General features: G+C 38.4%; 6 protein-coding genes across 13 annotated transcripts in view; 4 read left to right on the forward strand and 2 right to left on the reverse strand.

Moving 5' to 3' along the window:
* The first annotated feature begins 7,295 nt into the window (after nucleotides 1-7,295).
* ACP3 (acid phosphatase 3) lies at nucleotides 7,296-50,114 on the forward strand. 2 transcript variants are annotated; one of them, XM_070433404.1, is made up of 11 exons: nucleotides 7,296-7,472; nucleotides 16,589-16,684; nucleotides 20,151-20,237; nucleotides 20,978-21,130; nucleotides 25,919-26,017; nucleotides 27,663-27,755; nucleotides 29,332-29,464; nucleotides 33,689-33,771; nucleotides 36,281-36,384; nucleotides 38,283-38,452; nucleotides 47,133-50,114. In XM_070433404.1, the coding sequence occupies exons 1-11, from the start codon at nucleotides 7,359-7,361 to the stop codon at nucleotides 47,249-47,251; spliced, it is 1,251 nt and encodes a 416-aa protein (XP_070289505.1). In that variant the 5' UTR covers nucleotides 7,296-7,358; the 3' UTR covers nucleotides 47,252-50,114. The 2 variants fall into 2 exon arrangements, with proteins under 2 accessions (XP_070289505.1, XP_070289506.1); XM_070433405.1 differs by lacking the exon at nucleotides 7,296-7,472 and adding an exon at nucleotides 13,060-13,133.
* Nucleotides 50,115-68,159: 18,045 nt separating this feature from the next.
* DNAJC13 (DnaJ heat shock protein family (Hsp40) member C13) lies at nucleotides 68,160-184,497 on the forward strand. Of its 5 annotated transcripts, XR_011473690.1 has the most exons (58): nucleotides 68,164-68,385; nucleotides 83,530-83,610; nucleotides 93,109-93,184; nucleotides 94,023-94,172; nucleotides 94,565-94,606; nucleotides 100,380-100,580; nucleotides 103,585-103,791; nucleotides 103,884-103,979; nucleotides 104,361-104,452; nucleotides 107,608-107,774; nucleotides 107,883-107,962; nucleotides 108,046-108,215; nucleotides 109,525-109,624; nucleotides 111,720-111,827; nucleotides 112,786-112,941; nucleotides 113,743-113,799; nucleotides 115,848-115,969; nucleotides 118,087-118,162; nucleotides 118,420-118,515; nucleotides 119,605-119,748; nucleotides 123,559-123,573; nucleotides 124,148-124,230; nucleotides 126,047-126,200; nucleotides 130,335-130,438; nucleotides 131,286-131,445; nucleotides 132,644-132,706; nucleotides 135,080-135,181; nucleotides 136,688-136,792; nucleotides 137,565-137,767; nucleotides 138,834-138,918; nucleotides 141,273-141,427; nucleotides 142,149-142,194; nucleotides 144,211-144,365; nucleotides 145,700-145,901; nucleotides 147,147-147,262; nucleotides 148,395-148,473; nucleotides 149,119-149,254; nucleotides 151,711-151,895; nucleotides 152,314-152,388; nucleotides 155,349-155,468; nucleotides 156,618-156,797; nucleotides 157,491-157,658; nucleotides 159,693-159,806; nucleotides 161,010-161,126; nucleotides 162,417-162,594; nucleotides 163,869-163,960; nucleotides 165,571-165,670; nucleotides 167,145-167,219; nucleotides 167,425-167,537; nucleotides 170,765-170,934; nucleotides 171,308-171,350; nucleotides 171,706-171,879; nucleotides 173,846-174,025; nucleotides 174,306-174,446; nucleotides 175,859-176,002; nucleotides 178,652-178,751; nucleotides 182,658-182,766; nucleotides 183,668-183,752. XR_011473690.1 is itself a non-coding variant. In XM_070433406.1 (57 exons), exons 2-57 carry the CDS (start codon nucleotides 83,543-83,545, stop codon nucleotides 183,772-183,774), a joined length of 6,747 nt encoding a protein of 2,248 aa, XP_070289507.1. In that variant the 5' UTR covers nucleotides 68,165-68,385; nucleotides 83,530-83,542; the 3' UTR covers nucleotides 183,775-184,497. The 5 variants fall into 5 exon arrangements, 4 of the variants coding, with proteins under 4 accessions (XP_070289510.1, XP_070289507.1, XP_070289509.1 ...); XM_070433406.1 differs by lacking the exon at nucleotides 182,658-182,766 and having other exon boundaries at nucleotides 68,165-68,385; nucleotides 183,668-184,497; XM_070433408.1 differs by lacking the exons at nucleotides 93,109-93,184; nucleotides 182,658-182,766 and having other exon boundaries at nucleotides 68,165-68,385; nucleotides 183,668-184,497.
* Nucleotides 184,498-198,396: 13,899 nt separating this feature from the next.
* ACAD11 (acyl-CoA dehydrogenase family member 11) lies at nucleotides 198,397-270,582 on the reverse strand. 2 transcript variants are annotated; one of them, XM_070433412.1, is made up of 20 exons: nucleotides 270,393-270,582; nucleotides 257,961-258,060; nucleotides 255,122-255,247; nucleotides 254,431-254,592; nucleotides 252,251-252,418; nucleotides 247,105-247,246; nucleotides 246,395-246,516; nucleotides 243,167-243,273; nucleotides 241,780-241,906; nucleotides 236,696-236,773; nucleotides 235,852-235,990; nucleotides 231,001-231,108; nucleotides 229,009-229,107; nucleotides 211,221-211,287; nucleotides 210,560-210,645; nucleotides 208,199-208,270; nucleotides 207,186-207,340; nucleotides 202,545-202,661; nucleotides 201,146-201,255; nucleotides 198,397-200,019 (listed from the first exon to the last, which is right to left on the reverse strand). In XM_070433412.1, exons 1-20 carry the CDS (start codon nucleotides 270,539-270,541, stop codon nucleotides 199,905-199,907), a joined length of 2,349 nt encoding a protein of 782 aa, XP_070289513.1. In that variant the 5' UTR covers nucleotides 270,542-270,582; the 3' UTR covers nucleotides 198,397-199,904. The 2 variants fall into 2 exon arrangements, with proteins under 2 accessions (XP_070289513.1, XP_070289514.1); XM_070433413.1 differs by lacking the exon at nucleotides 254,431-254,592.
* On the forward strand, nucleotides 224,743-227,794 carry ACKR4 (atypical chemokine receptor 4). Its single transcript, XM_070433417.1, has 2 exons — nucleotides 224,743-224,960; nucleotides 226,432-227,794. The coding sequence occupies exon 2, from the start codon at nucleotides 226,441-226,443 to the stop codon at nucleotides 227,491-227,493; it is 1,053 nt and encodes a 350-aa protein (XP_070289518.1). The 5' UTR covers nucleotides 224,743-224,960; nucleotides 226,432-226,440; the 3' UTR covers nucleotides 227,494-227,794.
* Nucleotides 270,583-270,700: 118 nt separating the features above from the next.
* UBA5 (ubiquitin like modifier activating enzyme 5) overlaps nucleotides 270,701-288,358 on the forward strand; it is a 19,291-nt gene continuing 1,633 nt past the window's right edge. The window contains exons 1-13 of one of the 2 annotated variants that reach the window (XM_070433414.1): nucleotides 270,701-271,476; nucleotides 272,262-272,465; nucleotides 275,258-275,303; nucleotides 275,407-275,496; nucleotides 278,718-278,827; nucleotides 279,662-279,748; nucleotides 280,404-280,488; nucleotides 281,332-281,436; nucleotides 281,607-281,734; nucleotides 283,895-284,030; nucleotides 284,301-284,376; nucleotides 284,520-284,626; nucleotides 285,108-288,358. The exon at nucleotides 285,108-288,358 is cut by the window's right edge and continues 1,633 nt beyond it. In XM_070433414.1, the coding sequence (XP_070289515.1) occupies nucleotides 271,316-271,476; nucleotides 272,262-272,465; nucleotides 275,258-275,303; nucleotides 275,407-275,496; nucleotides 278,718-278,827; nucleotides 279,662-279,748; nucleotides 280,404-280,488; nucleotides 281,332-281,436; nucleotides 281,607-281,734; nucleotides 283,895-284,030; nucleotides 284,301-284,376; nucleotides 284,520-284,626; nucleotides 285,108-285,191 (1,419 nt within the window). In that variant the 5' untranslated portion in view covers nucleotides 270,701-271,315 and the 3' untranslated portion in view covers nucleotides 285,192-288,358. The remainder of the gene's footprint in view (nucleotides 271,477-272,261; nucleotides 272,466-275,257; nucleotides 275,304-275,406; nucleotides 275,497-278,717; nucleotides 278,828-279,661; nucleotides 279,749-280,403; nucleotides 280,489-281,331; nucleotides 281,437-281,606; nucleotides 281,735-283,894; nucleotides 284,031-284,300; nucleotides 284,377-284,519; nucleotides 284,627-285,107) is intronic. The other variant, XM_070433416.1, reaches the window with a different exon arrangement.
* Nucleotides 288,346-288,358, reverse strand: part of NPHP3 (nephrocystin 3) — a 35,681-nt gene continuing 35,668 nt past the window's right edge. Inside the window, exon 27 of the mRNA XM_070433410.1 lies at nucleotides 288,346-288,358. This exon is cut by the window's right edge and continues 1,469 nt beyond it. The gene's annotated coding sequence lies outside the window, so the exon portion shown is untranslated.

Consider the following 288,358-nt stretch of genomic DNA (forward strand, 5'->3'; position numbering starts at 1 on the left):
CAGCTGATCATTGTTTCTCTCTCATCAATGTTTCTAACTCTCTATCCCTCTCCCTTCCTCTCTGTAAAAAAAAATAAAATAAAAAAATCAATAAAATATATTTTTTTAAAAGGGAATTAATTAGCAGAGATCTTTTTTTAAAAAAAAAAGTTCCCAGGATGAAAGCCAAAGAGGGCATTCAAACAGTATTTACAGAGCCAGGGTAACACTGACACCCAAATCTGAAAACGATAACAGAAAAATACAGTCCAATATTTTATGAATACTATTTAAAAAGCAAAAGTAAAATGATAGAAATGGAACACAGTTGCACATGGAAAGAAAAATGCAAAAGGAATGATTGCAGCAATTTAAAGTTCCACATACTAATAGATCAAAGGAGTTAAAATAATTTTTCCACAGATGTTAAAAATCTGTAGAATTTTCAATATCTATTCAATATATTTTTCTTAATTTTTAGAGATTCTTAATAAAGCAGGATTTTTTTTTTAATTCTATAACTGGAGATGGTGAAGAAATGTGTGTTTGTATATGTGTGTGTGTTAAGTAAAACATCCAGCTTCCTGCCTAACAGTAAAACATTAGAAGTAGTTCCTTTAAAGTCATAAATGGGCTATAAGTGCCCCTATATCACAACTATGATTTAAATTTATGTTTTAAGTACTAACAATTAAAATCAGAAAAGAGAAATAAGAAGAAAAAAACCCACACAACTGGAAATGTACTCTTAACAAACTTGTGCTGAATGAAAGATAAATGAGCAAACAATGAAAGTAAAGGAATGTTAAACTGTTCTAGCCAATACCTCAAGTGGGCCCTTGGCACTGCCTGGTCATTGCACTATACGTCCATGGCGAATACTACCCAAGGCATGAATTTTCCAACCCCTTGCTCCTGAAGCCTTTAAGACATTCTCCGCCTTCCTTGCTTTCACTCATCATATAAACTCAATACTTAACACTCACAAACACAGAGCGGGGAAAACCCACATCTTCTTCCTCAACTTCTCCATCTATTTCCCCATTTTCAGCTCCTTTTCATGAAAAATTGTTCCAAAGAGTCCTTGGTGGCTGCTAGTTCTGTGTCCTCATTTCTCATTCCTTTCTCAGTCAGTTCTGAGTGTACTTCCATCTTCCCCACTCCACGGGCACTGCTCCTATTAGAGTCAATGCCACCTCACCTTGCACAATCCACCGGCCACTGCTTCTGTCCTCATCCTTCTTGTGCAAATACTCAGGGCTTTTGAAACGGTTGACTTCTTCCTCCATGAAATACTCTCCACCAGCTCCCATGACACTACTCTTCTGTTCCCTTTCAAGTCCTCATCAACACCCTTCCAGGTCCCTCCTTCACCCCAATTCAGAACAACTCCACAGTGCTCTGTTCTTGGTCCTTTTCTGTTTACTTTTAAAAAAACAACATTACTGAGGTACATATACTTACATATCATAACATTCATTTTAAGTGTACAATTCAATGATGTTTGGTAAATACACAGAGTTGTCCCAGCAAGATCCCTCTTGCTCATTTATAGCTCATTCTGGTTTCCACACCCAGCCTAGGTAACTTCTGATCAACTTTCTCTATGTATAGATTGGCTTTTCCTTTTCTCTTTTGGTACATTCTCTGTATGTGTTGTCATAGAAGCCTGAGGCGTTATATACTATCTCTATGTCCAGGATAACCACATTTATGTCAATAGTCTCAGTCTTTCTTCCAGACTCCAGATTCACCTATCCACTAGCCATTCAACATCTCTACTTAGATTGAAATGTTGCTTGTTTACTCCCCTTGGTATAGAGACTAAGAGCATGGTCTGCAGCAAGACATCCAGGATTTGAATCTTGGCTTGTCATTTATTAGCCGTGTGACCTTACCTTAAGCAAGTAACTTACTCTTTCTGTGCTTTCATTTCCTCATCTATAAAACAAAGTTTAATTAGAATACCTATTACATGGTATTATAGCTATATTATAGGTATTGCAGAATTCCTCTATACCTAAATAGTGACAGCCATTTTGAAACCATACATAGGGCTAATCTAAATGAGAGAGATGGTGAAAGAAGTAACCAGGATCTTGGTGATGTCCTTGAGCCCCTAAATTAACCAAACCTGGAATATTCTACCACTGTCATATGAAAACACAGAATGTTCTTCTGCACCTCATGGCCAAAAGCATTCTGATATGTGACCTTGGTTGTCGAGTAACACTCCCTCCACGTTCTGCATGGAGTAGGGTTCGGTATCTGAAAGTGGAGCCGCACAACAAATGAGAGAAAACAGCACAACCATTCATCCAATTCTCAAGCCCAGCGCCTGGGAGTGCTCCTTGATTCCCACTCCCCCTCACATCTCCTATCCAAGACTGATCAGCTCTTCCCTCCATCCTCCTTTTTCCACCTCCCCTTGGTCCACCTTGACCCAAGCTATTTGTGCCAATGCTATAACCCCCTGGCTGTTCTCCTCGCTCCCTCATTTGCTTCTCTGAAATTCTCTCTGGACAAGTAGCCATCGTGGTTTTTAACACATACCCCTCCCTTGATTAAAATTCCTCATTTGTCTCCCCATTGCATTTAGAATAAATCCAGGCTCCTCACCAAGCAAACAAGACCCTGTGTGATTTGACAGCTTTTCACCCCTCTGACTACATCTCCTCCCACCATATTCACAAATCTCCAGCAGAAAAGCAAGAAAACTACCTGCTGATTATGAGTTAAGTCAACCCACCAACCTCCACAGGGAGAGCTCAGCTCCATGGGCTGGGTTTTACACACAACAGGAACATATTGTCCAGTGATGCAGGGCAGGGCCTCTGGGATCATACACCCTTGGTTCAAATCTTAGCTGTGTGACCATGGGAAAGTTGCTTAACCTCTTTGTGCCTCAATTCTTTTCATCTATAAAATAGGAATCATATGTTTTTACAAAAATGTTGTAGAGTAGTTGCCAGATTTAGCAAATGAAAATACAAGATGCCCAAATATTGCATGGAACATACTTAGACTAAGAAATTATTTGTGCCCTGGTTGGGTGGTTCAGTTGGTTGAAGTGCTATGCACCAAAAGGTTGCAGGTTTGATCCCTGGTCAGGGCACAAATCGGAGGCAACTGAACAATGTTGTGAGCTCTTTCTCTCTCTCACTCACACACACACACACATCAATTAAAATAATTAATTAATGAATTAATGTAAAACAATGTCATTATTAAATATCAAAATTTTAAATAAAGACAGGATCAGTATTACTGTTTTTTCCTTTCACTTCATGCTCCATTAAGGCTTGGCAGGACACTGATCCTGATCTTATCTGAATCTCCTGAACTGGAATTTCTGGGAGTGAGGCCCAGGAATCTGTATTTCATTAAGCTTCCCAAGTGACTCTTACATGTGTTATAGTTAGAGAAATACTAGAAAGATGATCTCAGTTATAGCTTACTTTGATACTTTCCAATGACATAGTGATTGGTGATATGAGGGGATGTTTATCTAAATATTAAACAATAGTCATTTTACGCAAGGGCAGATAGAAGTACACACACACACACACACACACACACAGTGATTGGTTTAGGGCAGTGGTCAGCAAACCACGGCTCTTTGGCCCCTTGAGTGTGGCTCTTCCACAAAATACCACATGCGGGTGCGCACATACAGTGCGATTGAAACTTTGTGGCCCATGCGCAGAAGTCGGTTTTCTGCCTGGGCGAGTCTATTTTGAAGAAGTGGCGTTAGAAGAAGTGGGGGATGTCTGTCGGTTGGGTGACAGGAGACGCGGCGCAGGCGGGCTGCGGGATATGCAGCACGGAGGAGGTACATTGTTTTGAGGTACTTTTGCTGAGGTCGACCCCTTCCAACTCTCCCATCCACACTAGTCTATCTGAAACAAGTATACAAGATGAGTGTGGATGGGAGAGTTGGAAGGGGTCGACCTCAGCAAACGTACCTCAATCAAATTGAGGACGTTTTTAGCAAAGGCCAGCTTAGGAGTACCCTAATTAAATTAATAACAATGTACCTACCTATATAGTTTAAGTTTAAAAAATTTGGCTCTCTTCAAAGGAAATTTCAATCGTTGTACTGTTGATATTTGGCTCTGTTGACTAATGAGTTTGCCGACCACTGGTTTAGGGGAAAAGAACTTTTACTCTAAACTTGTCTTATATTAAATTTGCCTCAAAGCAGCTAACATAGCAACAAGGTTCTGAAGCGATAATTTGCCTTTATATTGACTGTTAATCAATCAATATTATTGAGTGCCCATATGGCACTGAAAGCCAAATAATACAATTGTGAAGATGTAGCAAGTCAGAGAGTTCAATCATAGGCTTTCTACCTGGTGAACAGCCAATATACCTGTTAATGGGTTTCAACTCCTACCCAGTCTCTTGCTATCAGAGGCATACTTAGTACTTTTATAGCCTTCCATCTACCAAAAATCATGAATTTTTTCCTCATAAATATTTGTTCATTGTCGTGATTCTGTGTTACACCACCCAGGTCTCCCTTTATGAGCTGAAGGAGTAATTCACCCCAGCTCTTGGGAACTTGTCTGATATCACTCAGCTGTCAACTCCTTTGAGAAGTGTCCTGGCAGAAGGGAGCCACCTCACACAGGGTCAAACTCCCTGCCAGGAGCAGCCTGCACCCAGTGACTGGCTAATGTCGGAGTAAAACGTCCTGTCCCTTCACCCCAATTCAGAACAACTCCACAGGCCGTCCCAGCTGTAGAACTCTAGCAGGATCAGCAGGATTTCCTTCTTCTCAACCCTGCTCATTTCTCTTCCCCTTACCTTTGCTGATCCTGAGAAGACTCCCTAATAAATTTCGCACATGCAAATCTCCATCTGGGTGTTTGCTTTCCGAAGAACACAGCCTGTTCCACTTATGGGACTTCCTAACACATAGTAATTAGAGGTTGAACATATGACGAAAGAAATATCACAAGGAAACTAAGGTGATTCAGCCAGTAAGTTCTGCTAATCCTTGACAATAAAATGATTGACAACCTTCATTGGGATGTCAAGGAAGACATCTCAGTATTTTTTCAAGTCTCACTTCCCATGCTATCATATCCATATGTTTACTAGTATTCCAGATGACTCTTTAAGTCTTTACAAAGGCCTTGTGCGTTCAAGGTTCAAAAGACCAAAGGAGATTCTAAAACAGGTTTTATCTGAGTTGAGGTTCTTCAAACCCTACTTCATGGTGTGCAGATCTGCATTTATAACCTTCTCCTTCCCTTATAATTTGTTAATCAAAGTAGGAGTTTGGATGGGGACTGAGACAGAATTATAAACTACCCACTTATTCCAACTTGAATTAAGTTTGAATTGAGATGTGTTCAATTCAAGCAGCTTTTTGTTGTTCTTCTTTCTATAAGAAGTTATTGCTGTTGTTGTTCTTACTTGAAGGGCTAAAAGGAGCCCAGAGGAGGTGAAAGAGGTAGTAGGGTTTGGGTTAGAAGGAGGGCTTATCTGACTTAGAACAATCTAACACAGGTAGGTTACAGAACCAGTGTGATTATCAGGAGGCACTAAAACTGTAGTCAGAATACTATCAGGCATCAATCTAAGGGTGAGACAGAGAAGAAGACCAGAGAACAAGGAGCCGGGCTGATCTTTGAGAAAATAAGACATTGAGCAGAATCAGGTGTCCGGCACTATGTAAGGCCCGTGGTTCAGAACTAAGCCTGTGAACAGTAAGCAGATACTGGCGCTTCCTTTCCAAGGTTGCTTGGCCCACACAGTAGGGATCAGTGTGGCAACTTCAGCTTTGCCCTGGACCACCTTTTTTCCCTGCGCCCATCTCCTCAAAATCTCACCCATTAGAAATGACAGTGGAGACTGGCAGGTGGAGAATGTGATGGCAAAGAGAGACTCACAAGTCCCCTTAAATGTCTAACCCTAACCACACATGCTTTCACGTTTCACATACATTTCCTCGCACAGAAGAACAGCTCTCCCACACACTGCATTCTGGGGCATCCTTAATCACATCACAACAGCACCCTACCGTCACAGGTAAGCACCGTGTGCTGGGGAACAGGTTGTGGGAAAAGCATTGCTCTCCTCTGTTAGTGGGGTGAAAGCATCAGGGACAAGAGCTCTGCTTGAAAATCCCACTTTAGCCTATGATTGGAGCTGACAGGATCAGAGAAATGGAAGCTAAGTTTCCTTAGTCCAGATTATCCTCTTCCATAGCTTCCCCGATGAGATCATGGCTGGAGAGGCCAGGGTATGACTCACCCAGAAGGTCAGGCTCATGGCCAAAGTTGGTGATGGACAGTAAAGAGTCGTGAGTTAGTTTGTTGTTGTTGTTGGGCTGTGTCATGTTAGGAAAAAAACTTTTAACCCTAATTTTGAAATATCACAGGTGAGCCCCATATATCTTACCGTGTAAGTATAAAATTGCTCTTGCTCTTCTGCAATTTAAGAATACCTCTACAGGCTACATGAGAGTTCTAGAAAAGGGAGTCATGTGTAGCCTGGGTAAGAGACCCAAAATATGCCAGTACCTGTGTTACCGGTGAGACCAGGAGACCTCGGTTCTTGTCTTTTTGAAAGAAAGATTCCAATCAAGAGACCAAGTGTAGAAAAGCAAGCAAGAATGTATTGACCACAGCAAAAATATACTGAGGACAGTGAAACAAGGAAGGGCATAGAAGAAGCAACAGGAGAGCCCAGGCTGGGCTGCTTTGGCTCACTGGGAAGTCAGAGAAAAGGGGGCCTTGGCGACAGGTTCAGGGGGTTAGCCTGGGATGAGCTACCGCTGCCCGTTTCTCCTCATGCCTGGTGGACAGGGCAGCAAGCTTTCACCTTAACTTCTTGCTACCGCTTTCCCTCTTCTACTTGTCCTGGAATTTTCCTAGCTTCTTACTATCCTATTACATCACCAGTTTCTTCCATAGTTCACCCCTTAGAACTCTGGACTCCCAAAAGATGAGTCGTGACTGGCCCAAGGCTTCCAAAGCTGGGGTAAATCCCTTTCCCAAGTGACAGCCACAACGCAAACGCTGGATCACACCCCATCGAAAGGAAAGATAAAGCTAAACTCAAAAACAAAACAAAACAAAAAAATGACTGCGAATTTGCTCTGCCACCTTGAGCCACAGCATTCCCTTCCCTGAGTCTCCTTCCAACTGAAATCCAGAAGATTGCGATCTCTAACACCTGCCCCCAAAATTAATCTGACCGTGCCAAACCCCGCCCCAAGCTACCTGGAGGTTTTACAAGTTAGGAGTCTGGCTCCTCCCAGCTCCTCCTTCTCTTTTAATTCTTGATTAAATAGCTTCCCCTTTAATGGCTTTTGCAGGGGAAGTTGCACCTCCTAGGTCCTGCCAGCAGCAGCTCTCCCCAGCATGACAGCTGCCCGGTGCCTGGTGGCCAGGGCAGCCAGCCTTAGCTTCTTGCTCCTGCTTTCCTTCTGGCCGGACCCAGGTGTGGAAGCTAAGGAGCTGAAGTTTGTGACACTGGTGAGTACTCTTTTCTCACTGCTTTTCTCTCAAAACTGTGACCAGCAGGGTCTGAATATCGAGTGTCAGGTTTCTGGTTACCCTTCTGTTACCTTGGGAGACCAAACTGGGAGAGTGAATAATCAGGTTTCGCAAGTTCCTGGGAGTGAAGTTTTAACGTGTGCTGATGCAAAGGTGTTTGGTTTGGGTATTTTTGCCTTTGCCCATGTTCCTCCTTTATCCACTTTCTTCACAACTGCCTCGAATGCAGACTCCTTTTGACAGCCAATCCAGTCAGGAGAAGAAGCCACAGCTGGCGCTGTTTAGTACCAGGGGCTGAACTAGCTTCGTTCCATTTCATGATGATTTGTTTGCAAACCCCCAAAAAACCCAGTCATTTCTGAGTGAAGAAACCCTTCTGTTTATCAGTAAATTTACAAACAGTGTTTGAAACGGAAAAATGAAACTAAATTCAAGCGTACTAGGATGACTTCCTGATACATCGATTTGGCTGACCACTGAAATCATGTTTTTCCCCACCCATATGTGTGACAAGTTATGAGAAAAGGTGGCGGGGGGAGGCGGGTAGAGGCTGCCTAATGCATGATGTTAGGGAAAGAAAATATACTGTTGGCACTGTTTCAAAAATAGAAAGAGTTTGCAAAGTAAAGGGGATTTACCACTTTACATAGGAGTTCTGGAATTAATCCTTCTGTTGGTTTCTGTTTGTGTCTGATTTTCTCTGTATCTCTGTTTCTCTTTGATCTGTTTCTGCCTCTGACCCTTTCCTTGTCTTTCACAGGTTCTCTCCCTCTCTTTCTCTCTCACATTTTTCCTTTGCTCGTGAAAGTATGCTGATAAATACGTAGATTTTTCTCTCTGTAAGAATGTTCATGATTTATTTTTAGAATGTTCTTAAAAATTAAACATGAAGTTCCTATTTTGTCAGCTTAAGTGTAGTCAAAACTCCTTTTCCTCCTACAAAAAAAAAAATTTCATAACCATGAGTTTATGCAAGTCATGATTCTTAGTCTAGTAAATCTTTACTAGGTCATGAGTCAACAATGAGAGAGAGAGAGAGGAGAACCAGAGAAATATACCATCAATTTATTTACAGACGATTCACCATCTGTCTGGCTTCTGTGCTGAAAAAAGCTGTGTAATATTGTGCACTACCATGGGAAGTTAGACTTTCAGTTACAGAGGGAAATCCATGCGAGTTAGACTTTTAGTTCTGTGCATGGGTTCCTTTGCCAACATGTGCATTGAGCAAGGGTGGGAACTGCAGAAATTGCCCTGCGATGCTGTAAACCTGTGATAAGCCAGTTCAGTAGTGATCCTCTCTGAGATATTACAGTCAACCCTCAGTGAACTGCCTGTGTTTGGGTCTCCTCTGTGTTTTACGACAGCCCCGGCCAACTTCCCCTGACTACCAAACTCTCCTCCACTCTTAGTTAACATAAGCTTAGGGAGTCCCAGTTAAGTCTTCCCTAAGAAAAACCTTACAGAGGTAGTTCACTGGCAGCCAAAAACAATGAACAGTTCTCACACAAAGCCAATGTTAACAATTTCTCCCACCACAGCTTTCTTCCATGAATGGTAGATGAAAGGCAACTCAATACACCTGTCTTGGCCCTTACAAAACAACTTCTGTCCAAGGACTTCAGCCAGAAGATATTACCTTCATCTTTCTATGGATTCTAGCAAATGTTTGACTATAAATGATTCCATTATATACCCAGGAAAATCCGTAGAAAATTACCAGGAGAACCGGAACGAAAGAAAGGTGCCTCTGATTAAAGAGATAATATTAATGACAATAACCCATAGTTAATTGAGTGCTTACTAGGTGCCAGGCACTGTTCTGAGAGTTCAAAATGGATTATTTCACATAATCCTCCCAACCACCCTATAAAGTAGTGTTGCCAGGAGAGCGCAGGATGTCCCGTGAAATTTTAATGTCAGATAAACAGCAAATAATTTTTTAGTGTTAGTAGGTTCCATGCGATATTTGGGCATCTGGCAACCACCCTAATAAGGTTTTTTATGATCCCTATTTTATAGATGAAAAAAGTTGAGACACAAAGAGGTTAAGCAACTTGCCCATGGTCACACAGCTAAGATTTGGACCCAGGCTGTATGATCCCAGAGGCCATGCCCTGTGTCACTGGACAATATGTTCCTGTTATGTGCATAAAACCCAGCACCTGGAGCTGAGATCAGCCTGTGAAGGTTTGGAGTGTTGTCTTAACTTATAATCCACAGGTGGTTTTCTCCCTTTTCTTCTGTGATCCAAAATAAATAAATCTCCCCCAACTCAGAAAAGCTGTTCTTGGCAGGAAGAACAGGAGACTGGCGGCCTTGGTCCTTGTTCTGTCTCATAAGCAGGGTCACCACATGATCCTCTAAAACAGGTTCACCAAAGTGTGCCCCATAGAAAACTAGTTGGACTAGCTGTTTATAGACATTGCTTGGTGAAGTGGGTTTCAATAGTAAAATCAGCTTTGGGAATTGAACATGCTTTAAATTGTGTTTAAAGGTCTCTTAAATGCAGACTCCCATTATACTGTAGCTTTCAAAGAAAGGATTTTGTAAATTGTATTTCCTAAATTTTGACTACAGAATCTACCTCCTTTTTTCCAGAGAGTATGCTGTAGGAAACCCTTAGAGAATTGCTATTTTTAAATTGAGAATAAGTATGTTGAATCCTAATGTACCAGCTTCAGTAATTATCACTCATGGGCAATCTTTTTTCATCTGTATGCTCACACACTCCTACTGTAATCCTGTACATCATTATTCCATCCATAAATAGGGAGATGCCTTTTGAAAGCATTCTCTCTCCCCAAACAAGGGGAAAACCACAAGTTCAGGTGATCTCGGACAGAGATAAAAACTCCTCATTCCACCAAGGTTTCACAAAGAAAGAGATGATGAGTCACCTCAGCCTGCACATCAAAGGGTTGAGGGTTCGATACCCTGCCCCAGTCAGGTGGAGTGTGGGAGCCAGCCAATCAATGTGTCTCTCTCACATCCATGTCTCTGTCTGTCTCTCCTTCTGCCTGCTCTCTCCTTCTCCCCCCTCCCTACCACTCTCTCTAAAAATCAATGGAAAAATATCCTTGGGTGAGGATTAACAACAAAAATGAGAGTCACAGTATAAGCTCTTATTCTTTATCATTAACCTTGCAAAATTCTTACTCTGGCCATAGAATATCCTGGAAGAAAATAGCCTCTAAATCTTAAGCACAGTATCTCTACACTGGGATGAGTAACTTCCACACTGTGGTTGGGCAAATTCAAATGAGGCTGGCCATCATGCTTTTCTAGGGACCTCAGACCTTCAGGGTTCTTCCTCACTCCTCCAGGAAAGGAAACATTGGCAAGTTACTCCTCAGGTGGGCAGCCCAATACTGTTCTAAATTCTCTAGTGCTATGTGCCAAAATCAAAGTGGAAAGAAAGCCATACCTAGGAGAACGTTAAACTTTCATTGATTCAAGTTCCAGAATCACTTACCAGATATGAAACCACAGACAGGCCACCGAATCCAGCTGAGTCTCAAGTTTTCCCCAAACTTAAAGTTGGGGAGAATGACCATAACTATACTTCCTACTTCACAGAGTTGTCTTTAGGTTCAAATGTCATGACATCCATATGAAAGAGTAACCACGTTACAAATGTGAAGTCATTAGCTGAAACAGAAGCTTCCCAACCTTTTGGGTAAAATCTAGCTGATCTTTAGTTATTCTTGTTTAAAATTGTGGTAAGGTGCACAGAACATAAAATTATTCCCATCTTAACCATTTTAAGTGTGTAGTTCGGTGGCATTAGGTGTACTCATGTTGCGGAGCTACTATTAAAACCATCCAACTCCAGAACTCTTTTCATCTTTCTTTTTTAAACACAAAAGCAATTAATTATCACAAATATTCTTCCAGTGAAGGCACTTGTCTAAGATAATGTATTTTTAGACAATTACAAATAAATAATACCTCTCTTGATACACAGTTGTCTTGCTATAAAATTTGGAGGGACATATTGATAATATATCTATTTGCTCTGAATTATAAAGCTTGGATAAATGTTATATCTTTTTCATTGAATATATTCCTTCTTACCTCAGTTTTTTGTTTGTTTCTATGGAATTAATTCTTTTATTTTTTCAAAAAATCTTTATTGTTGAAAGGATTACATATGTCCCAACTCTTTTCATCTTGAAAACAGAAACTCCATACCCTTTATATAGCAACTCCCCATTCTCCCCTCCCCGCAGCCCCTGGCAACCACCATCCTACTTTCTGACTATGAATCTGACTACTCTATATATTTCATATAAGTGAAATCATACAGTATTTGTCCTTTTGTGAATTACTTACCTTACTTAGCATGATGTCCTCAAGGTTCTAGATAATCCTTTATTATTTTTGAGCTTATAAACTTAATAAAATACAAATTGTACTTTCTAGTTTATAAAATTAATAAGGAAACTTCCTAGTTAAGCACATGTGTAGCTGAAAGGGATCCAAGAAAAGGGAATGTAAGGTACTAGATCATTATCTACACTATAACCTTAGACTACCTAGAACCTTAGACTAACTATGTCACCTCTTTGTACTCAAGTCTTACCCACTATGAATTATAATTCATTTTCTCTTGGAGGTGGCACATCTGCAGTATGGTCTGAGGAAGGAAAAAGCAGGAGGGGAAGACAGAGAGAGAATGCTACCACAGTTCAGGAAAAGCACAGTAAAGACCTGAGTTGGAAAATAAAGGATGAACTTCTTTAAAAAAAAAAAAAAATTGTGAAGGCAGGATCCCTATGGGTTGAATAATAAGGAAAAAAAGAGAAACCAAAATGACTTTGAGTTTTCAGTTTTTGGTTGCTGGGAAGATGATGATGTCATGGAGGTGGGATATATACAAGGCATTAAACATTTGAAAGTCTTAAAAATTAATATGAACTATAAACACCGAAGAAACTTACAATACTGTGTACTACACAGCACACTCTAGCACCGTGTTTAAATGTGCAGACCACCTGAGTTTGATTGCAGCTCGACCCCTTACTAGCTGTGTGGCTTTTGATGAGTAACTTAACCTTTCTGTGCCTCCGTTTCATCATCAGTAAAATGGGGATAATAGAACTTCATGGAGTTGTTGTGAGACTTCATTGAGTTAATACTTAGAAGTACTTATAAGCCTATCTGGTAAATGCCCCAAACATTGTAACTATTATTAACATACATACACTTACATAATACATACAATTATCCCATGTGTCCTTTTTGTAACATTCATAACCAGTTAATTAAAATGCCAGGATTTGTTTTTCTTTTCTATTCTTGCTGTTCTAAAAAGGATAAAGTATTTGCATGTCTTTTTTTCTTTTAAGTTTGTTCATTTTTCTTCCCAGCTTTGGGTCCCTGGCCCAATAAAAACTAGAAAAAATAAAAATTTAAAATGTGACTCAAGAGTTAAACAGAATCTATTCACTCCAACCACGGTTTGACTTACTGATCCATTGACTTACTTGTCCTTTCCTTCATAACTTTTCTCTAGAATAAGACTGGCGACTGCCCTTTTATTTGCGTTCATCTTAATTGATCATGTTTGAACAATACCTCAGAACACAGGCAGGAACTTCTCAAGGCCTATAAATGTTATCTTCTGCTTCTATCAAAGTAAGAATCGCAGCTACCATATTGTGAGCGTCCACTAGGATGCTAGGCTCTTACATTTGTATTTTGAATCCCCCAAATGTCCCAGCAAGGCGTGTAATATTATCTTGGTATTAAAGAGGAACTGGAACTTCTTTGGGACATACTGGGTGCTGGGGACTCCAGCTGTAATTGTCCGGAGCCACGTGTACAAATTGGTTGGCATCTAAAAGAGGGACCAGGGAAAACTCTCTACTGGCAAACAAAACCAGGGCTCCGGCCTCTACTCACAAACAACCCTCCAGGGTCTCTCCTGGGCCCAGTGGCCCCCGAGGCCTGCATGTCCTTCAAAGGCATCTCGCTGGGCAGAGCGCGGGGCATCTTGCTGTGTGGGAGCATATGTGTGCTGTGTGCCAGCACTGTGTTGGGGATATAGCGGTGCCCATGACAGCAAGGATTCTACTGCCAAGGAATTTAGGGGGAGAAGAGATGCCAGATACACATACACACAAAACACAAGAAAATAGGGACCAAAAATAGAGCCGGGGGATGAGAGAGATGGAGCAGGAATTACTTTGTAACCTGTGGTCAAGGGAGGCCTCTCAGCAAAGGGTGCCTTTCCCAGGACAGATGTGAATTAGCGCGCACGCGTGTGTGTGTGTGTGTGTGTGTGTGTGTGTGTCCCAGGGGAAGAAGTAGAAACAGGCCATTTGAGGCAGATAGGACATCAACACTCTGAGGCTGGAACAAGTTTATTATATCAGATGGATGGGCCAGCAGGAGGGCTTGGTGACTAACCATGTTTAGCAAAAATGTAAGGTGAGAACATTATGGGGGGCAAGGCCAGATCAGGTATGATCTTGTGAGCCAGAGTAAGGAAATTATAATATTATGCAAAGAGCAATGGGAAATGATATAATGTCTGAAATTATATGATGTCTGAGAGTAGGCAGGGGCTCACTATAACAATCTCTACTTTTGTATATCTTTACGATTTTCTGCCAAATAAACTTAAACAGAATGAGAGGATTCTAAGCAACCAAGTAACACAGTCTGATTGACTTTTTTTTTTTTAAGCACTTGAGGTCTGCCTGGCTGCGGTGGCTCAGTGGTTGAGCGTGGACCTATGAACCAGGAGTCATGGTTTGATTCCCAGTCAGGGCACATGCCTTTTTGGTTGTCACAAGTGGGGAATGCTTCTGTCATCTAGTGGGCAAAGGCTAAGGATGCTGCTAAACATCCTATAAGGCATAGGACAGCTCCTCACAAGGAATTACCCAACCCAAATGTCAACAGTACTGAAGCTGAGAAACCGGGGAAATGAAACAATGTGGAGTTTATAATCTATTGAAACCATATAACAACTCTAGTTACTCAGATCTGGGAAAATGTTTTGCATGTACTATTTTGGGAAGTAAAAGTCTGAAGTGTGTTTCCATTGTGAAAAGAGAAGCACTAATGTTTAGCCTCAATAATCTCTGATCATAACCAAGTCACTCTTGGTGACAAATAACTGTAGGTGCTCATCGGAGAATATGTGGCCCTTCTTCCTGCCATGAGGGCACCATTTATTACAGTAATTTCTTACCTGACCCAGACGGTTTCTTAAGACCCACTGCACCATTAGCCCTTATTTGCTATAGCCTGTTCTAATGAGATTTTAGTTTAGGGAAGCGATTTTCTACCTTTCTCATCTCATGGCACACATAAACTAATTACTAAAATTCTGCGGCACATGCCGATCTGATTTTTAAAAAATAGGTATACTTTTGATTCATTCACACCAAACAGCTATTGTTGTGTTGGCTGTTGTCATTTTTTTTTTTTTCTTTACAATCTAAGGGAAAAGAGGTCAGTGTCCCTGACTAAATAGCCAGGTATTGCATGTTTTAAAATTTCTTGAGCACACCTGTTGAAAATTGCTGGTTTAGGGACCAAAAGATCAGTTTTCTTCAGACACCAGAGACACAACCAAAGTCTTAGAATCCTCCCTCACTGCCTCAAAGATGGCTAAAGCTTTGATACTCTCTCTTATTCAGTGTCTACTGAGCTCTTTTACAGAATTTCAAAAGAATAGCCTCCTGGCTTTCTTTTCAGTGGAGCACCTTAGCCAGGTAGTATAAGTGAAAAGTGCAATTAAATGTGTGTGCTGGCATCAATGTAGACCTCATCTTGTTATTGTTGTTGTTGTTGTTCTTCTTCTTCTTCTTTTTCTTCCTCTACTTCTCCTCCTCCTCCTCCTCCTCCCCCTCCTTCTTCTTCTTCTCCTGGTTAATCCTCACCCAAGGATATTTTTCCATTGATTTTTAGAGAGTGTGGAGGGGGAGAGATAGAGAGAAACATCAATGTGAGAGAGACACATCAATTGGTTGCCTCCCGCATGAGCCCTAACCAGGGTCAGGAATCAAGCCTGCAACTGAGGTATGTGCCCTTGACTGGAGTTGAACCCAGGACCTTTCAGCTCGAGGGCCGACGCTCTATCCACTGAGCCAAACAGGATGGAGCCATCTTGTACTTCTTGAGTGTCTTTCTTTCCCTATCTTTTGTTTATAAAATAACTTTGTGTTTGGCTTGGTATACTGCTCAGAAAACATATTATAATCAAGGTTTCAAAAGTTCAGGCTGTACCCCAAAGAGTGAAATGGGCACTCAAAACAGCATGACGTACCAACCAGTGAGGCTCAGTAGTTGAGCATCAACCCATGAACCAGAAGGTCACAGTTCGATTTCTGGTCAGGGCACATGTCTGAGTTATGGGGTGTGCAGGAGGCAACGGATCAATGATTCTCATCATTGATGTTTCTATCCCTCTCTCCTTCTACCTTCCTCTCTCTGAAATCAATTAAAAAAAATAGCATGACATGTGTACACATCCAAAATATGTCCTTAAAGTATAGAGAATTTGCTCTTCTCATCTCCCCGCCGCAATTCCTTTACTTCCAATCTCCTAAAAACTTCCTAAGAACCATTGATGCAAAATAGTTGCAATTTCTATGAAGCATTTTATTATAGGCAAAAAATGTTGACACCATTGTTACTGTAACCACAATTAAGGGAAGACTACTTCTCATCAGAGTGCATCTGCAATAAAGTGATCTTACTGAGCTTTGTGTTCCTTCTCTACCTGTCCGATGTACAAACCAGTCTCCATCTGCAGATGGTCTGCCTCCTAATGGCTAATCATTTGTTACTTGCTTTACCTAAAACACAGGAAAAGTGTTAGTGATTTTAGAACAGTGGTTCTTAACCTACGATTTACCTGGGAAGGTTTTTAAAACCCTGATGCCCTGGCTGTATCCCAAATTCATAAAACAAAATCACTAGGGGTGGCTCCATCCTCAGAATATTTTTAACTCCCCAAGTGATGGTATGAGCAGCCAAGATTGAGAACCAGTGGTTTAGAAAAACATCTATTATGATGAGTAGAGGCCAAATACCAAAATGAAATTTTTAATATTACTGTCCTAATCTATTTTCAGGTTTTTAGGCATGGAGACCGGAGTCCCATTGAAACCTTTCCTAATGACCCCATTAAAGAAAACTCCTGGCCACAAGGATTTGGACAACTCACTCAGGTTGGTTGGATTTTTAGCTAAAGTTGGTGATAAGTCTCAAGGGAAACTAAACATTGTGGGGTTTGTAATCCATTGAAACCATAAAACCACTTTAGTTACTCAGATCTGGAAAAATATTTTGCACAATTACCTGGGATCTAAAACGTCTGAAATGTGTTTCGATTGTGGAACAAGAGGAACTAATGGTTAGCCTTGTTAATTTCTGGTCATGTCCAAGTCAGCCTTAGTGACTAATAACTGTACAAAAGTGTATAGAATTTCCTGTTTCGACTTTAAAAATATTTTTTATTGGTTTCAGAGAGGAAGGGAGAGGGAGAGAATCATTGATCAGCTGCCTCCTGCATGCCCCCTATAACCCATAACCCCGGCATGTGCCCTTGACTGAAATAGAACCCGGGACCCTTCAGTCTTCAGGCTGACACTCTATCCACTGAGCCAAATCAGCTAGAACTTGATCTTTTTTAATTGTGTGTTTTATTAAAGCATAAGAGATGTGCATAAACAACAGAAAAATGCAGGAGGTTAGTGATGCTGAAATGAGCGAAAAGATACTTATAAGCCAGCCCTTGAGATTCTCAGGCTCTACCTGAGAAAGTAGAAAATAATCTTGTAATCAATAAGCTGAATTCACAGGGTTGGGAAAACATTCCTCTGGAAGTGCTGATACCAAATTTGATTTCTTTTTAAAAAATATATATTTTATTGATTTTTTTACAGAGAGGAAGGGAGAGGGAGTTAGAAACATTGATGAGAGAGAAACATTGATCAGCCGCCTCCTGCACACCCTCCACTGGGGATGTGTCCGCAACCAAGGTATATGCACTTGCTGGAATCGAACCTGGGACCCTTCAGTCCACAGGCCGATGCTCTATCCACTGAGCCAAACCGGCTAGGGCCCAAATTTGATTTCTTATCAGCTAGATATGTTGGGTTTAAGCCTTCCTTTTAAGGGGTCACTTACACACAGGAAGTCCTACTTCCTACAGAGCGCCGAAGGAGAAGGTGAACTGGGAAACAAAGGCAAACATGGTCTCTGCTCCATGCTCCAGTGCCCCCCACCCTGCACTTGTAAGAGTGGATGGCTCTTCTGTTTGGAGCCATAAGGCCAGGTGCATTGCTTCTGTCCTGATCAATGCACTGTTTAAATATATTAAAAAGATGTTCAAGAATGTTTAGAGTTGGATATCTGCAACACTAATGGGTCTTAATTAGTGTTTTGGCCAAACATTGGAATTATTGGAAGAGCTTTAAAAAGTTTTTTGTTGTTGTTTTTGTTGTTAATCCTTACCCAAAGATAGGTATTCTTTCCATTGAGTTTTAGAGAAAGTGGAAGGGATGCTGGGAAGGAGGGAGGGAAAGAGGGAGGGAAGGAGAGAGAGAGAGAGGGAGAGAGAGATGTGAGACAGACTCACCAACTGGTTGCCTCCCACATGAGCTCCAACAGGGCCTGGGATCTTACCTGCAACCCAGGTACATACTCTTGACCTAGAATCAAACCCATGACCCTTCAGTGAGCAGGCCAATGTTCCATTCACAGAACCACACCAGCCAGGGCACAGCTTTCAAAAATATTGATGTCTGCCTGAGAGATTCTTGAATTGGTGCCAAGTGTGGCCTGGATATAGGATTTTTAGAAGCGCCTTGGTTGATCAGTTGATTCAAATGTGCAGCCAGAGCTGAAAATTACTGCCCTAATTCAACTACACTGTTTAATAGAGGAGGAAACCCAGAGAGGTTGTTTGAGGCCAGCATCTTCTGGCTCCCAAGTCAGACCTCTTCCCACCACAGCCTACCCAGCTTGTAGCTTCTCGAATAAGAGGTGTTACAATAATTCAGGGCTGCTTCTCAATAACTGTGGTTCTATTTAGACTCCGGTTCCCTTGCTGTGGTATCTGTATTTTTCATCTGAGACTTTCTTGACTAACCATCAGATTCTCCTATAGGGGCGTTTCTCAAGCTTTCAAGTGCAAATGAATCATGTAGAGATCCTGTCAAAATGCAGATTCTAATTCAGCAGGTCTGACATGGGACCTGGGATTCTGCATTTCTAACAAACTTCTTGGTGATGCCAATGGTCTTGGTACATAGACCCTCATGAAGCAGCAAAAGTTCTAGAGTTCAAATCTTGTCCTTGACCGGGTACTTACAATCTACATAAGGACAAGTGATGGCCTTATAGATCAGTGGTTCTCAAAGTGTGGTCCCTGGCACCTGGGAACTTGATGGAACTAAATTCTTTGGCCCCACCCACTGAACCAGAAACTCTGGGGTGGAAGCCTGGGAATCTTTGTTTGAATGAGTTCTTCATATGATTCTGTGCAAGATAACGTGTGAAAACCACCGCTCTATAGAAGATGATTGTTTCATCAGAAGTCAGTTTTAAGTTAGAACAATGATTGGACCCAAAATACCAGCTTATTCAGCTACCCAGATCATCCAGTAAACTCACAAACCTCAAATTACACATTGCTCCTATTACCTTCTTCCCCATTCTAGAGGGGTGGTGATGATAGTGGTGGCCAGGAGTGACAAGCAAATGAGCGTGTGGGGCCAAGCAGAATCCACGGTGACCACATCCTCTTTGACTCCTGAAGCTCTGGTGAAGCTCTGGGTTAACGACAGACCTGAACGCAGTGCTTCTCAAAGCATGGTGCTCTACTACATGGATCTGAATCACTCGAGGCAGTTGTTAAAAGGCAGATTCCAGGACTACACCCAGGATTTAATGAGCAGGAATCTTGGGGGGAAATGCTGAGGAATCTGCATTTCAACAAGCACCCCTAGATACATTTTGCTTCTGATGCACAGATAGGCTTAGGGATCATTGAGCTAAAGTAATGCTTCTCAGTGATTACTGGCCGTCACAGTCTTAGTGAGCTTGTTAAAAACCGATTCCTGAGCTCATCCTCAAACTAGGTGGGGCCCAGGAATTTGGTTTCTAACATACTCCGAAATGCTAATACTGATGATCCACAGACCATACTTTGAGTAACAGGCTCCAGTTTTTCATGTACCACGCATAAATAAACTGTACAAATAATAAAACATTGCACCCAGAGGTTGAATGTGATCTTCAGATTCATCAAATTCAACCTCTTAATGGTTGAATTTCTTCCACCAACCCCCTACCTAAGTGGTCAACCAGCCCTTTGAATGTTCTGCCAACAAAGATGACCATTGAATGCTCTACCACACCAGGGATGAATCATTTATGTAGATCAGATTCATCACCAATTATTAACTGTACAAGGCTCTATGTTAAGTGGTAATGAAGGTAAAGAGTTTTCTCAGGGAGTCATGACTAAAAAATACAGCTTATTTTTTCTTGTTTTCATTTAAAAATGTGTTGTTGTAGAACTATTAAAGTACACTATTATTCACCCATTTAATGAGGAGAGATGAGGTGCATAGATAAGAGTCACAGAACTTAATTTCAGTAATTTGTGCTTTTATTTTTTTCCCCTAGTTGGGCATGGAGCAGCATTATGAACTTGGAGAGTATATAAGGAAAAGATACGGAAAATTCTTGAATGAGTCCTATAAACATCAACAGGCAAGTTGGGGAGCTAGAAGTGGGAACCTTGTCCCTCTGAAAGAATTTAACATAATGTTGCATTTCTCAAAGTGCTTTGCCTATTTCCCAACAGATAATCTTGCTTAGAAATGTATTCCTCTTTCTACAAATATTTTATTCCTAAAACATTATGAATATGAGTGAGCTAAAATGTTAAGGACAACTCTGGTAAATACTTTAGCTTGGCAAGTAAAGACACGTAGCCTCCACTTAATTGGTCTCTTTTGTCAATTCAACTACAGTGGGGCCTTGACTTACGAGTTTAATTCGTTCCGTGATGGAGCTCGTAACTCAAATTACTCGTATGTCAAATCATTAAAGTGAACGAGTGAGACACGTGATGCTGGGCTGATGTTGTGGCGTTCACTGTGACGTTCGCTGCGCCAACTAGCGGTGGGGTATCTGAAACTGGCTCATAACCCGAATTTTAGCTCACAACTCAAAGCAAAAAATCGGCCGAGAGATGGCTCGTATCTCGAAAAACTTGTTAGTCAGGACACTCCTAAGTCAAAGCCCCACTGTATTGGCATAGCAGGTTGCTTTATAGCATGGCATGCTCATAATACTGTCTCTTCCATAACAGATCTTATGATCATGATGCTATCACAATGTTTGCTAATATTTTGGTGTGGATATCCTGTCCTTTCTCAGGTACTAGCTGCACAGGAAAAACCCACAGTTCCTCTCAGTTGGATTCTGCTTTCATTTTCCCACTCTAGGTTTATGTTCGCAGCACAGACATTGACCGGACGTTGATGAGTGCCATGACAAACCTTGCAGCCCTGTTTCCCCCAAAGGGTATTAGCCTCTGGAATCCCAACCTGCCCTGGCAGCCCATCCCAGTGCACACAGTCCCTCTTGTGGAAGATCGGGTCAGTATTCTGGGAAAACCAGCAGATTCTATTGGGCCTGGAAGGCGGGAGGCAGGTTGCTCAATACTTGTGGGTTTGAGAGCCTGGACTCTTGGGCTGTGCAGCCTTAATTCTTTCCTAAATAAAAGTGCAAAGGACAATGTAGGACATAGAAAGCCCAAGGCAAGAGGGAGTAGGAACAGAATGTCTCTTTGGATCTTTATCATCTATTTTGTTTTGCCACTCTTTCAACTTTTGGCAATTTGTCCCTATCTATCTACACACACATACACACACACACACACACACACACACACACACGGCTCCCAGTGTTTAATTCTTTGGTGCCCCACACAGGTTCTCCTCCATCACAGAATATCCTAAGACCTCTTTACCCCTTGAAAAACCCCCATTTCTAGGTAGGAAAAAAAGAATTGAATTGAATATATGATTGGTACGCAACACTTTTTATGTGTCATTATATTTACTTTTGAATGGACAATATTATTGTTCTCCTTTGATAGCCAGGGAAATAAGTGCTTAGAGAGTTAAACAAAATGGACCCAAAGCCACACTACTGGTAAGCATCACTGCTGGAACCAGGCAATTCCAGAACAATTTTCTTCTCTGGAAACTAGTGCTTCTCAAATTTAGCTACATATTAGAATCACCTGACAATTTCGTAAAACTCCTAATGCCCAGGGGACTCTCCATAACAAACTAGCATCTCTGAGGTTGGAACCCAGGCATCAGTATTTTTTAAGCCTCATCTGAGGATATGTTTTAATTGATATTAGAGAGAGAGGAAGGGAGAGAGTGAGAGAGAAACATCAATGTGATAGAGAAGCATTGACCAATTGCCTCCCATATGGTCCCCACCAGGGATCAAACCCACAACCTTTCTGGTGTATGGGATGACACTCCAAACAACTGAGCCACACCAGCAGGGCCAGACAGCAGTGTTTTTAAAATAATCTCTCTAGATGACTCCAGAGACAGCCAAGTCTGAGAACTAGTGCTGTAAGGCAAGCTGCTTTGAGAGAAACTCAAGTTTATTTACACTGGGTAGGACTGATCAATAATTCTTTAACCTTTTCAGAGGAATTGCTATTTTTTAATAGTAATAAATCTAACTCATCTCCCAGGTGTAGAGTCTAAGACTAAATGAAGGAAATAGTTTAGGACAGTGGTCGGCAAACTCATTAGTCAACAGAGCCAAATATCAACAGTACAACGATTGAAATTTCTTTTGAGAGCCAAATTTTTTAAACTTAAACTATATAGGTAGGTACATTGTTATTAACTTAATTAGGGTACTCCTAAGGCCTAGGAAGAGCCACACTCAAGGGGCCAAAGAGCCGCATGTGGATCGAGAGCCGCAGTTTGCCGACCACGGGTTTAGGACAAGGAATCCTTCTAATCCCTCTGCAGTCACAGTAAAAGCATGACCATCTCATCTCTCTATGAGCTCAGCATGACCACTGGACCCTGACTGTAGCCCAGACAACTCTGGGGTAGGTTGCTATCCTCTTGGCCCTGCCAGTGCTCCTGGAAATGTGATTCAATTGCTACATCTGGTGACAAGAATTTTTCCCAACCCTGTCAACCTCACTCTAGGTAAATCTATTCCAGACAATTTTTCTAGTGTTTCCTGAAAAGTCAGGATTATTTATTTATGCCTCTTTCCATCACATAATCAGGAGTGAGGTATTATGACTATCAGTATTCTTAGGAGTTTGTGAATATATTCTTCCAAAAAGAAAAAAAAGTCACTTTCAACACAGCCTTTGCTGCTTAAAGAGTGGACAGCAACACTAAATTTAGCCAAGGTAGACCAAGGTAGCTGTTAAATCCTTAATCCGGAAAGGTAGTAATTAAATTAAATGGTAAAGAGAATACAGGTCCTTTTAGAAGAGGAAGAGAAAAACGGGGAGAGTGAGGGAGAGGAAGAGAGAAACAAGTAAGATTACCTACCTATGGCTTCCAGCTCCCTGCTCTCTCAGATAAAAACAGTCCTCTAATATCAACTAAGAAATCTAATGAAATCAAGCAATACAAAGTTATCCCCAGAGCTGTGCTAAGTGCCGTAGAGAAATATGATGCCAGGTTTCTTCGTTAATTTATGGATCCATTTGATGAAAAAGATTCACGTGTGAAATGTGTAGCATACAATGCAAGATGGTGAGCAGTGATTTCAAATACAAGCGGTACACGCTGAAGGAAGTCAGAGAATGAGATGTACGTGGAGCTACCAAAGGGCAGTCAGTCAGTCATTCAGGTCTTCGTGGAGAGAGTGAGAACTTGAACCAGACCTTGGAGGAGGGGTAGGAAAGAGAGGAAGGCAGCCGGAAGGCAGTGAGTCAATAAACAGAGTGCTTGCCCTTCTGTGTTCCGAGTTCATATTTAGAAAGAGTGAAGCTGTCTTGGGTACAGATCAGAGAATCCAAACTTAATAGCCAGAAGGAATCGTGGGGCTGAATGGCAGTGTCTTATAAAAGGGAGGCTAGATTTAAAGTTGGGAAAAACCTAGGTCTGAGAGCCAATTACTTCAGACACTTGACCCTGAGTAACCTCCCAGCACCTCAGTTTCCTTTTCTGTATTTTGAGAACAACAGTCGCCCCCTAACTCCTTCATAGGGATTTGAGAAAAATAAGTTAGTTAAGAAATGGAAAAGACTTTGTAAACTGCAAAATGTTTGGCAGATGTTTAGGTATTATCCTATATGATAAAAGCATAGTATGCAAATAGTCCCCTTGATTGGGAGTTCGACCAGGGGGTGGAGCCGGTCGGGGGAAGGGAGGGAGGCCCTGGCTGGCAGCTGGCAGATGCTAGGGACCCTACCAGTGCACGAATTGCGTGCACTGGGTCTCTAGTTCTATATATTTTCAGCCTGATTCTTTCAATATGTGGGATGAGGAAACAAGTCTAGAAAGGTGAAATAATTCATTAAAGCCTATACCTTTAAATGAACAGTCTTGTGCTTTTTCCCTCAATAATGTCATTTCTAACTATGGAAAAATTTGAAAGCCATGCAATGAAATTTGACATAAAACAGTAGATATAAAAGTATACTTTTTTCAGAATGTCAACTATAACTGAAAAATTAAAGTTTAAAAAAAATTTAAAGTATACCTTCTTCAATACCATACATGGATGATGAGTAGTGCTTTGAGGCATTTGTCTGACAGTGACTTAGAAGGAAAAGATACTTGAGCCTCTGACATGGTTGCAATTCAGAAATAAGGAAATGAGGGCTTGAAATTAGATGGCAAAGATGTTAGGGGAGGAAAGACAGGTAAGACAAGTGATACACAGACTCAGAAATGACAGGAAGCAACTTATATAAAAAAGTGTTTTCTCAGTGGCTATTAATATGCCAGGCCCAGTTCCAGGCATTGATGACACATGCGTGAACAGGATAGTCAAGATCTGGTTGTCCTCGAGTCTATATTTTATAGGAAATAGATAAGAAATAAAGAAATAAAATAATTTCAGATGGTGATGAGCTCCTTGAGGGAAATAAAACAAGTCAATGTGGTGGCTGGGCAGGATGGTTAGAAAATCCGGGGTGGGAGTCAGTGGGGGAGTGTCTCAAGCAGGAAACAGTCTGCAGAGTCCTCAAGCCTGTGTGTCCAAGGGACGTTGCAGGCCAGTGTTACTGGAGAGGAGTGAGTGAGGAGGGCAGTGGGACGCAGGGCCGAGCAGTCACTAGGGGCCAACTGTGAGTTTAGGTTTTGTTCCAAGTAAGATGGAAAGCCAATGAGGATTATAAAGCACAGGACGGCATGATCTGACTGATGCTGTAAAAGGATTCGTGTTTACACAAATCAAACAAAAAGGATTTGTGGGGCTGCTTGTGGAGACGGCATGGGAAGGTAGGAAGGGTGGACACCGACCTATCCAACAGGAAGCTCTCAGTGGTTGAAACACAGGTTTGGGTGGCTCGGACGGGAAAGGGACAAGGAAGATCAGGAAAAGGGGTCTATTCTGGAAATACGTTGAAATCAGCAAGCAAAAGGGATGAGCTCATGAAGCAGGATGATCATCTTGCCTTAGGCAACAGTAGAGAGATGGCAAAGAGGAAACGGTTCAAAATGAAGAAGTTGAGCTCAGCTTTGTACATGTTACATTTGGGGAAGAAGAGAACCATCCAAGTAGTGATATCTACCAAGGGCTAGAAATTCAGGACTAGCCACAAGGGGAAAACGAGAGCAACAAAATAAACTCGGGAGTCACCAACCTGTAGAGTATGGTTAAAGCTACAACCGCTTGTTGGGTTTAAACTTATTTTTGCATGGTCACTTTGTCCTCATAATAGGTCTTTAAATATATTTTTCTATTGATTTAATATGTGCCCTTATTTTAACAACAGTCTGCAAATTTGCAAGAATTAAGTCAATGAGTGGTTTACTTGATCTCTCAAGATTCTTTCCAGAACCTGTAATTCATTTCTCTGTACTCATGTGCACCTAGAAAATAAAAGGGGTCGGGAGGGAAGCAAGAGATTGGTTATTATTTCACATGGAAAAACCAGGATGTGTGAATATTTACCAATAGCACAGTTCTCTGTAGGCAAGTTCATGAAAGGAAAAGAAAAATGATTTCCAGTTCTGGGTGCATATTCTACTTTTAAGACCAGCAGGTCCCATACCTCTTCCCCCTCAATTTTAGGATTTCCATTCAGCTCAAAACACATTTGAATCTCTTATGAATGTCTCTTTGCACCTAATGTTTAAAATATGGCTGCAGCTTCCTTAGCAAAGTTCTTCTGACTAACAAAGGTTTTATGATTTTTCTTTTGTCCTCAGTTGCTATTCCTGCCTTTCAAGAACTGCCCTCGTTTTCAAGAACTAGAGAGGGAGACTTTGAAATCAGAGGAATTCCAGAAGAGGCTGCAGCCTTACAAGGTTACAAATAGTGTCTTTTCATGTGTGCATGAGTATGAGGGCCAAGTCCAAGGGCGGAGCTGCAGCTTCTTGAAAGTGTGGGTGGAACGGGCCTGCAGTGACTGGTCTAGGCCAGTGGTCGGCAAACTGTGGCTCGCGAGCTACATGCGGCTCTTTGACTCCTTAAGTGTGGCTCTTCCTAAGCCTTAGGAGTACCCCAATTAAGTTAATAACAATGTACCTACCTATATAGTTTAAGTTTAAAAAATTTGGCTCTCAAAAGAAATTTCAATCGTTGTACTGTTGATATTTGGCTCTGTTGACTAGTGAGTTTGCCGACCACTGGTAGGCAATCGGTGAGGCCGTTTAATGAAGGTCAGTCATTACTTCCTCTTCCCCATGGCTGTGCTGGGACCACTGGCAGAAAGAAGCCAGTCCCTTTGGAATCTTATACCCATGTCCCTGAGCGGAACCAGGTGCAAGTGTGTGGCTGGATCAGCATAAATGCAAGTCTAAGATGATGTGCATTATTTTGAGGCTGAGGGGGCTGGGCCTACTATATACAAAGGATAGGTTTGTGTGTGTGTGTGTGTTTTTAATGTTTCCACTTTGTGAAATGCCCCTTTTCAAGACTATGCAAAAGGTAAATTATCTTCCAAAATGCTTCCCAGAAATTGCTACCAGTTTCATCAGGCAGATAGCTGAGTGGTGGGTCTCATTAACGTGGCAATCTAAGAATAATATAGCGCATAGAGAATGTTTGCATCTCATCCAAATTTCACACTTATAGCCAGACACCAGGTCCTGGTTCTGCTGTGTTGTCCTGGGGTCCTTTGACCTGGGGCATGCTTTCCCTTCTCACCTTGGCCACTGATTTATATGTGAGTTATACGTAACCTACTTCCAAAAAGAATTTGAGGCAGTACACTTCAGTCTGCTTCCAGGACAAACAAGGAGCCTGTGGCGGTAAGCCAGCCTTTGCTCAAACTTTGAATGCAGTAATGAGAAATGATCAATTAGTATTTGTAAAAAAAAAAAAAATTAGATATGTTTTAATTGATTTTTTTTAATATATTTTATTGATTTTTTACAGAGAGGAAGGGAGAGAGATAGAGAGTTAGAAACATCGATGAGAGAGAAACATCAATCAGCTGCCTCCTGCACATCTCCTATTGGGGATGTGCCCGCAACCCAGGTACATGACCTTGACCGGAATTGAACCTGGGACCTTTCAGTCCGCAGGCCGACGCTCTATCCACTGAGCCAAACCGGTTTCGGCTTAATTGATTTTTTAGAGAGAGAAAGGGAGAGGGATAAAGAGATAGAAACATTGATCAGCTGGTTCCTGCACACCCCCACTGGGGATCAAGCCCATAACCAGGGCATGTGCCCTAACTGGTAATTGAACCTCTTGGTTCATGGGTCGATGCTCAACCACTGAGCCACTCTGGCTGGGTTGGCATTATATCTAGTAATACTGGCACACATTTTTGTAAAGAATAACAGTTCCCAGCAGGGGTAATCTAGTCAGTAGAGGCCAAGGATACTACTAAACATCCTATAATATGTGGGGCAGCCCACCACAACAGGAAGTTATCCAGCCCAAAATATCCACAATGACATGAAACCTGGCATAGAAATGTCTTCCCCTCTCCATGTGTTTCAGGATTTTATGGAAACGTTGCCAAAATTGTCAGGATACCGTGGCAAGGACCTTTTCGGAATTTGGAGTAAAGTCTACGACCCTTTATTTTGTGAGGTAAAAGAAAAAATATATTAAAAATGAACTTGAAATCTGATTTTGATTTATGCCTACTTTGAAATAGATGAATACATTTTCTTTTGCTTTTTTTTTTTTTTTTTTTTTGCAGGTGTATTACTTATACTCTCTCTGATATTGAAACATAATTCAGGCCTTCTTTATATTAATTTGAACATCCTGACTTCTTCTCACCATTATTTATGTTTTCACCCTTTAGAAAATTGCAAACAAAATGGCTTTTCTTCTGTGCCTTGTCGCTTATTTTTCAGTCACTCAGAAATGTTGGGCTCCTGTCATGGATTTTAATGAAAAACACAATGTTATTGTACAGTAAGATAAAAAAAAAAAAAAGAATCTGATTTCTGGATATAAAACAAGCAAACCAACTTTAAGCCACTATTGAAAATGGTTTATCAGGAAAGGACCTCTTCCTTGCCATGTAATGCATACAAAATAACCTTTGAAGCTAAATTAACTACTGAGTTTTTCAAGGACACGTGGCGCTTCTCACTCACGTGCTCCACCTGCTGGCCAAAAGGAATACTCTACAATCCTGGTTTCCCAACCAGTTCACGGAATCCTGGGGGGAAAGTCTGACAAAACTCACGTCCACTCCTCATTCTGCGGTCCTCATGAGTGTCTGTGGGGCAGCAATCACTTTCATAGTTCCATCGCAATAACAGGTGACACCGTTTGCCCCCCTCCCAAGCACACGCTACGTTCCCAATATTCTTACTTTTTCATCAGCACCTGTTTCACGGAAGCTATCTCAGTCTATTTATTAACACTCTTCAATGGAGACAAGAGCCCACATTTTGGTTCCGGTCTTAATTTTTTTTCTTTCTTCCTTACTACAGTTTGATCTGAGTTATTCGATCATGTGGTCATGGTGTGTGGTTCTTTTTCACCTCTTTCTCTCTTGTTTCCTCACTTCTCACTTTTCTTTGGTCTCTCTCTCTCTCTCTCTCTCCTGCCTTTGAAATTTAGGCAAGCTTAATTAACTCTCATGGCAGATAATAAATATTGGCACAGCATCTCTGCCTGCCCTGCTGTATATTCACTCATCAATTTACCAAATGCTTTCTGTGCGCAAGGTGCAGGCTTTCCTCAAGAGGCAGTGAACTGGAAGCTGATGGGAGTAAGAGTATATTATCGAAGGCTCTAGTAATATCTTACTTTCCCATCCATCCTTTTAGGCCGCTCATTCCGCTTTTAAGGAAACATCATCTAACCCTGTTGGCTTGGTCTTCCCCCCAGGTTAATAAAAATATTTCTAAACCTCTCATAAGAGAATAAGGTATATTCTTGCCCTACCATACCCTTACTCTGAAAAATACGAATTATCCGTTGACCCAGAGTTAAGCCCAAAGCTATGGACTTGGTAGGAGGGGGCAGATTAGTTTCTGTGACTTTTTCTTCTGAAAATCAATGCCACTATTTATCACAGAGTAAAGTTTTCCTAGAAGGAAACACAGGACATGAAAGGCTGGACCCAGTAGTTCTATGGGGTGAAAGAACAAAGAAGGCACTCAGAAATAAAAATACACCTCTCTTCCCTTTTTCTTTGCTGCAGAGTGTTCACAATTTCACATTACCCTCCTGGGCCACAGGAGACACCATGACTAAGTTGAAAGAATTGTCAGAATTGTCCCTCCTGTCCCTGTATGGAATTCACAAGCAGAAAGAGAAATCTAGACTGCAGGGGGGTAAGTACATTTTAAAAAATGAGAGGAGCACATTGAATTTGTGGTTGCATGATACAGGTCTAAGTCCTGGTTCCACCACTAATCAGCCATGTGACTTTGGAAAAATCACTTGATCACTCTTGTACCTACCAGTTTTCCCTGATGCAAAACCAGGATAATAATGATATCCACTTCATAGGTCATAAAGATTAAAATGAATGAAAATATTCAAAAGGCTTAGGACAAATATGCTGAGGATAAATGTTATGCGTTATTATAATTCTTAGTATTACCCACTCTGGGCCTTAGTTTTCCCATCTGGAAAATGAAGGCTTTGGGCTAAAGCTAAATGATACTTTTCATCCTCTTCAGATCAAAGAATCAAGGATTTTGTATCTGAGCCCCGTGAAAATCAATGTGTCCAGTGGCCTAGAGGATGAATTTTTCAAGTGGGGGGTATGACAAAAGTGGCCTGTTTTCCCGAAACCCTTGGCGGTAGCTATTTCGAAAGTTAATCAAACATATTTTGCAGACTGATTACAGCCTTTAGAATAATACCTATTGCAATTGGCAAGCTTATGACTCAGCTTAAATTTTTCCATTGGTGTTACCAAGTGTTTATTTCTCAGTGATGCTTCTCCTCAGCTATGGCCCTTCGTAGCATGAGACATCTTATCATAATGAAGGTAACCCAGACAAGAGGATGCCAAGCCCTTATAATCAGGACAGGTGGGTGGAAGAAAGAAGCCAGGACCAGGCAGGATGGAGGTAGACACTGAGGCCTCTGAGGGCATCAGGTAGGAGGTCCAAGACACCAAAGGGTGTGTCAGGTTCAGGTGTTGTTAATATAGACATTAAAACTAAGGATGGAGAGCAAGAGAAGGTCCATGATGTCAGGCTGACATAACAATGAAGCAATCCTACGCCATAGGAGATGGTTCAAGTCACATACTCTACACAGTTTGAGGAAAACAGTACAATCACAGCAGGACTCCATCCATAGCCAGACTCTATTTTTATGGGGTCAGGACAAGTTCAGCAGAACCCCAGAAGAATACAGAGAAGCAAAGCATCCTGGTGGTTGGACCACACTGGGAGGAAGCTCGCTTGGGACTGCATAGCTAGAGAAAGAATGCAAATCACCAGCCAGAAGAGGAGTCAATTGTAGCTACCAAAAAAGAGTGATGGAAGCTATAACCAGAAGAGCAGCTAATGAGGCATGTACTCCATATGAGGTGTACAAAGTAGATTGTGGCAAATGCTCAGGACAGTGGTCATTAGTGATGTGAGGAAGTTTCAGGCCTACTGTCACAGAAGTCTTGATTGCATGGCACAGAGGCAGACATGGTAGAAATATACAAGCTCTTACTCCAGGCTAAGGGTATGGGCAGCAAGATCCAGCCTTTTGGGAAGGGAGAGCATCCAGAGATGAGTCTTTGATAGGATCTGGTATATTGGAGGAAATTAGCAGGTAGAATACAGACGGTGTGTAAAGGACAGAGCCCAGGAAACAGCTTCATCCTATGCACTAAATAATGATATGATGCAGAGGGTGAAAGTTGGACCTCATTGGCTATATAAGCACCAGGCCTCACACTTGTACCCCCAGGTACCAGCATTATGACTTAATACCAAGTCCCATTAGATGGTGGAGGCAGGACTCTTGATTTCTTTCTTCCAACCTAGTCATGGGCTCAGGAGTTCAGCCCCTTGCCACTGAAAATGCAGTCCAAGGACCAGCCACATCACCTATCATGGGGCTAGCAATGCAAAACCTCAGGCCCTACCTCAAACCAGCTGAATCAGAATCTGCATTTTCTGGAGGAAGTCCGGTGCTGTTGATAAGCCAGGAAACTGTTTCCTGAGTGATACCTGCCAAAACACTAGCTCAGCCTATTGTTCCGATCTGGCTAGGCAAGGGAGACTTGTCAGCTGCGTGCTTGTTGAATGATGAAGTGACTGGACGCCACCCTGCAGAGAAAACATGTGTTGTCTGGGTGACAGAGTCACATGGGAACATCAGGACGTTGAGCAGCAGATTCGGATCTCTGCCAAAACTTTTTGTCCTATCAGTTGGTTTCCGGGGGTGACACTGTTGGGTAATATACGCCCTCAACTCACCTGCTAGACACACACACACACACACACCAAGAAAACCCTTACAGTTCGCTTAGAAATATATGGCTGGTCATACTCATACTGATGGGAATCTCTGTGTGCTCTAGATCAGGGGTTGGCAAACCACACCCTGTAGTCCAAATCCAGCCCACTGACTATTTTTTGGTAAATAAAATGTTATTGAAACCCAGCCACACTCATTCTCCGGTCATGCCTATGGCTGCCTTTGTGCTTCCACCCAAGAGTGAACAGCTGCGACAGACCCTATGGCCCACAAGGCCTAAAACATCTACTATCTGGCCCTTTTCAGAAAAAGTGTGCCAATCCGTGCTGTGGCCCAAGAGTGAGGGAAGTGGCGTTTATGTCTTACAACCAATGGCATTTTGTCTAGTTTATGCAGATTCAATAAATGATGCAATGGGGAACTCAGCAGCTAGCTTATATTGCAACATGGTCTAATGACTAAGAGCAAGAGTTGTGAAGTAGGACATACTGGGTTCAGAGAAGCTCAGCCTGTCTGCTCAGAGTTGTGTAATCTTGGACAGGTCTCTGAACCTCCCTGAGTCTCAGTTTCCCCTCCTATAAGACATCATTACTAGATACCAGAACCTGGGGATATTTGTGATAGCTCCCCTAGTTTCTCCGAAGACCAGGTGTACAATCACTCCCGGCCAAGAGCTAATAGCATTCCATTATCAGCGCTGAAGCCTGCTGCAAAGGCACCTGCTAACAAGGGACAAGTTGATGGAAGATGGCTGTCATGACTCACAGAAACTTGGCTTCAGGGTTTAGTATTGATGTGGCATGAAGATCAAACTAAAGTTCTTAAGGGCTCCCTGAAGGCAACCTTCCCTGGGACAGAAAGATGTAGGCCTGTTGGAGATGTAGTATCCAGCTGCTTCCATTTTGTTTTTGTTTTTTATTTTTTAAATATGTTTTTATTGATTTCAGAGAGAGGAAGGGAGAGAGGGAGAGAAATAGAGACATCAGTGGTAAAGGAATCATTGATTGGCTGCCTCTTGCACGCCCCCCACTAGGGATCAAGCCCACAATGTGGGCATGTGCCCTGTCCAGAATCAACCCTGGGTCAATGTTCAGCCACACTGGCCTGGCCAGCTTCTTCCATTTTTAATCAAAAAAGTCCCAGCATCTACAGAAAGCAGGTCACCTTCCCCCACCCCATAATTATCCTTTATTGTGCTTTATTGGTATACAGACCAATAAAGTATCTTCTGACTATTTTATGAGCTTTCTGAGGACAGGAAATGTGTGATTCACCTAGCAAAGCATCTGGCCCATTAAAGCTGCTCAGTATGTGTCTATTAACATCAATGTCCTGCTCATTCCAAAAAAAAAAAAGCAAAAACTGCTCATTCTTAAGACAAGCGAGCACATGTGTAATGGAGTAGAGAGACCACCAACAGAGACACAAGGGGTCTTCAGGTGATGATGGCGGAATCCCTGAGGCATCATGCTCCCCAAACAGCACCTGGCACCACAAGGGTCCCTCAGCCTTCAGCGTCTGAAAACAGGATGGAGACCGAGTTGTGCATCGCCTTTCACCACCGCGGGAGCCACAACTACTAGGTATGAAGGGCAGAATCTCTCAGCTATGAAGACACATGAAGCTAAAGATGCTGCATGCCCCCCTAATAGTGACACCCAAGGAACCTACAGAAATGATCCGCAGGAATCAGTCCATGAACTGGACAGACGACCAGAGAGCTGCTTTCTCCTATGGTCTCCAACAGGCCTGACTGCCAGAGAGTGGAAGCAAGAGAGGCGAAGACAGAGAAGTACACACCATGTGATCACTTCAGGCCTGCCCTGGAGGGGAGCATTGGCTAACAACTGTCTGGGAAAAAGCCGTCTGAAATACCTTCCACATTGCTCAGCCTCCTAACTTACACAGTCAATTGCACAAGTCAGAATTCAGTGAAATAATACATGTAAATCACACAGCTAGCCCACGGCAGATGCTCAACCGAAATGAGTTCTTTTCCTCTCTTCTTAAGTCTTGAGAATCACGGCAGAGAGAATCACTAAGTATGAATTAACTGAAAGCTTACTAACTAAAATAGAAGCCCATGTTTGGTCCAGCTCCACAGTTGCTCTATCTTCTTTTAGGTGTCCTGGTCGGTGAAATCCTCAATCATATAAAGACAGCAACTCAACCATGGAACCACAGAAAACTTATCATGTATTCTGCAGTAAGTATTTTTGTCTCCACTCAACCTCCACTTGTTCAGGTGTGTGATCTTTTGAAGGCGGGGCCCTCATTTAAAAAAAAAATGTTTTTTATTGCTTTTTAGAGAGAGAGGAAAGGAGAGGGAGAGAGAAACATCCATGTGAGAGTGAAACATCCAGCTGCCTCCTGCACGCCCCCTAAGTGGGGATCAAACCCACAATCCAGGCATGTGCCCTGACCAGGAAGCAAAGGGACAACCATTCAGTACACAGGACCATGCCCCACCCAACTGAAAAGTCAGTTGCACAGGTTTCCCTTAGTTTCTAATCTGGTGTCCAGGTCTAACTTGTGTGATTCTGGGACGTCACATATCTATAACACCAGCCAGGGCAGGGCCTTCTCTTGATCATCATTTCCTTATTACCCAGTAGGTGGTAAACACCTGTTCAAAGCTTTTAAAATTAAATACATAATTCTGGCATTTGAGGAATTTGCAATCTAACACTGACCAGATGAGTATATACAGAAACACCATACAGAACAGTATAGAAATGCCATCAAGCCAGTGCTTTGGTGCCTCGAAGACAAGCACTTACTTTTCCAAACCAGGGCATCAACAGGAGAGGAGAAGCAGAGTGCAGGACTTGGTGATGGACTGGAATGTGGGTGGAAGGCAATGATGTGGAAGGAAAAGGCAATGTTTCAAACCTCGATAAATGGGAGGAAGATGGAACCATTAACAGAAGTAGTCTTAGGCCAGATGAATGTACCAATTAGACAACTGGGTTTGAAATTCCAGGGGGTGGGGCATCCAAGTTGAAAACTCCAGATGGTAAATGGACAGGTAGAAAAGGGAAAGGGAAAGAGTTGAAACTTGAAGTGAGAGCTGCATTTGGGTACAGAAAGAAAAGAGAGAGATCTGGGAGAAGACTTCCTCCTTGGAGCAGGAGAGACAGGGGAAGAGACACAGGTGGAGGGGAGTTTGCAGGGACTATGCCCTGAAATGCCCATCCATGGAGTCTGGGACGAGCAGGGAAACTGGACATAGTATGCTGACTCAGTCTTCCACCCACCGTCTCCATGACAGAGGATCTTGCAGACATGGTGTGGCTAGAGAAAGCCACGCTTTCATTCTGCACAAAGATGGAAAGAGGTGATTGAAGATACAGGGAACTCTGCTTATCATCAGGGGTTCTAGATGGCATAGACCAGAGACAGTGCTCTGTAGTGCTCCCTGGAGAGAGGCAGGCCTGGAAAGTCAGTTGCACAAGTTTCCCTAGCTTTTAATCTGGTTTCCAGTCCTAACTTGTGTGATTTCTGGGACATCACATATCTATAATCCATTTCTTTCTCTAGTAAGCCAGTTCTAACCCCTTTCTGAATATGTCTACACTGCAATATAGCTTAGGCAAACAAATGTTATGCCCACTTGGCAGATATGGAAGTTGAAGATTTCATAGAATTAGATAGCTAGTCAGTGAGAAAACCAGTCCCCTATGCCTCTCAGCCATTCTGGGATAAACACTGAACAATTTTTTTATCTTTTTAAAAATATATATTTTATTGATTTTAGAGAGGAAGGGAGAGGGAGAGAGAGACAGAAACATCAATGATGAGAGAGAATCACTGATTAGCTGCCTCCTGCACGGCCCCTACTGGGGATCGAGCCCGTAACCCGGGCATGTGCCCTTGGCCAGAATTGAACCTGAGACCCTTTAGTCTGCAGGCCGACACTCTATCCATTGAGCCAAACCAGCTAGGGCAGAACAATTATTTTTTTAAATATATCTTTTTATTGTTCTCTGAGATGGAGGGAGAGAAAAAGAAAGATATAAAAATCAATGATGAGAGAGAATCATTGATCAGCTGCCTCTGACACACCCCACACTGGGAATCAAGCCCAGAACCCAGGCATGTGCCCTCACTAGGAATCTAACCATGACCTCCTGGTTCATAGGTTGACGCTCAACCATTAAGCCACGCTGGCTGGGCTGAACAATTATTTTTAAGCTATACACTCTACTTCCTTATATTTTGTTCTCCTTAAACATTTATGACCTCATATATTCCTCTCCAATTTTAAAACCCCAGATCATTCTATACACAAAAATAAGCTAGCATTAATATGTTCCAAAGTATTTTAAAATTTTAATGAAAATGACACAAGCTAAAAGAGAGATGCCTCTGGGAAAAGGCATGGGGGAAAAATCAGAATACTTGGCTTAAATGTACTTCCTTTCTTTGGGGGATTATGTGACAGTAAGTGAGCTACTTAATTTTTCTTGGGTCTGTTTCTTCATCTTTTAAATGGACGTAGTGATGTGTATGCAAATCTGACTGCCTAGCACACAGCAGATGCTCAACCAAAATTAGTTCTTCTCCTCTCTACTTCTAAAGCCACTAGGGGTATGGGGAATTTAATCGAGTCACAAACCATCATGGTGCTTTACAAATGCTGAATATATACCTATTGAATGTAAATCTGAAACCGAGGTAAAGATTAAAAAGTGATTTATTTCCAATCTCTGCAGCATGACACTACTGTAAGTGGCCTACAGATGGCGCTAGATGTTTTCAATGGAATCCTTCCTCCCTATGCTTCCTGCCACTTAATGGAATTGTACCTTGAGAAGGGGTAAGTGTCTAAAGAGGTGCTTTTCAAAATTAATATCGTTGGACCTGAAGTTTTTTTTATTATTATTGCTGTTGTTAGATTAACTGTATTCTTAAGATATTTAATTTTCAGTTAGGTACATAAACTTAAAAATCATATACTACATTAAATAATTCACTAAATTAAAAATATTGTGTGCCATTCACATTTTATCAAACAATTATATCCAAACTTATGTATGCATCTTAACTTGTCTTCACCACTAGAGCCAATTTTTAATCCCCTAAAACTGTTTACCAGCTATATTAACTAATAAGAGTAATATTGGCTGCTGTAGAAATGAACCTTGAATTCTCAGAGGCTTACTTAATTCAATGGAGATTTATTTCTCAATCATTCATCTGACAGTTCAATGTAGATGTTCTTAGTCAGTAGGAGCCACAGGGTGATTCAGGGACCCAGGGTTCCATCTTTTGGACCTACAGTTTTTAAGAGTGCTGGGCTCATCTGCAGGCAGCTTGCAGAAAGGATCAAGAGGGTGGAGAAAGCAACCTGCTTATGAACCACCTCAGCCAGAAGGGGAACCTATCACTTCTACTTACATTCTACTGGCTAAAATTAGTCACTTGGTCCCACTGAGGTGCAAGGGGGTCTGGGAAATGTAGTCACTCCTCAGCTTTAACTCCGTTCTATGGAAAGAGAATCACAAATGTTGAAGGACTTTGGGTCATCTTTGCCATATCATCTTTTTTTTTTAACTATTTTTTAAAAATATGTTTTTATTGATTTTAGAGAAAGGAAGAGAGAGGGAGGGAGAGAGAGAAAAGTATTGATTGGCTGCCTCCTGTATGTATTCTGATGGGGACTGGACCCAATAACTGGGCATGTGCCCTAACTAGGAATTGAACCAGCGACCTTTCGGTGCATGGGACAAAGCTCAAGCAACTGAGTCAAACCGAACAGGACTGCCATATCATCTTCAGATAAAAATGCTGTCACTGGAAAAGTTGTCCCCCAATAAAAGTACTCATTCCCATAATATTAGGGATGTTTTTAAAAACTTATAAGTGATTACATATTTGTTTATATGGCTTTTAAAGTAATGTTTAAAGGCTTGTTTATAACAACATCCAAATGTGCAATTGTGAGGTTATTATACCCTGCTCCCAAAGAAAAAAGAAATCACTAAATCCTATTTGAATTTCTCTCTGGCCTTTTTGGCAAATGACTTTCACAAGCACTTCATATGAGCTCTACTGAGATTGGGTTAGGACAATGCACCTTCCCCAAAAAGTACACTGTTTTTTGAAAACAAATATGGAGAGAACCCTCTTTAATATGAGAGAATGTAAGGATTTGAATATAAATCCTCACTTCGTCTTTCTGAGGTATAATTTTGATAGTCTTTGCTGTGTTCAAACACATATGTATTATTCAGTTCCATGTTTATGACCTGGTTAAGGAGAGGGGAGATGGATTCATTCAGAGGAAAGACTGAAAAATACTGAGGGATGAAAAGAGAGAAAAGGAAGGAGCAAATGAGAAGCATAAAAGATAAAAATAGGAGAAAAGAACCCCAACATCCCACCTCAATTCTTACTCAAAGGCTCATCAAATCACCCCCAACTCCTCCAACCATGGCCTTTCAGCTTCTTCTCTGATCAAGTATTCTGTTCTCCACCTCCTATGCCCCTGGTCATCTAACAAACCAACCCCCTCCCCCCATTCCCACCCTCTTGATCTGGCCCACCTCCACTATCTTCCCATTCTTACCCCTAAATTAGTTAAAATCTACTTATTCCCATACATTTTTCTACTAGTCCCTCAGCTGGTGGGTTACAGGCTAAGTAGACAGAAATTCAATGGCAGTTCAACAATACAAAACTAACAGAGCTCTCTCCTCTACCTTCCTCCACCAGGGAGTACTTCGTGGAGATGTACTATCGGAATGAGACTCACCATGAGCCATATCCCCTCACGCTGCCAGGCTGCACCCCCAGCTGCCCACTGACGAAGTTTGCTGAGCTGGTTGCCCCTGTGATCCCCGAAGACTGGTCCACGGAGTGTAGAATCACGAGCAAACATCAAGGTACTAAGGACATTGGGGATTAGGGTGCACGCAGAGCCCTGCAGAAAGGGCAGAACGCCCTTCCTTAGGGTGGACGGTGCTTTGAGAATATAACATGACCATTACCCCCCAGATTTAAAAGAAACAGGTTTTTGGTGATAATCATATGTTTCAGGGACCCCAATTTCAGGCAACTCCTACCTCTCTACCTGCCCTTGCTCCCACTTGCCATAAACCTTGACTTGATTTATCTCAGTGTTAATATAAAAGGGCATCAATGCCTACATATAACCAGAGATAAGACTTCGATCAAAATTCCTGGAGCTCCCATGAGCTACATGATTGACCACATAGGACCTTTTGTTGTTTAAAGATTTCAAGATTTTATTTAAGCAGAATTAAATGAGGCTGTTCTTTAAGTGTCTGAAGTGGAAAAGGTTTCAAACAAATCTTGGTGACAGCAAAGACGGGAAGACTTTAATCCTAGGCTAATGGGCAAAGAACCAACTTACCCATTACTTCCAGCCTTCTCACAAGAAGCAAAGAAATGAGCTACAGTAGAGAGATCTGGAGAAGTAATCTACACCAGGAAACTGATCCTATCTTTCAATGTTTCTGTAAAAACGTATTGGGTGGCAGAGCTGAAAAATAAATACTCTTTGTATCTTTTGGCACGGGAAAATTCATGTTACTTTTGATGAAACCAAAAGCAATCTTGCCACCAAACTTTGCTGTACATAATGCATATGTATATGTGTATATATATATCATAGCAAATAAGTAATTTGATGAGAACAAGATACTCAGGCCCAGCACATCGATATGAGAGCCCTGCAGAGTGGAGTTGCTCTCGAAGCTCCATGGTAAGACATGATGCATGTGGAGTTGATATAAGAGAGGAAGTATGATGACGCAGTTTCAAACTGGAACAAAATTAGAAATGTCAGAATGTCCTGAATGCCTCCAAGATCTAAGCTTATTGGAATATTGAAAGCGTGGCTGTGATACCTGTTCTGATGACAAAAGTGACGTGTAAGGCTTTGGTCCTGGTTTCTGCAAAAAACCCAAGCACCCACAGGTCCTGCTGAAACTACTCACTTATGTAAGAAGAAATCATGTTCAAATGATGACTCTTTGGAGTTCTGTAGATTTGCCACGCGGTAGATGCAATACATCTAGAGATGCTAAAGATGAAATGGTTTCTAGAGATGGTTTCTACTGGGCGCCAGAGTCTAGAGCTAGGCCGTTCCCCCTCCCAGTTGGCCATGGGATGACTGACACAAGATACTGATTCACATACTTATTTGCATGATTTCTTTCTCAAGTAAATATGTGGCTTTGGGGATATCATCTAATTATTCTTTCTCCTCCATGCATGTAACTTTCCTCCAGAAATGAGCCAAGTGTAAAATAGTGAATAAAGTCGTTGTTAGGAAGTTCAATAACCATTACATTTTTATAATGGATGATGAAAAGTGTGTGTGTTTAATTATAATAAAATTCCCGAAGGACAGATTTTAGGGACTTTTTTTGTTTTGTGGCTTTATTTTAATGCAACAGGAGGAAAAATATATAAAGTAAATTTATTTGACTGGCTTACATTAACATTATTCATTGAAAATGTATTTAGTTTGGACTTGACTACTTCAGATAAAGGCGAAGCTGATGGATGGCTCTGCATTCATCTATTTAGGATAAAACTTGCTAAGAAAACATCCTTGGGCAATTTATGATGTAGTAGGAATTAAAGAGATACTTATTACACAGAATAACTAGGGTTTATGTCTTATAACTACAAGGGTTGCTATGGGAACAAGAGCTACCTGGATTTCGAGGGAGGTAGGTAGTATGGAATGTCAGGGAGCCTTCTTGCAGGAAGCCTGACCCATCTGAAATCAGTGTGGATGGGGGTTCCTAATAATGTGGTACAAGGTACTTGAAAGGCATATATCAAATGTCCTAGTGGCTGGAAGCTGGAATGGATAGGGGAGTTACTCCCCAGAAGATTCCTAAGGGGCCAGTTCTAAAGAAATAAAATATCATCTCCACAATACCCAGGATTCTATTTTGTTCTCTGCTATATCTGCCCTGGGCACCTAGAAGTGCCTATGCCTGGCATGGGTTGGCTCAATGAACATTTGCTCAGTGAGTGTATGCATTAGTTACCTCTCCTCCCTGAACCCACTCTTAGAATCCATCTTGACTGGCAGCAATACCAAGTAACCTGGGAGTGTTTTTTGACCCCACCCTCTCCTTCATCCTCCACAGCTAATCTGTCAACTCTTATCAAATCTACCTGTAGTATGTTTATAAATATTTTCCTCAAAACGCCACTATCAACAACTCAAGATCCACATAGGATGAAATATAATTAAGCAGCAAAATATGTTAAGAAGAAGAAAACTCAGGGACTGGTGTGTTCAAGCAGATCAAGAGAGGAGCGTGTGCATTGCTCCCCAACTATGATTCAACGACTTCATTTTGGTGGTTTAAAGTTGGTCATGGTGTCACAGCTGGAGCATTTTCACCACAGAAATCAGCATATGCCACAGATAGTGTTTTATTGGGTTTTTTATTTTTGTTTTATGACTTCCAGTTACCAGCACACAACTGGTTTTAGCTCATAGAAAGCTTGTTAAGAGTCTATGACATGAGGTGGTCTCCAACAAAGTGAATTTAATATTTGAACTTCTTTAAGTAAAAAAGGATTGCATTTGTTCTATAGGGCCTCAAACAGTGATGGTAGGGGCAGCAGGAAAACATTTCAGAAAGACAGATTGTGTCTGTGTTAGGAAATTTCTGGGACTGGGAGTGTCCGTTGGGCTGGTGGTCACTTGCTTTGACGAGACACTGGAGAGCAAGGTGAAGTACCAAAGAGTGTAGGGGTTGAATGGCTCCTTAATAGGGCATCCAAATTTAGCAAATAAAAGTACAAGATGCCAAGATAAATATAATTAATAGTTTTGGTAACTGAATTTTTATAATATATATATTTAAAAGGCCAAATTAAGGACATTTAGGCTGTTCTGAGAAGCCCAATGCAGGAAGCAGGACAATATCACTAAATAAGGACACGTTCTAGATATACAGAATGCCTGGCAACCCTACTCCTGTGGGCATTTCTACCCATGAAATCCTACTCATACCTGCAGGCAGTGTTTTCAGCTAGTAGACCCAATTAATTTAATTCTCACATCAATTAAATTAACCAGAGCCTTTGCTGGAAAATTCATGATAAGTCTAAGTTCCATACTGTGTTACTTAAAAAAAATTCTTTTTTAGAAAATGCTTTGTTAATTCCCAAATTTTACTAACACAATCAGATCTTCAGTAGCACTCTCCGAACCCTTACCTCAATCTCCACTCCAGTTATTTCATAGGAAGGAGATTCACTGGTAGGCAGTTCCAGTGTTCCCTAATAATACTTGAGAAGTTGAAACTCTATAGCACATATACACATGCCCAAGAGTCAACCATGAGCCTTGAAGGCAGGATCCATACTTTTTTCCTCCTTGAATCTCCAGGAAGTCTACAATGCCTAGAATCTGGTACCTTCAACCAATATTTGCTAATTGAATAAATGTTCAGCCGTCCATACCTTGCCTGGCTTCCTCATGGCCGGACCCAGATGTCAGAAGCCTGCACTCAGTTGTTTAATAAATAGAGGAAAGCTATGAATGAGCCTCAAATGTGACTGCCCAATAAAGATGCAGTCAGGGACTATATATACATATGCATAGATCAACATGTCTGTGTTATTTGACCTCTTATTTCAGCATAGTCACCTTGTTATTCTCTTATTCCCCCATTGCTGTTTAGAGACCTGTTCAATGATACCCATCCCAGCACTTTTCCTACCTCAGAAATTAGGCCATCTGATTGTAATATTTTTTTCCCATCCTTGTTGCCATTATCATCAGTTTTCCCAAGACATGTCTCATCATTCATAAGAAGACATTGGAAACTTGCTTTGGTATATACCAACTCACACCTCATTTCCACTTCTGCCCTCAATCTAAGTAATTTGGACAGTCCTAACAATGCCCACCTCATATTCTGCCCACCATACCAATATCCAACCCTACATCAGATCAAACACACAGTTTCTCCATTCTGATCTGCTGAGTGAAGCTTAAGGCTGTTGTCACCATTTCAAACTATGAGTGTTGAAATTTCTATTCCAACCGCAGCTGGACCTTTCAACCCTGTTTGGTAAAGGTATTCACCCTTATGGGACTCTTTTCCTGTTTTCTACAGAAGGGCATTGTGTTGTGTGTGTTTTTCTGAAATTTCTAATTCTATCTTGGCTTTTTTAATTCTCATGATATGTCTAAGAAGACCAAGATAATCCATTGAAAGCCCTTTTAACTTCTGTCACTATCTCAAAATATCTCAGTAGCTTGAACCTGCCTTCACTGCTGTCCCTCTGAAAACATGTTCCTCCTTGAGTAACCTAATTCCTTTCCCTGTTCATATGGTCCCCAACACTTCAGTTTCCTTGGACCTCAATGAGTCTCTTAGCTTCATTTTGTTCCATAGAAGGCTCCATCCCTTCTACGATGAAAACAACCAAATCTTCTCATCAGAGAATGCCCTCCAGTGCCTGTTCCATCTCATTCTCTTCAATCTTAATTTTCTCAAACGAGTAATTTGCACTCTCTAACTCTATTTCCTCGTCTCCCTCTCCTGAACTATTCTGTAAAATGATCAACCTTCATGTTTTTAATCCTCACCCAAGGACATGTTTATTGATTTTTTGAGAGAAACATCAACTGGTTGCCTCCCATACACACCCCAATCCTTCATGTTTTTTGAAACTTCCTTTTTGAAAGCCATCAGTGCCTAATTCAGCAGCCTCTTTTCCTCCCCCTGACAACTTCACATATCCCCATTATGCATAGAAAAATACGGAACCTCAGAAAATCACATGCCACAAGTGGTAGGGTCCGAATTCAAGCCTAACACTTTCCAACACCGTATTTCTATTATATCAAAGTTCCTTTCCATCCCACACTGTCTTGTGCACCATTTCCTTAGGGCAAATTCCAAAAAATGGGATTAGTGGGTCAAAGTATATGAATATTTAATAAGTGACAGATATTTATTGAATCCCTATTTATGTACTCAGTATGTCCCTGTGTAGCAGGCATTAAGTTTGCTGAGGAAACAGCAGCAATACAAGACAATTGTCTCCTGTGGCTTGTAGATCTGGGCAGGGAGGTGGGGAAGTAGGCAAGAGGAGAAGGAGACAGAATTAAACAAGCCCTAACTGGGCCGGGAAGTTTTGGGGTTTTTTAAAACACAAATTGGGCCATGTCACTTCCATATGTAATAATTGTTAATAATTTCCATTTGCACCACGGCAAAGCAGACCTTCCAAAACCTGGATCCCAACCTACATATCTGGTCTCACCTCACCATAACCTATACTCCAGTTACATGCAACTGCTTATTATTTTCCCAAACATACTCTTGAGCTATTCATTCTATCTCCTGGCAAAATCTTATTTACCACACAGGCCCGTTCAGATCTTATCATTTTCTCAGAAGACTTTCCAAACTCTTTCTCTTCCAAATAGAATACCTTGTGTCAATTGCAAGACAGGCATATACTTTACAACTCTATTTTACTATGTATCACACTAACTCATAATTACCTATCTGATTATTCCACTGGTATTGAATCTCCTCAAGAGGAGGGATCATAGAACCCCAGAACCTAACCCACAGCTGGTCTGGCATATGGTGTGTGCTCTCTGCATGCCTAGGGAGGCATGAAGGAAGGAAAGAGGAAACACCTATTTCATTGAACCACAATGACAACATAGCCAAAAAAATCACTGAAAATGATTTCTGCCCTGGCTCAAGTGGTTGAGTGTCGACCTATGAACCAGGAGGTCACAGTTCAATTCCCAGTCAGGGCACATGCCCGGGTTGTGGGCTCAATCCCCAGTGGGGGGGTGAGGAATCCAATCAAAGATTCTCATCATTGATGTTTATATCTCTGTCTCTCTCCCTTTCCATTCCTCCCTGAAATCAATAAAAATATACTTAAAAAAATAATTTCCAAATACAGACAGTCATGGACATTATTTTAAGAATCGTTAGTCTCTGCCTTCCTCATTTCTATTTAGTCCTTTCCTTCCTTCCTCAATTCCATTTAGTTCCCTCCAACTTGACATTAACTCCATCCTCAATACTAATGGCACCCAACTCCCAGGTTCTAATTTTATTAATATTCACCTTCTAATGTTGCTAAAAGAATTCTTGACATCATGAGAAAAGCACTGGACTAATAGGAACCCAGGAGTTCTAGATCATCGATTCATTCCACAAATATTTATTGAGCACTTGCTATGGGGCAGGTACTGTTGTAAGTGCATTAGATACATTCATGAACAAAAGAGACAAAACTGTCTGCCTTCATGAAGCATACATTCTATTAGAGAGGGAAGAAGGGTGGACAATAAGTAATAAACATGGTAAGAAAGTGAAGATCATTAACACCAGACTGGAAATGGATCTGGGGAGAGGACATATAGATTGCACCTTTGAATGAAACTCCTCCATGCGAAGATGAGATTTGAGAAAGAAGGTGATGCAGCTGCCTGATGCAGAGATATGTGAAAAGAGCATCCAGACAATGATAACAATATAGCGAAGGCTGTAAGGGGGAGTGTGCCTGGCATGTTTGAGGATGGACAAGAAGGCCTGTGTGGCCAAAAGAGTGGAAGGAGAGGGGCAGGAGAGGAAATTCAAGAGGTTAAAAAGCCAGGTGATGAAGAGTCTCATCAACTGTTTTAATCAGGGCTTGGGCTTTCATTCCGGTGAGAGGAGCATTCACTGTAGACTTTAAGTAGAGGAGTACGCTGATTTGACTTGAAGTCATTTGGCTGCTGGGTTAAAAACAGACTGATTGTAGGGAAGAAAGGATAGAAGTGAAGGAGCAAGACAGGAGGGCATTGTAGTAATCCCCCCCCCCCCAAATGATGGTGGCTCAAAGCAGGGTAGTGGCAGAGAAGGGGAGAAATCATTGGGTTCCAGATAGTTTTTTATAGAAAGAACAGGGTTTCCTGACTGGTTGGGTATAGGGTGTGAGAGAAAGAGTCAAGGAAGAATCCAAGAGTTTTGGAGTGTGACACTAGGAGAAGGAGGTTTCCATCAACTGAAGTGGGGAGGCTGCAGGAGGAACAGACTTGGCAGGATGTTGGGGGTCGGGGTGAGCAGAGGTTGGGAGTGCAGTTTTGGAGTGCCTACTAGATGTCCAAGGGCATATGTCGAGGACACTGTTGGATATATGAGTCTTGAGTTTGGGAAGATTTAAATTTGGAAGTCATTAGTAAATAGATGGCTTTTAAAATTATACGACTGATAAGATCCTATGTATTCCAACCCAAATTCAAATATCTGCTTTAACTTAGCCAAATTATCTAAGCTCTCCACTTCTCATTTTTATCATCTCTACAATGATAAAGTTAGGCTAAATAAGTGATTTTCAACTGGGTTCCGTGGAACACTCACTAACTAGGGTTCTGTAGACAGAGCTTCCAGGATCAGAGATGTTTGCTCTCCCATTGCCTTTGCCAACACGCAATCCATATTTTTACAATGAAAGTCAGACATACATTTAGATATTTATGACATGCACACTATAGTTAACTAGGATGTATGTGTGGGTGGGGTTAGGATAACTTTCCAGGTGAAATAATGAAGAGCATCTCATTTAAAATGACCCCATATATCTGTATCATGCATGGTCAGCTGTCAAAGGGATATGTGTAAATAAAGGTACAGATTAACAGTAGTACACAGTTGCCCAGCTGGCATGGCTCAGTGGTTGAGCGTAGACCTATGAACCAGGAAGTCACGGTTCGATTCCCAGTCAGGGCATATGCCTGGGTTGCGGGCTCGATCCCCAGTGTGGGGCATGCAGGAGGCAGCCGATCAATGATTCTCTCTCATCATTGATGTTTCTATCTCTCTCTCTCTCCCTTCCTCTCTGAAATCTTTTTTTAAAAATGCTTGCCATAGTCAATCTGTGCTCAAGGTTTCCTCTCTAAAAGATATTTACCAAAAATCAAATGTTGAAAGATGATATTCCATTTCTTTTAAATCCAACTAATGATTGAATTTGAGTATTCAGAAATTCCTTTGACCCCGAGACCATGGACAATTAATAATTTTAATTGTAGAAAAATACATAAAGCTAGTCCTGGAAGAGGACTTTAGAAATACTTCAGTCAATTGCCCTCCCTTTACAGTGGAGGAGTTGAGGCACAAACGTCAAAAATCATATTGGAACTGGGACTTAGGTCATCTCCTGAGTCCTAGTGTATTGCTCTTTTTACCACACTATGCTGATTTCAAGGCTGCTTCAGAAATGCAACTGACATTTACAATTAAGGCAGAGCCCTGGCTAGTGTGGCTCAGTTGGTTGGGTGTCATCCTGTGCATCCATGGGTTGCAAGTTCGATTCCCAGTCAGGGCACATGACGGATTTGGGGGCTCAGTCCCCAGTAGGGGTATGTAGTAAGCAACGGATCGATGTTTGTATCTCTCTCCCCCTCTCCCTTCCTCTCTGTCTGAAATCAATAAAAACATGATTTTTTTTAAAGGCAGACATCAACACTGATTGATTAGTAATCTTCATAGTTTTCTAATCCATTAATTTTACATTCATGTTCTTCCTATTTTCCCACAGTCCTAAGGCTCGTCCTTGCCATTGCCTTTTGCCTGGTGTGTGGTATCCTAGTGGTGCTTCTATTTACCCTCGTCCGCTGTGGGCCCTGCTGGCAGAGAGGCTCCTATCGGGACATCTGAACAGACAGCTGAAGAAGGGCGGACGTGCCCACCTTCTGTGAAGCAGCATCTCTCAATGACACAGGATTGAAAGGACAGTTTCACCATGTGGGCGCAACCCTGCCCACACTCTTCCTATTGAGTCTGCCTAGAGCAGGAACTCACAGTGAGTGACCCAGGGACAGCTGCTGGACTGACTGATGAATGAACGCCCAGGTTGCTTGGTTCGGTCTCATCGCAGTGCAGGCTTCTCATTCAGCTAGGAAGAAGTTCTCTGCAAGAGACAGTTGTATTCTCTGGCACAGATGTCCAGACAGAAACAAGAAGTCAAACTCCAATCAACCTGTAGCCTGCAAAGATCGAAAGGTCACAAGGTGTGGCAAAGACATAGATTAAAGAGGCCTGGATAATCGAAACGGGGCGGGGGGAGGGGGATTAGATTAGCAGTAGAATTAAATAGGATGATTCTTAAAAAAATAAGACCCAATCAGGAGGTTTAATAAATTTGGTTGTGTGGTGTTTTTTTTCCAGCCACTAAGTAGGTTTAATACAAATGCACACACACACACTCTGGAAAAGCAACTCCTACCCAGAGTTTGATAGCCAACACATACATACACATTTCTATATTGAAAATGCCTATATTTGATTATCAGAAACTGTAATATCAACTACTTTAGTTGTAGCTCAGATCATTTTCCCCATAATTTTTATAATGGGGAATAACTAGAAAATCTACGTATCCCTGGTTCTTTTTTTTTTTTTACCTCAACTATCAGAGCTCGATATTTTTAAAGATATGATTTATTTAATTCATTTTAAAATTAAGAGATTTTACTTTGATAAGGGCTATTCATAGCCATGGTGAAATGATAATGTATTTTAATTGCTGTAAATAGATCTGAATTTCTCAAGTGGTGAGGTAGATAGAAAAGTAGACTGAAGGATGATGGCCGATGATGACCCTCAGCTCCGTGCTAGCTTTAGGCCAAGTTGGAACAAATGTTTTAAAATCTAAAACCTTGGCTTCAAAATCTAGAAATGAAGAGTCCTGACTCTTCACAGAAGTCACATCTAGTTCTCATGGTCTATGAACAATGTGTTTTTTCATTTTGTACTCTGGATTGGTCATTGTCCAAGCGAACACTTCCACGAATGGTACCATTGTAGTAAGCCTGAAATTTATTCTTAACAATTATATTCTGCATTGAGCTTCACCCATCCAGTTGGTGGAAAATTTGATTTCCTTCATTGGTAGCGTTCTTCACCTCCTTGGGTTCAACTAAAAGTCCCAGAGTGTACCTAGTGGAAAAAGTACACTGGTCTCCAATCAGCTCACTTTCCATTCCCACGTGGTGCTCTAAAGGTAGGGCATCGGTGCCATGACTCCCAAGGCTGTGAACACAGTTGGAGCTCATCAGCCTGGCATTGTCCAGTCCCCTACTGGGGTGTTACCTGAAGGCAGTGCTGGGATCTCCCACCAGCATAGAACCCGCTGCCCCCAGAACCCTACCCCATCTTTTAGTCTTAGTCTCAGAAACCTTCCTCTTCCCTTGGATTCCACAGCTTCCACTGTTAAACTCCAAGCACTTACCTCTCATCCTCAATTTCTGCTTAATTCTCACTGAGCTATGGCTATTACAAACAAAAGCCTGAGAAGTTGTCTTCTCTTGCCAGACACCTGCTGCTTTCTGTAGGAACACAGGAGGCACATAGGCAAGAAATACAAGATTTGACTACGTTCTCAGCTTGGGGAAAGGCAAAACATCTATAGCAGCAAGAAGAAAGAGCACATTTCTGTCTCCACAAAGTAGCCAGCCATATCAGTAGGGAAGTCACAATATCCTATGGTAATAAGTGACGAGACTTTAAAATAGAAGTATGAACAGAACCGCAAGTCATGGATTTTCTCACTCATTCAACCAACATCTATGGAAGACCTACTGTTTGCTAATCTCTGGCCTAGATGCTAAATTGTCCATCCCTAATTGTTTATTAAGGTGTTTGGCCCCAACAACTATTTTATAGAGGGTTGACAGAATGTGAAAGTAAAAGCTTTCACACCTTTTCTTCATAATTTACTTACCATAAGCGGCTAAAAGGACCTCTAGTTACTATTGTTCTGAGAGATTTTTAACATCCCCCTGTTCTCTTCCTCTACCATCTCTTGACCACTGTAAAGAAAGTTCTCACTCCCAACTTAGCTGGTACTTTTACCTTCCACAGAACTATGCTGTTGATCAATGCTGTCATTGTTTTTTCATACTTCATGGCAGAACTCCCATATGACAAATGAAAATTCAAAGTGACAAATGATCTATAGTGATAAAGCAAAGAGCACAAATGTACTGTAACATTCCTCAGGAAATAAGTTAATCATCCAATTTCCATAGGAAATTATCTCTACTGATAAAAGGGACTTTTTCAGATGGGTCCAGTTGACACGATGATAAATATTGTGTGAAAAACAATTGCTAGGGTTGAGATAAGCTCTGCTCTGAAATGTATTCCCCACATTTGAACCACTGGAGAGGCCTTTGAGCAGAATTAGAATATTGCAATAATTACTATATCAATGTAGGGACACTCCCTGCCATAAAAATTATCAGCAATGTATATGTAGGAAAGTTCTAAGGAAGAGTTGAGGTAGAATATTCCTAGCTAGAATGGTATTGCATAAAGAAAGTATTAAGAGAACATGATTCAAAAAGAATAATTGGAAGAGTACAGCATTAGAGACAAACATTTTACTGGAAGTCATTCAAACAAGAAAACTTTTTAATATTAAAGCTGGCATTTTTTCCTCCTGATCACATTCCTTATTCTCTCAATGTTCTGTTTTCTGTCTTGTTCTGATATTGTTGGCATTGATTCTCTCTTCATAGCCGGGGGGGGGGGGGGGGGGGCGGGGCGGGGATTTCTAGGTAAGTGAAAGCCCAAGTGTTAGTTTTCTTTTTTAAAACTTCCTTTTTAGAAACTCTATTTGAACAATAAGGGCTACATATATACACTAAAGGAGTAATAGAAATATAATGCAAGCCACAAATACATATGGGATTTCAAATTTTCAAAAGGTAAAAATAATGAAATTAATTCTAATAATAAAATTTATTTAACCAGTGCATCTAAACTATCACTTCAACATATAATCATTATTTTAAAAGTTTATTAATGAGACATTTTACAGTTTTTTTTTCATACTAAGTATTTGAAATCTGATGAGTGTTGCACCCTCACAGCACATCTCAATTTGGACTAGGCACATATCAAGTCTCAATAGCCACATGTGGCCAGTGGCTGCCATATTGGACAGTACCACTTTAGACCATTAGATGGCAATCCTTTGAAGCAGAGAGAATGTATTTATTATAATTTGTAAAATCCACTTTCAGGTGATTGTGAAAAAATAAAAGTCAAATTTTTATGTCTATCTCTTAATATTTTTGCATGTTTGCTGAATCAATAAAATATTTTTCTGAAATGTTTTTTTTTGTAAACTTGCCTTGCCTACTATACTTTTGAGAAAATACACTTTTTCTAAAACTACCCTAAACTAAATGGACAAGTTCCTTTTCTTATCAAATATTTTAAGAAAAAAAATGACTTCATGCTTAGAAAATAAGTACTGCCAGATTTGGGGGGAAGGGTGTCTTTTAAAGTAATTTTAATACAATTACAAGTGATTGTATTCAAAACAAAAATAAGTGCAGATAATAGAGAAGAATATAAAATACGAAGTAAAAGATCTTCCTATCCACTTCCAATCATTGGAGGCAGTGCTGTTAACAACATCTGCTCTTTGTTCCCCTGTGAGTAGCATGAATTTTATGAACTACACTTATGCCTTTATTTTCTGAAATTTTACATCTTTCACTGCTCATATAACCCATACTGCCCTCTTTCTTGTATTCTTTTTTTAATTTTATTGATGTAATTTTAAAAGGATACATGAGCACAAAATATGTCTATATTTTGTCCTCTTACCTGTCAATTGGCTAGATATAAAACTTTTCAGATTGAAAATCACTTCCCTCTAGAATTTGAATGCAATATTCTGTTGACATCTAGCATACAGGACTACTGATGACAAATCCGGTATCAGTCTGATTCTCATTCCAATGTAAGTAATCTGCTGTTGTCTGTTTTATTTTATTTTATGTATGAGTGTATATACATATGTCCATGCGTATGTATTGCTGAATCTTTTAAGATATTCTTTTTAGTCTTGAGGTTCTGGAATTTTGCTAGAACATATTTAGGCATAGGTATTTGTTTGTTTGGTCTAATCCTGTATGGCTTACATGTGTTTTTGAATCAAGAAAATTGTGTTCTGGAACTTGAATTTCCTGACTCTATCCTTTATGCCTCCATTTTTTTCTCATATTTTATCTTATTTTTCTGCCTCCTAAGAAGTACCTTTTTCTAGAATACCATCTTGGTCTTTAGCAAATCTATTTTAATGTTTTCCCCAGGAATTCTTTCCTACCTATTGCTTCTTTTTCATAGCAGCCCCTTCATATCTTATGAATGCAATCTATTCTTGAATATCTTTAGGACACTATTAAGAATTTTTTCAAGTTCTCCTGTACTCCCTAAATTTTCTCTGTTTTCTCTGGGCTCAGTTGTTTGAATTTATTAACCTTGAACCTTTTCTTTCATGCCCTCATTTTTTCTCAAATTCATATGAATTATAATCCACAAATGAAGAACCTTGTGGGTTAATTGGAATGGCCAGTGTTTATTTCCCTTTTAGCTCTGTATATCTGTTTCCCCAAGAAACACCTTCTTGAATAACTGCTTTAAAATTCTCTTATGCTCATTATAATATCTTGGTCATCTCAGGACTGGTCTTAATTGTCTCTTCTCCTAAGTATGGGCTATGTTTTTCTGTTTCTTTGTATATAGAATAATTTTGGATTGTCTTAGACATTGTGAATGAGATATTTTAAGACTGGATTTTATTGTGTTCCTCTAGAAATTTCGGTGTGTGTGTGTTTGTTTTTTTAAGCAGTCAGTTAAGTTGGCTGAACTCAAACTGCAAACTGTCTCCCCTGCAGAGGGCAGCAGCTCAAATCTCAGTTCAGTTCTTTTAACCTAAATTAGGCTGCTTGAAGCCTTCCCTGTGTATGGTTAGTTCAAGTTGTGGGGGTCAGCCACAGAGTTTGTATATAGTTTTCCTCTCTGGATTTCAATTTTAGGGGATTTTCTTCTCACTTTTAGAGGCTGTAGATGCCTTCAAACTCTGTCCTCTAGTACTTCAAACTAGTAAAACTATGGATTCCCACCGCCCCGCCTCCCCCCGCCCCCCCCCCCCCCCCCACACACACACATGTTAGCTACTTTATCCCCACTCTCTGCTGTGTCATGGCACAAACTTGAACATGCCTGAAGGCTAAGAGCCAGAAAAAATAAAAATCACCCTTTTATCCAAATTGTTGATTCCCCTCTAGTATCTGCCTGCTTTTGATCACTTCCAAGTATCTTCAATTAGATGTATTTTGCCCAGAGTTTATAGTTGTCATCCGTGGAAGTAAGTCTCACAGGAGGCACATAACGATTATTGGAAGTAGATGCTCTCACTTGAATGGGAAGGGCTGATTTGAGGTTCTGCGTAAGGGTGGGTTATATAGCATCAGGTGCCCAGTGGTGTTTGTGGGCAGGAAGTGGTATGTCAGCTAGGGACACATCAAAAACTGAAGGGACTTTACTCTTTGCTGGAGTGAGTGTTTCTGTATATGTATCTTCCGAGTGGAGTGACCTTAACTTTTATAAAATTTCCCTTCATGTCTGTGATGTAATTCCTGCATTACCTCAACACCTGCTCTGTTTCTCCAGGGTACAGCAGCCACACCAGGCCTGCCTCTCCTTTTCCTTCTTCTTTTCCAAATACTTTTGAGGTTGAGGAAAGACTCAACCACTAGTTTGCAGATATAGACTGACACCTACTGTCCATAAATGGTCTTTGCATGCTTACTTTCATAGTTGAAAAATATGACTCAAAATACAAATTATATTTTGGTGTTTCCAATGAATGAAAGAAATAGCAAATCTGGGTTCTTTTACCCACAATCCAATGATCTGCCTCCTTCGTTCTAAACCTCCTATCTAGCTAAAATGCACTATCACTATTTCCTTAATATTGGGCCAGAACTTGAGCTTTCATTGTATCAGTCAAACACTGGTGTTGTTTATTACCTATATACAGTTTGAGGTTCAATTAAGGCCTCCAGCTGTTGCCTGGGGGAGAACACAACTTTTCCTCATCCAAATTTAAATTCTGTGGTCACAAATGCAGAAGAGAAGATAGAAAAAAGGTAGACCAAGACTTTGCAATTTCATTTCTCTTTTCCTGGAAACTGTTGCCCCCCACATCTTCCCCAGGTTCCAACGTTCAGATCTCAACTTAAATGTCACTTCCAAGAGAGCCTTTCTGCCCTCCCTACACCCTACCCTGTTTTATTTCTTCACAGCACTTATCTGTAACTGAAACGATTTGACTCATTTATTTTTCAAGGTGTCTATTGTCCTTCTCCCCCACACCACCCCTCGCCTCCTGCCAGAGGTAAGGGCCATTTCCTTGTTCACTGCTACATTCTCAATACTTAGAACAGGGCCTGATACATAATATTAGTTAAAAAAAATCTAATAGATACAATTATTTTGTGACATCAGTCACCTGCCTGCCTAGAGATTCTGTTTGGTTTGGTCTTAGAAAAGTCTGCATCATGAATGCTCACCTCAAGCATCCCTGAACTACAGGAACCTTCTGAGTTGGCAGCACTGAGCTGGGAAGAATTTTATGAGCTCCCCATCCTGGGAGTCCTCAAGGGTATTTTGTTGTTGTTGTAATTGCTGAAGAAAAGTCCTATATAATAAAAGGCTAATATGCAAATTGTCCCCTCAAAAGGGAGTTCAACCAGCGGGCGGGATTGGCTGGCCGGGGGGTGGGGCCGTGGGCAGTTGGCCAGCCAACAGCCCACGGCCCCAACCCCTGGTAAGCCCCGCCCCCGATCGGCCCCCAACCCCACCCCAATTAGGGGTGGGGCTGACCAGCCAACTGTCCCCCCATGCTGCCCCTCTCCACAGCCGCTCCATCTGAGCCTGGGGGCGGGCCAGCCAGTCCCCACCCATGCACGAATTCGTGCACCAGGCCTCTAGCATTTATATAAATATGTTGGATTAATGGCAAATTTGATATTCTGAGATATAATAGGAATATTAATATGACTGTCAGAAACTTGGAATCTGATCCCCAGATTCAGAGGAACTCTGGAAGTAATTATTCCCAGAATTTCAGTTACAGGAAAGATGGAGTATGCACACTCCACACCTTCTCTCCTAATGAATATAATCATGACCCCTGGACAGAATGCATGGGGAAACAGAATACTTTTTAGTCTGAAAAGTAAATAACAATAGGTAGATTGGGAAAGAACATCAGAATTTTGAATACCACCAAACTCAAATGTCTATAGGAGAGTATATATCCCATATCAAGCAAGTATCACATCATTCATCTGTACATTCATCAAATTTGTTGAAAATATAATAGGCTTAAGACATTATGCTGAACACTTCAAGGTACTAACTCATTGTCCTAAGAGCCATATTTAAGAATTAATTATATTAATCAGGAGAATAGATAATGGTACCTGGATCAGAGGGATAGGTAGAAACGGGGAAAAACACACCCTACAATCCAAATCTTGAGGTAGCTTTTGATCCATAAAGGCAAAGTTTCCACCCATTCACCAAGATTCCCAAGCAAAGTAGTTGGTGGAAATAAAATGGGAAGAGCAAAAACAATTGAATAAAGGATATAATATCTTTTATTGGGTTGTATACCCTTCTTTTAAATAAGCACAATTAACAAAACCAAAGTAGAATATACACTAATCCACTATCGTTGCCTGGAAAGTAATATTCTAATTGGGAAAGAAGTTAAGACAAGGTTAGACATTCTAACTGTTGGGGGGGCGGGGGAGGAGAGAGTATTACATGTATTTTCTATTCTATTTTTGGTTAAACCTAATCTTTTCTTTAATGTAGCAGTGTTTTTTATCTTTTCTACCCATCCCATGCTGATCCAGGGACCGTCATCTGGTTTTCTGACTAATATCATGCACTTTTAAATGTGTCTTTCAAGATTATGAGTTAGTTCCTCAAAATGTGCAGAACATAAAATCATGCCTTAAACTTAGATTTTCAATAATATTTGATGAATGAATGCATAAATGAATATGATATTTATTTGATGTGATACATGCTTCCTTCCCTATTGGGATTTGTAGATTCCAAGCACATTAAGTAATATATTGCTACAATCCTGGAAGAAGAGTAGAAAACATTTCCAGAGTACTTATTACATGCCATACACTGTTCTAAGTACTTCATGAATATTAACTGGCTTATAATTTCAATCAAACATGAAAGACATTATTACTAGCCATGCTTTTCAGATGAGGAAGTGGAAGCATAGAGAGGTTTGATCACTTGCCAGACCCAAAAGACTGAATATTAAATGATTCCATTTATATGGAATGCTAGAAAGAACAAATCCATAGAGACAGAAAGCAAATCAGAAGTTGCCCCGAGACTGGAGTAGGAACAGTGTTATCAGAGCAGTGCTTAGAAAAAAGTAAGTACTCAATAAGGATCAGCTGCTGATATTATGTAGGATTGTTTGCCGGAAAGGTATACAACTGAACCTAAGCAATGCCCATCATGAACTTACTGTCCTCCACTGAACTTGATACTTCTCAACCCATATCATGCTCTTTTTCAATGCAACTGAATATAATCTTTTTTCTTACGTGACTTTAAATTTGTTTCCAACAGTGGTTATTTATATTAAATTTCTCAGGATTCTTTTATGCTGTTGGAAATTCTTTGATCTTTAAAATGTTTTGAAGTACTTTCTTGCTTTTGGAGAGAGTTAAAAGGAAAAAAAAAAAAACCCCACCATCTTCATTTCTGGAGATAAAAACTATAAAATAAAAGGAATGCGAAATGATCAAGTGAGGTAGCCGAGTCCAACTCCAAGTAGCCTGAAGATCTGGGATAAAACATGACTAGAGGCTATTGCCATTAAAAGGATAAGAAATTTAGGTCACAAGATTGAAACTAAAGGAATCAACACCAGAATTGGGGGTAGCTATTCACAGGAAATCTTCCCAGACATTACTCATGTGTTTATGTACTTTATTTTTGTTACATGAGGCATATAGAATAGAGAATAATAAATTACACACATTAGACATCTTGTATATACATATTACAAAATACAACTGTAGAAATACTCTAAACAATAAGGAAGGCTACAATTCACTGCAGAATAAGAAATAAACGACTATAGCAAATAGAATTTTAAAAAGCCAAGAGATATTCTTGCACATTATTTGAAATGATCTGTAGCCAAGGATGTTCATTCCAGCCTTGTTTGTAAAAGTAAAAGATTGGAAAGAACCTAAATGTCAACATAAATGTCTTCTAATAGGAGAAAAGTCTAAGTACATTTCATCTATACAATGAAATAATTTTCAGCCTTCATAAGAATGAGGCAAATTATACAGACCAATTTCAAAGATATATTGTTAATAAGAAATGTAAGATATTGAACTAGGAAATTATAGTTTACTACCACTTATGTAGAAATCAACTATATATACAAACATGTATATATACGTATATAGTTGTATATGGATATATGCATGTGTGTATATATGTGTGTATGCACACATATACACAAATATATCCATTATTCATATATATTATGTATGCATATAAGGTATTCTGAATAATGGAACAGTTGATGCTTTCTAAGTCTCATTCTTGTAACATCAAAGAGTAGCTGGGATTAAAAAAAACACAAAGAAAATTTTAAGTGCTTTCAGTTTTCAGTGTTATTTTTTAGGGGTCTGAATTTAGCCTTACTGGTACTTCAATGAAACAAATTATAACTCCAATATTAGTGCTAATATTTGCAGCAGCATTTGCTGAGCTATTGCTATGTCCCAGGTACTTTTTCATGCACTTTGGAAGTGCACAGAAATCCTCCCAATAACTCTATAAAATACATATTACTTTTGTTCATTTTAAGATGAGGTAGCTGAGGCACAGAGAGACTAAGTCACTTGCCTAACTCTCTCCCTCTCTTAAGTGAAGTGGGGATGGTGACTGTGTTCTTCAGTCATCAAGGACAACAGACAGCCAGTACCATTTTTATCATCAAAATTCTTGTCTTAAATCAGCAGGACCCCTGCCAGGATAAATTTCTTGGTCACACTGAATACAGCATTTGATATGCCTGCCTCACCCTACCTCAGACAGCTTTACTGAGAATTGGGAGGTGAACATTTGTGAAATGTGTTAACATCTCAAGGGAAAATGAAATGCATTCTATGATTCTAAAATACATAAGGCAGACAAGGTCTTACAATCTCAATACAGGTGATATTACCATTTACGTGTCTGGTATTTGTAAAACAAGGAAAATCCATTTTCTATTTGGATCTCATGCATTTTTAGGAAAGCTAGTTCCCTTTCTAAATTAAGTCTAGAGAAACCTCCAATTGAAGGAAAATTGCAGAAGAAATTCTTGAGAGGTCCTGGGCACAAAAGAGAAAATAAAGAGTGACTAAAGAAACAGAAAAAGATGCAAACAATTATAGCTCCTACTGACAACCAACAATCTCTCTCTCCCTCTCTCCCTCTCTCTCTCTCTATTCTATCTCTATCTCTCCAAGCCAAACTGTTTCATAGCCCCTCTACTTTCTTTTTTTATTATTATTAATCCTCACTCAAGGATATTTTTTTTCCATTGATTTTTAGAGTGGAAGAGAGAGGGAGAGAGAGAAAAGACATTGATGTGAGAGAGACACATCATATGTTGCCTCCCACATGCACCCAGACTGGTGCTGGGGATCGAGCCTGCAACTGAGGTAGGTGCCTTAACTGGAATCGAACCCTGGAACCTTCAGTTCTCAGGCCAATGCTCCAACCACTGAGCCAAACTGGCTAAGGCTCATAGCCCTCTACTTTTAATAAGGACAGGGCTGGCTCAGAACAGGCATAATTCTGAAAATTATAAAATATCATAATGCTGATATGTCTTTTTATGGGAGATTATCAAAACATTTTACCCAAAGAAAAGAAATTAGCAACCTCCTTATTCTCTAGAGCAAACGTCTTGCCTAGAGTATTAGAGGTTTTGCTCTTTGTTTTTGGACTCAGACTCCCTCTCCTGTAAAACCTGGGCTTGTGAAATATGCAGCATGGTTATTTTAGCAAACCATAAGCAAGAAAATGGTAGACTATGTTGTGAGAGGGCATTGGGACTTGCTCTTTGAAGGCCTTTCTCAGCACAGTCAGCTCTGAACTGTGAGCCAGAGCACTGCTTACGGCAGCAGGAAGGTCCCAAGGCATAAACATCTTTCCTCTCTAAATAGTGTGGCTCATGAAGAGAGTTGTAGTGAGCAGAACAGAGTCAGAAGTGAAGAGCTGGGATAAAGACATTTATTGTATCTATTGATTTTTATGAATTCTGCTGTTAAGCCTTTACTCAGAGAGATGGGCCATGTTTTTGGTCTGGCTAACTTAAAACTTCATGATGCCTGAAAAGGGAGAAAACACCTCCCGTTTTTTTTTTGGGGGGGGGGGGGCGGTGGTTTTGGCAATAGAAATAGAAATGTCAGCAAAAGGTATTGGTTTGTTTTCTTTGTTCTTTTTATCAGCAAAGCCAGTGTGTGGCTATTGTTTGCCGGCCTAACAAAAATGAAATCAAGGCTTTCACCGAACAGCCTTCTATTCTTCTGCCAAGTGCTGAATCAACAGTCCAGCTTCTGCAACAGCTTGTTTTAATGATCCGAGATAGCTTCTGTTGGAGTCTTGCACAGAGTCACAGAGGAAAGGGGAGTAGCTGAAATCAGAAAGGTACAGAAACTGACTTGGCACTTTGAAGACTATTTGGGCTGGTGTCAAATCAGTTCCTCAGGGAGGCACGACGGGAATTATTTATTCGCTTCCTACTTCATGTTTTGCAGTTATTTCATTTGTTATCATATAAATTGATGCTTTCTAAAATCCCCATCCTTCCCATTCAGCAGAATGCATTTGGCCATTCTCAATACATCCTTTTACTACCTTCATAACCTCTTTGGAAATTTTGACTTGTTGGTTCTTAAGATTGTGGTGACTCTGCCTAACAAGTATAGTCAGGGTTTCAAATTAGATAAGCAGCCCCCAATCCAGAGGCTTGTTGGGCTCTGGGGGTGGTACATGGTTCACTCTGGCCCCTTAAATGGCAGGACTGAAGTTCAGCTCTCACAGTCCAAGCTGCTAGAAGCTTGAGTGAGCCCCCGGGACTATGAGTTAACAGTGGTGATTCATCATAACCGTTAAGGCATTCTGAGCTGGAGGGAATCAAACTTCCTTTGGGACATTCAAGTCACCACCCATCCTGTCTAGTTTGTGGCACTGGATCTGCCATCTTCCAGGAAACCTGCAGTGGGAGAGATATTCGAGATCACAGTCACAAAGGGACAGCAGCAAGGAATGGCCAGTTGCCTTTTTCAACAAAAACCACTCTAACAGTCTGACATTGGAAAATCAAAATGCCACTCAAGGCAACATAGACTCTGACCAAGAACATTAATTAGAGTGCTTTTGTGATAAATGTTGGGTGAGTAATGAATGGACTATGTATGAGGCCTCTTTAACCCTGTTGATGGGTGAATGCCTTTTGGTCATCTTTTATATAAAAGACTCCTTGAGTAAAGTTGAGGAAGTGATAAAAAATGAAACAAAAAGCTGGAGAGAGAGAGAGAGAGAGAGAGATCAATTAAACATGTCTGAGATAAAGCCAGTTATTTTATTTGGGTCATCTCCACTGTTAACTGCCCATGTGTAGTATATCTGTCTGCTCTCACTTAAAATATTAGAAGATTTTTCCCAATGTTGAGCTGGCTTTCCTCCATTTTCCAAGATATCTTTTACCAAATGAAGGAACAGGTGAAGTTAAGGAGTGAAACCAAGGAAAGAGTCACCAGCTTCCAGGATCTGATTTCTTAAACTTCTGATACCATATAGACTTGGACTCTGGGAAGAAGTCAACTGATAATGTAATAAATTAAACACTAAGAGACAGACACTTTACTTTTACGAAAAGAAAAATTTGTCCTGGCCAGTGTGGCTCAGTTGGTTGGAGTGTGCTGTTCCGCGTACCACAAGGCTGAGGGTTCCATTCCGGTCAGGGCACAGCCTAGGTTCAGGCTTGATCAGGTTTGATCCCTGGTCGGGTCGAGTAAGGGAGGCAACCAATCGATATACGACCTTTCTACTCTCCACCCTACGCAGTTTAATTTCAGTTGATTTCGTATTATTTTGCAGTTTCACTTCCCACTTGTGATTTATTTGATTTCATAGAAACAGGCTATTTACTTTCCATTTCTGTTACTCATGATTTAGGCCACAAGTGGGCTGGAAATGAGGGAGACTGCAGATCAGGCTAAGTCATCTTTCTGATATTTAAAATTACAGACACATGGTATTTTTGGAGGAGTTACTTTATCTCTAGGTCAAATTTTAATAAAAAGATAATCAGTATTATAAAGTTGATGTTGATAAGAAAAAAACACAGGTTGTAGGTCTTCCATGTTATTTCATGAAAATGCACTGAAAACAAAGTGAGTTAAATTATTTGTTTTTCTTTCATTTAAAAATCTCAATATAGGATGTGGAGAAAAAGGAACACTTGTGCACTGCTGGTGGGAATGCAGACTGGTGCAGCCACTATGGAAGGCAGTATGGAGGTTCCTCAAAAAATTGGAAATGGAACTCCCATTTGACCCTGTGATCCCACTTCTAGGAATATATCCCAAGAAACCAGAAACACCAATCAGAAAGGATATATGTACCCAGATGTTCATAGCAGCACAATTCACCATAGCTAAGATCTGGAAACAGCCTAAGTGCCCATCAGTAGATGAATGGATTAGAAAACTGTGGTACATCTACACGATGGAATACTATGCTGCTGTTAAAAAGAAGGAACTCCTACCATTTGCAACAGCATGGATGGAACTGGAGAGCATTATGCTAAGTGAAACAAGCCAGTCAATGAAGGAAAAATACCACATGATCTCACTCTTTCATGGATAATTAAGACCATTACAAACCTTTGAACAATAATAAATACAGTGGCAGAGCTGTCTCAAACTGATTGTCGGACTGCAGTGGGAAGGCCAGGGAGGGTTGGGGGACAGGAGGGAGGGGAGTAAGAGATCAACCGAAGGACTTGTATGCATGCATATAAGCATAACTAATGGACATAAGACACTGGGGGGTAAGGGAGGGCAGGGGCTTGTCAAGGGCGGGGGGGAAAAAGGACACTTATGTAATACCCTTTGTAATACTTTAAGCGAAAAATAAAAAAAAAATAAAAAAAAATAAAATAAAAATAAAAAAATAAAAAAATAAATAAAAATCTCAATATAAATTTTTAGTAGAAGTATAACCAGAAGTGACTCCTGAATGATCAAGGAAAGATGAAATCATGGCTAGTAGAGCTTGTGGGTTAAGTGAAATATAAGTGGTTTAGACCAGGGACTTTGAAATCCAAGAGACCTGGTTTGAATGGTTATGTGGCTTTCTAGTGATAAGACACTGGAAAAGAGGAATACTTTCTCGAAAGCCTTGGTTTCCTCACCTCTAAAATGGGATAATAACAGTGTGTTCCTTTAAGGTTTATAATGAAAATTAAATGAGACAATACATTAAAGTCCATACACAAAGTAATAGCACATAAAATAATTTCTCAATAAATGATAGATTTAAGACAGGATGATATATGACATATTTCTTTGAAAACTAGTCTGAAATTAACCAGAATTTTGTATTAACTAGAATTTCTTTTCATTGGCCATTTGAGGTAGTTTAGAAAAACTTAATACTTTTTTTTGGAAAGTGCTAAATAATGATTTCCTGCATGTTGCTTGTTTCAGAACTAAGGCACCATGGAGCCACAGTCTATTTTAATTTCTTATTATATTATTCATCAGGGACATTTTACAAAACCTGGGCTTATTCATGTTTGTATTTTTTAAATATATCTTATTGATTTCAGAGAGGAAGGGAGATGGAGAGGGAGAGGAGAAACATCAATGATGAGAGAATCATTGATCAGCTGCCTCCTACACGCCCCCTACTGGGGACTGAGCCCGCAACCCTGGGCATGTGCCCTTGACCGAAATTGAACCCGGGACCCTTCAGTCCGCAGGCCGATGCTCTATCCATTGAGCAAAACCGGCTAGGGCTGGGCTTATTCATCTTTTAAAATGAATTTGTTTGCTGACAGAGATTTTAATTCAGGAATAAAAACTACTTCATTTTAATATTTGTAGATAATCTTAAACTGTCTGTTTAACATATATAGAAAAAAATGACACCTTTTGCCTAGCTGGTATGGCTCAGTGGTTGAGCATCAACCTATGAAGCAGGAGGTCACAATTCAATTCCAGGTCAGGACACATGCAGGGTTGCTGGCTCCATCCCCAGTAAGGGATGTGCAAGAGGCAGCCAATCAATGATTCTCTCTCATCACTGATGTTTCTATCTCTCTCTCTCTCTCTCTCTTACTCTCTGCAATCAATAAAAATATATTTTAAAAAATGACACCCTTTGGGGATGAACTATATTACAAGTTTTCATGAGTATTCAGATATGGTTGTTAAGAATGAACACTGAACTTCCTGCCTCTTGGTAATAACAGATAGTCTAAAACTCTGTTTACTTTGTTATGGTTGTTAGTCCAAGGAAACTCAAGCACAAGGATTATATAAACCTGCTGGAGACCCTGAGATTAACTATAGCAAAAAAAGCAAGTTATTGAGTGCTTAGTAGGCAGGTGCTCCAAGAGGTTATATTATTTAATTCTCACTACTGTCTCTCAAGGGAAGTAAAAATAGTTTACAGATGAGGAAACTATGGTGCAAAGAGGTTAAGGGACTTGACTATGATCCTTTTACCACCTTACATTTCCTTCAAGGGCTGATGATTAAAAAATGTCTGAATGTAATAATTTCATAGCAGATTGGAAATCTTATTCACTTAAAAATCCTTTTTGGGGAAAAATATGTAACATTCTAAATTTTCCTCAACTCTGGTAATACTGGAAGTGTTTGGATTAACTAGTAACAACATTTGAATTGGAAAATCCTTAACAATTTATCTATTGCTAAAAGAGAATTACAGGGGTTAATTTTAATGAGAAAAAGGACACAGAAAGGCCTTTTCCTTAATCAGTTAATATCTCAGTAATGGTTTTAAATTGTTAAACCACCGAACAGGTATTTCTTTTTCTCTCTTGACCCAGTTCTGAAAATATATCAGAACTTGATAATCTCCTATAATTAAATGAAAGCATGTTTTTGTTAGTTTTGACTTAAAGTATTATAAGTCCAAAATCCTTTATATATGAACAGCATTATACTTTAACAAAGACATTTTCATTAATAATAATAAAATTTATTAATAATAAATTTAGTTTCTGGGATAGGATTAAGTGCGCAGAGGAAACCAGAATATTATTTATTTATTTTTAAACATGGAAACTATATATGGGTAGATACTTATGTATATATGTCAAGTAATCCTCATAACATTTTTTGCCAGATGTTGCTGATAATTTTAAGTCTATACAATATATGAGTTGGGAACTAGAGGAACACAAAAATACTAAATATATGTGTTGAGATAAACCTGGAGAAAAACAAAAAACAACCATGTAAGAAATTAAAATGAGGTCCAGGAGAGATTCTGTGGGATCTTCAAGCTTGCCAACTCAATGGAAAGGTGTTTTCTGACACTGTGTATCTGCAATAAGACTTTCTGTAGCAAACTGTCTACCAGAAACATCCTGGGAGCCACATATAAAATTCCACATTTTCTAGAAGCTACATTTTAAAGTATATTTTTACTGATTTCAGAGAGGAAGGGAGAGGGAGAGAGATAGAAATATCAGTGATGAAAGAGAATCATTGACTGGCTGCCACCTGCATGGCTCCCCCCCTCCCCACTCCCCGCAACTGGCGATTGAGAGAGCCCTGACTGGGAATAGAACCATGATCTCCTGTTTCATAGGTCAACGCTCAACCACCGAGCAACACCGGCTGGCCAGGCTAGTAGCTACATTTTTAAAAAGAAATACGTGAAATTGATTTTAACAATGTATTTTATTTATTTATTTTTTTAAAATATATTTTATTGATTTTTTACAGAGAGAAAGGGAGAGAGATAGAGAGTTAGAAACATCGATGAGAGAGAAACATGGATCAGCTGCCTCCTGCACATCTCCTACTGGGGATGTGCCCGCAACCCATGTACACGCCCTTGACCGGAATCGAACCTGGGACCTTTAGTCCGCAGGCCAACGCTCTATCCACCGAGCCAAACCGGTTTCGGCATTAACAATGTATTTTATTTAATCAAACATATATCCAAATATTATTTCAACATGTAGTCAATATAAAAGTTGTTTTTTGTTTTTTTAAAAATATATTTTATTGATTTTTACAGAGAGGAAGGGAGAGGGATAGAGAGTTAGAAACATCGATCAGCTGCCTCTGATGTGCCCAAAACCAAGGTACATGCCCTTGACTGGAATCAAACCTGGGACCTTTCAGTCCGCAGGCCGATACTCTATCCACTGAGCCAAACCGGTTAGGGCAATATAAAAATTGTTAATGCAATGTTTTATATTTTTCCATATTAAATCTAGTGTTACTTTAACTTTATTTCAAGTATTCAATAGCCATATGGGTTAGTGGCTACTGCACTGGAAACAGTTCAAATCTTGCTGAATTGTGTAGAGTTCTTAGGGATTTATTTAGGATCTGGGTATTGATGTAATTAGGCAGACAATTTAACAGCAATATGGAGTTCAATAAGTTTGATTGTCTTGTGGGTTCCTAAAATCCTAAGCCTCTTCTGCCTGTATACTAACTTATGCCATTGATAAAAGCTACTGATACTTAAGAGGCTGTGAAATATTATAAGCATACTAGAGGCCCAGTGCACAAATTCGTGCACGGGTGGGGTCCCTCAGGGTGGCCTGTGGGAACTGAGCCCCAGCTTGTGCCCCCAGGCTCATAGCCCCAGGTCATGCCCCCAGCCTCAAAGACCTGCAGCCCTGCCTGGCACCCTGCCTTGGCCTGGCACCGCCCCCTCACCTGCTCCACCATCCTGCCTATGGGGCGATCGGTCAGGGCTGGGCCCCCTGCCTGGCTCCTTCAGTGCCTGGGAGCCGGCCACTGCTGGTCACCATCTTTGGGGCTATCAGCTGGGTGATCAGGCCCCCGTTGGCCCCCATTTGCACCCGCCTTGGCCTGGTGCTGCCTGCTCACCTGCTCCACCATTCTGCTGCAGTACCGCTCTCGGAGACCCCGGGCAGCGCCTCCACTGCTGCCTGCTGCCAGCGCCACATCTCCAATGCCTGCCATGTTCCGCGCCACCCCCTGGTGGTCAGCGCATGTCATAGCAAGTGGTCGAATTCCTGGTCAAACCACCACCTGAGGGGACAATTTGCATATTAGGCTTTTATTATATAGGATATCACATAATTTGGAAGGACATCTTCTGTGTCGTTCCCCTTTCTTGATTGTAAATTTGATAGTGTGTGCTATGAAAGTGTCAGAAAAGCTAAGGCAAACTTGGATTTTGAATAGAAAGATAAATCCAGAAAGAGAAGTTTGAGAGGGGGTGGTGTGAGGGACATGGGACTGATTTAACAGAAGAGGGAAAGAAGAGACAAGTCCTCCTATCCTTCCTGTCTCTTGTTTAATTTTACTGTTTTAGGAACAACACTACAAACTTGTGCAAATCTAATTAAGGCAACCAGGGGATTTGTGAAAAATCTTGAAACCACATCCTGTAAGCTACAGTTGAAAGCACTAGGAATATGGCTTTTGGGCTTTTGGAGATGAGAAGCTGTGGCTGGGGTAGTGAGAAGGATAGGCAGAGGACAGGAAAAGGGACAGGATAATTAGCTGTATTGGCAAATACTTAAAGGGATGTCACATAGAGGAAAAAAAAACAAACAAAAAAACTATTCATGAAAGAGAGGGCAAACTGAATACAAAGAGTGGTTTCTAAAACTGCAAAATGGGGGGGAAAAATGTCTGGGGAGGCAGGGAATTTTCTACTACAGGAGATGGGCAGGAAGGGGCAATTCATGTGGCCTAAGGCTTCCCCCAACTCCCATCATCAATTTTACTTGTGCCCGATATTGAACAGAGAGGCAGTGTGGAGGTTTAATAGCTCACCGGCCTTGATGTTACAAGTCCTGTGACTAAATCTCTTCTCAACCTCTAGGAGTTGGGCCGTCTTGGGCAAGTCTCTTGGACTCTCTGGGTCTGCTTCATCTATAACATAGAAATAACGCACCTCATACCTACTTCTGGAATTACTGGAACGCTTTGCAACCTGCAAGATAAACACAGGTGTCTGTTTCCAGGGGATAAGCCGAGAAGACCTCTTAATTCAGCCCTCCTGTTTCTTTTTTCTTCTTCCTTCCTACTCTATTTCTGGTTTTGTCTTCCCACACCCAGCTATTCCTGGTACCACTCCTTAGATGCACCTTATCTTCGGGCTGCAGTACAGGAAAGTCTAATGTAAATGCAGTGTTTTACTACCCCAAGGCAGGGCAAGGTCAATAAACTCAAGAAGCAAAGTCTGTAAGAACTACTGTCTACACTTTTCATCCTGCAGTCGCCATCTCTGAAATACGAGCCAACCACTGCAAGGGATTCCAAAGAAATTACAACTTCGGGATTGCTCTGCAGAGTATTAAACCACTATCAGAGACCTTTAACCCCCCTAAACTAATGTATCCGTGCAAGCCGTTCTAGACGATCATAGTTTGAAGTCTGCAGCAGAATCACCTATTTTTGAACTATCCTCTTTAGAGTTCACCTGATAGTGGAGGCTGAACTTCTTTCATTAAACCTTTACCGACAGGTTAACACACGATATCCTCTTATTTCTCTAACCTGACCCTCCCCCCCCCCCCAAATGTTCAGGGAGATGGTATCAAGGGCACAGACTCTGGAGTCAGATTGCTTGTTTTCAAACACCAAGTCCCACTACTGTGGGGAAGGACATCATTTTACCTGCAAAAACGAGGATAGCTCTGCTATGACAGAGTTGAAGATTAAGTAAGCTCTCGACACGTGACCAGCACGCAATAAATGGAGCTATCGGTGTATCTTTCTGGCCCTGCCACCAGTAAAAGGCCGAAGGCATCTCCCAAGCTTTGGTTTTGGCGACTGCCCAGGTCAACCGACATTTAAATTCTTCTCTACAGCTGTCCCGGGAGTCTCAACAGCAAGTGAACCTGCCGGCTCGCAATCCGGCCAGACAGGTTGGTAGTCGGCTGAGGCTTCGGACTGCCTCCGGGAAACTCCGGGGCATTTGAAGTCAAGGTCTCGGCTGGAGAAATGCTTGAAAACAGGGCGTCAAAGAACTAAAGAGCGCAGCACCCTGGGCTGGGGCAGCCACAGCCCTCGGGAACCAGAGCCACATGCGGAGGGGCGTGGCCCTCCTTCCGCGCGTGCGTGCCCAGGGGCGTGTCCTTCCCAGCACGCGCCGAGGGGCGGGGCCCTTCTCGCGCTGCGTGGACTCCGGACACCACATCCGGGCTCGCCCTACTGCGCATGTGTGCCTGCGGGCGGGGCTGCGGGGGGGGGGGGGGGCGGGCCGGCAGAGCCAGAAATTTCGGGGAAAGGGGACGCCTGGGACAAGGAGGGCGGGGAAATGCACGAGAAGGGGCGGGGCAGAAGGCGGAAAAGTTGGAATCAGCTGACCCGGTCCCGTGATAGCGGGGGCGGGGGCGACGCAGGCGCATTAGAGCGCGGTCGCTCCCAGCCTGAGCGAAGATGGCGGCCTCCAGATTGAGCCTCTGAGAGGCAGAGGGAGGAGGCGGAGGGGGCGGGGAGGCAGCGCCGCCGCGGCACCAGGAACCCGCGGCAGCGGAGCCACAGAGCCCCAGCGGGGGAAAGGGGAAGTGGTGACGGGGAGGAGGCCGGAGGTCCTCTTATCCCACTCTGGACGCGGAGCCGGCGGCGGGCGGAGCTCGGGCTGGAGCCTCTCCAGCCTCCCGCAAGGTAAACCCCTCTGGGCACTAGACTCGGGGGCCCTCATTTATTCGGGGACCGGGGGCGCTGAGGGCCGGGGAGGGGGGATGTGCCTCGGCCGCCGCAGCCTCCGCCTGCCAAGGAAAGCGATTACCCTCCCCCCAAGCTGCGGACCCCCGACGCCCCCGGATCCCACTGACATCCGCCCGGGGCGCCCCCTCGGCCAGCCCTACCCCGCCTTCTGTTTTTGCTTTGTTTTCTGGTTGTCTCTCCTGCTGGGCCCCGCACTCCCCTCTGCACATCCTGAACCCCACGCATCCTTATCTCCTCGGGGCTCCGCCCTCGGGATCCCTGGCAGCCTCCTGCCCCGCCGGAGCGCTGCTCCTGACAGATGCGGGCAACTCTTGTTTCCTGGGCTCCGCGGCCCTCCTTGCCCCCACCCGTCCCGCATCTACTCCGTCTTTGTTTAGCTTTGTTTCGTTTTGTTAGGAAATGGGAGGGCGCCCACTTCGTTTCTTCTCCAGTCTCCTCCTTTTCCGAAAATCAAGTTTCCCCCCAGGGCTTCTCCTTTCTGCGGAGTAGCTCATTCACCGTGGCCTTTCCTTCGCTGTTGTGCTGATTTTTGCCTCTGATGCGGCCTTGGGAGCGGGTGAAGGAGCCCAGGGAAGTGGCTGTGAAGCGCAGATGTGATTTCATACACTTAACGGGAGTGCCTTCAGGCTGAAATTGTCTCCTGATTTTTAGGGTGTTCAGCAAACCACTCATGTCTGGAGACCGTTTCCTTTATCAGTTGCTTAGGGGGTGGGGGGAGGGGGGAGAAGAAAAGTTAAAGAATGTACCCCTGATGGGGCAGTGTCTCCTAAAGCCGGGGTTTGCGCCCTCTGTTTTTCCCTTGGACCCTGCGCTGATTCCCCTCACAAAGGAGGGCCCCTGCCTGGTGCTGTTGCCTCTGCTCTGCGAAGGGCTTTCTGGTGAAGGGTTCTTTGGAGCCTCTTGGAGAGTAGTGTCTTCTGGGGGGAAAAAGTAAAGTTTCAGAATAGTTTTTCAGGACCTGCCCCAGTGACTGTCTTTCTTACTGTATTCTCTTTCTCTCTTTCTGGCTCTGATAGATTTCTAGGTTTGAAAGTACTGTCTGCAGAGTTTGAGGAAATTGCTTTCGGTGGTCAGGTTTTGTAGGATATTCCTAGTATCCTGTGAGTCTAGGAGAATATGAAACAGGACTTGCCTTTTTTTTTTTTTTTTTTTAAAAGAACTTTAGAAAACTACTTGTCAAAAGTTTGGCATCCTAAAAAGACTTGATTTCACTATTCTTTGGTTTCTGGAAAGTGCTTTCTTGCTTGATTTAACTTGTTATATAACAGGAAACCTCATTAACACTTTAAATGTACACAATGAAACAATGTTTAAGAGGCTATGTCTCAAACTTGTGTTTTGTTTTTAATATCGCAATGGAACATTTAGACCTATTTAAGAGAATGTTACATTATACTCCTAGTTTGGAAATAGGAAGTAGAACATATTAAGGGAGAGAAAGGGGAGTCAGAAGGTTATTCCAAGAAATGTACAGAACCTTTATACAATAGTATAAAGTTAGACTAAAGTTTATAGTCTAGTTTATGGAAAGTGCCACCATTTGTATTCCCCTAGGAGGCAATGGATATTCCTCTTTTTCTGAAGTGGTAGTAGTAAGTAAATAGTCCAAAAAATTTGGTGGTATTTTTTTTTTACATTGTCGTGAAAAAGTTATGGAATTGTGGAAAGGATGAGTTATTTGTAAGAACTTAATGTTATCCATAAATAAGTAAAAGCTGGTTGCCTATATTGGTGACTATATTGGCTTCATTACATTTGTTAAAATGTTGATAGTGTAGTTAGGTTCTCAGTAGATACTACATTGTGGTATAAATAAAAAGGATCTGTTTTAAGTAATTTGGCTCCATTCTTCAAGCAGTTCTACTTACACAGGTGAATTTGAGGTTCCCATTGCACATAACTTTCACCTGTTTTCCTGATTGAAGTACTTAAAATTAGTAAAATACGGGCATACCTTATTTTACTGCACTTCACAGGTGTTGCTTTTTTTTTTTACAAGTAGACGGCAAGGTTCTCTAGCAAAAAGATTACTACTCACTTTATTTATTTATTTTTTTTTTTAATTTTTTTTTTTTTTTTTTAAATATATTTTATTGATCTTTTACAGAGAGGAAGGGAGAGAGAGATAGAGAGTTAGAAACATCGATGAGAGAGAAACATCGACCAGCTGCCTCCTGCACATTTCCTACTGGGGATGTGCCCGCAACCCAGGTACGTGCCCTTGACCGGAATCGAACTTGGGACCCTTCAGTCCGCAGGCCGACGCTCTATCCACTGAGCCAAACCGGTTTCGGCTACTACTCACTTTAATGCATACTTACTTAATGGCCTTGGTGTGGAACCAAACCTGCACTATCTCCGAGTTATGCCAGTAGAAGCAAGGCTATGCAGATAAACTGTAGCAAAAATTTGGTTGTTACTAACAGTTTTAGGTCTAAATGTTGACTGTAATGTTGAGAAGTAATTAAAGAGGAGTTGTTTTGAAAGATAATCTGTAAGTCAGTGCTTCTCAATTTTATCAAAACCAATAAAAACCTCTTTTTTATTCCAAGTAATTGTAACATCTTTTACTATCCTGAAATACTTTAGAAATAATATAACCACTGCCTTTGGCTCTGGGACAAGAGGAAGCTTTTAAAACAAAAAACTGCACTGACTTCAAATTCATGACTTGTTTTTTGAAATCTGTTAAAGAGCTGAGGCCACAGAACAAATCACTAGCCCAAAATTTAAGGACCGAAAGAGTAGACAGACTTCACATTCACTTTTAGACAAAACTGGACACTGGTAAGAGTTATCTAGAATAGCTGACAGAGTGATGAGGGCAGTGTACCTCCTTCCAATCTCTGTCCACAAATCTCACTAGGTACCCCTGGAAAAGATGGGGAAGGGCCCTGGGAAGTATTTGCTGTGGTGCTGACATAGCGGAGAGGAACAGCGGCAAAGCTTTTAGGAGGGGCAGAAGCTCTGCTTTGATTCTTCCCCTCTGTCTCTTCTATGGAACAAAATCCTTAATCTTTTGAGGGAAGGGCTTCTCTGCGTGCCCTGTTAGTGAGCATTCATTGAGTTGGGGGAAGAAAAAGAAAAGGGGAAAGAATCGTCTCTTGGGGAAGGGACACTGAGCCCCAAACTGCAGCCAGGGGATCACACCTTTGAGATCCAGGTACATAGAGTATGCATAAGACTGAATGTTAATGATAGCACAACAAAGACTGTACGGCCCAATCCCCTGCCACCAAGTTAAGAAGCTTTGAATGACAGGTAACTGCAGAATACAACTAGGAGCAGAACAAGATAAACAAAGAGGCACAGCACAAATAATCCAACAGTGCTTTAGTAAACCAACCTCCACAGGAGCCACTAGCTATTGTGCAGGTATTTGAAGCTTCTGGTACACTGAAGATAATCATAGCAACAGCCAATCAAACCGAGCTCAACTCCTAAACAGATTAACACCCTGCACTAAAGACCTAGCAAAGAAAAGGCGTGCCCATTTCCAGTCACAAAAATTATATGCCTTAGTCTCTGCTGTCCTATGTAACATTTCCAGCTTTCAACAAAAAAATTACAAGGCATGCAAAAGGCAAAAAATTATCCCAAGAGAAAGGATAATTATCAGAATTATACTTTAAATAATATAGATGCTGTTATCTGATAAAGGAATTTAAAATGATTATAATTAATATATTAAAGGTATGAACAGAAAAGTGGAAAACATCCAAGATCAGATGGGTAATTTCAGTTGAAAGATGGAAACTATAAGAAACAATCAAAAGGAAATGCTAAAAGTTTCATTACACAATAGAGATGCAGAAAACCTTCAGGCTCATCATTAGATTTGAACAACCAAGGAAAGACTCAATGAACTTTTAGATGTCAGTAGAAATTACCCAGCCGAAACACACACACACGCACATGCAAACACACACATGTTAAAAAAACAAAATCCAAGAGCTTGAGGATAGTATCAAACATTTTAATATGTACATAATTAGAATCCCAGAGGAGAAGAAATACTGAAATATCTGAGGAAATACAGAATTTTCCAAAATTAATGTCAGGCATCAAACCACCGGATCCAAAAAGCTTAGAGAACATGAAGCAGGATAAATACCTAGCCCCCCAAACACAAGCAAAACACACCTAGATATACTATATTCAAATTGATATAAACAAAGGACAAAGAAAATCTTGAAGGTAGCCAAAGTAAAGAGAAACATTATATACAGAGGAACAAAGATAAAAGTTACAGCAGAGAAACCATGCAAGCAAAGAAACGATTAAATGGTAACTTCAAAGTATTGAAAGGAAGAAAAAAAAAACAGCAAAAATACTACTCAAAAGTGAAGACAAAATATAGACACACTCAAAACCAAGAGAACTCAAAGTATAATATCTTCATTTACATGATAGGTGCATTCCTGGAAAATATATGCATATTAAACTAAAAAACATACTTTGTGGGATAGTTCATTATAAATAGGTGTTGTTTTTTGGGGTTTTTTAAAACCTATGTGAATGACCATTTGGATATTTGAAAGTTAATTGAAGACAGTCCTTCAATCTGAGATTGTCTTGTACATTGAGGGGTATCTAGCCCCATCCACTAAATACTAGTAGTGTTTCTAATAATAGTGTCTCTTATGGGGCCCCAACCATTACTTTGATTCAAAATTTTAATCATTGTTTTTCAGCCGGTTTTTCTGCATCAGCAGTGTTCACATGCTCAGCACATTGCCAATCATAGTTCTTAGTCATGAAAATCATAGCAACTCCTTTGAGAATCATAGATTTAGGAGATATCTTTGTCCCTAGTAACTTAAGCCAACATAGTTGTGATAATTTTTTCTAATTCAAGACAGTTATCTATGCAAAGGTACATTTAAGTGGGGTTCATTCAGTAAAGATAAACATCTAATTTGCTAATAGTTCTTTAAAGATATTTTTAACTTTATTGAACAGGCTACCTGTTTGAGTTTTACTTGCACTTGCATGGACTACTTTTGAAAAGAGTGATCTCTAAAACAGTCTAAAATGAGTGGGATTTTGTAGTTTCAGGACTCTAAGTTCTCCTTAGAAGTAGATCACACTGCCTAAGCAGTGTTCACAATTTGATCTTTTGATGAAAAGATTAAAAACAAAACCCCTGAAACAATCTAAAATAATTATTTTGATGCTCTGATTTTGTATAGTAGAGTTGTGAGAACATAATTGAAGGATTGATAAGGTTATGAGTGTAGGAGACTTTCTAATAAATTCTATACTAATTATATTAAAATTTAAATTCTTATAATAGATTTCAGACTTGTATTCTTTAGTCACTTAGTGTATGGGGTTTCTCTCTTCCTCAAACTTCTAGTCAAGATACAGAATGTATTTTGGATGTATATCAAATCTTAGATTAGGTAGGCTGTCCCCCAACCTTAGAGTTTCTGGGATTAATTTTAAAAGTGGAATTTTACTTCTTTTAGTTAACTGATAGATTTGAAAGTGTTCTATAAACTGTGAAGTACTGTGGCAGAGATAGGAATAATAGGGCTATTTCTGAGCCAAATTAGAAACCTTTACATTGCTACTTTGTAGTGGGTTAAAGGGAAATTGTAGCAATTTAAACTATTTGTCTTTTACTAAATATAAAGAGAACAATGTTTGGATATTAGGATGCTTAAAACTGTAAGTTGTGTTTGTTATATACTTAGGGAATTTTGTCCCCCACTGTGCATTTACTATAGTGATAGAAAAGTTAAAATACGGCCATTGAAAACCTCTTTTACCCAAAAGGATCTGTTTACGATAATAGAGCAAGATTATTAAGTAGCTGTTTGTGAGCTGATAAATTTATTGAACTAATATAATTAGCTCTTGCATAAGTCAAGTTAGCTTTAAAAGTAAATGAAATAGAGGAGAGACCAAGATGGCGGCGTAGGTAAACACCGGAGACCGCTGCCGCAAACAACCATTTCAAAAATACAACTAAAAGACTGAACGGACATCACCCAGAACCACAGGAAGGCTGGCTGAAGAGAGACTCTACAACTAGAAGGAAAGAGAACAGCAAATCGAGGCTCAGAGGCGGCGCAGTGTGGAAAATACAAAGGTACCGAGGTGCGCGCGCAAAGCGGGCTGGTGGCTGAGGGCGCGGTTGTCGTTTTCTGTCGGGAGTGAGTCTCAGACTCTGGGCTCCAGATCCGGGCGAGTATCTAGGGACCCAGACTCAAACGGGAGAAGCGGGATTATCCGGCATCAGTTGGGACCTGAGGGCAGCTTTCTCTCCGAGGTTTGCAGCGGCTGCCGGGGTTCTGAGAAGCAGAGCCTCTGGGAACGGGACTGAGCGTGGCCATAACTGCTCCCTCCGCCCGCCCTGTTGATCCCGCCCCGCCCAAAACCTGCGCACAGCCATTTGCCGATCGCCTCAGGCAAAGGCTGGATTAGCACCTCCCCAGAAGGCAGACGTTTTCCACACAGCTGATTTCCACAGCCAGCCGGCCTGGTGGTCAAACCCCTCTAGTGTTAACTACAACAATTAAGGCTTGGCTAGAACAAGACTGCGCACAGAGACCACAAGGGGGTGCACCAAGAAAGCATAAAAGATGCGGAGACAAAAAAACATGACAGAAATGGAGGATATGGAGCTAAGAATCGCAATTTTGAGGGCTTGCCATAAATTTGTGCAGAGCCTCACGAAAACTAATGAGACCCTCGATGCTACGATAAAGAAATTAGAAAGTAAGCATACACGGACTGAAATAAAGAATATTATACCCAATAGCAGACCAGAGGAGTACAATAATCAAACCAAAGATTCGACAAAAAACACCCAATTGGAAAAGCAAAATGAAAAAAGAATCCGAAAGTGTGAAGATAGTGTAAGGAGCCTCTGGGACAGCTTTAAGCGGTCTAATATCAGAGTCATTGGAGTGCCAGAAGATGAGAGACAGCAAGATATTGAAAACCTATTTCAAGAAATAATGGCAGAAAACTTCCCCCACCTGGTGAAAGAAATGGACTTACAGGTCCAAGAAGCGCAGAGAACCCCAAACAAAAGGAATCCAAAGAGGACCACACCAAGACACATCATCATTAAAATGCCAAGAGCAAAAGACAAAGAGAAAATCTTAAAAGCAGCAAGAGAAAGAGGCTCAATTACCTACAAGGGAATACCCATACGACTGTCAGCTGATTTCTCAACAGAAACTTTGCAGGCCAGAAGGGAATGGCAAGAAATATTCAAAGTGCTGAATACCAAGAACCTACAACCAAGATTACTTTATCCAGCAAAGCTATCATTCAGAATTGAAGGTCAGATAAAGAGCTTCACAGATAAGGAAAAGCTAAAGGAGTTCATCACCGCCAAACCAGTATTATATGAAATGCTGAAAGGTATCCTTTAAGAAGAGGAAGAAGAAGAAAAAGGTAAAGATACAAATTATGAACAACAAACATGCATCTATCAACAAATGAATCTAAGAATCAAGTGAATAAATAACCTGATGTACAGAATGAACTGGTGATTATAATAGAATCAGGGACATAGAAAGGGAATAGACTGACTATTCTTGGGGGAAAAAGGGGTGTGGGAGATGCGGGAAGTGACTGGACAAAAATCATGCACCTATGGATGAACACAGTGGGTGGGGAGTGAGGGTGGAGGGTGGGGTGGGAGCTGGAAGGAGGGGAGTTATGGGGGGAAAAAAGAGGAACAAATGTAATAATCTGAACAATAAAGATTTAATTTAAAAAAAAATAAAAATAAAAGTAAATGAAATAGAAATTAGGTCTAAAAAGTTTCAAGAATATGTACAAACAAAAAATATGTAAATGACCAGTACCATTGATTTCACAGACATGCCTAATTGAACTCATTTCTTAGTTTTTTTCAGGTGAATATTTCAAGGCATTTTTAAGTTCTGGAAAGGAAAGAGTCATAATCATGCATCTTGGAAACAATGTTATTTATTTTTTTTTACAACCAGATTCATGTCTATTTTGTAAGAAATAATAATTACTCCCTCAGATAAAATCAGTATACATATGATTAAAATATGAAGAGACATATCTTCTTCAATATTTGATTTATATTGAGTAGGTAAAGCCAACAAAATTAACTGCTGTGGTATATATGCTTGCCCCTTTCCTCATTAAGATATTATTAACAGTGTTTCTTCAGATTTAGGGATTGCTTTTGAATTTTTCTTGCCCTTTAATTTCATGAACATGTATCCAGTTTCTAATAGAAAAGGAATAGATTTTTTAAAAAGTAATACGGGGATCTTAGATAATCTTGTCCTACTCTATGGTGGTGGAAGGATTTTAAAAAATATTTTGACATGACAGATAATGCAAACGTTTCAGTGTTATAACTTCTGAGTAATTATTTGGAGATATGATTGTCAGCTTAAATTTGATACTACCACTGGCTTTCTCTCTAACAACATTATCTCTGGAGTTAGGGATTCTTCAGCAAGAGAACTAAGTGAAATGTACTAAAACCTTCGTAATCTGTTTTATAGCTGTTTAACATAGGTTATTGTACACATTACACATACTGATTTCTTGTTTATTTAGAAGGAAATGCTTTTGCCTATACTTGAGTTACATATTAAAGCATGAAGCTGAAAATTAAAAACAGGTTAAAGTTTATAGCACTTTTCCCCCATACACAGCACATTCTTTCTAAGACAGTCTAGTTGTAGCTTTTAATCTGGGTAAAAATTAATGTTCTGTTAACCATATTTTTTACCTTTTTTTTTTTTTGAAACTAAACGAACTTGGTGATATAATTCACTTAGATTTTGAAGCCAGTTGCAAATAAAAGTTGGTCTTTAAGAAGCCAGTAATAAGGGGTTCGGGTTCTCTCCTCAGTTATTACTCAAAATTCATCACTCAAAGGATTAGCCTTTGCCTTAGCAATGGTTCTTCTCCCCTCTGCATTTTCAGTAGGCTATTCCTATCATGTGAATATCTACCACATTTTCAGATGTAGTTTTACAATGTAGCAGAAAAAGTATTTCTGTTGTAGAGTTAGGCCAGAAAATAAAGGCAAAGGCAATTTCCCCAACATAAAAGTTTTCACCTATAGCCAAGTTGGAAGAACTTTATAATAGATATCCATATACTCACCTCCAAAATTCTCACATTAACATTTCACTAAACTTGCTTTAATGCATATCCAACTTTCCATCCTTAGTTTTTGATGCATTTCAAGATAAACTCTTCTTTCTAATTCATTACTTGAGAACAAAATTAAATATATAAATTAAATATAAAAAATATAAATCTTTGTTTTACTATAGTTGCAAATATCAAAAAATTTCTATATGTGACACGGCACCAGAGTTAAGTTAGGGTTTTTCAAAATGCTGACACGGCGAGCTCAAAAGGTTCGCCATCACTGTTTTAGAGCATATTGCCTTTATTAATGCCAATTCATTCATTCACTAATGTATTATTTTATGAGCACTGTATACTCATTCATTTTTGGCTAAATGACTGTTTACTTAACTAACATAAGCTACATATATGCACTTAATTTTACTTTTTGTGCAAATTCTTTTGCTTAAGCCCAGCTTTAATCTGCCTGGGTTCCTGTGATGTTAAGTTCCTTCATCTTGTTTTCTGTTCTTAGTGTTAATTTGATGTAGGCTTCTGCTTAGTAGACTCTCAATTCCTGCAATTTTGTGTCAAAACCATATCTTCTACAATATCATTCTCATTTTATCCATAAATGATCTTAAATGGATTCTCAGTTTTACTGCCAGTCATAAATTAGATAATGTGAGAACATTAAATATTGTTTGAAAGCATGAAGCAAAGGAGTTCATTGAAAAAAGTGAATGTAGCCAAAATGCTGTATTGCCCTCAATTTGACTTTTTAACCCTTAGTACAGTTCTCTCAAAAGAATAAACTGAGAAGTTGCAAAAAAATTCTGTTGGTGTTGTAATCATAGGATATAGAATGAAAACAGTGGAAGTTGACTTGCAAAAATTGGAAATACTTGCAATTTGATTTAGTTAAAATTGGCATGTAAACTTGAGTTTTTCTCATCAAAAAGATGGGTAGGTCTTTGAGAATTTGAAGTGGGACACTTGCAGAAGTAAAGGACATGAAATTTAAGTGATTAGTTTGAACAGATAAATTCTTGTTAATTTAAATGGTATCTAAACAACTGGCAGAATGGCAGATGCTGGTGATATGGCTTCTACCAAGGTCTCATCCAACAATTTTTATATTTTTTTGGTTAGACAGTTTATTGCTATTTATAGAATGTGCCTATAAGTGATGATTGCCATGATCTGCTTGATGATTGAGCTGCTTGATGATAAAAATTGTGAAGATGTTCATCAATATTAATTGGAATTATGGTTGCTTAAGAGTTTTTGCCTTAAATTTTAAAATGTTAAGTTGGTTTCATGTAAAGAAACATTTCCAATAATTAAGATTCCAACTGTCAAAGTGGTTATTTAAACTGTAGTAAATAAGATTGACTTGCAAAATAGTAGTCCTTTGTAGGAATAAAGTTGAAATAAAGTGACATTTAAGTATTAGGTTATAATTGACTTAGATAATATTTAAAAATTTCACCTACCATGATATACCTGATCATATATATTTTTTCCTCTCAAATGTCTTGGGAAATATAAATTTTAAAGAACAAAATAACAATAAAGTAATGACACCCTTTGTGTACTCCACCCAGTTTAAGAAGGATAATATATTGGTGTATTTTTGAAAGAGTAGGTAAAAACCATGAGTACTGATTAAATCAACATAAAACACTGTATTTTTAAAGGTAGAAATTCTAGGTGATAAACATTGGCGATATACATTAAGTAGTGTAATGATTGAAATTAATAGATAAAAGAAGACTTAGAATCAAGTAATTTAATAATGATAACTTGCCCCGAGAGAATGAAGTAATTTAATAATGATAACTTGCCCCGAGAATGCCTTAAGATGTACAGGGGTCTATAAGTAATATTTTTATTGATTTCAGAGAGAACGGGAGAGGGAGAGAGAAATAGAAACATCAATAATGAGAGAATCATTGATCAGCTGCCTCCTGCACGCCCCACACTGGGGGATCAAGCCCGCATCCCGGGCATATGCCCTGAACGGGAATCGAACTGTGACCGTCTAGTTCATAGGTCAATAATCAACCACTGAGCCATTCCAGCTGGGCTATAAGTAAGCTTGAAAACGAAAGAGGTAATAGAAATACTCAAAACAACTATTGCATATCTAGGGTAATATATTTAAAGTACAGTAATGATTATTATGGTTGCAGTTAATAGTTTTGAGTGCTTATTCTGAGCCAAGCATCACACTAATTCCTTTATTCAAGTTATCTCATTTAGTCCTCACCACAGCCCTTTGAGACAGGTATTGTCATCTACATTTTAGGAATTGAACCCGAAACCTTTTTGGTGCATGGGACAATGTTCCATTCCTAAACTTGTTTTAATTCTTTTCCTAAAAGATCTGATTGAGTTACATATTCTCTTAAATCATTGATAACTTATAAGGTCATTCTTTAGTTTTTTTTTATTTTATTCTTAAGTTTGCTTTGTTGTGAGATTATTTTGCTTCTTACCCAACCCTTTATGCCCCATCCCCACCCCTGGACTCCTCAGGATATATTAGGCATCTCTGTTCTTTCTGGGTCATACCCTAAGTTCCCTGTGACTGTCATTTAAAAATCTTTATTATTTTCCTCTGATTTTCATTTTCATTTTCAAGTTTCTCAATGATATCAACCAGTCTTTACTCAAACACATTTTCTTGTCAGTCTTCCCAAGATAGGCCCTTGGTAGAGTCAGTCATTCCGATGTCTTAAGTTATGGACTAGGAATCTAAATTCCACTCTTCGAGATCATTCACTCACCTTTTCTGTTCTCCTTTTTCTTCCATTGTTCCAAACTTCAGTTATAGTAAGGGAAAAATATCTGTAGACCGATATATTTCACTTTTTGGGCATGTTCTCAGAAAGCCTGTATTTTATTTCAGCAATATTATCTGCTGCAAATGATTCAGAAGGCAGGGATAATGTTTGCTGGTTTAATAAGTTTTGGTTAGCTGCCTATGTCATTCCAGATAACACGGTTCAGAAAAAAAGAAAACAACACTCCAACTGGCAGGCCTATATTTAGCTATTTCCATACATACTTAGAGGAAGATGTCAGTTAACTGTTAAGAGAAATTTCCTCTCTGGTAACAATAAAGGTTTCTCTAAACTTGCTGTTACTTGTGGTTCTCTTACTGTTCCTCAGAGCATGAATTGATGCTTTTCCAGAAAGTTTGGCAAAACCTTGTTTGGGAGGAGTATCTCTAGAGAGCATCAGAATTTCCCATAAGATTGTTGCATTTCACTCAGTCACTGAGCACCTGTTTTTTGTCAGACATTCTTGTAGGCTCTGGGGATATATATTACGCACACACACATACATGCTTAACACAAAAATACCTCTCTCTGGATATTCTAGTAGGATTAGATGAAAGATAAATATAATAAATTGCACATTAAACTATGAAATGAAAGGTGCCATGGAGGAAAAATGAGAGGAGTCAGACGGAATAGAGAGTGTAGAATGAGGAGGATGGTTACAGTTTAAAACAAGATAGTTAGAATAGGCCTCATTCTAAAGATCACATTTGAACACAGATTTGAGGTGAAGATGTGAGCCATATAGGTATCTAGAGGAAGAGCATTCTACATAGAGTACAGAAGTCCTCATTAATTTGCTAATACAAAGACAAGTAGGAGGAATGAAGAAAGCAACTTCAAAATGTTTTTACCACTCAAGTATATTCCCAAGAGAAATGAAAACATGTACATGAAAATTGAATGTTTAGAGCAGTGTGATTGATAATAGCCAAAAAGTAGAAGCAACACCAATTTTCATCAACTGATGAATGGGTAAAAAAAAAAAAGGTGGTATTATACAACCTGTGGGTCACGAACCCTTTGAGGGTCAAACGACCCTTTCACAGGGGTTGCCTAAGACCATCGGAAAACACATATATAATTACATATTGTTTTTGTGATTAATCACTATGCTTTAATTATGTTCAATTTATAACAATGAAAATACATCCTGCATATCAGATATTTACATTACGATTCATAACAGTAGCAAAATTACAGTTATGAAGTAGCAACAAAAATAATGTTATGGTTGGGAGTCACCACAACATGAGGAACTGTATTTAATGGTCGCAGCATTAAGAAGGTTGAGAACTACTGCGCTAGAAGGAAACTAATTCATTCCAGAATATGGATAAACTTTGAAAACGTTATGCTAAGTGAAAGAAGCCAGTCACAAAGACCGCACATTGCATGATTCCATTTATATGAGATGTCCAAAATAGTAAACCCATAGTGACAGAAAGTAGATTAGTGGATGCCAGGTGCTGGGAGTAAAGGGGGATGGAGAGGGACTGCTAGCAGGGTTTCTTTTTGGGGTGATAAAAAAAATGTTCTAAAAATAGTGGTAGTGGTTGTAGAGCTTAACATACTAATCCCCCCCCCCCCCCCCCCCCCCATTATACACTTTAAAAGGGTGAATTGTATGGTATATGAGTGGTTTCAAAAATAGTTATAAAAATGTTTTTTGAAAGAAAATGGTTTTATTCTAATTATAAAAAGAATACTTGGTTAAAAAAGTTAGATCAGTGTATAAAGATAGAAAAAAAAGGTTAATTGAATCATACAGCCATTCAGTTTACATTATTGGCACTTTGGGATGAATCTTAAAATACTTTTTAGAATGCATTTCTAGTTATTAAGGGTAGGAAAAAATAGCCAAGTCACAAAAGAAGAAACAAATGGCCATATTCATTTTAAACTTTTATTCAGTATGAAGCAAATGATGTAGTATTTTTAAAATTTGTCATCGCTTTTTTATTAGTAGCTGGTTCAAACAATTTATCCTGTAAACTTAGCTAAATTTAAATTTTTTCATGAAATAAATGGATTCTGGATTTTATAGACTTCAGAGTTATAATCAACAGACTAATCAACTTAAGTGTAAAATAGTGCAAATAACATGGTCCTTCTGCATGAAACTGTTTGAAACTTCATACGATGTGTGATTCATCATACAAGTTCGACAGTCCTGAACTGTTTTATATACTGTTTAACCAGAGGAGTTCATCAACCAAACTGCTCTAAAAATTTGAATTTCAACACATACTCTCAATTTCTGTACCTGTTCTGGTATAGTATTCATACAATGGAATATCATGTAGCCATAAAAATCATTTTCACAGAGAATATTTAATTCCATGGCGAAAATGTGTTAAGCAGTACGAATGATAATCTCAATTTTGTGTGTTTTTTTAAAAAGCCACCTATTTTTCCTAAATAGAAGATGGGAGGGTACAATAATTATCTGTGGATGCTAGGAAGAAAGATTATTTATGAACATTTTAGATTTTTACTGCAGACACCTCAACAAAAACCTTTCCCATTGATTTATCAGTTGGCAAACATTTTCAAGTGCCTATCATGTGCCAAGGCATTGTTTGGCAATGCGAGATTTAAACATTCATTTACTTGAACATTTTTTATTAGATCACGACACTTGGAATATTGATAGAGGGCAGTTCTTGTCCTCAGGAAGCCCAGTGCAGTGGAAGAGAGCAGACAGTCACAATATGGTGTGCTAAAGGCTGTAATACAGAGGTGAATAGATCATTCCCTCTCCTTTAAAACCTATGGTCTTGCCCTGACCAGTTTGGCTCCGTGGATAGAGCATCGGCCTAGGGACTCAAGGGTCCCAGGTTCCATTTCGGTCAAGGGCATGTACCTTGGTTGTGGGCACATCCCCAGTGGGGAGTGTGCAGGAGGCAGCTGATCGATGTTTCTCTCTCAGATGTTTCTAACTCTCTATCCCTCTCCCTTCCTCTCTGTAAATAATCAATAAAATATATTTAAAAAAAAATAAAACCTATGGTCTAGTAGAAAAAGTTGTGTCTTAAAATCAGTACCATATGGAAGACTATAAAAGTGTGATATGAGAGATTCAGGAAAAACTCTAAGGATAACTCTGTACTAAATTCTCACCCATATTTTTATCTTCCAGGTTTCAGCACAAAATGAACATAATCAGGGAAAATAAGGATTTGGCATGTTTCTACACAACAAAACATTCGTGGAGGGGAAAGTATGTATTTCTGTTGGTGTTATTTTCCTGTGCTTCTATAAAGTATTATTGTAAACATTACTCTTTGAATATTTTGAGTTGTACCACACAACTCATTAATGCCATTCATCCCTCTCTCAAAAGCATCTGTGCATATTTCATACCAAGATGCTACGTTTGTAATACTTATTGCTCTTTTTTCTTTTGACATTTCTGGTTTTCTATGTCTTTCTTGGCAAGGAGTTTGGTAAGAATTAAAAATAACAGTTAAAAGGAAAATAAGCCAGTTATCCAAACCCTCTTGATTGCTATCACTTAATGTTGAGGTTATGCAGTAGTAACATAGTGTTAACTTCACAACTTAATCACCCAGATAATAGCCTGTATGTGATCAACACATTTTCATGTCCATTTGACTGTAAGAGAAAATATATCAATAGTGCATCTTGTAATCATTTTTAGGTGTGCAATGAAATTTAAAAATGGGATTTGATCTTTTCCATGGGAGGGGGCAGGACATTTTTTAGTAGCTTGCCAGGTCAGGCTAGGGTGTAGATGCTTTGTTTCCTTTTTGTAAAATGGATGGTAATTCCTGCCCCTCAGATTGCTCTAAGGATTAGACAACATGATATGAACTGTATGAAGGTTTTAAAATTCTGCCTTAAACACAGTGAGTATTCAGTGAATAGCACCTGTTGTTGACCATTAGGGAAAAAGTGTAGTCTCTTGTTCTTTTGAATAGTAATAATTAAAATGATGTGCCACATTTTGACAAATAGGTGACTACATTATTCTAGATAAGTCCTCAGACAAAACATGACGTGTACAAAGCCATTAACTTTAGTGTTTGTTCTTAACTTCATTTTTTAGGTAACAGTGTGGTAACTTAGAATGGTGCAACATCTGAATTCCGTAGCATTTCTGGTTTTCATAGGCAAACTGACAATATAATTTTGAAAGATTTTAGTGTTTTATTTTGTTTCCTTTTGGTAGTTCAATTGTATGAACTCCTAAAATAGACAGCATAATTGTTATCCTTGACATTTTTTCCCCAGTTAATTTCATTGAGCAAAGTTAGAAAATTGGCATATTCAGGGTAATATGAGTCTCTTTAGTTCTGTAAGCAGCCTTAGATAGTTTGTATATTTAAATGATCTTTACTTTTCCTCAAGGGATAGATTGCTCTGATTATCATAATGTAACTTCTGTTTTTAATACAATTATAGTATGCTGATTCATTAATGCTAAAGAAAAACTTACTGTAATATTTTTTGCTTTGTGAGCTCGTCAGTAATTGTGATCATCTGGAAAATTTTTTTTTTAATGTTCTTAGAAAGTAGTGACTAAGACTTAAGACAATGTTCTTTTTCTTCTTTTTTTTATAATAATTTGGAGCAGAACTATTTCTGTTCCCTCATCACAATTCCTTGCTTTCATCATTCAAACCTTGAAACCTTTTTTTTTGTATTTATAACAGCTTTATTAAGATATAATTTATACAACATAAAATTCATCCTTTTAAAATGTATAATTTAATGGACCATCTCTACTAACCGTTTTCAGAACATCTTCATAAATGCCAAAAAACAAACAAACATAAAAAAAAAACCTCTAAAAATCTTAGCAATTACTTCCCTTTTCTTCCCAGCATCTGGCAGTTACTAATCTACATTCTGTCTCTGGATTTCCTTATTTAGGACATCTCATGTAAATGGAATCATAAGATATGTGGTATTTTTGTTACTATCTTTTTTCATTTAATATGTTTTCAAGGTTTATCCCTGTTGTAATATTCCCAAATAATATTCTGTCGTATAAATATGCCACATTTTTTATCCATTCATCAGTTAATGGACATTTATATGTTGCCACTTATTTACTTTGAATAGTGCTGCTATAAATGTTAATGTACAAGTTTGTGAGTGATTCTGTATTTCCAGTTCTCTTGGGAATATACCTAGGAGTGGAATTGATGTTACATGGAGTTATATGGTAATGTGACGTTTAACTTTTTGAGGAAGAGCCGAGTGACTACAGCATTTTTCTGTCCTATAATCAATGTATGAAGAATCCAATTTCTCCACATCCTTACCAACACTTGTGATTGTTTATCTTTTTTAATTTTAGCTATCCTAATGGCTATGAAGTAGTATCTTATTGTTTATTTCCCTTATGACTAAGCATCTTTTCATGTGCTTATTGGTCATTTGTGCATCTTTCATGAAATGTCTTTTCAAATCATTTACCCATTTTTTAATTGGATTATTTGACTTTTTAATGTTGAGTTGTAAGAGTTCTCTATATATTCTGAATACAAATCCCTTATCAGATATATGATTTGCAAATATTTTCTCCTGTTCTGTGGGTTGTCTTTTTACTTTCTTGATAGTATTTTTTGAAGCACAGAGTTGATTTGGATGATTTTCAATTTATCTGTTTTTTTCTTTTGCCATTTGCGCTTCTGTTATCATATCTAAGAAACCATTACCTAATCTAAACCATCTACTAATCTAAGGTCTCAAAAATTGACTCCTATGTTTTCTCCTAAGAGTTTTATAGCTTTGATTTTGGGTTAATTTTTCTATATAGTATGAAGTAGGGATCTGGCTTCATTCTTTTATATATGGATATCCAGTTGTTCCAGCACCATTTATTGAAAAGAGTATTCTTTCTCCATTGAATTGTTTTGACATTGTTGTCAAAAACCAATTGACCATAGCTTTGGCTGAGTGGAGCATTGTCCCATACACTGAAAGGTTGCAGGTTTGATTCCCATTCAAAGCACATAACTTGGTTGCGGGTTCGATCCTTGGTTGGGGCGTGTACAGGAGGCAACCAATCGATGTTTCTCTTGTCGATGTTTCTCTTTCTTTCCCTTCCTCTCTCTCTAAATGGGCATGTCCTTAGGTGAGGATTAAAAAAATCATTTGACCATAAATATAAATGTAAAGGTTTATTCCTGAACTCTCAATTCTGTTCCATTGGACTTTATGCCTATCCTTATGCCAGTACCATCCTGTCTTGATTACTGTAGCTTTGTACTAAGTTTGAAACTGGGAAGTTTGAGGATCCAACTTTATTCATTTTCAAGATTATTTTGGCTATTCTGGATTTCTTGCATTTCCATATAAATTTTAGAGTCAGCTGGTCAATTTTACAAAAAAGGCATCTGGGATTTTGATAGGGATCACATTAAATCTGTAGATCAATTAGGGGATTATTGCCACCTTAACAGTATTAAGTCTTCTGATCCATGAACAAGGGATGCCTTTCATTTGTTTAGATCTTTAAAATTTCTTTCAACAGTGTTTTGCTGTTTTCAGAGCTAAAAAGCACTTTTATTTGCATAAAAGAGTGAAGTTTCCTTTTTGGCCTAAGCAAGCTATTTCTGATAGGAAGGAATAGTGCAGATTCACTATGGAAAACTTCAGAGTAATGTTCAAAATACAGGTTTTAAGTTTTTTTCTGGATGGAAATTGCAAGTGAAATTTACCTATGGATCAGTTTTATATTTGCATAGATTAATTGTAGCAATTGGGGCTCTGAATTTAAGAGTAGCATTTTAGTATCTGAACAGGATTTTAACTTCAGTACATTAAACTATGTGGTGATCAGTCCATGAAATTCAGTGGCAGAGCCCACTACCTTCATAGGTAGTCTGCTTCATAGATAGTCTGTATAATGGCTAGATAGAGTAAATTTTAAGAGTTGAGGGAGTGAAACTGATTTTTCGAGTGGAGTTTGACTAATATCAGAGTATCCTGATAATATAGCCAGAGGAATTATCAATTTGTCTGTTGTTTTAAATACGAATGTATGAGTCATAACTACTAGAAACATAATGATACTAACTACAATTAGTTCAGTGACTAGTGGAGTTTTGAGCCACTTTTCCTATTATTCAATCAGCAGAATAATAGCAATTGGAATGTGTAACATTTATCAATTGTAAACAATAAGCGACAAGCACTTTATATGAATTATTTCTTATAATCTTCTCCTTGTGAGTTAGGTATATATATATATTAACAACATCTTCATGGGGGAAAGTGAAGCTTAGAGAGGTTAAACAAATTATCAGAGGATATATAGAAAGTGAGTAGTCCAGACAGCATTCGAACCCAGGCAGTGTGATTCTAGAGCTGGTGGGCTTAACTATTAAGCTGTAACACCTCCTTTAGCAATGCTTACCACTGATGCCTGTGCCATGCCAGCACAGCCAAAGGTTCAGTGAGCCTGAGGCAGGGCAGCAAAAGATTAAAGAAAAGACAGACAAAGAATATAGCTGGGGCCCGGAGAAGGATCCAGCCAGCAAGCTGAGGCTTTATTTTATAGTCAAAGAAAAACAAGGTAGTGGTCAACATAGTTACAATGTTCTTGTGAATTTCACTTGTTTTGGCAGCACTTGCTGCATCTCCCACAGCCCATTAGGTACCCAGGTAGGAGCTAGGGGGCGCCATAAGATCAAGCTTAATTATGCTAAGAGGGCTCTGCCCTCTAAGCTGGGACTTGTTTGTGGCTCTGCCACAGGTCAATCTGAGGCTTAACTCTAGGGCCACTCCCTACAGATGCCCTCTTTGAGAAACCTTGTATTTCAGTTATCCTTAGTTTCATGTGATGGACTAAAATTCTAGTTCAAATAACTGGATTCTCAAACTTTTAATAAAGAAAAAGTCTAGATTCTGTGAGAAACCTAAAGGCTTCTAGAGATTTGGTGGCCAAAACTTGTTTTAAAATGGTTGAAGGAACTAGGGTGTCCCACCTAGCAAAGATAATTCAAATGGAAAGTCTGATTGACAGAAAAATTAGGTATGTTCATATAGGCCTAACCAATGGACACAGACAACAGGGGGCTGAGGGCATGAGTGGGGGGGGGGGGGGGGTAATGTGGGGATAAGGACACATGTAATAACTTAATCAATAAAGAAATAAAAAAAATAGGTATGTTCTGTGTGAAGCTGAAATACAGAACTTGGACAAGAGGGTGAAATTTGTGGGAAAGTGTATATTGTCTTAATTCTAAAGAACAATGGTCAATATCTGCAGTACTGGGAAATGAGTGGAATTACTTTTTGGAAAGGTGAGTTGGTAGTGAACCATTAAAACTAGCCAACTTTGCCCAGAGTACTAGAAAGGTTCAAGCTACATGTTATGAGAACTAGACTAGTAACATGAAAGTTCTTTCAACTCTGATTAGATAAGATCTGTTTTGGTTTATTTGAGGCCCATTGCATTCACTAGCCACTGAAAGAATTGCGGATCCTACTTTTAGAAGTAATATATAAAGGTTTTATGATTTTAAGAAATTTGACAACCATTATTTTATAGGAAACATAAGCTTTTTTCTGTACTTTACAAATAGGAAGTAATGTTGAATTTTCTCTAGTTTGAGAGAATTGAATAATATGAATTTCTTTGCAGAAGAGTATGATATTGTGATGGCTGCCAGTATTTTTGTAGTATCTCTGTTGATGCTATTGTACATGCCTAATTGATACAAGGTAGTTAAGAGTATTCAAGTCTAAAGTTAACTTTCAAACAATGACGGACAAGTGTCTTAGCTCTTATGGCTTTGAAGTTTATTTCAGATGTCTGAATTAGTTAACTAAATAATAAATAAAATGTAAGACTAAAAAGAGACTGATCTCTTGTTTACTGCTATATCATTGAACCAAGAACAGTGTTACGTGCTCATTTAATACTGGGCCAATCCATGGTAATGCTACAGTAACTAAACCAACACATTTGTTTTATTTTTTAAAGTTGCCATATGAAAAAAAAGTCATGTTATAAAAAGTTGTTACAAAGTGGAAAACAATATTCATAAGGACTAGAGAGTTGAAAAATGATGTAACATTTTTATTTGCAGGAGTTAAAGTAACAGAAGTGTGTTTGTTTTAGTGTAAGTTAATGTTTATTCTATTAAAAAATCTGACCTGAAAAAATCTGACCATTCATGTTGATCAATGTCACCTCACAATAAATTAGTTTAAAAAAGAAATCTGAAAATCATTTGTCAAATCCAAAATTGATTATTTCCCCAGACTTTCCTTCAGTGGTCTTTTCTTCATCAACTTTGTTACTATTAGCACAACTATTTTTTTTTAATTGTTCTTACCTTTGTCACCAATTATTATGGGAACAGAAAGCCCCATAGGTAAAGCAATTGCTTCAAAGAGTTTTTAATTTATTTGAGTACAATTGGTTTCATGATTCTGAGTAACATTATATTAAATGGTAATATAAATCATATTATTTAATAAGCTATTACATAAGAATAAATCTGTGAATTATGAAAATTTAAGGAGTGGAAGAAATGCCTACTCTCCTGTAGGCATTTATTGATGTGTGTAACTTTAGTTCCTGAATAAAAAGGAAACCAGTGCAGTAAGTAAAATCAATAATGAATATTAATTTCCTAGTTGGGTGAAAAGTGTTTGCTTTCATGTTTCCTTATGTATGTATATGTATGTATGTTTATATTGTTTTTATATTGTATATGTGTATGGAATCTTCTGCCTCCTGCATGCCCCTTGCTAGGGATTGAGCCCACAATCCAGGCATGTGCCCTGATGAAGAATCGAACCTTGACCTCCTGGGCCTGGGTTCATGGGTTGATGCTCAACCACTGAACCACAGAGGCCAGGCTTTAGCGTTCTTCTTAAGGCTTTATCAGAGCTTTGAGTTTACTAGTCATGACAGATATTTGGGCCTAATGGGCACCTAACTCCAAAATCATTTTGTTGAAGATCTAGAATGTACTCTCACAATATTGTAGCCACTAACCACTCGTGGCTGTTTAAATTTAAGATACTTAAATTTAAAATTCAGTTGCATTAGCCACATTTCAAGTCTCAATAGCTGTATGTGATTCATAGCTACCTTACTGGACTATAGATGTAGAACGTTTCTATCATCTCCAGTTCTTTTGCACAGCATTAATAACCTAGATGACAAAGTTACATAAGACATGTTAGAAGGGGCTTATTTGTGTGGAAATTAATCTACAATTGCAAAGGGTCTTTTCTTATCTGAGCTCCTCTGAGACTGAATGTGACAGTATCAGTTGACACTTGGGACATTTCAGGCATTTAATTTTTATACTTTTGCTCCCAGAGTAAAATAAACATTCTGTACTTTCATTTTAAGATTATAAAAATTGACATGTTTGACGCTCAGGATGATTTTGAAAGTTCGAATTTGTGATTTTACTTTTCTACCTAACATTTTATTGTGCAATATTCTTAGGCAAATACTATTTAACATGATCTTATTTCTTTATTTTTCTTTGTTTCCATTCAGTGGTTAAGCCTCTGAAGTTTTGAGACTTTAGCTGTTTAGGTAAATCCTCATCTACTTCACCAACCCCTCAACCCTTACTCCCCCTCAGAAAGCAGCGAATGAATGTTTTTATGTTAGAAGGAAGTTCTCTCATTTTTTAGTTTCCCACTCAACTTTAGACACGTGAAGTTAGGAGGAAAAATATTTATAATATAGCACTACTTTTTGTAAGAATGTGTGGTGTGGTAAAGATTAATAGAATCTATCATTTTTCTTCCAAAAGGAAATAACTTTATCATTTCTATTATATGATACCCTGATTATATTATATAATATACTGAATAGAAAAATTAAAATGTGGCAAGTTTATCTTTTTCTTAAAAATATATTTTTATTGATCTCAGAGAGGGAGGGAGGGAGAGGGAGGGAGAGAGAGAGAAAGAGAGAGGAACATCAATATGAGAGAGAATCATTGATTGGCTGCCTCCTGCATGCCCCCAGTCGGGCACCGAGGCAATGTGGGTATGTGCCTAGACCGGGAATCGAACCCGGGACCCTGTAGTCCACAGGCTGACGCTCTATCCACTGAGCCAAACCGGCCAGGACTGTTTTGTTGTTGTTAACCCTCACCCGAGGATATTTTTTTCCATTGATTTTTAGAGAGAGTGGTAGGGAGGGGGAGAGACAGAGAGAGAGAAACATCTATGTGAGACACCAATTGGTGTCCTCCCGCAAACACCTTGATTGGCCTGGGATTGAGCTGAGGTACGTGCCCTTGACCAGAATGGAACCTGGAACCCTTCAGAACCAGGGGCGACACTCTAACCACTGAGCAAACTGGCTAGGGCAAATTTCTCTTGATTTTAATGGGAATATTCCTAGTGTGTTACCCTTGAGTCTGATAATAGCTGTTGACTTAAGGTAATGTATGTCTTTTTACTGTATTAGTAGGTAATACAGAAAAACATGATCTCTATAGATATAAAAAAGGCATTTGATTATATTTAACATCCAGTTTTGATCATTTAAAAATCTCTTAATAACATAGATATTCCACTAAATATGATCAACTTTATTAATATATTTTTCTAATATTGAACTCTCTTTTCCTAAAATGAACCTTGGTCATGGTATATTACTATTTTAATGTGCTACTTGATTTTTATTGCTAATATGAATTTAAAAAATAGATTGGTGTGGTTTTTTTCTCTTTTTTTTGTATTGTCTTATCACATTTTAGTGTTACTGAAAGAATTGAGAAGCTGCCCTTAGTCTGTTTTCTGGAACAATTTAAGAAGCATGGGACTTAACCTGTTTCTTTAAGATTTTATCTCCTGGTTCGAGTCTTGGTGCTTTTAGGATATAACTCTTTGAAGTTTTCTTAAATTCTTCTATGTTAGATTGATTTATTCTTAGTTTTTAAATTTATCAGCATAGATTTATATACATCATTGTGTGTGTGTGTGTCTATGATTATAAATTCTTTCATTCTGTATTTTGTTTTTTTTCTTAGACTAGTGTTTTGCCTATTTTATTATATCCAGGGAACGAATTCTTCAGTTTTAAATAAGGGTTTCTAGTTTAGTTTTACTTTTATCATTATGCATTCCTCTCCTAAAGGATTACTGATATCTAAATGGTTTTTCTACTTTAGATGTTTGTTACTTTAAGTGAAGGAAGTGAATTGAGAAGTGAAAATTGCTTGTCTGTGGTGTATGCTTCCAACTTCTATAAAATTGCAACACTTAAAATTAATAGGTAGTTGCTTAAATAGAAATGATTAAGATTCCAGAATATGACTATGACTGACCAGTTGCAGGTCATAGCTTTTCCTTCCTTTATATCATGGTTTTGTTAAAAGGATACTTTGTAAGAATTAGTAGTGTGCAGTGTTTTGTTTTTAATATAGTTTTTCCATTTAAATCTTTCGGCCTCATCAGGTGGTGCTTTGCTAACTTTATGTATACTAATAACACAAGATTACTTGAATAAATTATAATTTTCTACTTAAGGATCTCACAAGTTCACAGTAAAATTAGTGGTGGTTGAGTTTTAATCCCAATAACATTTTAGAATGTTTAAAAATGTGAGAATATAAAACTACATTATATTTAGTCACAAGCAATGGACACATTTCTATTTATTTATTGAAATGTTCCTTTTGTGTTGATGTCATATATATTTTCTTATAGAATGTTTATTTTAACACTAAATTTAAGTACTTGTTTTCCTTTGTAGGTATAAGCGTGTCTTTTCTGTTGGAACCCATGCGATTACTACATATAATCCCAATACTTTAGAAGTAACAAATCAGGTAATCATGTTAGAAGCTGTTAGGTGTTTGAACACCGTTTGAATTTTAAAAGTCAGGGTATGATCCATAACTCCTTGGCCTGAAACGGTTAAAACTTTAGGATAGAAATGCCAAATATGAAAGAGATTTATATGCTTATGTAATGCTCAATGCTCAGGACCAGAAATAAATTAATAAAAGGGAGGCAGGAAGAGAATGTGCTTATTTCCAGGCTCTAAATGGTATAACTTTCTGATATGTAACTATCTATAGATTGTAGCCATCTTGCTTATGTAAAATTGATACATTAGTTCTTTATATTTTTTAAGGCTGTATTGTTAGTATAATACAGGCATACATAAGTCACAAGTGCAGTCACAAGGGTAGTGGTGGTTGGAAAATACTTGTCATGGAACCAGGATTGCTGATTATAAAGTGAAGACTAATCTGAACATGGATAAATAAACATATTTATATATATTCTAGCTAATTTTAATTCTAAATTAGGCATGTTTTACAGATTCCTCTTTTTGTTGTTGTTTTTAACAGACTTGCAGGTAATAAAATTTTATTCAATTTGTTTTACTTTTATGTATTTATTTTAGTTGCTTTGAATTAATGCCATTAATCAATAAAATTTGGATACAGATAGGATTTTTTTATTGTTGTCTCTGATGATTGAAAGCTTTTAAAGATTTTTGTTACAGAATTACTCTAAGATATAAATTCTTCTAGACCTCAGTATTATTTTGTAAAATTTTTCTTATTTGATGATTGTCAAATTAAAGTAGGGAAAATAATTATTGAATTATTTCATTACATTATAGCACCAGTTCAAGTAATTCCTTTCTTTTGTTAGTGGCCTTATGGAGACATTTGCAGCATCAGCCCTGTTGGAAGAGGACAGGGAACAGAGTTCAACCTCACATTTCGTAAAGGCAGTGGAAAAAAGTCCGAAACTTTAAAATTTTCTACAGAGCACAGAACAGAACTTCTTACGGAAGCATTGGTAAGAACAGTTCCATGTTAATAAACTAGATTTCTCCTCTTTATAAAATGAAAGTTATGTTAAAGTAAGATATTAAATGTTCTGAGCTTCTGGTCTCACTGTGCTTAATGTTCTCTTATTGACCTTTAACATAACACTGAACCTTTCACTTTCTTCTATCTGAAAGAGGGGAAAATCCTGTATAATTGATGGTTTTAGCCTTTTAAGTATATATACAGAACAAAGCAGTTATATGTTTAATTATTGTTTCTCGTTTTTCATTAAAGTTCCACACACTTTCTATTAAATATCCTTTTTTTAAATATCAAGATTACCAAGTTGGGATTTTACTTGTTCTGAATTCTTCCCAACCAATCTGTTGTTATCAACTGTGGTTATATTTTCTCTTTCAGAGATTTAGGACTGATTTTTCAGAAGGAAAAATTACAGGAAGGGTAAGTATTTAACATTTATTAATATATATTTTTATTTGTTCAAATGTTGCCCTTTATTGTAAAAATCATCTCATGATCTGTATGTTCTTTTTCTGGCAAAGCTAAAGGGGAAAAAGGAAACACAGATTTAATGTCTCCTGGTAGTACTTGTTAGAAAAATGAATGTGGTCTAACAGGAAACTCAAATATCAGGAATTAGACTGTTTAAGCTGGTAGTTGGGAAAAAATCTTTAGGTGGGGAATTATGGAGCAAACAACACTGTCACCATTCAACTAGCCTTGATTTAGTATTCTAAAGAGCAACAGTGAGCATCACACTGCTGACAATACCTGTTGGAACATGCAGTAGTTCTTTTGGTGTAAGAGTTTCCAGTTTCAGAGTATGAAAATTATAAGGTTTGGGTATATGAAAACTGTCTTACTATATGTTCTTACTCTGGATCTGGCTGCTAATGTAGTTTTCCGTGGTGCACCAACACCTTTGGGGAAGTCATGTTTATTAGTTAGAATCGTCTTACTTTTTCCCAGGCCTTCTCTAGTCATGTTAAGACAGCATTTAGACTAAATCCGCGACTTCTGGGGTAGGGAAATGGATGTTTATGCTCTTTTTACTCCTTTGAAATATTGAATTATTTTTCCATGAGAAGATATACTTTTTTTTTTAGGGTTTTTCTTTTTTTAATAAATCTTTATTGTTCAGATTATTACAGTTGTTCCTTTTTTTCCCCCCATAACTCCCCTCCACCCAGTTCCCACCCCACCCTCTGCCCTTACCCGCCCCCACTGTCTTCATCCATACATGTATGATTTTTGTCCAGTCTTCCCCCCCCCCCAGAATTATCAGTCCACTCCCTTTCTATGCCCCTGATTCTATTATATTCACCAGTTTACTCTGTTAATCAGATTTTTTATTCACTTGATTTTTAGATTCACTTGATAGATATGTAATTGTTGTTCATAATTTTTATCTTTACCTTTTTTCTTCTTCTTTCTCTTCTTAAAGAATACCTTTCAGCATTTCATATAATACTGGTTTAGTGGTGATGAACTCCTTTAGCTTTTTCTTAGCAGTGAAGCTCTTTATCTGACCTTCAATTCTGAATGATAGCTTTCCTGGATAAAGTAATCTTGGTTGTAGGTTCTTGCTATTCATCACTTTGAATATTTCTTGCCACTCCCTTCTGGCCTGCATAGTTTCTGTTGAGAAATCAGCTGACAGTCGTATGGGTACTCCCTTGTAGGTAACTGACTTTTTTTCTCTTGCTGCTTTTAAGATTCTCTTTGTCTTTTGCCCTTGGAATTTTAATTATGTTGTGTCTTGGTGTGGTCCTCTTTGGATTCCTTTTGTTTAGGGTTCTCTGCGCTTCCTGGACTTGTAAGTCTATTTCTTTCACCAGGTAGGGGAAGTTTTCTGCCATTATTTCTTCAAATAGGTTTTCAATATCTTGCTCTCTCTCTTCTTCTGGCACCCCTATAATTTGGATTTTGGTACGCTTGAAGTTGTCCCAGAGGCTCCTTACACTATCTTGATATTTTTAGATTCTTTTTTCTTTTTGCTTTTCCGGTTGGGTATTTTTTGCTTCTTCGTATTTCAAATCTTTGACTTGATTCTTGGGATCCTCTTGTCTGCTGTTGGATCTCTGTATATTATTCTTTATTTCAGTCAGTGTATGCTTAATTTCTAGTTGGTCCTTTTCCATATCCTCGGGGGTCTCACTAAATTTATCGGGGGTTTCTAGAAAATTCTTGAAAAACCTTATAACCGTGGTTTTGAACTCTATATCCAGTAGTTTGCTTTCCTCCATTTCTGTCATTTGTGATCTGTTTCTTTGTCTCCGCATTTTGTCTGCTTCCCTGTGTTGATAGAGTGGCTTTGTGTGCTAGGTGTCCTATAGGGCCCAGTGGCTCAGCCTCCCCAATTAACTGAGGTGGACACTCTTGGTGCACCCCTTTGTGGGCTTTGTGCACAGTCTTGTTGTAGTTAAGCCTTGATTGTTGTTGGTATCACTGGGAGGAATTTACCTCCAGGCTAATTGTCTGTGAGAATCAGCTGTGTCTACAGTGGGAGAACTTGTGTGCTGAAGACACCCTTCTGGGGCAAGACTTGCTTCAGTGGGGCTTTGGTGCTCACTGAGTCTGCCCCCTGAGTGTGTTCCTTATGGATCTGAGGAGTTGTAATCTGGATGGTCCCACTCTGACCACTAGGTACACGGGCTCTTGAATCTCTGAGAAGGTGCTAATTTAGCCTCTGCCTGAGCTATGTAGAGATCTGCAGATTCCTCTTCTTTGTTTGGGTTTGGAGGTGCTCAGATGAGGCCCAGCTGTGAAGCAGTGCAAGCTGCTGTGGGGCCTTGAGCCTTCTTTTGGATGTTCTGGTTCTCTCTGACCCAGCTGCAGTTTGTTAGGTAATTATAGATCTCAAAGGGCCAGCACATTCATATGCAAAAGCCTCTACTAGCAGCTTGGGTGGGGCGGGATCTCAAGGAATCAACAGGGCAGAGCAAACAGCTAGGCTGGTCCTCAGTCCTGCCCTAAGAGGCCCCCGGGTCTCAGTGTCCCGCGGTAATCGCTGCAAGCACCTCTGAGAAAGCTACCCTCAAGTTCCACCTGCTGCCAGACAGTCCAGTTTCTCCCCGTATGAGTTTGGGTCCCCAGAGACTCGCCCAGAACTGGAGTAAGGGCCATTGGGAGCTTGAGACTCCCTCCCGATTCAAAAAGACACCGGTGTCCTTTGGTGCCAGCCCTTTCTGTGCATGCACCTCCGTACCTCTGCACTTTACCTCCGCACATCCTGAGTCTCAGTGTGCTTTTCTCTTTCCTTCTAGTTGTAGAATTTCCACTCAGCCAGCCTTCCTGTGGTTCTGGGTGATGTCTGTTTTGTCTTTAGTTGTAGTTTTGAAGTGGTTGTGCGAGGCAGCAATTTTAGGTGTTTACCTATGCCGCCATCTTGGTTTCTCCACAAGATATACTTTTATAACTGAGGTTAGGAGGGAGCAGAATAATGCCTACACTCATAACACTGTTCAGAACTCCAGCTTCTGGCAAAAGACAGGAACTGAATTCTGATATGCTGGTAGTGCTATTCCCCTATCTTTTTAAAGACCTTACCATCTACTGTTTTAACATCCCAGAAACCTTACTGATCACAGCTCAAGCAATTGGCTGGTTGCCATAGAACCACTAAAATAGTTTAATGGCAATGGCAAGCTGCTTGTTTCTTGTTCCTGATGAGATGCAGATTTCTATAAATTATAATTTGGTATTCTTTAATTATTTTATGTTAGGTGATCTTTCTATAAATCTCATCTGTTTAGCACATTTACAGATTTGATTTAAGCTTCCCTTTATATCAATTAGCTTTAGCAACTTGACACTTTTTAAGATGTTGGGGTGGAAACAATATCTCTAGAAGATTGCCTGAAGGACAGTCCACTTGATTTTACATCTGGAATAAGTGGTACTTTCTCTTCCTCACAAATGCTGTGCTGGCCAAACTACACTCTTGCATAAGATGAATTTGGCCCTCAAACCTTCAAAATTGCCCCTAGATATACCCTAAATCAGGGTTTTTCAAATCTCTCTTTTGACTTCACAGTCCTAGGAGATAATGGTGTTTCTAATATCTCATTATGACAGTTGATTATCTGCTAGGAGGAATGGAGAATATCCTGCAGAGTGGGTTTGGGCATGTAAATAAGCATAGATTGGAAAAGCACCACCTTTTTTCTGCCTTGCCTTCCATCCCACTCCTGGAGAGGTATGGTGGGCGCTCTCCTTACATTCAGAATCAAGGCTCTAAATATATTCTTGGGTTAATGCAGGCCCTTTTGTCTTCGTGCAGAATTCCTTATATGGAGCTACTAGAGGCCCGGTGCACGAGATTCATGCACTGGTTGGGGGGATGTGTGGCCTGTGGGGATCAGCCCGCTGTGGGAGCACCACTCATCCCAGTCAGCCAAGTGGCTGTGGACCTGCCCCCTGAGCAGCTGCTCCCTGGTCTGACACCTTCCGTGGAGCTGGAGCACTCGCCTCTCCAGGGACCCAGTTGGGGCTGGGACCAGGGATAATAGCTCTGAGAGGCGGCAGAGTAGGCCTCAGTCCCGTGGCTGCCACGAACCCGCTTCCCAGACTCTGGGGTCAGCTCTGAGAGCCTGGCGGTGGCGTTGCCTGCAATCATCTGGGGGGAGGTGGCAGGGAGCGAGGAGAAGGAGGAGCCTGGGGCCAGGAGACGATGATCGCAGCTTAGGTTCCTGCCTGTTGGCCGGGGTTCTAAGTGGGAACAATCGCTCATCCCAGTCAGCGGAGGGGCGCTCCCACTGTGGTAGTGCACTGACCACCAGAGGGCAGCTCCTACGTTGAGCATCTGCCCCCTGGTGATCAGTGTGCAGCATAACAACTGGTCAACCGGTCGTTCTGGTCATTCTGCCATACGGTCGCTGGGCTTTTATTATATAGGATAATGTGTATGACATTAACCAGTAAGGCTGAGGTGACTTGATGTGCTATGATCCTATGAACCTCATTATGGGGTTTAGTGATGGGATGTTAGTGAAGGTGTTTATTATGTAATGCCTTACTCTCTTTTTTGAACACTGACAAGATAATGTCTTTCCTATTTCAGTATTAGAAATAGTTGTACTTTTGATCAACCAATTTATTTTTGCCTTGAGTCATGTAACTGACCATATTGACGGATAGGAAACTGGACTTTTTGGGTGGGCAAGGGGATATTCATTTCACATCTAACAATTTGTTATCCTTATATTCTCTTCCTGATTTTGCCTGTATTTTAAATAATTTTTTATGTATCATAAATTTTGATTAGCAGCCTCAACTAAACATTTTTTTTTCTTTTTAATAATTTAAACTGGGTAGTAAGTGGATGTTGACCATTTTGATAATTTCTAATACTAGGTACTTCAACTTATGAAAGAATGTTATAGTCTAAATGGAATTATACTTGCTAATGAGATCAAACTTCTAAAGATAACTTCCCATTGGTGTGATTAGAAAAGCTTAAGGTCAGACTGATGCTCCAGCTTTTTCTGTGCATGTAGAAAGAAAATCTATATTAATAGACTGAACTAGCTCAGGTTGTTTAAATTGAATACAATCCCTTTCCCAAAATGTGACTTAGCTCTTTTCCATATACTAACTTAAATAAAAGAATCCAACAACAAAAGTTGAAATTTTTCCTCAAAAAAATATTTTAGAATAACATTTCTATTTAAAATTTCCTTTGTTTACTTTTTACAGATTTGCATAAGAGTGACTTACTAGTAAAATTGTTTTACAAAATATTATAACCCAAAACTTTGTTAATTTAATAAGGACATATTTTCTTACAGTAGAGTGAACATTCCTTTTTAAAAAAATATATTTTTATGGATTTCAGAGAGGAAGGGAGAAGTAAAGAGTAATAGAAACATCAATGATGAGAGAGAACATCTCCTGCACATCCCTACTAGGAATCGAGCCTGCAACCTGGGCATGTGCCCTTGACCAGAATTGAACCTGGGTCCCTTCAGTCTGTAGGCTGATGGTCTATCCACTGAGCCAAACCGGCTAGGGCTAGAGTGAACATTCTTAATGAAGTAAACACAAACTTCCAAATAGCTAAAATTAATGTTGATAACAATTTGGGTAGTAGCTCTAAATATTTATAGTATTGTTTAGATTTCTGGTGGTTTCAGCTATGACTGGTACTTTAAATGTAACCTTATTTTATGTTTAGTGTATACATGAACCTAAAATAAATACTATTTTTCTCTAGAGATATAACTGTTATAAGCATCATTGGAGTGATACAAGAAAACCTGTCATTTTGGAAGTAACTCCTGGAGGCATTGACCAAATCAATCCTGCAACTAACAGAGTTCTCTGTTCCTATGACTACAGAAATATTGAAGGCTTTGTGGATCTCTCTGACTGTCAAGGAGGGTTCTGTATAATTTATGGAGGATTTAGTAGATTGGTAAGTTGTCTTTTAAAAAGTCATTTAAAAAGGGATATGAGCATTTGAAGGAAAACAGGGTTTTTCCACTTCATTTTGAAATTTCATTTGAGTCCTTTGGGATTAAATATGGTATTAAGAGTTCAGGCTTTGATACCAAAGAGCTTGAATCTCAATTAATTCGCAGCACTCCAAAATGAGAGTAATATATATGACATTGTTTTTTTGTTTGTTTGTTTTGTTAATCCTCACCCGAGGATATTTTTTCATTGATTTTTAGAGAGAGTAAAAGGGAGAGGGAGAGCCAGAGAGAAACATCAATGTGAGAGAGACATATCGATTAGTTGCTTCCTGCATGCACCCTGACCAGGGCCAGGGAACCTGCAACCACAGTATGTGCCCTTGACTGGATCCTTCAGTCTGAGGGCTGACGCTCTATCCACTGAGCCATACCAGCTAGGGCTGTTGTTTTTTTGATGTTGAAGTTGAAGTGAGATAATTTATGTAAGATACTTATTAGCACAGTGTATAGCTTCATATTCAATAAGTGGTAGGTTAGAATTATTATTATTATTAATTAGTATTAACGTCTTACCAGCAAGTGTCTATTCTTTGAAAAGTAATTTAAAATCTCTTGTTTTTATAGTCTTTTTTCCTTTGCACAGCTGTTTGTAATCTGAAATCTGGATAGTCATTAAAACTTCAGATTTGGAATTTTTGCATATTTTTATCTTACAATTATGAATTATATATGAATTGTGGGAGACAGCAGAAGCCATTTAAGATGCTGAGATCCTGTTTATCAGTATTAGAAGCTGAGCTATAGATGATGACCATCTTTTTTTAAAATAAGAAACATCCTGCCTTCCTCATTGAAACCCCACATCTCAAAGATGAGCAGTAGAGAATGTCCACATGAAGAGGCTCATTTGAACTTACTCTCAAGAATCCTTTCTCTTGAGAATTTTAATTTCTGGAGCTACATGGCCTGAGAACAGTACTCCAAGTTTTAATGTTCTTTTTCTTTTTCTCTTGAATTTATCGGGTGACACTGGTTAATAAAATTATACTGATTTCAGGTGCACAATCTACAATACATCATCTATACACTGTATTGTGTTAACCACCCCGAGTCAAGGCTCTGTCTATCACCATTTATCCCTCCAATTCCTTTCTCCATCTCCCCCCTCTTAAGATTTAGTGCTCTGCACCTAAATTATCCTTACCTGGCTAGCAGAGCCCAGGGCAATCCTGGAACTTTTAAATACATAAGAGGCTAGGCAGGGGTGGGCAAACTTTTTGACTTGAGGGCCACAATGGGTTCTTAAACTGGACCGGAGGGCCGAAACAAAAGCATGGATGGAGTGTTTGTGTGAACTAATATAAATTCAAAGTAAACATCATTACATAAAAGGGTACGGTCTTTTTTTTTTTTTTTAGTTTTATTCATTTCAAACGGGCCGGATCTGGCCCGCAGGCCGTAGTTTGCCCACGGCTGGAGAGGGTAGCAAAAGGATAGTAAAAAGAATGAAGGAGAGAGGCAAACAATTTGATTGCCAAATATGTTAGCTCTTCAGAGCTATAGCCTTTTTCCATCCTATATTTCACTCTTTATTCAGGTGATGAGTACTATCCTAGTGTCCCTAGTCCAGGAATGTACTTTTGGACATATTGTTACCTCTGAATCCAGACCCAAAAGACGAAATCAGTTCCCTTCCCCACCTTAAAGCAGCCTAAAGTCTGATTTGGTAGTGCTGTCAAAAGGCTTGTCTCTTCTTAGGGCAGTGGAAGTTTATAATGATTAACCCCTTGGTGGAAAACATACCTAATTATAGACTATGGCCTTGCAGACCTTAACAGGATAACCTTTTCAACCAAGCTTTACAAATGCATACAATAAACATTAAGGATGAGAATTATAATACTCCTCAGTTGGCAACATTTTTTATTGCCTAGTGGGATCAAGCAGTTCTAATTTTAATCATCCACTTTCTTTTTTTATTTAATATATTTTTATTGATTTCAGAGAGGAAGGGAGAGGGATAAAGATAGAAACATCAGTGATGTGGGAGAATCATTGATCGGCTGCCTCCTGCATGTCCCCTACTGGAGATCAAGCCCAAAACCGAGGCATGTGCCTTATCGGGAATCGAACCGTGACCTTCTGGTTCATAGGTTGACACTTAACCACTGAGCCACACTGGCCGGGCTAATTAATCATCCCACTTTTTAAGCATACTCTGCCTTTTAAAAGACTAGCTAAAATGAGTCAGTTCACTACAGTTAAAAGAGTAGGACGGATACATTCAACAAATCTTTATCTGGTACCTTCTATATCCATACTGACTGTGATAAGGTGTTGGGAATAAAATATGTTTTTAAAACATAATCTGATCACATGTTTCTCTGCAATAGAGCTATTGGCATTCGGGGCAGGACCATCCATTTTCTTGAGTGGGACTCTATACCCTTTTCAGGACATTTAGCATTTCTAGTCTCCAGGCACCAAATGCAAGTAGAAATACCTTATTCTTGACCTTTGTAAATACACTCCTAGAGGTTGGTTTGTAATATACATAGGCCAATGACTTGTAAACATTTAAATGTTCTTTAAGGTAATCTTTCAAGAAAGCCCACTATATGAAAACATTAAATCAGAACTACCTTAGTTGAAACTGAAATCCTGCCCATATAGTACCCACCAACCCCACTGGATTTAGCTGGGGTCCCTGGGGACCCTTTTGAAACCCCAGAGTGCTGTTGTCCACATAGTGATGAAAATCACACTCCGAGTAGTTACAATTTCCATGCATTGAGTTATTTGTAAGACTATATGCCAAACTTTGTGGTTTTAATTTTGTAATAATGTTTCATCCACAACACACTGCTTATTTACTTCTGATAAGATGTTCTACCTTTTTTCCCTTTAGAATTGCTACTTCAGTCTCTTTCCTATGAGTTGATTCAATATGATTATATTTTAGTTATTTCAACCCTGACTTTTTAAATTTCAAAATTTGTGCAGCATTTATTTGCATCAGAGCAAAGAGAAGAAATTATCAAGAGTGCAATAGATCATGCTGGCAATTACATAGGTATTTCATTGCGGATCAGAAAAGAACCTTTAGAATTTGAGCAATATTTGAATCTGCGCTTTGGAAAATACAGCACTGATGAAGCCATCACATCTTTAGCAGAGTTTGTAGTCCAAAAAATATCACCTAGACATTTGGTAAGACCTATGTGTTAAAAGCAAAAATTTGTTCATCTGATTTTAGTATTTTTCTTCAATAACTTTTTAATATCTCTCAATTTTGTTTGAAGGAACCTGTAAAAAGACTGCTGGCGCTCACAGAAACATGTTTAGTGGAACGTGACCCAGCAACTTATAATATTGCAACATTGAAGCCTTTAGGAGAAGTAAGTTTCATCAATTTTAGCTTAAATGACATTTCTTCCTATTGATAAATTAGAGTACGTTTCTATTTTAATACTCTTTTCATGCTTAAAGAATGGGAAACAGGAATAATCTGTATTTAATTCTCTACATTATGTATTGATCTTTAGAACAACAAATATTTCAAAATTTATTTTCAAAGTATACAGTGAATTTTAATTAAATTATTTATTTGATAATTGTATGAAAATTTGATATTTAAGCAAGCAGCTCTTAAATTCTGATATTGTAAACAAGCCACATTTTAAAATAGTGATTTTTGTAAAAATGATGTGTGGTTTTTATAACAAAATATCAGAAAATTAAACATCTTCTTTTGAATTTTTTTGTTTTGTTTTCATTAGGTATTTGCGTTGGTTTGTGACTCAGAAAATCCACAACTCTTTACCATTGAATTTATAAAAGGGCAAATACGGAAATATTCTTCAACAGAGAGGTATTTTTTTAAAAATTCATCAAGCGTTTGAGATTCTAGTATGTGCAATGCAAAATGCTTCATCATAGAGGAAAAACAAAGATTTGTATCCAGAACTTCCATGCAATTTAGAAAAAGATAACATTATTTTGTTGTATATTTAAAATGACCATTTAGTTTGCAAATTTCTAAAGAGAATAAAAATGGTGACTTGAGCCCAGCCGGGTGTGGCTCAGCAGTTGAGCGTCGACCCAGGAACCAAGAGATCACTGGTTCGATTCCCGGTCAGGGCATATGCCCGGTTGCGGGCTCGATCCCCAGTGTGGGTGTGCAGAAGGCAGCCGATCAATGATTCTCGCTCATCATTGATGTTTCTATTTCTCTCTCCCTCTCCCTTCCTCTCTGAAATCAATAAAAATATATTTTTTTAAAAAAATGGTGACTTGATTTTAAATGAAATGATGAAAATAAAGTGTATTTTTGAAATTTAAGCTTTTAAAGTATATTTTAAAAAATTGTACCTGCCACTAATGGTTTGAATCACACCAGCAAGTTACTTTAACATGAATACTGTACTTGAAATTAGATTTTTATAAGTTAGTATTGTTAGGCTAGTTACTAATTTTTCATTAGAATAGGCCGACATATCTGTTGACATTAAAACTTGTGAGATGCTATAGCTCATAAACTCCTGTGAGAGAGAGAGATAGAGACACATCGATTGGTAAAGCAAACACATTTATCACGTTGTGCTACTGTGAATGACTGGATCTCCCTTTCTATATGTTAAGCCACTATCATGGGATTGGCAGTGTTTACCTTCTAGGCAGTTCTTTCATGCTGTTGTAAATAGATTCAGATTAAAGCTGTTGTTGAAAGTTAGTTAAAACAGTTCTGGTGTATTTTGCCACTGTTTATAATACAGCCTTATTATTTTCACTTCCTGTAGTATGACCAGTTTCTTTCCTTAAAAAGCTTTTGATCTAAAGTCTACAAAAATGGTATCTTAAGCAAAAGGTTGTATTTTTTCCTGTCCTAAATTCAAGGAAGAGAACTGCCGAGAAAGAAAAAAGTGTGGATGTTCTAATCAGAGGAAGGATCTCAACACTTAGTTTGTCATGTAGCTTTATGTACATTATATTGTTTAATTTTGATAGTAGCCCTAGGAAGAAGGTGCCAGTATTCCCAGTAAAGCTTACCTGCAGCAAGTAAAGCAATTTCTATGTGACTTTGGAGTAGGAAAAGATTTCTTAGCTATAATATTGAAAGCACAATTCATAAAAGAAAAATGTTGATTAGACTTTGTCAGAATTTAAAACTTTGCCCAATAAGAAAAGGAAGAGTCAAGCCACAGACCAGAAGAAAATATTTGGATTTTCTTTTTTATCTTTAATTTCTTTATTGGTTAAGGTATTACAAATGTGTCCTTATCCCCCCATTAACCCCCAACCTCCCCCCCCCCCCCCCCCCCCACTCATGCTCTCATCCCCCAGTTGTCTATGTCCATTGGTTTGGCTTATATGTATGCATACAAGTCCATTGGTTGATCTCTCCCCCTTACCCCCACCCTCCCCTACTTTCCCTCTGGGGATTGACAGTCTGATCGCAGTTTCTGTGTCTCTGGGACTTGCATCCTGAATATATAAAGAACTCTTCTAAGTCAATATTACATAAAGAAAAAAACAGTAATAAATGGGCAAAAGATTCAGATAGATACCTCATCAGAGAAGATATATGGATAAATAAACACATGAAAAGATTGAGTTATTAGGAAAAAATTAAAATCACTACATACTCACTAAAATGGGTAACATCAAGAAGACCAGCAGTGCCAATTGTTGGCAAGGTTGTGGAGAAACTGGAACTGTAAACATTGCTGATGAAATGTAAAAATTAAACCTGCTTTGAAAAATAGTTGGGCAGTTTTATAAAAGATTAAACATATATTTATTATGAGACATTGCAGTTTCATTCCTAAGTATCTACCCAAGAAAAATGAAGCCCTGGCTAGTGTGGCTCAGTTGGTTGGGCATTGTCCCATGCACCTAGAGGTTGCTGGTTCAGTTCCCAGTCAGGGCATATGCCCAGGTTGCAGGCTTAATCCCCAGTAGGGGGCATGCAGGAGACAGCCTTTGGTGTTGCCATTGTTCGAGATTTTGGCCATTCTGATAGGTGTGTAGTGGTATCTCACCTGTTGAATTTTCATTTTTCTGATACGATGTAGAGCTTCTTTTCATGTACTTATTTGTCATCTGTATATTTTTAGTGATGTCTCTGTTAAAACGTTGGATCATTTTTTAATTGGGTTGTTTTTCTTACTGTTGAGTTTTAAGTTTCTTGTACATTTTGGGTAATTGTCGTTTACCATATTTGTCTTTTGTAAACATCTTCTCCCAGCCTGCGGCTTCTCTTTTCATCCCTTAACAAAGTTTCTTGAAAAATCAAAGCCATAGAGATAGAAAGCAGAGAGTAGTTCCCTGGGCTAGGGAGTTTTTTGCAAATGGGCACAAGGAAACTTTTTGGGGTGACAGAAGTGTACCAAAACGGGATGGTGGTGATGATTGAACAACTGTGTAAGTTTACTAAAAATGATCAAAGTGTGCATTTTAATTGGGTGAATTTTGTGGTTTGGAAGTTATATCTCAGTAAAATTGTTAAAAATAATAAGACCCAGAAAAATGGTAAAGCTACAACAGTGCTTAAGTAACTTGTACAAGGTACAGTGGGGCCTTGACTTAGGAGTTTAATTCGTTCTGTGATGGAGCTCGTAACTCAAATTACTCGTATGTCGAATCATAAAGTGAACGAGTGAGACACGTGATGCTGGGCTGATGTGGCATTCACTGTGATGTTTGCTGCGCCAACTAGCGGTGGGGTATCTGAAGCTGGCTCGTAACCCGAATTTTAGCTCGCAACTCAAAGCAAAAAATCGGCCGAGAGATGGCTCGTATCTCAAAAAACTCGTAAGTCGGGACACTCGTAAGTCAAGGCCCCACTGTATATGACAGCAAAGTGAAGAGGCAAGTATTGGAACTCCAAACTCCTAAAGCCCCTGTATTTCTCCTTGTATCCAGTGTCCCCCAAGAACTTACCTTCTGACGGGTCTATGTTCCTTCTGAACCAGAATTCCCCTTCATTACCAATTGTAAAACCTTTTTATTTTTAACCTTGCTTAGAGACTCCTTATTAGCAAGTTTGCTGGATGGAGTAAGAGCCTCTGGTAATAGAGATGTTTGTGTGAAAATGACACCAACCCATAAAGGTCAGCGATGGGGGTTACTCAGCATGCCTGTCGATGAGGAAGTAGAGAGCCTTCATCTCAGATTCCTAGCTACACCTCCAAGTAAGTATTGATTTAAAAGTAATTGCATTTCCATCCTTGTATTTAATAGTCATTTAAGAATCAGGAATGCAAAACTAAGTCTTTTTGAACCTTTTTATCTCCTGACAGATGGCAACTTTGCAGATGCTGTATTCAGGTTCAATGCTAATATTTCATATAGCGGCGTTCTGCATGCAGTAACGCAGGATGTAAGATAAATTGTATCCTAAGTTATTCATTGTCTGTAACTTTTAGTGTGGAAACTTTTTTGAAATAATCTTTCCTCACCTAGGGTCTCTTCTCAGAAAACAAAGAAAAGCTGATCAATAATGCCATAACAGCATTATTGTCCCAAGAAGGAGATGTTGTTGCTTCCAATGCAGAACTGGAGAGTCAGTTCCAGGCTGTGAGAAGGCTCGTGGCTTCCAAAGCTGGTTTTCTAGCCTTTACTCAGCTTCCAAAGTAAGTTGTCTTCTGAAACAAAACTTCTTTTAGAGAATTTTAACCCTTTGCACTCCGAACCATTCTGGACATTGGCTACCAGCTACTCGACGCTACTTTGCGGCGGAAACGTGCATTTACAGACCCTCGTATTATTTAGTATAATTTTGGAACCAAGTAACGTATTATAATGATATTGGACTTATATGAATTGGGTGACATCGAGGAATGTATATTTGCAAAAAAACCAATATTTTATTGTTTATAATTTTGTACAGTATGATAAGTTTTGTAACACTCCCCAATATGCATTGCAGGCTGATTAGTGCATGTTTGACAGTAATAAGTGGTTTGACGCCTGCCACCAGGTGTTTTCCTGTTAGAACACACAATGCAGTCCCGTTTTCTTTGTCCCACATCGGGAATATGTAGTTTATTGTTTAATCCGACACAAAACCTGCTGACATTTCTTGTATATATCTTAGTAATTTTACGATATTTTGATTTAATTTCTTGTGCCATTTCAAGATAAAACTTCAGGGAAACATGCATGTCTCAAAAAGTTGCGTTGAAATAACTCAATTCCCCGTAATCACTAATAAACTGCAATGTCCCCTGAGAGGGGACATCCGAGTGATATGCTAGAATTCCGATGTCCCCTGAGAGGGGACAGCGGAGTGCAAAGGGTTAACAATTCAAAATAACATAATCAACAGTTCACCTCTTTATAGCTGATTAAACCAGATGTGATAGTTTTTATTCATGAGAACTCAAAAGGAAGGTGAGTATTTACTCTTGTTGCAGTGACTTTGGGAAATTACATGCCCTTTTGTTTTAATTAACCTCAAAAACATCTTCCCCCTCAAAGAAAAAAAATTAAGAAAACTGATATATTCCATAGGTGGGACTTAAAATGTCATTGCTGGAGTAATGCAATGGAAACTTAATGACTTATTATTTTAGACTAGAGGCCCAATGCATGGATTCGTGCACCGGTGGGGTTCCTTGGCCTGGCCTGTGGGGATAGGCCGAAACCAGCTCCCTGACTTCCCCCAAAGGGTCCAGGATTGTGAGAGGGCGGTTCTCTGGTGATGCATTTCCCAGAATTGGGCTCGTCACCTGAGAACTGCAGCTGCTAAGTCACCGCAGCTTGGCAGCTACTGCGTTGAGCGTCTGCCCCCTGCTGGTCAGTGTGTGTCATAGCTACCAGTCAGATGGTCAAATGGTTGGCTGGTTGCTTAGGCTTTTATATATATAGATTTAAATAGTAAAATAATAGAATAGTGCTCTGGTATTGCTATTATATGCTTGTGGGGGTTTTTTGTTCAAGGTTTCGGGAACGTCTGGGAGTGAAGGTAGTAAAAGCACTCAAGAGGAGCCACAATGGAGTGATTCATGCAGCTGTTGACATGCTCTGTGCCCTCATGTGTGTAAGTAGTGCTTTTTATAGGAAACTGGATTTTCTTAAGTTCACTGATGGTTTCAGTTTCCACAAACCCCGATTTTAATTTTACAAATGAAATTCATTGTTTCTATATTTCTTAAATTGCTTTTACAGCCATTTATTTATGCAAATAAACATTTGTTTAGCACATCCTGTAAACTAGACATTGTACTAGAAATGCAAAGAAGTTTAAAACAGAGTCCTTTTCACCCTAGCCAGTCTGCTCAAAGGATAGAGCGTCGGCCTGCAGACTGAAGGGTCTTGGTTCGATTCTGGCTAAGGGCTCATGCCCGGGTTGTGGGCTCGATCCCCAGTAGGGAATGTGCAGGAGGCACCTAATCAATGATTCTCTCTCATTATTGATATTTCTATCTCTCTCCCCCTTTCCCTTCCTCTCTGAAATCAATAAATAATTTTTATTTTTAAAGGAGTCTCTTTCTTCCTTGAAATTGCTGACAGTCTAGTAAGGAAGGGATATGTGTACCATATAAAGTAGGTAGGGGCCATGGAATCACTAGAAAGCAGCACTTAAATTTAGTTTTGTGGTGAGGAGAAGGTAAAAGATTCTAGACCAATCTTTCTGGAATGCTTGACACTTGATCAGAACGTTGAAGGACAGGGAGGAATTTTCCAGCTGTGAGAAAGCTTTCCTGTGAGAGGGATTAGCATATACAAAGGCATGTTTGAGAAGCACCAAATAATTTGAATATGGCTGGATCATAAGGTATGTATTGGCAATGCATGGGATTAAGAGTTAGAGCTAAAGATGTATGTGGAAATTCATTAAAAAAAACACCTTTTGTATCAAAGTAGCTGGGTTTGTATCCTTTAGTAAGGAACAACTGAAAGAGTTTTCAACAGGGAAGCAGTAATCTGTCAGATTTGAATTTTAAAAAGCTCTCAGGTGGCATGTGGAGAGTAGATTATAAGTAAACTCAGGCCCTAGCCGGTTTGGCTCAGTGGAGAGAGCGTTGGCCTGTGGACTGAGGGGTCCCAGGTTCGATTCCGGTCAAGGGCATGTGCCTTGGTTGCGGGCACATCCCCAGTAGGGTGTGTGCAGGAGGCAGCTGATCGATGTTTCTCTCTCGTTGATGTTTCTAACTCTCTGTCCCTCTCCCTTCCTCTCTGTAAAGAATCAATAAAATATATATTTTTTTAAAAAAGTAAACTCAGAGGCAGGAAGACCAGGTTACCATATAGGGATGCCAAGGTAGGATAGGGGCTAAAGAAGACAGGTTTGAGAGCTAAAGACCTAACGTGGTGACAGCTTGTATGGGGGAGAAGCAGATCTGTATAACTGGAATTTTTGATTTACCTAATTTTGTATGTAGTATATGGTACTTTATTTCTTAGGCAAGTTTAGTGGTACTGAGTAATAATCACGTGTATGTACCTTGTATTCCCAAAATCGAATTTTATTTACTACTCTAAATAATTTCATTAAGAGAATTAGTGGGGTAACTAGAACATAAAATATAACAGTAGTAAACAAACACATTGGCCATCATTGCAGTTTAGGTTTGGGCTAGGCATTTTACTTGAATTATCTCATTTAAATAATAATAGTTCTCTGAAACAAGTACTACTATTATCCCCAATTTATAGCTGAGGACATTGAGACAGAGTTAAAGTAATATAACCTTGCCCAAGGTAAACTATAGTCAGTAGCAGAATAAGGATTTTATTTCTACTCCTCACTAGCATTCTGGAATCTTTTTCCTCTCATCCCAACAGTCAAAAGAAAATCACCTTGAGACAAAAAAGTATTTTTTGTGACTTTTAGTACTTTCTTTTCAATGCTAAGTTTTATTTTAAATTTAAATTATAAAATTGGGGGAGTGGGAATGGGTGTTACTTGCCTTGTGAGAAGGAGTTCTGGGGCTTCTGAGGGAGTACCTTGTGTAGTACTGTCCACAGTAACTTGATGGGCATATTATAGTCTCATCAGATCCAAGGAAATCATCACTTTTTTCTCCTTGTCTTATCAATTCTTTCTTTAATGAATACTCTTTATTAATGACTTGTGTGTGATCCTAGCAACATGGAAGTGCTAATAAATTACCACTGTTTTTACTCAATAGCCCATGCATGATGATTATGACTTAAGACAAGAACAGCTCAACAAAGCTTCCCTTCTCTCTTCAAAGAAGTTTCTGGAAAACTTACTGGAGAAATTTAATTCCCATGTGGTAAGTTATAATTAAATTTATCTTAATGAGAGATACCATATGTTATTGAAAAGTATTGTAGAATTACAACATGGACAGTTTTTATAAATTTTTATTTTTGTTTGTATTATAGCCCCCAACTTTGGTTAGTATTTGGTCACAGTTCAGCTTGGTCAGTAATAATACAATATTGTTTTAGGGCTTATATCCATTCGTCTGGAAGGGATGGTTGCAAAGCTTTTAGATATTTACAATGATATTCCAAAATTTTTTCTTTTTTTTGGTGTATGTGTTTTTCTTTAAAATATTATAAAATAAGCTGTTCTAAAAAAAAAAATTAAGCTTGATCATTGTTACTCAGTCACTGGTTAGCAGTTTTGGAAATGGGCAATCTGTAACATCTTAGAAGGAACATAAACAAATTGCCCGAGTTTTGTAAGAGTTGTCAGAGATTGTTTTTAAAGTAAGTGTGTGTGTGTGTGTGTGTGTGTGTGTGTTTGTTTGTAATTCAGAGAGGAAGGGAGAGGAGGGAGAGAGGTAGAAACATCAATGATAACAGAGAATCATGGATTGGCCACCTCTTGTACACCCCCTCCGGGGATCAAGCCTCTAGCCTGGGCGTGTGTCCTGACTGGAAATAGAATCGTAACCCCCTGGTTCATAAGTTGACACTCAATCACTGAGCCACACTGGCTGGGCAGAGATTGCTTTTAATACAAATTCACAATAACTTTACTTATACATGTTTGAGGAGTCTTCATTATTCTCTTGGAATTTTACTGAAGTTTATTTCCTTTTGAGATATGGTAAGCAGTGGATTTGCTACATTAGTAAAACAAGTACTACTTCAAACTTTGAACCGCTTGTTGAGAAATTAAATGTTTACTTCTGACATGTAGAATAACAGTAAGAAACATTACTGCTACGTTTTGAATGAAGTTATCTGTCATAGTCAAAGCAATATGTTACTTTGTTTCAGGATCATGGGACTGGTGCCCTAGTTATTAGTTCACTCTTGGACTTCCTTACTTTTGCCCTCTGTGCTCCATATAGTGAGACAACTGAAGGGCAGCAGTTTGATATGCTCTTAGAAATGGTAGCATCTAATGGAAGAACCCTCTTTAAACTCTTTCAGGTGAGAGCTGATACTTTTCTTATCAGATACAACTAATCTTAAGAGAACCCCATTTTGGGGTCAGTTTTTAAAATAATACATGAGTGTTTCTATAGTAATATCGATAAATAAATGTAGCTTACTACATTATCATGTTAGGACATGATTCCACTGATTTCTTGGTATTTTATGTAGAGCTCTGTTGATGGCTTTTGATCACTATTTCCCCATCTTTTGCATATTAGAAGTGGTGAAAAACTCATTTTTTTCTATGGTAGGCCCAAAGTTCTCTTTTCTTTACAGATTCTCAAATAATAACATGACTGTTAGCAGGGCTGTTCATAAACAATTGAAAGTATTTATTACTTCATATGCTACTTTAGTATTTTTATGTATATGTGTATAAGTTTGTGATAATCTTTCTAATAACATATTTATTAATATCAATCTCTATTTTAGTATTATTATTTGACATTTATCATTCAAATAAGTATAATTTGTACTGTTATTCAAATAAGTGTTAACTATTTCCTATGAATGTAAACTTAATGTTTTTAGTATCTGTAAGGGTCTATATTGTAAGAGTACCTTTACTAATTTTATGGCTTATATCTTTATAAAATTATGTATCTCCCTTAAGAGCAAAAACGAAATACAGGGGTGGGCAAAAGTAGGTTTACAGTTGTGACTGTGAAAGTTTATTTTATTTATTAATTATTGTATTATTTATTTGTCTTACAACTGTAAACCTACTTTTTCCCACTCCTGTGTGTTTGAATAAAAATATTTCATTCTGTGATGTTTTTTTCCCCTGTTACAAAGCATCCTTCCATGGCAATTATAAAGGGAGCTGGATTGGTTATGAAGGCAATAATAGAGGTAAGAGAATAGTTTTGAAATTTTAAACTTGAATGTTGAATCACTATTTTAATTGAAGATGACAAAATTACCTTTAAGTCTTATGGAAACATGAATTTTTCTGTATAAGGAAAGTAATTTTAAATCTCTATTCAGAAATTAGTTTAAAACAGTTGTAGGAACAATTCCCAATAATAAACTAAAAGTTTCAAATTCTTCAGTGGGTTTAGAACAAATAAAGCTTTCTTTAAAAAATATATGTATTTCTGTTCTACATTATTTTATTTTTAAAGAATTAAAAATTCAAATTCCTCCTTTTTTTTTTTAAGAGTTGGTGGTGATGGTTTTGAAATCTTTACTGTACTGAGCTTACATAGAAATCTATTTATGGGGTTAGTTTATAGCAAAATCTATTTATGAGTACTGAGCTTACATAGAAATCTATTAATGGGGTTAGTTTATAGCAAAATGGCATCAAATAAGAATGGTAACAAAAGTTAGTTCCTCATGCTAAAGTGCATTTGTAATTAACCTCTAAGAGACATGACATTGTCAGGCACAGGATATTATTTCTCCAATGCAGTCACTTTAACCTTCTATGATCTTTAGAAATTGAGATCATAGCTATGAATGTCTGCTTGCATACTGTTGTTTAAAGTGACATCAATCTAAATCTATTCTTTTGTTGAGCTGTAGTAATTTGGATAAATGTAAGGGTGTTTTGCCCCTTTTATAAAAAAACTCATGGATTATAATATCTCATAAATATAACATGTAGCTAAATAATAAGCACAGAACTAACATACTCAAGTAGCTGTTAAAAAATTATGTAAAGATATTAAACTGGTGGAAAATTGATGTTTATTTGCATTTTTATTGTGAATATTCAACTACTGGCTAATTTTCCCTCTCTAGCTAATTGGTCCTATGCTCTTTTAGCTTCCAACGTAACTAGCCCAGGGCAGTTAGGATCTCTAAATGGAAGTATATTCCTGATCCTACTCCACCACTATATTGACATTCATACAGAAATATTTGTTGAGTGCCAGGTATAATCAAAATGTCTACTTTGGCTTCAGTACAAGCCACACATGTCAGAGTCATAGCCAGTGACAGAGCTGATGTCTGTTTATTTACACTGAAATCTTGGCAAGTATCTTAAAATATTTTTTTCCTGATTGGAAAAGCAGTATATGATCTTTGAAGAAACATTAGGATGTTCAGAAAAAATACAAGGAACAAATAAAAATAAATCACCTGTATTTTTAGCATCCAGAGATAACTACTATTAGCATTTTGGTAAATTTCCTCTAAGACTCTATACTGTTCTAAATGATGTATGTACATACATATATGATGCATATATTTGCATATATGCTACATGGTTATTTTCCAAATGATATATGTATAGAGCCATACTGTATGTATATTTATATACATACCACATATTCAGTTGACTACGTACTTGTACCTTTTTAAGTAACATTGTGAGCATTTTTACTTTTCAACGGATTGCCTTCAATATAAAACTGCTTGTTTAACTTATAATTCTATGATTACCTTTGATTAGTAGTCCTATCTGTCCTGTTGCCAAAGTGAGTCCATATAAGTAAAGCAAAATCAGAATAAAAAGAATTGCACCTATATCACATAATTCTTTAAAAAAAGAAAGAAATGTATTTACAATGAGAATGACTATGTTGTTAATTACAAAAACAAGCCAGGCTTGCAGATGCCTTTCATAGAAAGATGCCTTTCATAGTTACCTCTTCCCTTTGTTGGCTGTTATACACTCAGGGAATGAACCTAATTTTAATATTAAATTAAGTAAAGCATAATTTATAAGATAAATTTGTCTAGAAACATTTAAACCTCATTCCAAAGGCAACTGATATTTTTAAAATTACTTGTACTACTCATCTGTGTTATTTCTAGGTAATTGAAGTTGCATTTTTTATTTTTGTATACTGATTAATTATTTTATCTAGAAATAAAGAATTAGTTTTATAAAATTAGGAAAGCTTTCTTCAGATTGATGCTTTAGGGATCATTTTACCCTTTCTCCAAAGGAAGGTGACAAAGAAATTGCTACAAAAATGCAAGAGCTTGCCCTCAGTGAAGGTGCCTTACCTCGACACTTGCATACTGCGATGTTTACAATAAGCTCAGATCAAAGGATGCTTACAAATAGGTAGGTTAAATTTAATTTGCTGTAAATTAACTTGCTGTTTAGAGAGTGGATTCAGATATATTTCATAAAACAAACTGAGTGTTTGGATTACACAAATGTTTTTCTTTTGATTCACCTTGTTCTCCTTTTCCTTTCCTTATAGAAAAATTGTACCCAAATGATCATTGTTTCTGGCCCTGATAACGTGGGAGGAAATAATGAAATGTATTTGCTTTTCCCCCCACTATCGTATATTATCAGGCTTTACATCCATAATCCAGGACTAGAACATTGGAAAGAAATTAGAACCACATGCCCAGGCTTTTTCTTCTTGTACTTGTATCTGGCTACCCTGAATGCAGGTGATCCTGTATAAAAACCTCACATAATCAATTTTTAAATATCTTTGGTCAGTTAGGTACTCTACTTTAAGAATTAAAAAAACCCTTAATATCTAACCAGCCTAACATAGGGAAATCCTAAATCTCTTGTAAAAATTTTCCCTTTGGCAAATCATCATTTTCATAAGTATTCAAATATAAAGAAACATAAATATTTGTTTACTCCATGCTATATAAATTCCAACCCTTTAAAACTTTATGGATTCCTAACATGTGACACTTCCAGATATAAATATTTTAACCATGTTTTTTTACTTTTTACATAATAAATTGCTGACTTACGTTTACTTTATACTATATATTTCCTTTGTCACCCATGTCCAATTATTGAATGCCGTAGTATGCTGTCTTACCAAGTGTCTGCTTTTATACTATTATGAGAAGCTATCTGCATCCCTCACTTGTATATGTTAGCCATAAAAGTAGTCTTCTGTGTTGCCTGAGAGGACAAAGAGATATAAAAGGAAGGTCTTTCCTTGGTATATTGCCTCTGTTAGCATTGCTAGACACCATCTTTCATTACAATAGACTGTTCGATGTCTTATTTCATTAAACACTCATGTTAGATATTTGCTTGTTGTGTTCCTCTTTATTATAGTTAATCAGTTACATTTATTTCCTGCTGTGATTAATCACTGTATTGAAGAGCTGTCAAATTATAAAAATAGCACTTTTCATTTTGCATTGCTTTTGCAATCTTTTACAAATTGCTATTATAAAATGTTATCTCTTATCCCTAATTAAAGCCTTTTTAGGAATTAATTCATATGATACCTACCAAATACCAGTGAAGGAAATTACAATTATAATTACTTCACTGTATTAGCTTTCAAATAGGCACAGAAATGAATAGTTTCAGTAATGTTCAGTTCTTTGGTGACAGAACAAAATTTTCCTATTAAACTTTTTTCTTCTGGGAAAGTAACATGTATACATACATATGACTGTAGGTGATTATTTGGTTATTTTCCTCACAGATTTTATTCCCATTCTGATAGTAAATGGCGTGTGAATCCTGCCAAAGCAGAAGGGTCAACAGTGAATAAAATATACTCCCTGCTTATGAGGAGCTTCTAGCCTAGGAGACAAAAGTCATCATGAGGATTAAGATAAATGTCTAAGTCATAAAGTCAACGTGGACCTAAATTTTCACTTTGAACCAAAATACGCTTTTTAGTTCAAGAGGGATGAGTAGGATAATCTGCTCTAAGAGCTTTAAGTCTTTGCCCAAACTCCAAAACCAAAAATATTTTCTATCTCTGACCTTGCCAAGAAGGTTATATTTGAACGTAGGTATAGAATTTTGTTCCTGTTCAGAATCCAGAGAAGGCTAAAGTACTAGGATCACTATGTCTGGACTTTTATGCAAACTAATTGTATATCAAGGCTAACATATTTTTTAAATCTATTTCAAGACTTGTACAAACTAATTGTATCAAATCTAATTTTTTTGCTTTTATCTTTAAATGAGGTAAGAACCTACTTCATGTTCAGGTCCATTGAAAATTAGTGTGTTTATCAGGGAAGCATTTTCATTTCGAGAAAATTCCAAAACATTAGCAATATTTGCATTACTATTTCATAGCTCCAAATTAAAATATTACTTTTTAATATTCAACATCAGAATGATTATTTTACTGTAGTCATATTTCTTATGTGATATTTTGTTTTTAAAAATTCCTTTCTGTTCTAGCTGAGATAAAGCAGCAAACCTTTCTCAACGTCTGCTTTTTTCAGACAGCTAAGTAGACATTTAGTGGGCCTCTGGACAGCTGAAAATGTAACTGCAACAAACTTGTTGAAGCGCATTTTGGTAAGTCAGTTGAATAACTGGGAAGATTTATATGTTCTTGCCCAGCAAAATTACATTGATAAGTTATTTATATTTTTCAAGGGGTTTTTTAAAGTCTTCTTTTAGTTTAAAGGATACTTATCATAGGAGTTGCCTTATAATAAATGCTACCCTCAAAAACGAAATCATAGTATTTCTTTGGGTTTTGAAGGGTACATTTTCTTTTGTGCAGTTGTTTTGAAAATAGATTATGTCTTGTTTTTGTTTGTTGTTTTTAGCCTCCGGGCTTGCTGGCATACTTGGACAGCTCAGATTCAGTTCCTGAGAGGGATGCTGATCGGATGCATGTTAGAGATAATGTGAAAATAGCAATGGTAAATATAATCGTCCTAAGTATTTTTTTAGAATGAAAGAGTACTTTCTTCAAAAAAATTTAGAAATAAACAAATTTACTACCTTGAATAGTAGTATTTTTAGTAGTATTTGAAAGAAAATATTAACAGCTTTATTGAGATAAAATTTACATCCCCAAATTCACCTGTTATAAGTGTACAATTTAATAATTTTTATTATATTTACAGAGTTGTGCACCTATCACCATAACTAATCTTTCTTTCTTTTTTTTTAATATATTTTATTAATTTTTTACAGAGAGGAAGGGAGAGAGAGAGAGAGTTAGAAAGATCGATGAGAGAGAAACATCGATCAGCTGCCTCCTGCACATCTCCTACTGGGGATATGCCCACAACCAAGGTACATGCCCCTGACCGGAATCGAACCTGGGACCCTTCAGTTCACAGGCCCTCGCTCTATCCACTGAGCCAAACCGGTTTTGGCACCATAACTAATCTTATGAATAGTAATAATTTTGTATATTTTGTTTCTCTAATTGAGCTGATTGTCATGTTTTTGGAAATTATTTTTTTTAAAAATGTCAAGGGGGGGGAAGGAGACATATGTTATACTCTTTGTAATACTTTAAGCAATAAAACAAAACAAAAATTAAATTAAAAAAATTCAAATGTGTAATGTTATGTTTTGCATATAATTGATAAATGTTGGTGAAAGGGGCCAACACTGCAAAAGTTAATTTAATTCAGATTTTTTTCTTGCAGAGCTATTTTAATTATTAAGGTTAGGGTGTCTGAGAATATTCCTTAACATGTTTTAAGATATTTTGTTACTTACTGTCTTTTGTGTCTGTTTTTTTCTGTACTCACCAAATTTCTCTGCACCCACCCTCCAATTACATGTTGCCATTTCTCTAAAAGGAATCATCTTGAAAACTAAGTAGAAGGTTAAGATTTCTTTAATAAAAAGTATAATTTATTGCAGAAATTGTCTTTTCACTGAGCCCTAACATTCAGTATTTAATCATGTAAAATAGTGTGAATCAGCTTTAGTTACATTTTTATAATAAATTTGCAAACAGGACTGTAATGGATTTCAACATTATTTTACAGGATCAGTATGGAAAATTTAATAAAGTTCCAGAGTGGCAAAGACTAGCTGGAAAAGCTGCTAAAGAAGTTGAAAAGTTTGCCAAAGAAAAAGTGGATCTTGTGTTGATGCATTGGAGAGATAGAATGGGTATTTCTCAAAAAGAGGTAAAAAGAAAATTTGCTTCCAAAGTTCCAGCACTTCTGTATATTCTAGGTTCACTGTAGCTTTGCTGCTCACTGAGATGGTGGTCAGATATTTGTGACTGAGCACTTGAAGAAATGTTGCCTAATTCTGATTCATAGATGTGAATTTTTCTTAATTCATAGTTTTCTGAATCAATGATTAGGGTTTTAGTTAGGTATTTAATATGAAATTTAATATAAAATTTTACTCTTAATTTTCTTCCATAACTTTGGGTTTCAATACTTTTTTCCTTTATATACATCTGTTTCCTTCTTTCTCTGAACTCTGTTTTGTAGCTATAAAAATAAAGTTGCCCTTCCTGTTTATTTTTTTAATGATTTCAGAGAGGTAGGGAGAGGAAGAGAAAGATAGAAACATCAATGGTGAGAGAGAACCATTGATCAATTGCCTACTGCACGACCCACATTAGGGATCAAGCCCACAACCTGGGCATATGCCCTAACTGGGAATCAAACCATGACCTTCTGGTTCATAGGTCAACATTCAACCACTGAGTCATGCCATCTGGGCCTGTTAGGTTTTTAAAAAATAAAAGAAATTACATATAATAAAAGTAGGTATTATTATTATTATTTTATTGATTTTAGAGAGGGAGGAATAGAGAGAAACATTGATGTGAGAGAGACATTGATTGGTTGCCTCTGGTATGCGCCCCGAATAGGGGTCAAACCCACAACCTTGGTATATGTTAACTGACTGGGAATCAAACCTGTGATATTCCGCACAATGCTCCAACTAATTGAGCCATACCAGCCAGTGCTCCTGTTTAGCTATTTAATTGAGAGCTAGCCAGACTAGTGTTTTAGAAATGGGGTGCACATTTTTTGTGTTTGTTTCTTTGTGTGTGTTTTTTTAATCTTCACCTAAGGATATTTTTCCATTGATTTATAGAATGGAAGGGAGGGGGAGAGACACAGAGAGAAACATCGATGTGAGAGAGACATTGTAGGGCGGGATGCACATTTTTAAAGTAAATTTGCTGTGTACTTGAAATTTTCAATATTACATTCTCAAATCAAGGTCAGGTGTTAGTCTAATTTTTAGTCAGTTTTAGTCTAATTTTTCAGTATGTATTATGTGCTGCAGAACCTAATTCAGTAGTGTCCATTCTTCTATTTAGGATAGAATGTGCAGTGGTTAAGAATGATTTAAGGTGTCTTCCTGTAAAAATTGACTTGATCTTATGGTATTTGTTGATCACAGTTAAATTTTTTTCCTTTAACCATCTCTTTATTTATGGTAGCTGTTTCCTTATTCAAGGAAAGTAATAGAAATATCTTTCTAAAACAAGTTTTTTATGAATTTTCAGAACATCTAAACATATACATCAGGTGCAACAGAACAAATATTAGAGTGTTGTGTGTCTATATGAAATTGAGACCAAAGCAAAGTTCTCTAGAACTTGAGCATAATTAGTTAATGCTAATGTGTATGAGTGACATATACAATATAAAGAGTTATTAGACAGGCTTTCAAATGCCTAGGAATTCTGAACTTTGAATTGATTAACCTACATCTTAGCCTGGTTTTGTCTCTTATTAACCCATATAGCAAATTATGAGTTTTCAGAACCTTACTTTCCTCTTTCATAAAATCAGATAACAATACCTCCCTTTTCTATCCTACAGGGTTGATTTGATGTACAAGCAAGATAATAAAAGCACTAGATGGGGGGGGGTAAGAGAGTAGGGTTACAGTTGTTCATATGGAAAATAATATAATAAAAAATACAAGAATAAGCTATTTTGTGTACTCACAACTGTAAATCTGCTTTAGCAGTTATTAAAAATTACAAACTGTGGCTTTAGGTGGTTAAACTCATTTCTAAAATAATGTTTTTTAAGCTATCGGATATAATTATACTGAAAATAAGTTTTTAGCATCAGATTTCATATGTCACATTTATCCAGCCTAAGTTTGAATCCAAAGCTAGCTTGCTTGCTTGCTTTCTCTCTCTCTCTCTCTTTCCTTCCTCCCTTCCTTCCTTTCTTCCTTCCTTCCTTCCTTCAAACTATAAGAGAAAGTTTATTTAGAAAGTCAGGTAGAAGAAGGGAGTGGTAGAAGAAATGGGTTCAGGAGAAGAGTTACAGAGGTAAAAGAAAGAGGCCCTTTAGAGCTTAGGACACAGAAAGGTAAAGGTAATTGGTCCTGAGGGAAGAGGGGACAGGAAAGATTCGGGCCTGCTCCCCAGAGGGAGAGTGCTCTAAAGTTGTTGAAGCTAGAAATGTGGATAACATCTGTTATTAAAAGACAACAATTCAGAGGGAATTTATTTTTAATATCAATAATGTTTAATTGGTTGTTGGTTTCATTTACACGGGGTATTATCTAAAATGTTGAGCAAATAATAACACCAAATAGACAAATGTTGGTCAAGAAATTATTTTGGTAGCATACTAATTATTTCTGCCAGAATACTGTTTTCAGCATTAATATTTTAATAAAATAATAACCTTTGTGACTGTTTTATTCGTATATATTAACACCACATATTGGAATGATCTTATGCCTTAGCTAAAGTCTGAAATTAACCATTGTCAAGATTAACTGGCAAATCTTTGAAATAAACTACATTTCATATATAATCAGGATGTTTATGAAGTAATTTCCATATATAGCTAATGTTTGGTTGGATTAATAACCTTTGGTTTATATAAAAATTACTTTTTATGTATTTATGTGATTTTTTTTTCGTTTTGGGATTTGTTTAGCTATTTGGGGCTTAGACTTAATAAGACTAAGTCTCTGAATCAGTCAGCCCAGGATTTGGAGAGCTATTTATCTTTTTGGTATAGCATTTACATTTTCATTACTCTAGACACCTAGCTTATTGTCCTGAAAATTGAAGAAAGTACTTCTTAGTTAAGATTTTAAGGAAAGATTTATCATTAATTGAATATAAATTTTATTCAAGTTCACCTTACACTACTTTTCAAGATAGTACATAGAATTAAAATTTGTAGAAAACATTTTCTGTTATAGTTAATAGGTTTTATATTTCAAAGAGCATTTACTTTTTAAAATGTACTGCTCATGCCAAAACCGGTTTGGCTCAGTGGATAGAGCGTCGGCCTGCGGACTGAAAGGTCCCGGGTTCGATTCCGGTCAAGGGCATGTACCTGGGTTGCGGGCACATCCCCAGTGGGAGATGTGCAGGAGGCAGCTGGTCGATGTTTTTCTCCCATCGATGTTTCTAACTCTCTATCCCTCTCCCTTCCTCTCTGTAAAAAATCAATAAAATATATTTTAAAAAAATAAATAAATAAATAAAATGTACTGCTCATTTTACCTTTATTCTCTCTATATCATCTAGTCTCTTTTTTTATATAATTTGCCACTTATTTAATGAAGTTATAGATTTTCATGTTTTAATCAATACTACTTCCACTTTTTGTTTCTGTCACATTGAAGATAAAATTTTCATGTCTGAAATACATATAGGTTTTACTTGGAATAGAGATTTTTAACCTGCAGTCTATGTATAGACTTCAAGAAATCTTTAAAATCTTCCACTTCAGTTGTAAACCTTACATACGTTTTTTGTTTTTTTTTCTGGAATGGTGGCCAAAGCTTTTTGTGAAATTTTAAATGGGTTTATAACTGCCTAAAATTTGAGTCTGAGAAGCAGCTGGGCCTTTTTTTCTGTCTTAAAATGAAGGTGGTGTATATTGGTGACATACTTGTAAAATTTGTATATAGCTTAGCAGATATAGGCTCACTCTATTTTCTTTAAAAAATGTTTATTTTTTCCTTTTTACAATTAAATTCAGGACAGAAACAATATGGTGAGTTCTAAGTTCCTGCTACATGTGTGAAATTCATATCTGTCTGGCATGTGGAATTATCTTTGATATTCTTTGTCTAATAAATTAAATTCAAGTCTCACTTCACATGTGTCTGGATATAGATACTTATTTCTTGTCCATTAGTTATTTTAATTTTATCTTACTCTTCTTGACTTTGGTAGCAGTTTCATGACCTGTAATCTTTTTCTTTCATTATTTTCCCATGGCTTCTGTATTAACTGCATGTAAATGTTTAAAACAAATCACTGTTTTTGGCTATTACAAATTTTATTAGTCATCACTATAAATTTTAACGAAGTTTGGTGTTGAAACAATGAATTTAGACTACATGAAAATATTTCAGTAACACTATAGAAGTATATGCTGACAAAGTATTATATTGTAATAAATCTAATGTTCTATGCTCATATTTTATAGATTTTATTTCAGTAGTTTTGTTTCTGCCAAAATTTGATGAAGGAAATATTTCTTATCACTTACAAAGTGATGATCTTTTGATTGAGCCTACTTGGTAGCCCCAGATTGAGCACTATGAAGTTTCTTTCTTTTCCAGAATGTAAACCAAAAGCCAGTAGTTCTTCGAAAGAGAAGACAAAGAATAAAAATAGAAGCAAATTGGGATCTCTTCTATTATAGGTAAACTAAAGGCCTTTTTTTTTTCAACGTAGATTAAGTTTGGCATTTCCATTAGAAAAGAATCATGACAAATCTTTTTTGTTGTTGTTTTTTTTTATTTGTTTGGAACTAGTGCTTTATGCCACAGGTATTTTTATGCTATTGAGGTCAGGAACTATAACCACTAAGATTGGTATGACCTTTCAATGATGCTTCAGTAAAATTAAAGCCTTTTATAGAATGTTGGTAGACTAAAGAGCCTAAGTTATTTTTAAATGTTTAGTAAGGTTTATAGATGGTTACTTTAAAACACTAAAACACTATTATGGTTTAGAAATAACTGCTTAATAACTTGAAGCCTTGTTGAGAATGGAGTCTTAAAAGAGGTGAATGATGGAAACATAAGGAGTCTTAATAGAAAATGAGTATCCATGTTAGCTTACATGATATACTTTTCCAGCTTTTCTAACATGGTAACCCCGTCTTATTCTCATGTCTTATTCTCATCTATTACCCGCCCCCCCCGCCCCCCAGCACACACATACACACACAAAAGGACTCTTTGAAAAAAACATTTTGGGGAGTTTGCAAACCTTTTTTGAGATAACTCATAGTATTCAGTCTGGAAGATGATCTATTGATTATACTTTGGCTAAAAGAAGAAAATATGGGCTTTGAAAACTTCCCAAAGTACTTTTAAAATACTAGAGACCCAGTGCACGAAATTCATGCACTGGGTGTGTGTGTGGGGTCCCCTCAGCCTGGCCTGCACCCTCTTGCACTCTGGGAGGCCTCGGGGGATGTCCAACTGAGGGGCCTGAACTGTCAGTTGGACATCCTTAGTGCTGCCGCGGAGGCGGGAGATGACCCCGCCACCGCAGCTGTGCTTGCCAGCCATGAGCCCAGTTTCTGTGGGAGCACACTGACCACCAAGAGGCAGCTCCTGCGTTGAGCGTCTGCCCCCCCTGGTGGTCAGTGCACGTCATAGTGACCAGTCTTTCTGCCATTCAGTCGATTAGCCTTTTATTATATGGGATAGTATGGCCTTAAGAATATGCCTTGCTGGTCGACCTCGTGGCGCAACGGTAGCGCGTCTGACTCCAAGAATATGCCTTGCTTTTCTTCCTTAGGAATCCCTCAATTGTGTGCCCCCTAGAACTCCCTTAGAACTCTGATGCCAGGCTTGCTAGGAGGATTACAGACTGAATGTGAATGGATATGAAGCCTATTCATCCCCAGTTCGGACTTGTGTCCAAATTTATTACAGTGGTTAAATTATTCCAGAAATAAAAGGAAGATACTTGGAAAATATCAATCAGTGCTTGGCAATTTATCAGTATTCTTTCTTAGGTAGTTTATATGGTTCTAATGTAGAATGTTGCTCATCCCACACACTTCACACCAATAAGCCAGAAATTATCTTCCCCAACTTCAAATTTGATATCTAAATATTTTCTGTCTGGAATTTATATTAGCAATATATATATTAAGATTGAAATATCAGTTTTTTTATTTTGAAATTCACACAGATTTGTTTTATGGTATGAGTTCAGTGTCCACCCCCCCCCCCCCCCCCCCCCAGCATTTTACTATGAAAACTTTCAAACATGTAGAAAGGGTGAAGTAATTTTACAGTGAATAGCTGTGTATCTATCAGAATTCTACCATTAACATTTTAGTATACTTACTTTACAGAATTTTTATTTTCTTTATTTATACTTGCTAAAGTTTAGTAGTTGTACTGTTTTCTTCATTATTATAAGATGTAATAAGGGATATTTATAGATTTTTGTTTCATGCTTATTGTTTCCTTCTGATTATATATATATATGTCTAGGTTTGGTCAGGACCATGCCAAATCAAACCTAATTTGGAATTTCAAAACACGAGAAGAATTGAGAGATAGTCTTGAATCTGAAATGAGAGCATTTAATATTGATAGAGAGCTTGGTAGTACCAGTGTGATTGCCTGGAACCACCATGAATTTGAGGTAAAGTTTAATATTTATAGCATATTAATGTTTTTAATAAGCATGTATTATTTTTGGAGTGTTATAAGTTTATAGTTATATAACATATATCCTTACCTTTCTCTCTTAATTTTATGGAGGAAACTTTGGAAAACTTTAATCTTTGCATGAGACAAAAAATAAATAAAAAATTTTGTTCAGTAAGTCGGCTTTGTACCTGAGAATCGTGTAGCAGTTTTAATAAATTTGATGCTATACATTCTAGATCTGTTCTTCACTTGGTTTCTTTTTTCCCCCTTTAGATTCTTTCTCCATGGAAACATCACCTGTTCTCCTTGTTCTTTATAGCTTGTTTAATTAATTTTTTGGTAATTTGATTCTGAATGTGACCATATTTTGCTATTCTATTAAAATATTGATGTGAGAAATGACAAAACAAGAACAAGAAATCTGGTGGTAGATAATTTTGTGTGCATGTGTATAATGTAAACTCTTATTACAATTGTAAATTAGAGCATGCTCATGACCATGTAATCTTTGATCTTTAACCTAACTGCATTTCAAAAACATGGAATGATTTTATTTTGCTCATTTTCTCCTCCTTGAAAGACTTTCTTTACTTTGGTTTTGGGAATCTATATTCTCTTGGATTTTCTCCTCCTTCACTGGCCACTCCTTATTTGCTCATTTTCCCTATTTTTCCAACTGCTAAATGTTTATTGGCCCCAAAGGATCAGTTCATGGACCTTTTTCATGTATAATCATTGTTTCAGTGATCCCATCCATTCTCGTGGCTTGAAATGTTTTGTTTTGGTTTTTTTAAATATGTTTTTATTGATTTTTAGAGGGAGTAAGAGGGAAAGGGATAGAGAGATAGAAGCATTGATGAGACAGGAACATCAACGATTGGCTGCCTCCTGCATTCCCCAACTGGGGATTGAGCCTGCAACCTGGTCTTGTGCCCAGGCTAGGAATTGAACCAACTTGTTCTTGGGTCGAAGCTCAACCTTAGAGCCAGACCAGCTGGGCTGAAATTTTTTTATTTACTGGTGGCTTTCTTATTTTTATCTCCTGCTGCTACTTTCCTTCCTAGGTTTCATACTTTTATCCTGTAATTGGATATTTAACAAGCTTCTAGAACTTAGCTCTTGTTCTTTCCCTAAATCTACTTCTCTTGCAGTTTTTCTGATCTTGTATAATGTTGCTTCTCATTATTTTTCTGGTCAAACTCTTGAAATAATTTCTTTTATATCCCAAATCCAACTTGTCAGCAAATCCTATTCAATGTACCTTCAAAATTTATCCAGAAACCAACCCTCTTCTCTGGGATTTTAGCAATCTTTACTTCTACCCCTATCTCCCTACAATTCATTATCAACATAGCAGTGGTATGATCTTGTTCAAATGGAAGTAGATCATGTCACTTCTGTGCTCAAAGCCCTCTGGTGCTCCTATGGCTTCCCATCTCACTTAGTAAAAATCTGGGTGTTTAAAATGACTTACAAGACAGGATCTGTGTAACCCCGAACCCCAAGTATTGTTTCTTTGATCTTACCTCCTACTGCTCACCCTTTCACTCTTTCTCCAGTCACAATGGCTTCCCTGAAAACACCAAATTGATGTTCTTGACTCAGGAGTTTTCTACTTGCTGCTCCTCTGCATAGAACATTTTTTTCACTGGATAGCTGACATCATTAGTGGTCCTTCCCTGGCCACTCTACTTAACACACACACGTACGTACACACACACACACACACACACACACACATTCTCTCTATCCCCTTTCCTTGCTTTTTTTCATTCTATAGCACTTATCATCAACTATTCTATATTCTACTTTTTTATCTACTCCTGTAAGGATGGAAATTCTTATGTTTGTTGTTGTATCCCTGATGACTATAACAGTGCATGGCACACACAGTATATGCTTAATAATTAGAAGTTGAATGAATTGAATGCTCAGAATGTGTAGAAAGAAAGTGAAATGGATGTACATTATATATTTGATTAAGTATAGCTTAATATTTTTAGAAGTCAGTTATTTTAGGCTTTGGAAAAATAATTTTGATAATCGGGTCAGCTAATTCCTTTTTACAGTTGCTTGCAAATATATATTTTTTAATTGATCTCAGGGAGAGGAAAGGAGTGGGAGAGAGAGAGAGAAACATTGACGAGAGAGAATCATGGATCAGCTGCCTCTTGCATGCCCCCTACTAGGGATTGAGCCTACAACTCAGGCATGTGCTTGACTGGGAATCGAACCATGACCTCCTGGTTCATGGGTCGATGCTCAACCACTAAGCCACATCAGCTGGGCTACGTTCAAGTCTTTTTTTGAGACTAGTGACCCGCTGCACGGATTTGTGCACATTAAAAGGAAATTAATTAGAAGGTGGCTGGCAGGAAGGGACTGGGTGAGATGGGCCAGACAACCCTGGAGCCAACCTCCTGTGGTCCCTCCCCGACTGGCCGCACCTGGGGAGGCACCGTGGCTCGAAGGGCGTTTGCGGAGTGAGTGGGGGCCCTCCGGCAGGGGGGTCCCTTGGCCTGGCCTGCAGGTATTGGGCTGAAACCAGCTCTCCGACATCCCCCAAGGAGTCCTGGAGTGCAAGAGGGAACTCTTCAAAGTTGCTGTTGTACAGGGTGTGGAATGCAAATGCAAGTGTGCAGTAAACCAGATTCGGGGCCAACAGTGCCCCAGCAACAACATAACCCACGGCCAAAGGTAGAATCGTGCAGCCCTGTGAGGAATCGGGCTCCCTCCTCTCTGGTTTTAGGGTGCACACTCGAGAGCCGCCGCTACCGAGTCACTGCAGCTCGGCAGCTCCTGCGTTGAGCATCTGCCCCCTGGTGGTCAGTGCGCATCATAGCTACCGGTCAGACAGACACTTAGCATATTAGCCTTTTATATATCTACTAGAGGCCCAATGCACAAAATTCGTGCAAGGGGCTTGGCCCTTGCAGTCGCCTCCGCCCTTGCAGCCCCAGCTTCATCCGGAAGGTCATCTGGTCTAATTAGCATGCTACGCTTTTATTATATATCTATACTAATAAAAGGGTAATATGCTAATTAGACTGGGAGACCTTCTGGACAAAGCCATGGTGGCAGGGCCAAGGCAGAGGCAGTTAGGGGCAATTAAGCCAGCAGGGGGGGCAGTTGGGGGAGAGCAGGCTGGTAGGGGGGGCTTTTGGGGGCAAGCAGGCTGGCAGTGGGGAGGGAGATGGGGGCGAGCAGGGCGTGGGCAGTTGTGGGCAATCAGGCTGGCCGGGGCGGGGGAGTTGGGGTGAGCAGGCTGGCAGGGGGGCCATTGGGGGTGAGCAGGCCAACGGGGGGGGGGGCAGTTGGGGGTGAGAAGGCCAGCGGGGGGTGGACTGTTGGGGGCGAGCAGGCCAGCAGGCAGAGTGGTTAGGGGCAATCAGGCAGGCAGGCAGGTGAGCAGTTAGGAGCCTGCAGTCCCAGATTGTGAGAGGGATGTCCAAGATTGGAGAGGGTGCAGGCCGGGCTAAGGGACACCTCCCCACCCCCATGCAGGAATTTTGTGCACCAGGCCACTAGTATATAGATAATAGCCTAACAGTGTATAAGCAGCCTGTGTACAAGGGTTCTGGTACCACCTCAGATTCTGATCATGGGCTCTGTCTTGTATGTCACCTCTTATTTGTAGGGTAGGGTGATTTGACATGCAGACAGTGAATACTGTAAAACATTATATCATAAAGTGATATATAGTTGATGTGTTGGGAGATGAGGGAAGACCTGAAGTGGCTTGTCTGAGTTGGGCAAACTTATGTGTGGTGCAGGACCATTTACACCTTGCTTGGTCATGGCAAGGTAAGAAGGGAATGAAGCAGTTTATACTCTGAAGGTATTTTGATTCTTTCTTCTCTTAAGCCTTCATGGACACCATTGTAGTCCTGTGAATTTTTATCAGCAAGTTTTACATTCATAAAATTGGTGTGTAATTCTGATTTAACATTTAACTGAAATAGTTACATTAATAATAATGAATTACCAGGTAATTCATTATGAAATTACTAATTTAAAGGCTGCCTTATCAAGAAAAGAAAAAAGCTCTGACAGAATCTAAGAAATGATTATGTGGAAATAGCCAAAAATATATTGTAAAGTAATGTAATTTGTTTTTATTAATAAGGTTAAATATGAGTGCTTGGCAGAGGAAATCAAAATAGGAGACTATTATCTGAGATTACTATTGGAAGAAGATGAGAATGAAGAAAGTGGATCAATTAAGAGATCGTAAGCTAGTCTTTATATCTTGTTACAGTAGTCTCCCCTTACCCACAGTTTGACTTTCTGTGGTTTTAGTTACCGCAGTCAACCACAGTCTGAAAATATTAAATGAAAAATTCCAGAAATAAACAATTCATGAGTTTTAAATTGTGCACAATTTGAGTAGCATGGTAAAATCTTGTGCTGTCCCACACCATCCCATAAATCATCCCTTTGTCCTTTATACCCACACTAGAGGCTTGATGCACAAAATTTGTGCAAGGTAGGCCTTCCTTTCCCCGGCTGCCGGCTTCGCAGCCCCGGCCCCGCACCTGCCTTGGCCTGGCATCTGCTGCCACACACCCCCAGTTCCCTGGTTCCATGGAGCCTCCCCCCCCCCATCGATTTCCCTGAGGGTTGGTGGCCTGGACCTCCCTCTGCGGGGTGATCATGGGTCGATGGCGGGCCTGGCGCCAGTGTGTGTCATAGCATGGTCCTCTGGACAGTCATTTTGCTGTTCGGCCGTTCAGTTGATTTGCATATTACACTTTTATTATTATAGATTGTATTTGCTCTCTGCCCACTAGTCACTTAGTAACCACCTCCATTATCAGATATTTTGAGAGAGACCATGTTCACATAACTTAATTACACTATATTGTTATATTTTATTAATAATAATTGTTAATCTCTTACTGTGCCTAATTTATAAATTAAACTTTACCATAGGTTTGTATGTATAGGAAAAAACATAGAACATATAGGGTTTGTTACTATCTGGTTTTTAGGCATCCACTGGTGATCTTAAAACATACTGTATATATGTTTTTACTGTTTCATGGCTAATTTTATTGTGAACTTTTTTTAAATCTAGGTATGAATTTTTCAATGAGCTCTATCATCGTTTCCTGCTCACCCCAAAAGTAAACATGAAGTGTCTATGTTTACAAGCCCTTGCTATTGTTTATGGCAGATGTCATGAAGAAATAGGACCTTTTACAGATACACGATATATCATTGGAATGTTAGAAAGGGTAAGATATCATTTAAGGAAACTGCTACTTGGTACTGTCATTGCAGTACATGTTTAGATTTTCAATATTACATTTAAATTCTGTTTGATTGCCTTGCTACCATAACTTTCTGCATGAGTTTTTTTTTTAATTTACATTATACTTATTTATAGATGAGTAGGAAATGACTAATGGGTTAGTACTTGTTTATTTTTTTCATTTGCTGCTTTTGAACGACTTAAGCAACCTCTTTGTCAATCTTTAAATATGGATGAGCTGGACAGGTGTGTAAAAGAGTTTTATGTACTTTTGGTTTTCCATTTTGGAAAAATCTTAAATGATGCTAGCATACTAAACTTTGAAGTGTGGAGCTAGTAAATCTTTTCAGCACTATAGTGATAACCAATAAAATGGAAGTGAGTTAGCACCTTTTTATTTTAGAAAGTTGGTCATTTAACACTTGAGCATGGTAGGAGGAAAGAACAAATTGATCAGGTCATCCATGGCGCAGCTCAAGTTTGAGTGTTACCTTCTTGCTTCAGTGTGTACACTTTGTTTTTTTCATTTGTGTTTACATTCTTTCTATACTTAACAATTTAAATTTTAGAGAACTGCTTTAGAACCATTTCACCAATTTTGCAAATAGCCATCAATGCTTGTTATAATTCCCTCAGCTGTAGATTAGAAACTTGATTCTGAGTAAGGTCACAAAACATACCTAGAAAATAATATAACCAGCTGAAAATCCTTATTGTTTGCTGTTACACCACACTCTTAATTCAGTTACTGTAGTGAACCTGAGTACTTGTGGCATAGCATTTGTATTTTAGGCAGATACATTTTCCTTCTTGTTTGTATTTATCATGATGTGATTATGTGAAACATCATTAATCAATTATTTGAAATTTTTACTTAATTCAAGGTATTATTTGAGCTAATTCACTTATTTTAATTTTTACATATATTCTTAAAGCTGTATGTTGAAGTAATCTCTTTATGACTTTTAAAATATCCGCCTATCTAGGGACATGAGAGAAGTTATATAAAATTGCAGAGAATGCAAAACATTGGAGGATTTCTAATAATTGATCTTTGATTTTCTTAATGTTTAAAAGATGACATTATTTCTTACTGGCTGCTGGTTGATCTTGTCCAGTGATGATAACATCTAACTTGTGTTTCTGTTCACTTCTGACTAAATTCTCATTTATTTCAATAGTGCACAGATAAACTTGAACGAGATAGATTAATCCTCTTCCTTAACAAGTTGATCCTTAATAAGGTACAGTATTTCTGCATGTTATTTCTAAAGTCACATGAGTGTGTAACAAAAAGATAAATTACTGCAGTTTAAGTTAATTATCCAGACATGGTAATTTTTTTAGATCAGAAAGCTTCTAGAGCAGTGGTTCTCAACCTTGGCTGCACATTAGAATCACCTGGGAATCTTTAAAATCCTGATTTCTGGGCCTCATCCTCCGGAAATTGTTTCTTTGTTATGGGGTGGGGCCACAACATTAGTAACAAAGAAACAGAATTTCTGGAAGATGAGGCCCAGAAATCAGGATTTTAAAAAGATTCCCAGCCCTAACTAGTTTGGCTCAGTGGATAGATCGTTGGCCTGTGGACTCAAGGGTCCCAGGTTTGATTCCGGTCAAGGGCATGTACCTGGGTTGTGGGCACAAACCCCGTAGGGGGTGTGCAGGAGGCAGCTGATCGATGTTTCTCTCTCATCGATGTTTCTAACTCTCTATCCCTCTCCCTTCCTCTCTGTAAAAAATCAATAAAATACATATTTTTTTAAAAAAGATTCCCAGGTGATTCTAATGTGCAGCCAAGGTTGAGAACCACTGTTCTAGAGGGAAAAGTTGGTCAGATATTCTCTGTACATCCTACCCTACCATTACAGATACTGATTAATGATAATTTTATCTTAGTGAAGAATAATGAGGGGTGAAATCGCTAGCTGATTTTTCTTTAGGGAATCTTTAGGATTAGATTTGAAGTGAAATAAATACTCTACAGAAAGTGGAAAATTTATTTTTTTAAATTTGTATTCAGATTATTACAGTTGTTCCTCTTTTTCCCCCCATAGCTCCCTTCCACCTGGTTCCCACCCCACCCTCTGCCCTTACCCCCTCCCCGACACTGTCCTCATCCATAGGTGTACGATTTTTGTCCTGTCTCTTCCTGCACCCCCCACACCCCTCCCCCCACCCCCAGTCAGTCCATTAGAAAGTGGAAACTTTAATTTATCAATATACATTTTGATTTATCATTATATATTTTCAAGTAATTTGAAGACATAAAAAGTTACTTTAGCTCTTCATAGTTTATTTTTAACCCTTTGCACTCCGCTGTCCCCTCTCAGGGGACATCGGAATTCTAGCATATCACTCGGATGTCCCCTCTCAGGGGACATTGCAGTTTATTAGTGATTACGGGGAATTGAGTTATTTCAACGCAACTTTTTGAGACATGCATGTTTCCCTGAAGTTTTATCTTGAAATGGCACAAGAAATTAAATCAAAATATCGTAAAATTACTAAGATATATACAAGAAATGTCAGCAGGTTTTGTGTCGGATTAAACAATAAACTACATATTCCCGATGTGGGACAAAGAAAACGGGACTGCATTGTGTGTTCTAACAGGAAAACACCTGGTGGCAGGCGTCAAACCACTTATTACTGTCAAACATGCACTAATCAGCCTGCAATGCATATTGGGGAGTGTTACAAAACTTATCATACTGTACAAAATTATAAACAATAAAATATTGGTTTTTTTGCAAATATACATTCCTCGATGTCACCCAATTCATATAAGTCCAATATCATTATAATACGTTACTTGGTTCCAAAATTATACTAAATAATACGAGGGTCTGTAAATGCACGTTTCCGCCGCAAAGTAGCGTCGAGTAGCTGGTAGCCAATGTCCAGAATGGTTCGGAGTGCAAAGGGTTAAGACATTTAAATCGGTTTGTGCTGGTTTCTCACAGGAATTTATAGTTGTAATATTTATAACATTCATAAGTGCATGATGTTGAAATAAAATTTGAGGTTTCTTTTAAATTTTATACTAATATTAACTTGTTTAGTTTTAGTCCTTTAGTAAATAATGCAAATGCTTTAAAATGAAGTGTAATTAATAAGTCCTAAGAAAATTTAATTGAAATGATAATCTCTTCCTAACTTCTAAGAAATTATTAGTTTTATCTTATGTTTACAAAAATATACTAGAACATTAAAAGTTTTTTTAATATGCCAGATTTTACTTCTGATTATAGAATAATTTGTTTATTAACAAAAAGGCCTTGTAAAACGCAGGATAATTGTAGTACCAGAGTTTATATGGGTGTTATTCCTGCCAGCCTTTCATTTGTTTGCTTATTTTTATTTTGTTTCATTTGCTCAGAATGTAGTTTAAGAAAAATATTTTTATGTGATATATTTGTAATATAGCTTTAGCCTTTTTTATTTTTGTCTAAATTCATGTTCCTTGAACACAAAATTCTGGAAATATCAATTAGTATCACTTGTATGTTAAGTTTTTCAGATTCCAAATATTCTCTTAGTTGAGAGCCTTTTAGGTAGTAGTACATATTAAAGAGAAAGGTTTTAGATTATGTAAAAATGTTTTTGTCTCCTAGAAAAATGTTAAGGATCTCATGGATTCAAATGGGATTAGAATCCTTGTGGACTTACTTACCCTTGCACATCTCCATGTAAGCCGAGCTACGGTACCACTGCAAGTATGTATTCTTATGTAGATTTTACGAGTTTTACATCCGTGAAATATACTTTTAGGATCAAAAGAATCATAAAAATCTGAAAATACGTCAGTATATGTGGCTAAAAGTGTATTGTTCCAATAAGTATAGTACTAATACAGGGGAGATTAAGTCACACAAAAATGGGAAAATAACTGTAAGAACAATCCGAAATGGACAGTGATGATTCATTTTTATTTTTTCAATGTCTCTTTGTCTTTTAAAGTAACTACATTGCTAGTGTCTTATTTTGAGGCAATGCAACCTTTAGGTTCACCATTTATGTAACTAGAACTTGTAGCATTGACAGCCATGAAGAATATACATTGAATCTGGGAACCTTCTCAAAACCAGCCAGTAAGAGGACAGAGCTGCCAGTCTCTGCTGAAAGGCCTCTTCTGATACCTAACTTACAGAAGGGATCTATACTTAGCTCATGGAACATTTCTTCCTCCTTCCCTTCCTCCCTCCCTTCCTCCCTTCTTTCTTTCCTTTCTGTGTTATGCTTTGTTTTAGTTTAATCTCTTAGTGCAGGGGAATGTATCATTTTAAATTTTGGCTAGAGTGTGGACAGAAGTGCTACTTGAATAGATGATGGCATTTTCTGTTATGAGGTATGAATGAATAATAGTAATCGTGATGCTGTATAGCATGACAGTGTACCAGGTACTATTCTGGTACACATAATATGTTAACCCTTTAAATCCCCAACAACGCTCCCATTTTACAGATGAGGAAACTAAGGAACAGAGAGGCTAGGTATATTGCCCAAGGTCAGTGAGTAAGGAACAGAGCCTAAGTTAGAACCCAGAAGTCTATGCTCTTGACCACTTTGTTATCCTTCTCAATATGAGTAACTGAAAGCAAATAGTTATGAGAGTACTTAAAAACCATGTTTTAATAAAATATAATAATTACATAAAATTTTATTTTAGATTTTTATAAACATTGATAACTAAAACTATATAATAGTGACCTGTAGTGATGGTAATAGATTGAAACTAAGTGTTTAAAACCACTAAAAGTTTCCTGTCCACATTTTAATTCTTGGATCAGATGCTTATTGAAACTTTTAGTTGGAATGAGTTTTTCCCTCAAAAGAAGAACTTTAGTTATTTGAGCATTGTGATTTAAGGTTAATGGTATATGTTTATTTTTATAGCTATTTGCAGTGTTCTTTGCTACTAAAATTTTAGTGCCCTGAGAATTTATAAAGGACCATCAGGAATGTAGATATCTTTGAATTTACCTTAGATTTTAAGTGAATGTAGAACCCATTTACTTCTAATGCTTCTTAGAAAACAAGTCACTTTTTTTGGACCATTAGGCTAGGCATTTAACCCTTACCTCTTAAAATAAAGTCTCTTAAAAATTTAGGTGAATTTTTAAAGGAATAAAACCCAAGAAATTAGTACTATGTAACTTTTTATGAAAATTACCCCCTTAAATTTCTGTCTTAAAAAATAACTAAATTATTTTAAAACTTAGAGCAATGTAATTGAAGCTGCTCCAGATATGAAAAGAGAGAGTGAAAAGGAATGGTACTTTGGCAGTGCAGACAAAGAAAGGAGTGGCCCGTATGGATTTCATGAGGTATGTGTCTCAGAGAAATTTTTCATGAAAGTCATAGCCTTTCTTATTTCCTTGTGCTTAGTACACACAGAGATAGTAGAATATTTTAACGCTATATTTTGAATTACTGTCATCAGCTCCAAGGGCTCTGCCTTTCCATTTCCCCATGAAGGATTGGATGGTTTGCATTTCTAGAGAAACACACACACACTCACACATATTAAATGATGTCTTCAAACCTTAGTGTTTAAAAGCAGTTGTTAATGGAGGTAGTACTCATACTTTTAATGAATTTTATGTAACAGTTGTTACCTTGATAATTATGTTAAACTACAAAGCTTTTTTGTATGAATAGGATGTTTTAATATGCAGCCTGAAATTTATTAAAAATTGCCTGTATAGTCCAAAGGCAATTTCTATCTTCACATCTGCTGATGTTTGATTCTGCCCTCCCATCCTTAGCCTCCCAGGCTCAGAATTTAGCCAAAGAGTTTTATAGAACACCAAGCCTTTTGTTTGCATAATTTGGTCATTTTACATTCTGCCTATTGTTTTAATTTTTTCCAGTGTTTCTTTATACTCACTGGCTGACCAGCTAAATGGTTATTTTCTTATTAGTAGCCAAATTTGGGTTCCTAAAGGCCTGTCAACAAAGTTTACTATTATTCTTTAATAGTGAACTTATATGTTTATTTCATAGTTTAGTATGTGTTTACTATAAAATAGAAAGCATTTGCAAACCCTTTCATTTTGCTTTATTTGTCTGTAATAATGATGCCTTGCTTTCATTTAGATGCAAGAACTGTGGACCAAAGGAATGTTAAATGCAAAGACCAGATGCTGGGCTCAAGGCATGGATGGATGGCGACCACTACAGGCAATCCCTCAGCTTAAGTGGTGTCTGTTAGCCAGTGGACAGGCTGTCCTAAATGAAACTGACCTTGCTACCCTTATATTGAACATGTTGATCACAATGTGTGGATATTTTCCAAGCAGGTAAAATGTAATTGAACATTTCCATGGTTACCAGGGACTCTTAATCATCTTCTCCTCATTTGTAAAAATGCTTCCTCTGTGATGGCATGGGAGTACTTTGGTGATTTAAAGCAACGGTATTCCATTTGTGGCCTTGGGGGAATGCTGCTTTGAATTTTGGAGCTTTTTAAAAAAAAGATATAAAGAAACAATTTGTAAATTATATTGGTAAAGTAGCTAAAAACATCTTTCTCTGAGAGACTACAAATAATGATATTGAGGCTTGCTAGCTGCCTTCTAGCAATAGTAACAGCTGCCATTTATATGAATCAGGTATAAACTGTTGAAATAAGCACACTGCAGTCTGTAGACAGTGGCAGGTGCCAGCTCCTGACCTGTCAGGTCAGCCACTCCTGGTACAGGAACATGAGTCTAGGCTCACATCTTGCCCCACCTGACGAGTGAAGGTGAGACTTCGTTATCTAGTAATAATCATAATTATGACCCTTGAATGAGACATTTTAATCTTTATAAAATATTTGCTTGTACATCATTTTATTTTATTATGCTATAGATATTTGTGATGGAAATTATTGAGGAACTGTCATTTTTGTAACACTTGAGGCTTTCATGTTCCAGTTCTCTTTAAAATTCAGATCAGACTTAAAGTGACATAAATAGTAGTTAGAATAATGTAGCATTGAATTAAGGCTTTACTTGGAAAATACTGAGAGTAGGTAAATGGTTTAAATTTATGTGACATAGTTTGATATGCCCTTTGGGGGGAATCTCCACTGACAGTGTTAGACAACACCAAGTTTAATCAATTAAATAATAAATAAGAGTCTCTGGCTCTTCTAGGGTACTGTTTTTCAAGGAAATCTTATGGAAGGAAATGAAGTCATATTAAGCAGCCAAATAGATTTAAACCAAAATACCTAATCATGTTCCCAGCTGTATGAGAGCTTAGTCTTCATTAACAAAAAAAGTAAGGTAATATGCTTCATGCCTAGTAGAATGTCATATGCTCTGATCATATAAATTTTCATGAAAATATTAAAAGTTGACCTTAGAAAATATTTTCTAGAGATCAAGATAATGCCATCATTCGGCCTTTACCCAGAGTGAAAAGACTGCTCTCAGACAATGCTTGCCTTCCCCATATTATTCAGGTGAGTTACTCTTCTGTTACCAAATTAGGAATACTATTTTAAGAATCATTTTTCTTATTTAATTTTACTAGGAGCCCCAGTCATTGTTTCTTTGTAGTTTATTCCATTTTCAAAAAGCCTGAACCCCGAATTACATTTACTTCACACTTACTGCTAATTGATGTTCTAAATAAACTGTGGGAGATTGTGTATCCAAGAATGTAAATATGGGAAGACTCTAGACTCCAGAATTATTCTCAAAAGGTTTTAGTTATTATCCATTCTTATAATCACACCACTGTAATAACTTAAACGTGATGTACTGTGGTTTGCTGCGGGCTTTTCTGTTGTGGACATTTCTGTTCAGATGCTTAAGTGAAAGTGCACTGCAGTTACTGTTCCTTCTGTTCCACCACCTCCCCATCCCCCAGCCAAGAGGAATGTGCGCTGTATGTGTGAGCTGGTGGGAGAGGTTTTTGTTTTCTATTCTGGAACGTCTCGGCATGTAGGTGAAGGACAGTACTGGAAAATCTAACTCTCTCAAATGTTTTTCCAATACCTATGAAACTGAAAGGAAAGAAGTAAATGCAAATGCTGTTGAATTTCAGGCCCGGAAAAGATGGCTAAAAAACAAATTTTAACAGATTTGGTCAGTATAACGTGAAACTTTGTGGGGGAAAGATCTATTTTAATTAACCAAACATCTTTAGTAATATCTAAATAATTAAAGTTATTTAAAAGAAGAATTTTAATTATAAAAGTAGTTCCTTTTAACAATATATGCCTCCTATATTTTTTTAATACTGAGTTTAAAAAATATTTTTGGCCGAAACCGGTTTGGCTCAGTGGATAGAGCGTCGGCCTGCGGACTGAAGGGTCCCATGTTCGATTCCGGTCAAGGGCATGTACCTGGGTTGCGGGCACATCCCCAGTAGGAGGTGTGCAGGAGGCAGCTAAGGGATGTTTCTCTCTCATTGATGTTTCTAACTCTCTATCCCTCTCCCTTCCTCTCTGTAAAAAATCAATAAAATATATTTAAAATATATATATATATTTTTGAGAAGCTGTTTGTTTTTCTTTAATTGTCTGTGTTCTGGAAGACCTTAATCTTGCTAAGCACATTTAGGCAGTAGTAGTTTTCAGGAACATTATCTATATTAGTTTGTACAGATTTTTTACTTCATTTGATTTTAAGAGCAATCACCAGTTTTACCATTGGAAATAGCTTCAGAATTTTTAGACTGCTCTTAGATGCCTCTAAGATACCAGTAAATGTCCTATGTCTTCTAGTATAGTCACAATTTCAAATATTTTGGGATTTTGCCTGCTAATTCCCATATTTTGTTAAAAGTGTTTTCAAGTCCTATGTTACAACTACTGCTAACACTAGGGAAAATCCTGTGTTACTATATCTTGATTTTTCCTTGAAAAAATATGTCATAGTACTAAACACCTTCTTGAACAACTAAGACACCAAAATACAGAGAAATTTAAATTATGTACTTAAAGACATAGCTATTTAAATAGTCTCGTATCTGAATCTAAAATTTTGACCTCTAATCTGAACTAGTACTTTTGTTTTAAATTTATTTTTTTTACTTATAACATTTGACATCAAATTGGGGATTCTTTGGAAGTAATTGTTTATAGAAAGTTGAAATGCCGCTTTTATTAAGCTAAAACTTACTAAATTTCTTTATCAAGTATTCTAGCAACGTTGTATGATTTTTATTTTTTATTCATTACTGTGATCACAGATGCTAGTATTGCCAGCTCAGATTTCTAGAGACCTACTGATATTTGGTTACCCTCTTGTCCTCTACCTGCTTGTGTAGATCTCTTGTGTACTGCTGTTTTGCTGATGGCGTTCTCTGCTCTGCTCCTTGAGTTCTTAAGTCTTCTTTGGGGGATACTTCACATCCACTTAACTGAAAATAACCCAAAGAGTAGCTGCTTTTCTTTTTTCTTTTGTCATAAGATTCCTGCACAAGAAACAATTTTACCTATAATCATGACAAAACAGCTTCAGGCATATTTGGACTTTTTCTGAATAAATTTTGATCAATTCTAATATTTTATATCTCTGCATTAACTATTGTGAAATGAATCATCTTCAGATCTTTTTAGAATCTCATATCTGAATCTAAAACTTGGACCTCCTAATCTGAGCTAGTATTTATTCTTGTTTTAAGGTGTTTTTTTACTAGTAACATTTGATAGACAAGCTTACAGAATCCCATGGATTTTTATTTTGTAACTTACTGCATATAAGAAACTGTAACCTCAGTACAAGAAATACATAAATCTAAAATGAATGATGATATTGCAATTTTTTTACAACCCAATAACAAAAACATTTTATTTCTTTTTTTTAGCTACTGCTGACCTTTGACCCTATCCTTGTTGAGAAAGTTGCTATTTTGTTATACCATATCATGCAAGATAACCCACAGTTACCTCGTCTTTATCTTAGTGGAGTATTTTTCTTTATCATGATGTATACAGGTTCCAATGTGCTTCCTGTGGCTCGGTAAGAACTCTAATGATAATCTATTTAAAATTATTGTTTGAATTGTACATGGATTGATATGTGTGTGTGTACAACATTGCTTTCATTAAACTTTTCATTATAAAAGTAGTTTATATGTCTGAAAATTTAGAAATTAGACAAATAGGGGAAAGCTACTTAGTATTACAACACTTACCACTTTTATCACATCTAACATAAGAATTTTACCACCTACTATTTTAATATACATATTTAATGTAACCATATTCCTATTGTGCATGCAATTTTATGTTTGTTTTTTTTCTTAAATTTGGATACTTTGTGCTATTGGTGGGTAGTTCAGTTGATTAGAGCATTGTCCTGATGTGCCAAGGTCGCAGGTTTGGTCCCCAGTCAGAGCACCACACAGGAAGCATCCAGTGGATGCATGAATGGGTGGAAAAACAGGTCGATGTTTCCCTCTCTCTTTTCTTCTCCCTCTCAATAAATACAATAAAAATAAATAATTTCAAAAATTGGATAACTTTTCACGTTATTATCTAATCTTAATATGACCATAGTTGAAAAACCTTTCTGTTCACTTAAGTTCTTGTGTTAACGAGAAATTAAACATTTTGGCGATCTGGATTTACAAGTTGCCTTTTATGGCTTTTACTAATATAGAAAGACCTCATCTTTAAAAAAACTAAGGTTACTAAATCTAAATCAGTTCCTGTGTCTGATCAGTAATCTTTTCCCCTAGATTTCTGAAGCACACGCATGCCAAGCAGGCTTTCAAGTCAGAGGAGGTAAGCCAGGTGAATCCTCTGCATGCATGTTTCACACGGGGTAAGACGTGCTGGCAACAAAGCTTCCAGAGCTGTGCGTGTTTACTGGATTAGGAGCACGTGAGGGCAGGTGTTACTTTAGTCCATTTTTACAGTCCCTTGTGGTACATCACATTAGTCTAAGCTAATATTTTTTAAATGAGAATAAATGTTGCCCATTAGACTTAATATTGGAAATTGAAGATGTGGATTATAATGTAACACCACTGCGAATGTGATTTGGTCCCTTTGTGTAAAATTTGGATTAATTTTCATAAATAGTTCATTATATACCAGAGTCATATATCAATTAACATTCAGTATGACTTAAACTTCCTTTTGTTCAGATTCCAAGGAGGTGATTTCTTTTTTAAAGCTACTTCAATTTTTAGGCGCTTTCAAGTGTTCTTGCCATTTTACTGAGGAGGGAAAGAAGGAATCTAGAAAAAGATGACTTATTCAACCTGAAACTTTATACATTTGCAGAGATATTTTTGTCAACACATAACTGAAGTGTGTTTCAAATTTCGTTAGGCTTTTTTCATGGAGCGTTGGTTTTCAGATTTTCTTAAGAGCATAAGAATAAACCAAAACCAGACCATTTGTTTAGGAGACTAACCAAGGAATGTTAGACCACTTTGACACTAGACCAAACTGCATGTTTTATAGAGTAGCCAGTGAAGCTACGAAATAGTCTGTCTTTCTGATAATATTAAAGTGATGTTCATGCTAGTGTCATTTTCATAACTTTATACAAATGGAAAATGAAAATATAAAAAAAGTTTTCAAAAATTGCTCCTAAATATAGCCTTAAGCATTAATATAGCCTTAAGCATTTTGGGCATTATTCCTTTTTGTGGTGCAGTTATTCATATGTTTTCAAATTTTATATGAGAAACTATGCATATCATTTCACCTAACAATATTTAGAATAACTACAACAAAAGTGTTTTTTTATACCAGAACTTTGGATACAGGAATTACTAAATAATAGTATTGTAAAGAACAGAACAAGCAATCTAAAAGTTTAACAGATAGTAAATTTATGGCTTTTATTAGCAAAAGGCCTGAAAATATTCATAATCTAATTTTTCTTTGCAATAAGTGATAAAACCATGTCTGGGTTTTTTCCCTGGATCTTTGCCAAATCCTAAAGAAATGAAATGTCCTCAGTTTGCCTAGAAGGAAATAAGAGAAGTTCTTATTGTCTTTAGGATTTTATTTACATCAGGCAAAAAAAATGAGTTTAAAAATTTAGTATGATTAAGTGTGATCATTACCCTGACTCCATTTGGCCAGCCAGACAATATGGAGTTTTTAATATAGTTAATTATACTTACTTTGAATAGGAATTCTTCATCTAAGTCCTAGCCACCCTTCATGCCAACAGACTCATTTAGACAGGGTTGGGGAAGCTTTTTTTCTGCCAAGGGCCATGTGGGTATTTATAACATCACTTGCAGGCTGTATAAAATTATCAACTTAAAAATTAACCTGCTATATATATATTTGGTCAAACATTTAATTAACTCACCCTTAATGCCTTGGCAAGGCCAGACCAAATGATTTTGTTGGCCTTATGTGGCCCGAGGGCCCGATATTCCCCATCCCTGCTTTAAGATCTTGATTTTCTGGATTTACTAATTTTACTTGTTTTTGAAAACAAGCAGCAGGTACAGGTGGAAACGGCAATCAGCGATGTGACACAGAATAACTGATGTTAATGTCTTTTCCATCTTTCTGTGTTGTCCATCACTATTATTCATGGCCAAAGGCCAGTTGGCAGCCCTGGCACCTGAGGAGGTTAAGACTCCTGCAGGGCTGGAGGTGTTAGTTCACCTTGGAGCTTGTCAAGCCACTTTAAACCACCACATTTTGCCATGTTTCTATCTAAATTTCCAAAGCACAAAAGCAATTTTTTCTAGTTTTCTTAAATGTTCACCAAAAAATTGAAAGATAGCTTTATTGTTTCTGACTACATGTTGTTTTGTTTTAAAGTCAAAAGGACAAGATATTTTTCAAAGAAGTATACTTGGGCACATCCTACCAGAAGCTATGGTTTGTTATTTAGAAAATTATGAGTCTGAAAAGTTTTCTGAGATTTTTCTTGGCGAATTTGACACACCAGAAGCAATCTGGAGCAGTGAAATGAGGTAAGTACTCAATTGATTGTATTTTATACTCAGAATCTTTGCCCCTTGCTGTCTGATTTGACTCTTATTAAAAGAACTGCTTTTACTAGTGTCATAATCTAAAGCTACAGCAGTCATTGGTGTCAAATCAATTTTGACATGATTTGACAAAATTACTGTGACCTTAATAGAGCTTTGTATAAAAGTGTAGACCCTGTTATCATTGGTGCTTCTTAAGTCAGTTTGTGGAACTGGTATGATTTCAGGCAATGAACTAATATGTATTTATGGATATGTGGAGATAAAATCAAAACACAGTTCTTAGATATTTGGAAATAAAACTGTACTCCACTAATTAAAAAGTATGCCCCATATAAAATGAACCATACCAGAGAGATTCTAAATTCATTTTAGAATGGGGACTCCATAGCCAGAACATTTTGACATTAATCTGGAGGTTAGGGTTCCTAACAATTCTCCTTGTTAGGAGGAGAATGCCATAGGAAAAGCTGATGGAAACATAGAAAAAGAAGAAGCCCAGAAGCAGATGTCAGTGTTCAGACATGCTTTGTGCAGGAAAGAGTTCCAGTGTCAAGGCCACCTCTGGAGAATCACCCAGTCCTCTCAGCTGGATGCCAGTTGACCTTCTGAGCCAGTCATTCACTCTCCTTTGGCTGACTTCACACTCACAGTGTCACCTGCTGGTTATCATTTGTATCCTCCCATAGGTTGACCTATAGGCTTGACATATGCTAGCCACCAATTTAAATATATTTTGTATGATAATCATATTTTTCTTTAGGAAAAAATGTATAGGAATATAAAGAAGTTTACAACAGTTTTTCTATGTAATGTTTTTCTTCTGAAATTTATTATGCATCCTCCATCTGAAAAATGTAACTCTATGAGTACTGATCAAATCAAGTTTCTGCTAGCTGAGGGCCAGATCCCAAATGTGGTTAAATTGACTAAAGTAAATACCAAGCAATGAGCTTCTTTGGGATGATAGCTAATTGAGTTTCCTGGCTATACCCATGTGCTGCATGCAGATTTCTTACCATTTGACCATCTCATGACTAATTTTTCAGTAGCAATGACTTATAATAGGAAGGACTGGTAATATCAGCCTTTCTTTCTATGGTCTTCTTTGTAGGTAGGTATTACAAATAAGTTTATATCCATTGGAAGTTTTTACATGAGTTTAAAATACCCTGAATAACATTCTCAGGGTATTCTAAATAAATGAGTTACTCTAAAGAAGGTCCATGTAATTATTTTGCATGATTACCTATCTTAACCATTTCTTTAAAATCAAATAATCGTTTCATAATGCTTGGATGTTTTTATAATTGTAGGCGCCTCATGATAGAGAAGATCGCTGCCCATCTTGCTGATTTCACACCTCGTCTTCAGAGTAACACGAGAGCACTTTATCAATATTGTCCCATCCCAGTTATCAACTATCCACAACTAGAAAATGAACTATTTTGTAATATTTATTACCTCAAACAACTTTGTGATACACTCCGATTTCCAGATTGGCCAATTAAAGACCCGGTAAGTTAGCAGATTAATTTGTGCCTTCTTAAAGTATAAAAAATAGCCTCTAATCATTTCTGGGTATTTCTTCCGTCAATGCTAGAAGGATAATGGCTTCCTGAAGTATTTCCTCTTACTCTCAGCACCATGTAAAGGGTAGTTCAGTATATTTGGGTACACACCAAACTGAAAGATTTTTTTTTTTGAGGGAGTATTAGGATTTTTATAATCTTAAACTTCTGTGACAGAAATGAAACAAACAATTTCATGTATATTACACGATTGTATACTATATTAGCTTGGTGGAAGCTTGTCTCTAGAGCAGATTGATTAAGTTCACAGATGTCAGAGTAAGGTGGTGTGGGACTGAGTCTCAGTTTGGCCTTAGGCAGTAGCACTACTAATAATAGCAACTATCTCATGTGGTAGTCAGGAGACTATGTGAGAATTTACATAAGAAACACAGCACAATTCCTAGCACACATCTGAGGCAGTATGTGTGACATACTTATTTGTATAGTAGTATCTACTGCCTGCCTGTCCACAGTGCCCTTGGGACCCCTCCAGTGTGAGCCCTTGGATATCTGCCTGAAGCCTGGAATAAAGTAGGCCTGGCCACTGTGTTGGATTATTATTGTGGCAGAGGGTATACCATTATCTTTACCATCAAAAGGTCTCAGAACAGTTACCATTTGTGCCACCAGGCACTGCCCCTTTATAGTGCTCTGACCACATGAAGGCACGTAGACTCTGCTACTTGGTCTGGATTCAACTTGAGATAGTTGAAAAAGTATGGGCTTTTTAGTCAGACCTAGGTTTAAGTCCACCTCCATCACTTAATAACTGGGAAACATGTAGCTATCTCTCAAAATCTCAATGTTTTCATGTATTATTGAGATTTCTATACATGCCCAAGTTTCAGGCTTGATTCCCGGTAGGGGGCAAGCAGGAGGCAGCTGATCAGTTTTTCTCATCAATGTTTTCCCCTCTCTCTTTCTCCTCCCTCTCCTTTACCCATTCTCTCTCTCTAAAAAAAAAAAAAAAAAAAAATCAATAAAAATATATTTTAAAAATATATAGTCCTGAAACAAATATCTTACTATTCAATAGTGTTTTGGTTATTTGTATTTCAGAAAGCTGTTAATTGGATAGTCTAGAAATGTCAGTTTAAATAAATATAGCACAAGGATTTTGTCACTTGCAAATTATATTATGAAATAGTTTTATTTTAACAGATATAAATTTTAATCCTCTGTCTTTAAGGTTAAACTTCTAAAAGATACCCTTGATGCCTGGAAGAAGGAAGTAGAAAAGAAGCCACCTACTATGTCAATAGATGATGCTTATGAAGTGCTTAATCTCCCTCAAGGACAGGGACCGTGAGTTACTTTCAGTATTATCTTCTTCCTTCGTCTTGCAGTTCCTGTTATGCATGAGGAAGAGATTTTATAGCAATACTAGAGGCCCAGCGTGTGGGGTCCCTTGGCCTGGCCTGCGCCCTCTTGCAATCCAGGATCCTTCTGGGGGATGTTGGACTGCCGGTTGCAGCCTGATCCCCACAGGCCAGGCCGAGGGACGCCCATGGGTGCACAAATCTGTGTACCGGGTCTGTAGTATGCATATAAGATCTTTGGTTAATCTCTTCCCACCCTCTCCTTAACTCCTCCCCACTTCACTCTGAGATTCATCAGTCTGTTCCATGTTTCCATGCCTGTGATTTCTGCTCCTGCATTGAGAGTCTGCCCCGCCTTGGTCAGTGCGCATCATAGCTACTGGTTAAACGGTTGAATGGTCGCTTAAGCTTTTATATATATAGATATATAGATGCCTGAGACACTAAATGACAGATGCTTTGAAAGATTGCAGATTCACTTTATCAGTGAAATTTTACAGTAGAATAGATATGTTAGAGAAAAATAGTTTAAAAGACATTTTCTTAAGTATAAAACAGAATGTCTACATTTTGCGGAAGATTGATAGTTAAAATGACTCAGAATTATAGAGTTCAAAGTGATATTTTGGAAAATTTTAAAACAATTTCTTATTTCTTCAAACCCCAAATGCTGTTTTGTAATTATAAGTGAATGATAACCTTATAGAGAAGCGGTTCTCAACCTGTGGGTCTCGACCCCTCTAGGGGTCGAACGACTCTTTCACAGGGGGTAGCCTAAGACCATTGGAAAGCACACATATAATTACATATTGTTTTTGTGATTAATCACTATGCTTTAATTATGTTCAATTTGTAACAATGAAATTGGGGGTCACCACAACATGAGGAACTGTATTAAAGGGTCGCGGCATTCGGAAGGTTGAGAACCACTGTTATAGAGGAAAAATTTAGGTTTTATCTTTTATGTGAAAAGAAAGGATAATCTTAAATTTAACTGGGTTTGATTTGACACCGTATATATAATCATATACAATAAAATAAGTACCATTTTAGGTGATTGTGTAAATATTTTTTCTTGCACCTTACTATATTCATAAAACAATTTTCCTATTTAACAGGCACGATGAGAGCAAGATCAGAAAAGCTTACTTCAGACTTGCACAAAAGTACCACCCTGACAAGAATCCAGAAGGAAGAGTATGTACTACCTATGGAATTAGGGCTTTTGGGATTGACTTTCTTTTACTCAGTTACTGTTTTAGACAGAAAATAGATATATTCATCCTCTGTGTCAGAATATGCCTCATAATATAACACCCAGGGTGGGTTTAACTTCAGGCCCATGTTTTCTGCATGAGTGGTCCTCCCTTAGTTTACCAAAAGCACTACCCTTGAGACTAGCAACTTAGGGATTTTGTTCACCTGACTATTTAAGTATTAAATGAGATAATGTATGTAAAGCACTTAGCAAAGGGCCTGCAATATAGTACTCAATAAATTGTAGTTCTTATACTTATTTTTATAATTTAGGAACTATCTCTAGTATATAGCAGTTTAATATCACAATTATGGTGTAAACCACTGAGGAAGACATTTTTAGTAAGTGATATTGAGATCATTGAATAGCTATTTGAAAGGGGCTGGGGGTGGGGGGGGGTGGATTTCACCTTAAAAGTATACCAGTTAGATTACAGTTGGAATGAATACCTTCATGTAAAACAGAATAAAACAAAAAATAATAACTAAAGAAGTTACTGGTAAAATACAAACTAGCTGTTTTCTATTTCAGTTTTGATTTGAAATGTTCCAAATTAAAAGTTAATTATCTCTCGTTACATACAGGATATGTTTGAGAAAGTAAATAAAGCATATGAATTTTTATGTACCAAATCAGCAAAAATAGTGGATGGACCAGATCCAGAGAATATAATTTTAATTCTGAAAACGCAGAGCATTCTCTTCAACCGCCATAAAGAAGGTAAGCATGTGTTGTTTTCAAATTTTCATTTACCCTCCACCATGTTACTTTCTGAATATTAAAATTAGAATATTAAAATATTCTACAGCATATTTTAATAGATTTATAATTATTATTGCAAAAGGCTTTTGAAATTATATTTTAGATACGGCAAGAGTAGTTTTTCATAGGAAGGTTCAAAATGGTGCTTATTTTATATCTATGTTTTTCAATATTTTGCATTCCAACAAGATTTCAGTATTCCTTCCTGAAGGACATTTGTATTCTGTGGAGTTTCTTGGTAATTTTTTATCTTTAGCCATTTAGCAGCAAACATATAAATGAGATCGAAAAGGGGTCTGACAGTGTTTGATTCAAAGATGATTCAGTGTGCTTAAATCACATATAAAAGACTCTGCCCATCATGACTCCAAAAGCCTCTAAAGGTTGAAAATGCCAAGAGTGTTTTGGTCTTTAAAAGAGCAATAGAAACTTTTGAAATGACCGTATACTTCCTATTAACCTTTTATTTCCTATGGTAGCTGTAAAAACCCTCAGTTTGAAAACCACTGTTACAGCTTAAGAAGTTGTGATTGCAGGGTACAGTATTACTAGAAATTTTCAGCATGTTTGTATTCCATTTGTGGTGACTAACAGTGGCAGCCAAAAAGCTGGGTATGTTGAAAACTTTGAAGACTTTTATGTTGGGGAGTTACATTCAATATGGCAGATGTCCATTGGCTTTGGGACTGAACTTGGTTTATAGCACCAAGTGGAAGATCCATTTGCTCTGCAGGGTGATGTTGGGAGAAAAAGAAGAGAGGCCAAAGTAGGTCAGGGATGTGGTGGTGGTGGGGGAGGGGAGGTGGTGAGGGGAGGGATCTGACATAAGCAGGTGGAACACTGGGTAATTGAGGGCAAGTGAAGTTGCAGTTTAGGTACATATTGGAGGGGACAGCATGGGGATCTAGCAATTGGGTCATTAGAGAGTAGTGACTAATTGATTCACTTCTGCATATGAATTGAATAGAACAGATTTGTAAGCATTTAGTTATATGTTATTTATTACTTACCAGCATGAGTTTAAAGGCGTCTTTTTCAAACCATTGGTTTTTTGTTTTTTAATATTTTTTTTATTGATTTCAAGGAGGAAGGTAGAGGAAGAGAGAGATAGAAACATCAACGATGAGAGAGAATCATTGATTGGCTGCCTCATGCATGCCCCCTACTGGAGATGGAGCCCACAACCAGGCATGTGCCCTGACCGGGAATTGAACCATGACCTCCTGGTTCATAGGTTGAAGCTCAACCACTGAGCCATGCCAGCCGGGCCATTGGTTATTTTTTAGTGGCTGATAACCCTATACTAGTCACAGGTGAGGTGCAGTTGTGGCTCACCGTTGGTTTGTTATCTAGGTCAGAATGTTTTTTCATGCTGCGTTTTCCACCTTTCCCAGCTTGTTTATACCCAGTGAGCTTGGGGTGGGGAACCTGGTCTGTTAGGCTTAAAATGTATCCATTGTTCTTTCTTGCCACATATATGTATGTACGTGTTAGGATTACTAGAACCACTTGCAGGAGGCTTTTTTTAAAAAGCCATTTTAGAAATGCATTTACTTAAGGCAAATTATTGGTCATAATCAAAAGGCAAAAGCTTTATGCTGATTTCAAGTGGGATTATAGAGGCTCTTATAAAGTCACAGTCTCTTTTGCTCTAGAATAAATTATATTCAGTATTTTTAAATGTTCATTTTATGATAACTGATGAAATAGAAAGAAAAGTGCACTTGTTATTCAGAAAGTAGAATATAAAATATTCACTCATTTAAATCAAATGTCTGCCCGGCTGGTGTGACTCAGTTGTTGAGCTTCTACCTGTGAACCTGGAGGTCACAGTTCGATTCTTGGTCTGAGTACATGCCCGGGTTGCAGGCTCAGTCCCCGGTTGGGGTACAGGAGGCCACAGATCAATGATTCTCTCTTATCATTGATATTTCTATCTCTCTGTCCCTCTCCCTTCCTCTCTGAAATCAAGAAAAATATATTTTAAAAATAAATCAAATATCTCTATTTTCTTTACAAAGAATTATGGAAATTGTGATTGTTAATACAGTCTCTGGTATGTTGGCTGTGTCTTGCTGTCTGAGATCAGGTGAAAAGTTGCAGAAATCACATGGGACAACATAGAAAGTCAATATGCTGCAAGGGATCAAACACTAAATTCAGTTAATCTATCAGAAAATATTCTTTTACAAGTGGAAACATTTTAGAGAAATCAACCAAACAAGTTTACTAAAAAAGAAAAGATCCAAGGGATTTGTAATTGTTTTAATTTCTTTTTATAAACTAGAATTAAAAGACATTTAAGATGTTGAATATCATTTTTTAATGCAATGTAATTGAACAGTGTCTAAATTAACTAAATTAGTTTTTATTTTGTTTGTTGTTTTCCCAACACTAACCTTTGGTTATTTCAGATTTACAGCCTTACAAATATGCAGGATACCCCATGCTGATTAGGACTATAACCATGGAAACTTCAGATGACCTCCTTTTCTCAAAAGAATCACCTTTGTTGCCTGCTGCGGTAGAACTGGCTTTTCACACTGTCAACTGCTCAGCCCTCAATGCTGAAGAGCTCCGAAGGGAGAATGGAATTGAGGTAATATGGATGACCTTGACGTTTACTCTCCAGCTAGTTTAGATATATTGTATGACTCCTGGCAATAGAGAATTCACCAAGTACAAAGAGTTGGTATAGTTTGTATAATTTATGCCAACAGATAACAATGTTACAGTCCCTATATTCTGGTATCAAAATTAAAGGTAGAAATGGAGCTTTATTTCATGTGAATTGGAGAGTATTAGATTCAAAATTGATAAACTTAATATTACTTACAAAGTAGCTTATTGGGACCACTTAAAAAGAAACTTTTAGGAGCCCTTTGTTTACTTGTTTATTTAACAAATATTAATTGAGCAAACATTTACTTAACCAAGTATCTAATATTCCTACTAGAAAAGGCTTTTCACACTTCAAGTCAGAATGGGAACTTAATGGCTGGCTTCTTTCTCTGCAGGTGTTACAAGAGGCATTTAGTCGCTGTGTGGCTGTCTTGAATCGTTCTAGTAAACCAAGTGACATGTCAGTACAGGTGAGGCTAGTTTCTGATGTTTTGCTGAAAATCTTTGGTTCCTTTGATGTTCTGATATTTGCTGAAAACCTTTGATGTGGAGTACACATATTACTCTAATCTCTGCCTTCATCTTCACATGGCATTCTTCCTGTTTCTGTGTGTGTGTGTGTGTGTGTGTGTGTGTGTGTCTGTCTGTCTGTCTTGGTGTCTAAATTTTCTCTTTTTATAAGGACACATATTCTACTGCATTAGAGTCCATCCCAGTGACCTTATCTTAACTTGATTACTTCTATAAAGATGCTATTTCCAAGTAAGGTCACATTCTGAGGTACTTGAGGGTTAAGACTTTAACATATCTTATAGGAAAGACACAATTTGACCCATACATTGATATTGCAAGAAAGAGATAAAATTAGGAAAGTAAGGAATACTGTAAGGGAAAGTTTCAGGAAATGGAGCTCACAAATCCAGGAACTTCTAAGTCTAATAAAAATAAAGAGAAAAACTGAGAAATGTCTTGAGTAACAAACACCAAATAAAACTTCACACTGCAGCAAGAATTAAACCAAAAATGCCTTTGATTTCTAGGTGTTCACTTTGTATCTTGCTACATTGCCAAAGTCATTTATTAAATCTAGTAATTTTTTGGTGGAGTCTTTAGGTTTTCTATGTACACTATCATATCATCTGCAAATAATCTCCTTTCCAATTTGGATGCCTTTTATTTTTCCTTCTTGTCTGATCGCTATGGGTAAAACTTCCAGTACTATATTGAATAAGAGTGGTGAAAGTGTACATCCCTGTCTTGTTCCTGTTCTTATGGGGAATAATTTTGGTTTTTGCCCATTAAGAAGGATATTGGCTCTAGATTTGTTATATATGGCCTTTATTATGTTGAGCTCTGATCCCTCTATTCTCACTTTGCTGAGAGTTTTTATAAAAATAGGTGTTGGATTTTGTCTAATGCTTTTTCTGTGTCAATTGATATGATCATGTGGTTTTTGTCTTTCAATTTGGTTATGTGATATATCACATTAATTGATTATGAATATTGTACCAGCCTTGCATCCATGGAATAAATCCCGTTTGGTCATAGTGTATTTTATACAACAACAACAAAATAAAATGTATGGTTCCAAGAGAATTATACTATACGCTGCTCAAACTTTAAATCTATGAGAACCACTTGGAGGGCTCTTTAAACCATGGGTTCTGAGCATCGCCTCCCCGTCCCCTGCCCACAGTTTCTGATTCAGTGGGTCTGGCATATGGGCCTGAGAATATGCCTTTTTATCAGATTCTCAGGTGCTGATGGTCTTTATATCACACTTTTAAGAACCACTGCACTAAATTGCTTGTGATCTATTGGCTTTGTTTGTCTCTCTTAAGATAGAGAATAATATAATGAACCCTTATGTCCCCATTACACAGTTACAAATATTTGCCATTTTGCCATTCTTATTTCACTTCCTCCCCTGCCTAATTTCCTTTTCTGTCTCCCTCCCCCAACCATAGTATTTTAATTGGCTTATTTTCTGTTATGGTTATAATAGTTGAATTCTTTGATAGAAATTCCATCAAGAATTCATTAAGATCATTATAGAATGCATCTTGTTTATGCCAGCAAAATTTAGAACATAAAACAACTGAGTATAAGCTTTTTGAGTTTCAGCCTCTACTTTGAAGTACAGTACATAAATAGAACTCTGGTTCTACAATGTTAATACTCTGGACAAAAATGTTTTAATTCAGAGATTGGCAAACTTTTTTTTTAATTCTCACCCAAGGATATATTTTTTTTTTTCATTGCTTTTTAGAGACAGTGAAAGGGAGGAGAGAGAGAGGAAAAAAACATTGATGTGAGAGAGTCAGATCTATTGATTGCTTCCCACACCAGCCCTGACTGGAGCCAGGATTGAACCTGCAACCCAAGTATGTGCCCTGAATGGGAATTGAATCTGCAACCCTTCCATGACTGGGCTGATGCCCAGCGGTTCTCAACCTTTGGGGGTCGAACGACCCTTTCACAGGGGTAGCCTAAGACCATTGGAAAACACATATGTAATTACATATTGTTTTTGTGATTAATCACTATGCTTTAATTATGTTCAATTTGTAACAATGAAATTGGGGGTCACCACAACATGAGGAACTGTATTAAAGGGTCTAGGCATTAGGAAGGTTGAGAACCACTGCTCTAACCGTTGAGCAACACCAGCCTGGGCAGCAAACTTCCTATATAATAAAAGGCTAATATACAAATCGACTGAACAGAGGTATGACTGGTCACTATGACGTGCACTGACCACCAGGGGGCAGATGCTCATCGCAAGACCTGCCCCCTGGTGGTCAGTACACTCCCACAGGGGGAGCACCACTCAGCCAGAAGCCGGGCTCATGACTGGCGAGCTCAGCAGCGGTGGCAGGAGCCTCTCCCACCTCCGTGGCAGTGCTATGGATGCCTCAGGGAATGTCCAACTGCCAGCTTAGGCGGACATCCCCTGAGTCAGGCGGACATCCCCCAAGGGGTCCTGGACTGCAAGAGGATGCAGGCTGGACTGAGGGGATCCTCTCCACCCCCCCGCCACCGCCCCACCCCAAGTGCACCGGGCCTCTAGTTTTTTTATAAAGGGCCAGAGAGTAAACATTTGAGGCTTTCAGGCTCCATACAGTCTCTGTTGAACTTTATGTTTTTTTAGTAACTCTTTAAAAATGTGAAAACCGTAGCTCCCTGCCATATAAAGACAGCCCCAAGGTTGATTTGGTCATGTACCATAGTGGCCATGATGTGGCAACCTTGCATCTACAGAAAATCTTAACCAGAAATACTAGTGATTTAATAGATATATTCTGTTCAGTTTTGGAGCGATATATATATATCGTTAAGTATTCACGAATCTTTGCTGATTTGATTCCCACTGTGTTAAGCAAGGAATACACAAGTGACTTCTTTTTTTGCTCTGTTGTGTTGTCTGCAGGTATGTGGACACATAAGCAAATGCTATAGTGTGGCTGCTCAGTTTGAAGAATGCCGAGAGAAGATTACAGAAATGCCCGGCATCATCAAGGATCTCTGTCGGGTGCTGTATTTTGGCAAGGTAGAGTTCATCTTTAATGCTTTCTGATAGAGCTTGCAATGAGTTTTCTTTTCAAGTAGCCAGTCTCAGGTTTATAAACAAGTTGTTTTCTCCAAATTATTATTATTTTCTTTTAATTCTTACCCAAGGATATGTTTTCATTGATCTTTAAAGAGAGAGAGAAACATCGACATGAGAGAGAAACATTGATCAGTTGCTTCCCGCACATTCCCCGACTGGGGATAGAACCCACAATCTAGGTATGTGCCCTGACCAGGAATCGAACCTGTAACCTTTGGTGCATAAGCCAATGCTTTAACCAACTGGCCATTATTTTTTAGTAAATTATTTGGATCTCTAATAGCATTTTTCACAGAAGCATTGCTGTCAATGAAGGCTTTTGTTTCTAAGCTGGCCCACAAAGAATGAGACTAGTGACACAGCTAAAGAGAAATGGGTCTCATCTGAGCATTAAGAGAAAGGTAGGGAAGAAAGAGACGACTAGACTAAATAAATCTCATGAGAGTAAAGGACCACATAAAACCTGAAACTTAGCCAAGTCACTTCCTCATGGGAAGAAAGTCCAGTTTAGAGATCTGAGAGTTGACTGTTTCTTCCTACTCCAGTACCGCTGAGGGGAAGGAGAGATTTCTTAGGTGACTGACAGAGTGAGAGGCATACTGGAATAGAACAGGATTGGGGTGCTGATGCTGGGCTAGGGTATCTTGAAATAAGGGAATCTGATGAAAACATGTCCTCAACTATATTTACTTGATGTCCTTACAAGTATTTAGGAAGAACAAACTGAGTGACAGAAATGAATTTGTACACCTGCACTAAATATATTGATAAACTTAAGCTGGTTGGCATGTGAGTTGCTGTTAATGCCTTGTTACTATTTTTAGAATTGAATAAGTGAAATGAAGAAAACGATTCCCAAGTTTCTGAGCACTAGCCTCAAAGATAGTAATTCTGTGTTTTGTCACAGGGTCACTTTTAATTTTGGATTTTAAAGGATATAGGATTCAAATTTAAATTGGAAATAAAAATAGAAGAGGAGGTAAATATTTTGCATAATAAGATAGTTAGCTTGCCATACATTCACATCCAATTTCTCTTGGGAGCTTCTTCTTAACTCTATAATTAATTCAATTACTCTTATTCTCTCAGAGTATTCCACGGGTGGCCGCTCTTGGGGTAGAGTGTGTCAGTTCTTTTGCTGTGGATTTCTGGCTACAGACACACCTGTTTCAAGCTGGAATTTTGTGGTATATGCTTGGTTATCTGTTTAATTATGACTACACACTGGAAGAGAGTGGCATTCAGAAAAGTGAAGAAACAAACCAGCAGGTAACTTTAACTGCTTTAATATTGCATTTGAACTCTAGCCATAGGTTAATGTGAAGCAAAGCTTCAGCTATCCAGAACCTCCAAGGCATACACTGTTTTTCAGAGATAACTAAGTTTATTGCTCTTTAATCCTCCAAACTATTTTTTATCTTAACCAGGATTCAAGGCAAGGGAATTTGTAGTAGCATATACTGGATACAACTTAAATTTTTTCTTGATTACTCAGCATCACCTGTAGGATTGCAAAATTACGCTTTTATAACACAGGAAAATATAACGATACTGTTGGGGCTAGCTCCCCCAAACACTTGAGTGCTTACCTGAATTTTACATATATTTTTTTCTATCTATACTTTTGTATTTGCTGTCATTCATTATTCATTTTGTTATTTGTATGTGTCTTTAGCAGTCAAATCTACCTGCTTGTATCCTATTCCCTACCCTACCCCCAGATGTGCTTCTTCCCATTATCTACAAGATACTGTTTTGGTAGAAATGAACTCACAGATTCTGATGCTCTTTTGTATAGGTACAAGAGTAACCTCTAATGCATAAACTCGGTAAAACCAGTATTAGGGACTCCTATGCCTTTTTTGGTTGTTAGCTTTCTGCTTTTTAAATGTGTCCCATACAGTTAATTGTGTTATTAATGTAAGAGAGCAGATCTACTTTAATGTCTTAATTTTTAAACAGGAAGTAGCCAACAGCCTTGCCAAACTGAGTGTCCATGCTCTCAGTCGCCTTGGAGGGTATCTGCCTGAAGAACAAGCAACTCCAGAAAATCCAACCATCAGGAAAAGTTTATCTGGCATGCTGACACCCTATGTTGCTAGAAAACTTGGTATGGTTAGTACTACTGAGGTATGTGCTTACAGGTAACCTGGGTTTTGATGAATATTGCAAAATCCTTTAAATAACACAGGAACATAGCAAAGTTGAGTGCTGCAGGAATACTAAAAATTGACCGTGTTTATATGCTTGTTCTCTCAGCCAAGAAATTTAGTTTATTGTGTATTGATGCTAATGATCTATCTCTACAAGAGCAGTCTTTTTGTAAGTGTAAATTAACTTCACATTTCTCAGTTGTGGAGCTACCATAATTGTGTGTGTTTTTTCCTCACCTGAGGACTTTATTCTATTTTATTGATTTTTAGAGAGAGAAACGTTGGTCACGTGCCTCCTCTATGTGCTCTAACCAGGGATCAAACCCACAACCTTTTGGTGCACCGGACCACGCTCCACCAACTGAGCCACCCAGCCAGGGCAGAGCCACCGTAATTCTTAACTAGTCTTGTTCCTTGGAATTAGAAGGGACTGGACTGGAGTGGTGTTTCACAATGGGCAGAGGACTGGGAGGCAGGAGACCCAGGGTCTATTTTTAGTTGTTTCTCCGCTTTACCTTATTTAGGCGCAGGTGTGAAGTCCCAAAGGTAAATGCACACACACATGCATTCCTGACAAAAGTAAGTCTGACCTTGGCAGACCTCCCAACTTCTTGGGCCTTTTTTGTGAGGATCACTGAGAAACCACCTACAAATGTAGTATTAGAGAATTAATCTATAGAAATCCATTCAGTAGATTACTGTGAAGCTTAAATTGTATAGGTATATTTAAATAAAGGCATTCGAAGATGTTTAAAGTGTTTCAAGTGAAAAGACTAAACCCATTTTTGTATATTAAAAAGAAATGAAAAGATGGATGAATCTGTACCAATCTGTTTAAGTGCAGTTATCCCTGAATGGCAGAATTGCAGACTATTTTAATATTATTTTTATATTCTCCAGTGATTGTCTAATATTTTTGTGTAAAAAAAAATAAAGCCTCAGGGTTTTACTGGTAAATGTAAAGTATTTTTAGAACTTATAAATAGCTTCTTTGTTTTTAATCCAATCTAAATGGGTCTGGTTCTAGTGCTGGGCATTGCTTTTTGGTGCTCCTAAACAAGAGGGAAGAGCTTTAGGTGTCACTTTTTGTTCTTTTTCTGGACTTTGTGTTTATTAATGTAATGGGTTTTGCTGATTGAAAACTAGCAAGTTGTTGATTAACTGCTACAGGAAAAAAGAACTAGTAGCACTTCAAAATGTTGGCCTGAACTTCATCTGGACATATTACATGCTTATTTTAAACTGCTAATTCTCAAAGTTTTACAGTTTTCCTACTAATATATTTTTTCAGTCATTTTTCTTAACATTTGAAAACAAAGATTGGGTGTCTTTGTATAAGATGGAGGTATTAACCCCTGCTTTCCTCCTGGCATAGAGCTCTGTAAATGTAAAATGTATAACAGTTTTACTAAAACATATAAAGGAAAGTCAGATGTCTATGTATAGTTACTATGGAGGAGAGCAAAGTGGAGAGAAAGCACAGTGGGTAGGGAAGCAGTCATAGCTATGTCTGCAGAACTGTTTTCTGCAATTTGGAATTAGGGCTTGGCCTACAAAACCAGAACTGACTCTGCTTGTACATTTTATTTCCCTTCCTAGGAGTATGCTTCATAAAGATTTAGATTTTTGTTTTCAAATAAATGTGTATAAAGGCAGTATGATTCCTTTTAAGCTTATGTTTACTGAGTTTATTAAATGCTTTAACACAAGTATGTTGTGTAATTTTCACCAAAGCAGAGCCAATGTTAAGTTAAACGGATTCAAATTTGAATCCCGGTTTCACCATTTAAGGATTGTGAGACCTGGAACAAATAATTTGCCCTCTCTCAGCCGTAATTTTTCTCAGGTGCACATGAATGATATTATCAGACTTGTTAGAATTATTGAAATACCTGTTATTGAGCTCTGTTCTACTTAAAGCGCCTATTACCAAACGTAATAGATAATTTTAGTAAACGATAACTTCATTATTTTTTTTTCTAAATGTTACAAAACTTACTCTGTTTCCTAGATTTTGAAGATGCTTAACAGCAACACAGAGAACCCGTATTTGATATGGAACAATTCTACAAGGGCAGAGCTACTTGAATTTCTTGAATCCCAACAAGAAAACATGATTAAAAAAGTAAGTTACTGTTTGAAAAGTTTCTTGGGTAACTTACTCTGATGGAATCTCTGGAAATGTAACTTAGCATTGACAAAGCAGAAGCCCATTTCTCCATTTGGTGTTAATTAAGTCTATATATATCTTTTTGCCACCTAATATTTGGCGCATTTAAGAATACTTACTATTGTATTTAATAATACATTGAGATTTGTTATTGTTGTTTTTGTTACCACTAATATATACCTATACCTATCTTCTATTTTAACCAGTTTTTGCACCCAGAAGCCCTGCTATATTATTCTTTCCAGCCTCTTTTCCCCAGTAAATCAAAATTGCTTTTGGTATCAAAATTGAATAATTTCTCCTATTCTGACACCTTTCAGTGGAGAAGCTGTTAAGCCATTAAATACAACAACAAAAAACAACCAGTAAGATGAAAAATATGGAGAAAACCTGGATAATACATATACTAACTAGATGATTGGGTTTTGACTTTTGTTGTTGTTTATCCTCACCCAAGGATATTTTTTCCATGGATTTTTAGAGAGCGTAGAAGGTGGGAGGAAGGGGAAGAGAGAGAGAGAGAGAGAAATTGATTGGTTGCCTATTATACACACCCAGACTGGGGATCAAACCCACAACCTAGGCATGTGCCCTGACCTGCAACTGCAGCCTTTTGGTGTACAGGATGATATTCCAACCAACTGAGCCTCCTGGCCAGGCTCTCCCATTTCTCTTTTCTGTCTTTTTACTTTTCTTTAAATGGAAACTCTTCTTGATTTCTCAACCTATTTATTCAGAGACCTTGTTTTCCAGCACTTCACTTAATATATTATTTTTTAAACCAGTAAAAATGTCACCCTATATCTGACTAGGGTGAGAAGAGCCAAGTGTCATACTTGCTTTATGAACACTAGCTCTAAGACACTTCATTGACTGACCTCTGTGATCTTTTGAAATTTTAAAATGAGTAATAATATTAGTCTTTGACTAGAAAATAACAACTCTACACCCATTCCAGAGTCCATATTACTACTTAATAAACCTTATAAGTGCCATGGGTGCTGTCTCTGTATCCCACCACATTTTTTCCCTCTGAAAAATGAGTGGTTCTTTTAAGTTACTTATCTGATGTTATTAAACTGAATATGTGGATAGATTCATAAACCAGACACTAATGATTCTGATGCATATCTAACAGTCTATTTTCTTTTTTTAAAGGGTGATTGTGACAAAACTTATGGATCAGAATTTGTCTATAGTGATCACGCCAAAGAACTTATTGTAGGCGAGATTTTTGTTAGGGTATATAATGAAGTCCCTACTTTCCAGCTAGAGGTAAGCTCTCTATTAGTTTTGTCTGATACTTTTGCTCATTTGACCACACTGTGTACATGGAAATAATTCGTGTTCTTTGCCAAATGCTTTATACCAGCCTGGCTATGTGATGGGGTGACCATTGATAATGTATGAGCCTCTTTATTTTGAATGTTGAAGAATTTATTTTGTGGATTCATTAATAAGTTATTCCTTGCCCAGCTGTTCCTTATGTTACACATAATGCTCTCCTACTGTCATGTATATATGCCTTCAACTTACTAGTCTCTCTTGCACACTCAACTCCATTGTGTAGAATGTCCTTCTCTGGCCAGTTATTAGACGAAAATAAGAAAATACAGGTGGAGATCAAGTTTTTTGTTGTTGTTGTTGTTTTTTAAATGATGGGGGTCACATCAGCTTGTCAATTCCAGAAGCAAATTGAGGAGCTTCTTTTTCTTCTTAGTACTTGGAGATTGTGTAGGAATATTTTGTTACAGGGTTTTTTTGTTTTGTTTTGGAGAGGATGACAAGGAGGATTTGGTGATTGATTTTTAAGGAGCAAAGAAGTGAAGCTTTGTTTTAGACTTCACTCTTAGCATAAAAGGAATTTACTAAACCATAATGTGTATTATTTAGCTGTTAATCAGAATGAATTCAGTGATTTTTAAGATCCCTTTGAAAACTCTCCTTTGAATTTAAATTCTAAATATATATAATTTTAAAATGTTAAAATATAACCAAATTGTAGAAGTTACATCTAATGTTATTACTTTTATTGGTAAAGATAAGTGATTCTATAATCTCAGCATTGTTATACTAAAGTTCTCGTGGGAGTATATCTGATCTCTATTGTATTGCGACAGAAAATGTTGAAAAACACTTCATAATGTGACTGAGTTTTATTTTCCCCTCCCCCAGTTTGTTTTTAAGTCATCATTCGAGGACATCTTTTTTTTTTTTTTTCATTGATTCTAGAGAGAGAGGAAGGGAGGGAGAGAAACATCAATCAGTTGCCTCCCATATGGGTTCCAACCGGGTATTGAACCCACAACCTGGGTTTGTGCTCTGACTGGGAATCGAATCCATGACCCTTTGGTGCACAGGATGACACTCTACCCACTTAGCAACACCTTCCAGGGCGTTCCCCCCATTTTTAATCCATAGGTGTATTTATGTGTATGTACAGTCACTTTAGTAGCTTGAGTTTTGCTGCTGTTGTTTGGTTGGTTGTTTTTTTGCTATGGAGTCTTTGTTATACATTATTTCTGAAGGCACACATGTCTTTAAATATTTCTCCACTCAACATAGGTTCCAAAAGCGTTTGCTGCAAGTCTCTTGGATTACATAGGCTCACAGGCCCAGTACCTCCACACATTCATGGCTATCACACATGCTGCAAAAGTGGAGTCAGAACAACACGGAGACCGCTTGCCAAGAGTGGAAATGGCTTTGGAGGCTCTGAGAAATGTCATAAAATATAATCCAGGTGTGTGACTATATCCTTGATCAGTTAGATCCTTATAATAGAGGGCCTGAAAAATCCAATTCTCAGTTTTATCAGGGAAACTTACTTGGCTATAATGCTATACCTGGCATAACTTTAAGAGGACTTGACCCCATAATATTTTTATCTGTAAACAGTAGGCTGGAAAGATAGGTCAAGGCACCATGGTTATAAGAGTCTCAGTGAGTTGAAAAGTTAGAATAACTTGATAGTGTAAAATGTCAAATTGATGACATAAGTTGATATACCAAGTGTAAGTGCTTAAATTAGATTTATTTGGTGATGTAATTTTTGCCTCATATGCATATGGACACTCATAGTTTTAAAAAACTGAATTGTTTGGTGTATAAAATTTGAAATAATGGAACTGTGAAAATTTTTATTTTTAAACATCTTTAAGAGGACATTTTCAAAAACATCACTCTTGCTTGACTCCAGGGGAGACAGATGAGTGAAAATCTAAATGCTTCTTCCGATTCTAGCTTTGATAACAAATATAGGATATAAAACTTAAAACAATGCAAGTGGAATTTAAGTTACCTTTAATAATTATCTTTCAGATACTTTTTTGCTCTTTTCAGTATATATTATAATACTATTAAAATTCTGACTTTTTGTTTATTGCCAACAAATTAGTCCAATAAAGCAACAGTAATGAAATGTTCTTAGGAATTTAGTCATTTCCATGGTCTACATTGGGATGTTATTAAAGGCAGTGTTATATTCTCTGAAGAAAACTTCATTTTTTTATTGTTTGTAATTTGGCATAGTAGAATGGTATTAGTGGTGTATTAGGTACAAAGTAATTGCAGCAAAGCAGGCTATTGATTTGGAACTTACAAAAATAGAGGAAGGGCTTGCACAGAAACTGTTTTGATAGCATCTATAAAGTTCATGTGTCAGGATCACATGCTCACTTGTAATTTAGAAGTATGGTTTATGTCAAGAGACAAAGAGTATAATTACCACCGTATACCTTTTATTTTTGAGTTCTATTTGATAAATTTCTTGTTTTTAGTCTGAGGCTAAAGGTGGGGATGGAAATGGAAACAAAACGAACATAAGAAACTCTAATCTTGCCTAGTATTTACTGTAGCTTAGAGATACTTTACTCAACGTCATAACACAAATATTGAGAAAAGCTTATCAGACCCATAATTGACAGTAAACAATAGTGTGTATTGGTTTTCTGAAGGTTTGACATTTAGGACATCTCTTAGAAATAAAAAAAATAACATTTTATTCTTATTTCTTAGGCTCTGAAAGTGAATGTATTGGGCACTTTAAATTAATATTTTCTCTTCTCCGAGTCCATGGAGCTGGTCAAGTGCAGCAATTGGCTTTGGAGGTAAAAGAATGTACTAAAGCATGTTGCCTTCCTTGTCACTTACTATGTATGGTGTGAGCCCTGGATAATCGCCATCTGAAGCTAAATGGAAGTTTACATGTTTATTGTGTAGTTTTTATTTTTCATTTTGCCTTTAAGTCAAGTGTGGATTTTTAAAAAAATATATATTTTATTGATTTTTCACAGAGCGGAAGGGAGAGGGATAGAGAGTTAGAAACATCAATGAGAGAGGAACATCGATCAGCTGCCTCCTGCACACCTCCTACTGGGGATGTGCCCGCAACCAAGGTACATGATCTTGACCGGAATCGAACCTGGGACCTTTCAGTCCGCAGGCCGACGCTCTACCCACCGAGCCAAATCGGTTAGGGCAAGTGTGGATGTTTTTTAAAGTTTGAATTAATTTACTCATTTTGAAGAGCAAATGTTACGCAGTCATAACATTTTCAAGATCATACTCAGTAGTCATTGTCTGCAATGCATTGAAATGCATTATATATTGTCATGTAGTGCGGGTTAAAAATTGACTTTACTCGGATGTTTAGAATCCAAGAAAAGTGTCAGGGTTTCTCTGATCTTTCTAGAGACATTTGAGATCAGGGACTCTTGCTGGCTACACACTAGGTTTGTGTTCCAGAGAAAGGACGAACGCCAAATTCAGCCCTGCAGTAATGGATTAAAAGCTTATGAACTAGCGTGTTCTGTTCTTTTTAAGCACTTTAAAACATATATTTTATTGACTTCAGAGAGGAAGGGAGAGAGAGAGATAGAAACATTCATCAGCTGCTTCCTGCATGCCCCCAACTGGGGATCGAGCCCAAACCTGGTCACATGCCCTTGACCTGGGACCCTTCAGTCTGTAGGCTGATGCTCTGTCCACTGAGCCAAACCAGCTAGGGCAACAAGCATGTTCTTTTAATTGAAATGCATGCTTCTGAACTTAATTCCTTTAAGTACTCTGTAACATTTTAAATAAACATTATTAAATCTATGCTACGTTGCGTTGAAGTACTGATCACATGGTTCAAATTAAGTGACATTAATCTTCAAATGTCTGCCATAAAAGTTAGGCTTGAGAAGTCATCCTCTTCGAAAGAAAAATATGCCCCATTTCTCTAGAATGGAAAGTTAGACAGTCTCTTATGCTGGGCCCTAAAGACATTTACTTTCTCCCTCTAAAAGCACAGTCCCAGTGGGGAGAATCATCATCTTCCTAACACTTCCCAACCCAAGTCTGCAACTGGAAAACTGCACTCACCATAGTTCCAGAGAGTGTGGGACTGAAGGCTTCTTATAAGCCTCAAGATTGTGAATTGCTGCTAAAATATTTGTTAGGTCATTGTACTTAATTCTTACCTCTAAATTAGTAGGAAGCTAATGTACATAATATAAATATGAGCATTAGCATTTTTACTCTTTCTCAAAAGAGCAAATAATAAAGCCAATCTTTAAAATTAAACTATCCTCTAAATATTAAAGATGTCCTCCAAACATTTTTCTCAATTTTGTGAAGCCATTAATTTATTTAGGTCTGCCTAAATTGAGTTAATTTGATTTAGGTCAGAAATCATTTCCGAAAAAAAAATAATATCCTGTTGATTAATTTACAGGTTGTGAATATAGTGACATCGAACCAAGATTGTGTCAACAATATTGCTGAATCAATGGTTTTGTCCAATTTATTGGCTCTTCTACATTCATTACCATCAAGTACGTATATTTACAAGTGGTATTTTAGAAACCACAGCACGGCCAACCCATGGAGGGGCGCAGTTACACAGATGACATAAAGCCTCTGATGTGGCAATGTCCATATTTAGTTTCGGAATATTTTATTTTTTTTTTAAATTTTTTTATTTTTTTTATTATTACTATTTTTTTTAATACATCAATTTACTAATGACAATTAGTTTTTTTAAAAATATATTTTATTGATTTTTTACAGAGAGGAAGGGAGAGAGACAGAGAGCTAGAAACATCGATGAGAGAGCAACATCGATCAGCTGCCTCCTGCACACCCCCCACTGGGGATGTGCCCGCAACCACTGTACATGCCCTTGACGGGAATTGAACCTGGGACCCTCCAGTCCGCAGGCCAACGCTCTATCCACTGAGCCAAACCAGTCAGGGCCGGAATATTTTAAGTGGTATTCTTTATGTTAGATTTGTCTTCCTAGTTATGGTTTTCCATTAAATTAGTAAAATTGTTTTTGTATTTCCCATGTCAAAAGTTGAAAGTTGGATGTGAGAGAGTTCCAAGCAAAGGAAATTAACAGGTTGCTAAGTATAAGCTACCCATTAGTAATTGAGGATTGGCTAATATCCCATGGTTTATTTACAAGCATAATTGGTTTTGGATGATAGAAAAAGTGCTTAAGATAAAAATTACCCTGTGTTCAGCCTGGAGTGGAATTCTTCATTTTTTGTTCTTTACTGATTTAATGCTGATAGAGGCTGTTGCCAACAAAATGAGATCAATTTTTTAAAAATATGCCAAGCTGATATTTTTTAATATAGAACATACTAATTAGTGTTATTCTCCTACATGGTAACATAGCCCACTCCAGATAATCAAACTTTGTTGTTTTAGTCTCAGCCTAATACGAGACAGCCTCCATCATCTTTGCCAACTGTTTACTTCTTTGGTCACCTGTCTGTCATTGGCTATAGAAGAGTCAAGTCCAGTAGCCCACTATAATTCCATGACAAGGAGTGGGAGGTGCACAGACTGTCCAGAAGGATGCTGTTAGGTCTTAGATTGAAATAGTGTCTTGCAACTGCTGCTTTCTGCTCATTTCTCTGAGATAATAGAACCCGGTAAAATCTTAGATGCCTGATTAGAGTGTCCTCAGGTCTCAGGATGTGAGAAAATTTTGTTTATACTGTGAACAGTGAGGTAGGAAGACAAGCATATTGGTTATGAATATGCACTTTGGAGTCAAATTGACCTCTATACAAAATAGATCTATGCCACTTACTGAATGGGAAACCATGGACTGGTTAAACCTGGCCTCAGTTTTCTCGTTCATAATAAGCCATGATAATGTCTGTCTCACTGGGTATTGTGAAGATCTAAGTGTGATACTCTGTTAGAGCACCTGGTTCAGTACCAGGCACAGAATTGATACCCAGTAAATGTAGGCTTACTGGTGATGCATTTCTTGAAATGTCTTTTCGTCTGCAGGTCGCCAGCTTGTTCTGGAAACTCTTTATGCTTTGACATCAAGTACAAAAATAATTAAAGAAGCAATGGCAAAAGGTAATGTGCTTTCTCATCCAGTCATGCTCAATAATGATCACACTTTGCATAGTTTATAAACTAGAAGAATGCTTTAGAAGGCTTGTGGTTTTAAAAAATATTAATTGCATTGAGTTAAAATAAGGTTGAAAATGAATTCTACTGATTTAAAAAGTTATATTTTTTTATGTATAGTATAAATACTCATTCTCTTTTTCCTTCATAGGAGCTTTGATTTATTTACTAGATATGTTCTGCAATTCAACACATCCACAGGTTCGAGCCCAAACAGCGGAACTTTTTGCTAAAATGACAGCAGATAAACTAATAGGTCCAAAGGTGAGCACAAAATAGGTTCTTAGGAAGAAATTAATTATTAAAGTTCTGTCACTTCGATATTGATTTCATGAAGTTTACCAAAGTCCGAGAAGGTGAGGATAAGGAAATGATGATGTAAAAGTTGGAAGATTGACATACCTGAAATTGTTCCTATAATTACTAGTTTGAGAAAAATTATACTCAGGGAAGCCTGCACTGAAATTGAGCAGTTTTAAGACAGAGTTTGGATTACAGTGATAAATTGCTTATCTCCCTTGAAGAAAGAACAAAAGTATCTTTAGGTTATGACAGAGGATACCTCTAAATGGAATCCATCCAGACACAGCTGAGTCAAAGTCTCTTTCTGTTATTAGCTCGTTAAGACATAGTGCTCACTGAGGCAGGTCTGCCCACCCACCAAGCAGCAGAGACGTGGGAGCACCATGAGCTAAAGGCTCCTGAGTCCCCACTTCCAGAGTCTGATTTTATATCAGTAAAACAAGCTGGATTCAGTTATTATTTTCTTCCTGATCTCACAATCTAGGTGTTGAGACTGTCACAAGACCTGAAACAGTTGTTCTTTGGGAATAAGGTTAATAGTCTGTCATCAGCAGGGTTGATGAGATGAGGGAGACTATATAGGATGCCTATAGAAAGCGTCTATGTGAATATTCTGTGTGAATATTGATATTTAATATTGAGTTTTCGTAAAGCTAGAGTTGGGTAGCACATAATTATAATATTAATGTTTTAAATAATGTTTTAGGTATTTAAATATGTACTGCTCTTGACATTGAATTCTTCAGTAATTTTTTTTGACCTTTGAAATACATGAGGAACAAATTTTATCGAGATGAATATATTTATACTTAAATTTTCTATATAGGAAAAATACAAGTGTCAGCTCCTTAGTTGAGTGATTTGCAGCAAGAGATTCTAGAACTGGGGTCAGTAAACTTTTTTTCCCTTTTTTGTAACAGCTTATTGTGATATAATTGACATACCACACAATTCTCACATATAAAGTGTACGATTCAGTGATTTTATTATATTTATAGATTGGGCAGTCACAATCGATTTTGAAACACCTGCATCAACCCAGGGGTGGGGCAACATTCCCTTAGTGGTCACTCCCATTCCCCCTCTTCCCAGAACCTGGTAACCACTAACCTACTTTCTGTCTCCATAGATTTGTCTATTCTTGGCATTTCATATAAATGGAATCATACAATATGTGGTCCTTTGTGACTGGTTTCTGTCATTTAGCATAAGGTTCATCCATGTTGTAGCAAGTATCTGTACTTCATTCCTTTTTATTGCCAAATAATTCCATTATGTAGATACACCACATTTTGTTTTTCCATTTATCAATTGATGGACATGTGGATTGTTTCTACTTTTTAGCTACTCTGAATAACGCTTCTGTGAACATTTGTTGACATGTTTTTGTGTGGATAGGTATTTTTATTTCTCAGAGTGGAATTTCTGAATCATATGGTAATACTAGTTTAGCCTTTCAAGCAGCAGTCAGACTATTTTCCAAAGTGGCTGCACCATTTTACATTCCCACCAGCAGGGTGTGAGAGTTGTAATTTCTCCACATTTTCTCTGATACTTGTTATATGTCTTTTTTATTATAGCCACTCTAGTGGGGTGAAGTAGGGGCTAGTGATGCCTATTGGCCATTTGTGTGTGTGTGTATATATATATATTTTTTTTTTTTTGAGAATTATCTGTTCACATTTTTTGCTCATTTTTTAAATTGAGTTATTTGTCTTTTTACTTTTGAGTTGTAATTGTTTTTTATTTAGTCTGGATACCAATTTCTTACCAAATGATAGGATTTGCAAATATTTTCTCCCATTCTGTGGATGTCTTTCCATTTTTTTATGGTGTCTTCTGAAGTTGAAACTATCTTTTTTGTTGTTCCTGTAGCTTGTGCTTTTGATGTTATATCTAAGAAATCATTGCCTAATCCAAAGTTACAAAAATCCCTGCCTATCTTTTCTCCTAAGATTTTAATAGTTTTAGATCTTGTCTTTATGTCTTAGATCCATTTGAGTGAATCTTTGCACATGGTGTAAGGTAGGGAAGAGGCTGGTAAACTTTTTTTTCTAAAGGGCCATATAGTAAATATGTTATCCTTTGTGGGTCATATGATTCCTGCAAATACTAAACTCTGTCTTTATAACAGGAAAGCAGCCATAGACAGTAACTTGAAGGCGTATGATCAAAGGATTTGTGTTATATAAAAATATTTTTATTTAAATGTCTGATAGTGTATACACACCAGTGAGTGATCACTTCTTATTTGAATTCTGTCATTATCAAGAAAAGTGACATTCTTCCTATGTTATAGATTTTTGTCATGTAACTGACATTGTTTTCTTTAGTTCATTAGCTGCTGGGAGGTTCAGAGACAAATTTGTAGTCTCTCACTAAAAATTGTACAGAGCTTTTAATGTTTCCTTTGTGTACTGACTTCATATTAGTCTCATTCATTCAGGTACATTTTTTTTAGTATCTGCTAGTATGTGTTAGGGGCTGTTGAATACAGTGAGCAAGACACCTGGACTGGGGGAGTTTCCAGAAGCCAAGATTTGAGCACAGACTTGAATGACAGGAAGTAGACAGAACAATGTGAAGACTGAGGGAAGAAACTTATCTTCCCAACTTTTATTTTGCTTTTGTACTTATTATGCCTCACATTAATTTTCAGTTTGTGTGGATGTGTATTTTTTAAAGCTGCTTTTAAAATCCTTTATAGAAAAAGTCACAGTATAATATAAAACATGGTATAGCAAAATAAATGCACTAAAAATACACATAGGCCACAAAGCATGAGAAAAATTTAATTTTGAGGGTGGGGAGCATGGAGTAGAGTTGGAAGGGACAGGCCAGCTCAGGGTGTTCTGGCAGAAGGAACGGCAGGTGCAGGGCATGGTTCTGAGGGGAAGGGTGTGTGGTCGCCAGGGATACTGCATTTCTTAGTTTCTTAAATTTGAGGCAGAGTGTGGAAATGAAACTAGATAGGTAAGTAGGAGCAGGTCATAGTGAGGCTTGTTAAAGTTACCTTTGCATAAACCAAGATTTACCTGTTGACCCACTTTAGGACTTTTAGATAATAGTTACGGCTCCTATCAGCCATAACACAAATTACAGCAATAGTCTATCTTATATATAAAACAAATGAAATATTGAGATGTTTCCAATAGCTTATTTTGTTTTTCTCAAACCTCTTCATATAGGTTCGACTTACATTAATGAAATTTCTGCCAAGCGTTTTCATGGATGCCATGAGAGACAGCCCCGAAGCTGCTGTCCATATTTTTGAAGGAACTCATGAAAATCCGGAGTTAATTTGGAATGATAGTTCCAGAGATAAAGTGTCCACAACAGTTAGAGAAATGATGCTAGAGTAAGTAAAGATATGGCTCATAACCTTTGGCCTTGAGGTAAAATCACCGGGAAAGGCATATGTCTTCCTCATTGTCAGCTCTCTGAGACTTACTCTAAAGCAGCGGTTCTCAACCTGTGGGTCGTGACCCCTTTGGTGGTCAACCCTTTCACAGGGGACGCCTAAGACCATCCCGCATATCAGATATTTACATTATGATTCATAACTGTAGCAACATTACAGTTATGAAGTAGCAACGAAAATAATTTTATGGTTGGGTCACAACATGAGGAACTGTATTTAAAGGGCCAGAAGGTTGAGAACCACTGCTCTAAAGGCTAATGAAAGTGTATCCTATGACTGAAATTTAATATCTCCCCTTTTTCCCCCCAAGGCACTTTAAAAATCAGCGAGACAACCCGGATATAAACTGGAAGGTAAATATACTTTCATCAGAGAAAGGAATTTTGCATTTTACTGTATTTTTTGTTGTTATATTTTAAAATCTCTGTTGAGTTTAATGCCAACCTCTTAGATACTTTGTCATTAAGATCTTTCCCTGGCAAATAAGATTTTAAACCTAAAACTAGGAATACTCACTTTTAAAGTAAGTAGCTAATCAAACCACCTTTTCTGAATTTTATTGAGACAATAAAACTTATGATTTGATTATATTAATGACTAAGAACTACTTAATTTCATAACGATGTCTTTAATAGAGTTTGGATGTATTGTGTAATGTACAACTAATGATGACTAAGGACTTGACTCTAGTTCTTTCTCTATTTCAAGTTGCCTGAAGATTTTACTGTGGTGTTTGGAGAAGCAGAGGGTGAACTTGCTGTTGGAGGAGTTTTCTTGAGAATCTTTATTGCACAACCAGCTTGGGTTCTAAGAAAACCTAGAGAATTTCTTATTGCACTATTAGAAAAATTAACTGAGCTCCTGGAGAAGAACAATCCTCATGTAAGCTTCAGTCATCAAATAGTTTGCTAAATACACTGATAGTGTTTCTGTTACATCACGCTCCTCACCGACTGTATTAAGAATTAGCTGCCTCTTTCAGTATAGCAGCCACATTTAAATTTCAAATATGCCCATCTTTTTTTCAGCATGTTCTAAAGTGAAATTTCTTGGTAAAATGGTTATTTTTGAACCACAGTTGTAGGTGTCTGTGCTGAGAAGATGCTCCTTCTGACCTTTGGAGAAGCTGGGAAAGAAGGTTTCTGCCATCCCATTACCAATGACTTTATAATTTTAAGGAGAAACTTAAATGTTCAGTGTAGAAACTTGAAGTGCCCTGCTAGACCATGTTCTTTACTCAACTTTGCATATATGGCAAGGATGACCTAGTTACAGAAATTGACAAAAGAGTAGTAACTACATGGGTGAACTCTGCCTGTGAGAAAGAAGCCTTGGTCTTGGTTTGGTGAGTTAGAAATCCTGATAATGTGTAAGGTTCTGTTATTTGTAAAGATTGAAAATAATTGAGGTACGTACATAATTGTTGTTAGAAGCTGGCTATAGAGAGAGGTTATAAAGAGCCTGAGTTGTCTCGTTAGATGGTCCTGAACTCCAGTTTGAGCTCTATCACTTACTAAGCTCTGTGACCTTGAGTAATACCTCATGACAGCCTCAGTTGCCTCATTTTTGTATGATCACAGCTCCGTCCACGAAGGCTGAGGTTTTAATGGGTTTTGATATATGTGGTGTTTGCATAATGCCTGACATATGTCGAGTACTTCGAAATTATTAGTTACAATTATTAGTTTAGCAAAACTTATCTTAGTATAGAAATATTTACATATGTCTCTTTCCAGAGTCATGTTTTCTCTTTACTGGGATTGTTACTACATAATAGCTTGTTTAAATCTTCAAAATAGAAACTTGAAAAGGGAAAAAGCACACTACAGTTTTCTCCTATGTCACTTTTCTTTTTGGCACATCCCAATCTCCATGTTTATTTATGGTGTGTTATGTTATGGATATGTATATTTATATATAATGGTATGTAATAATATGTCTTTACAATCCATTTTGCACAATAGAAAGTGCATCATGGCAACCTGACATGTTAAGTAGTAGGATTTTTAGAAGAGCTGGGGAAAACACTTCACTATTCTTCATTTTCCTGAAACTAATCTCTGATACTGACATTTCAATAACATTATCTAAAATTTTCTAGTACTACCTTTTGAAAGATGGTCTCTTAACACCTGCAGTAGCAATGAGTTGTGACCTTGTCCAGTGAAAGGCTAAGATTAAGATATCACTTTTTAAAAAATATATATTTTTTATTGATTTCAGAGAGGAAGGGAGAGGGAGAGAGAAATAGAAACATCAGTGATGATAAAGAATCATTGATTTGGCTGCTTCCTGCACACTCTGCCCTGGGGACTGAGCCTGCAACCCAGGCACATGCCCTGACTGGGAATCGAACCATGACCTCCTGGTTCATTGGTTGATGCTCAACCACTGAATCACTCCGGCCAGGTGATATCACATACTTTTTATTTTTAAAAAATATTTTTTAATGAATTTTTAAAGAGAGGAAGGGAAAGGGATAGAGAGATAGAAACATCTGTGAGAAATATCAATTGGCTGCCTCCTGCATGCCCATCTTGGGGACTGAGTCCGCAACCCAGACATGTGCCCTGACAGGGAGTCAAACCAGTGACCTGTCAGTTCTTGGGTCTATGCTCAATTACTGGGCCACACTGGCAGGGAGCTATGACATTCTTAAAGTCCTTTGAATTCATGCCTTTTATCAAGATGGGGAAGTTTGTTCTTATAAGATTTGTGAATCAGTTTTCAAGTATCAGTACATAGAATTTGTGGATCCCTAGTTTTGAGCACCAAATAATTGTGAAGGATGTTTAGAACTGGGTCAATATTTTATAGTTTGTTTGTTTGTTTGTTTTATACATTCCAGGGGGAAACTCTGGAAACGTTGACAATGGCTACAGTATGTCTCTTCAATGCACAGCCTCAGCTGGCTGATCAAGTCCCACCATTGGGCCATCTTCCCAAAGTCATCCAGGCAATGAATCACAGGAACAACGCCATTCCTAAGAGTGCCATGCGGGTTATCCATGCCCTGTCTGAAAACGAGGTATTGAAGAACCCATTTAGTAGGTTATAGTTCTAGAGTTTACGCTCTCTCTTCCTAATGTCCAGTGCGGTATGAATCCCTTTCTAACTGTGTGCCTTTCTGCATCTGAGGTACATGGTACTGTAGCAGTTCTTAAGCCGGTTTAATGATATAGTTAATAGAAGACTGAATTTGATTCAGTTCATTATTAAGGTTGAACTGAATGTAGATTTTTCATATCTTTTATTTTTATGGCATTTACTGTGCTGTATATTGTAACCATCTCTTTTTGGGCATTTAGCTGTGTGTTCGAGCCATGGCATCTTTAGAGACCATTGGTCCTCTGATGAATGGAATGAAAAAGCGACCGGATATTGTTGGTCTAGCCTGTGAAGCAATTAATCGAATGTTTCAGAAGGAGCAGAGTGAATTAGTAGCACAAGTAAGTAACTTCTAGATTCAGCACTGTTTTAGGAAAGCAAACATACCAGACACACAAGTTTTTACTTAGCAGCACTGCTTGGTGTCCCTGATTGAGGTTTGGCAGAGAGGTAACTTGTGGGTTGTACATGTATGATTTCATATTTTATACACACACATACATAGGCACAAGTATATATGTACACACAGACACGGTGTGGCAGCTGCCAAACATCTTACCAATGTTTAAATTTTGGTTGTCTACTAAGCATTTATCCTTAGCTTGTTTTGTAAAATTTGCTGTATCCTTTTTGGAAATTTTTAATTCTGTTTATTCATTCCTTTGTTTATTTTGTTTGCCAAGATTTTGTTCTTTTCAAATAGACTACCCACTTAATGAAAATGAGACTTGTTGGGTATCAATGTAGACAGATACTGAAATTAAAAAGCATTCTGACAGTGATCTTCCTAAAATATAACTCTTAATATAACTGGGTCACTCTTTATCGTAAAACCTTTTAACAATTTCTCAATATCTGCCAAGTGACCAAGTGGCATCTGACATCCTTAGCCTGAATACAAGGCCCTGCATCTTTTTTATGTGGTCTTCCTATTTTCCCAGCCCCCTTTCCTCTCAAATCTCTTCCTCCCTACCCACCTTCATTTAGGAAAGTTAGAGGTACTGGATTCATCTCAGTTACAATTGGCTTGGAGGGTTTGTTCTGGAAAGAACATGAGTTAGTTCTACCACTTGATGGCTCTGTGACCTCAGGCATGATACTTAACCTCACCATGCTCAGATTCTGCATCTGTAAAATAAAGTTATGACTACCTCACAGGGTTGTTACTAGAATAATAATGCTAAAAAGGTGTACTCACTAATGTTAATTACTTTCACCTCTAACCTTTGAGTTTTGGAATGGGCATCGAAAAGTTTGTGAAACCAGAGTGTTACTTAACTTTTATTAGGCTGATAGGAAATGTATGATGACTGCAAAGGTTGATGTTTTAAGAAAAAGATATTAAGATACTTCAAACATTGTTGCCTGCTAGTGTAGTGTCAGTGGAGGAGGCAGCCCAGTGGAGGGATGAAAGCTTCGGCTTTGCCTTTGTACATAGAGCTCTAGATTCAGTCACTGCTGGCTCTGTGACTGTCAGCATGTTTCACCCTCCGTGCACTGACTGTTTTCCATCAGTAAAAATAATTGTGCCTATGTCATTATGGGAAGATTAAATAAAATGTGTATTTAGAGTAGTTGATGGTCTGGATTAAAATCTTACTGAATAAGAATGCCATTATCATTAAATACTTAAAAACTCTTCACCTGGCATTAACATAATGCAGGTATGGCCCTGGGGGTGAAATTATTTCTTCAGTGGATGGTTTACATTTTTTCAGCCTATATGTATACTTAATATTATATTGTCTTCTAGGCCCTGAAAGCAGATTTGGTCCCATACCTCTTGAAATTACTTGAAGGCATTGGCCTCGAAAATCTGGACAGTCCAGCAGCCACTAAGGCTCAGATTGTTAAAGCCCTCAAGGCCATGACTCGAAGCCTGCAGCATGGAGAACAGGTGAGTCTGCACAGGGTGACTGATCTGCCAGTTACAGCAAGGCCTTCTCAAAGCCCAGGGTCTTGGCTCGAGTTCCACTCACAGGGGTGGTTCTGTTGGCTGTTACAAGCTGACCAGAAGACCAAGGATGAACTCGCATGGCTCTCTCCTAACTAGTGAAAAAACACAAACCAGACAGACACTCCTGTAGTCGCCCAGGAGATTCTTTTTCTATGTAGTAACAGCTTGTTGTCCATTTCAGGAAGAAAAATCCTGAAATTCTTCAGCAATGAAGACTAATGAGTATTTAGTAATGATGAAGTTTAACTTTGAGTTCTAGGAGTTGTTATTGGATAGTGATAATCACATTCATGAAATATCCCATAATGCCATGTAAAAGATACAGAGCATCATTTTAGTTTCATCTTATTTTTTTATTAGCACATATAAAGTGTTGGTTTTCTTTTTTTGTTGTTACATAGATATACTTCATGCATATGCTGATTTCAAGCCTGTTCAATAATTTAATTTTCCTCTTTGGTTTCATTGGTTAAGTTGCTTCTGAGGAGTTCCTCATTCAGTGTTACTGCATAGCCCTATCTACTAATTCTCTCTCTCTCTCTCTCTCTCTCTCTCTCTCTCTCTCTCTCTCTCTCTTCTTTTTTTTAAGTTGAGGTAAAATTTAGGTAACATGAAATTAACCATTTTAAAGTGAACAATTAATTGGTGTGTTCCCCTTAAGCAGTGACTCCTCATTTCTCCCTCCCGCCAGCCTCTGGGAGCCCCACTCTGTTTTCTATGAGTTCTGTTTCAGTTATTTTATATAAGTGGAATCTGTGTGACCTTTGGTGTCTGGCTCCTGTCACTTACTACTAGTATGTGTTCTTGAGGTTCATCCATGTTGTAGCGTGTATCAGTGCTTTCCTTTTTCAGGCTGAGTAATCGTCCATTGTGTATATATGCCATAATTCATTTATTCGTTCATCTGTTGATGGACATTTGGATTGTTTTTACTTACCAATATTTTTTATAGGTTTAAATTGACTTAGAGCTTTCCTTTAAGGAACCTTTTCACTGTTTATGTGTTCCAACTAAAGAAACATTTTTATGCCATTGTCAATTCTACCAGTATCATCATTTGAACAATTTAAAATGGTGTTAATGGAGAGAGAGCATGTGTTGCTGCAGTCATTAACTATAAGTTTATGTGAAGTATTTGGGGCGAGGGGCAGGCTTGCCTGTGGGTGCTCTGAATGTCAAGCACAGCCACTCCTGTGTGCCACATGCAGGCAGTTGTCTTCCCCTGGCCTGTCTCAGGACTCCTGTTGATGAAATTAGCAGAGTAACCTTGACAACCACCTTCCACTCCAAGGGAAGAAGAGAAGTAGGATAGTTTCCAAAGTAGGAGCTCCTCCACCACCTTCAAAACCAATCACTTGCACTATTGCTTCTTTCCAAGGTGGAAAAGGAATCTCTTGGACTCACACATGGCCCCATGGGCAGCTCTACTTTATGCTTACCATGACATTATCTGGTGCTATCTCTCCTGCTAGACTGTAAGCATTTCAGAGACAGGCTGTCTTTCTCATCTTGTGTCCATTGGTGCCACATGCAAAGTGCTCAATAAATATTTGATGTGGACATTGATATGAAAAAGATAATCTCCAAATTGGAATATCCTAAACTTTTTAAAAAATCAGTCACACAGAAAGAAATACTTCTTTCATCTTACATCAGTAGACATTTACACACGTTATTTATACTTATACTAGAGGCCCAGTGCACAGATTCGTGCACCAGTAGGGCACCTCGGCCTGGCCTGTTCCCTCTTGCAATCTGGGACCCCTCAGGGGATGTCAGACTGCTGGTTTCAGCCTGATCCCCACAAGCCAGGCTCAGGGACCCCACTGGTGCAAGATCTGTGCACCGGGTCTCTGGTATGCATATAAGATCTTTGGTTAATCCCTTCCTGCTCTCCTTTCTCTGAGATTCATCACTCTGTTCCATGTTTTCATGCCTGTGCGTTGAGTGTCTGTCCACTGGTGGTCAATGCGTGTCATGGCTACCAGTTTAGAGGTCGAACAAACGGTTGCTTAGGCTTTTATATATATAGGGGTGTGTGTGTGTATAAGTCACAGAACAGTATTTATCCATTTACATGTGATACTCTGATGCTTTCTATATGAACCTATTTTATTTTCTGAAGTGTGTGGATCACAATCCTCTTAATTGATTTCATAAACTTCTAATAGGTCACAACCTGCACTTTGAAAGACTGTTGTGAGTTTTAGCTGTAAGTTTTAGCTCAAGTTTGTAGCATCTTCTCCCCATGTCCCTTCCTCAGGAGTCCTTCATGAGCTCATACCACACTGCCAGACAGTTGTTACCATAACAAGAAAATCTTCCTGCCAAATTACATACAAATCAGTAGTTTGTAGGTTCAAATCATAGAGTCCAAGAGGGAAGGCTGACTTAGGATCTTCTTTGTGTCTGGTTTAATGAGATGTACCAGGTATAGAGTGTTTGAGGGATGCTAGGTTTTAGTCCATCTTTGATTTTACCTCAGCTGGCCTTCTTCCTTTTCTCTTGGAAGTTTGCTTTTCTCTTTAGTTCTGTCTTTCAATATCCAGCCCTTTGTTTATATTGAAAGATTTTTCTTTCCTTCCCTAGGTGAATGAAATCCTGTCTCGTTCTTCAGTCTGGAGTGCCTTCAAAGACCAGAAACATGATTTATTTATTTCTGACTCACAAACAGCAGGATACCTCACAGGTAAATCCCACCTAATTGGTTACCCTAAGACATATGGCAGAAGCCACTTGGACCTTCCTTTGCCCTAACTAGACCACAAATAACATTTGGAGGCTTTACTAACCTTGACCTGTGCTGGAGATGCTGTGAGCATGCAGCAACCTTGGGTTTCAGCTCTGGACAGCATGTGACCCGCTGTGTGCTGACTAGATCATGGACTCTGCTCAGTTTTAATCAAAGTAATTATTGGTGTCATAGGTTACATTTGGAGCATGGCTATTTTAAAATGTTTATATTAAACACTAGAGGCCCAATGCATGAAATTCGTGCACAGGTAGGGACCCTAGGCCTGGCCAGTGATCAGGGCCGTTTGGGGCCTTCTGGCTGCCTGCCAGAGCCTCCCTTCCCCGGCTGCTGGCTGCCGGACAGGGTCTCCCCTGGCTGCCAGCTGCCGGACAGAGCCTTCCTTTGTTCCGCACCGCCCCCTGGTGGTCAGCGCACGTGATAGATCTCCCGTGGGGACAATTTGCATATTAAGCTTTTATAGATTATAAATTGTGGAAAAATACCTAATCAGAACTAACAGTATCAGAAACATAGTATCATCCTTTCATCCTGTCAAAATAAGTTGAGGTTTCAAATATGTACACTTACACGTGAAATATTTTTCTTCTACGTTTCTAGTGATTTATCTGTACTTTTACTAAATATTTCTGGATAGTCCTCTCAGGAGAGGAAATATCTCAGGGAAGGATGTTTACTGATTAGGGATCAAAAGGTAATACAGTTTTGAAGTTCAGGACATTTGTCCATTTGACATATTAATTGCAAAATAATTTTACAATACTCATTTTTCATATTGGCTTTTGTTTAAAAAGGAAGTCCCAGCATTGTATTGGTATATGCTGAAAATGAAATATAGTCTCTGGTATAAAAGTTTTCAGTTGAAATTAACCTTAAGAATATGAGGTGGTTCTTGCCGTCTGCCTGAAGTTGTAGTTGACTCTTGAATAATGTAGGTTTGAACTGTGCAGGTCCAGTTATACGTGGATTGTTTTCATTTGATCCTGGAAGCTCCAACCCATGTTGTTCAAGGCCCAATGTCAAGGTTGGGGTCTGTGTATGAGGAGGGACAGGTATGGGTGTACTTGGATTTTCAACCGTGAGAGAAGTCGGTACTCCTAACCTCTCACTTCTCAAGGTTCAGCAGTATATTTTGAAAATGTCAGCACTGAATCCTCCTCTAATCAGAGATCATGTGGGCAAATTGATAAAAAAAGATTATTATCTAGTGTTTCTTACACTAGTGTAATTGTTTTAATCATCCTGATTGCTAGTATAGAAGATTATACATCATGAAGACTGAATCTTGAGTATTCATAAATGCGGACTTGGGAGGAAGTTTTGCTTGGTTTTGATTTTAGACTCGGCTGTGATACAGCTTCCTCCCCTCCCCACTGTGACCATTTTAATATTAAACCACTAGAATTTTCACAAGCAGAGCCTACAATTTGCAAGCATGGTGCTTTGGCTGCACATTGAGCAACAGAATGCCACAGGTTTCCCTTCGACTTTTCCATCCCCGTCCTCTGCTTTCCATGGAGAGAAGTCCCTGGAATATGGCCGTGCTCTGTTCCACATCTCCTTCAAATTGGGGGTAGAGCCATAGCTCCTAGTTTAGAAACATCACAAACTTTACCTCTTTAGACTCTGTTTCCTAAAGTTTACAGGCTCATTTTGGTGGCGTTGCAGTCATTACTTTGTATGTGGGATGTTATGATTGGAAACTCTGACTTATTCTCGATAAGTGTAAACTTGTTTAAAATTGGGCCTAAAAATAGTGAGGTGTAGATTGTAAGCTTCCTTGCAGGGGAGCCTCTTTTCATTCTTTCTGTTCTCCATTCTAGTTCGCATTCATTGATTTGACTGGATGGGGTAAAAGACTGCAAATGATCTTTGCTACTGACACAGAAGAAATAGGGGTTTATCTTCAGAGACCTAGACTTCCTTTAGAAACCATTTTGGTCCTCACCCTCATACAAACCCCCTAATATCTATAGAAAAAGAATAGGGAGTAAGGATTCCTGTCTGTGCCTCTCCTTTGACTTGATCCCAGTGTGGCTTCTGAAATGAGGTGTGAGCAGCAGCTGTGAGTTGCAGGGAGTGACGGGAGTGTTAGGGACGAAGAAAGGCTGCTGTTTACAAACTTCTTTGAAGTTGTTAGACTGCTCAAGGGGCAGCAGGTTTTACACAGAGCCAGTCATGGGAGACGGTCTGAACCTCAGCCTGGAAAGGCCTGGTGTCACCATGACCATTCTGAGGGCCACTGCTGCAGCCTGCGGGCATGTCAACATGTAAGAGCTAGAATTGGACAGGAAAAAACTTTATTTGTGCATATTTATTTAATTAGAGGCATGTGGGACAGTTGACTTGTCTTCCTAAGGTCATTAAAGGGACAGAGGGTACAATTCTTGGGCCTCTCCTCAAACCAGTCCATTAGTTCTTTGCAGAGTAGGTTTTTATTACCTTTTGCTTTTTTTAAACTCCTGTCCAAGACAGGATGTTGGCAATGTTAGGAAGTATGAGCGTTATCAGGAAGGACCCCTGAGGTCCGTGTCAATTCATTGAAAGACAGTGCTGCTATGGCAGAGCCTCCTTTTTGTGTTTTCCCTGCTGAGAAGCCCGTGTTCGTTGTCACCACAGCTCATGTTCCTTCCACTGCTCCGTCATGAGCAGTTCCCTTTTGTGGAAGTCGTTATGTCTCCACCTTTTCTCATTCTTTTTGAGTCTGACAGCCTTGCACACTGTTGCCAGCTGCTAAGTTTCTGGCAACCCCTCCTCTTTCCTCCTGCCTTTCGCTGGAGAGCACTCTGCTCTGTCCCATCCTCATGGCCAGACTGTAACTCCTAGCCCCTGGACACCAGACACATCCTCACGGAGGCCAGGGTGTGAGGGAGAGAGCGTCTCAGACTTCATTTACAGAATATTCTGGAATTAATTTGTCTTCCTAATGAGGCAGGTGATAGGGCTAGAGTATGCTGGATCATCCTTCAAGACCATCATTCACAATTTAGATTTTAACCCAGAGGTTCCCAAACTTTCTCATTTCACATTTTTTCCATCTATTCCCTAAGACAAAAAAAAAAAAAAGCTAATAGTTAAGTTTATTAAGTAGTTATGTCCAACACCTTGCAAGCTGTTTGTATGGTGTCCAGCAGATGCCTCTGTATCTCAGATCAAAACTCTGCAGCAGTGCCCTGTGCATTTGCCCAGTGCCTCAGCCCTCAGCTTGAGGACCGCAGCCTTAGTCCATTTTCTGTACGTACCAGTCATGATTTGGTCTCATGATCTACTTGTTTGATGGGAACCAAGTTGAGCCCACAATCATAGGTGCTCAGGATTTATACCCATTTAGAGGGTTTTATTCCTAAGGGTGACATCTTTGGTGAGACCTGTTTGGTAGTTTCCTGGTAATCTCACTGCTGCCTAAGGTTCCAAGAGCGATAGGGTGATGGGCTGTGGTGGGCAGTGTGCTGTCATTCTGCACCACCTGTGAGGTCTTTCTCCTGAGCAGGCCATGGGAGGCCCGTGTCCTGGTTGGTGGAAGGCAGGGGTTGGTAGGCAGGTTCGCTGGGCGTAAAAGGGGAAATTCTTCTAAGATTTCTGAGTGGAAGGTTTTGAGGACCTAGGTGCCTGCGTGGCATGTCACAGCTTCCCCAGGCTGTTGTCTCTGGCCCAGTAGCCACATGCAAGATACAGTGTCGGCTCAGCGGTACAAATGCTTGTAAGGATGAAAAACAAAGTGGTCTGAATTGGGCCCCTTTTCCTGCATCTGTCCCTATTATGCTTTAGTCCCCATCAAACTGCTCTGCTGTTTGCACTTCCTCACAACTTCCCTTGCTGCTTATATTTCTTTTTTCCCCTCAGGTGTCTCTCCTTCCCTTCTAACTGGCAGCAGCCCCCTTCACCTCAGGAGCGGGCTTTAGAACCGCTCTGCCAGGCAGCTTGCTAACTTCTGTGTAGCTCTCTGATGCAGGTAGAGAACCATTTTGCTAAATGCATGCCACCTTCCACTGCCTTTCTTGTCCTGACCCTTCAATGTTCCCTATCTGTTTGCCTTGTTTCCTACAATTTCTGCTTAAAGTGTTGCTTAGTTTTCATATTATGCTACAGTGTTTCTTGTAAGTAAAGTACTCTGTACAGTTTGTGCAGTCAGGTGTGATTAAATGTCTGCCATGTTTAAGAGAAAGTAGAGGGCCTACAGCCCTTTCATGCTCCCAGGACACATCCTGATGAAGGCTGGTGGGAGAGCATTGCAGCAGAGACCCTGAGAGTCCAGGCAGACCATGAACTCAATTCATGAGACTCCCCAGAGCACTCTTGTTTTGACCTCAGACATGTCCCGAGCCTGCCTTTTCTTAGACCTTGGTGGAGCAAACCTTGTTCATTTGCTGTTGCTTGTTATAATAGCTTTTTTTTTTTTTTTTTTTTTCGCCAAATGAAAATAGGTTAACTTGTTGGATAGAAGTATTTTGTTTTGTTGGGAAAATTCATCAAGTGTGAGTTTTGGATGGACTGAGTTTCTTTCCTGTTTGTCACACTCCCCATTTTTTTAATATTTGACATAGCTATCCTTCAGTGCCCAGGATTTTTTTTGAAAAACAACTTCCCAGATGTGAGGAGGGAAATTTTTCCATATTTCCACAGCAGTGTTATTGTCCAGCAGAAATTTCGGAATCATTTTTAACTTTGTCACATCGTAAAGGCAGCAGCATATTCATGGCTTTTGTAGCTATTTGTTAAGGCTTAGTTGTACCTTGAGGTAATTCTCTTAGGTCATCAGCTTCTTGTGATGGGGTTCTGACATTTTATAAAGGCCCCTGTTTCCATGTGACTCTGCTCTCTAGAAGGTGTGTGTTTTCCTTTCTCTCTTGCAGGACCTGGAGTTGCTGGCTACCTTACTGCAGGCACATCCTCGTCAGTCATGTCTAACCTGCCGCCTCCCGTAGATCATGAGGCAGGCGACCTTGGCTATCAGACTTGAAATCCTCATGAGAGACATTATGCTGAAAGGCCAGTCGGTGCCCAGTCCACATTCCTCCAGCTGACACGTTGAAGCAAACTCTTACTGCCTTCCTCCTGATTTCATGACAGTGTTATTCCTTTTTCTATGAAAATATTTTTATTTAGGAAAAGTCAGTGATTCCAGTTGTATCACACTATAAGAAAGCACTCTGTGGATCAACCTAAGTGGGTACACAAGAATTTCTTTCTTGATGTATGTAAGCACATTGCTCCTTTATATCTGTTTACAAGACTGTGAATCAAAAAGACAAAATCTTCCTAATTTTTATAGTGTTTTTTGAATTAGTGTGACTGTGGGGTTGCACTACAGTCTACAGAAACTGGGCTAAGTCACTCGTTCCTGGAAAAGGGCATTTTCCTCTTCTGAATCGAGTCCACATGGCTATCCTCTCATGGTCGAACACTATTAGGGCTTGTCCCTGCATCTGTTCACTGGTCCCCTCCCGAGGCTCACAGTCCACATCGTATGTACAGCTGGCTCCAAATTGAATGAGAAAGGAGCTTGAGCAAAAAATTTAAAAACAGATGTTAAGATGTTCTGTAAGAGATTAATGTAATTGTGAAATGTTCTATACATTATCAAATATATAAAGCTTTCTATATTGAATGTACATTATACAGATCATTCATATGTGTACATAAAATTTTAAAATAAAGGGAATTGACTGCTTTGTTAATGAGATATATTTGTTCTAGTTGAATTTTTCTCTTGGATTGCCTCATATATCTTTATTTCTGAGACAGAATTAGCAGTGGTGGAAAACAGACTTTACCTCACGTTCACAGCTCCTCATACAGCCACAGTGACATACTGATCATTTCTAATTCCATTAATATTTTAGCGATAACTAACTTTCCAGGAATAGACAGCGTCTCATTTATTTTCCATACAGTATTCAGGAATGGGTCAGGCTGTTAATAAATAATGTGTGTGAGAGACATTAATTCCAATATTTTTAAGAGAGAATTTAAAGTGTGAGAGGCTGTTTTAAATGACACCAATTTCAGCATGTAGATCCTCTAATGTGATCAAAACTACAAGAACACATAAACATGTAAAGTATATACAAATGCTTCTTAAAGAATGAGGAAATACCCAGACTTCCAGGTTGCCTTTGAAAGCAAGAACCCGTTTGTTCCAGTCAGTGTGTGAAAAGAGCTGGGCTGGAGACCTCATCCTACCATAAATTGCTAATTCAAAAGTTTCCATCTGATTTATCATCTCTCAAAGATTATGAAGCCATGTAAGTATTTTCATATATAAGTAGGGTTTTAGTTTCCATAATACTTTGTCATAAATATATGTTCACGGGAAGAGATTGCAACAGCTAACTTGGGTGGGAGGAGTAGGTGTTTTGAGAACATAATACAAATATTTTTTCCTTAAATAGTTAGATACTATATATATATATATAGTGTCTATTTAATGATACTTAAAGGCCCATTAAATTAATCTATAAACATTGATGTTTGAATACCAATAATTAATCTTTATTAAACATTTACTGTATGCCATGCATCGTATGAAGTGTTATACATGCATAACCTCATTTAATCCTCAGAGCAAACCTCTGGGCTTGATAATGATATAATTCCCATCTTCCAGGTGAAGAGCATTGAGCTCAGAGAGGCAAAGCAATTTACCAAAAATCTCACAATTAGTAACAGAGTAAGAAATCAAAACTACTTTTCCTGCCATCAACGTCTGTGTTCTGAGCTCCTCTCCTAAGGAAGCAGCAATCTCCAGCAAACGCATGAGACTGGGGAAGCTGAGTTTTTGTTTTTAAACTTTTTTTTTTATTGTAAAAAACAGATACAGAAAATCTCACTGGACAGATTAATGAATCACTACAAGGCAAACCACCCTTGAAGCCGTCACCCAGGTCAAGAACCTTGCCAACCCTCATCAAAATCACAGCCTCTCCCTCCAAAAATGACCACCTGTCTGATTCTTCCTTGTGTCCCTTCATAGTTTATCCACACTAGAGTTTGGTCTTGCCCTTTTTTACATATGGCTTTGAGTCTTAATCTTCTGGCTCCAGAACCCCATTAGAACATCATGAAAGTCTGGAAGGATTAACCATGGAAGATGCCATCATTGTTATAGAGAAAGCAATGAAAGCCATCAAGCCCGAAACAATAATTCCTGCTGGAGAAACTGCCCTGATGCTGTGCATGACTTCACAGGATTTACGACAAAGCCAATCAAGGAAATCATGACAGACTGTGGAATTGGTGAAGGTGGGTGGTGAAGGGTTTCAGGATGTGGATCTTAGAGAAATTCAAGAGCTCATAGACTGCACACCAGAAGAATTCACAGACGACTCAATGGAGTTGAGTGTTTCTGAGCCAGTGCCAGATGATGAGGAAGAAGACAGAAGCAGTAGCCAGAAAACAGTTGTTATCAGCCAGGCAGAAGATTTCTGATTATTCAAGACTGCTTTTGGCTTTTACGACATGGACCCTTCTATGATACAGGCACTGAAACAAAAGCAAATGGTGGAGGTTGGTAGCATATAGAAACATTTTTAGAGAAGTGAATAAAGTGTGACAGAAATTGCCATGTATTTATGTAAACTTAAACCGAGTGTGCCTGCCCTTCCCACTTCCTCTTGTACCTCCTCAGTTTCTTCCACCTCTGCCGCCTACCTGAGAGGCAGCCGCCGACCTCTTCCTCCTCCTCAGCCTGTTCAACATGGCTTTGTGTGTCTTCATGTGGCAGGAACTATGTGAGGCTTTGTGTCATCACGTCCGAAGTATTTTCATTGTGTAGAACATCAAGCACAAGATGTGTATGAGAGTGGATAGCTTACCATACGTAGGCAAGGTGAGTGATGTTATATATAAAATTAATATTGTGTTAGTTTTCTTATTTCATAACTTTGCTTTCAAAGAATTACACTACCATACTCTCTTTAATTGGAGAAACTGCATATCAGTGTATCATCACAGGTGTTTTCTTTTTTGTTTTTTTAATGTAACAATGTTCCCAATACTACAGTGTGATGGACTGTACTACTGTGTGCCATGAGAATTTTACAACGATGCTTTCATTGTTATATAGGCTGTCATGAGCAATTGCATGGATTACCCTCGGCTACCATAAAGAAATCATATTGCTGTTTCTTCATTATTAATTCAGTAATTGTTATACCTGTGAATAAGTGTAAATTTCTTTTGCACATTATCTTTTAATTTTTGATAATGTGTTAGTAAAAGGTATAACATCTACAGCTAGCGACCCCTTTGGCGGTCGAATGACCCTTTCACAGGGGTCGCCTAAGACCATCCTGCATATCAGCTATTTACATTACGATTCATAACAGTAGCAACATTACAGTTATGAAGTAGCAACGAAAATAATTTTATGGTTGGGTCACAACATGCGGAACTGTATTTAAAAGCCCAGAAGGTTGAGAATCACTGATCTACAGTGTTTTGTATCATGTAAAACAATATTGATGTACCATATTTTTAAAAATATATATATTTTATTGATTTTTTTTACAGAGAGAAAAAGAGAGGGATAGAGAGTTAAAAACATCGAAGAGAGAGAAACATCGATCAGCTGCCTCCTGCACACTCCCTACTGGGTATGTACCTGCAACCAAGGTACATGTCCTTGGCCAGAATCGAACCTGGGACCCCTGAGTCCACAAGCCGACGCTCTATCCACTGAGCCAAACCGGCTAGGACATGTACCATATTTTCCCATGTGTAAAATGCCCCCATGAATAAGACACCCTCCATTTTTCCAACCCAAAATTAAGAAATCAATATTTTAAACATAAAACAGAACACATTTTTATTTAGTAATTACCGCAGGTAATGTTTACATACCAGTACTATATTATGCAGCATATCACTTTATACAGCCTCTGTTGCATCATTGCTCTCTTCATCACTGTTAGTTCCAGACATATCAACTTCTTAAACTTCTATTGTATCACTGCTGTCTTCTGAGTCACTGTCTATATATGTGAGATCATCCTCATAAACTGGTGGCATTTTCTGAGCTGACTTTATTCGTGTTCTCATGGCCAACCCTTCTCTCGTGAAATTTTGCCTTTCCTGTAAAATCAACAATGTTCATTTTGCTTGTAAACATTCTTGCCTAAACATTGAATAAGCTTGGTTGACACACATAAGCCACTCTGGCACTGCTCCATAATCCAAGTTTTAAGCCTCTGTTCCAAGTTTGCCCATTTTGTTTGTTTTCCTCTTAAGGCCGCCGCCTTTTTTTGGCACCTTAAGGGGTTGTTCTTCCTGTTTTCTCCACTGTTTGATCATACACTCAGTGGGAGGAGGTCCAAATTGTCTCTCTGCAGCTCTGTTTCCATGCTCTTTTGCATAGTTAATTACATTCCGTTTGAATTTTGCAGAGTAAGACAATCACTTACCAGCATTTATCTTTTTATTGTTTGACATCTTTATGGGCTCAGAATGCACTGTTCCCTGTTGTATCTGTGCACTCTCCAAGTCCACCTCCAATTACGGCATCAGCTGACATCAGTAACAATAAGGCTCATGATTGGAGGAAGCCTGTTTGACAGGTATGGGCAGGTACGCACCCACGGGGCTGCCTCCTCAGCTGACTTCCGTGTATAAGACACCCTTCAATTTTCAGTCTGATTTTAGAAAAATATAGCATCTTACACATGGAAAAAGATGGTACTAACATGATTCATTCTGTAAACAGATGACATAAACTTAACAGTCCCAATAAATATGATACTCTCTATTTTCTCATGACTTTCTTAACATTTTTTCTCTAGCTTACCTTATTGTAAAAATACAGTCTTTAATACAAATAACATACAAAATACATGTTAATCATCTGTTTGTTATTGGTGAGGCTTACAGTCAACAATAAGCTATTAGTAAAATTTTGGGGGAGTCAAAAGTTACACATTTTCAACAGTGTGGGGTGTTGGTGCCCTAACTCTGGTGTTGTTCAAGGGTCATCTGTATCTTTATTGAAGTTAAAAATGTTCCATCTTCTTCAGTCTAGTTTCTGAATCTATTTATTTAATTGCTTAATGTGATAAAATACACAGAACATAAAATTTGTAATCTAAACCAGTGATTTTCAACCTTTTTCATCTCATGGCACACTAACTACAAAAATTCTGTGGTATAACCAACATACATATTCATTGCCAATCTGACAAAAAAAGTATAACTTTGATTAATTCACTGGACAGCTACTGTGTTGGCTATTGGCATTTTTTCAAGTGGTTGTGTGGATTTAAGAGTTGAATTCTGTGTCTCACTTGTGGTCTTGTCATCTGGTCTGTTTAAATTAGAGCAAGGGAGAGGTAGCTAGTTATGTCGGAGCCAGCGTGGGCTCGAGTGGGGGGCCATCCTGACTGCAGTTTGTCTCTTAATGTGTGACCTTAAATGGGGGTCATAATACTTCCCTCATAGTGGTCTCCTATAGGTCCAGGAAGTAACTTTGCAAGAGAAGAGGAAGGCCCAGATATGTTCATGAAAGTCTTAATAAATAAGAATTAATGCTTATGTTTACATTTTTAACATTAAGAAGGTATATGGTTTATATAACAAGGTTAATGCAGTTCCTGTGTTTCCAGTTTTTCTCCAACGGCTGTAAATGTAAAATCTAATGTCTGTCTGTGAGGAACATGTGCCTCGTTTCCTGGCCCCTGCGAGTCTGGCAGTGTCTGTGAGCAGGAAGGAGGAACCCATATCCTCAGTCATCTTATTTCAGGCCAAAGTTTATGAAGATGTGGCTTAAATTAGTGAAGGAATGAGTCATTGTCTTCAAAAAGAAAGGTCATATGGAAGCAATTCTACAAATATTTAGTTGCGCATAAATTCATTGAAGTTGCTTCAACTAGAACTTCAGGCTCAAACCCCAGTCTCACACTTTAATATCTTACAGGCCTCAAAAGAGCCCTTTGTAGCCATGTGTCTGGTTTGGAGCCATTTCCTGGCTTTAAATGTAAGAGTTGGCTAGGGACTCTCTTGTCAGCCTTAAAAAAATCAAGATGAGTTCAGAGTATTTATGTGCTTCTTGGGTTTAGAGCAAAAAACTTGATCAGTTGTTACAGAGCTGGATGAAACCACATCCTTTAAGGGATAGGGACTTTCGAGAGCAGCGTAACCTGGTGGAAATCAGGCCTTAGGGTGAAAGCACACAAGTGTGTGCCTCCAGACAGGAAAGTAGAAGTTCCAACAGGGGCAAAAGAGAGAGAAGGAAAAACGGTGATTTGGAGAAAAGACAATGAAGAAGAAAACATTGGAAAAGAATGCTATCGTTAATACACTTAAGGGTTAAACATTACATCCACAAAAACCAACAGGATGCCACTTAAGAATACTTTTTCCAAGAATTAAAACCAAGTCATAGCCCTAACCAGTTTGGCTCAGTGGATAGAGCGTCAGCCTGCGGACTGAAGGGTCCCAGCTTCAATACCGGTCAAGGGCATGTACCTTGATTGCGGGCACATCCCCAGTAGGGAGTGTGCAGGAGGCAGCTGATCGATGTTTCTCTCACATTGATGTTTCTAGCTCTCTATCTCTCTCCCTTCCTCTCTGTAAAAAAATCAAAATATATTTTTTTTAAAAAGTCACGTTTTTAAAAAAAATTATGGAAGACACTGAGATGAAGTTGAGGAAAATTTCCCGAAGCACAGTAACAAGATACAAGTGGGAAAAGAGGAGGCAAAGTTAAATGAGAGGCCTGGTCCTAGAGGCCCATTATGCAAAAAATCTAGATCCAGGAAGAGGTTCAAGTTTTGAAAAGGAGATGTTATGGACTGAATGTGCCCCCCAAAACTATGTATAGACATCCTAACCCCCAAGATGATGGTATTAGGAGGTGGGGCCTTTGGTGGAGGTTGAATCCTCATGAATGGGATTAGTGTGCTCATAAAAGGGACCCCAGAAAGCGCTCTGTGAGAATACAGTGAGGGAGCAGCATTTGGAAACTGGAAACAGAGCTCTGGACACATACTGAACCTGCTGGTACCTAGATCTTGGACTTCAGCTTCCAGAACTTTGAAAAATAAATGTTTGCTATTTTAAGACACTAGTTTTTGGAATTTTGGTATAGCAGCCCAAGCTGCCTAAATGGGTGGAGGACACACTGAAAATTTCAAAAACTTTCTGAGAAAGGAGGAGTATGATACTGAGTGCCCAGCCCAATGGATGAAAATAAGCCCGTACAAATGCAGGTCATTGTGAAATTTTACAATATGAAAACAAGAAGTCCCTACAGCTTCCAGGGTGTGTCAGGAGGAGAGGAGAGCATTTCCTAGACAGGAACAAGAGCAGAATAACACTGGATTTCTCAACGCTGAAAGTCAGAAGAGAGCACGATGCCTTCAGAATCTAGGGAAAATGATTTCCCAGCCCAGATTCTAGGTCCAGCCAAGTTACCAATGAGTGAGGGGACAAAATTGACATTTCAAATGCACAGGGTCTCAGATTTACCTCCATGAATGTTTTGTAAGAAACTCCTGTGGGATGTTCTCCACTAAAGCAAGGCAGTCAAGAAAAGAAGCTGGGATTCTCCAAATAGTGGTGAGATGAGATCCTAAGTGAAGACAACAGCTTGCAGCTGACTGAGAGCATGACCAGACCAGACTGGAGCAGGTCAGAAGCTCTGGAAACAAATTCTTCAAGAGGATAAAATTGGTAAACTATGTGTTTGAATATACTTAGAGGAAGGACATTGATGTACCTGAGAGAAGAGTTTGGAAGAGTCAGCAAAATAATCATAGTACAGACGACACAATAAGGTAAAGTTCTGACTGACACGTACATAATTAGGGTGCTATTCTATATAATCTATATAATAAAAGCCTAAGCGACCTTTATGGCAGAACGACCGGTCACGGTTGCTATGATGCGCAGTGATCACCAGGGGGCAGATGCTCAATGCAGGAGCTGCCTTCTGGTGATCAGTGAGTTCATTCAGAAACTGGGCTCATGGCTGGCAAGTGCATCAGCCCTCTCGCGCCCCCGCGGCAGCGCTAAGGAGCAGTGAGCAGGTGGGTGGTAGGAGCAAGGGCTCCCAGACTGTGAGAGGGATGTCTGAGCTGGCAGGCAGATATCCCTCAAGGGGTCCCAGACTATGAGAGGGCGCAGGCCAGGCTGAGGGGACCCCCCCCTCCCCCTTAATGCACGAATTTCTTGCTCTAGGCCTCTAGTGTGATTATATTGGGAGAGTGAAAAATAGCGTGTGTGAGAGAGAGTATGTAACTTTGTGGGAGGAGAAGAAAGACCACATGAATTTTCTAAAATAAGAAATTAAAATAATCAAGAGACGACTCGCTGGAGAGAACCCTGATACCCAAGGACCAAAATTGGAGACTGCACAGAGACTGTCAACATTTAGAACATCTGCATGATTCCCTTTCATGTAATAGCCTACTGTTGTAATTTTAATCAATTAAAAGGATTGGTTATTTGAAAACAAAGGAAATCAGTAATGGCTGTAACTACAATCACTGAGAAGCAGTGTAACAGTATAACCATATACAGTCAAACCTCGTTTCTCTATGTCTTCCAGTCCCTTTCTGGGGTCTTCCAGGGTTTTGTGCCCTTATCTGGTCTTTTTACCAGATTTTCCCTTTGTGGTCACCATTTTGGCTCCTACTGCGCCCGCCTCATAGTTTTGCTTCCCTTCTGGCTTCCACTGTGCATTCCTCAGCAGAGAAATTTTCCCCACACTGTTTACTACACCCCCCCCCCCCCCCCCCCCCCATTAATCTGGAGGAGCGGACAGGTTGTCCCCTCTTGGCGGGGCAATGCTGCTATTCCCTGGAGTTTCTGTGGAACTAGCTTCCTAGTTAATCCATCTTAGTGTCTGGCTTCCTTCTCTTTTGTTAATATTAACAAGCTGCCTTCTGTAACAATTATACTCTGCCTGTAACTTTTCTGAAGATTTGAAATGTTTTTGGAAGAGAAACGGAGATGAGCAGTGGCGTCGTTGCATTACTTAGAAGTAGATAGCCAAGCGTATCTAACGTTTTTAAAGTTGCCTGTGGGACGGGAAATCAGCCTGTGGGAGGGTGGGGAGGAGGAACTGTTGATGCTTTTCATCACTGACTTTGAATGGTGATTTGACTGTTGAACCCTGACATGTACATCTTTGATTAAAAATAAACGAAGTTTTAAAAAATCAATACATGCTAAGGGATTCATGGCTTCCCCCCTGGTAGTGGAAAGTTCATTTAGCATCTTGGAGACAGAGACGGATTAAAAAGGAATGAAATGCAGCAATTAAGCCATTTGGGGACCCTTTACCCTGAAGCCAAAAATCTCATCATAAACAAATTTGCAGAGGATGGGTGGGAGAGAATAATTGATTATCACAATTTTGAATTTTATAAAGAATGCCTCCTTTTTCCATGACAGGATCATTATTCATTCCCACCAAGCTGCGAGGACTCTGGCTCAGAAGTCAACCACGTAACCCTAAGAGACTGAGTTAATAATCTTCTATGTATTAGGGCCACCCTTTTGTTTCCATTTGGAAACCCTGACCGCCCTGAACAAATGCCAGTTTCCCCCCCAGATAATCTTCAGGAATGGTAAACTAGGATCCCTGGTAAACTCAAAACACTTAGCAGTGAATTCTTTGTTGTGCTGAGTTTTGTTTTGTTTTTTAAATACAGGAAATGAACTGGAGTTCACTTTTTTTCCTTCCCCAGATAAAACCATGAAAGATTTAAAATCACTGTGCAACAGTTGGTTTTGGCTGCTAGCATCCATTTTTTTTCATTTCTATTAATGCCCAAGCCTTTCCCCCACTGAGTGTGACTTTGGGGAGAGGGTATCCTGTTGACTTCTGCAACTGTTAAAGAGACAGTCATGCTGTCCAGTACCATAGCCACTGGCCACAGGTGACCACTGAGTACTTGATCTGCTGCCTCCTGCATGCCCCCTACTGGGGATCGAGCCTGCAACCAGGCATGTGCCTTGACCCGCAGTTGAACTGTGACATCCTGGTTCATATGTCGATGTTCAACCACGGAGCCACACCGGCCAGGCCTGTTAACTTTTTATAGTTCAAGTATTTCTATTTGAAAATTCAGCTTCCAAATTAAGATGTGTTATAAATGTAAACCATACTCTGGATTTGGAGGGAAAAGTATAAAATACCTTATTGGTAATTTTTTATATTGGTTACATGTTGAAATAATATTTGGACATATTAGGTTAAATAAAATACATTATTAAAATTCCACACATTTCTTTTTACTTTTTTAATGTGGCACTAGAAAACTGTAAATCACCCATGTGGCTTGCATTATATTTCTCTCCTCTCTTCCTATTCCAGAACAGGCCAGCGCGGACCTGTAAGCTGAGTTTGTGCAACCAGATGCTCCTCAGAGCCTGAGCAGACAAGCCAAGGACAGAACTGGTGGGCAGGTGAGAGGAAGGTGAGCCCCTGAAGGGGTCGCTCTCCCTCCCTGTGTCTGTGTGAGACCCCCTAGACTCCTTAGCTTCCAACTCCACACCCACCTAACAGATTCCCTTTGGCTCACATTAGCCCATCTCTTCCTGCTGTTGGCAGTCAAACATCCTAACAGACCTGATTAGGATTTGGCAGGGAGTCTCCACCCTCAAGCCTCATTTCACCAGAATCCCTGGTACATCTTATTACCGCTCATGTCACAACACCGGGGCTGGGTCCATGCCAAGCTCCCTGGGGGTTCGGGTGCTCAGCCAGGGTGGAGAAGTATGGCTTTAGGTTGTCTTGGCCAGTGAGTAAATTTTATAAATCGCCACAATCAGATACTGAAAAGAGAAAAACAAAAATACTGTGGCAGGATCATAAATCCTACGTGTTCTTTGGCTGCCTTGAATTAAGCGAGGACACTTCCCGGAATCCTGTTTATTTGGGAAATTGGAAAATTCTAGCCATCACCAAGAATGGTTTTGTTTTTCTTAGGTTACCTGACTTCCCTCAGTACCTAGAACTGATTACAGCACCAGGAAAAATTTAAGAAGTAGATGTGCATTCCCCTGGATTGTTAAATACTCATTAAAGATCTACTTCATCTACTTATTAGCTCAAACTGCTGTGTACCCCCCACTGCTGGGGACACCAATGTCCTATCTCAGCCCCAGTTTTCCTCCACTTAATTGTACCCCTTTCTGGGTCTTGCTGCCCAACCTCTGTGATCAGGGGCTGGGGTTCAGGCTTTCTGCTTTGTTCTTTTGCAGACTGATAAATGCTTTTTCCTCTCAGCGATTGCAAATCAGGAGAACATCCATGCTCATCATTCATTCATTCATTCATTCATACTTTCTATTTAAAAAAAAAATTTTAGTAATTTTACATAATTCTATTATTTTTTAATCCTCATATTTTTTCAATTGATTTTTAGAGAGAGTGGAAGAGAGAGGGAAAGACAGAAACATCGATGTGAGAGAAACACATCGATTGGCTGCCTCCTGCATGTGCCCCCACCAGGGCTCAGGTGAGAAGGACCCTGCAACCCAGGTATTCACCCCTGACCAGAATCAAACCCGGCACCACCTGGTCTAAGCTACAGAGTGATATAAAGATGGTTGCTACTCATGCTGGAGTTGTAGGAACCCAGGAGAGGCCAAGCTGTGCACCGAGGCCGGCTGCTGCTAGTGCTGGGCCTGGGGCCACTAAGCAAGAGGTATGTGGCATGCCCAGGTCAGATGCCTCTTGTTCAGGGTTTGTGGATCTTGAAGCCAAGACAGGTCATTTTTATGGAAAAGCCACTGGAGATGGCTTTGGTAAGCCCACAAGTTGTCATTCAGTCATCCCCATTTGAGTGCCTACTAGAGTTCAGGTATGGTTCCAGGGACAGGGGACCCTCCACTATGCAAAAAAAGTGAGCAGTCTTCTCGAAATGTCAGGGTAGACCTGTTTTTATGTGTGTTAATCCTCACCTGAGGATATTTTTTGCATTGATTCTTAGAGTGGAAGGGAGAGAGGAGGGGTGAGAGATATTTGAGAGAGACATATCTATTGGTTGCCTGTTGCATGCACCATGACAGGGCCAGAGATTGAACTTGCAACCCGAGTATGTGCCCTAGACTGGGAATCAAACCCATGGCCCTTTGGTGGGCAGGCTGATGCTCCAACCACTGAACACACCGGCCAAGGTAGGGGAGATCTTTTCTGATTGGGCTGTACCCCCTTTCTCCTGGGGGAGGGATCATGAAGTGTCAGTGAAAGTGTGAAGCTGGGCCAAGGCTACCTGGCTTGATTAAAACAGGGCATTTGTTCATGAATACATTTTCTTTAAAAAAGTTTTATAAAGTGAAATGTATTTAAGACCTTCACTAATTTAAATCCCTTCAGAAGCCTGGGTAAGAAGTAACTTCCTTCTGAACTTTCCAGCAACTGTTGTAGCTTAATTAAAGAATGAAAAACGTGGGTTTTTTGCAAATGTTACACAACCTATCTATCAATGTACATAAATGCTGCTCTTGGACAGAATATGAGCAGGCCTGTGACGTGTGAATAGACCACAACTGAGGGAAGAGCTGGGTGATATGACCTTGGGGAAGCTGTTGAGGAAACGGCTCCTCCAGCATTAGCTGAACTTCCTATTATGTGTTCTCCAAGGTTAACTTGTGAACTGCCTCGACTCCCTGGACAAGCCCTGCCACGCCTTCCGTGACACTGTGTGGAGCCTCATGGTAACGTCCCTGTCAGACATTACCAGGCCCCTCCTCTCTGCTGCTGATCACACACAAATCTTGGAGGGCAAAGTGCTGACAGGGATTTCTCTCCTTCCCACATGGGTATCATAGAGTAACTTCTTATTTTAAAAACCATTTGGTTTCAGATGCAAAGCGAACTTCGCTGCATAGTGACACCTGGCGTCAGCCTGAGGAGATCCTAGAAATCCCTATGAGGCTCCTATGTTTACTGTTAGTCACCGCGATTGAGGCAAAGGGTTGCTTGATCTTACTTTATCCTTTGGAGACTGGAATTTTCCCTTTCAAACCAACCCTTACTATATTGTTCATCACATTTTATCTGAATGAAGTAAAGGTAGGGGGTTCAGATTTTATCCACTTTAGTTAACACATTAAGTGCCCTGTCGGTCATCGGTGACTGACACTATACTTTCCGTCCGGAAGACAAAACAGGCTGGGCGCTTAACGTGGTAAGGATATCTTTTAAGGCAGTGGTCGCCAACCTTTCGGACCTCACGGACCACCAGTGGTTCACGGGCCACCGGTTGGTGACTGCTGTTTTAAAGTACTTCATTGTGGTTCACAAATGTCAGTTGCTTCTATATGGCCTCAGTGATTGTCACAATAAACCCTTAGCCAGTGGTTCTCAACCTTCCTAATGCCTCGACCCTTTAATACAGTTCCTCATGTTGTGGTGACCCCCAATTTCATTGTTACAAATTGAACATAATTAAAGCATAGTGATTAATCACAAAAACAATATGTAATTATATATGTGTTTTCCGATGGTCTTAGGCGACCCCTGTGAAAGGGTTGTTCGACCCCCAAAGGGGTCACGACCCACAGGTTGAGAACTGCTGCGCTTATGCCGGAAGCCAGTCCATCCTTGCTGCTTGACACAGTCGCTGCAGGAAAGAAAGATCTGCACAGCATATGTTTCAATGGACCTGGCATATATAGCATATTGTTCTTAATATGTTTGCTCCCTTTAGCGCCATGTGTTTTAACCAAGGTCACCTCTCCGAGAAAGGTTGTTTCCCCAGGTGGGGATTTTTCCCTGAGGTTAGGGAGGGGATACAACCCCTTAATTAAGTGCCAGGCTGGTAGTTAAGCTACATAATCTTTACTCCCTGGAATGGAGATAAGAAACGCCCTAACCTTTGTAATAGAAATTGACAGGATTAAAATCGGCTGGTATAAATACGAACGTAACAAGACAATAAACATCAGATCCTCATCAGATCCTAACCAGAACCTAGCCAGAGAACATGGCAAAAGATCCTGGTCAGAACCTGGCTACAGAACTTCACTGGAGAACCTAGACAGAACATGGCAAAAGAACCTGGATAGAACCTGGCTAAAGAACCTGGTGACTGAACCTGGCTGGAGAACCTGGAGAACCTAGCTGTAGAACCTAGCGAGAGAACATGGCACCAGAACTTGGTTGGAGATCCTGACCAGAACTTGGTTGGTGTTCCTGACCAGAACTTCGCTGGAGATCCTGGAGGGAGAACCTCGCTATGCTGATGAACTGAAACCAGTTTCCATGTCATTCATTCTTCGCCGACTCCGTCCACACCTTTGGGGATCCCTGGACCCGTTGGGGTTGGACCCCAACACGCTTAGATGGTAATGGTCCTAAGGTTTAAAAGTTAATTCCAGTGTGTAGAAAGAAAAATGTGCAGAGAGGTCAAGGGTCAAAGGCAAATGTTTCAGAAGCCCACGTGACACACAGGGAACCAGAATGCAGGTCTTATTGCCGGACATCAATAAATTCATGTTACTGGTAAGCTTTCCAATAAAACAGTTTTATAGTTTTTAGAAGTACTTTCCTCTGAAAATTTAAAAACTTGACAGTTACTATTCCAATGGCTTTCACACTAAAAAGATAAAACAGATAAAATTAATTTAAAAGCATTACTATGAAAAAAGTAAATGTTTTTATTGAGTCTTCAAAATTTTGTGTGTATTTTACACTTAGTCTAACTCCTCACCCAAGGACATTTTTTCCACTAAATTTTAGGGAGGGAGAGAGACATAGATTGGTTGCCTCCTGCATGCGGGATCAAACCAGGTATGTGCCTTACATTGGGAATCGAACCCAAGACCTTTCAGTCCTAGGGCATAACCACTGAGCAACACCGGTCATAGCCTATACTTAGTCTATTTCTTAATTCAGAGGCTAAATTTTATTCAAAATACTTGCTCTGTATTTAAATTTCATGAAATTTACATTTGAAAAACCCATTCACTTACCAAGTTATTCCAAGCATACTTGAAAGTTTTCTAGCAACTGAATTAAGAACGGATTTGAATTAAAAAAAAAATAAAACATTTCCTCGGTCACCCTAGTCACAGGCCAAGTGCTCGAGGGTCACATGTGGCCAATGGCTGCCATACTGAACAGAGCTGGTTGAAGGGCCACCAGGAAGTCTGCTCTCAATAGGGTGGCATTCAGAGCAGACTGTCTTTAATCTCATCTCAAAATTAAGTAACTTTCTTGTACCTTAAACTATTCACTATCCCATCGACATTATTTATAATTACACTAGAGGCCCGGCGCACGAAATTTGTGCACAGGTAGGGTCCCTAGGCCTGGCGTGCGATCAGGGCTGATCTTCCCCGCTGCTGGCAGCCGGCCCTGTCCCCCGCCGGTTGCCCTGTGTGTGTGGGGCAACCGGGGGCCCCACTCACTCACACCTGCCTTGGCCTGGTGCCACCCCCGACCCCCAGTTCTACGTTCCCCATTGGCTATCGGAGCCTGCCGGTTGGGTGCAGCTCCTGCATTGAGCATCTGCTCCCTGGTGGTCAGAGCACATCATAGTGACTGGTCGTTCTGCCATCCAGTCTATTTGCATATTATGCTTTTATATATATAGATTTTCTCATAATATGCCATGTTTTCTAGTAAAGTTTAAACTGCATTCAGATTTTATGTATAAATGCTTTGTTGAATATGAAGCTTATGGTTATATGAACTCTAACATGACCCATTGGTCATGCATTTTTCTCCAATGACTCCAATGTTAAACCAACCCTTAAACAGCTGTTAAAAAGGAGATCCCACCATGTTTTTTATGAAGTAATGATTAAATATTTCTTGAATATTTTAGTGGAACAATTCTTAAGAATCAAAGAGTAAAAATATTATGCGTATGCTTTAGCTCTCCAATTTATTTCATTATCTTTAACATTTAGTATTTAAACACTCAACTAGTAAACAGTTAGGTATTAGACTGAATAACCATTTTAGAATTTATTTAACTTAATCTTGTGGGACCCCTGAAATGATTAAGCCCACTGATCAAAATAGATCCTCAAATTTTTACTGAAAATGAGTAATTACTCTGCTCAAACTGCTACAGAAACAGAATGTGATTCAAATTCTGGAGCCCATGCAGTTGTTAGGGGTGAGAGGGTGTTGCCTCGTTACACCTTGGCCCTCAGGCTTCTGGCTTGGTCTGCAAGCTCCAATTTTGCGATTGCTGAGAGGTGGACTTCATCTGGTCCATCTGCTAAGCGCAAAGTTCTCGTGAGGACATACCTGGAAAAACAAAAAGAACAGGGATGGCAGGAGTTATCAGAGAGGAACATGATGCTTTCACACCAGTCATCTGATTTTAAGCCAAAACTATTAATTTTCGAAGTCTGGCCAAGGCAGTGATAAGAAAAAGAGCACAGGGAAAATCAAGTAAAGCAGCCAAGGCCTTCTGAAATGCCATTTTAAGTTCTTCCCTTGGGACATGGCCCAGTGCAGTAGGCTTAATCTCAGTTTGCTGCAGGTTATTAGAATTTGGTAGCACTGAGAGATCTCTTAGGTAAGCCACAGGTGTAAGTATATAATACTGATAGTTCTTTCTTAAGGTCAGAACTTGATGGGGCACTGCTCCTGGGCGAGAGAAGGTGGCAGTGGAGGCGAGTATCCATTTCTTCCTGACTCCCAGCAACCAGAATCAACGGGAGATGGTCCCTGGCAGGTACTGCTGCAAAGTGGACCAAGACCTCCCTGTGGAGGTGATGAACAATCCTAAGTCTATACCTAAGCCTGGCTCTGGGCTCCCTTTGGCCTTGTTGCTTGCCCCTCCTCTTTTTCCTGGTTCAGAATGAACCCCAGTGTAAAAGTTAACGTAATTGAGTGAATTGGTCATCTATAATAATAAAAGCATAATTGACCGAACAGCTGTCCGGACAATCTTCCAGATGAAGCCAGGCTGCAGCCGCAAAGGCCTACTTTTGCACAAATTTCGTGCATAGGGCCTCTAGTCTATAATAATAATAAAAGCATAATATGCTAATTAGACTGGACGTCCTTCCAGATGAAGTGGGTCTGCAAGGGAAGTCCAGGTCCCGGGTGCCAGAGAGAAGCTGGTACTGGCAGCCGAGGGAAGGAAGGTCTACTCTTGCACAAATTTCATGCATCAGGCCTCTAGTTGTAATCATAAGACCATCTTTTTTGGTACTGAGCTCTATATTAAAGTACCAACGTACCCTAGTAGGTTTGGCACTGACCTCCCATGCAGTCTGTCTATAACTAGTACTTTATTTAGCCTTCAGTTATACTTTAAGTTAGTATCTTTATTTCCTTCTTAAACAGTTAGTGTCAAGGCAGCTGTAGATTTTTAACTCCTAGCCTATCAAATGCAGATGGTTATGAAATGGCACCTACTCACATGTTAGCCAGAGGGTAATCCTGGGAAACACCTGCACCTCCACACACTTGGATGGCCCGGTCAATAATTTTGCAGACGGCCCGAGGGGCGGCCACTTTAATCATTGCAATCTACAAAAGCAAGACACAAAAGGAATGTCCTTTTCTTTGACAATACACCATGTGGCAGAATTTGATATGATCAGTATTTTCTTTGCGAAATAACAAGGGAACTTTTCCACAGGCGTTCACCACTAAAACAGGATCTTCGATGAACGCCAGCAGAGAAGTCCACTGTAATGCAGCTCATGCCATATTTCAGTCAATACGACCTTCTGAAAAGAGGTATCTCTTCCAAGTCACACTTTATTAATTTATTTATACCTTGCCTTTGTTTCGGAAAGAATTTCAGGCAGCTGATAAATTACATTCATCACCTTAGGGATCATAAAAAACGTTTTTTAAGAGTTTTCAATTATCTGTTTGTCTTAGCAACTTTATTGGCTTTTAGAAATAAGTGATCATGTTCTTATTTCATATAAGCCAGAAATAAGGAAGGGTCAAGATGTTTTATGAAAAGTATACACAGTGCTGTACATTTTATATCATTTTGGCCACACTTCACCAGAACCCTAGGCCATGGCATAGACAGAAAGGTTAGATACTGTGCCCAAGGCCACAAAGCTAGCAGAAAGGGACATAGTGTGTACAATGCCAAGCCAGTATAAAATCTAGGATTTCCTACTTCCTATTGCTGTATGTAAAGAATGCTGAAGAACCTAGTCAGTTTGGCTGAATGGATAGAGCAATGACCCGCAGACTGAAGGATCCTGGGTTGGATTCTGGTCATGGACACGTATCTCGGTTGCAGGCTCGATCCCTAGCCTTCCAGTGGTTCTCAAACTTCTGGCCCTTTAAATACAGTTCCTCATGTTGTGACCCAACCTAAAATTATTTTCGTTGCTACTTCATAACTGTAATGTTGCTACTGTTATGAATCGTAATGTAAATATCTGATATTCAGGATGGTCTTAGGCGATCTCTGTGAAAGGGTTGTTGGACCGCTAAAGGGGTCGAAACCCACAGGTTGAGAACCACTGGTCTAGATACATGCAGAAGGCAACCAATTGATGTGTCTCTCTCACATCGGTATTTCTTCCCCTCCCTTCCACTCTTTCTAAAAGTTAATGGAAAAATATCCTTGGATGAGGATTAACAAACAACAAAACAAAACAAAAGAATGCTGACGATATTTGCATCCTGAAAATCCTTCCCTAAAGCAAGGGCCATACATCTATAATCTTTAAACCAAAATCACATGGAAGCTTCAGAATGCCATCAAGGCACCACACAGCTTGCAATGCCCAGTGGGAGGGAGAATCTAGAGCAGGCTTGACAGATGGTGGTACAAGGGGCCTCACCTGCTTGATAGCGCCAGTGTTGCCCAGAGTGTCAATGGTGTGGGCGGCTTTCAGGGTCAACAAGCGGATCTCTTCAATGGCAATGCGGCTTTCAGCAATCCAGTGAGCCACAACCTCCTGCAGGGGAGCCAAGGGCAGCAAAAGGAGGAGATAAGCTGCTATCTTATGTCACATGTAATACACCGTAATAGTTTGGTGAAAACACCAGTCTAGTCCAAGGACTGTTCCCAAGCCTTACTCTACATATTTTTCACAATATATAGAGTATATTCATTTGATACAGCTTCTTTATTAGTTGTAGAACCATACAGATTATCTATTTTACCTTTCACGATTTTGGCAGTTGTGGCTTTTGAGGAATTAGTCTAATTCATCTAAGTTGTTAAATTTATATGCTTTGGACACATGCCTGGCTGTGTGGGGCCCAAGGCCCAGATCTAGAGTGAAGAGATTCCACGTTAGCCTTAGCTCCAGGGCCCTTCTCCAGTCCAGCTTTCCCCAGAGAGCTCTGCATTGTGGCTTATAGAGAACCGACACAGACTGGGAAAATGGAATAGATGCACTTGACCCTGTTTCTCTTGCAAAGTACAACTAAAAACCTGGGGCATTATCTATAAACAAACCTAAGAAGACTCTGAAAGGCCGAGAGAAGAAGGCAGACCTGCTAGGGACTTCAGACTAAAAGAACAACTTGGTGGTGACTTCCCTGGGTTTTCTTTTTGCCTCATATATCTCAGACTTGGGGCTGAAGAAGCCAGCAATTTGGAAATGCCAAGTAAATAGAAGGCTATTTCATGCTCATGGATTGGAAGAATTAATATTGTTAAAATATCTATACTACCCAAAGCAATCTACAGATTCAATGCAATCCCTATCAAAATACTAGTGACATTTTTCACAGAATTAGAACAAACAATCCTAGGAGTTATAAGAACCACAAAAGACCCTAAATAGCCAAAGAATCTTGAGAAAGAAGAATAAAGTTGGAGGTATCATGCTACCTGATATCAAACTACACAACAAGGCTATAGTAATCAAAACAACACAATATTGGCATAAAAACAGACATATAGATTAAGGAACAGAATAAATAGCCCAGATATAAATCCATGCCTATATGGTCAATTAATCTACAACAAAGGAGGCAAGAATATACAATGGGGTAAAGGCAATCTCTTCAATAAATGGTGTTGGGAAAACTGGACAGATACAAGAAAGTGAAATTAGACCACTTTCTTAAACTATATAAAAATAAACTCAAATGGATTAAAGACTTAAGTGTAAGCCCTGAAATCATAAAGGCCCTAGAAAAAACACAGGTAGTAAACTCTGATATTGATGTTAGCAATATTTTTTGGGTATGTCCCCTGGGGGCAAAGACAAAGGCAAAAATAAACAAATGGGTCTACATCCAACTGCTGAAAGCTTTTGTACCACAAAAGAACCCAACAAAACAAAAAAAGGCAACCTACTGAGTAGGAGAAGATATTTGCAAATGATACAGCCCTTAAGGGGTCAATATCCAAACTATACAAAGAACTCATACAGCTCAACATAAAAAAACAATCCAATTATAAAAGGGGCAGAAGACCTGAATAGACACTTCTCCAAAGAGGGCATACAGATGACCAATAAACATAAGAAAAGATGCCCAACATCACTAATCAAGGAAATGCAAATCAAAACCAAAATGAACTAACACCTTATGCCTGTCAGAATCGTTATCAATAAATCAACAAACAAGTGTTGGTGAGGATGTGAGAAAAGGGACTTCTTATGCACTGTAGGTTGGATTGCAAATTGGTGCAGCCACTATGAAAAACTATGGAGGTTTTTCAAATAATTAAAAATAAAATGGCCATGACCCAGCAATCCTACCTCTGGGGTATTTATCTGAAGAAATCCAAAAAACGAATTAAGATATATGCACATCTGTGTTCATTTTTAAAAGTTTTATTTACAATAGCCAAGTTATGAAAGCAATCTAAGTGTCCATCGGTAGATGAATGGATAAGATGCAGTGCATAAATGCAATGGAATATTAGCCATAAAATAAGAACGAAATCTTACCATTTGTGACAACATGATGGACCTAGAGGGTATTATGCTAAGTGAAATAAGTCATACAGAAAGACAATTACCATATGATTTCACTTATATGTGGAAATTTTTAAAAAAGCAAGCAGAATAGAAAGACTCATAGATACAGAGAATATTTTGATGACTGCCAGATGCGAGGAAGGTTGGGGGAATGGGTGGAAAAGGTGAAGGGATTAAAAAATACAAATTGGTAGTTATAAAATAGTCACAGGGATGTGAAGTACAGCATAGGGAATATAGTCAATAATCTGTATGGTGTCAGATGGTATGAGATTTATCGAAATGATCACTTACAAGTTATATCCTGTCTAATCACTGGGTTGTACACCTGAAACTAATACAATATTTTGTGTTACCAGTAATTGAAAAATATAAATGATTTAAAATTTAAAAAGAAATAACACGTTAGATATATTAGGTTAAGTAGAATTCTTAAAATCAATTTCATCTATTTTATACTTTAAAAAAGTGTAGCAACTAGAAAATTTTAAATTGCATTTCTGACACAATATATTTCTATTAGAGGCTCTGCCCTAGAGGTTGAAACAAGACTCTGAATTGACAACTTCAAATGAGCCACCAGTGGTGAGAATCCTTTTTGATGGTGTGAAACTGGATCCTAACTTCATGGACAGACCCTGGAGGCATTTGCTGTCCAGCTTCAGCACAAAGGAGAGTGTGCAGCTGGGTATCTACAGACCCTGGATTTGCTGAAAAGGATTAAGTGGGTAGAAGCTGAGTGCTCTACGGAATTGCCAGATCAGTTATTAAGACAGAACTTTGATGTAGAACTGTTAGCTTTAGCGCCTGGAAGGAGTCTCCAAATTCAGGGAAAAGGAATGTTACTTTCACAAATTAGAAAAAAGAAAAGAAAAGAAAAAGCTGGCCCGAATTTTTGTTGATGATATGCTTACACATCTCTTTGATTTCTGACAGATCATTTTCTTCCTGTCAAATGCAAGAAGTTTCCAGGGAGTCATACTTTGGAAAAGCCCAGCCTTGTTCTAATTGATACATTAATTTTAAAGAGCAGGAGGGAAATTTCCCTTTAGTGCAATATTGAAACATCTCTCATGATGTGTATTCAAGATGCTGTCCCTCAACCTTTCTGTGTCCTTTCTGTGTCCTCCCTTTACCCTGCTCGAGGGGTTGGATGCAATCCTGGAAGGAGAAAGCGTAAGAAATGATAGCTGATGCCTTGAGCAGCTTGTCGCTACCACTCCAGCAGCAGTGCAGAGTTGCATCCATGGCCCCCAAATTCACACCTTCCTACCTTCTCCTGCTGAACCCTTGCCCCGGCCATGTACTAAAGGGGTTCCCCATGAATGATTCCTACGTGTGTTCCATAAAGCAGGCTGTATTTTCTCAAAAGAACAATGCTATGACTAAATATAGATATGCTGAAAATATTTCACAAAAAAGCAAACATAGTCTACAGAGAAATTTAAAGTGAAAAATATATTGCGACATTTCATAAGATGGTCACAAATGTACTTTACAAGGAAACCAATGTCCTAAAATATATTTGTCCAACAAACACAAGTACAATTTTGTCACAAGTTTTACCTATATCAACATGTCAGCAATTGTAAGTATTAAATATCTAACGATAATTTTGTCTTCTTAAAAGTTAGAAGGGCTTTCTGGGGATGATTTGGATATCCCACTTGCCTTAAAAAGTTTTTCAAGTAAGTCTGAAGTGATATCTTCTCTCATGATATTCTCTAATTTTTTTAAAACATATTTTATTGATTTTTTACAGAGAGGGAGAGAGAGGGATAGAGAGTTAGAAACATCGATCAGCTGCCTGCTGCACACCTCCTACTGGGAATGTGCCCGCAACTAAGGTACATGCCCTTGACCGGAATCGAACCTGGGACCTTTCAGTCCGCAGGCTGACGTTCTATCCACTGAGCCAAACCAGTTAGGGCATGTTCTCTAATTTTTATTGTGCTTTGTAAACAATAGACTCGGTAGTACCTCATTTATAGAGAGAACTTTAAAAAATCATGAATATCCCACCAACTATTGGTTCCATTTCTAATTACATTTCCCAGTGACAGGGAACTCACTTCCTCCTGAAGCATCCATTCCATTTTTAAATCTCTCTCCTCTCACTGAATTTTAGGCTGTTTTCCTCTATCTTTACACTTATCTATACTAATTCTTCCAGAAAGCCGAAAACAAAGCAGTCCCTCCTCCTATGACAGCCCTCACATGCCCACAGGCAGTATAAAGTCCCAGATTCTCTGGAGAGCGAGAATCTGAGAAAGCTGAAGGATTGTCCATGCTCTCCGTGCTGAGTGCTGGAGCACTTTTTGAGTTATTAATCTACACAAAGAGAAACCTCTCTTAGCAGACTACATTTAAATACAGATATAAATGTACTTTGGGGGAAAGAATCTCCTTGCTTCGTGTAGAGGAAATCTCTGACCAAAGCTGTTTTGGTTCAAGGTTAATTTCAAAATGTACTTTACAAGGAAACCAATGTCCTAAAATATATTTGTCCAACAAATTGAAATAGTAAATAATTATCCTTACATGCGAATGCAGTTTCTTCTTAAAGGCCACCCTTTGTGTTGCCCGTTCACACATGATCTGCAGAGCTCGCTCTGCCAGACCTACAGTTCGCATACAGTGGTGGATTCTGCCAGGCCCAAGGCGGCCTTGAGCAATTTCAAATCCCCTTCCTTCACCTGTGAGAAAGAAACACAAAGAGGAAAGTAGCTGCGGCCCATTCATTGTGTTAGTTACACAAATCCTGAGAAAATGATGAGCTGCCCTTCAGTATAAATGACATTCTGGTAGGAAAGAAAACCAGTTCTGTAATTAGGTTCATTATACATTTACAGAACTTTTGATTTCTCTGTTTTTAAATCGCCATCATTAAACACTGTGATCAAATTTAAGAACTACCTCTTGAGTACCTACTATGCATAAGCTATTAGTGCCACAGTGGTTACACAGGAAGATTAGCCATTAGAGTTTAAGTCAAGAAGGGGAGACAAGGCTGGTAGGAATCCGGGATACAGAGGACAAAGGCGGCGAAGGAGGAAGAGACTGTAACCTCGGCCTGGCAGGCCTGGGTCTTGCAGAGTGGATGGGGTGAGGAGCACAAAAGCCTTCCTGGAAGAGGTGCCATTGTTGATTCTCTGAAGGTGGGGCAGGATTCCGATAAACTAGAGGGCGGAGTCATCCCACGCACACAGTGTTCAGGTTATTTATGCTTCTAACGTGTCAGATTTGAGTTCAGAGAGTACTGAGGTTTTCTTAAAACAAGCAGAGGCCTGAAGATCATGTTTTAGGAAAAAGCATGTGGCTCTGAATTCTATATTGTTTAACTACGTTTTCAATTGATGTGATACAAAACCACAAACACTTTAATAAAACATTATTCCATGTAAGAAAATCCACAAAGTGGAATAATTTCCCTTGTAAATGGAGCAAGAGGGAAAGTATCTAAATTAAGGCACACTTCATATCTTTTCCATACTTAGACCTGGAAATATTTTAATATGCAGTACAGTAGAATCATTTTTGCAAACTTCTCTCACCTAGTATTAAATTGCTGGCAGGAACTCGCACTTGATTAAAATGGATCTCAAAATGTCCTCCATGCAAATGATCTATCAAATAGAAAATAAAATTTTAAAGAGCAAAATGAGTTAACAAAAAAATAGTACCATCTAATTAATCTGAAGTATAATTACTTAGACAGTAGGATTTAAAAGCCTCATATGTCAGACATTCCTGGGTAGATCTGAGCCCTGAGCCAGCCCCTAGCATCCTATACCCCAGAAAAATCATCAAATGTTCAAGTTAGAAGAGTTTTTAAAAAATAAATTAGACCCAGGGCTTTTGAACTCATTCTCTGAAGTTGTAGAGCTATTAAAAGGGAAGATGGGCCTGGCCAGTATGGCCCAGTGGTTGAACACCAACTTATGAACCAGGAGGTCACAATTCCATTCCTGGTCAGGGCGCATGCCTGGTTTATGGACTCGATCCCTAATAGGGGGCATGCAGGCTGCAGCCGATCAAGGGGAAGATGGCTCCACAGCTCCAATCAGACTATTTTATTATTGCTGCTGCTTTGAATTTTTTTATATATGGGCTTCCAAAGAAAATTTTGCTTGGAAAAAAAAAAGTTCTAATAATTCAAAAATTGAAAGTGAGTAATGTAATTTAAGTTTCTTCTTATCATTGTAGAAACCAATGCCCAAAGATGCAAAGAGGCTGCTCAGAGGGACAGAGCTGGCCCTGCACTGGAGATGAAGCAGGCTGGGCCTTTAGGAATGTTTTCCCCAGTGCAGGCTTGTTCACAATGTGTCACCTCTTGAAAATGCTGGCATATCACTGAAACTGGGAACACATTCACACTTGTCTTTACAGCACTGCTCCTCCCCGCCCAGTTCTGGAGATAATCTCATGCTAACCCCACACCCTTTTCCTGTCAGAGCGAGGTCAGTAATCAATCTTCTCCACACTGTTTCTTTTGGCCTTGGGCATAGGGAGTTGGAGAAGTGCTGGTGGATTTCTCATACTGAAAATTCTAACGTAGCTCTGCAATGGAGGGTATTTGCAGCCAATCGATATTATGAACCCATTGTGGGAGTCTTTCAGGCTGTTGGTCTGCAAGCCAACTTCCTATGCACAACTTGCTTCAGTGAGCTTGTTCATCCCCATCTCACCAATGCTTAATCTGTGGGTGCGTTCTACAGCTGCATCCTAGAGGGTGATCATGTCAGATGTTCTCTGAAACTTGAACTTTTTAAAAAATATATTTTTATAGATTTCAGAGAGGAAAGGAGGGAGAGAAACAACAATGATGAGAATCATTGATTGGCTGCCTCCTGCATGCCCCCCACCAGGGATGGAGCCCACAACCTGGGCATGTGCCCCGACTGGAATCGAACCCAAGACCCTTCAGTCCACAGGCCAATGCTCTATCCACTGAGCCAAACCAGCTAGGGCAAAACTTGAACATTTTCATTGCACCACAACAAAGAGAAAGCCAGTGTCACCACAGAACCAGAAGTTAAATAAACTTTTTCATAGCATTATCACCTGCTGTATAATCACCATGCTACCTAATTTACTTATTTACATGTTTGTAGTTAATCCTTGTCTCCTCCCTGAAGCATGTAAGCTCGATAAGAGATCAGTCTCTTGTTTTCACTAATGTACACTAAGCACTAAGAACAGTTCAGCACTCAGATACTTGCTGTGAATGACCTGAGCAGCAAGGAAGCAATGGACATGAGCCTGATGTGGGTGGCAGGTAAGAAAAGTATCCTTGCTGCCCAGCCAGCGTTGCTCAGTGGTTGAGTGTCAACCTATGAGCCAGGAGGTCACAGTTTGATTTCCAGTCAGGGCACATGCCCAGGTTGCGGGCTCAATCCTCAGTGTGAGGCGTGTAGGAGGCAGCTGGTCAATGATTCTCTCTCATCATTGATATTTCTATCCCTCTCCCTCTCTCCCTTCCTCTCTGAAATCAATAAAAATATATTTTTAAAAAAGGTATCTTTAGAAATTCCACGCAAGGACAGAAGGGAGGAAAAGTTTGCATTCAATTCAGTCAAAACTCATTACTTACAGCTCTTATAGGATGATTAAGAAAGCTAAAAATAAATTTTATTGTGGAATGCCTAGATTTAATTTTTCTAGGTATATTTTACATTGGTCCATTCTCCTGGATGACAGAACACTGGCAGTCAGAGTTGTTCCTTGAATACACCCTTTCCCAAAAGTAAACAAAATGCACCACCTCTCTTTATTTGTTGGCATTTATATTAAGGCAGTTGTTAGGGCCAAAAGATTTCTAAGAACACATGTCCTACATTAAAATGCTATCTATTCCCTTCAGTCTAACTACATACTCCAGTCTTCCAGCATAGCCATGTTGATGGAGCACTTACCCATGTAGCCAAAAACTGACAAAGGCCTTATGATTTCTACTCCAGGTGTATTGATAGGAACAAGAATCATGCTGTGTTGTTTGTGTCTGATCAAAACAAAAAGAGACGTTAGGAGAAGTCTGCTAAGTGGAGAAATAAAACAGATGTTAGGTGGAATTACAGTTGTCATTTTTGTTGTTGTCATCATATAATACATAAGTAATGATGTCTAGAATGGGGTGTAAAAATAATATATCCAGCAGAGTCGGATGCAGGCTGGGATCTGGAACAAAAGTTATTTAATTGAGGCTTCTCATTGCTCAACAATGGGAACTGATATACAGTGTTAAACATTTCAAGAGTTTGATCTAAACATCACTTAATTACTTACAGACAGTTCTGAAAAATTTTGTTTTATAATCTGACCCAAAAAGCTTTGGGAAGTAGCAACACTTTTAATACAGGAATTTCCACAGTGAAGAATGTACAGCAACATTTCCTAAAATATGTCCTAAATATATCTTTAAACAAAAAATAGTGAAATATAAATGTGTGACATTTAATGTCATATTTTATATTATGATTTATGAACCCAAATGGTGCATTTTAAGTAAATTATATGGATAGAGAGGAAGACTGACTTGTATTCATACATAGATTTCAATCACAATTGTTTTATTACCTTGGTGTCGTGGCATTTTTAGTTCTTCCCATAACAATTGCAATTTTGCACTTTGGATTCCCAGCTCCTAAAACCAAAGGGAAAATGAGCAGAATACGTCATAAAAATTTTTTTTAGTCTGACATTATATCCTAAAAGTTCTAATCCTTCCAAGTTTATCCCTGGCAACACACACACACACACACACACACACACACACACAAAACAACAACAACAAAACAAATAGGAAAAATCCTTGATTTTTTAAAAAAAGAATGCTTATGTACTAAACTGTACGTCAACTCAAGAAAAATGACTTGGCAAGGCCAAGAATGGACTCCATCAATGAAATCTGTACAGAAGTACCCGGATGTCAAGCCACGAAACAGCTGCAGCCCTTTAGACAAGATGACAAGCGCTCCCGTTCACACCATGTCAGACTGCAGCCAGCCAGGAAGGCTGTGAAATCTTGCCAGTGCATTTCCTCCTGTTTAGATCTCTTGTTTTCTGACACATGGACAAGGAAATGTTAAAGCTCTAAATTTACTCCCCAACCAGTGGCTGAGAAAACAACCTCATTTCCCCTGCAAGAGAGTTGGACGAGGGGAAATCTACTTGAGTGAGGGTCTCAGCACCTACCCCAGACTCCATCCTTGGCCCTAGCCTTACTGTGGAGCAGCTGAAGATGGTCTGCTTGGAGCTCTCCACACGTATGAGGCTCTGATTCCACCTTCAGTAAGCCTCTGTTTGTATGTATGTATGTAAGGGCTAGAAATTTGAAATGTAGCTCCTCATTTTAATGCAAATTTTTATTTTATTACAGTTCAGAGGTCTAGGGCAATTCCATAAAGGAACCTATTTTCAAAAAAGTACATTTCATTTTCACCAGTTAGTCGAAGAACCTGGTCCTACAAGGAAACTACCATTTAACTGGCTTTCTAATTAAGGCCATAAACAACTGGGTCAGATTAAGTTAAACATGACTATAAACTCTTAAATTATCATATTCTTTTTTTCTAACTTCTTATGAAATGCGGTTTCAAGAGATATGAAATGACATAAAGATTTGATGAGAAATGTTAGGAATGATGTCAAATGGTTGAATGCCATAATATCCCAGGAGTTTAAAAGTTAAAAGGGTATACCATTTGCAACAGCATGGTTGGAACTGGAGAGCATTATGCTAAGTGAAATAAGCCAGTCAATGAAAGAAAAATACCACATGATCTCACTCATTTAAGGATAATAAAGACCATTATAAAACTGATGAACAAAAATAGATACAGAGGCAGAGCAGCATCGCAAAGACTGTCAAACTACAGCAGGAAGGCAGGGGAGAGTTGGGGGGGTGGGTAAGAGATCAACCGAAGGACTTGTATGCATGCATATAAGCATAACCAATGGACACAAGACACTGGGGGGTAGGGGGACCCAGGGGGAGGTCAAGCGGGAAAAAAAAGGCATATGTACTACTCTTTGTAATATTTTAAGCAATAAAACAAAATTTAAAAAAAAGTTAAAAGGATAAACTCCATAGAACATATTAAAGGACAATGCAGGGATGTAATCAGTAAGGTACGAGCTGTGGGAAATCTGAGACAAGTAATCCAGTTTCTTAGTTAAATTGCAATAAAAGAGAGAAGGAGGCTCTGGCCAGTGTACTCAGTGGTTAGAGCATTGGCCCACACACCAAAGGGTTTCAGGTTTGATTTCTGGCTGGGGGCACGTAGCTGGGTTGCAAGTTCACTCCCCATCCCCTGCTCAGGATGTGTGCGGGAGGCAACCTGTCCATGTGTCTCTCACAATGTTTCTCCGTCTCTCTTGCTCTCCTCCTCCAACCCTTCCACTCTCTCTGAAAAGCAATGGAAAAAGTATCCTCTGGTGAGGATTAACAAACAAATAGGAAAAATAGGAAAAATCCTTGATTGATTAAAAAAAAGAGGGAGAAAAGGAGCTTACAGATTAAAAATGACTTTTAAACACATATCAACCAACAGTAATTTTTAGACTCTATTTGTATCCTAATCCAAATTAAAAATATTAATGATAATTATGAAACAACTAGAGGCCTGATGCATGAAATTCATGCAAGGGGCTCAACCCTTGTAGCCCCGGCCTGGCCTCGGCTGGCCCTCGAGCCCCTCACAGCCTCAGCTGGCCCTCTCAGCCCTGGCTTTGTCCAGAAGGTCGTTTGGCTGTTCAGTCTAATTAGCATATTAGGTCTTTATTATATAGGATTATACAGGATTAGGAATGTGAATACTTACTAGATATACAATGATAATGAAATCATTTTAGGTGTGTAAATGGTTACATTTTTTAAACGGCCCTTACTGAGAAACATACTAAAATATCTGAAGGAAACGATGTGATATCTGGGATTTATTTTAAAATAATATGGGGAGAGGTGGGAATGGGAGTAGGGACAGAGCAAGACTGAACATGAATTGAAAATTGTTGAGTCTCAAAACTATTCAAAGAAATACTCCTAGGAGATGTAAATGTGTAGCAGAGATATGAAGGAGAAATACAGGTTGTATACTGAAATGTCTGGGAAACACACATACAGTGAGTGTGAAGAGTAAAGGCGGGCAGGCCGAGGAGAGATGCCCTGACTCCAGACTGAGAGGGGATTGCGAAGAGGCAGAGTGAAGAAACAGTGCTAGGAGAGAAGATGATTAGACAAGAAACACTAAGGCAAGCAGCAGATAAAAAATCTGAAGAGCAAAGTTAGAATAAGTCTACTTTATTATATTTTTATTTGTTTTGAATGGGTCTACTTTAAAACCTAGCACTTGCATTTGGAATTTTGAAATTCCATACAGTTGAATCTCTGGCTCTATAGAAAAAAACGAAACGGAATGCACAACTATAGCTCTTGTAATATTTTCAGTCTATCGAGGAGATACTAATCAGAGAAAACTAGACAATGGAAACAATAAAGAATTTGCTAAGAGTTCAGAATAGAAACTGAAATGATAGCTTTTCTAAAACCAACCTATAGAGAGTCAAGATGGCAGAAATGTTTGTTTCCCATTGTGCCTAAGATCCCATTGACATAAAAATATGAGTACAATGAAGGTAAAATCATAATAGAAAAGGGATATAGAAGGTGAGGTATAGGATTGGTGGTGTTGGTGGTCACCAACAGATGAGAGAGTTCAATAAATGTCTGGGAAACAGAAGGAGGCAAGCTGACTAATGAAATGGGCAGAGAAGTCAAGAGTCTAGAAAATTATACAAGAAATTGGAAAAGGGGAGGTTCCGGCCCCAGAGTCAGAACGTATGACTGAGAAGTGAGGTCACAAAAGGGAAATTAATCCAAGATTTGTAAGTGGGCAAATGTGTTGCGGGCAGGTATCTAACAGCCTAAGGAGAAAGTATATAGTGTGTTACGAAAACCTGTCACTCTGAGACTTGAATGCTAGCTTCCTATCAGCTGACTAAAGTGAGGCCCAGCCCTGTTCACCAAGTTCCTTGCAGAATTCCTCCTCAGGAAGAGCTCAGGGTTAATAACAAAGAAAACCTCCACCAGCTACTCTTTCTTTTCTCTTAAGTATAAACAGAAAGACAAGGATTTGTAGTATGTGAAGAGAGTCAGAGCATTAAAGAGAATAACTGTCCAGAATAAACCAAATGGACCTTAGAGGAACAAAATAAAACAACAGAAGAACCTAAAACAAAACAAAATGGAGCTAACCCAAACAAAGACTTCTGGTTAATGTAACCTGAGAGGTCCAGATGCATTGTAGCCTCAAAACCAGGGAAGGGTGCTCTGCGACAGGAGCAACCAGAGAGCAGGAAAATAAGAACTCTTAAGAGATTGAGCTATGATCGCTAAAACAAAGTTTGATAGAAGCACTAAAGATCAAATCACGAAAATTTCCATAAGCAAAGGAAAAAGAGACTAAAAATAGGAGGGCAAAGATAAAGATACTTAGAGCAAAAACAAAGTCCAACATCAGAATACAAGGGGTCCAATAAAGAGAAAATAGTCCAATAAAGAGAAAACTAAAGGGAAGAATTTATCAAAGAAACTTGTAAAACTGAAAAAATAAATCAGATTTAAAGGACCACTGACTGGCAAAGAAGAATCTTCAGATATGTGCTCGTGACCCTTCAGAGCTTCAAAAATAAAAGGGAAATCCTAAATGGTTTCAAAGAGAGAAACACAAGTCGCCTATAAAGTAATGAGGATTACACTTGCATCAGACTAAAGACTCAGAGAGAGATCTCCAGAAAAGAATGAATTACAGGAATAGTTAAAGCAGTGAGCCACATGCGACTCTTTGGCCCCTTGAGTGTGGCCACGAAGTTTCAATCGCACTGTACGTGCGCGCTCGCACGTGGTATTTTGTGGAAGAGCCACACTCAAGGGGCCGAAGTTTGGCGACCACTGAGTTAGAGCAAGCATGTCAAACTCTCGGCTTATGGGCCGCATGCCTCGTTTATTTGGCCTGTGTTAGCCTTTAAGTTTGACATGCTTGGCTTAGATGTTTGTGTTTATGTGTAATGGGGAGGAGATATGATAAAAGCAAATAATGCAGTGCAAGAAAAATGGCAATGAGAAACTCGAAAATACTTTTTAAATATATAAGTGAACTATGATTCAAATATAAAACTAACTGCAATATGGCATGAACTTAATATAAAGTGTAAGGAAAGCTATTCTAATTGACCTTGATGCTCCTTAGAATGGCCAAGGTGATATTACATTGCCTCAGAGAAGGACACGCAACCTATCAGACTACTCGGACAGGCACTGAACAATACAGGGTGTCCCAAAACATGAACACACACTTTAACTGTTGATATCACTCAACTGATGTTCCCTTCTTTTCAGCCAGACTAAACTTTGAACAAAGAAAATTCGTCCTAAAATGCTACTGGAAGTTTGAAAATGCAGTTAAATACAAGCACTGCCTTTATAATTAGGGTATCCAAAAATAATGTGTATACACTTTAACAGCTGATAACTCAATTTTCACTCATTTTAAGATTTAACCGATTTGAAATAATGCATGAAGCCAGACTAAGCTTTGAAAAGAGAAAATTTATCCACTAGACTTTTTTATGGGGATACATAAAAGTTAAAGTTAAGGGTACAAAACTGGCAATAGTTGATGAATCAAGGGCACACAAATACCAAACAAAATGATTCTTGATGGTTGCGATTCCATTGCTTTGCGTTATCAGCAGTGCCTAGAACTGTCATCAATTTGAAAACAGATATTGACAAAAAAATTAATCATTTCTATAGATTCTTTTAAATTTTGAAAATGAACTGTATGCTAATAATCACCGACTTTATAATCATTCAAAGTGTGTATATATTTTTTGGGGCACCCTATATTAACATGGTCCTATGAGGCAAGTGCTATCTGTTGGTTTCAAAGTTTAGAGTCATCCTATGGTCAACTATGACTGTGGTTGCAAGAAAGAACATTAATGCTATTTCTCCTAACGATGTAAAAGTAGCAGCTGTGGCTGATACCAGGTACAGTATGGAAGGAAGGGATAAAGGTAGAGAAAGGGGTCAGTGCACTCAGCCTCATGTTATAGTAAAGCTTGAAGAGATGCTGTCCAATGAGGATGCAGAGGAAAGATTTAGAGATCATTTAACGTTTAAAAAGTAACAAAAAATTTGAAACAATTACATATATATATATATATGGAAAGGGCAGAGAGTTATAATACAAATGAGTGAAATTGTCAGGATTCACATTGGAGAGTCAATGAATAAAGTGGGAGAGAGAGGGAAAAAAACATTTTACTTAAAATTATAGCAGAAACCAAAGAACTAAAACCAGAAACTTTAGAAGAATTTTCTCTGGGGTAGGCTATTGGGGTGTGGAGGGATGGAAGCGTATGCTCTTAGCTAGATTCTGATTCGTTACCACTTCTAACTTAATAATAATAGTAAGTTTAAACACTAGCCTACCATCTTGTAAACAAATCTGTAGATCCCAATTAGGAGAAGGAGACAGAAACTTGCTGAGTAAACTGCAGTATGTTCTTTTCTCTCTTTCCTAATCTCCTCTTAATTAGAACATCTAACATGGCCCTGGAGGACCCATTTCCTGTGCAGGGTGGGGCATTTCCTCACTTCTTCCGTGGGATAATACACAACTCCAGAAATCCTTCATGCACACTCTGCCTTATTAAACACTTCAACTGATTTTTTAAACCCACTAAAAAAACTTTCATCCAGGAAAGGGAACAAAGGGGAAGAAGGTAGCGTGACTAAAACTGACGACTATTCACTCACGGGCTGCGAGTGGAGTAAGGAAGCACCTTAGACTGATTTTGATCTTGAATCCCACGATTGCTCCCCAGAGTTGGCAGAACATGCAATCATATGTTCATACGTGTAATTCAAATCGTGACTAGGAAATAAAGGAGAAGCCTTTTAACTGACTCAGTACAGGACATTTTTAAAAAACAATATTAAGTTGGCCATTAAATACCACACTGTAAACAGATTAGGACATAATGGTATGACTTGGGGTTCATTTTTGGTAGAGATCTTTTCTTTTTCAATTTCTATCTTGGTAATCAAGAACATTTTGGATAAATCTTTTAAGGTTTCATGGATCTTAATCTAGATAGCCAGAAGCTACATCCTTCAAAAGTAAAATCTTCTAACTCCCTTAAACCAGAGCCGAAAGCCCCATTTTCCTAATACTCAGAATATATATAGTTTTCTCTAATATTTCCCAATAGCATTTCTTGCCTTGCTCTTTCTGTCATAAAAAAAAATTGTTGTGCAGAGTGGGGGGGATGGGGGGTAATGTGGGGATAAGGACACATATGTAATAACTTAATTTAAAAAATTGTTGCTATAGCTTTGTGTAAGTGCCTAATAAATTTCAGATATCTGGTAAATTTTGAAGAAACTAAAAAATAAGGTAGCCTGGGCGGTGTGGCTCAGTGTTGACCAAGGAACCAAGAGGTCACTGGTTCAATTCCCAGTCAGGGCACATGCCTGGGTTGTGGCCTTGATCCCCAGTAGCAGGTAAGCAGGAGGCAGCTGATAAATGATGTTTCTCTCTCATTAATGTTTTTATCTCTCTATCCCTCTCCCTTCCTCTCTCTCTAAAAATCAATAAAAGTGCCCTAGCTGGTTTGGCTCAGTGGGTAAAGCCTTGGCCTGTGGACCAAAGATCCCGGCTTTGATTCCAGTCAAGGGCACGTACCTCAGTTGCAGGATCCTCCCAGGGCCCAGGCCCTGGTTGGGGCTCCTGTAGGAGGCAACCAATTGATATGTTTCTCTAACATCGATGTTTCTCTGTCTTTCCCTCTCTCTTCTACTCTCCTTAAAAATCAATGGAAAAATATCCTCACGTGAGGATTAACAACAAAAAAAATTAAAAATTAAAAAGAAATGAATTTGTGCACCAGGCCTCTAGTCCTATATAATAAAAGGGTAATATGCAAATCTACCGAATGGTGGAACAGCTGGTAGCGATGATGCACACTGACCACCAGGGGGCTGACACTCAATGCAGGAGCTTCCCGCTGGTGGTGAATGTGCTCCCACAGGGGGAGCACCACTCAGCTACAAGCCAGCTGAAGGCTGGCGAGCACAGGGGCCCGCCTCCATGGCAGCACTAAGGCTGTCCAACTGTGGCTTAGGCCCATTCCCTGCACCAGGCCTCTAGTGTGTGTGTGTGTATGTGTGTGTGTGTGTGTGTGTGTGAGTGTGTGTGTGTGTGTGTGTGAGTGTGTGTGTGAGTGTGTGTGTGTGTATATATATATATATAAATAAATATAAATAAAAGGTAAGCATACCCTGGCTGGCTTTGCTCAGTGGTTAGAGCATCAGTCTGTGCACTAAAGGGTCTTGAGTTCGGTTCCTGGTCAAGGGCACATAGTACTTGGGCATGTGCAGGAGGCAACCTATCAATGTGTCTCTCTCACATCCATGTTTCTCTCTCTCTCTCTCTCCCTCCACTCTAAAAAAACAATCAATGGAAAAAATTATCATTGGGTGAGGATTAACAACAAAAGAGGTAAGTAATTCTTTGATTCTCCCTAATCTAAAACAATTCAGATATAAAAAATAAAACCTCTGAATTGGCTCTTCTTTGGGGGTCATTAAGCAAGGATGTAAGGGGGAATGCATAGGTGGTAAATTTTAAAATATTTTTATTTAACCTTGATGTTTCACAAAATAGAAAAACCCCCTCACAAATATATCATCTCATCAAATTCTACACGCAGAATTTGGAAAGTATACCAGTTAAAATGTCCTTCTTCTAAAGAGAGTTTTGCTCTTTTATATTATTTTAGCTAATGAACAGGATTCCAGATGTCAAAAATGAAATATATTAGAAGAAATCTGAGTAGACCAGAAACATTTAAATATATCTGCTGTCATACACCTTCATGAATGAAAATAGATGGGATTGTTAAAATATTTTTGTTTTTAATCCAAACTCTGTGGTATTTCAAGACTGTTCAAGTGCCAGAATTAAGTCAGGCTGAAAAATGACATCTCCCTGATATTTGCTGATGAATTTTAATTTCTTAGACTCTTAAAAACCACATGGTTATTAAACGAAGTCATTCCCTAACACAATGAAAGATGACAGGTGGGGAAGAAACCTGACCGCTGGGTATGGATGTGGTCTGTAACAATAAAGAAAGTGCCCGGCTGGTGTGGCTCAGTGGTTGAGTGTTGACCTATGAACCAGGAGGTCATGGTTCAATTCCCAGTCAGGGCACATGCCCAGATTGCAGCTCAATCCCCAATGGGGATCTATGATGTTTCTCTCTCATTGATGTTTCTATCTCTCTATCCCTGTCCCTATCTCTCTCTAAAAATCAATAAAAACATTATTTTTTTAAAAAGAAAGTGATGTAAACAGTTATATAATATAGAGGACAGGTAGCCATCTGCAAAGTCTCAAAGCTATTTCTTCTACTAACATTGAATTTCTGAGGTGAAATACTTAAACTTCATTTGGTCGTAGCTTTAAAACTAATACTTTAATCCAAACTGGAATAAAAAACCATTACGGCCAGAACCGGTTTGGCTCAGTGGATAGAGCATCGGCCTGCGGACTTAAGGGTCCCAGGTTCGATTCCAGTCAAGGGCATGTACCTTGGTTGCGGGCACATCCCCAGTAGGGGGCGTGCAGGAGGCGCCTGATCGATGTTTCTCTCTCATCAATGTTTCTAACTCTCTATCCTTCATCTTTCCTCTCTGTAAAAAATCAATAAAATATATTTTAAAAAAAAACCATTACAATTTAAGTACCATTTTACAATGAAATTCCCACTTGTTAAAAATAATGTTTATCATACAATCATATAGTTTTTTGAAAAAGCAATCTTATGTGTTCTCTAAAAGTATGTGTGATTTTTAATGCGGGAAGCACTGTTTGAAATTCACTTACTATACATCATGGAAGGTTTATATCTAATTAAGTATTTAATAAATGTTATGTGCTGCTGCTACTATTGCTGTTGTAGTTACAGAATACCATAGGATAAAAATCAATTCTAAATAGAGCAGAATTGAAAAAATTTAAAAGAATTTTAATAAGCCAAAAGAAACTAGAAGAAAAAATAATTTTTAAAGAAATTCTGGATGGAAAAGAAATTTTAAACCTTAAAAATGATAAATGAAACCAAAGAAAAAGATAAATTGGCTTGTCTATATAAATTAATATGCATCAAAAAAACAAAATTAAAAAGCAAAAAACCCCCACCAATTTTTGGGAAATATTTCACACATGGCTGGCAAGGGCACAGGAGAGAGGAGTTCTAAACCGTTAGAAAGAAGCAAAGTGGTAGTCAAGTAAAACATTCTCTTATCAAGGTTTTAGGGAAATAGACACTTCCATACATGATTGGTGGGAATACAAAATAATACCAACCATATAGAGTATAATTTGGTAATATCCATCAAAATTACAGATTCATTTAGTGTTTGATTCATCAATTAAAATTCTGGGTTTAGCCTACAGACAGCTATTCCTGAACAAAGTGACTAATGCATCAGATCATTCATTGCAGTAGTATTGTTTGTATTTGCAAAGAATTGGGCATAAACCAGTATCCATCAGTAGGAGACTATTTAAATATACTGTGGAATGTCCATATAATGGAATCCTTCCAAAAAGAACGAGGAAGCTTTCTATGCAATTAACTTTCTGGGATTGTTCTACAGTAGAATAAAAGAGTGCTATCTTTTGTGTAAAAAGAAAAAAAGGATAGTTACAGAGTCTCATTCTTCAATATTTTGCAGTAAGATTAGATTAAGTTCAGTTTCTCACAACATCTACAAATACGCTCTCTGTAACATCATTTGTAAAAGCAAAATATTAGAAACATTCTAAAAGACCTATCATAGTTGAAATGGTAAGGCAAATTATGGTAATCCACAAAAAATAACTAAGATATATAAGAAATAGTATGATAAAAATAGAATTAATCTGAGACTGAAGATGTGGATCCAAAATTCCAGATTCATTGCTAAACTTGTAGGTTGTGGACAGTAAATTACTTAAACATTGATTCACTGATTCATTCATGTATTTAATATTCAGTAAGCTGGTATTATGAATAAGGCACACAGCTAAATGTGAGGATATAGCAGGATACAAGATTGCTATGGAAGAGAGAATATTTTAGTAAGTACTAACAATTCGTGAACAGTACTGTTGGAGTAGAGAATGTATATCTGAACTAACCTAGAAGGGTTAAGAAAGGCTTCCTGGATTAAGTAATGTTAAGGTCAGACCTGAATCTGAACCCTTATAGGAGTTAGGGAACTATAGTGAAGTGGGAGGAGTAGTCTAGATAAAAGTAATAGCAAAATCAAAAGCCCACAGATCAGTATTATATACACATGTCATCTAGATGGATTAAATACATTATGCAATTGCTAAATATGGAGGCTGCAATTATAGACTAGTCATTAAAGAAGTATAACATTGACTTCTGGTCAAGATGGTGGAGTCGGTAAACACTGTGCTCACCTGCTCCAACAACCACACAAAAATTACAGCTAAATTATAGAACCACCACCCTTGAGAACCAACTGAAGATTAGCTGAACAGAATTCCTGTAACTAAGGATATAAGAAGCCAGGTCAAAACTGGTAGGAGGGGTGGAGACAGAAAATGGGCTGTCCCACACCCAGGTGTGGAGGTTAAGAATGAGGAACTGTATCTCGACAGCAGGGTTCACCCCTGAGGAGCCAGGGATCTGGGCCCCACAGTGGGCTGCCAAACCTGGAGCACCAGTGCCAGGAAGAGAAGTCCCCACAACACCTGGCTGTCAAAATAGCAGGGACCCGAATGGAGGTGAGACCAAGGGCTGCTTTTGACTCTCTTAAAGGGCATGAGCACAGACTCACTCATAAACACTCGCCCTAAGCTCCAGCAAAGGGACACACAGGGAGGAACTGAATTGTCTAGCTTCAGGGCGAGGGCTGGAGGGGCAGCACTCTCTAAGTCTGAGGTATGGGCAGGCATTGTTGCTCCTTTGTTGAGCCCTCAACTAATAACTATCTCTAGTGTCTGGTGGATACTAGACTTACAGTGGGTATCGCTTCATAAGTTATATAAATGTCTAACCACTATGCTGTACACATGAAACTAATATAATACTGCATGTCAACTCTAATTGAAAAAAATTTTTAAATGAAGTACAGCATCAGGGCAAGCAAAATGGGGTAATAATCAGAAGGAAAAGTAGGATTATTTATTAAATAAAAATGCTGAGGATTGCCGAAACCGGTTTGGCTCAGTGGATAGAGCGTCGACTTGCGGACTGAAAGGTCCCAGGTTCGATTCCGGTCAAGGGCATGTACCTGGGTTGCGGGCACATCCCCAGTGGGAGATGTGCAGGAGGCAGCTGATCGATGTTTCTCTCTCATCGATGTTTCTAACTCTCTATCTCTCTCCCTTCCTCTCTGTAAAAAATCAATAAAATATTTTTAAAAAAAAATGCTGAGGATTTACTATGTGCCAGACATTATCCCAGGCACTTGGGATATATCAGTGCAGAAGCAAACAAAAGTAGCTGCTCTGATGGAGTTTATATTCTAATACAGGGCAAGAGGCAATAGACGACTGATACGGTACATTAGCACATGGAAAGTGGATTGGAGTGTAGGCAGGGGTGCATTTTAAATAGGGAAGTAAGGGACTGTCTCAGTGAGAAGGTGGTGACTGGACAAAGACTTGAAGTAGGTGAGGGAAGAAGCACATTCCAGCAGACAGGAGAATCCTAAATAGGAGAAGCCCTAGGTAGGACATGTGCTTGGTACATTCAAAAACAGTGAGGGTGTGGCAGAACAAGCCGGCAAAGGGGCAAGTCCTATGAAATGAGGTCAGAGAGGCAATGAGGGATGGAGGGATTTTGTAGGCCACTCTAAGAATTTAGAGGAAGGTTGCTCATTATTCCTCCTGCCCTCATATATATCAGGTGAAGAACAAGAGTTAAGAGAGGGGAAAGACCAGAGAGTCTAGAGAGAGCAGGGAGAGGGAGGACATTAAGAGCAGTGTCCTTCAGAAGGCAACAAGAGGCTGGAGTAAGGACCGGGTTGGTAAGCAGAAGAGGTGCCTTCTTTGGGAGGAATGTGCTAGAGCCCGCTCAGGAGAGCCCATTCTGCCAGCCTCTTAGCAATTTTGCTTTCAGTGGCTTCACATTGGAGGCTTAAAATTGGCCACTGTAGAAGCATTTGCACTGAAAGATGACAAACACCACCAATCCAGGCAATCTTTTCCCTAGAGTACTGGTTTAGCTGCCTGCAAGTGACTCTTCCTCAAAGACGGGTGGAGAACAAGGAGAAAAATCCGGCTGTACCCTCACATGTGTACTGTGGTGAGGGGAAGGAAGACAAAGGCCCCGTGACCCAGACGCTATTTTCTGTGAATTGAGTTGCTTGGAGAAAAAATGACATGGGTCTGAAATAACTTCTGCAGGTGGAGACTAAGCCTAGCCTTGCATGAATATGTAATAAACAAGAGAACTGTTATGTAAATATGAGGAGAGTCAACTTGGAATAAACCACAAAGGCTAAATCTGCATACATTTCTTTCTCTAATTTTCATTTGTTTGGAATCAGAAAAATAAACAACTGACTAAGACGTAGGAGGGGATGCCGGTCTTTGAAGAAAAAGGTTACAAGAAGGCAGAAGAGTTTAGGTCATGGGGAAAGGCATACTTTGGGATCAAGGACAGAGGAACAGTGAAGCAGAGTCTCACAGCTTAAGGAAAATACTAATGTGGCACAAAAATATTAACTCCTAGATATGCCTAACGATTACTTCTAATTTAGTCTTCAAAAAGATAGTTTTCTGGGTGAAAAATAATTTCTGTTTTCTTTCCTAGACAAGATAACTTTAGAGAGCATTTCTCTGATGCTACTCACAGCTCCTTAGCTGCCTGGATGCTCCTGGGTGAGTTCTCTTGACTTGGCAGCCAGTTCCTAAGCCACAGGCACTTTCTGGTTGCCTTCAGCTAAGTGGAAACTTTGAAAGGTCTGTAGTTGTTGAAACAAGCTGAAATTCTTCCAGGTTTGTGTCGGAGGACACTTAAGAACTTGGATTTGGTTTCACGGGATGGTTGTACATGAAATAAAGATCAAGTGCTCAGGAGGTTAAATTTCAGGAAAGCCCTCTTGGATGCAAGATAAAGGCGGGGTATAAAGTGAAAACAAAAGTAGCCCCAGTTAGCAAGGTCATTTGATTTCACTCCACACTGCACTCAAGACTGCTGCTCTCTTTCTGCACACTGAAACAGGTTGGTTTTTCTTTTCTCATTCTGACTTGGATATGATTTTTTTTTTGAAAGCTCAAAAATGTTTTATATTTACTTATGTAGAAGGAGTGTTGATGCATAAAAGTCTAAACATTTATGTGCAAAAAAGAGCTATTTGAAAAGTTATATTTTTTAAATTTAAATATAGCAAGAAGAAAATATGTATTATTTTAATGCCATTATTGTCTATGAAATTTTATTAATGAGAAACAGGTTTTGCTATGCCATTATTTTTGCTTTGTTTTACAAACACTAATTTTTTTGTTCCTGTAATAATTACAGAGCTATCTAAATATGTTTCTATGCTATTGCCAGAAGATCGTTTCTGGAAATAATTTTCATTCCTACTCCTATTTATGCACATTTTTAATAAGGTTAATTCTTATTTTAAAATAACTTTCCTTAATATCTTATATTATTTGACCTCATTGTTCCTTATCAGGTTCAAGATTTCTGTGATAAAAGAGAAGGAAATAACAAAGTTCACATTGTGTTAATAATTAATGAAAACTAGGGTAATCTTCCAGATTGGAACTTTTCAAAAACACTAAGGATAAAAGTAGTCATTTTAAGTTGTTAAAAGTAGTTCTTTTATGTGGTAGCTGTCCTCAGGGGGCCTTCTTTACTTTGCTTTACTCACCTCAAAAAGGTAGCAAGTATAAGAACATTCTTTTGAAAATGTACCAGAAGTTATCACACTGTTCTGAAAGTAAGGTTTTCATTCATGATTCTATAAGAATATTTTGGATTCTTTCAAGGACAAAACTAACCAAAGGGAGACAGACAGGGTAAGAAAAAAGCAAAACAAAACTCAGCACTCTGATAAAAACATTGAAAGACATTATTAAATACATTTTAAAGCTTGTGAATTCTGTGTAAGTTTATCTTACTATTGCTGGGTATTAACAGCCAAAATAGTAAAATAACAGTGGTGAGGCAGGAGAATAACAGCTTTATATCTGCTGGTAAAACATGTATTTGACAGATATTTACTGAGCAACTAGTGTGTGCAACACACTCTATAAGGTATTAATTACCACCATAGGGAACTTAGGACATAGAGGGAAAATGTAGTTGGGAGGCGCATCTTTTCCATAGGATGGGGTCAGTTTTTTGAGAGATATGTCTATATAGCTTCTGGATCAGGAAAGTCTTCTGGGGAGGTAACATCCAAGTTAAATGAGCAGGAATTGGCCTTCCAAGGAAGGGCAGGAACTAGTCCATGAGATAAAGGAGCAGAATGAGTACATGTGCTGCACATGGGGTGTGCCTGTGGATGAAAACTACTCCAATGTGGCTTCCATTAAAGGATTTCAAAGAAGGGTAGATTCAGGCTCATATATGTTATCTCTTCTCTCCTTTAGTAAGAGAACAAAGTATATACTAGTTTTAAAAAAAGTTTCCTTGCAAGCAACATTAAAATGAATATCCTGTATTCTTTTTTGCCATTTAGATTGCAGCCATGGCTTTGGAGCACAATGAATCGACAGATTACTATTATGAGGAAAGTGAAATAAATGGCACTCATGACTACAGTCAGTATGAAGTGGTCTGTGTAAAAGAGGAGGTCAGAAATTTTGCAAAAGTTTTCCTGCCTGCCTTCTTCACAATAGCTTTCATCATTGGAGTTGCAGGCAACTCCACAGTAGTGGCGATTTATGCCTATTACAAGAAGCAGAGGACCAAAACAGATGTGTACATCCTGAATTTGGCAGTGGCAGATTTACTCCTCCTATTCACTCTGCCTTTTTGGGCAGTTAATGCAGTTCATGGGTGGGTTTTAGGGATAATCATGTGCAAGGTCACTTCGGCCTTGTACACAGTCAACTTTGTCTCTGGAATGCAGTTTTTGGCTTGTATCAGCCTAGACAGATGTTGGGCAGTAACTAAAGCCCCGAGTCACTCAGGAGTGGGCAAACCATGCTGGCTCATCTGTGTCTGTGTCTGGGTGGCTGCCATCTTGCTGAGCATACCTCAGCTGGTTTTTTATACTGTAAATCACAAGGCTAGGTGTGTTCCCATCTTTCCATACCACCTGAAAACATCCCTGAAAGCATGGATTCAAATGCTGGAAATCTGCATCGGATTTGTGATACCCTTTCTTATTATGGGAGTGTGCTACTTTATCACAGCAAGGACACTCATCAAGATGCCGAACATTAAAAAATCTCGACCCCTCAAAGTTCTGCTCGCAGTGGTTATAGTTTTCATTGCCACTCAGCTGCCTTATAACATTGTCAAGTTCTGCCAGGCCATAGACATCATCTACTCCCTGATCACCAACTGCGACATGAGCAAACGCATGGATGTCGCCATCCAGATCACAGAGAGCATCGCCCTCTTTCACAGCTGCCTCAACCCAGTCCTGTATGTTTTCATGGGATCCTCTTTTAAAAACTACGTCATGAAAGTGGCCAAGAAATATGGGACCTGGAGAAGACAAAGACAAAATGTGGAGGAGGTTCCTTTTGATTCTGAAGTCCCTACAGAGCCAACCAGTACATTCAGCATTTAAATGTAAAACTGCTCTGTGTCTTGCTTCGATACACATGAGTGATGCTTCGCCCTCAGCTAAAACATCTGCATTATTCTGAAATTCAAATCTCAAGACACTGTGGTGGGAACTTATTGCCAAGAAGAGGTTGGGGTGAAGAAGGGGGGAGGGTAGAAACCAAGAAGAGGAAACATAATAATCAATGCATAAAACAAGAAAATTAAAATGAACAATATTGGAAAATAGTAATAACAGGCATAAGTAATAAAAACATTTTGCTATGTTAGACCATCTAAAACATTAATAAAGAGGCTTATATTAAGGGGTATTTATAATTATTTTAAATCATATAAGAATGATTTCCCTGCATAACTTTAATACTTGATTAACTATACAGCAAAATATATATAATCTATCCCTCTTTTCCTCTTTCTTAATTTGTAAGTGATTTCATAATAACCGTCAACAACAACAAAAAATACTTAAAAAGCATTTCTGGCCCTTTTAATACATTCTTGGTAAGTTTCTAAACACATAATTTGCTTCCATATGTCACCTTTCTTTAGTAATAAACTGGTTATCCCGTTAGACCTATGTTAGATTTATCATGTATACGTTAGAAGTGATCCTCAGACAATCATACCTGATTATTATAATCAGTTATTTTTATAACTTTTTAAAGGGTTCATCCATTTATGTGAGTCTATTACTGAGAGTTGATTAACAATGTATTTTTCTATGTGTAAAGATTCTTATTTTTTACTTAAACACTTGCATTTTTAAGCAATGAAAAATATGTACCACAATAAATTATTTTTAATAATGTATACTTTGTCTTTAAAAACAATTATCTATGAATTACTACAGGCCTGGTGCATGAAATTCGTGCATGGAGTGGGGGGTCCCCTCAGCCCAGCCTGCAACCTCGCCAATCCAGGTCCCTTCGGGGGATGTCCGACTGCCAGGATCAGGCCTAAACTGGCAGTTGAACATCCTTCTCACAATCTGGGACTGCTGGCTCCTAACTGCTCACCTGCCTGCCTGCCTGATCGCTCCTAACTGCCCGCCCTGCCAGCCTGATCACCTCTAACTGCCTCTGCCTGCCAGCCTGGTTGCCCCTAACTGTCCACCCCCTACCCTCCCCGCCAGCCTGGTCGCCCCAGGCAGCCTGCTGTTCAGTCTCTGTCTGGTTGTTTTGGTCGTGATGGCCCCTGGCTTTTATATATTAGGATAGGATTATAGTCCGTGTGATATGTCCTTATTAAAATTTAATTTTGGTAGAAATTACAATGGTAAAAAATATTGTGCACTAATATGAATGTTATTTTTCACAAACTATAAAAGAAAAAGATGCTTCCTGCGCTTAAAATAAGCATCACCTAATTGTTATTTTAAATTTACTTGTATTTTTATCAACTATTTCTAAATTTGAAAACACTAAGGCAGAATTTAAAGAACTGTGATCAGAAAACCAATAACTATGTTCAAATTCTTTTAGCACAGCATTGAGCACAAAGGGTCAATCTGAACACTTACCACTGCTCCACCATTTCTTGCCATTAACTACATAGCTGTCTCCATCTCGTTGGATGCTGCATTCAATATTTGTGGCATCACTGGATGCTACATCTGGCTCTGTAAATAAGTAAAGGCTAAATTTACAGGAAGGCAGATACCGTAAGTTTACCAAAAGGAGTTAGATAAGGAAAAGTGAACTCTGAGGACAGAGAGCATCTTTATCTTTTTCATCTTCCTATCCTTCCCCCACCCTGGTTCTCCCATAACCTACAAAGAGCAGGTATTCAGTACATGTGCGTTGGAGAATGAATGAATGAAGTATTTAGGACAGTGGGGATTTGCAATCTGAATTGTGTTCTTGGCTTCCTCATTGATACATGATTTGAGGTAAAACTCAATTCTGTTTCCAGTCATCAAAAGTAGATTAAAAGCATTGTTCTTCCCACAACGGAAGTCTGTACTAAATATTTGCAAGCCAGATTTCCTTACCATGCAGTTTACTATCTTAAACAATTTCTAACTGTGCCTTGCAAATTCCACCTTTGCCTGGTACATATCTTGCAAATATGCTCTGCCAGAAATGATTGCACCACTCCTGGCAAACAAGAGACACTAGTACCTCAAACACACCCTGTTTGTTTCTGCCAGGCCTTCTCCAAGTGAAATTCTACCCACATTCCTAAGTAAATTCTGCTTCTGAGCCACCTGCATTGTGAAGAATCTCTGCTTCCCCAGTCAGAAATATCTTTCTGATCTTATAGTAATTATTGTTTCTTTGCTGCTGACATTGCTGACATCAGGAATGCTTTCACTGACTTATTTATTTTGCATTCTATAAAGCCTGCTCAACACATAATGTTTGCAGAAAGTTTTCCATGAAACTCTTACAAGGCTGCTTTACTGCATGGCATTTCAGAATTTACAGGCCAGCTCTCAGTAATCTGCACTTGGTAATACATGCTCTTTTAAATGGGTCCTTCAGATATTTCACATGTTCTGTTTCTAAAATTAGAGACTCAGTTCCTTTAGTAGTTACAAGCACTTGGCATTCAGTGCATATTTATTCTACTTATTTTGTAACCTCAAATTAGTGCTTTGCAGCTAACGCATCATACTGCAGGTATTCAATAAATGCCTCTTACTGATTTAAATGGAGATTGGTGTTGCTATTATAAATATATGCAATGTTATAAAAGACAAAAATATCTGGCCAAAATTATGACCAGATGAAGTTTAGTTTAATTCTAAACTCAATTGTGAAATAATGTTTTTGTCCCTTTAGGAGTTCTTAATTACTGTTTCCTATGTACAAATGGTACCAAACTATTTTTATTAACATGCTTCTAGCTATATTTCCCCCACATGATTATAAATTGAGCTATCTGACCAGCATTGGTGAAAGTTCTATTTTTCCAGGTTTACGCAGAGTAACGTATTTTGTAAGTGTCAATATAAAATTATCACAAAGAGGAATATTCCATACACAAGGGCAAAAAAGATCTTAAATATCTATAAATGGTAATTTTAGAAATGCAAGTCAAAAGATTATGAAACTAGGTTTTCTCTGCTGTTTCTGCCTATAGGCTACCAGAAAAACATCATCTGGTGTCCTACCTAAGGGGAGGGTAATTTTATTCTGCACATTTCTAAATTTCCAAATTTAAAACTGTATATTCAGCAGAACCGGTTTGGCCCTCGGACTCTGGGGTCCCAGGTTCGATTCCGGTCAAGGGCATGTATCTTGGTTGCGGGCACATCCCCACTGGGGGGCGTGCAGGAGGCAGCTGATTGAGCTCTCTCATCGATGTTTCTGGCTCTCTATCCCTCTCCCTTCTTCTCTGTAAAAAATCAATAAAATATATATTTTTTTAAAAAAACAAAAAAACCCTGTATATTCACATATCTGACCGCCGGAAAATTTACCTGAAACACAGAGCCACATCCCACATTCTTCAGCTCATCCATAACCCCGGGGGGAATGATTGCACAGAGAACAGTGATCTGCTTTACCTGTCATACAGAAGCAGGAGGCAATGCTCCCTTGGAGAAGAGGCTCAAGCCACTGCTGCTTCTGTTTTTCATCTCCATACAGGTGGAGCAGCTCCATGTTCCCTGTGTCTATACGGAACAAGAAAAGCATTGGTTTCTCATTTTAAAATTTACTAATATGAAGTCCAAACTTTATGTGGATAATGCAGACATGCATACTTTTAAAGCAAATGTTTACTAACAGTATTTTGAAGCACAATAGTGAATGTAATTCTCAATGAGGATGTGCCATAAGTAGTTACAAGCACTGGCATTCAGTGCATATTTATTCAACTTGTTCTGGATCACAGACACTTGTCCACTCATCTCCGCGAAGCCTGGCTCTCATGAGGTCTAACTCAATTAGGACGGCGGAAAACAATTTGCTGGCTTAACCTTTGCCTGGTACGTATCTTGCAAATATGCTCTGCCAAAAGTGATTGCAACACTCCTGGCAAACAAGAGACACTAGTACCTCAAACACACCCTGTTTGTTCCTGCCAGGCCTTCTCTCAAGTGAAATTCTACCCACCGTTCCTAAGTAAATTCTGCTTCTGAGCAACCTGCATTGTGAAGAATCTCTGCTTCCCCAGTCAGAAATATCTCCTTCTGATCTCATAGTAATTATTGTCTCTTTACTGCTGACATTGCTCTTACTTTTGTGCACCCCATACCATCTAGAAAAGTATGAGGTCATATCTCAAAAATGCTACCCACAGAATCCCTGCTCTGGGGAGAAAATGATAGTAGATAACCTCAAAGACACTCTCCAGCTCTCCGAGAGAACTGTTCAGTACATGATAACACTATCTAGTATCATTCTCAGGTATAAAACAAAAAACAAAACTTCAGATTTGCCATCAAGCAAAATGATCTAGATGCCTTTCTTTGATTTTCACTCCTATCAAATTTCTAAAAATTATTTCTAAAACCTTTCTTTTGAATACTCATTTCTTATAAGATTTTAAAGATTTTTCAACATCACCTCTTACAATGACTTTAAGGACAGTCATTAAAATCCCTATGAAATTGAGTTAAGTCTAAGATAAGTCTCTGAAAATATGTTTTTCCTCTGTTTAGACACTCTTAACAAAGCCAAAGTTATATTAAAAATGGAAGATTTTTAGATTAACAAACTGAAAATTCTTTTTGACTGAGGGGAAAAATGAGTTCTGAGTTGGAATTAATGTAGCTCAGTGTTTTCTTTGCTTATTTCCAATTCAATTTTTCTTGTTATAGTTCAAATGAGGTAAATATTGGATATAAACTCTCCAAAAATTACCGTTCATTCCAAGAAGTTGGCAAAACGAAGCTATCATTTATGGGTTGGGAAAAGAGCCTACAAAAATTACTTCTACAAATCCCTCCCCCAAGGCAGCCCAATGCCCCCCAAGTTATCCAATAATAACTTTATAATTAAAATTGCTAGTTTCAACATTCAAATATACAATATTGTATGACTTATTGAAGGGCAAAAAACAAAACAAAAAGGACAAATTGGAAGATAACATATGTTTCTCATAAGCTTTTATAACTACTTGGGAAATAATTCGGGTAGCTTGAGTACAAATTAGTCTTTTACACCTAAGAAACCTCCCAAAGTATTTAACTGGCATCAATTACATACCCTTTTTATCTGCTTTGGAAATGCTCCAAAACACAATGCCCAACCCCTTCCTGAAGATATATCTCCACGGCAAAGAGAAAATGTCTGGTTTTCTACTTATGATTTGACACATCTTGTTTGCTGAGGAGAGTTGTTGAGCATACTTGGATCAAAGAAAATTATTTCCCTGGCCAACTAAAAATGTCAGCAGTTTGGTGATATCCTTTAGACAGTACAACTGATAGACTCACGAAATTTTAATACTAAAAAAAGTCCATGACCACCTAGTGAAAAATAAGTTCACAGGTCAAACGGAGAAATAGTGGCAGAGCTGCATCTGCAAAGGATGTCTTCTATAACATTATTTTTCACATTATGATCCAATGTTTTGAAGTCATTTTAGTGGAGTATGGCCAGCAGTGTCTAAGTACTAAACTAAATCAAAACAGAATACATTGGATTAGATTTAGAGGAAAATATCTGAGTGCATTGCATGTAGTTGTTTCATGAAGCTTTTTTCAATAATATATCAGTATCTCTCTCCCTCTCGCCCCTACCCACCCCTATCCATTCATCAATGAAGACACATACAACTACATATGCTACACATTGGGTCATGATATAAAATATATTTCTTACTATTGAGTAACAGTAAAAAAGGTTTTAAACCAAAGACTACCAGTTCTCTTTCCACAAAATTAAGCCACCTATGTAGCATGATGTAATAGCTTCATACAAATGAGATTAATCTTTAGAAACTTTGTGAATAGATTTCTTTACTTTAACAATAGCTTTATTATTAGACTAAAATGTATAACAATAATTTGATAAATCAGGGTTTGGAAGGAGAACCTTCAACAGAAGTCTACGAACTATCTCAATTATTTCAAAGAAAACAGAAGTCTACGAACTATCTCAATTATTTCAAAGAAATGAGAGTCAAAAAACAGGGAGGAAACACTTTGCTAAAACACCACACTGTTTTCTCTCAGACATCCAATATGCCTCTTTCGGCAGGTACACCCTTCATGAACTCTTTTTGGGAGAGCTTTAGCACAAGAGCCATACAAAAGCACAAAAGGCAATACCAAGGCCTAACTTGTGTAGGAACACTATAGGCCAGGGGTGGGCAAACTTTTTGACTCGAGGGCCACAATGGGTTCTTAAACTGGACCGGAGGGCCGGAACAAAAGCATGGATGGAGTGTTTGTGTGAACTAATATAAATTCAAAGTAAACATCATTACATAAAAGGGTACGGTCTTTTTTTTTTTTTTTTAGTTTTATTCATTTCAAACCGGCTGGATCCCGCCCGCGGGCCGTAGTTTGCCCACGGCTGCTATAGGCTATCATACCATCCTCCTCCTACTATGAATCAAATGCTAGTTCTTGACTGGTGGCATGAGAATAACTTGTTTTAAAAAATAGAAAAGGCATTCCGAGGGTCGACCCTAAACCTACAGAACCACAATCTCCAGGGATGAAGCCTATGAATCTAGATCAGTGGTTCTCAACCTTCTGGCCCTTTAAATACAGTTCCTCATGTTGTGATCCAACCATAAAATTATTTTCGTTGCTACTTCATAAATGTAATGTTGCTTCTGTTATGAATCGTCATGTAAATATCTGATATGCAGGATGGTCTTAGGTGATCCCTATGAAAGGGTTGTTCGACTGCCAAAAGGGTCGCGACCCACAGGTTGAGAACCGCTGATCTAGATTTTTTTTTCTTTAAGTTCCTTATGTGGTTCTGCAAACCGAGGTTTGAAAACATCTTCTACAGATTACATTCCATAATATCTTTTTAAAGAAAAGTTGGCCTCCTTCCCTCAGCCTTTCAATTTTCATGCCAAAGTCCTTAGCAGCATTCTTGACTCCCACCATTTATACCCCATATCCAATCAGGAAATCCTCTTGGCTCTGCCTTCTAATTATATTTAGAATCTTTCCACTCCTTACCCCTTCCAATGCTAGTACCCTAGAACAAATCATCTCTCAGTAGGATTATTTCAACAGACTCCCTGCTTCTCTCCTTCCCTCCTTTTGTTAATTCTCAACATAGCAGCCAAAGTGATCCTTTTAAAACCTAAGTTACATCTTGTCACTGCTCTACTCAAATCCCCAATGGCTTCCCATTTCACTGTTATAAACCCTTATCTGCTCTATCAGGCCCAACATGTAAATAAGGCCCTTTACTCTCTGATATCTTCTATTATTCTTTTCCCAGCGATACTGGCCTCCTTGGCTACTCCTGGAACATACCAATTACACTATTGCCTTAGGGCCTGTGCATATTCTGTTCCCTCTGCTAAGAAAACTCTTCCCCCAGACATCAGCATGGCTAACTCTCTCACCTTCTTACAAGTCTTTATCAAATGTCATTTTCTACATAAGGCCTAGCCCCGTGGTCGGCAAACTGCAATTCGCGAACCACATGTGGCTCTTTGGCCCCTTGAGTGTGGCTCTTCCTAAGCCTTAGGAGTACCCTAATTAAGTTAATAACTATGTACTTACCTATATAGTTTAAGTTTAAAAAATTTGGCTCTCAAAAGAAATTTCAATCATTGTACTGTTGATATTTGGCTCTGTTGACTAATGAGTTTGCTGACCACTGGCCTAGCCCAACCATTCTATTTTAAATTGTAATCCATAATCCTTGTCTCTCAGCATTCCAGAGCTCCCCTATTACACTACAGAGATTTCCCCCCTAAAGCACTTTTTATCTTCAAACTTACTACATAACTTATTTACTATATTTATTACTTATTTTTGCATCCCTCCATTAGAGTATCAGCTCCATGAGGGCAGGAATCTTTATTTTATTCCTTGATATATTCAAGATCTAAAACAGGATTTGGCACATAGTATATAATAAATAGTTGGTGAATAAATGGAAAGATAGTGAGGCTAACCAAAAGATGTGGAACTATTCATTCCAATAGCCATAGAAATATCCAATACCCAGTAAGGAAACTGCAGTCCAATCCCTTTGGTAGCAGATTCTATTCACTAATACTATTAATGTCATGATGTTTAACAAAAGAGTAATCCATTGAGAACATTAGATTCATTTTTAAATATTTAAAACCAAATAACTAAAAGTAAAATTCTGGATAAATTTATAAATCAATGACTTCTTGTAGGAAAAACTTCCTTGTCATAAAATAGAGAAATTATAAACACTGCTCAAAATTTCTGCGAAAGTCTGTTTTTAAATAATGAAGTAACCTGGTGCTTGGCAGTTAAAGACATCTGGAGCGAAAAAGCATTTTCCAGTTTCTTCAGCAATCAGGGCATAGTCAACCTGGCTGAGGCCACTGACAGCTGGCAGGAACAAATTCCAGAGGCCCTCTGCTTTGGCCATTTCCTGTTGAGGAGATGGATATGCCAGAGTGATCATAATTTGCCATGACCAAAAATAGGTGTTTTTTAAAATATATATATATATATATATATATATATATATATATATATATATTAGTATTTATGCTTTTTGAAATTTAAAAACATGTATGAAGTTATTTCATTGTATTCTAGTGTGCAAAATCAAGTAGTTACTAATTCATCATGAATCACTAAACTGTTAAAGAAATGACTTTTCTTCCAAGCTTCCTTGGATTTGGCTGAAAATTTAAATTTGTTTGAGTCCTTCTTATTGAATCATAGCTACTATAAAAGCTCCCATGCTTGAATATAATTATGCCAAGTAACTATTTTCTTTTTGCACTGTGATTTTTAACATGTGTTGCTCTTAGGATTTGAAAACATGAAATTAAATCCATGTAAGATAAATACCCTGCCTGGACTTCAGTCTCAATTTAGTGATAGGTGGCAGTGAGTAGTGTTGATGGTATTTTTTCTTTGAATATCTACGTCTTCACCATATACCATATATACAACACTATGCAACCTAATTTGTATATTACAGATTCTATTTTTAACTTCCTTTTAAAAACGTTATTGATATAATTATCCTCTACATATATAACAGCAACAGCAACAACAAACTAAGGTATTAAAAAACATCTCCATTTAAATTTTCCAATGTTAAAGGCTTTCTTATTTTTCTTACCTTGAGTTTATCAATCACTGGAGGTTTTTTCCACTTGTCTACTGAATTTTCCTTTTGAACATAAAACTCAATTACCTCCTTAAAGTAACGAAAATAAAAAGTTAATTAGCTAAAGCTAATACAAAGTAAAAAATGCCACAAACTGTTACTATCCAATGAAAACATATTTAGGTGAAGCAGCTTTTTCAGCTGCAGTTAAATCAATATTTCTTTCTAAAACCAGACACAGAAGCATAAAATATTCTAGAGCCTTGCTGCTCACAAATTATGCTTCCTCAATAGTAGATAATAGACTCCCAAGAAGTTACACTAAAGTGTGAATGTTTCATTCAGCAATATGGCACACTAAATGGTCACAGAAACCTCCCAGGTAGTACAACAGAAAATATCAGGTAAAATACTTAAAGTAATTTAAAAAATACATTTAGTAATGCACAGCCTTGCTGGAAGGAAATTAAGAAAACAGCTCAGAGGCCAGGAATAAAGCCTGACTCTTTGAGAGTGAGCACTAGAGCCAAGTTTGTCTGGGGGATGTAGGCTGATTCACATTAGTCTGGGCCTTACTAGTTTATTTTTGTTAATCCTCACCCAAGGATATTTTTCCACTGATTTTTAGAGCGAGAGAAAGGGAGGGGGAGAGACCGAGAGAGAGAAACATCAATGTGAGAGAGACACATTCACTGGTTGTGTCTGGACCAGGACTGGGGATCGAGCCTGCAACAGAGGTACATGCTCTTGACCAGGATCCAACCCAACACCCTTCAGTCTGTGGACTGACTCTCTATCCACTGAGCAAAAGTACCTAGGGCTGGACCTTAGTCTTTAATGAGCCATAGAGGCAGGGGTCAGGAGAAAAAGCCAAATGCCCCAAACAGGGAAAGAGGGCGATCTCTTCCCTTCACCAAAGCAGGGGTACCTAATGGGCAAAACCTTAGTGGAAAAAAACACACCCACCCCTCAGACGTAAACCACGGGGAATAAGCCAGATATAAGATGGAATAGAAAAACAGAAACATTTCTAGCCTGAAGCCTGTCTTCACCCAAGTTTGGGATCTGAATTCAGAGACCTGTGGGGCCCTAAAATCTCAAGCTGAAATGAAGCCTACAGTGTTCCTGGTGACTGTGCTTGCAAGGAGCTGGCAGAATCGAAAGCAAATCCTCTCTGGAGGAATGCTTTAAACAAAGCCTTAAATAATCCCAGCAGATAAAATTCCATTTCAAAGAACGTGAGTTTAAAATGAAAAATTACTAAACACTCAAGGAAATAAGCCACCATTAGCAAGAATTAGCAAAAACAATAGTTCAACAAAACAGAAACACTCCCCAAAGACCATAGGTAGAAGAATGATCTGATATAGGATATAAAATATTTGTGTCTAATAGATTTTAAGAATAAAGGAAAGAATTAAAAATATGACAAAAGATGATCAAAAAGGTCAGACAAATTTGAAAAAGAATGAATGCATTTTGAGGAAAAGCTAAACCGTATTCCTTAAACTTGGAAACTCATGGCAGTGGTTCTCAAACTTTGGTGGGTTTCAGAATCACTTGGGGAACTTGGTAAAAATACAAGGGCATAGGTCTATCTTACTTCAATGAGCCTGGAGTTTCTATACTCTTTACTATTTTTCCAGGCAATTGTGACAATCCACATTTTGAAAGCCACTGCTCTATGGATTGCTAGAAAGTAAGATTAGATACAGCTGAAAAGACAAATCAAAAGAGGGACCTGATGCCCTAACCAGTTTGGCTCAGTGGATAGAGCATTGGCCTGCGGACTCAGGGGTCCCAGGTTCGATTCTGGTCAAGGGCATGTACCTTGGTTGCAGGCACATACCCAGTGGGGAGTGTGCAGGAGGCAGCTGATCGATGTTTCTCTCTCATCGATGTTTCTAACTCTCTATCCTTCTCCCTTCCTCTCTGTAAAGAATCAATAAAATATATTTTTTTTTAAAAAGAGGGACCTGTGAAAATTCCTCCTTTCTTGAATGAAGCATAGAAATTCAGTAGAAGGAAAATATGAGTGGTTAAGGGATATGATGAACACAGAAGTCTCACATAAATCTAATTGTAGTACTAGATGAAGAGAATGAGGAGAGATGGAATGTTGGAAAAAATCATATCTAAGAAGTTTTCAGAACTGATAAGATACCAATCCTCAAATTGAAAAAGCACAATGAAGCCAGAGCACCATTAAGCTGCAGAACATCAAAGTTAAAGAAAGGCTCTTAAAGGAAGACGATTACAGATAATTAAACAATTAAGCCTGAGAGCCGACTTCCCAGAGCAAAAAATGAGGATAGATATCAGTGGGATATCATCATCAATTTCTGAGAGAAATAACTGACAATCTAGAATTCTATATCCAATAAAATGATCTTTCAAGAAGTAGGGCAAAATAAAGGCATTAGAAAGAAAGAAACAGAGAGATAGAGACATAGAGGTATAGATAGAGAGATAGAAGAGATGAATATAATATAGTACTTCCCTCTCCTGGGAAAAAAAGAAAAAGTAGGAAAAAGAAAGATAAAAGCTTATTAGAAGATTCTCATTAAAGGAACTTCACCCTAGAAGAAACATCTGAGTTGCAAGAAGGAATAAATAGTAAATGAAGTGATAATTACATGAGTAATAGACACATAAAGCAGTAACAGTAATCTCTAGTTTGTGCAACTAAAAGAATCAAGATGAACTAAAATCTTGGACTATAATGTCATTCTTTAATATTTTTCTATCACAGCATTTCTGTACCTATTTTCTTTTCTACACTTGGGCTAGTAGAATTACTTCCCTGGATTAATGGCTATGAACATTGTCAAAAGTCAATATTACAAAATTATTTTCTAAAAATTTCCCACCAATTTATAATCATATAAGTAATACACTACAATGTTCCTTTAATTGAAACATGGTTAATCTAGAACAATGATTTTCAACTGGTGTGCTGCAAGAATTTTTAAAACATGCAATACCTGACTAGTTAGGGGCACTGATCTCTTTTCCCTTATCAGCGGTTCTCAACCTGTGGGTCGCGACCCCTTTGGGGGTCGAACGACCCTTTCACAGGGATCTCCTAAGACCATTGGAAAACACATATATAATTACATATTGTTTTGTGATTAATCACTATGCTTTAATTATGTTCAATTTGTAACAATGAAATTGGGGGTCACCACAACATGAGGAACTGTATTAAAGGGTCATGGCATTAGGAAGGTTGAGAACCACTGCCTTAGATTGTTAAATAAAGAAATGACAACACCTGCACAAGGATGACATGCTAATTCATGAAGTGTCCCATATTTAAAAAAAAAAGAAAAAGAAATGACAACAGCCAATACAACAGCCATCTGGTGTGAATGAATAAAAATTATACCTATTTTTTTGTCATATAGGCAAGAAATATATTTTTTGTACATGCAGAATATTATTTATTAGTTTATGTGTGCCACGAGGTGGAAAAGGTTGAAAATCACTGGTCTAGAGTACTGCTATATTTAGTGAAAACGTCAAGAAGACACAGGATGGCTCTTTCAAAGGCATCAGAATGAATAGCTCTTGCTATTTCTGTCAGGAAGTCGGTTAAATTTCCTGTTTAGGGTTGTTTATTATTTCCATCCCTCATATTGCTATAGAAATAGCCAATGCTATTGTGTTTGATAAGAAATATATTATGTAGTACCTTTACAAATTCCTCATTTTTGACTACCTCTTTATGATACTACAGTTCTGAGAAATTATGCCAGTGTTGATAATTATTTAAAAACTTGTGTTATTTAACACTTCCTGTTCTAAAGTCTATCCATTTAGAGATTTGCAAAGTCTATTTGTAGTACGGTAAGAGGCAGAATTAAAATACCTTGTTACAAAGAAGCTTCCTTTAGTTCTTAAAGTATGAAAAAGAGTTTAGGGGTGAAAGAAGAAAGAAAACATGCCTGATGCCTGATCACTGAACACATATAAGAGTTGACTATTTTAGAATTTCCTCATATTTAAGTAGTATTTTCTTTAAAACACTGTATCCCATTCTGTGAGCAAGGTTAATCTCATGCCAGATCTTTACTAGAAATATAATTATTCATACAATTCAAGCAGTAACACTAACTGCCCTATAAACACATATTGACTGAAATTTTTGTTGAAAGAATTTTGGCCTTTTTCAGTTTCCTATTTGATTTTGCTAGTCTGGCTCTAGACCTCTTGGAATCATAGAAGATTAAAATGGGAATTTACTGTACATCTAGTCATACCTATTCACATTGTAAATGAAGAACTTGAACTCTAAGACTGTTATGTGCCCAAGATCCCTAACTTGTGGCAGAAGTGGGCTAGAATAAAATCCTTACAATTTCTATAGCATTGTTCTACCCACACACATACCCCACCCCATCTGTCTTACATATTTTCATAATAACTTTTCTCTTTTCTTCATAGCATTTATCATCTCTTATTTAATCTCTTTCTTTTATGCTAAAGGATAAGCCCTGTCTTGTTCTCTCTTTTACTTTCAATGGCTCTCTAGGTGCCTAACCCATTATTAGATTCCTGATAATTAGTTATTAACTGAATGTATGAACATATCATGTCACTTCTTCACCTTCAGTGAACTGACTGAAATTCAACACCTTAAAGTAGTAGCGTGTGATAGTGTTTGTGAAAGCTTGAAATGATATGCAAATTTTTCTGGCTATGCCTATCTCTTCCCTCTACAGTTCTTAGTTCTCAAAGGGGTTCACTTAAAAAAATAAAATAAAAGTTCTAAGTCACTGCCTTGGGCAAAGGTTCCTAAGGTCCCAAGGTAGTGTTTTACTCTAATGTACTAAGAATGTCAACTTTACAAAAAAAGTTAATTTCTTTTAGCTTATTTTTTATTCCACAGATTGATCTGTAGCATGCCCTTGGCATATTTTAGAAGCTTGGAATTTTTCAGGATCAGGTCTGTAGCAGGTCAGTGCTAAGGCTAGGAGGGGTATCTAATTAAGGACTGACTGCAAAGATAACATACCATGGTACTTTTAGCAGAGATAACAGAAGTACTTCCATAGTCCTTGAGCACAGATACATTCTGTTCACACAATACTTACCTTTTCAGCTGGAAGGATGTACCGTTCCATGAAATGCTTCACTCTAGTAAGAATTTCCTGGCCTCTCCTGGTCTGTACAAACAACTTTCGGGTGGTATCAATCTGGGATAGTGTAGTTCTGAAGGTTCTTTGTAAAAAAAAAAGTTACAAAGATATCCCAAATTATTACATTTCTGAGTATAATGTGAAGTCTTCCATAGTTCCCAGAAGTAGCACTCAGAAGTAGTTTATATATACATATACATATACATATACATATACATGTATATATATATACCTAATCCTCACTAGAGGATATGTTTTTATTGATTTTTGAGAGAGAGAGAGAAACAGTGAAACATTGATTGGTTGCCTCCTGTATGAGTCTGGACCAGGGGTTGAACCTAAAACCTAGATATGTGCCCTGACTGGGAGTCTAACCTGAAACATTTTGGTGTTCGGGACGATGCTCCAACCAATTGAGCCACCCTGCCAGGGCAGGAGTTGCCATATTTTGTAACGTTTTAAGTCTTTCATGTTATGGGGTGAATGCAGAATCACTTCATTGTACACATCAAACTTTATGCTTAAACATTTTGGGGGGGAAACATAAGCCTGGCATGACCTCAATCAATAATAGAGGGGGGAAGAAACCAAAGGAACTGAACACAAATTTAATAATTCCTCTTAGTATATGCCTCACAAATAACTGTTGGTTGTCATTACAAACAAGACCTTTAAGGATGTGTATGAAGTGCAACACCGTTGGTTGTTATGTTGTGGAAATCACGAATGTCCACCCATGAAGTGAACTGTGAAAACAGAATTGTCCTAACTTGCACCTTAAGTACTTCAGTACGTTGTGGCCTGGGCAGAATTTCCAGGGACAGCATTATCAACAAGTTCGTAAGTGCCATATATCACACCACTTAGATGGGAGTGTGGTTGGCAAAGTGTATTAAATGCCTCAAAAAGTGCTCCATTGATGGAGACATGGGTTTCAAAGACCCTTACAAAATATCTGAATACAACTTCATGGCATGTGATAGTGGGAGAGAGCAGCATTTCTAATTTAACAAATCACCTTATATAATTTATAATTTTAAATAGATACATGTAAGTAACAAATATTAGAAGGAAACATTTGAGAGTTTGATCCCTACTATTAAAAGTTTATATATTCAAGTTGTCAAAAATACTTTTAATCATAAATATGGGTATTTTCTTTATATTTGAAGTCAATTTATTTTCAGGCAGATAAGACAGTTACCAAGCCAACTATTGTGATTGGAAGCAGCAATCCTGGTGTAAGAAATAAAAACAATCCCTGTCCTGATAAAGTTTATAACCTTCACATGCCTAATAAAGGTTCTAGTTTGGATTAGCCAGGGAAATCTATTTTGCTTACCTTTTTGAGAGTTGCAATCCAGTTTCTGCCAAAGGTTGCACAAAATTGGCAAACTGAAAGCTATTCTCAGATGCGCTATTCCCCAGAAGATATCTACTATATACTCCCTAAAAGTAAATTAACACAGAGCAATTAAAATCATTGAAAAGTACTATTCAGCTATCCAGTCTTTGCAGTTTCCCAGCTATGTGAGTCACTAAACTCACAAGATACCAAGATATGAGATTATCATTTCTATTAATTTACATAAAGGAATAATTATTACTCCCCCCCCACTTAAATTAAAGAGCCATACTTGTATCATGTAGTTAATACACTCTTACACTAATAGATTGAAACTGGGAATCAAACCAAACTTGAAAATGAGCTCAGTAGTTACCAAAGACACCAAATTGGCAAGTTATATTACTTCTAAAAGTCAGTGCTTTCCCTTCATAGTGGGAGAAAACCAAAAGAAACCAAAACAAAATGAAAACTATAAAACTGAAAAGAAGGCAATGAGAATATTTTATCTAATTTTATCTAATATTATCTCTAAGAATATTTTATCTAATTTTTGGGACCCCTATACCTCCTTTGAACAGTGTTAGCTGAATGCAAACCAGTTTTTTCTTTCTTAATTCTCCATGTTCTGTGTTTCCAACATAATAATCTCCTCTCCCCACCAAAACACAGTTAACTGAATTTCATTACTTTATTTTTTATATAATTCTTATATTTTCAAAATAAGTACATTTTTAAAATTGATTTAGGAGAGGAAGGGAAAGGGAGAAAGAGAGAGAGAAATCAATGATGAGAGAGAATCATTGATTGGCTGCTTCCTGCATACCCCATACTGGGGATTGAGCCCGGAAACCTGGGCATGTGCCCTGACCAGAGGAATCTAACTGTGACCTCCTGGTTCATAGGTCGATGCTCAACCATGAGCCACGCTGGCTGGGAAGTATATAATTCTTTATGTAATAAAACACTAACAGCTTTTCCATTATTTCCAATTTCATATTTATAGTTATAAACTAGAGGCCCGGTGCACAAAATTCATGCATGGGTGAGGTCCCTAGGCCTGGCTGGCGATCAAGGTGTGAGCATTTGGCGTGGAAGGGCAGGTCTCAGCCGACCTCTGGGCCCTGGACAGCACCTGGGCCTCCGGATGCCCTCCTCTACCTGAGTCACGGTGCCCAAGGCCCCACACAGAGATGCGATGAACACGGCCAGACACCATGGGCTGGGGTGCAGCATGGGCCTCTGGGCCAACCAAGCATCACCGATGCCTGCCATGTTCCATGCCACCCCTTGGTGGTTAGTGCATGTCATAGCGAGCAATCGAACTCCCAGTCTCCCATTCGAATGACCACAGGAGGGGACAATTTGCATATTAGGCTTTTATTATCTAGGACTAGAGGCCTGTTGCATGAAGAGATTCGTGCAATAGGCCTTCCCTTCTCCTGCCTGCCAGCACAGGTTTTCCTCCTGCACTTGGGACCCAGGCCTTCTCTCTGGCCGGAGCCGCCTTCAGTCTTCCCTCCACTGCTTGGAGCCTACATATGCAAATTAACCGCCATCTTTGTTGGTGGTTAATTTGCATATTGCGCTGATTAGCCAATGGGAGGTGTAGCGAAGGTATGGTCAATTACCATGTTTGTCTATTATTGGATAGGATTATGATCATCTCTAAGGCTATTATTAGAGGGTGGGGCAAATGTAGGCTTTTAGTTGTGAGTACAAGAAACACATATATCCTTGTATTATTGTTTATTAACTAGAGGTCTGGTGCATGAAATTCATGCAGGGGGGAGGGGGGAAGAGGGAGGTTTCCTCAGCCTGGCCTGCACCCTCTCACAATCATCCTCTCGTAATACAGGACCACTGGCTCCTAACCACTCGCCTGCCTGCCTGCCTGATTTCCCCTAACCACTCTGCCTGCCTAATCACCCCTAACTGTTCGCCTGCCTGCCTGATTGCCCCTAACCTGTCTGCCTGCCTGATCACCTCTAACCACTCACCTGCCTGCCTGATCGCCCCTAAGTGCTTGCCTGCCTGCCTGATCGCCCCTAACTGCTTCTGCCTTGGCCCCTGCAACGGTAACTTCATCCAGAAAGACATCCAGAATGATGTCCGGAAGGTCGTTCGGCTGTTCGGTGTAAGTAGCATATTATGCTTTTATTATTATAGATTATTGTATTATTTTCCATATGAACTGTAAATCTACTTTTGCCCATCCTGTATATAATTTATGACATATTAATATCAATCATAACTCATGTCAAACTTTTATTTGAAATGAAAATCCATTTTAAATTCAAAGCCCATCTGGTATCTGATTTATGGAAACTGACAGATATAGAAACAGCATGAACTCTGTTTTGAGAAACCCATCCAACTTGATTAACCAATATGATTAGTATGATTATAAAATACAGGATGAGATGTAACACAACTATTTTCTTGAAGACAATTTCAGTTGGTCGTGGATGGCATGAACTCTGAAGGACAGAGAGATATAACCATACTTGTCCTTAATCCTTCTTTTCCCATTTTTTGTTGTTTCTCAAATCTCATTTACCTTTTCTTTCTCCAGTCCCTCCTAGCCTGTTGCCATTGATGAAGTATTTCAATTTCTTAAATAAACCTCCAAGATTCAAAGTACATGGAAACTGAATTATGATAATAAAGACTGCATTTCTTTAGATCAAGCTATATTTTTAAAAAACTGAATTTATGCTCAATTAATCATATAAATATGACATTATTAGAAAATGGAAAAACTTACTCATCTATTCACTCAAAAATATATTAAGAGGCTCGTATATGATAGGTACTATGCCAGACTTTAGAAAGCTCAAAGTTAATTCTTTCCTCATCATCACCCCTGGTTTATAGTCTGAAGCAGATATCATTAAAATAGTTTAGCCCTGTCTTACATTGGATATTCAGGAAATAGCCAATTCTCACAAACTTTTTCTTTTTGTCATTATGTCTCTCTCCCTTCCTCCATCTTATAAGTTTATTATACCAAAAAGTGATAACACATTTTGTTATTCAAATTTTTCCTTGCCAAATTGCTATTCTATTAATTCTGGAGTTATATTTTACTAATGTTTGGTATTTGTCATTATGAAAAGCCAAATGGTCTAAGCATAAAAAGTATAAAACCCCTTGAAGACCAGAATATGCTGTCAATAGTACATTAATAAATAATGGTGAAACATGTTAAAAACAATTAATTACCTGTGCTATTCCAGCCATTTTAAAACATTCAAGAGCAAGAAAGAAATTCCAATTAGGAAGAATAGAATTAATTCCCCTGCAGCGGCAATATATTGACATTAGTTCTTCCATTGATGGTATTCCTATAAAAACAGCATGCATTGTAAACTTTAATAAAAATCTCATGGTGAATATTTCAAAATGTAGTAATACTGCATGTTTTTTTAAAATATATATTTTATTGATTTTTTACGGAGAGGAAGGGAGAGGGATAGAGAGTTAGAAACATCAATGAGAGAGAAGCATTGATCAGCTGCCTCCTGCACACCCCCTACTGGGGATGTGCCCGCAACCGAGGTACATGCCCTTGACCGGAATTGAACCTGAGACCCTTCAGTTCCCAGGCCAATGCTCTATCCAGTGAGCCAAACCAGCCAGGGCAAAACTGCATATGTTTATAAAATTACCATTAGTCCATGTAACAAAGCATGTTCAAAATACTGATTTCCAAAAGAATACTACATACAAAGGATTACATATTGTCATAAATTACTAAAAGTAGAATGCTATATTCAGAAAAATCAATAAAGAATAAAATGATTTAGAAACATTTCAAAAACAAATAAAAGCTATTTATCTAAAATTGTAATATAATCCTATTTTTAAGTTATGAGGAATAATAAAGATAATTTTATATTAATAGCAATTTAAGTATCATTATGTTTTCATACCTATGTTTTCTTGAAAATAAGAGCCTTGATTTACTATTGGAACTGTCCTGGGCCAAACGTAGAACAAGGATAGATGAGCTAAATCTGACAAAGGATGACCAATGGTTGACAGCTCCCAGTCCAGGACAGCTATAACTCGAGACTATAATGAAAAAGAAAACGACTTGGACATATTCAATTGGAAACAACTAAAATAAGAAAATAAGTGGGGGACTCTTCCCCCCTCCCCATGTAGGACTCTGTACTTGTTCTTCAATAAATTTCCACCTTTGCTATACCAAAAAAAAACGTGAAACAGAATACATTAAAAATCATATTTTTCATCAAAAGCAAAGCTAAGACTATAGTTCGTAGTCTTTACCCACAGTGGTGCATATCATTTATCAACTAATTAGCCTTGCAAGCATGTCAAACCCACGCTCAGACCCAAGTCCTCTGGTTCCTCTGCTGGCCATTGGTTCTCCAGCATTTTACTTTACACAGCCTTAGTATCTCTCCTAATCAGTGGAGGCAAAAACAGTTGAAACTTCCCAATTGGGAATAACTGTTGTAAAGAAGAAATTCTAATAGTCTACACTAATAAAAGAGAAATATGTAAATTGGTCATCACTCAGCTACACCCACCAGCCAATCAGGATGAGTATGCAAATTAACTCAACAAAGATGGTGGGTTAATTTGCATACACAGGCACGGAGCGAAGACTGAAGACTAAAAACTGAAGAGGCTTGGCTTCTCAACTGCAGCTGGAGCGGAGAAACCTCGAGGCTTGGCTTCTCCGCTGTGGCCGGACCAAAAGCCTGGGTCCTGGGTGCTGGAGGAAAACCAGTGCTAGCAGCCACATCCACAGTCAATAAGTAATAATTCAATTAATAATAAAGAAGGCAATTTTTTAAATGGTTGATCATGCCATATATGGGCCAGGCAGGATAAGAAGTCGAAGTCATAAGGGGTTTATGGATTCTAGAGTAAGAACAATCAAGTTTTCAGCATCAGGAGACATATAAAGAAATAAGAGAAGCAGAAAGTGAAGAGGGCCAGGTCACTGAAGCTAACCAGTTACAGTGGAGAGGAGAAGCAGCACAGTGTAGAAGGAATTATACAGCACTGGAAGTCTACAGTTCAAAACCCGACTTTACTGCCAAGAGCATTTAATAAGGAGGATTTAAAAAATATTCTGTCAAGTAAAGAGGCTGAAAAAACCTAATCCCTATGTCTTCTCTAGGAATGAAATTAAAATTTATAATTATGTTTTTCTCCAAGTACACTGACATTTTAGAGACAATGGGAAAAATTAAAAATAAAAAGCCATTAAAATATGTTTTGTTTTTCATATCAAATCATTTTTTTCTTCAGAAGTTAATTAATATAAACAGATTGCAAGGCAGATGACTTCCAAAAAACCAGGTATATATAATTATTTTAAATACATCTGACTACTAATAAATGAATGCAGATGAAGTATCTATGGTTTATCTGTTTCTAATGAAGAATATTTGTCTTTTAACATGCACATAAAACTCCAAAATCTTACACACTTCTCTGCCAGATGAGTAAGATTTATATTTAGAAAATTAATAGTATTTTCCAAGAAAACTGGATTTCTTTTCAACATTTCAGGGAGTGAGTTGCCCTGCTGAAATACATGCTTGAACATGTTTCAAATACTTTACATCTAAATAAATGGAAAACAACTAGGGATTGGAAAATTGAATAACATGCTTTTGTTTGCCGTAAACTTTAGTAACCCTTTACTGGCTAAACACACAAATTCCTGGAAGGTTTATCACTTAAAATTGTTTTTGTTTTCTTTCATAATTGCTTGGTTTTCTGATGATAAAAATAAAACATGATGCTTTGAAAAATAAAACAGAGAAAAAAGAATAAAACCTCAAACCTAAAACATTACAGAAATGTATAACTTTCAAGTTTCCTATAATTTCATCCCCAACAGCCATTGTTTACATTTTAGTAAATATTATGAAATATTTATTTTTACCTTAATATTTTTCTGAATAGAGATAGTCAGTATTAGAAAAGAAGAAAACACAGAACCCTGAAACCTCCCCCCCACCCCCCAATTTAAAAGGCACACACACAATGTGAATTTCCTGGCTTTGATAATATACTATAGTTGTGTGAAATCATTTGGGAATCTGGATGATGGGAACATCGAACTCTTCTATACTATTTTTTACAACTTCTTCTGAGTCTATAATTATTTCAAAATAAAAAGTTAAAAATTGAGGAACAGAGGAGTTAAATAATTTGCTTTAGGGTCACACTATTACAGAATAACATTTAAGCATAAATATATGAGATGAAAATAGTAACTTAGTGATTAACTAAAATCAATTCCTTCAATTTGGATTCATTCAGAAAGATGTAGCCACATGCTACATAAATGAATAAGATACAGTCGCTGCTCTAAAGAAGCCCTCAGTTTAGTAGGTCTTCACTTATTGAGGACCTACCATATAGACCAGTGGTTCACAACCTTCTGGTCCTTTAAATACAGTTCCTCATGTTGTGATCCAACCATAAAATTATTTTCATTGCTACTTCATAACTGTAATGTTGCTACTGTTATGAATCGTAATGTAAATATCTGATATGCAGGATGGTCTTAGGTGACTCCTGTGAAAGGGTCATTAGACCGCCAAAGGGGTCGCGACCCACAGGTTGAGAACCACTGATATGGACTCTACAGGCAAAGGTTTAAAAAAATTAAATCCTTACACTCAAGGGAAAAATAAAAAGTTTTCCATCATCTGTATACTAAAGAACTAATATGCTAATTAGACAGAACCGCAGAATGACCATCTGACACGATGGTCGTCCATTCTGGACAAAGCTGGGGCTGCCGGGGCCAAGGCAGCCAGGGCTGCGAGGGCCGAGGCAGCTGGGGCTTGGAGAGCTGAGCCCCTTGCACGAATTTCGTACATCGGGCCTCTAGTATTCCTATAAATATATACAGGTGAGCACATACACATATTCAACTCCAATTTGTGAAGTGCTTTCATACAAAAGAAACAGTCTAATTTTCTATTTATTTAGGAAATGTTAAAAATGAAGTGAGAAAGATAAACTATTAACTAAATTAAAGTCTTAGTGCCAGTCCACAGTGGGTACTTTTCCCTCTTTGACTACACTTATAATTCAGGTTGTGTGATATCCTTTAGTATTTGAGTAATATTGTTCTCAGTCATTACCTGAGTACCTTTTATCTCCATTGGTATTTTGAGCTTATTAAGAGCTGTATTTCCTTTCCAAAACCATATGTCAGATCACATAATTGCTAATGAATAAATGCTAGTTGACTTGTACTCTGCCAACCATATGTTACTTTCATAAAAAATTAGCTGTAATATTTATAGGACACATACATTTATTAAATTTGATGTAATCAGTAATTATGGGATTACTAAATATAAAGTACAAGACATCTTACCAGCTACTATATAATTCTAAAACATTAAGAGATAATGATATAGGTAACAAATCACTAGTGCAGCTGAATAGCTGAAAGCTATGCCATTAAAGAAAGTTGTTTCTTTAAAAAAAAATATCTCTCCCCAATTATTGAATATTCTGCTTGTCCAAAGGAAGATGATACCTGTTTGTCAACTATAATCCTATAAGAAATTATTTTCTAATATGAGTTTGAATATAATGAAGGAATAACTTTTTGGTACTAACTGTAGTATGTCATTACTTTCAGTATATTATGCTAATCCTAAAATTTAAACATCTTAGAAGACAACATGTAATTCAGCAGATCTCAATCTGAATTTTTCTTTCTTTGCTTAAATAGTGAATAGAACAGAACTATAGCTATGGAACACATAGAGGGCTCACACTTACTAAAAAATGCTCCTAAAATATTAATGAATCAAATGATATAGATCAAATATAGGTCAAATCCTGCTATATTTTGTTATAAACTTTTATAATTTTTTCCAGGTTATAAGTTAACATTTTTTAATTATCCTATTCTATATTTAACAAAGTTAGATATCAGAATTCATCAGTACCATTAACAAAAAGGTTACACAGGGACATATAATTACATATACATAATTTTGATATCTAAATTGACTTTTCTAGGAAAAAATTTGTCTTGCTGGTGAATGTGATCACATGTGTTTATACCTTCAAATAATATAGTACTACTTTGAATTATGACAGCAATGCAATTTATAATGCATTGTTGTAATATTTCAGGGAACTGTAAATCCTTCACATTAATGTCAGAATACTAAGGGCCAAGTGTCTTGCCTAAAATATAGGTAATGAGAGAGAACTGAAGTAGTTTCCTCACTCCCACCATACTCCTCCAACCCTAGGCCTTATTGTCAGTGCCCAGTGGAAGAGGTTATGGTTTTTGTTTGTTTGTACTCTTTATAAAGATTACACTGTGTACATTAAACAGAGCAAGTTTACATTAGTCTCATGCAATTCTTTCCAGGTTTCATAAGAGGCTTTTGGAATTCTGTCCTATCTGAGCTTATAATAACAAATTTAAAATTCTTCACGAAATAGTAAAATGAAATTAAAATGAACCAGAAGAAAGAACTGTAAACATGGATAAACTGAATTTTTTTATTTTTTAAAATATTTATATATATATGAAAAAAAATAAATATATATATCATTGATTTTAGAGAGGAAGGGAGAGGGAGAGAGAGATAGAAACATCAATGATGAGAGAGAATCATTGATTGGCTGCCTCCTGCATACCCCCCTACTGGGGATCGAGCCTGCAACCCAGGCATGTGCCCTTGGTTGTAATTGAACCTGGGACCCTTCATTCCGCAGGCTGACACTCTATCCATTCAGCCAAACCAGCTAGGGCATAGATGGAAAATGTCTTTGAAGAAAAGAGAAGATATGTGCAAATTCGCAAATCCTACTTAAACAGGAAATCAGATATCACTCAGGATTAGATCCTCCTTAAAAGCAGGCAACTACCTACGTCAGAAAATCTTCAGGACTCATTTCTAAAAGTTTGAGTGGTGAAGATAGTCCTGCAAGTAGGGGAAAATGGGGATGGACTGGGCTCCCTCAGTACTCTGGGAGGAACATATACTTAGTACGTGTGTCCCATATCAAACCTACTTAAATTATTGTAAATGTGACTTATAGTACCTCTTTAGGATGGAAAACTATGTTATCTAGCTTGAAATCTCCATGGATCAAATTTTCTTCATTGTCATTATCAACTGGCAAGTTTTTCATTAGCCAGTCAGAGAGCTGGATCATGGCAGGGATGTCCCGGTGAGCTGTTGCTTGATATTGCTTCATCCATGTTGATACCTAAAGGTACATAAAGAAGAAAAATGATAGTGCTAAAGGTGAAGTGTTAAATCCAGCAATTCAAAAATTAAAACAAAATTCAATTATATCAAAGTTGGTTTTATTTTTAAATGCTCAAGAGAAATGCCTGTAAGTGATGCTCATATCAGTCTAAACATTTAAATCTTTCTTCCATCTAGTTCCATTTTACTCGCATAGATTTTTAGTTTGTTTTTAAATATATTTTTATTGATTTCAGAGATAGGGAGAAAAAGAGAGAAACATCAATGATGAAAGAGAATCATTGATTGGCTGCCTCCTGCACGCCCCCCCCCCACTGGGGATTGAGCCCACATTTCAGGCATGTGCCCTTGACTGGAACCAAACCTGGGACCCTTCAGTCCGCAGGCCGACGCTCTATCCACTGAGCCAAACCAGCTAGGGCTCGCATGGATTTTTATCACATATACAAACAAAATACTGGCCTAGGAATCAAGAGATGCTGGTTCTTCCTTTTTATTAAGCAACTATTTTGAGGAAGAAAAAAAGAATGCACACACATGCACACACACACACTACACCCCCCCACGCCCCCCACACACAAATAAGGATAGAAAAATAAATTATGAAAGGATCACAAGAAGCAATCCCTGAAAAAGGAAATACGGGGCTAAAAGAAGGGAGATTTTTACTTTTAATTTAAATATTCTTTCTTATTACCCATAGAATCTTCTAAATGTATTACAGGTATGAGAAGTATAAAGACTTTTTATTGTTCTTAGACACGAATGTAAACAAATCAACCTATTCTCAAAGTACTCCATCAACTGAGACCATATTATTACCTGCTTATAACTGTCTCTCCACTCCTCAAGGTTATCTCTGTTCAATTTAATGCAGTAAAGATCTTTGTTTGGAATCATATGAACCAGGGTTTAAATTATGCCTAAGCCATTTATTTGTGTTTTAAGACCTGAAAACCTGTACCCCCATCTGCAGAATGGGAGCATTAATACCTATGTCTTAGGGCTGTTACAAAAATGAAACAGATCTGGCATATAGTGAGTACTCTTCAAACCTTAGTTCTCTTTTCTCTCCCCTCAAATCCCTCAAAAAGACATGTGTACAAAGGAAAACAGCCCCATACATATCTGGTCTTGCTGTTCCTTTGATTTGAAATGCTCACCATCTCTTCCCTATCACTCTAGATTTTATCCTTCTTTAAATACACAGTGTATGATATATCTCTCTCAGGAAGCTTTCCCCACTTAAGCAAGGGTATACTGATATCTACCATCTGAATGGAACAGCTTTCGCGATGAGTACCAAACCATTTACTATTAGATTACATACTCTTTTATACCATTTTCAAGTTTCATGTAAGTAAAATTCATGTATAGGTTTCTTAAAATGACCATAACTCAGTTGGGAAAAGAACTTATTTCTATTTTCTTGATATTTAACACAGTATTTAACATATAATTAACATAGTTATGCTTAATAAATATGTTAACCTAATTTAAAAAGGAAAAACTGTATAAAGGGTTGGTAAATTAAGTGAAAAGGCTGAAACAGTTTTAAATTTGCATTCATGTACATTCTGTCCCTTTCAAAAGTTTGATAAACAAAATCTGATCAAGAATATAAAGTTATTTTATGTTTAAAACAAGTCAAACTGAAGGCTAATATTAAATATTAGAGCTGCCCTGGCTGGGTTTCTCAGTTGGTTAGAGCCTCATGCCATACACCAAAAGGTGGCAATTCGATTCCTGGTCAGAGCATATACCCAGACTGTAGGTTCAACCCCGGTCAGGGTGTGTGTGGGAAGCAACTGATTATGTTTCTCTCTTATATAGTTCTCTCTCTCTTTTCTACCCCCCCATTCCCTTTCTCTAAAATTAATTTTTAAAGAAAGTATTTTAAATGTTAAAGCCAAGTTTCAGAAAAGTATAAAGTAATGGGTTTTTATTTTGACTAATAATGTATATTATTTCAGAACTTGAGGAAAAGAGCTCTGTATGTGGATTCCTTACCTGTCTTCTGCAGTACCCAGCACTTACACTATAGCCTTCCAGCTGCAATGACCTTATATTCAAAGAATGTAACTGAGCCAAGGTTTCTATCATGGCTACATATATGGCTGAGCGCTCTGCTGGGCTAACTCCAGGAATTGTGATGTCACGAAAAATTCGACCCTATGAAAGCAATTACAATAGATAACTTAAAACAAAATAAGTCTTTTCATACTAACTCTTTGCAGTTTCTCCATCCCCTACTGCCGACAAAACAAAAGGATAATAGTTTTGCAACCAAAACCAATTATCTGTAGAATATGCTAGAAAAATGTTCATTTGTGAAACATATCTAATATAAGAGTATATAATGCCAAAGGGAAAATGCAAAGATATGCCAAGGTGAACTTAAAGGATAAAAACAACTTTCAAGTTATATTTTACAAAAATAAAAAGCTTTTAAACAATTTCAATGTATCATCCTTAATGGGCTGATTTATAATTTGGAGTTTTTCCCCCCTACTTTCTGGACAATTTTGGTATGACCATTACATATAGCTCTTTACTGACACCTAGAGGAAAATACTGTGCTCAAATTAAAAGTCTGCAAAGCAAACTAATGACCTAAAATGATTAATAAACTATCATTTATTAACATCTAATTTCTTAATTGAAAATAAAAACACAACAAAGTAAGATTGTGTTAATTTACCTGCACATGTTCCATCACGTAAAATTCTGTCCCAATGACAGAAGCATCGCTGCAGTACAATAGAGGCTTGGGAACAGGGAATCCAATTGAAAACAAAGCTTTCTGGACTTTAAATTCTCTATCAATCTAAATAGGATGATAGATTATTACAAATCAGAAACACAGAAATTTAATAACTACTTGTGAGCTAACATTAAGGCTAGAATTAAATTTTTAAATGACCTAGAGCAGTGGTTGGCAAACTGATTAGTCAACAGAGCCAAATAACAACAGTACAACGATTGAAATTTCTTTTGAGAGCCAACTTTTTGAAACTTAAACTGTATAGGTAGGTACATTGTTATTAACTTAATTAGGGTACTCCTAAGGCTTAGGAAGAGCCACACTCAAGGGGCCAAAGAGCCGCATGTGGCTTGCGAGCCACAGTTTGCCGCCCACGGACCTAGAGGATAATAGTTTCCTTATTATTTTCCTTAAATGCAGTTTTGTGCAGCACTCAATTAGGCCAGTACTAAAACATGATAAATTATGCTAAATAGAATAGGCATATTCATGGAGACTAATCCTGGTTCTGGATATATGAAGGCAACAGATCCTGATCACAATATTTCACAGGTATCATCATAAACATCTTTGTTCTCAGCAGTTTCCTGATCACTGGGGCCCACTCTGTCACTCTCATGTCTCCTCAGGGGGTGCAGGCAAGTCTCTATTCTAATGCTCTTGGCACAGTCAGCTCCAGGATGCTGGGGGGCCAGTGGGTACTGGGAGAAGGAAAAATCAACTGCTCCTTCTGGAGATCAATGGAGGTGCTTGTGTCTAAGGCAGGGCATGGGGATCCTTCCTGGTAATTGAGGCTGCTGTACAACTCAAGATAACTATTGGGAAAGGAGGCAACAAGAAGCAAGCTGGCACTGAAGCAAGAGCCCAAAGAAGATAGTGAGAAGAGTGGGCCTCCTCAATCAGAACAGTTTAATAACTACTTGTGAACTAATGTGTATGGGCTTATCACTCAGGGCCTGAGCACACAGTTTACAGAGAACTGTGATGCCGACTCATCTGCAAGCAAAGTCCCCCTGCCCAGTGGTGCTCCTGATCCCTCCGCAGGAGAAGAAACCATGCAGCTCACTTTGACAGCATGGAAAAAGCAGCTGCTGCTGCAATAACTAGAGCAGGGAAGTGAGTAAACCTATGACCAAGGTGAGAGAAGCCAGCAGTGCCAATGGCTGTGGAAAGAAGTGTTTATAACCACCTTGGTTCTGGGAAATGGGGTGGGGTGGGATGGTGGTGGGTTAGGGAGTCACAGAGTGGATTACAGTATGGGAGCACTGCTATTTTTCAATGCAGGTCTGGGAAAAATAAAGGACTTGAAACAATGTACTCCAGATCCTTGAGCTGAGAACATTATGCTGTGTTCAGTGTCTTCTGGTAGGATGTTATAAAAAAGAGAATCAAGTAGAGCTGTTTTGGGGGCATAAATCTCTGGATAGGTAGGGATTCTCCTTCAGCCATGTTAAGTTTCATACCCAACTTGCCCTGGCTGGGTGGTTCAGTTGGTTAGAGCAACATCCTGTACAACAAAAGGTTGCAGGTTCTATTCTGATTAGGGCACATACCCAGGTTGTGGGTTTGATCCCTGGTAAGGGTGTGTGTGAGAAGCAACCAATCAATGTTTCTCTCTCATATCAATAACTCCCTCCCTCCTTCCCTCCCTTCTTCCCTCCCTCTTTCCTCCTCTCCCTCCCTTCCACCTCCTCCCCTCCCTTTATATCCCTTCCTTTCTAAAAATAAAAAACATATCCTCGCCATAACCGGTTTGGCTCAGTGGACAGAGCGTCAGCTTGCGGACTCAAAGGTCCCGGGTTCGATTCCGGTGAAGGACATGTACCTTGGTTGTGGGCAGGAGGCAGCTGATCGATGTTTCTCTCTCATTGATGTTTCTAACTCTCTATCCCTCTCCCTTCCTCTCTGTAAAAAAAACAACAAACAAACAAACAAAACAAAAAACATATCCTCAGGTAAGGATTAAAAAAAAGTTACCCAACTTTTTTTTAATCTTAAGCATCCAAGTTACTTCATGTGTCTGGGAATATGATATGGGACCAAGAAAGTCAGAATCAGCATTTTCCATTACTATGCTATTAAGCCCAACCCTCAAAGGCCTGGGAAGTCAGCTGGGCCTGGGAAGCACCTGTTATACATTATTATAATTATAAATATTAATGTTCTCCAGGACTTTGATTTCTTTCTTCTCTTGTTTTCTTCTCTAAAAATTCATGTTTTCTGAAAATAGAATGCCTCAATTTAAAAAAATATTTTATAATTCTCACTAAATCTAGTATTTAGAGAATACTATAAAATGCTATCCAAATATTTCTTTTTATCACCAAAAGGTCAGGGGATTGTTATAGCAAATATTTTACAATAAGTCAGTGAATAGATATTATTATAAGATATAATGTGCTTTTAAAAACATAATTTAAATATAGAATCAAGGTACAAAGTATCTATAAATGAGTGGCACTGAAAATATTCACTGGATAACTATATTTCTAGCCAACTGTACAAAAAGGAATGAAATCCACATAAAGACTGGATGTTGTCTGATATTAATAGCCTATAGACTTAATTTCAGCCTCAAATCCTTTTTCAAAACAATAATGGGAAATACAATTCAAGCGAAATTTTTATCTAAGAAATAAAAGGAATTTTCTATTATTTAGTAATCATGAGATGACTTTTAAAAGCAATTTAAATTGTTTTTGTGTGTACAAAATGCATTTATTTATCAACAAAGAATGTATTATTTCACTTGTATTATAAGGTATCATTACCACACCTTATGTGCTTTAGGAAGAAGTGAACCAGGTGGTTTTTTTCTGAGTACATATTCTTGAGAGCCCTTCTGGAGATAAAAGGTTGGATTGGACTGTCCTGATCTGGACAAGAGAAAAGAAATGGTCAATTACAAAGATTTATTTTCCTTCTTCCGCAAATCCTCCTGAAATGTCGTAAGAAACACAAAATGAAAATACATCCATTTTGCCAAAACCGGTTTGGCTCAGTGGATAGAGCGTCGGCCTGCGGACTCAAGGGTCCCAGGTTCGATTCCGGTCAAGGGCATGTACCTGGGTTGTGGGCACATCCCCAGTGGGAGATGTGCAGGAGGCAGCTGATCGATGTTTCTCTCTCATCGATGTTTCTAACTCTCTGTCCCTCTCCCTTCCTCTCTGTAAAAAAAAAAAAAAAATCAATAAAATATATTTAAAAAAAAAAATACATCCATTTCAATGTTGGAGAGCCGAGTGGTGCTGCCAGAAGCTCAGAACATGAGTTTGAGATGATAAAATGCAGATGGCAACACAGTGGCAGCTAGAGAGACTATCACTCACATAGACAGAAGAGAGGACTTTACTCACTGTCTGTAAATCATGCGTTTCATCAGAAGTACCCCTAGACATTGCTCACATCTAAGTAAAGAAAGGCTGGGAGAAGAACAACTGGAGGTGATCAGTCAGAAATTTAATTAAAGGATGCTGGAATAGCTGGGTTAGTGTCCCCTCATCTGCCATTGGAAAGATAAACCCATATGCATCTCCAAGGTTAGTACCCAAGTATAGCCCGCTACAATGGGAATTCTGATAAGCAAGGTACTAGAGTGGATATCTGGACTAGGGAAGTGCAACAGTGCTCCAGTAACTCACAGACACCAGGGCACTGGCTTTCCACAGTAGGTGAATAGAAATTCTCACATACGCTAAGGAAATACACTCCAGCTACCATATCAAAAACTATCCAATCTATACCTTCATTTACTATATGAGCAGTTGAGAATAACCCAACTTCTAAAGAATCCAACAGCATGAGAGAGGCCTTAAAATAAACAAGCGGGAGAAATCAATCCCTGAGATAACAGCTAATAAAGGAAAGTGAAATAAAATTATTCCTTCCAAGTTTCTACCTAGGCCTCCAGCCTCCATCTGCAAAGAACAAGAGGTCAGATTGGGCATAGCATCATCTTTCTCCTACAAGCCAAACCCATCCTTCCCAACAATCATATCAAAGAGCACTGATCCTGGCACCATCTAATCTTGTGTGGGTGCCTTTTAGCGTAAGAAAGTGGGGATCATTACCAATGGTCAGGAAATGGAACCACCTCAAGCTATGTTGTTTATCTTGACATGAGACAATTTATACATGACGATCCAAGGAGTCAAGTTGCAATGAACTTTATCAAAACATTTTTTAATGCCAAGCATCTGATGGAATGTATTTTTGATGATGCAGTCATTTATGAAGCATTGGCCTTTCATGATGGTAAATGACCCAGGTGGAATATAATTGAAAACTAAGTTTCCCATGAAAGTTACCATGTGAAATTACAATATGACCCAGCAATTCCACTCCAAGGTAAAAACATTTGGGCAAAAGTAGGTTTACAGTTATTCATATAGAAGACTATATAATACAAGAATAAATAATAATACAAGAATAAACTTGCCCTAGCTGGTTTGGCTCAGTGGAGAGAGCATCAGCCTGCACACAGAAGGGTCCTTGGTTCAATTCCAGTCAAGGGCATATACCTCTGTTGCAGGCTCCTCCTGGCCGGGCCTTGGTCAGGGCTGGTGCAGGAGGCAACCAATCAATGTGTTTCTCTCACATCGATGTTTCTGTCTTTCCCTCTCTCTTCTGCTCTCTCTAAAAAAATCAATGGAAGAATATCATCAGGTAAGGATTAAAAAAATAAATAAACTCTGTGTTTTGTGTACTTGCCACTGAAAACCTACATTTTCCCACACAAAAAGTTGTACAATAATATTCATAGCAGCACTATTCACAACAGCCAAAAAGTGGAAACAACTGAAATGTCCATCAACAAATGAACGGACAAACAAGATGTGATATAGCCACATAATGGAATATTACTCAGCCATAAAAGGGATGAAGTTCTGATACTTTCTACATGAATGGACTTTGAAAACATTATGTTAAGTGGAAAAAAAAAACACCACTTGCAAAAGGCCACATATTATATAATTCAAATTTTATGAAATATCCAGAATATGTAAATCCATAGTGACAGAAAGTGGATTAGTGGGTGCTAGTGGATGGGGATTGGAAGGTAAGCGTTTTTGGAAAGATAGAAATGTTCTGGAATATATGTATAGTGCTGATGGTCACAAAACTTTGTGAATATGCTAATATAAGCCACTAAATTATCTATTTAAGTATATTTTTGAATTTTATGTAACAAATTTTATATCAAAACATCACATACAAAAAACACAACTGAGCCCTGACTGGTTTGGCTCAGTGGATAGAGCGTCAGCCTGCGGACTGAAGGGTCCCAGGTTCGATTCCCGTCAAGGGCATGTACCTTGGTTGTGGGCACATCCCCAGTAGGGAGCGTGCAGGAGGCAGCTGATAGATGTTTCTCTCTTATCGATGTTTCTGACTCTCTATCCCTTTCCCTTCCTCTCTGTAAAAAATCAATAAAATATATTTAAAAAGACAAAAACAAAACAAACAAACAAAAAACACAACTGAAACCCACCAAACTGGAAGCTTTTCCTCTGACTAGATTCTAAGAAAGACAGAGAGAGAGAGAGAGAGAGAGAGAGAAAGAGAAGGGCAGGGAAGCCCACCTTGGGAAAATCATCATTAATACTGTGAACACAGTACCAGCTAAATTTAACCACTCCATGCATCAGGCCTCCATATAGTCTGGAACCCATTGATGATATCAATATAAGAATCATCAATGAGCTAATGGTCATAACTTTTATTTAGGATTTGGACAAGACATTTGGTGCTGAAAGAAATGTGTTAATCTATAACCAAAGAGGTGGCACTTTTTATTTGTCCAACCGTAAGTCACAAAATGATATCTTTGCATTTAAGTGTATATTTAAGAACACTCATGTGTTTGAATAAGACTGACTACATAGTCAATCTCAAAAGGCCCTAACAGGCTACTCCTAGCATTGGCTCATTTAGAAGCATGTGGAGACTGGAAATACAGTACACCAGCAGGGCAGTAGCAGATGAGTTTCTGATTTATTCTATGACCCTTCTGTCCCTTTGGTGATAGCTCAGGTTCCAAGAAATAAGACCACAATGGATGAGTATGGGTGCCACCTGGTTTAGAAGCCTCATGCTCCACAGGAGCCATTATCTTTAGTAGCAGTCCTCTGGGAACCCTTTCCAGGGTCCTAGCAAGGAGCATGACCAGTAGTGAAACTTCATTGTACTTAGGGAAACCCAAAGCATCCCACCAGATACTTGTAGTTCATTCATAGGCCTTCCAATTCAGATGCATTGGATCAATTAGATATGATTTTTTACCAAAAGTAATGTTGCCTGGAAATGCCATCTTTAGCAAGTTTCCAGAATAACAGAGCTAGAAAGCTAACTTAATTTGTCTGCAGAGATGAAGAAAAGGTTTTTAACCCCTTCCTCACATCATGGTAGACAAGTCTTAGACCTATGACATCATCCTAATGAGCAGCATCTCCATAATTCAGAAACTTAGAAAATCCTACAAGATTGTTTTCAATAGCAAGAAATTGAAAAAGCATTAATCATGATAAGGGTGTTACTTATGTTTGCAGCTATGTAGGCAGCCATCTTGTCCCTTGACCAGATATTTGAAAATATTCAGGATTTGCTGCTCTTTGATATGACACCTTTTCCTTTGGTATTGAACCATTGGTGAAGTAATGACTATTCTGATCAAGTGTAATACAACAGTTCACGCCAAGATGAATTAGACCTTCACCATCTGTTCTGACAATTATGTGTTCATTCAGGCTTATGAAATTGAATGAGCGCTGTGAAGGGTAACAACCAGTGTGGCAAATTTGAACTCACAGACATCCCTCCTGCAGCCTATAGGTTGCACAGATTGAAGTAACTTTTGATATTGATGCCAATAGTATCTCAAATGTGTTTGCTGTAGATAGAGATCAAGAAAAGAGAAGATTAAAAGACTGATGCCATAGTGTTTGAGCATGGAAAACATTGAGTAAATGGTCCAAGAGACTTAAATGTACAAAGCAGGAGATGAGAAGCACAGAGGCAAAATATCCCCTAAGGCCCTGGCCAGTGTTGTTCAGTGGTTAGAGGATTGGCTCACACACCTCAGATTTAATTTGTGACCAAGGGCAGGTACCTGGGTTTTGGGTTCACTTCCCACCCTACCCCCAATCCCTGGTCTCTTTTATATCAATGTTTCCCCTCCTGTACCCCTCTTTCTTTCTACCTCTTTCTCTCTCCCCCCTCACTTCTACTCTCTCTCTAAAAACAATGGGAAAAATATGTGCAGTGTAAGTTATATCTGAGAGTTGTCATATCTTCAAAGGAAGAATGATGAGCATTTCATACTCCTGAACCCAACAGTCATTGGTTAAGGGCCATCTTGGGCATTGCAACATTCAGGGCAAAGGAGCTTCCTGTAGGCCAAGAGCAGTACAAAAAAAAAAAAAAAAAAAAAAGCCACCAAACCAGTGTACATGGAAATAATAAAAAGGATCCAAAAGAATCTGGGCAAAGTATCAATAATATCTACTAAAATAAATATTCTTGCTTCCAATTCATGACCATGAACTTCAAAGTGAACCTTGTGTGGCAACCATAATATATTTCTTTAGCCTACTTATTCTCCCATGCTCTTGGATAACTATTTCACAAATTCTCCTCTTCAAACCTCCAACACCTTTTCCTCCATCTTCACTCTCAGCTGACTCTAGCTTCCTATTTCACTGAGAAAACAGAAGCAGTTAGATGAGAACTTCAAAACGCTTACACTACCATATCTACTGCACACAAGCATCTGTGCCCATATACTGTGTCTTCCCTGCAGAGTCTGTAAAATGTTCACTTTCCTATCTAAGGAGACTCCCACATCCTGTGAATTAGATCCCAGCCCACTCTTGCCTACTCGACTTCATTCCACTCTCTCCTGCACAATTTTCCCCTCTCTCGATCACTGGCATCCTGGTTTGGTGGCTTTTGCTTCCAATAGTTAGCCCCTGTGGCTTTTTTTTTTTTTTTTTTTTTTGTACTGTCCTCTCTCTTCTGGATCACTGGCATCCAGCATATATAAACATGCTATTTTTTTTAAAGACTTCTCTTGATTCCACGTCTCCCTCTACTTAAAACATTTTAATTCCCTTTTGTGGAAAAACTTGAGTTTACACTCCCTGATCCAGTTCCTCTCCTATTTTCTCTTAAACCCATTTCAATCAAGCTTTCATTCAGATCTTTCCACCAAAACTACTTTTTTCAAGGCCACTAATACCGTTATGGTATCAAACCACGACTTCTCCCTATTCCTACAGCCATTCCTTCTTTTAGTCCATTGCAGCCTCCTCCTTGATTCTACATCTTCCTAACACTGAGGTGCCGAGGACTGTTTCTAGACCTCTTTATGCAGACTCATTGTCTAGGTAAGCTCTATGATTTCATGGCTTTAAATACCATCTCTATTTCAATGACTCCTAAATACACATGTCTAGTCCAGACCTCTGTCCTGACCCTCAAACTTATAGCTGTTAACTGCACAGATCCACTTGGATGTCTAAAAGGCATCTTAAACTCAACATTCCAAAATGGAGATCTGACATTTCCCCTCCAGTCTGCTTCTCTATAATCACCTCTATTTTATTTTATAGTAACTCCATCCTTCCAGTTACCAAGACAAAATGGAATACTAGTTGTCTCTTTTTTTTTCATCTCCCACATTTGTTTTTTTTTTTTTTTTTTTTTTTTTAATTAAATCTTTATTGTTCAGATTATTACATTAGTTACTCTTTTTTCCCACCATAACTCCCCTCCACCCAGTTCCAACCCCACCCTCTGCCCTCACTCCCCACCCACTGTCCTCATCCCTAGGTGCACGATTATTGTCTAATCTCTTCACTCACCCCCACACCCCTTTCTCCCCCCCGCCCCCCAAGAATAGTCAGTCCATTCCCTTTCTATGTCCCTGATTCTATTACAATCACCAGTTCATCAGATTATTTATTCACTTGATTTTTAGATTCACTTGTTGATAGATGTGTATTTGTTGTTCATAATTTGTATCTTTACCTTTTTCTTCTTCTTCCTCTTCTTACAGGATACCTTTCAGCATTTCATATAATACTGGTTTGGTGGTGATGAACTCCTTTAGCTTTTTCTTATCTGTGAAGCTCTTTATCTGGCCTTCACTTCTGAATGATAGCTTTGCTGGATAAAGTAGTCTTGGTTGTAGGTTCTTGGTATTCATCACTTTGAATATTTCTTGCCATTCCCTTCTGGCCTGCAAAGTTTCTGTTGAGAAATCAGCTGACAGTCGTATGGGTACTCCCTTGTAGGTAACTGATTTTCTTTCTCTTGCTGCTTTTAGGATTCTCTCTTTGTCTTTTGCTCTTGGCATTTTAATTATGATGTGTCTTGGTGTGGTCCTCTTTGGATTCCTTTTGTTTGGGGTTCTCTGCGCTTCCTGGACTTGGAAGTCTATTCCTTTCACCAGGTAGGGGAAGTTTTCTGTCATTATTTCTTCAAATAGGTTTTCAATATCTTGCTCTCTCTCATCTTCTGGCACCCCTATAATTCGGATGTTGGTACGCTTGAAGCTGTCCCAGAGGCTCCTTACACTATCTTCATATTTTCGGATTCTTTTTTCATTTTGCTTTTCCGGTTGGGTGTTTTTTGCTTCTTCGTATTTCAAATCTTTGACTTGATCCTTGCGACCCTCTGGTCTGCTGTTGGGAGTCTGTATAATATTCTTTATTTCAGTCAGTGTATGCTTAATTTCTAGTTGGTCCTTTATCACAACATCGAGGGTCTCATTAGATTTCTTGAGGATCTCACTACATTTATCGGCGGTCTTACCAGTCTTTTCGAGGGCTTCTAAACAGTTCTTTAAAGACCTTAAAAGTGTGGTTTTGAACTCTATATCCAACAGTTTGCTTTCCTCCAATTCTGTCGTTTGTGTCCTGTTTCTTTGTCTCGGCATTTTTTTATGCTTCGCTGTGTCGATAGAGTGCCTTTCTGTGCTAAGTGTCCCAATTACCTAAGGTAGACACTCTTGGTGCACCCCCTTGTGGGCTTTGTGCACAGTCTTGTTGTGGTTAAGCCTTGATTGTTGTAGTTATCACTGTGAGGAATTGACCTCCAGGTCAATTGGCTGTGAGAATCACCTGTGTCTGCGGTGGGAGAACTTCTGTGCTGGAGACACCCCTCTGGGGCTAGACTTGCTTCGATGGGGCTTTGGTGCTCACTGAGTCTGCCTCCTGAGTGTGTCTTTTATGGTTCCACGGAGCTTAAAGCTGGATGGTCCCACTCTGACCTCTGGGCTTCCTGGCTCCTGGGTCTCTAGGGAGGTGCTAATCTAGCCTTTGCCTGAGGCTATCCAGCAAAAGCCTCCCTGCAGGGCTTGGGCGGGGCGGGTCCCACGGGATCAACAGGGCGGGGTTAGCAATTATGGCTGCTCTCAGTCTTGCCCTCAGAGGCTCTGCTTCTCAGTGTCCCAGTAGTCGCTGCGAGCCCCACGGAGAGAAAGCTGCCCTAGGGTTCTGAGCGATGCCAGACAGTCCCGCTTCTCCCGTATGAGTCTGGGTCCTTAGAGACTCGCCCGGAACTGGAGCTCAGAGCCTGAGACTCCCTCCCGATTGAAAACAACCGCGCCCTCAGCCTCCAGCCCGCTCCACATGCACTCCGAACCTTAGTATTTTACTTCAGCACTGCGCCTCCTCTGAGCCTCGGTATGCTTTTCTCTTTCCTGCTAGTTGTAGAACATCCACTCAGCCAGCTTTCCTGTGGTTCTGGATGATGTCCGTTCCGTCTTTTAGTTGTATTTTTGAAGTGGTTGTTCGAGGCAGCAAACTCCCGTGTTTACCTATGCCGCCATCTTGGTTTCTCCCCATCTCCCACATTTGATCAGTCAGTAGATCCTTTCAAATAAACCCAGACTATGACCACTTTGCACCTATTCTACACTACCATCCTGGTCTATGCCACTAAAATTTCTCAACTGGACCATTGCAGTATACTCCAAACTGGTCTCCTTGACTTTGTTCCTGTCAAACACAACAGGCAAAGAGACTTCAAAAAGAGAACTCAGTCCCTCCTCTGCCCCCTAAACCCTAATTTCTCCCCATTTCAATTCAAAGTAAAAGCCAAAGTCCTTATAATGGCCAACAGGCCATTGTTTTCCTTGTTTCCACCACTCTGGTCACATTGACTTGTATTCCTTCAACACACTAGGCATACTCCCCCTTAAGAACCTTTGCGCTTGCTGTCTCTCCCCCCCTCCCCCCCCCCCCCCCCCCCCCCGTCTAGAATGTTCTCCCCCCAGATTATTGCATGGCTCATATCCTCATCTCCTTCAAGTCTTTGCTGAATGCTACCTTCTCAAATGAGGCCTTCCTGTTCCCCTCTCCCAAACATTTCCTATTCCCCTTTATTTCTCTCCAAAGCACATATCACCTTCTTCTACACTGTAATATTTATTGTTTGTATTCTTCAAATAGAAGGGGAATTCCAAGAAGGCAATATTTTTTGTTATATTCCCAATGATTGGAGCGGTGCCAGGCACATATTAAACATGTAGCCGAAAAACACAGCTTTTGTTGTATCAAGCTATCAAATGCTTTCAATATTTAATTCTAAATATTTTGTATTTCCAATATGATTTATTTTCACAAATTCTAAAATCAAATTTGAATAGATAAAAAAGTTACAAAATTTGTAAAGTGTAAATAACACAGCAAACACCAGTGTTCTCAGTACCCAGTTTAAGAAAATTACTGTTATCTCTGAAGCCGTGTGCCCCTCCCCTCAGAGTAACTATTGTCCTGATTATTAAATTTATCTTTCCTTTGAAGTTTATGCCCTTAAACAATATACTGCTTATTTGTCCATTTTTTTGATTCTGTGTTGTTGTATATATCTGCAGCTGAATCATTTTCACCGGATAGTATTCCATCATCTATATAATTTATTCATCCAGTCTGCTACTGATGAACACTGTGTCATTTCCTTTATTTCTGCTATTACAAACAGTGCGATGAACATTTTTGTAAATTACCTCTAGGAAAAGAATTGCTGTGTCTTGAGGCATGTCTATTTTTCCATTTTAATCTTTAAAAGATCATATCAAATTGTTTTCCAAAGTAGTTAATTCGCATTCCTACCAACTGTGGATATGAGTCCCTGTTGCCCCAAAGGCAATATGGAGGTGTGAAATGGTATGTCACTGTTTCCATTTGCCTTTCACTGAATACTCGAGGTGCAGTGATCTCGAGCATCTTCCAGTCTGTTAACCGTTTTTCTGTTGGGCTATTGGAGTTCTTTATACATTCTGTTTATTAACCTTTTAACCATTATATGTATATATTGCAAACATTTCTTTTTAATTTCACTTTCTTTAAGGAGTCTTTTGTCTTTTTAAAGAATTTATTCTCTACTCCAAAGTCAACAATTATCTCCTATATGTCTTCCAAATGGTTTTAGTTTTACCTTTAACGCGAATTCACCTGCAACTTTGTGAGGTAATGAAAAGGTCTCATTTCAATATTTTCATACATATAACAATTATACCTATGTAGTTTATTGAAAAGTCCTCTCTACACACACTGATTCTTTTTTAAAAATTTTAAATTCTTTATTGTTTGAAGTATTACATTTGTCTCCTTTTTCCGACATTTGACCTCTCCCCAGCTACTCCCACCCCCCAGCACTTGCCCTCACCCCCGCTACTGTGTCCATTGGTTATGCTTATATGCATGCATACAAGACATTGGTTGATCTCTTACCCCTCTCCCCTACTCTCCCTTGCCTTCCCTCTGAAGTTTGACGGTCTGTTTGATGTTTCTATATCTCTGGATCTATTTTTGTTCATCAGTTTATGTTGTTCATTATATTCCACAAGTGAGTGAGATCATATGTTTATCTTTCTCCGACTGGCTTATTTCGCTTAGCATAATGCTCTCCAGGTTTATCTGTGCTGTTGCAAATGGTAAGAGTTGTTTCTTTTTTACAGCAGCATAGTATTCCATTGTACACACACTGATTCTTGATGACAGCATTGCCATGTATCAAAATTCTATAAATATATGGGTCGTTTTGGTGGACCCTCTTATTTTATTGGTCTATTTCTGTGCTAATAACATGCCTTCTTAATTCAAATTTCCTACTTTTCATCTTCAGGAGTGTTTTTGCTATTCTTGGCCTTTTGCTCTTGCACATAAAATTTAAGAGTAATTTCTCAAATTAGAGAAAAAATTAAGATTTTTTATTGCCATTGTGCTGAATCTATATACATAAGTTGGGGAAAATGCACTATTGAATTTTTCTTTTCATGAACATTGTCATCTGTCAGTTTAGTTCTTTTTAAAAGTCTAATAAAGTTTTATGACAGTCTTGCACAGATTTTATTAGATTAATATCTAGGCAATTTATACTTTCAATGCTATTAATTATACCTTTTTTAACATTACATTTTATTGGATTGCTTGTTGGTTTTTCCATACTGAACTTTGATAAACTCTCTATTATCTGTAGATTATTATTGGCTTTTTAAATCCATGAATCAATTAGTTTCTAAACATGTATTTGATAGCTGTCTTTCTTCAGTTGACTTATAAACTTTTGGTATTTAGATTCTGAATTTTTTTTTAAGATTGACACTTCAGAATTTTTGAAACTTTCTTTGTAGCCCAACATGTCTTCAATTTTCATAAACTTTTTCATGTGTTCTGGAAGGAAATATGTATTTTCTGTGGGATAGTTCTATCCATATACAGTGGGGCCTTGACTTACGAGTGTCTCGACTAATGAGTTTTTCGAGAGATGAGCTGTCTCTCGGCCGATTTTTTGCTTTGAGTTGCGAGCTAAAATTCGGGTTACGAGCCAGCTTCAGATACCCCACCGCTAGTTGGCACAGCAAACGTCACAGTGAACGCCACAACATCAGCCCAGCATCACGTGTCTCACTCGTTCACTTTAAGATTTGACATACGAGTAATATGAGTTACGAGTTCCGTCACGGAATGAATTAAACTCGTAAGTCAAGGCCCCACTGTACTATGTAGGCATACCTCAGAGATATTGCAGATTTGGTTCCAGACCACTGCAATAAAAGTGAGTTTTAATCTTTTTGCTGGTGGAAGGTTTTTGCCTTCAATTTGTAAAAAACACAACATCTGTGAAGTAAAATAATGCTAAGTGCAATAGAACGAGGTATGCCTGTACTATTTACGCCATTTAACAAGCACAATCCTGGTTATTTTAACATCCAACCTAATTCAGAATTAGGTATTTTTCAATTAGATAATTCTCCAACAATTCTAGGAGATACATATTACTGTCTCCATTTTGCTCAAAAGGGTTAAATCACCGTCCAGATTTCCACAGCAAGTGGCCTCGTTGAAATTTGAACTTTGATTTGTTTTAATTTGTTACAACACAAAACGTCTAGGCTAGAAACCTCAGCTGTTTTTTTATTCCACCTTCTCCTTCATCCTCCATTGTCTATTGGGACCAGGTGCCTTATATCTGAATTATACCTCAAAACTCTCTTTTATCCAGGTCCTTTGCCACTATTTTTTTTTTTTTAACTCTAATCAGGAATAAAGATGGTAGTGATAAATGCCACTGGTATATAGTTCTGTTGCCATGTTTAAGTCCTTTCACCTATTGTACTTCATTTAATTACCAGGATTACTCAGAACAGTCGGGTATTTGTTACAGATTAGGAAACTAGCTCTCAGAGAGTTTATGTAACACTAGAGGCCCTGCAGGGCTCCCCTCCAGCACCCAGAACTAAAGCCCAAAGTGGCGGTGTGGTTTGCCAAGTGGAAGATCTACCATTAGACTTCCAATCCCCCAGCTGGGGCCATTAGGCCAGCCTCCGAGAATATGGCCAATTATAAAGGAGCAACACTTGTTTCTCAGGGGGGGAAAAGTTAATGGTTATAGAACAAAAGTTGAGCTCGAAGGCCTCTGTATACCCCACAGAGCTTCCAGGCCTCAGTGAATCCCCGAGGTGCATAATTTTATCCCTGAACGGAGATTCCTTCTCATAGTTGGAATCGTGACTAGGGTCTCTTCCATAATTGCCCACGAACTGGAAATTCCCCGAATGCCATGCCAGCTCCCGCCTGCAGAGAGTGTCACTGCAGAAGAAACTGGGGCGGCGGGGTATTGGGAACCCACCCATGGCCAAAGGGAGAAAAGCACGACGCACAGATTCATTTCGACTGGAGGAGGAGGCTAGTGGCGATACCTGTACTGGGCAATGGTCAGCTTGGCCTCGGGCTCGGCCCGAAAGCCGGGCAAGTGCAGGCTGAGGTAGGCCTCCAAGGGCCTGCAGTCGAACTTGTGCTGCGGCAGCACTTCGCCGGCTTCTGGCTCGCGGGAGGTTCGGTTCTCCATGACGGCCGCCGCGGAACCCACAGATACTTTCGGTGCCGGGAGGGGTCACTTTATACCTAAGTGGGCGTGGCCTGGGACGAGGCCCGCCTGCGCCGGGTCGGCTCCAGCCAATCACACACAAGTTCGGCACAGCTGCTGAACAGCACAGGCCCGCTGAATCCCGGTGATTCCGGCTCTGCTTGGGAAATGTCCGGAGAACCGCTCTCGTGTTTGGATTTTAAACGAGCAGTCAGCCTCAGAATCGGAGGCCTCAGTTTTAAAGACGGCAAAGCCGCGTCAGTCGCGACCGGCAAATAAGAAGGCAGAGGCCTCTGCCAGGTCTACACCTGTTGCGGAAGACCTATAGCGTCCGCTTCTGAAAAGGGTCCGTTTGGACCTCGAGCCCAGGAATAAAAGTTCCTGGTGTTTCTCTGAGCCGCCCACTCGGCATGGCAATAGTGCCGGCCGCCCGCTCTGGACGCTGAGGACCTCGGCCCTGCTGAGGCCTGGTCTCTTGGGACCCGGCAAAGGAGACAAGTTAGAAGGGGTGGGTGTGTTGTGTGTGTTTGTTTCTGAGGGAGTGATGACTGCAACCGGAAGTGGTACCGCGGGACGCCGGCGGGAGTGGCGGAGACGTGTCTTTCTGTGAGGCGCTGGGAGCAGGTCCTGGGCTAGGGGGGCCGGGCCGCTCGGTGCCGCCTTAGATACTCCTTACTGGCCAGCAACCCAGTCAGTGTGGGGCGGCGGCGGCGGCGACGGCCGGGGCAGGGAGCGCTGGCAGCCGGAGCCCCAGCCATGGCCGAGTCTGTGGAGCGGCTGCAGCGGCGGGTTGAGGAGCTGGAGCGGGAACTGGCCCGAGAAAGAAGTCGGCGGGCCCTGGGGGGCGGCGACGGAGGCGGCGGCCGGGCCCGCATCGAGAAGATGAGCCCGGAGGTGGTGGACTCCAACCCCTACAGGTGACCGCGGGGCGGAGGCGGGCGTGAGGGGCGAAGCCGCCTTCTCCGAGGGGCCGGCCGGGAGTGGGGCGCTCCCCCGACCCGCGTCCAGCCACGCGGCCTCCCTCCTCCCTTTCCTTGTTCTGGGGTCCTGTTTCCAACAGACACGGCAAGACCTTAGTACATACAGGTCCAAGATGTGATTTCAAACAAACTAACAAACCAAAACCACAAGTGGTGCAGCCATATGGTGCCGCTCCCGTGCCCGCCCAGGACGCGCGTCCAGTGTCCGGCCGCCCGGGCTCTATGTGTGGGTCCCACAGAGCCCACGAGAAGGACTTGCAGAAGGTGACACCACCTTTAAAACGTACACTTCGAGCCTCACACAAGCTCCTCCATCGGGGGCGTGGTGGGCCGAGCTCGGTTAGCTCCAGAGCCCTTGGGCTTGACCAGCTCTGCCCCCGCTTCCTTTCTCGCGTCCCAAGAAGGCGTGCACATAGCGCGGTGGGGAAGCGGGGAGGGCTGCAGAGTCCGCCTCACTGGCTTCCCATCCCGCTCCCAGCAGCTGAGGAACCTCGGGCGAGGGGAGAATAGTGTGGGGCCTGGGAACCTCCGCGTGTGTGCAATTCTTAGACCGGCTTGTACATGCGAAGCTTCGGTACAAGACTTTATTGTTCAGGACCCACGCTGACATTGCCTGCGCTTTCACCACCTGCTATGCTAACGCATGCATTGCCCTCCTCCCCACCACCCTAGGGGATGGCTGCTGTGATTTTACCTCCTTTTTTATTTTTATTTTTTTTAAGGAGGAGGGAGAGAGAGAGAGAGAAAAAAACATCCATGATGAGAGAGAGTCATGGATCGGCTGCTTTCTGCTCGCCCCCTTCTGGGGATCAAGCCCGCTACCCGGGCATGCGCCCCGACCAGGACTCGAACCGAGACCCTTCAGTCAGCAGGCCGACGCTCTACCAGCTGAGCCACACCGGCGGGGGCTTACCTCCTTTTTATAGGTGAGAGCATCGAGGCTTGGAGAGCTGCTGGGACTTGCCTCGGGTCATGGGACTAGGGGTGCATAGAAAGGCCTGGTCTGCTCCAAGTTCCCATGGAACTGTCCCCCCATTAAAAAGAAATAAGCCACTAAGTAGTGTGGCTAAAAAAAAAATTGGATACTTTTTAAAGTAGGTGAAAATTTTAAAGTGGGTGAAACAGGAAAGGTGGTGATGTTGCTCTTTTTTCTTTAAGGAGGGCGCGTGTATTTTCACTGTGTTGCCAAACAGGAAGAGCTTATGATCCAACATTTTTAAGAGTTTGAGTTAGCATGAACTGACATCTCTAACCAGAACGAGTGGAAACTATTCCCTTCAGCACCCTTCAACATTTTCTAGTTTTACAAATGAAGGTTTTGAAATACTCCGTCCAAGAATGAAAAGCAAAGAGATGTAGATGATATATTTGGATTCATCTTTCAGACATTGTTTTAACATGAGACCACCCGTTGACATTGTAATAATCACAGACTTTCAGAACTCCAATTAAACATTTAGTATTTTCTTATTTGCACCTTTTGTCTTTATTAAAACGGCTGCGTAAGAAATGGCAGTTGTCACCCAAAGCTCTTCACTAGTACGTGGGTGTTTGATAAACGTCAGCCTTAATTTTTTAAATTGTTTGTTTAGCAAATGCTGTATTTAGTGAACACCTTTTCATCTCCAGCCTCCTGGATGATATTATCTACCATTTATTGAATATCTCTTACGCATAGACATTGGGAATACAAAGTAGACATGGTCATTTCCCTCCAGGGATTTACCAGGTGAGTGTGAGATATATAGAAAGGTAAACATTGGATTGAAATATGAGTAGTAGGAATTATAAAGTACAGGGTCATCAAAAAATATAGGAGACGGGTTTGTAAGTGCTCAGCTTCATTTTAATTGCATGAAGTGACACAAAAGAAATATAATAGAAAGCCTGTGACCCTCAAAGAACTTTTACTTTAATTTGAGAAACTCAGTGGTTGTGAAATGATCAAATAACTAAAATTGTCTGTTATAGAATATAATTATAGGCATATGGAGAAAATTGAAAGGGGGGCAGAGGCTTTAAAGTTAGAAAACCTGGTTTCAAATGCTAGTTTAAAAACTCAGCTCTGAATACTTGTTTGCCATTTAGCTAATCGTGGCCAAGTTAACCTGAATCTTTTTTCTCATTTGTAAAAGGGGATTGCAATACATTTTTCTAAGGTTATTTATGAAGATTAAAGACAGCATCAAGGTAAAGATGGCAGATTGATCACAGGCATTGATTATCCTTGTCTACCTAATCCCACCAAGATGACAGTAAAGGAATTTTATAAAAGAATAATCCCCATTGAAAAAACAGAGGGTTTCTATTAAAAATGAGGATGATTAGGTTCCTGTACTTGAAGATTATAGTAACAAAGTCTTAGAAATAGATAAGTGATGGATGACTGATAACTGATTTAATGGATCTAAAGAAGTTGATTCTCAAGCCTGCAATCCAGTTTACACCACAGAATTCCCCAAAGGCTCAGAATTGGGCACAGGTACTTCTAGAAGGGGTTAAGGTAGGGCTAGAAAAAAGATATGATTGAAAATCTGTTGAAGAAACAGAGCCCAGGTTTCCTACTTCACTTTTTGTAGCTGAGCTAATGCTAATGCCTCTTCCCTGTCAAAAGAGAAGACTAGAGATTTACTCATTGGAGGGAATAAAACGGGGGATTTCTATTAATTGAAACAGGTCCTTGTTTACATACTGAATGCAATGACTCCCAGCCTTGCTCTTCCACTTAACACCTCTAAACGGACAGCCATAAACACCTTTCAGGTTGGAAATTGAAAGATTTTTCTCCAGAGAAGATGATAGAACCAAGAAGAAAGACTGAAAGACAGTAATATTGTGGGTTTCTGCTGAATAGCTCAGCCAGATCACTTTATGGTGAAGCCCAAAGTCAAACAAGCATTGCCCACATCTTTGCTTTGTTAATGTCTGATTCTTAAATATGAGCAGAACAAAGCATGAGAGAAGCTCCTAACATAAAACAAACAAAATATAACAGAACAAAATAACACATCCCCAACATTATCATTATCCCCAGATGAGGGATGGTGTGTTGTAAATGAAACGGAACAAGGTGCTAACAAACAAACCAAAAAAAACCATTCAAATGGTTAAAAAGAATTCTTGAAAATGGAGAGTAGTAAAAATGAAAATTTCAATAGAAAGATTGGAAAATAAAGTTGAAAAAAAATCCAGATAATAGAGTAGGAAACTAAAATGATGGAAAATAGAAAAAGGAAATAAGAATAGAGGATCAGTCCAAGTGTCCAACTTCCAAATAATAGGAGTTCCAGAAAGATAATCCAGGAAAAACAAACAAGGAAATCATCAAATTCAAGGAAATTTCCCAGAACTGAAAAATAATTTGATATTGTCCACTAAGTACTCAGACAATGGATGAAAATAGATTCACATTAGGGCACATCATAAAATTCCAGAAGCTAGAAGACACTGAAGTCATATCTTAGAAACGTTGAGGGAAAATTATTTCCAATTTAAAAAATCTTGTTGCATGGGCTGGAAGTGTATTCAGGCATTAGTGTTCTTAAAGCTGCCCCATTGATTTAGTTTCATCTGGTAAAACTGAACTGATGGAAAGATTTCTCCTCTTTTAAAAGATTAGCAATGATTGACTTTTGGAGTCTATTTTCTGTGATATATGTTTACCTATGTCACTAAGATTGTGTAACCTTTAAAACATTTTTTGTTTCTTTGTTTTAAGCCGCCTGATGGCTTTGAAACGAATGGGAATTGTAAGCGACTATGAGGTATGATAAACCTTTCCAAGTTTTTGAAGATGATTTCAATAAATTAAAATAATTTTTGAGGAAGACTTATTAACCAAGACATATATAATTTTGCATTTTACAGAAAATCCGTACCTTTGCTGTAGCAATAGTAGGTGTTGGTGGAGTTGGTAGTGTGACTGCTGAAATGCTGACAAGATGTGGCATTGGTAAGGTAAAAACATTTCTCTTTGCCTATCATGTAAAGAACTACTCACTTCTGGAGTAAATCAGGTACAAATTATAATCTCCCCCTCTCCCCCCATTACTGATGGTTTATTGATTTATGGTGTATTTATTCAGATTTTTCTTTCTACCAGAGGGGGTTAAGACATAACCCTACCAAATTGGAAGCTGATATTATTGCTGATTAAAAACAAGGACTACCTAATTGTGTTCAGGAACATTTTTGTTTGGGGTAAAATATATAAACAATTTGGACTTAAGTGTTTGAAATTGAACTGGAGAATGCTCCAGATGTTTTTTAATTCATATATATATATATATATACACATACATACACATACACACACATATGTGTGTATATATATATATACATATATATACATATATATATATATGTTTATTTTTTTCTAAAATTGGTTTAGATTGTGGATAAGAAGGAGAAGTGACCTTATATTAGGTATCAGTCTACCAATCTTAGGCTTATAAAGCCTGAGTCCATGATGTTAAATATATAGTGGTTTAATACATAAGCTTTCCACAAATGTATACCCTTTAATTTGTCATTTTGATAAAGCATGCACTTTCCCATAAAGTTTATCAATATTTTTTAATATGTTTGTTTACCGCATGCACCAAATTTTTAAAGGGAAGTGGTTTCAAAGTTGGCACTCATTTATCAATATAGAAAAGAAAACATCAAAATACTAAAAATGTTTAACATTTCAAAGTCTGTAAAGAGGCTTACAAAAGCCAGCCAACAGTTGCTTATAGCTGACTGATCAAGGATAGCACAGATCATGGAAATCCATGGTTTTCAGGTTTGAGTGTGCATCAGAAGCCCTTGGAAGGCTTACTTAACCACAGATTGCCAGACCCTACCTACCTCAGTGGTTTTGATCCTGTAGGTTTCAGGTGGATCTAAGAATTTTAATTTTTAACAAGTTCCCAGGTGATTCTGATGTTATTCCAGGAATGGCACTTTAAGAATCTCTGCATCTTTGCTACTCAAAGTCAGGTCCCTGAAGTAGAAGCATCACATCATTTGGGAGTTTGTTAGAAATGAAGACTCCCAGGCCCACCCCAGACATGCTGAATCAGAATCTGTATTTTAACAAGATTGCCAGACGATTCATACGCATAGTAAAATCGGGGAAGTGCTTCTGTATTTCTAACTACCTTTAGGTAATGCTTGCCCAGGCCACATTATGAGTAGCAAGGATCTAGAACAGTGATTATCAGACAATGCTGTAATTAGAATTACCTGAGAAGTTTTAATAAATTCTGATGTCCACACTGCACCCCATAAAAAGTTAACCAGAATCTCTGGGAATGGGACCCAGACATCTGTATTTTTTTAAAAACTTCCTAAATCAGTGGTTCTCAACCTTCCTAATGCTACGACCCTTTAATACAGTTCCTCATGTTGTGGTGACCCCCAACCATAAAATTGTTTTCGTTGCTACTTCATAACTGTAATTTTGCTACTGTTATGAATCGTAATGTAAATATCTGATATGCAGGATATATTTTCATTGTTACAAATTGAACATAATTAAAGCATAGTGATTAATCACAAAAACAATATGTAATTATATATGTGTTTTCAGATGGTCTTAGGCGACCCCTGTGAAAGGGACGTTCGACCCCCAAAGGGGTCACGACCCACAGGTTGGCGACCCACAGGTTGAGAACCGCTGTCCTAAATGATTCCAGTGTGCACTCAAGGTTGTATGCTAAGGATCTACACATAGGCATATTTCAGAACTCTTTCTCCAATGTGTAAAACAGATAAAAAAGAAGGTAATTCATGAAGTTAAGTAGGGAAGTGGAAGATTAGAGACCCAGAGACCAAGTCTTATTTCTGAAAGTTTCCGGAATCCCCAGCACACCCTGGATTACTAGATCCATATCAGCTGCTTTATTTTATAGATGAGGATACAGCCCTAAAAAGTGAAAGTGACTTATTATTCATGACTGGAGCTAATTAGTGGCAGAGTCACACTTCTTGTCCCCAAATTTAGGATTTCCCGCAACTTATTCATAAACCAGCTATGAGGCTAAAACTCAGACTTAATGCTTGTCCTGATCTAGTAAATATTGTTGAATGAGTTTAAATAAATCATATTTTGGAGACCCTAGGGTTAGAAAATTATCATAGGGGTCATAAGTGATATCTTTTCTACCAAGATTTTAAGGGTTACTTACATGCTGTTTTTATGGGTCAGGTTAGTGTTTCTGTATTGAGAAGAAGAAAATACCATTTTTGTTTTTACTGTTAAATTTAGGTTGCTGAGAATTGTATTACAAAGTCACAGAATTTTAGACCAAGGAAGGGAACTTGGAAATCCTTGGGTCCAACCTGTTCTTACTGATAAGAAATGGGATCTTTTGGCCATTTTAAAGTGTGCGTGTGTGTGTGTGTGTGTGTGTGTAACACTGTCATTTCTAAATATATAGCAGGAAACAATAAATAAGTGGTTGGTTAGTAATTCTATTTGGAATAATGCTTTAGCCATGGCATGGTTGTATATGTAGTGTCATATTCACAAAAGGAATCATGCTTTACTATAGTTTTAAGTTATGGCATTTGTATTTATCTTATTGAAAAATTTTATTTATCTAATGGGTTCTTGGCTTTTAGCAAAAATAGGAACGAAATGAAATGAACATTAATTTCTTAGCAAATATTTAGAGAGTCAGTACAGCATTGTGGTTAGGGTACAGATGCTACATTGAGAACGTTTGGATTCAAATCCCTTTTCCACTACAAATTAGCTGAGTGGCTTTTGAGCAAATGTCCTAGTTCTTTCTAAAATGAGGATAATAGTATCTACATACTTACCTCATATGGTCATTAAATGAGTTAATACAGCCGTGGGCAAACTACGGCCCGCGGGCCGGATCCGGCCCGTTTGAAATGAATAAAACTAAAAAAAAAAAAAAGACCGTACCCTTTTATGTAATGATGTTTACTTTGAATTTATATTAGTTCACACAAACACTCCATCCATGCTTTTGTTCCGGCCCTCCGGTCCAGTTTAAGAACCCATTGTGGCCCTCGAGTCAAAAAGTTTGCCCACCCCTGAATATATGGCATCTAGAGTTTCAGAGTTTATTATTACTGCCAAACTGTTAAACCCATCAAATGTACAACTCACTAGTTCATTCTTTCTTATGTTTTTCATCACAATATCACTATTTTCATTTTAGTTACTACTCTTTGACTATGATAAGGTGGAACTGGCCAATATGAATAGACTTTTCTTCCAACCTCATCAAGCAGGATTAAGTAAAGTTCAAGCAGCAGAACATACTTTGAGGTAAGAGGAATAGCAATTAAAGACTCTATTTAGTGAAATCTTTGTGTATTTGGTATGAGTTAATCTAATGCATAAATGGACCTGAATTTTTCTCTATAGGAATGCAGGTTTCACTTCTGCAAAGAATTGTCTTACCTCTTGGATCTGGGTTGGCAACCTTTTCCTTCATAGGACTAGATAGTAAATACTTTAGCTTTGAGGGCTGTATGGTCTCTGTCAAAACTGCTCAGCTATGCACTTATAGTGTAATAGCATCTGTAGGCAATATAAAAACGAGTGAGCATGGCTCTGCTCCAATAAAACTTTGTTTATGGGCTCTGAAATTAAAATTTTATTTATTTTTTACATGTCATGAAATGTTTGGTGTTCTTTTGACTTTCTTTTCTGCACCCATTTAAAAATGTAAAAGCCTTTATTAGCTTGCAGACCTTACAAAAATAGGTGGCAGGTCAATTTTGATGGAAAGGCCATAAGTTGCCGACCCTTGCTCTAGGAATTTTCTTTGTGAGCCCAAAGAAAATTGAATGCACTGAATTGAATAAGGAACAAAGGAGCTCTTTTGTCAGGCTGAAATGTAGCTAACGGAGGGGATAAGACTTAATTTTCAGTACACAGGCTGTGGGAACATTTTTGTAAGCCTTCTAATAATCTACACATGATAAACCTAGTCCTTGAACTTAGTCCTTGATGTGGGACAAAAGAGGTAGAAGAGGACTTGGTATTTTCTTTGAATAGCTTAAATTCCATTTCTCTGATCTCTGTTAAATGATCTTTAGTACTTTTTCCTGCTTTCTCTTACTGTTCCTCCTATAATCATTCCTTTTCCCCTCTTAGGAACATTAATCCTGATGTTCTTTTTGAAGTACACAACTATAACATAACCACAGTAGAAAACTTTCAACATTTCATGGATAGAATAAGGTAAAATTTTACTTATGAATATTTTGCATATGTCCAGCTCAGTTAAACAAGTATTATAGAAAATGTGCTGATGATTAATTTAATGCATTGGTAGAATGAAATATAGTTTTGTTTTTAGGATAGTAAATTTTTGTATAATTTTTATATACTCGGAGCTCAGTAAAAAGTATATATTGTCCAAAATACAATGGTAACAACAAAAGAAAAACTAACCCCAAACCCCTATTATTATAATAGTATAACAAGGAATCCTCAATTATACATTTTATGTTCTAGAATATATTTCTGTCTGAAAGTGGTTTTCTGCAGAGACTCTTGTGATACCACTAAAATAATGAATTGTATTCAATTAACTTATTACATTTAAATAAAAGTCTGAAAGCTAATAGGTAAATGGTAACTTTTGTAAACAGACTTTACACTTGCATCCTTGTAGGTCTTGTGTAAAAAGTACTATAATATCATTGATGTTATATTCATAATAGTTACTCAATACTCTATATATACTGGATCTTTAATATTAAATACTTAGTATATTATAATAATACTTAAACATTTACTGAAATAGCAAATGTGTGACTGAACAAATAAAGTCTAATTAGAGTGTATTTTGTGTCCTGATTTTTTTCAAATAACATTTATTTTCTTTGCCTAGTAATGGTGGATTAGAAGATGGAAAACCTGTTGACCTAGTTCTTAGCTGTGTGGATAATTTTGAAGCTCGAATGGCAATAAATACAGTGAGTATTCCTACGGTGTAAAATGTTACACTCATGGATTTATCTATTCTGTATCTTCTATCAGTATATATTTCCCATCCTAAAAATAGTTCTACATCTAAACCCTTTTATAATGTGTTTTACTTATTTTTAATGTTCCCTTAGCCTACTTTTGAAATGTTTTCTAATGGCTGTGGGACTTGCTTAGCCTTGCTATTGTGGCATAGGTTTCAATATCCTACTCTCTGATGCCAACAGGGGAAACTATAAAATAGCAGATAGTTGTGATGTACAATTTTTAAAATAAATGAATATCTTATAATACTCTTGGTCAGCTTTGGTTTTAACTTTTGCTACTTTATTTTTCAGTAAAGATATAAATATATATATAAATTGCCTTTAAACATGGTTTCTGAAAAATAAAACTGAATTCTTTTCTTTAAATTATTGTGTTTTCAGCTTTTCAAATGAAGTTTTGCATTTTTGTTGCTGAACTAATTTTAGAAAAATGAAGTTTTACATTAATGTAATAAGAAATCCAATAGACTTAATTTAATTAGATGTTTATTGACTGCTTACCTGTCAGTTTATTTTATTTATTATTTTTAAAAATTTAAATTCTTTATTGTTGAAAGTATTACATATGTTTCCTTTTCCCCCCATTGACCTCTCCCCTAAACAGAGAGTAACAATTGCCAAGGAATTCCATTATTTACAACTTTAACTTTTTATTCTGAAAATTAATTTTAAAAAATTCATGGTAATCCACTTAGTTAAACGCCACTTTTTCATGAAAAGAAATTATGGCACGTTACGTCATGCTCTTTTATGTCCTTTCTTTTATTTTTATCTACTTCTGTCAAGGCTTGTAATGAACTTGGACAAACATGGATGGAGTCTGGGGTCAGTGAAAATGCAGTTTCGGGGCACATACAGCTTATAATTCCTGGAGAATCTGCTTGTTTTGCAGTATGTATAATTAATTTTGGGTTATTTTTCACTAAATACAAGAGTTCCTAGGGGCATTGAATATGTATTACAGTTCAAAGAAAAACAGACTTTGAATATAATTAACTGCTACGTGGAACACATACTTTTCCCCTTTCTTTGAAATATATTTTCTTTTCTTTTTCATGTAGTGTGCCCCACCACTTGTAGTTGCTGCAAATATTGATGAAAAGACTCTGAAACGAGAGGGTGTTTGTGCTGCCAGTCTTCCTACCACTATGGGCGTGGTTGCTGGGATCTTGGTACAAAATGTGTTAAAGTGAGTGGAGGTTAATTTTTCTGAATAGTCTTGTTTTGATAAAAAAATATATATATATTTCATGAAATATTTTAAATATAGGAACTACCAGCAAAGTATTTAATTTAGTTTTTAAAATTTAGTTTTAAATATACATATATTTTTATTTTATATACTATGTATATCATATACTTTTTATTTGTATGTAATATACCTTACTAGACATAATTTAAATGGACAGGTATTGCATGTTTTAAAAATTCTTGCAGCCCTGGCCAGTGTGGCTCAGTTGGTTGGGTGTTGTCCTGTGCACCAAGAGGTCACCGATTCCATTCCTGGTCAGGGCACATACCCGTGTTGCAGGCTTGATGGCATGCAGGAGGCAGCCAGTCAATGCTTCTCTCTCATCAATGTTTTTTGGTGTTTTTTTTCCTCTCTCTCCCTTCCTCTTTCTCTCTAAAATCAATAAAAACGTATTTAAAAAAGATTATTACAACACACCGGTTGAAAATCATTGACCTCCTAGACTATAACTAAAAAGGACAAAGGTTTCTTTACAGCTAAAATTAATGTCAAAGAGTTTTTGAATCAATTTACACTTAATTAAAAGTACAACTCTTTAAGGGGTTCCCTCTCTCAGGCCATTTTATGTTACAACTCTAATAAGCTTAGTTATGTTTCCTAAACCTCCAATATAAGAACGAACTGCAACATGCTATAGGGAGGCACTCTGATACCAGAAGTGTCCACTACCAGCAAAGATATTGTAAAAAGCATACATAAGAACTCTTAAGGCAACTGTCTAGAGCTATTTCATAGCTTGTGCAAACTAAACAAAACATTTCATAGAATGATATGAAAAGGGGGAAATCATGGCTATAAATTACTCTCTTACATGTCATATTTATAGTATAAGCCCTCTATTGATGGACAATTAGGCTGCTTACTGATTTTAAATTATTAATAATGCTGCAAACAATAGCTTTTCACATATCTTTGTATACTAGATTTTTGTACAGTTTTAATTTTTAGGAGTGGAGTTTCTGGGCTTATGCAAATTTTTTTTGACATATTACTAAATTTTTCTTTCAAAGGGATTGTATATTTCCATCACAGTATAGGAGTACCTAGTCCACCTACACGTTTGATATAATTTGATATTGTAAAACTCTTTAATCTTGGTGAATCTAATAGGTGAAGAATGGGTATCTCTTTCCATTTTGTTTTTTGTGATAACTTGAGCAACTTGTACTTTTATGTGAATTATGTGCTCATATTCTCTGCTCAATTTTTTTTTGTTTTTCCTTGATGTATATTAAGAACATACATTTACACCCTAGCTGAGTTGGTTATTGTGACGTCCTGATACACAAAGGTTGCAGGTTCGAGCCCCTGTCAGGGCACATTTAAGAAACAACCAGTGAATTCATAAATATGTGGAACAACAAATCGATGTTTCTTTTTCTCCTCCTCGCTTCCTTTCTCTCTAAAAATCAGTCAATAAATAAAATTTAAAAAACAAGAATCAACCAATGAAACTAAGATTGATGTTTCTCTTTTTCTAGAAACAATAAAAAAGAACATAAATTTGCAAATATTTTTCCTTTTGCTGTTTATCTTATATACATGATTTTCTAAAAAGAATCAGATTTGACCAGCAGGGAGCACAGAAAGCTATGTGGCATACTGGAAACGTTCTATATTTTGATCTGGTAGTGATTGCATGGGTGAATACATTTGTAAAATTGTATTGAACTATACATTTAAGATTGTAAACCTTATAGTAAGTTTTATATAAAATATTTTAAATTGGTTAGATTTAGTACCATGTCTCAGGAATTTTTAATATATCATTCTTCCACATTTTAATCCCTCTAAAATCAGCATGCTTTTTAAAGTTGTTGACATAACCATAGTTTAATTGGCAGCATTTTATCTTTATTAGAGTTTCAAAAAAGAGTTCTATGGCTGATGAAAGAGTTTTCTTTCCTGCTTTCATTCAACAAATATCTTTTATGAGCCAGGCCCTGAAAACAAGATAATAAATTTGTCTTCTTTGTTCCTTGTTACAGAATGGGGGTGATATTTTCAACAATAAAGACTTAATTTTTAAAAAAATCTGATTTTTAAAATACTTTTATCCTTTTATTTATTTAAGTCTACTTTGATTTGTTTTTCCAGGTTTCTGTTAAAATTTGGTACTGTTAGTTTTTACCTCGGATACAATGCAATGCAGGATTTTTTTCCTACTATGTCCATGAAGCCAAATCCTCAGTGCGATGACAGAAATTGCAGGAAACAGCAGGAAGAATATAAGGTATATGCCAGTCTATCAGAATGTGTGAGAGAACATGTTGCATAGGATAATAGCTTAAAAAAAGAAAAAAAATTATTTGGATTTGGAATTTAAGATAATTGGATTCTGGGTCCTTAAACTTTTAATTTATTTACCATGCCTCCAAATGAAAATTCTGTTCAAAGTCCTCTTTTGCTTTTGGTAGGATAAAAAGCCTGCCTGAATTATTGATTAATGCTTGGGAGAACTGAGAGTGAATAAAAATACTTTGATACTGTTTGATTTCTACAGAAAAAGGTAGCAGCACTGCCCAAAAAGGAGGTTGTTCAAGAAGAGGAAGAGATAATACATGAAGACAATGAGTGGGGTAGGAGTCCTTTCATAAATGGAAATGGCAGCATATGACATATCTTTTATGGGAGGGAATCTCATAATTAATGTTACACAAGTTTGAGTTGTTATTGCTTAAGTTCCTCAAAAACTGTAATAAGGTCCAATTTAACTCTACAGGTATTGAGTTGGTATCTGAGGTTTCAGAAGAGGAACTGAAAAATTCTTCAGGTCCAGTTCCTGACTTACCTGAAGGAATTACAGTGGCCTATACAGTTCCCCAAAAGGTACATCTAAAATCTGATTTACCATAAGTAAATAACATGAAAAAAGTGTTTATCTTTCATCTTCATCCTTTATAATGCCAGCACAATACTTTCTGTATTAAATATTTTACTATAGGCATTAAGATGTCTGAAAGAGATGTATTCAGTGCTAATATGGACATACTTATTAATGGATCAAGTCAAATAGATTTTGATTAATGAAAATATTATATTTCTAAATTAGTAGTTTTAGCCACAATACCATTTAAAAGTACCACTTTAGTAGATATCTCAGGAATATTGAAATTACTGCCTTGTGAATCAAAAGACTGGTGTGGAAAAGTAAAGGACTTTGTCTCTCCTAAAAATTAGAAGGTATATGTACTAAAGAAAGTTTACTTTGTAAACTTGTTGAACATGGTTAAAGCTTACTGATTATATATTTCTAAGCATCAAGAATTTTAGGTTATTGTTTCACTATGTTTCCCTCATTTGTTGATAGCAAGAAGATTCTGTTCCTGATGTAACAGTGGAAGATTCTGGTGAAAGCTTGGAAGATCTCATGGCCAAGATGAAGAATATGTAGATAATGGACTGGACTATATTTTATTTTCTGTGTTTAAACCTATTCCTTTGCAATTAAAAAAAGTCATTTTAAAACTGACAAAACTTAGGGCAACATCAATTGATGTGTATTCTTTGTTAAATTGTTATACTTTTTGAAAATACTGTTACTGTTACTTGTTGTTACCTCACCCTCAACTGAATCAATAACTCTCCTAAAACTCATGTTTCATTCTAGTAAGAAAAGTTGAAAGGATTATTTTAGGCAGTTATAAGTTTTATTGAAAACTTAGCCATTGAAATGTTTTGGCCTTTTGTGAGGGATGGAAGAAAGGACCAATTTGATGCTGTACACATTCCTTTTCTTTCCAGTAATCCTTTCTGGTTTGGGCCATGGGCAATAAAGCAGTATGTGGTCCTGAAATACAGGGAAAAGAGCAAGAGGTACAACCTGTTGATTTGAGCTAGCAGGCCATGTACTCATTGTTTTGGAATTGTTCTCTACAAGAAAACTTCCCACTACTACTAACTTGGTCAGCAATGAATTTAAAATAGTTAACCTATAAAATAATAACATTCTCGGAAATGGTTCCTGATTACAAATTGAAATGTAGTCAGTGGAAAAGTTGTAAACTTGTGGATTATATATTCAAAATTAGGCAACTAAAAGTAAGTTTTTTTTCATGGGTAGACAGATAAAGGTACTTTGAGGAAGTACAAATTATATTTCTGCATTGACCAAAGAAATCACTGCATCTGTGGGCATATACCTGGAATCACTGTACTTTATTGAGGAGTAATGGATAATTTAGGCTAAGATCATCTAGATTATACCCATGATATGGGTTACCTTATAAATACTTTATTTCACTTAAATGTGATTCCCCAGGTAATTAAATGTTGGAAAGGGTTTATCCTGGATAGGGCATTAAAGAGGCCTAAAGTGTCTCTGAAATGACTGATATATTTATTTACTGGAAGAGTATCATTTTTCCAGATCATGACCTCTAAATCATAAATTGATAAAACTGTTTTTTCCTAGAGTTGTATGTAAATAATGAAGGCTTAGAGAGCCTTGGTTGAAATAAAATTCCAGTGGTTTGGAGACCAATATAAAAACATGCATGTGTAACCATTATTTGAGCGAGTCCCCAAATCACTCAGGTTCCCGATGTCATGAAGGAGGAAGACAGAAGCCAAGGTAAGATCTGTAGGCTATTATTGCTAATCTCCTATTCTGATTATTAGTATTTTTTTGCTTTGAAGATAGGAATGTCTAAATTGTATTTGTAGGCTGACAATGTTAGTAAAAAAAAGTGCATTTCCCACTTGTAAAATAAAGTTCTAAAAACTTATTTCAGAAAGCCCCACAGATCAAAAATATGTTCAATATATTAGTTTTGTGATTTTAGGACTATATTGTGATTCTTGTGTTTAAAATAATGTCAGGAAGGCAGAGGGATAGTTTTTCTAGCCTTGAAACTTAAGTTGCCTTGCTAGGTCATTTGTTATATTTTAAAAATTTAATGTATTCTTCTATAAAATAACTAACTTTTCTAGAGATGTTTGAATCTCAAAAAAAAAAAAAAAAAAAAAAAAAAAAGTCCAGTCTTTTAAAATCCCATTCCTTTTTTAACCTCCTGGGTTTGATTCTGGTCAAGGGCACATGCCTGGGTTGTGGGCTCGATCCCCAGTATGAGGCGTGCAGGAGGCAGCCGATCAATGAATTTCTCATATCATTGATGTTTCTATCTATCTATCCCTCTCTCTCTGAAATTAAAAAAAAAAAACACACCAAAAAAACATATTTAAAAAAAAAATAGTTACTAGATTATTTTACCAGAAAAAAAAATCTGGTAACAGGTATCTTTTGCAACCTAGAATGCTCTCTTGACAATCTGATTGCCATGAAAACTTGTATATGTAGGCAGCTGATTATTAATCCTTACTGAATTTCACACTACTAAATAAACCCACGGTGCTTGACAAGATTAACACTATTGTTTCTAATGTGAAAGAGAAACACACCCAAAATTGCCTTAGCACAAAGGCTCTAAATTCTAGTAAAACAAACCATATGTTCAACTTTAATCCCTTCCCTCATTGTTAATGAGAATTTGTGGTAGTACTCAAATGTTTTATACAGTTAAGAAAATATGTACTATGGGTTTCTTCATATAAAAATAGTCCCTGAATACCTACAAACACCCTGATCAACACAGGTAACCATTTAAGAGTATTTATTTATTTTTAATTTTATTGTTTAAAGCATTACAAATAGTAGTACATATGTCTCCCTTTTTTCCCCATTGACCTCCCCCCGGCCTCCCCTACCCCCTGGCACATGCCCTCACTTCCCCCCGCCCCCCCCCACCACTGTCTTCCATCCATTAGTTATGCATATATGCATGCATACAAGTCCTTCAGTTGATCTCATTTAAGAGTATTTATTAACGAAGCTTTGACCTCTCCCAAATTGCATTTTTAAATTCCTTTCTATAAAGTATTATTAATAAAATTAATTATAACTACCATAATTTGGATCCTAGCAATTCAGTTTTATAACTATGAGTTGTTGAAAGCGACCTTTTTCATCATGAAGGTGTATATTAAAGTGAACATAATATTCCAATTTGAGAACCTCAAATACACATAAAGAAATGTCTGTCCCAGCTATTTTTTTCTTCATAAGTAGGCATTCTATATTAAAACATTTGAGTTGGTAGTACAATTAAGTAGTATGATCAAAATAGTTTTAAAAATTATATTTAAACTTAAACTTTTTGAAATAGACATTACCCCCAGATATAATTAGTGAATTTTTACCATAATAACTTTACCATAACATTAACTTGAAGAATATGAAAAGTTTCCATTTTCTCTGTTTTTCAAGTCCAAATTTTGTTACTGCTACTAAATGGATATTACTCTTTTGCTAGTTTTGCATTTTTTCAAGGTTCTTCTAGTACATTTATCTCAAATTATTTTCTAAAGCAGTTTTAGCATTTAAACTTAATAGATTACTTGTATTAATTTACTATTATCACCAAATAATCAAATTTTAAACTCTTAATAGCTTAATTATAAAATCAATGTTTGGTATATTTGTAAATTAAATTACTTTGTGCCTTTCATAGCTGGCAAACTCAGAAAGATGTCTTATGGTCATATTCCCCCCCCCCCCCCCCC

Source organism: Myotis yumanensis, unplaced genomic scaffold, assembly GCF_028538775.1.
Source record: "Myotis yumanensis isolate MYYU_CA2020_CCGP unplaced genomic scaffold, mMyoYum1.0.hap1 SCAF_14, whole genome shotgun sequence".
Classification (NCBI taxonomy): domain Eukaryota; kingdom Metazoa; phylum Chordata; class Mammalia; order Chiroptera; family Vespertilionidae; genus Myotis; species Myotis yumanensis.

Excerpts from the sequence above, each read along its gene's own strand:
- ACP3 (XM_070433404.1), top strand. The coding sequence starts at position 7,359 with ATGACAGCTGCCCGGTGCCTGGTGGCCAGGGCAGCCAGCCTTAGCTTC. Across the intron at positions 7,473-16,588 it reads AGCTGAAGTTTGTGACACTG|GTTTTTAGGCATGGAGACCG; the intron begins GTGAGTACTCTT and ends ATCTATTTTCAG. Across the intron at positions 27,756-29,331 it reads ACGACCCTTTATTTTGTGAG|AGTGTTCACAATTTCACATT; the intron begins GTAAAAGAAAAA and ends TCTTTGCTGCAG.
- ACAD11 (XM_070433412.1), bottom strand. The coding sequence starts at position 270,541 with ATGGAGAACCGAACCTCCCGCGAGCCAGAAGCCGGCGAAGTGCTGCCG. Across the intron at positions 254,593-255,121 it reads ACGTGATGGAACATGTGCAG|GGTCGAATTTTTCGTGACAT; the intron begins GTAAATTAACAC and ends TTGCTTTCATAG. Across the intron at positions 202,662-207,185 it reads AGAAGAAACTGCATTCGCAT|GAGGTTGTGGCTCACTGGAT; the intron begins GTAAGGATAATT and ends GCTCCCCTGCAG.
- DNAJC13 (XM_070433406.1), top strand. The coding sequence starts at position 83,543 with ATGAACATAATCAGGGAAAATAAGGATTTGGCATGTTTCTACACAACA. Across the intron at positions 142,195-144,210 it reads AGGCTTTCAAGTCAGAGGAG|TCAAAAGGACAAGATATTTT; the intron begins GTAAGCCAGGTG and ends TTTGTTTTAAAG. Across the intron at positions 161,127-162,416 it reads TCCCTACTTTCCAGCTAGAG|GTTCCAAAAGCGTTTGCTGC; the intron begins GTAAGCTCTCTA and ends CACTCAACATAG.
- ACKR4 (XM_070433417.1), top strand. The coding sequence starts at position 226,441 with ATGGCTTTGGAGCACAATGAATCGACAGATTACTATTATGAGGAAAGT.